General features: G+C 38.6%; 28 protein-coding genes, 1 long non-coding RNA gene, 3 other non-coding genes and 4 pseudogenes across 57 annotated transcripts; 16 read left to right on the plus strand and 20 right to left on the minus strand.

Moving 5' to 3' along the window:
• The first annotated feature begins 1,435 nt into the window (after positions 1 to 1,435).
• On the plus strand, positions 1,436 to 3,988 carry LOC121792529 (ubiquitin-conjugating enzyme E2-23 kDa-like). Its single transcript, XM_042190509.1, has 6 exons — positions 1,436 to 1,621; positions 1,743 to 1,822; positions 2,308 to 2,422; positions 2,505 to 2,557; positions 2,644 to 2,772; positions 3,625 to 3,988. Exons 1-6 carry the CDS (start codon positions 1,578 to 1,580, stop codon positions 3,753 to 3,755), a joined length of 552 nt encoding a protein of 183 aa, XP_042046443.1. The 5' UTR covers positions 1,436 to 1,577; the 3' UTR covers positions 3,756 to 3,988.
• Positions 3,989 to 4,388: 400 nt separating this feature from the next.
• Positions 4,389 to 4,474, minus strand: TRNAY-GUA. Its single transcript is given in 2 exon segments — positions 4,389 to 4,424; positions 4,438 to 4,474. It is a non-coding gene; the product is annotated as a tRNA-Tyr (tRNA).
• An 8,890-nt stretch (positions 4,475 to 13,364) lies between these two features.
• Positions 13,365 to 18,626, minus strand: LOC121792466 (ascorbate transporter, chloroplastic-like). The gene is made up of 11 exons (XM_042190423.1): positions 18,338 to 18,626; positions 17,196 to 17,809; positions 16,895 to 17,002; positions 16,283 to 16,438; positions 15,307 to 15,522; positions 14,713 to 14,922; positions 14,390 to 14,527; positions 14,188 to 14,289; positions 14,043 to 14,108; positions 13,865 to 13,949; positions 13,365 to 13,786 (listed from the first exon to the last, which is right to left on the minus strand). Exons 1-11 carry the CDS (start codon positions 18,390 to 18,392, stop codon positions 13,689 to 13,691), a joined length of 1,848 nt encoding a protein of 615 aa, XP_042046357.1. The 5' UTR covers positions 18,393 to 18,626; the 3' UTR covers positions 13,365 to 13,688.
• A 2,073-nt stretch (positions 18,627 to 20,699) lies between these two features.
• Positions 20,700 to 21,727, minus strand: LOC121770730 (SKP1-like protein 12). Its single transcript, XM_042167495.1, has 2 exons — positions 21,333 to 21,727; positions 20,700 to 20,980 (listed from the first exon to the last, which is right to left on the minus strand). Exons 1-2 carry the CDS (start codon positions 21,618 to 21,620, stop codon positions 20,846 to 20,848), a joined length of 423 nt encoding a protein of 140 aa, XP_042023429.1. The 5' UTR covers positions 21,621 to 21,727; the 3' UTR covers positions 20,700 to 20,845.
• Positions 21,728 to 23,734: 2,007 nt separating this feature from the next.
• LOC121792548 (probable glycerol-3-phosphate acyltransferase 8) lies at positions 23,735 to 27,176 on the minus strand. Its single transcript, XM_042190529.1, has 2 exons — positions 26,434 to 27,176; positions 23,735 to 24,760 (listed from the first exon to the last, which is right to left on the minus strand). The coding sequence occupies exons 1-2, from the start codon at positions 27,064 to 27,066 to the stop codon at positions 23,894 to 23,896; spliced, it is 1,500 nt and encodes a 499-aa protein (XP_042046463.1). The 5' UTR covers positions 27,067 to 27,176; the 3' UTR covers positions 23,735 to 23,893.
• A 5,996-nt stretch (positions 27,177 to 33,172) lies between these two features.
• LOC121792549 (SKP1-like protein 21) lies at positions 33,173 to 44,944 on the plus strand. 8 transcript variants are annotated; one of them, XM_042190533.1, is made up of 17 exons: positions 33,173 to 33,341; positions 33,469 to 33,581; positions 34,504 to 34,596; positions 35,097 to 35,318; positions 35,466 to 35,657; positions 35,733 to 35,843; positions 36,048 to 36,126; positions 36,438 to 36,559; positions 36,719 to 36,903; positions 37,126 to 37,253; positions 40,729 to 41,013; positions 41,101 to 41,201; positions 41,325 to 41,599; positions 41,856 to 42,001; positions 43,020 to 43,234; positions 43,517 to 44,191; positions 44,359 to 44,944. In XM_042190533.1, the coding sequence occupies exons 3-11, from the start codon at positions 34,561 to 34,563 to the stop codon at positions 40,731 to 40,733; spliced, it is 1,080 nt and encodes a 359-aa protein (XP_042046467.1). In that variant the 5' UTR covers positions 33,173 to 33,341; positions 33,469 to 33,581; positions 34,504 to 34,560; the 3' UTR covers positions 40,734 to 41,013; positions 41,101 to 41,201; positions 41,325 to 41,599; positions 41,856 to 42,001; positions 43,020 to 43,234; positions 43,517 to 44,191; positions 44,359 to 44,944. The 8 variants fall into 8 exon arrangements, with proteins under 8 accessions (XP_042046467.1, XP_042046466.1, XP_042046468.1 ...); XM_042190532.1 differs by lacking the exon at positions 33,469 to 33,581 and having other exon boundaries at positions 40,729 to 40,818; positions 40,894 to 41,013; XM_042190534.1 differs by lacking the exon at positions 33,469 to 33,581 and having other exon boundaries at positions 34,487 to 34,596.
• Positions 40,792 to 44,772, plus strand: LOC121779382 (conserved oligomeric Golgi complex subunit 7-like). Its single transcript, XM_042176723.1, has 8 exons — positions 40,792 to 40,818; positions 40,894 to 41,013; positions 41,101 to 41,201; positions 41,856 to 42,001; positions 43,020 to 43,162; positions 43,517 to 43,874; positions 43,950 to 44,191; positions 44,359 to 44,772. The coding sequence occupies exons 1-8, from the start codon at positions 40,792 to 40,794 to the stop codon at positions 44,770 to 44,772; spliced, it is 1,551 nt and encodes a 516-aa protein (XP_042032657.1).
• A 3,169-nt stretch (positions 44,945 to 48,113) lies between the features above and the next one.
• On the minus strand, positions 48,114 to 49,808 carry LOC121772068 (annotated as a pseudogene).
• Positions 49,809 to 56,177: 6,369 nt separating this feature from the next.
• On the plus strand, positions 56,178 to 63,142 carry LOC121792550 (beta-amylase 7-like). Of its 2 annotated transcripts, none has more exons than XM_042190538.1 (11): positions 56,178 to 56,464; positions 57,603 to 58,232; positions 58,801 to 59,094; positions 59,274 to 59,351; positions 59,618 to 59,821; positions 60,260 to 60,454; positions 60,862 to 61,026; positions 61,227 to 61,487; positions 61,905 to 62,123; positions 62,293 to 62,512; positions 62,878 to 63,142. In XM_042190538.1, exons 2-11 carry the CDS (start codon positions 57,798 to 57,800, stop codon positions 62,904 to 62,906), a joined length of 2,100 nt encoding a protein of 699 aa, XP_042046472.1. In that variant the 5' UTR covers positions 56,178 to 56,464; positions 57,603 to 57,797; the 3' UTR covers positions 62,907 to 63,142. The 2 variants fall into 2 exon arrangements, with proteins under 2 accessions (XP_042046472.1, XP_042046473.1); XM_042190539.1 differs by lacking the exon at positions 56,178 to 56,464 and adding an exon at positions 58,426 to 58,501 and having other exon boundaries at positions 57,973 to 58,232.
• Positions 63,143 to 66,627: 3,485 nt separating this feature from the next.
• LOC121779391 lies at positions 66,628 to 68,665 on the minus strand. The gene is made up of 4 exons (XM_042176732.1): positions 68,658 to 68,665; positions 67,738 to 68,188; positions 67,012 to 67,075; positions 66,628 to 66,898 (listed from the first exon to the last, which is right to left on the minus strand). The coding sequence occupies exons 1-4, from the start codon at positions 68,663 to 68,665 to the stop codon at positions 66,828 to 66,830; spliced, it is 594 nt and encodes a 197-aa protein (XP_042032666.1). The 3' UTR covers positions 66,628 to 66,827.
• A 3,337-nt stretch (positions 68,666 to 72,002) lies between these two features.
• On the plus strand, positions 72,003 to 88,894 carry LOC121792553 (annotated as a pseudogene).
• Positions 88,895 to 89,015: 121 nt separating this feature from the next.
• Positions 89,016 to 91,358, minus strand: LOC121792552 (UPF0187 protein At2g45870, chloroplastic-like). Its single transcript, XM_042190540.1, has 4 exons — positions 90,576 to 91,358; positions 89,725 to 89,892; positions 89,450 to 89,656; positions 89,016 to 89,374 (listed from the first exon to the last, which is right to left on the minus strand). Exons 1-4 carry the CDS (start codon positions 91,203 to 91,205, stop codon positions 89,171 to 89,173), a joined length of 1,209 nt encoding a protein of 402 aa, XP_042046474.1. The 5' UTR covers positions 91,206 to 91,358; the 3' UTR covers positions 89,016 to 89,170.
• A 4,620-nt stretch (positions 91,359 to 95,978) lies between these two features.
• On the plus strand, positions 95,979 to 96,050 carry TRNAC-GCA. Its single transcript has one exon. It is a non-coding gene; the product is annotated as a tRNA-Cys (tRNA).
• A 358-nt stretch (positions 96,051 to 96,408) lies between these two features.
• LOC121792555 (AT-hook motif nuclear-localized protein 9-like) lies at positions 96,409 to 100,836 on the plus strand. 5 transcript variants are annotated; one of them, XM_042190544.1, is made up of 6 exons: positions 96,409 to 96,776; positions 97,123 to 97,724; positions 99,049 to 99,113; positions 99,631 to 99,756; positions 100,223 to 100,384; positions 100,498 to 100,836. In XM_042190544.1, exons 2-6 carry the CDS (start codon positions 97,289 to 97,291, stop codon positions 100,612 to 100,614), a joined length of 906 nt encoding a protein of 301 aa, XP_042046478.1. In that variant the 5' UTR covers positions 96,409 to 96,776; positions 97,123 to 97,288; the 3' UTR covers positions 100,615 to 100,836. The 5 variants fall into 5 exon arrangements, with proteins under 5 accessions (XP_042046478.1, XP_042046479.1, XP_042046480.1 ...); XM_042190545.1 differs by having other exon boundaries at positions 97,166 to 97,724; XM_042190546.1 differs by having other exon boundaries at positions 96,409 to 96,629; positions 97,166 to 97,724.
• Positions 100,837 to 100,901: 65 nt separating this feature from the next.
• On the minus strand, positions 100,902 to 104,160 carry LOC121792554 (FT-interacting protein 3-like). The gene has a single exon (XM_042190542.1). It carries the CDS (start codon positions 103,988 to 103,990, stop codon positions 100,964 to 100,966), a length of 3,027 nt encoding a protein of 1,008 aa, XP_042046476.1. The 5' UTR covers positions 103,991 to 104,160; the 3' UTR covers positions 100,902 to 100,963.
• A 1,107-nt stretch (positions 104,161 to 105,267) lies between these two features.
• Positions 105,268 to 106,637, plus strand: LOC121792556 (actin-depolymerizing factor 7-like). Its single transcript, XM_042190548.1, has 3 exons — positions 105,268 to 105,389; positions 106,083 to 106,348; positions 106,429 to 106,637. The coding sequence occupies exons 1-3, from the start codon at positions 105,387 to 105,389 to the stop codon at positions 106,577 to 106,579; spliced, it is 420 nt and encodes a 139-aa protein (XP_042046482.1). The 5' UTR covers positions 105,268 to 105,386; the 3' UTR covers positions 106,580 to 106,637.
• A 138-nt stretch (positions 106,638 to 106,775) lies between these two features.
• LOC121779403 (protein O-glucosyltransferase 2-like) lies at positions 106,776 to 108,784 on the minus strand. The gene is made up of 3 exons (XM_042176741.1): positions 108,723 to 108,784; positions 107,203 to 107,413; positions 106,776 to 107,138 (listed from the first exon to the last, which is right to left on the minus strand). Exons 1-3 carry the CDS (start codon positions 108,782 to 108,784, stop codon positions 106,776 to 106,778), a joined length of 636 nt encoding a protein of 211 aa, XP_042032675.1.
• A 1,392-nt stretch (positions 108,785 to 110,176) lies between these two features.
• Positions 110,177 to 116,498, minus strand: LOC121792557 (3-isopropylmalate dehydratase large subunit, chloroplastic-like). Its single transcript, XM_042190549.1, has 15 exons — positions 116,301 to 116,498; positions 116,036 to 116,179; positions 115,765 to 115,935; positions 114,986 to 115,138; positions 114,817 to 114,885; positions 114,561 to 114,677; positions 114,237 to 114,311; positions 114,075 to 114,152; positions 113,871 to 113,966; positions 113,594 to 113,643; positions 113,202 to 113,256; positions 111,753 to 111,884; positions 111,375 to 111,422; positions 111,121 to 111,279; positions 110,177 to 110,583 (listed from the first exon to the last, which is right to left on the minus strand). Exons 1-15 carry the CDS (start codon positions 116,346 to 116,348, stop codon positions 110,446 to 110,448), a joined length of 1,533 nt encoding a protein of 510 aa, XP_042046483.1. The 5' UTR covers positions 116,349 to 116,498; the 3' UTR covers positions 110,177 to 110,445.
• Positions 116,499 to 120,020: 3,522 nt separating this feature from the next.
• On the minus strand, positions 120,021 to 122,505 carry LOC121769235 (DEAD-box ATP-dependent RNA helicase 8-like). 5 transcript variants are annotated; one of them, XR_006043523.1, is made up of 6 exons: positions 122,010 to 122,500; positions 121,719 to 121,899; positions 120,859 to 120,947; positions 120,701 to 120,774; positions 120,486 to 120,607; positions 120,021 to 120,353 (listed from the first exon to the last, which is right to left on the minus strand). XR_006043523.1 is itself a non-coding variant. In XM_042165985.1 (6 exons), exons 1-6 carry the CDS (start codon positions 122,202 to 122,204, stop codon positions 120,318 to 120,320), a joined length of 627 nt encoding a protein of 208 aa, XP_042021919.1. In that variant the 5' UTR covers positions 122,205 to 122,505; the 3' UTR covers positions 120,021 to 120,317. The 5 variants fall into 5 exon arrangements, 3 of the variants coding, with proteins under 3 accessions (XP_042021919.1, XP_042021928.1, XP_042021911.1); XR_006043525.1 differs by having other exon boundaries at positions 120,021 to 120,359; XM_042165985.1 differs by having other exon boundaries at positions 120,021 to 120,359; positions 120,486 to 120,531; positions 122,010 to 122,505.
• A 17,818-nt stretch (positions 122,506 to 140,323) lies between these two features.
• LOC121765622 lies at positions 140,324 to 144,916 on the plus strand. The gene is made up of 13 exons (XM_042161827.1): positions 140,324 to 140,448; positions 140,541 to 140,742; positions 141,183 to 141,257; positions 141,377 to 141,478; positions 141,568 to 141,599; positions 141,896 to 142,009; positions 142,207 to 142,321; positions 142,429 to 142,619; positions 142,714 to 142,830; positions 142,995 to 143,075; positions 143,258 to 143,490; positions 143,873 to 143,912; positions 144,125 to 144,916. The coding sequence occupies exons 1-13, from the start codon at positions 140,395 to 140,397 to the stop codon at positions 144,680 to 144,682; spliced, it is 1,914 nt and encodes a 637-aa protein (XP_042017761.1). The 5' UTR covers positions 140,324 to 140,394; the 3' UTR covers positions 144,683 to 144,916.
• A 4,310-nt stretch (positions 144,917 to 149,226) lies between these two features.
• Positions 149,227 to 151,084, minus strand: LOC121792559 (LIM domain-containing protein PLIM2c-like). Of its 2 annotated transcripts, none has more exons than XM_042190551.1 (5): positions 150,844 to 151,084; positions 150,648 to 150,747; positions 150,534 to 150,559; positions 149,882 to 149,971; positions 149,227 to 149,805 (listed from the first exon to the last, which is right to left on the minus strand). In XM_042190551.1, exons 1-5 carry the CDS (start codon positions 150,982 to 150,984, stop codon positions 149,416 to 149,418), a joined length of 747 nt encoding a protein of 248 aa, XP_042046485.1. In that variant the 5' UTR covers positions 150,985 to 151,084; the 3' UTR covers positions 149,227 to 149,415. The 2 variants fall into 2 exon arrangements, with proteins under 2 accessions (XP_042046485.1, XP_042046484.1); XM_042190550.1 differs by having other exon boundaries at positions 150,534 to 150,562; positions 150,844 to 151,078.
• Positions 151,085 to 152,077: 993 nt separating this feature from the next.
• Positions 152,078 to 160,851, plus strand: LOC121792560 (K(+) efflux antiporter 2, chloroplastic-like). Its single transcript, XM_042190552.1, has 21 exons — positions 152,078 to 152,218; positions 152,752 to 154,413; positions 154,623 to 154,794; positions 154,921 to 155,011; positions 155,344 to 155,480; positions 155,583 to 155,642; positions 155,731 to 155,850; positions 155,941 to 156,009; positions 156,129 to 156,194; positions 156,459 to 156,548; positions 156,775 to 156,879; positions 157,004 to 157,132; positions 157,440 to 157,649; positions 158,439 to 158,588; positions 158,900 to 158,953; positions 159,054 to 159,112; positions 159,730 to 159,796; positions 159,880 to 160,056; positions 160,241 to 160,297; positions 160,373 to 160,447; positions 160,561 to 160,851. Exons 2-21 carry the CDS (start codon positions 152,828 to 152,830, stop codon positions 160,681 to 160,683), a joined length of 3,597 nt encoding a protein of 1,198 aa, XP_042046486.1. The 5' UTR covers positions 152,078 to 152,218; positions 152,752 to 152,827; the 3' UTR covers positions 160,684 to 160,851.
• A 145-nt stretch (positions 160,852 to 160,996) lies between these two features.
• Positions 160,997 to 163,979, minus strand: LOC121792561 (annotated as a pseudogene).
• A 216-nt stretch (positions 163,980 to 164,195) lies between these two features.
• On the minus strand, positions 164,196 to 166,615 carry LOC121765631 (methionine adenosyltransferase 2 subunit beta). Its single transcript, XM_042161837.1, has 6 exons — positions 166,338 to 166,615; positions 165,952 to 166,108; positions 165,351 to 165,538; positions 164,958 to 165,081; positions 164,683 to 164,813; positions 164,196 to 164,553 (listed from the first exon to the last, which is right to left on the minus strand). The coding sequence occupies exons 1-6, from the start codon at positions 166,545 to 166,547 to the stop codon at positions 164,404 to 164,406; spliced, it is 960 nt and encodes a 319-aa protein (XP_042017771.1). The 5' UTR covers positions 166,548 to 166,615; the 3' UTR covers positions 164,196 to 164,403.
• Positions 166,616 to 170,351: 3,736 nt separating this feature from the next.
• On the plus strand, positions 170,352 to 175,024 carry LOC121792562. 6 transcript variants are annotated; one of them, XR_006048895.1, is made up of 14 exons: positions 170,352 to 170,718; positions 171,537 to 171,595; positions 172,384 to 172,503; positions 172,625 to 172,707; positions 172,803 to 172,932; positions 173,001 to 173,078; positions 173,173 to 173,259; positions 173,368 to 173,492; positions 173,567 to 173,627; positions 173,855 to 173,897; positions 173,974 to 174,051; positions 174,116 to 174,200; positions 174,299 to 174,429; positions 174,647 to 175,024. It is a non-coding gene; the product is annotated as an uncharacterized LOC121792562 (long non-coding RNA). The 6 variants fall into 6 exon arrangements; XR_006048898.1 differs by having other exon boundaries at positions 173,567 to 173,615; XR_006048894.1 differs by having other exon boundaries at positions 173,567 to 173,897.
• Positions 175,025 to 176,305: 1,281 nt separating this feature from the next.
• LOC121765641 lies at positions 176,306 to 179,571 on the minus strand. 2 transcript variants are annotated; one of them, XM_042161848.1, is made up of 7 exons: positions 179,401 to 179,571; positions 178,868 to 179,247; positions 178,664 to 178,757; positions 177,978 to 178,099; positions 177,692 to 177,844; positions 176,699 to 176,797; positions 176,306 to 176,549 (listed from the first exon to the last, which is right to left on the minus strand). In XM_042161848.1, exons 2-7 carry the CDS (start codon positions 179,186 to 179,188, stop codon positions 176,487 to 176,489), a joined length of 852 nt encoding a protein of 283 aa, XP_042017782.1. In that variant the 5' UTR covers positions 179,189 to 179,247; positions 179,401 to 179,571; the 3' UTR covers positions 176,306 to 176,486. The 2 variants fall into 2 exon arrangements, with proteins under 2 accessions (XP_042017782.1, XP_042017779.1); XM_042161845.1 differs by having other exon boundaries at positions 178,868 to 179,203; positions 179,401 to 179,569.
• A 4,119-nt stretch (positions 179,572 to 183,690) lies between these two features.
• LOC121768420 (elicitor-responsive protein 3-like) lies at positions 183,691 to 185,739 on the minus strand. The gene is made up of 5 exons (XM_042164927.1): positions 185,588 to 185,739; positions 184,802 to 184,867; positions 184,430 to 184,556; positions 184,206 to 184,320; positions 183,691 to 184,115 (listed from the first exon to the last, which is right to left on the minus strand). The coding sequence occupies exons 1-5, from the start codon at positions 185,652 to 185,654 to the stop codon at positions 184,053 to 184,055; spliced, it is 438 nt and encodes a 145-aa protein (XP_042020861.1). The 5' UTR covers positions 185,655 to 185,739; the 3' UTR covers positions 183,691 to 184,052.
• A 3,093-nt stretch (positions 185,740 to 188,832) lies between these two features.
• On the plus strand, positions 188,833 to 189,627 carry LOC121779422. The gene is made up of 3 exons (XM_042176755.1): positions 188,833 to 189,036; positions 189,264 to 189,410; positions 189,481 to 189,627. The coding sequence occupies exons 1-3, from the start codon at positions 188,833 to 188,835 to the stop codon at positions 189,625 to 189,627; spliced, it is 498 nt and encodes a 165-aa protein (XP_042032689.1).
• Positions 189,628 to 191,617: 1,990 nt separating this feature from the next.
• LOC121765653 lies at positions 191,618 to 193,411 on the plus strand. The gene is made up of 3 exons (XM_042161854.1): positions 191,618 to 191,961; positions 192,569 to 192,715; positions 193,080 to 193,411. Exons 1-3 carry the CDS (start codon positions 191,725 to 191,727, stop codon positions 193,221 to 193,223), a joined length of 528 nt encoding a protein of 175 aa, XP_042017788.1. The 5' UTR covers positions 191,618 to 191,724; the 3' UTR covers positions 193,224 to 193,411.
• A 468-nt stretch (positions 193,412 to 193,879) lies between these two features.
• LOC121792566 (cell division protein FtsY homolog, chloroplastic-like) lies at positions 193,880 to 196,933 on the minus strand. The gene is made up of 11 exons (XM_042190557.1): positions 196,546 to 196,933; positions 196,243 to 196,347; positions 196,067 to 196,140; positions 195,934 to 195,992; positions 195,509 to 195,546; positions 195,114 to 195,234; positions 194,962 to 195,030; positions 194,789 to 194,871; positions 194,627 to 194,695; positions 194,389 to 194,451; positions 193,880 to 194,272 (listed from the first exon to the last, which is right to left on the minus strand). The coding sequence occupies exons 1-11, from the start codon at positions 196,867 to 196,869 to the stop codon at positions 194,159 to 194,161; spliced, it is 1,119 nt and encodes a 372-aa protein (XP_042046491.1). The 5' UTR covers positions 196,870 to 196,933; the 3' UTR covers positions 193,880 to 194,158.
• Positions 196,934 to 197,975: 1,042 nt separating this feature from the next.
• TRNAG-GCC lies at positions 197,976 to 198,046 on the plus strand. Its single transcript has one exon. It is a non-coding gene; the product is annotated as a tRNA-Gly (tRNA).
• Positions 198,047 to 198,458: 412 nt separating this feature from the next.
• LOC121792564 (E3 ubiquitin-protein ligase At1g63170-like) lies at positions 198,459 to 203,619 on the minus strand. Its single transcript, XM_042190556.1, has 5 exons — positions 202,900 to 203,619; positions 202,121 to 202,240; positions 201,910 to 202,042; positions 199,194 to 199,358; positions 198,459 to 198,987 (listed from the first exon to the last, which is right to left on the minus strand). Exons 1-5 carry the CDS (start codon positions 203,457 to 203,459, stop codon positions 198,811 to 198,813), a joined length of 1,155 nt encoding a protein of 384 aa, XP_042046490.1. The 5' UTR covers positions 203,460 to 203,619; the 3' UTR covers positions 198,459 to 198,810.
• Positions 203,620 to 206,935: 3,316 nt separating this feature from the next.
• Positions 206,936 to 210,567, minus strand: LOC121792563 (shaggy-related protein kinase alpha-like). Of its 2 annotated transcripts, none has more exons than XM_042190554.1 (13): positions 210,172 to 210,567; positions 209,416 to 209,655; positions 209,238 to 209,330; positions 209,072 to 209,131; positions 208,724 to 208,996; positions 208,555 to 208,629; positions 208,287 to 208,343; positions 208,061 to 208,201; positions 207,924 to 207,974; positions 207,751 to 207,846; positions 207,555 to 207,638; positions 207,364 to 207,466; positions 206,936 to 207,282 (listed from the first exon to the last, which is right to left on the minus strand). In XM_042190554.1, the coding sequence occupies exons 1-13, from the start codon at positions 210,229 to 210,231 to the stop codon at positions 207,212 to 207,214; spliced, it is 1,404 nt and encodes a 467-aa protein (XP_042046488.1). In that variant the 5' UTR covers positions 210,232 to 210,567; the 3' UTR covers positions 206,936 to 207,211. The 2 variants fall into 2 exon arrangements, with proteins under 2 accessions (XP_042046488.1, XP_042046489.1); XM_042190555.1 differs by lacking the exon at positions 210,172 to 210,567 and adding an exon at positions 209,850 to 209,918.
• A 17,238-nt stretch (positions 210,568 to 227,805) lies between these two features.
• LOC121792567 (homeobox-leucine zipper protein ANTHOCYANINLESS 2-like) lies at positions 227,806 to 232,655 on the minus strand. 2 transcript variants are annotated; one of them, XM_042190559.1, is made up of 9 exons: positions 232,512 to 232,655; positions 231,731 to 231,951; positions 231,531 to 231,648; positions 230,829 to 231,461; positions 230,659 to 230,760; positions 230,365 to 230,571; positions 229,260 to 229,434; positions 228,801 to 229,168; positions 227,806 to 228,485 (listed from the first exon to the last, which is right to left on the minus strand). In XM_042190559.1, the coding sequence occupies exons 2-9, from the start codon at positions 231,925 to 231,927 to the stop codon at positions 228,150 to 228,152; spliced, it is 2,136 nt and encodes a 711-aa protein (XP_042046493.1). In that variant the 5' UTR covers positions 231,928 to 231,951; positions 232,512 to 232,655; the 3' UTR covers positions 227,806 to 228,149. The 2 variants fall into 2 exon arrangements, with proteins under 2 accessions (XP_042046493.1, XP_042046492.1); XM_042190558.1 differs by having other exon boundaries at positions 232,037 to 232,655.
• A 1,431-nt stretch (positions 232,656 to 234,086) lies between these two features.
• Positions 234,087 to 234,524, plus strand: LOC121779430. Its single transcript, XM_042176763.1, has one exon. The coding sequence runs from the start codon at positions 234,087 to 234,089 to the stop codon at positions 234,522 to 234,524; it is 438 nt and encodes a 145-aa protein (XP_042032697.1).
• A 4,692-nt stretch (positions 234,525 to 239,216) lies between these two features.
• On the plus strand, positions 239,217 to 242,264 carry LOC121779442 (annotated as a pseudogene).
• Positions 242,265 to 249,961: the final 7,697 nt, after the last annotated feature.

The following is a 249,961-nucleotide window of genomic DNA, read 5'->3' on the forward strand; positions in this document are numbered from 1 at the left end:
CGTCCCAGCCACACGACGTTGCAGAAATGTACTGCAGCAATCCGTCAGCTTGCGACTGAACAAACGGCGGATGTGTTCGACGAATACCTCCACATTGGAGAAAGCGCTGGGAGAATGTGCTTGCTCCAATTCTGCAAAGGCGTCCGGGCAGCCTTCACCGACGAATTTCTCTGGAAGCCAAGCACGACAGATTGCCAGTTCCTGCTCCGCCTTCACGAAGAAGTGCACGGATTCCCCGGGATGCTTGGCAGCGTCGATTGCATGCACTGGCAATGGAAAAATTGCTCGGTGGCGTGGAGGGGGTCGTACACGAGCGGCCACAAAGGCACCCACCCCACCGTTATACAGAGGCTGTTGCCGACTACCGGTTATGGATTTGCCATGCGTACTTCGGGGTCCCCGGCTCGAACAACGACATAAACGTGCTCCACCAATCCGACCTCTTGGCCGAAGTTTTGGATGGTAAAGCGCCGGCCATCAACTTCACCGCTAACAACCGGCGCTATAAAATGAGGTACTATCTTGCCGACGACATCTACCCGAAGTGGCCAACCTTCGTGAAGACGTGCACCATGCTTGTGAACGCAAAGCAGACGCTTTTTGCACAGAAGCAGGAGGCTGCTCAGAAGGATGTGGAGCGGGCGTTCGGGGTTCTCTAAGCGCGCTTCAACATTATCAAAGCCTCGGCTCGTACGTGGTTCATGGAGAGCATGGTCGACATCATGTATACGTGCATAATCTTGCACAACATGATTGTCCAAGACGAAGAACCCGAGGCGGGAAATTGGTTCGACCCTGAAGCCCCCGGAAGCTCTACCGCAAGTAGTCCGCCACGCAGTGGAGTGCATCCGTCTATACAAGAACGGTTGTCTATTCGGGCAAGGACACGTGACTCTTCCGCCCACGCCCAACTCCAAGATGATCTAATGGAGCACATTTGAGCAAAATTTGGCGGTGGAGATTATTAAATTATGTATTTTTAGTTTTTTAGGAAATTATTAAATTATATTTTTTTACGAATTTTATGTTGTAAGTTTATTTTATTTAATGAAGTGTGTTTTTATTAATTTAATTTGGTTGGAAATAAAAATAAAAAATGAAATTGAATGAATAGTAATTTAAGGGACGGAGGGTTATAGGTTCCGTCCCTCAGTTAAGAGATGGAGTAAAAAAGTACAGTGGCATCCATAAATAGTAATTTAATGGACGATTAATGGACGGATAAGTGACAGCGTTGCGGATGGCTAAGTTATTTTTTGTTACTAATTTATGAATCAAATTAAGGTAATAGATAGTACTAATTGATTGCAAAAAATTAAAGTATTTAATAAAACGACACGTGTACATCTTGGTAATAGAGGGTCACAATGGAATTGCCCATGTGTGCATATACATACATATAATGTATATATCCATTTTCTCTCTCACAATTAATTCATTCATTCATTCATTCATCTTCTCAACCTTACTTCTTTAACTCCAACAAGTAACTTCATTCTTCCCCTTTTGCTCTCTCATCTCTCATTTCCTTCCCCAAATCAAACTCAAGCAAGCTCAGAATCACAGCTAAATTCAACATGTCTTCCCCAAGCAAGAGGCGCGAGATGGACTTAATGAAATTGTAAGCTCTTTTTTTTGTGGTGGACTTAATGAAATTTGTTTTTTTTTTCAATTCATTTTCCCTGCCTAAATTAGCTGCTGATATGTCAATTGTAACTGAAAATTTTGGTGTTTTGAAATAGGATGATGAGTGATTACAAGGTGGAGATGATCAATGATGGGATGCAGGAGTTTTATGTGCATTTTCATGGCCCTAGTGAGAGTAATTTTCCTAATATTTTCTCAAACCTGAACCTTTTCTAGATGAAATTCTTTTTTGCTTTTGTCTCAGTTTTTTTTTTTCTGGCATCTTTTGATCCATTTTGTTTGCACCTTTATTCAGGAGTTTGATTTTTTCCACATTATGCGAGAGATGTTGAAGAGGAATAGAAAATTTGTCAAACTTGATAATAATAATAATAATAATAATAGTAATAGTTGAAGATTGCTACATCCAGATTGAGTTTGGATCTTCTTTATTTGCGGCCTGGGTTGACTATATCCATCTGATTTATTAATTTGGGAATAACATTAGTCACATTAAGATAGAATGGATTCACCTAATAGTAAAGCTATAACCTCATTGTATTTTATGGGTTTGATTATATGAGGTTGAATTGCGGAGACTATTCTTCTCCTTCATTTTCCTCATGTTTAATGGATGATGTGTCTTTGAGTTTTGTTGAATGTTACCAATGGCATGTTTAGGTCCTTACCACGGCGGAGTATGGAAGGTAAGGGTTGGCCTTCCTGATGCATACCCATACAAGTCTCCTTCGATAGGATTTATAAACAAGATGTACCATCCCAATGTGGATGAAATGTGAGTATTCTATGAGCAAAGTTACATGGAGTGTTATCTCGATCAATGTTGAAATGTTTCTTTTGGGATTATGATAATCCAGGTCAGGTTCTGTTTGTTTGGACGTTATCAACCAAACGTGGAGCCCTATGTTCGGTAATGGGATTGTGTACTCTCTTATGTTTTTGTTTTTATTCTTCTCGCATTCTTGAATATGTAGTGAGTTCATTTTACGCATCCAGACCTGGTGAATGTATTTGAGGTGTTTCTACCTCAACTTTTGCTGTATCCTAATCCATCTGACCCGTTGAATGGAGAAGCTGCAGCTTTGATGTTGCGTGATCGAGCTGCTTATGAACAAAGAGTCAAAGGTAATGAAAGCTCTGAAACTCAGGAATTGCTTAGAGGATTGTGGATTAGTTTTATGACAGTTCCGAAACTCTGATCTTTATACTTAACAACATAAGGGCTCTAAAACTAGAGAAGTAGTGTGGCGTTGATCTTGACCCTAGAGTGCTATGAAAGAGGAATTTATGTCTATGAGTTGTGTTAGTTCTATGTTGAACTCCCTCTGTACATTGGAGGCCTCCCGGTTTTTCCATATCGGCTGCCTTGTGTTGGAAAGTAGTGCACCTAATAATATGTAACATTGTAACTTGTGCTTCCACATAGTGGAACCATAAACCTAAGGCTCTCTCATTCATGTTTTAGGGGGGAAATGGTGAACTTGAGAAATAGAATGTTCTATATACCTAGTATGAAAGCTATATACAAACTTGACCCATATGCTGGAACCCAGAGAGTATTGTCTCGTGAGGACATTTCCTACTCAAAAGCACTTTTGGCCTTCTTCTTTGATTGATTTACTTCAAGTAGATCATGTTGAACTTCTGCAGCTCTATTAAGTATATTGGTGCATTACCCTATAGATCATATACTAGAGACTTTCCACATGTAGATTGGTTTATGTATATTGAGTGGAGTTAACATGATCGGTCATAAATTAGATTCCCACCTCCATCAAATCCACCCAGAAATCAAAAGAAAAAACTTACATTTACAAGAAATCAGTTTCTTAAAGTCCATAGTTGTTTCCTGCAACTTAGATCAGCTGGCAACATAATATTGGTCATATTTTTGAAAGTCTGTAATAACATTGCATCAGCCTTTTTCCAGCTATCTGCTTGTACATATCTAATGCGCGTTATACTTGCATTATCCAGAATACTGTCAGAAATATGCAAAACCAGAAGACGTTGGGGATGTCCCAGAAGAGAAATCGAGTGATGAAGAGCTTAGTGAAGACGAGAGTGTGTCTAGCGACGAGGAAGTTGTGGGACCAGTGGATCCATAGCCTTCCCTGGCTACCAGTTTCAGTAGTATGTCCAACTATTCTCTCTGTATGCTTCTATCAAATGCATATAGAAGAAGAAGCTATTCCTTTCCTAATGCAAAAAAACATGAGTATTTATATCCTGTTGTAATGTCTGTTGTTGTAAATATGCGCTTACATTGTTTGTAACTTTATTCCTCATTACAAATACCAAGCAAAAATCTTGCTCTAAGGGCAAGTTTTAATTTGTTGAATAATTGTGTCGTAGTTTTAATAATTAACTTTACATTGATATAAAGTAGTACTACTTAGTAGTATTTTCTAATGTACAATATTAATAAACGTACTTATTTAATATCTTTTCAAAGTGTGAGCAATATTTAGGTAGCCGTAGCATTGTTGGGGTTGAATTCTGAATAGAGTAGCAATTGTTGTTCAGTCTTGGTTAAATGATTAACTACAGTATTGCTATCATGTTATGTTAATGTTAGTGCAAAATTGAATTTCGAAAAGTCACTCTCACTATTGTACACTAATATGATTGAGATTGATTATAGACTGTCATTAAATTTAAATTGTAATATTGATTTTAGGGGACCCACCCTTAACAATATCAATCAAGTAAAACTTGCAACTAATAAATAAACCAAAAAATCCGACCTGCCGGAGTCGAACCAGCGACCTAAGGATTTCAGTAAACATACTACAGTCCTCCGCTCTACCAACTGAGCTAAGGTCGGGCGTTGTTAAAGTTTCTCTCTGTGTGTTTAATATTATTATTAAATTCTTGATCAATCGTCGTTCTCAATTGTGCTTTTTGTAGGAGCTCGTGTCTGATTAATTGATTACTTACTTACCTTATTAGTGATGATAGATGACCTTGAAAAATGTGTGGCAGCTTCTGTGGTCTTCCAATTCCATTATTTCTAATGTTCATCATACTAAATAACAATACAGCAGCTAGCAAAATGGTCGTTGAATATCGAACAATTAATTCATAAACCCTTAACGTCAAACATACAGAAAAATATATAAAAAAAAAACAAAAACATACAGAAAAATATGAAGCCTACCGACCGTAGTCTAATTTTAATATATATATATATATATAGGGTGGCAGCTTCTGTGGTCTTCCAATTCCATTATTTCTAATGTTCATCATACTAAATAACAATACAGCAGCTAGCAAAATGGTCGTTGAATATCGAACAATTAATTCATAAACCCTTAACGTCAAACATACAGAAAAATATATAAAAAAAAACAAAAACATACAGAAAAATATGAAGCCTACCGACCGTAGTCTAATTTTAATATATATATATATAGGGTAGTGATCAATATATAACTAATCTTAAGTGTATAACTAGAGAACAAATCTCAGCCACACATCTCAATGCTCCAAATTAATCTCATGGCTTAGCTATTTTTACATGTTTTAAATAAAAAGTAATTAACAAGGGTATTTTGGGAAATCATATTCAACTCCAACCATCTCCTTCAATTTTCCAACTCCAATTCACACTCCATTATTTCCGACGGAGTACGGGGAGCTGGCAGACACGGCGGTGCATGGGGTGGTGGTGATTGGGAGGAGTGTGTTCTCCTACTGGGGCTTTTTTGGGTGCTGAAGCTGCTCTCGGGGCTGGGGATTAGCCGGGAGAGTAGAGCGGCGCTGGAGCGGCTGATTGGGAGATGCTCGATCAGGCGAAGCTGGACCTTCTGGTGTCCGGCGGAGGAGTAGGGGTGTATGATGTGAATTTGGTGGTGAGGCTGATCAGATTGTGTGTGTATCACTCAATTTTCCAGCTCCAATTCAATTTGGAAACTATATTTGGAGTTTCCGAAAGATTAGGATAATTTCTATATACATCTATTTAATTTTTTTAATTACCTAATTTATTTTTTGTTTTTTTTACAATTAATTGTGTTGATTATTCATATGAAATTAATTGTGGTAATAATTATTCAACAAATCTAAGTACAAATGCATTCGAAGTCCACCCAACACAAACAGTGTGAATAATTATGTTAACTCCAATAAACCCATCTTAACCCATCTATAAAAAAAAGTACTCTTAATGAAATCAATTACATATTCATGTGACTGCTGGGGTAGTTTAATGAAATGGGCGGACAAGAGGAATGATTCATTAATTAATTACTTGATGTAATTAGTTGGTTTATAGGTGAAATGTAATTGTTTACAAAACACATCACTCATGATTTTACCTCACTCTTGTTCACAAAACACGTCACTCTTATTATGATTTTACCTCACTCTTGTTCACAAAACACGTCACTCTTATTGTGATTTTACTTCACTCTTGTTTACAAAACATCACTCTTGTTCTGATTTTACTTCACTCTTGTTCACAAAACACATCACTCTTGTTCTGATTTCACTTCACTCTTGTTCACAAAACACATCACTCTTGTTCTGATTTCAATTCACTCTTGTTCACAAAACACATCACTCTTGTTCTGATTTCACTTCACTCTTGTTCTGATTTTACTTCACTCTTGTTCACAAAACACTTCACTCTTGTTCTGATTTTACTTCACTCTTGTTCACAAAACACATCACTCTTGTTATGATTTCACTTCACTCTTGTTCACAAAACACATCACTCTTGTTCTGATTTCACTTCACTCTTGTTCACAAAACACATCACTCTTGTTCTGATTTCACTTCACTCTTGTTCTGATTTTGGGGATGAGTTGTGGGGATGATTTAACTTATTGTATTGTGGGGATGAATTGCACATGGTGCACTAATTTATAAATGGAGCTATATCCTTTTACGTTATGACCTCAATAAGTAGTCTTTCATAATCTATTTAATAATTTTTTAAAAATCAAAATCAAAATTTAATTTAATTTACAAATATCGAATAAATCTTCAAAAATAATAAGTGTATTATAATTTCTTGATGGTAATTTTATAGTAGTAAGAATGAAGAATAACAAAGATTTAAATATGAGTTATTCATATTAAAACAACGACAAGAAACAAATTCACAAGTCACGAATTTAACTAATTAAAAAATAGTACTCCCAAATTTAATTTTATGCTCTGTTTAAAATGTGTTTTGCATCAATTTGATCCCATTTGAGGTTTTGCTGGTGTTATGACATTCAATTATTATGTATAAAAGTGTTTATAAGTTTCTTTCTTGTTTGTATGTTCCCGTTAAACTTTTTGATTGGGCAATGTTTGTTCACTGATTATTTTTTTGTAGCATAGCTTAACCATTTGATTTATTAATTTAATGTGAAATTATGCCTTTTTGTTGTCACTGAAAAATGTATGTGATCCTTTCCATTTTATTTTCTGCATATTTATCCAGTAGCTTTGATGCACCATTTTGTGATATTGGTCTAAATAATCATAGTAATGAAAATGTGCAATATTCCTAAACCGGGACAAAACACATCACTCTTGTTCACAAAACACATCACTCTTGTTCTGATTTCACTTCACTCTTGTTCACAAAACACATCACTCTTGTTCTGATTTCACTTCACTCTTGTTCTGATTTTACTTCACTCTTGTTCACAAAACACATCACTCTTGTTCTGATTTTACTTCACTCTTGTTCACAAAACACATCACTCTTAGCATGATTTTACTTCACTCTTGTTTACAAAACACATCACTCTTAGCATGATTTTACTTCACTCTTCACTCTTAGCATGATTATTTTTGGGACAATTCAACATTGATATTATAATTAGATCAGAGCAAGAAGAAACAGAAAGGGGCTACATCTGAAATGCATAGCTAAAATCTCACAAAATTCAAATACTACACTACATCCCATCATAAAAATTGCAACGATAGCTTATCACCTAATGTTAATTCCCTAAGTAAAGGAAATCAAAACTAAGAAAAACAGAAGATAAATTGGGAAATGCAGGCTAAATCATATCATAGATCTGTGTGTTCCCGCTCGGGGTCAGATGCCACGATCATGTGCGACAAGATGTCGTGGAGCGGCCCGCCCTTGGCCATCGCCTCCTTCTTCTCCTTGATCACCGCGATGAGATCCTTCCGGAGCGCCGCCGCCGCCTTGTTGATGGTGGCGGTGTTGTTGGCCGCTGGAAGAGTGGCGGAGGGGCAGTCGTTGGATTGCGCCTCTAAGCTGGTGCCCTGCGGGACCTACTTGAACTCGACGAAACCCTTAGCGGAGTGCTGCGACGCCATGAGAACTGTGATAACTTGATTTTGGTATCAAGCTTTTACAAAATTACCATAATACCCCCGTCTGGTTATTATGGAGTAAATTTATGATTGAGGGAACTAATTTCTCCTTAAATTAGAAAATTACATGTATTAATACTAGCCCTTGATTTTCTTGATCTTGTGGCTATGATTTGTTCTCTAGTTATAGGTTTAAGAGGTGTTTGCCATAGATCATGACCCTATATATATATATATATATATATATATATAGAGGTTAGTGATTAAGATATAATCAATCTTAAGTGTATAACTAGAGAACATCTCAGTCACACATCTTAATGGAATAAATATGATTTATTTTAATAATACAAAATAGGTCAAGGGTATTTTTGAAAATTACATTATTAGATTTAAATCAGTTATGCGTGCGAAGGAGATGAGGAACAAACTTTTACTTCAACTTTTGACTCACATGTTCTTACTACTTGAATTCTCTTCTCCCCCAAATTCAACACTTCTTCTTAACTTTCTCTCTCATCATTCAACAATTTGTTTTAACAATCCATAGATTATATAGATTCTTGTTTCCAATAGATTGATTCTTCCTACCGGTCTTCTCATTCTTCACATTTACCCTTACTAGATATTTCATCTTTCTCGTTCATTGAAGGCTTTGGATTTCCCTGGAGCATCAATGTTTTTTCTTCGGACTCTTCTCTTGCTAGGTTTCGATTTTGTTGTAAATGATTTTGCACAACAGCTTCGACACAATTCCTCGTTGCTTCAGATTGTACAAATAATTTCCCTAAATTTCACTCTTAGCATAATTTTACTTTACTCTTGTGTACAAAACACATCACTCTTAGCATGATTTTACTTCACTCTTGTTTACAAAACACATCACTCTTTCAATAAAATTGAAAATCATAATCAACTCCATACCGAAGGCAAAGTAACTCATTTAAACCTAAACGTTTCACACGAAAAACAATTGAAAACCAAAGGCAAAGTATCTCACTTTAATACGGAAACTTCTAGAACATGAAAAGTAAAATTGATCAAAATATTGAATTTTAATACTACTAGTACTATATTTTAATAATAATAACATAGCAACGAAAATACAGATCCATTTGAACACAGTAACAATAATAGTAGGAACGACGAACAACATGAGCAGGCAATTTCTGCTAAAATTAAATCAAAATTCTACTCGCTAATGCATTCTTCGTGTTCATATCGGGCCAGGCCGGGCCGAACGAGACCGCGCCGTCTCCATGGGTTCATTTAGCATTGTTCTTGCTCAGGATGAGCATCTTTCTCAACTCCGCCGGGTCAAGCTCCTTCGCATTAGATTCGCATTAGACCTCGGCGGCGATGTGCCAGAGACCACGGTGTAGACGGGGCGGCCGTTGGAGACGCCGATGCCGTTGCGGAAGATGCAGATGAAGGGGATTCGAAGCTTCTGTTGGGCAAGAGCCCCTTAAACCTATAACTAGAGAACAAATCACAGCCACAAGATCAAGAAAATCAAGGGCTATTATTAATACATGCAATTTTTGAATTTAAGGAGAAATTAGTTCCCTCAATCACAAATTTACTCCACAATAACAAGGCGGGGTATAATGGTCATTCCGTCTTCGTTGAACCTCGAGGAATCGCACTTGAGAGAAAGTGCAGACTCTCTACATTGTTGATCAGGAGGGCTACGTTTCATTTGATTGAATGTTGTACAGTTCACCAACGTTTTCGATTGAATGTTGTTCATTCAATCGCACTTTGCTACGACGAGGGGCGGGGCGAGCAAGAGCTTGACGAAGCTGGAGGTGGAGGAGCTGAAGAGGTTTATGGATCTACGGTTTGTGTTTTCGGATGAGGATCGGGATTCCAATTCGAGATTGGCATCGATCATTCCCGGGCTGATGGGGAAGGGGGGAGTGAAACGACGTCGTCGCGGCCGTATCTGTCGGAGGCGTGGGAGAGGATGGAGGAGAGGAGGAGGAATTCGGTGATGGGGTGGAGGATTCCGGCTTTCGGTAACGAGATGGAGCTCAGGATCATCTCAGATTCTGGCTCATTCTGTTGCTTCTACTGTTAGATGACGATTTGTGTGTGTTTTTGGTTGATCACTTTTGATTTCTTGGAGATTTTGTTATAGTGATTTTTGTTGAGAAGTTATGAGAAAAATGTTTGGTGGGGATTGATACAAAGTTTGTATATGTATATTGGATTATTGGAATCATAGTAAGAGTGATGTGTTTTGTAAACAACAGTGAAGTAAAATCATGCTAAGAGTGATGTGTTTTGTAAACAAGAGTAAAGTAAAATCATGCTAAGAGTGATGTGTTTTGTGAACAAGAGTAAAGTAAAATCAGAATAAGAGTGATGTGTTTTGTGAACAAGAGTGAAGTAAAATCATGCTAAGAGTGATGTGCTTTGTAAACAAGAGTGAAGTAAAATCATGCTAAGAGTGATGTGTTTTGTAAACAAGAGTGAAGTAAAATCAGAATAAGAGTGATGTGTTTTGTAAACAAGAGTGAAGTAAAATCAGAGTAAGAGTGATGTGTTTTGTGAACAAGAGTGAAGTAAAATCATGCTAAGAGTGATGTGTTTTATGAACAAGAGTGAAGTAAAATCATGCTAAGAGTGATGTGTTTTGTAAACAACAGTGAAGTAAAATCATAATAAGAGTGATGTGTTTTATAAACAACATTGAAGTAAAAACACTACCTTTAATTATTGTTAAGGGTCAATATATTGCTTCATTATATAAATACAATCATTACACACAAGATTAAAATCAACTGATTAAGAATAACACAGGGTGAATATTGCATACAATTAATTTACTAGGAAACCCTTCTAGACTTTAACGAATCTATCAAAATGTTTCTTCTTGAAATGTTCATTTGTTGACCAATTTTAGTAAAACCAAATTATAGTGACATAATCGAGTTTAATACAGTATTTATCATTCTGCCCACCAACTTGGAAAAAAATAAACACAAGTCAGCAAAACCCCCCAATTTATATAAATTCGTTAACATTTTTTGTATTGAATTCCAGATTTGATCTAAAATTAGATGGCAGCAGCCATGAATTCTGCAGTGTCGAGAAATCCTACAGTTGGATTCAGCAGAATAAATGAGGAATTCGGCTACAGCGCCGGCGCGAGGAACGATGGCTGGAGAATTTTTTCAACGCGGCGGAGCGGGCATAATCTGATGAGTTCGTGGAGCTATCGGCCATTTCGTGGAGCTATCGGCGAGATTGGGTAAACTGAAGTGACTGCGGAGCTAAAGAAGGTGGTGGAGAAGTAGATATCGGAGAATGACGCGGAGGTGAACAAGGCTCAGGGTGATTGTGTGGTGGCGATCGACGGGGAGGAGAAACAGAAAGACAACAATCACTATAATTTCCAACGAGATTTGGTAATTGAAACCGCATAATTTCATATTTAAATTTCATAATGTAATTGCCAAATATACTCTTAGCCTATTTTGTATTATTAAAATAAATAATATTTGTTCCATTAAGATGTGTGGCTGAGATTTGTTCTCTAGTTATACACTTAAGATTAGTTATATATTGATCGCTAACCTATATATATAGAGAGAGGGATATACTAATATGCTAACTAATTTTAAAGTGCTAAGTACATCCAATCACTTGCTGTCACGTAGGGGTGGCAAATCGTGCGTGTCGGGTCATTATCGTGTCAACACGATAACGACACGAACACGATAACAACAAACACGAACACGACCCGTTAAGAAAACCTCAAACACGAACACGAACACGACACGAAATCCTCAGACACGAACACGACACGAACACGACACGAACCCATTAACGACACGAACCAATTCGGGTCAACACGACACGATAACAACACGTACACGAGATGACACGATAACGACACGATAACAACACGACCTGATAACGGTTAAACCTATTAAAAATGAAAATAATAAGAATTAATAATATTAAAATATTATTTGTTAACGGATAACACGAACACGACACGAACACGTATTGTTAACGGATAACACGAACCCGACACGAACACGACACGAACACGACACGAAATTTTCATGTCCTTAACGGGTCGACCCGATAAGGACACGAACCCAATAAGCTCTGACCCAAACCCATTATTTTCGTGCCGGTTCGTGTCGTGTTATCGTGTTGTGTCAAAAATTGTCAGCCCTACTGTCACGTGGCACGAAAAATGCAATATTGTAAACACAAAAATGCAATATACATTTGTAGAAGTAATAGATGAATTTTCGCTGATTGCATTTTTAGTAATAGGCAGATTGCATTTTTTATTATCGAGTGTTATTTTAGATATTGACTGTTTAATTTGCATTTTATATATAGACGGATTGCATTTATATATAGTTTATTTTGCATTGTAGACAATTTATATTAAAATGTAAAACTTAACAATATAAAATGCAATTTACCTATGACTAGTGTTAGTTTAATTGTATTTCATGGCTCAACTTTTAGATGATTTGTGAAACTAACTTGAACCTTAACAAAATATTATATGAAAATAACCTTTTAACTTCCAAAAGAGTTATAAAAATGAGTGATGCTAAATGGCCATAATGTGGCCGGCCATAAAAAGTTAATTTAGTCCATTTACATGTAAAAAAAAATTAGAATTACCGATATAAACTTATATGTGTGTGAATGGACTTGTGAGTTGATACTTATCTTTGAATTCCATTACATAAAACACATTAATATCACGAATTACTGTATACGTTGAGCAACAATCAAGAAATGACAGTAGTAATAAGTTGAGCAAAAACTACGAAAGAACAACACTAACATGTTGAGCAACATATAATGAAGATGATATAAAAGTAAAATCAAATAGTATTAAACCAAAAATTTGAAAAAAAATCAATTTTTTTTTGTTATTTACTTAATTTATGGCTGGCCATAATGTGGCCGCATAGCATTATTCTATAAAAATAGCTCAAATTTTAACAATACAAAAGAAATAAAAATAAAATCCAGTTGCTAGCAACAAAGATCGGAAAGTTTGGAGGAAGCTTAAGAGGTCATTATCCATTCCACCAAATGTCACAATATTGTAGACCTCTTTCATACTAGCATCATCTCCATTTGTTCTACAAAAGGCAATTTTATCTTGTACTCATGTGTTTTATAAAAACAATTTAAAACATGTTCAAGATATTTTTAAACTTTCAGACCACTTTTACAAATTTTCATAAAGGTTTAAACCATTTTATGGCCTCCTTTATATTTTATAAAGTTTAGGCCATTTTTACAAAAACTCACGATATCCATCATTGAAAAAGAGTGAAACCATCATAAATCGAAACTCATATATAGCTTGTATTAATGCAATGGAATATTTCATGACAGAAACAGAAGATTTGAACCAAAAAAATATCAATACATAATTAAGAAATAAAGGAATAGTTTTGATCTACTAAGAAAATAAATTCGATAATATGAGGTTTTCCAAGACATCTTACAAGTCAAAGGAAAAACAACCACTCTCTAGGGTCTGGTATAGGCCTTGCTAATTTTAGCATATATTAGTAAACATGAAAGATATTTCACTTACTTGATACAATATGCATGATCATCCCCAACAGCTAAACTGTCGATAGGGCTCGATGTCTAAAGAAGTCTGAAGATTCGATCCATCTCATTTCTTTGCGACTTATGCGACCTCATATGTTCCTTCCATTTCTCGTTTTACTGGTGTAGTAACTTAAATATTACTCCAGGATTTTCTCTCCAGTGGAGAACAAGTTCCACACTATTGTGCCCACAATGTACAGCACGACGGCCACTTTGAACACGTCATTCCAAGAACCTGTGAGAAGTATCAAAATCGTAAAAATACTACTATGAAGGTAAGAAAATAAGCTGGTGAGTATCGAATTTGTAGTACCGTGTTGAAGAATGTATCCGGTTGCAGCAGTCCCAAAGACACCAGCAAGTACGCCTGCAGTGTTGGATAATCCAAGCAGTACTCCCTGCAACGGAACAACATGATACTGTTTGAGCACTGGAGAGATGACCGGTTTAATGATTGTAAAACTCTACATAGTAAGATGAGGAGTACTCACAGCATAACGCGGCCCAATATCTTGGTGATTGGAGTACAGACCAGATTGCGAGAATGCATCTGATCCCTGAGAAAGAAGAACGTGCATATTCATGCTTCATTCATTTTTTTAAGATCCATGAATGTGTAGAGAAAGTAACCCTAACCTGACTGCAAGCCATGCACAGCACTGCTAAGGCAGGTGTTTTTACGTTACCAAGTTGGGTCAGAAAAAAAGCAGGGCCCAGGAACCCGATTGATTGCATTATCTGCAATGTGAAGAAGTGAAGAAGAGTCATTCTCTTACACACCTGTTTGATTTCGAAAGCATGCTTCTGCCCTTTAGTACACTGATGGCATGCTTCTTACCTTTCGAACTGATGTAATTGAGAAGCCTCTACTGATAAGGTTATCTGCAACCCAACCACCTATATTAGCGAACACAGCCATAGTGAGCCATGGAAGCACACAAAGTAATCCAGATTCCATGAGGTTGAAATTCAAAACCTGCATATGGTAAACATGGAATTATCAAGTATAACTGCCTATTGAAGTGTATATGTAATGAATATCACATTTATACAATTAAAAAGTGTACTTATCTAGCAATGAAGTCATATGCTACACTGGAGACAAACTGCATGAGCTGAATTTCTTTATTTACTAACATAGCATTCAATAGCTAGGAATACCTGGTTATAGTAAGTCGGCATCCAGGTCAACAGGATAAATGTTCCCCAGTTATGACAGAAATGGGATATAATGAGAGCCCACACAGGAGCCTTAGACAAAATCTTCTTCCATGGAATACTAGACACTGGTTCTTTGGAAATGTTGCCTCCCACGATCAACTTCTTCTCCTCCAAACTTAGACTTGGATCTTCTTGAGGTGAACTGTAGGCCTAGAAATTAAGGAGAGTAATTATTAGGAAGAGCAGTAGAAAACGAAATATGCCAGTTAATTATAGCACCAAATATAGTAAAAAATTAAAAAGAATAAACATAAGGAGGAAGAGTATCAGTGCTTCTTTCGATGCATCAGTAAAACTGGCCTAATGCAACTATAAGAAGCACGACTTTATTTTTACAAGAATTGCAACAGAAATAAGCTTGTTTAAAAGAATATTGTAGAATATTATTAAGAGTGGGAGCTGCAAAGAGAGATTTAGTTTTTTTCCAATTGCAAATTGACATTTTTTTGTTATTTCTTTCCACTCTTTTTTCCCAGGTTAAGGAAACAACAACCGGGCTCACAGAAATCATTGAAGCAAAAACTAAAGCCTTACTTTGCTCAACCAAAGTGCAAACCAGATACTTCCAAGGGAACCAAAAGAGTAGAAAACAGATGGCCAACCGAACTTGTGTATCAATGCAGGAGACGCTGCCAAACCAGCAACTGAACCAAGATACATGCCACTGTACACTAGTGCAAGGGATCTGCTTCTTTCGGAAACAGGAATCCATCTTGATAGCAAATTATTCATGGCAGGCATAGCCACACCCTGATTAACAAAAAAAACATATTTTGGACATCATATCATGCTCCACCCATAAAATTCGTCACTTTGCACAGTAGTGATGTGATTATAGCAAGCAGGCAACGATTTGGAAAAAATTTAGATAATATCTGCCACCCGAACATGTCATACAATGGTTGATTTCATCCTTATGACCTTATCCATCCTATGTACAACTAGAACTAAATTGGTATCTATTAGAAATGGGCCACTCACCCCTTAAAAGGCCTTATAAGGGGGAGGGTTATACACACTTATATAGATTAGATGGGATCTTCACCAAGTCGACGTGGGACAGAATTTAGAGAATTAGCCAATGTGAATTCAGCAATTTTTGGAACTATGAGAATTGTAATACCATTACGATAAAGTTCTTTCTAAACTGCAAATCATTTTGACCATTTTGCAACATCTTTAATGTGTTTACGGTGACATCAATGTCTCATTGCATCAAATTAAGTAATTAAAGTGCAGTCTGTCAGTAAAGAAAGAGCAGGAACTAGAACCAAAATTATGACAAATTTAACATAAATACACTAGTTGCAGTCAACAGGTGATAAATTGTACGTAATTGCTAAGACTTCACATTAGTATACACATTCCCAATTTTAAAGTGATGCTAAAACCAAAATATATGCAGAACAATATCTGAAAGTAAAATAATAGATATGATCTTTCGTATGCAGGAATACTTTAAATATAGGTATGTCTGTGTGTCCCAACGCATAACGCACAAGCAGCTAACCTCACCAACTCCCATAAAAGCCCGCGTTACAAGTAAGCAAGGGAGTCCAATTCTGGCAGCAATTGGGGTGAACATTGTTGCAATAGACCACCAAACAACTCCAAAACCGAGTACTAGCTTCCCACCAATTTTATCAGCCCAAATGCCACCAATGATCTAGTCAAAGAACATGTGAAGAAGCTTATGTAAAGAAGAGAACATAGCTGCTGCAGGATTGTCTCAAATGATGTCAGAGATCAGCTCAAATCTTATTTATGCTGAGGATAAAACATGCTGAGAAACCAAAGTTTCAGTTTATTCTTATCATTATTTTTTGAAGAAACCAAAAATGGTCAGAATAAGAAACAGCATGATATGCTCAAGAGTTAAAATGGCATATTCTCTATTTGATATTACTCCTTAAGATATCTAGACAGTAAATCTTAAGTTTGCAGAAATGCAAATATGCATCTGACCATTAGTAAATTTTGCTTCACTATTGCCTACAGCCAAAACATACCAAAGCCAAGAACTTCAGATTAAGCATATCCTACTTGAGGGAATAGCTTTGCTTTGTATATATATTGAAGCATACGCCTTTTAAACAGGCGAAACAAGTAATTAACAAAATACCTGAGTGAGCAGATAACCCCAGAAAAAAGAAGACTGAATTAGGCCAACTGTAGCACTGTTCCAATTAAATTCCTTCGACATAGGGAGTATTGCTATGCTCATATTCACCTGAAACAAACAAACTAAAATGTCAGAGTAATCACTAAAATCTGTCTTATCTGGCTAGTATGAAAACTTACAAACTTAATCAATAACCACCTACTACTAATGTAAATTTGAACGAGAGAAAAATGCACACATAGTGGAGATAATCGGTGTAATATTGAGAAAAACAAATAGAAGAGATAACGATGAGCTTTACACGGTCCATATTGCACAACAGAAATGCAGCAAAGCAGAGGAGCACCATCACCCAACGCTTAGGGAACTGGCTCCCCCATGTTTTTGCTGGCTCAGCTCCTTCCGGTAAAGCAGCTTCACTTTCCCCCTCAGGTGATACTGGGGTCTCAAACTCAGTGCTTGTAAAGTCATGCTCTTCGGATTTGAATTCGGCCCGGGTCCTCATCACTGTTGTATGTTTTGATGGAGGCTTCTGGCCATAGTTAAAGCCGAGCTTATCCAACTTCCTTGTTTGAATCCAACCAGCATCAGAGTAAGCTGTTGAAAGACATGATTCATATGCTCCCCTGCTTTTTACCCTTTTGTTCATGGACGTAAGCTTATTGCTTGTCTGATGGGACATTATGAGAACAGGATCCAAGTTAAGATGAGACATCGCCTTTGATCTTGGGATTTCTCTGTTTGGGTTATCTCTAGCAGGAATGGATGAGTGATACACGTAGCCAAATGAAAAGCTTGCCGTCGGATGATGGTGCTTGCTGCAGGACATTTTCTTATGCACATACTGCACCGCAGTGAGACTTGAGTCCTGACATCTTTGACGATCTGGTAGTGTTTCTCGATGATAAACTCGTCCTGTTGAAAACCAAAGGCAGGCATGCAAACATTACAATTTATGACGACTATCAAATGTTCAATATTACAACTGTACAGTTGAAACTGGTCCATATAGTTTGTATGGAATGGAAATTTAGCCCTAATGGGTGGCGATACGCCTCAAGACAAAGTAGTGAACTCGAGCTTGGGCTTTAGAGAATGCCATTAGCCCTAGTTCATTTCAAATCCTTTAGTCCAACCCATCATCATACAGCTGAAACACTATATCAACTAATGCTTTGCAACTTAATACACTAATGCTCACACAAGAAACTAACTAAATGCCAGTTAAATCCTGTCGCCATTTCCACACTTGAGTTCACAAAAGAACAATACAGACAGATTATAACCTCAAGCCTCTAGTTGGAAATCACGACGATGAATTACAGTCACACATTTTGCAATACTATTTCCGAAAAGATAAGCTCTCAACTACAGTATCCATTATACAGAACAACAAATTATTGAAAACAGTAATGTCAATTTAGTAAATACGTATATAATTACCAGAACCGACGAAATAGCCGAAATTCCGGTGCGAAACCACGGTGCTGATTGCCATTGCCACCGGAAAATTATGTTCGGGCACTAAGAGTTGTCTATTTATGCTGTCATGCCGCAGCTATAGATAATTCCTATAAAAATATCAAACTCGAGATTTTCTCTAACTAGAATGTGAATCTCTCTCTCTGTGTCTAAAAGTGGATTACACATGGAGCATTTGTTCTTCATTCAGAACATTCAGCTCAAATTTTAATTTTTAGTTAGCTGAAAAGTAGATACAAGAGGGCCGGAGGGCTACACGTATTCATTTTGCAATAAACCCTTTTACTTTATTGATTTGCTCAAATTGGGAAACTAAGAGCATCTCCAGTGGCGGACGTCCGGTCGGACATCCGGTCGGACGTCGCGACGGGCGACCGGGACGCCCGCCATTGTGGCGTTTGGGGTCGGATACGGACGTCCCGTGAGGACGTCGGGTGTCCTCGGACGTCCCTGCGACGGGCGGGCGGACGTCCGCCACTGTGGCAAGGGTCGGACGTCCCGCTCGGACGTCCGAAATTTTTTTATTTTTTTTAAACCCTATATATACGGCTCGTTGAACTTCATTTCATTTGCACCACTTGTTGTTAACAAATTTCTCTCTTCTTTTACTACAAATTTCATTTCTACTTTTAATGGAGAACGATAGGAACTCCCCGGCCACGAGCGAGTCGCAGACTCCGGCGTTTCCCATCGACCTGGAGGGAAACGCCAGCGGAAATGCGACAACAGTACCGGGAATGGGACAGATGGGTGGGATAGGTGGGATGATGTCCCCTTATATGTACAATTGGATGGGACAGATGGGCGGTATGGGTGGAATGATGCCCAGGGCAGCCGGGATGGGGGGCATGACCCCAAATATGATGATGCTGGGGATGGGGATGGGGGGGCATGACCCCAAATATGATGGGACAGATGGGTGGGATGATGCCGGGGATGATGCCGGGGATGATGGCGGGGATGATGCCGGGGATGATGCATGTGGGAGGGGGTGGCAGGGGCCCTGAACCACTAGCGGACGATGTCTATCGGCCGGTTGTGGATATGCAGTCTACTGATACCCCTTCCACTTATGTTCCGGATACTCAGTTCACCGGCATAGACACTTTCTCTTTTGAGGAGTTGGGGATATCTCCAGTCAGGCAGACGCCCGATGATATGAGCGGGGGCAGGGGGAAGGGACGTGGCAAGGGCAAGGGGAAAGCCCCAGGGTCTTGTGGGGGAGTCGAATCGGGCTGGGCGAAGCGGACGAAGATCAACGCTTCCGGTGAATACAGCAGCAGTGCTGGTTCGCACGAGCTCCCGGAAGCCGATGAAGTGTCCCCGCTACCGCAATCAGACTCTCGTCGTCGTCGTCGCCCGGTTGGGCAAAAAGCTGCGCAACGGAGGGCTAGGGGAACCAGCAGCGGTAGCGGGTCGTTCGAGGTTGAATCGGAGGCCCCTGCTCCCCAAGAAGATATCGACCGCCTCGCCCGCGCGCAGTTAACGACAAGCTTGGTCCGGACCATGCATAGGTGGCATAGCACGACCGATCCGCTGTACAAGAGGATGCTGAAGGATGTCATCGATGGATGTCGGCGCGATTTGGGGATGCCCCCCATTGGAGATGATGGCGCCGAGCTTAGCGGAGGGGACGACGGGGGCGGCACGGGCGACGGTGACGGCACGGGTGACGGGGGCGGCACGGGCGACGAGGACAGCGCGGAGTGAGCCGGGCCCATTGGATTATGTATTTTTCTTTTTTTGAATGACTATGTATTTTGCTTTTTTTTCTAACTATGTTTTTTTTATGTTTTATGAATATGTATTTTTGCCCGTATTTTGCTTTCCCGTATTCCGTGTCAAAATTATATTTCCGTTTTTACGTAATTAAATTATTGTGATTTTTTTTATTGCGGGATGTCCTAGTGGGAAGGGCGGACATAGGAGTGGATGTCCTAGTGACGTGGCAGTGGGATGGGAAGTCCTAGTGACGTGGCAGGAGGTGTTTTTGGGATGTCCTAGTGGATGTCCTAATGGGATGTCCGCCCACTGGAGATGCTCTAATGCGACCCTCCGACGTGGCTAACCCAAAGAAATCCACGTCATACTCACTCTTCTGTAGTAAGTTTTTCTCAGAAATATTTTATCTTTAAACTTTACTCCCCTATTATAAAATATCACAATCTCTATTCTATAGCTCCTATTGTTGCTTGTATAGTTGTATCTTTCGAACTTTGATCTAAAACTCACATTTTTATTGATCCAATTTCATTCGTAATGTGATTGATAAGTCGTGTAGAGTAAAATGGCAGCCAAAAAAACCAGGTGATGAACCGTTTGATAAATCGGAAGGAAATTAAAGCGCACATTTTTATTGAAAATTAACTCCAATTTCATTCATAATGTGATGGCCATTAATCCATACAAAGCAAAATCTAATTCTATAAGCAAAGATAAAGATAAAAGAAATTGGAGAAGATGAACATGTTAGTCGAGCTTAAAGTTGGAGATGAAGAGATTGTGAAGTTGATCCATGCTGCCAACTCCCTTCTTCTTCGTCATGTCAGCTACACTCACCATTATTAGGCTGAAGAGATCCCTCACTCCCAGAAAGTGTGAAGCCTAAACCAAATTTATAAATCGATTAGCAAACGCAAGCAACGGTAATGAACTAAAATCAAAATAAGTTGAAAAGGGGTAACATTAATCGTAATGAGACGGTGAAATTTCCAGAAACAAGTTATGATTGGATTGAATTCAACACCATAATCATACAAATTTTGCTCCGGCACCAATGTTTTATCGATTGTTGGACTTATTTCAAAAATTTCAACTATACACGCAAGTATTTTGAGAAATAATGTCATTTAATTCTCAAACCCATCGCATATAAGTTAGGTCACAAACTCTGCATATCGAATCTGATCGAATGAATAAATCAACGGAATTTACGAAGACGGGAGAGAAAACGAACCACGAGGAGATCGAGTAGGGTTTTCTCGTCGACATTGACGAATTGCCTATCCCAGGCACTGATTTCCTCATCACGCAAACGATTAAGCTTGTGATCGATGTGTTTTCTGCAGTAATCGATTATTTTGGCGAGAACGTCGCCGGTAATCTGAGAAATCGGATTAACGGCGTCACCGGCAGCCGGAAGAAAGGAGTTGATGGCTCGGAACTCCGCGATTACCGTATCCTCCACCGGGAAAATATGACCGTCCGAACTCATCAGTGAAGTCACTTTCTCTCTGTTCTCCATTTTCCCTCCCCTCTCTCTCTCTCAAACAAAGAGGATGCAGAAATTCAATGTAGCAAATTTATAGAGATGGAAATATATCAATTTGAAGTTTAATTCCTTCCTTTTATTGTCTTGTAGTCATAGATATGTATGAATATTATATACTTTAAGATTCTCTATGTTGGAAGATATTTAGGTATTACTCCTAATATTTCCATATTTACTTCAAGATTCTCTGTTTTGGCAGTTGGAATAATATTTTTATTTTCTCCTTAGTCCTTAGATATATAAAACAGTTATCTTCTGTATTTTGGCAGTATAGTGTTTGCAATGACCTTAATGATTTCATTATCTGTTAAATAAAATTCGCTTGGAAAGTATTGCATAACACATCCGAGGCAATATGAACGTCCAAGCAATTTCGGCGGCCACGAAAGAACGCTTAAATAAATCTTAGTAATATTTACATCACAACTCCGGTCCATCGAAATAATGCTTAAATCTTTTACTAATACTACTATCTATCAAAACGATTGCTAGTGTAAATCCAAGCTATTTATGTCATGGATAGCTAATTAGATTAGGCGAGGTATAACCAAACCCACTCTATAGATAGCAAAAAGAGAATCAGATTACATGACTTAGCACTACATATAATTTTCGAAATTTCTATAGTGGTATCTTTAAAATGTTGGTCTTTCTCTCTTTGTAAAATTTTCCGTTTTCGACTAAGGATAGTTAGGCCGTTCTATTTTGGCAAAAATTATGTTCTCTCTTTTATTTTACTCTTTTTTCTCTCTCTTTCTTTATTATCTTTTCTATTTTATTCTCTCTTCACTTAAACTCTAAACACTCATTTCTTAATCGTCCTGGTAAAAAGAAATGTCTCACTCAAGGTGGGATGGAGGGAGTACTATTTATTTGAGTTTGTGTGAAGTACAGGGACAAAGCCAGGAATTCTATATAAATGGGGCAAAAATACATATTAAAATATTTTAAGAATTAGAGAAGAGGCATATATAGAGGATATTTTAAAAAATTTAAAAAATAATAATCAAAATAGTATAATTGCCCCTCGTGATGCTCATATGGATCGGTCCAGTGAAATATAGTACTACTATCAGTCTTCTGTTTTTGAATTTGAGTAGAAACTCTGATTCCAGTGCAAGTCAGAATGTCAGATATACTTACAAGGGGATTGATCGAGTGGTGGTAGTCTAGGCAATTATTTATGGAGAAACAACATTTCATAACCAAAAGGATCAAAATAATACTCCTAGTTATGAACTTTGGATGGTACACAAAAACAATATAGGTTAAAATACAAATTGTTGGAGAAGATCACGCCAAATCACGGAAGATATGCAAGATAATATCTTAGAGCATCCACAATGGCGGATGTCCCGGCGGACGTCGGACCGGCGTGCCGGACGTCCCGCGAAGATCACCCCAAATCACGGAAGATATGCAAGATAATATCTTAGAGCATCCACAATGGAGGATGTCCCGGCGGACGTCGGACCGGCGTGCCGGACGTCCGCGCGGGACGTCCGCCATTAGGCAGCATGCATACGAATACGGACGTCCGCTGCGGACACCGGAGTTCTGCGGCTTTCCGGGACGTCCCGATTTTTTATTGTTTTTTTGGATAACCTTGGGGATGTCTGCCATTGTGTAGTGGGATGTCCTTATGACGTGGCAGTGCAGTGCGATGTCTTTATGGCGTGGCAGGAGGTGTTTTTTGGAAAGTCTGTCGGGATGTCCGCCGGGACATCCGTCCCATTGTGGATGCCCTTACCAAACATAGGAGATATCAATCAATGTAATTAATTAGTTTTTTCCTTGTTTAGTCTTTCTTAGTCCTATATAATAGTGCCTGATGTATAATAAACACATGAATGAATAAGTAAAACCCTCCTTTTACTGATCCCAATCTCTCTTAACACAAATTTATCCCAAACACTAACACATCAAACCTAGGTGAAGAAAGAAAAGGAAGCTATTGATCCTATATACCCCTCCGATCCGGTCTAAGCGAGACGTTTCTATTTTGGCATAAGAATTTAGGTAGTGGTGTGTAGTGAATTAAATTATTAATAGTAAAGTAAGAGAGAGAAAAAAGTAAGAAAGAGAAAAAAAATAAGAGGTAATATTATTGGATAATGTGAAGAATATAAAGTTGCAGCAGTTTAGGAGCATGAGGAGATATCGGTACAGAGAAGAGTAAAGTAAAAGATGAATATCTAAAATAGCTAGGCATGCAACAACATCATCGAGCTGAAGCATACATATGATCATTTCTTGGCGTACATAGACTCCACCTTGCCATCATTCCCACCAAGCAGCATATACTTATCCTTCCTCGTCAGCTGTGTGCACTCAAACCCGAGCGCATCCGCCAAGATCCTCTGCACATGGTTCGCCACCTCAATCGACGACTTCCCCCCGGCCTTGCACGTCATCTCCTCCGGCAGCCGCTCCAGGAACGTGACCTCGTAAGTCGGCCTCGGGTTCATGAAGTAGAAGTATGCGTCCCAGAACTTGACCCCCCTCACCGTCGTCCCGTGGAACATGTTCTGCTTCAGGTTCACCGCCACCGGCACCACCCGGTCGCTCAGCTCCGCGAACAATGCGCTGAACCGCAACAGGTACGGCTCCCTGCACGTCGTCCCCTCCGGGCACACCACCAGGTCCCCCTTCTCCAGCAGCGCCTTGATCATCGCCGCGTCCGCCTCCCGGTCCCTCGTCAGGGCCACCGCCGGGATTGGGGACAGCAGCCTCGACAGCTTGCTCACGCTATAGGTCACGCACGACACCTTGCGCCCCAGCGCAATCGCGATCACGATGGGGTCCAGGGCAGTTCGATGGTTGCACACGTACAGGTTCCCCGGGGAGCTCGTGGGCGGCGGGTTGCCCTTGATCACTAGGTTGATTCCCAGCATTGGGTAGGTGTAGCGCACGATGCGCTCCGGGAGTGGTAGATTGAAGTAGACACGGACGAGGGAGAGGGCGAACCCGAATGGCAGCCAAATGTAGGTCACCAGTGCGTTCAGGGGCGTGGGCCGCTCCACGAGACGGCCGTCGTGGAAGATCAGCCGGCTTTTCAGCCGTTCCACCGGCAACGGCTTCGCTGTTTTGCTCGGGTGCACCATGTACCCTTCCTGTTCACCATAACCATATTATAAGTATCATAACATGTACACTGTCTTAAATTTGACTTTATACAAATGTAATAGGAGGTGCAGAAGAGTATATTTGTCGCAACTGACTCCTAACATCCAACTGCCCATTTGCTTGTAGTTGAGAAAATATTACTCGCATTAAATTAGACAGCTCCAAGTAATAAAGTTACACACATGCCTCGTTAAAACTTTGGATTATTGACAGTCTGTAAAGTTTAAATGCCGTGGCCCCCTCTTTTAGGTCTCAAAGTCCAACTCATATTGCTACGCTCTCAACTACTACATTTATTAGACTACTGAACTAGTTGTGTGTAATTATTCTAGATTTACATGTCAAAATATTCCCTCTCTCAGCTACTAATCGTATTGGACTGTTGACAGTGTGACAACAAATTTTAACATAAAAATTAATACTAATACTCCCCCGTCCCAGATAATTTGTCTCATTTTGACCGGGCACGAGTTTTAACAAATGTAATGAAAAGTGAGTTGAAAAAGTTAGTGGAATGTGAGTCCTACTTTTATATACTCCCTCCGTCCCTCACTACTCGCACTTATTTCCTTTTTGGGCGTCCCAAGTTACTTGCACTCTTTCCATTTTTAGTAAAAAATTTCACCTACAGCCGTCATTTTTGACTTTCCTATACACTCATTCCTTAATCTCCGAGCCGAAAAGGAAATGAGCGAGTAGCTCGGGACGGAGGGAGTATTAGTTTTATAATAAAATGTGAGTAGGAATGAGTTAGTGGAATATGAGAGATCCATTACCAAAAATGGTAAAAAGTGAAATGAGACAAATTATGTGGGATGGACCGAAATAGAAAATGGGACAAATTATCTGGGACGGAGGAAGTAGTAAATAAAAGAAAGAAATATCATTAATTGAATTTTAATAAATTAGAGATATAAAATAAAAAAATTACTGTACTATTGATTATTGACGAAAAAATTACTACTAATATTTTTTCTAAAGTTACAAACTTCCACCTACTTATTTATCATTATTGGCAATTTGGCATAGTATATAAAATTTAATGCTCGCTGAAACCAAAGTTAAGTAGATGACGGTGTAGAAAAAAGATTGACACGGATCAAAAAATCATGTATGGCCCAATCAAGAAATGTTTATCTTAAGCACTATCTCGCGAACCATTGATATCTAGTTTAATTGACCATTCTTCTAAATAATCTAGTACTACCATAAACACTATTTTTCTCCTAATTTACCAAATTTTATATATCTTCGATCCTCATATAACATTAACGCGAGGCATACTTTTTGGCCCCACCAAAAACAATAGCCACATACGGATGAGGTCGTTCACCAACATTATTTCAGAATATAATGATATTTGACCTATGAAATTTATTCTTAGCGCTGTGTATTATTGTTATTGAATTCTATCAAAATCGATGGTGATTTTGGGTCCTTTGTTGCCTATATCAACTAAGATCTTAGCTATGCAGTTTTTTTTTAGATCAAGCCAAAATAAATTCCAAGTTTAACTCAGTAATTAAGATAATAACACAGAAAATCAACCGCAATAACCAAAAAACATGAAGAACACATTCAAATTTGAATACAGTTTCAACTTTCAAGTGTTTACTCAAAACTAGAGCAAAAAAAGTAGAGGAAAAGGATAGATACTAACCTTGCAAATGGACATGAAATCGTGGTCAGACTCCCGATCTCCGATTCCGATATCCGGCTTCTCCTCTCCGAACTCCCTCAGCACCCCCAATTTCTTCAATTTCCCGACCAAAACCCCCGGTTTCTTCACGAATCCTGTCGCCTTCCTTGTCTTCGGATCCACCTCAATTTCCGTCCCGATCACCTTATCTCCGCCCAAATAGTCCTTCACGAACGGCTCCACCATGATCGTCGGATTCGCCGTGATTATCACTTTCCTCTGGCACTTCTCGAATACGGCGTAGCTCTCCGGCCTCACGTCGGTGGCGTAGAACCTCGGCAGCACGGCCCGCGCGGCCAGCTCTATGTCGCGCACCTTGAGCCCGGAGAAGGAGATGTAGATCAGCATCTGGATGGCGAGGGCTTCGGAGACGAAGACGTAGGCGACGGCGATGATCGGGAAGGCGAGGAGGAGGATCAGGCCGCGGAGGAGGCTGCCGGCCTCGATCGCCACCAGCATGAAGTAAGGGAAGGAGGAGCGGGAGATCAGGAGGGTTCCGTCGAGATCCGCCGCGATCGATTGGCGGTTGGAGCCGGAGAGGTCGCATTTCTCGATCGACGGAAAGCGCGCCGCGGCGGCGGCGGTTTCAGCCATTCTCTCTCTCTCTCTCAAAATCTCTGTGTGTGTGACTGTGTGTTTGTGCGTTGAGAATTGAGAATGTGCAATGCTATGTATGCAAATGCATGTCTATTAATGAGTGAGTGTGTGTTGGTGTGAATTTCTGGGGAGGGAAGTTGCGTTTTAAATGAGGCAGGCACTGTGAAATGACATATATGCCCTCCTATCGGTGGACTGGAATTCTTATCCGACTATCTTCAACCATACTCCAAAAATAAGTTTTGGTGTAGAATTCTTCTCCAATTATATACCAAAATCAAACCCATTTTTGGTGTTTTTGTGAAACAACACCAAATATAGTGTTTCTCAAAAATTTTGTGAGACAAAATCTTAAAAATTGTATAAATGGTTGGAGTAAAACTACTTTTTTTGTGTGACGTATACTTGAAAATGGGTTTAAGTTTAGGGTAAATGATTAGTAATCATAAATACTCATTAACCAGTGATATTAATTTCCCCAGATTGTGTTATTAATTTCACTCCCTGATAGAAGATGTTTTGAGTATTGTTTATTGATATTTTTTGATGCAATAGTATATTGAAATTTAGATCATTTAATAGTTGTTATTATATATGCTTGAAATAGTCTTACATTAGTACAAGGTCAGTTGGTTGGACAAAAGCTCTCTTAATTCATTACTTTTAGAAAGCGCTGCAATGTTTGGTGGCCAAAATTTATATATTTACAACCACATTTAATGTGTCTACCCCTCCACCTCCTCTAAAATCATTTTTAATCAAAACATAATTAGTTATTTAGACTAATCACAAGCGAATACTAAAAATTAGCATAACAACGATTATTACTGATTTACTGCCATATCAGTATGTTACCAATACAACTAAGCAGCTTTAAAATATGCCAGATCATACTTATTTGATTTGGGATTTGTATCCATTGGTGTAGCCTTTCTCTGTGTTGCATGAAAAAAATTTCGTTACAGTTAATAATACATAGCACTTGGGGAAGTTTTGTCGCGTTGCATATTCATCCACTACTAATATATAAGTACAAAGCATACATCTTTCAATTATGTTATGAACTCTTTTAGAGCATAGTATTTTATAATATTTCTTGCATAAGCCATAAAAGTAAAGATACCAAAAAATATGGGAGGGTGTGGTCTACAAGAAACCTATTTTTTAATATACAAACAAATTTCAAATATATTTTAATGGTAAAAGTTACAAAAAAAATTCTCTTGCCACACTCAACCTACATGATCAGCTCAACTATTTGGGGTTATTAACGTGTTTTGCCAATTAATCATGCGCTAATTCGCGCATTTAGGTGCCCCACCAAAGAGTAAAGCCTAACTTCATCAACCCGTCTTTATCCATTCAATACGTATTCATCAAAACTTTTTCACAGCAATCAATGGTGAAAATGGTATGTAATTAAATTAAAATTTAAGTTCAATCAATTTTACAATTATGACAAATTGACTATCCAGAATTTTTATTTGAAAGGGCAACAAATAACTACTCCATATAACACATCACGTTAGAGCATTTGTTGTAACATATCATCGTCGATTGCCCACCGCCAAACAACATAGCCCAACAACGACTTTCTTTATCACCGTTTCCTTCTTTTCCTCTCTCACCGGCTCACCCCTTGTCTAATTCCCTCTCGTCTCTTTCCAACCACTTTTTGTTGTGGGAAATTAATAGACTATGAAGTATGAATATTTGATGATATATATATATATATATGGGAGCGTTATTCTCCTTTTCACATCTTAGATCCTTTTTCCTTCTTAATATTACGCGTTAGATCTAAGGCATCAACAGATCAGATTGATTCTATAAAACTGGTTCCGTGTTGCATTATAGAAGGTGGTTGTATGCATTACAGGGTTATTATTGACATTTGACGGAAAAGTAACTGCCACATTTTGGTATCTGCGAATAATGCACCACATGGTCACGAGTAATGCATATAATTGACTATATAATGCACAATATGTGAACTGCAATGCATACGAATAAGATGTACCATGTTATGATGTTTGGACACACGTTTCTTGTTTCCCCTAAGGGTTTAATAAGCTTAGGGGCTAGAGTATAGTACGTAGACATGTATGTAATCTTCACATGGTAACGAGTAATGGATATAATTGACTATATAATGCACAATTTGTGAACTGCAATGCATACGAACAAGATGTGCTGTGTTATGATGTTTGACACACGTTTCTTGTTTCCCCTAAGGGTTTAATAAGCTTAGGGGCTAGGGTATAGTACGTACGCATTAATAACAAATTATAAAACGATACGAATAATTCACCAAATTGTCACGAGTAATGGATGTTATTAACTATATAATGCACAATATGTGAACTGCAATGCATACGAATAAGATGTACCATGTTATGATGTTTGACACACGTTTCTTGTTTCCCCTAAGGGTTTAATAAGCTTAGGGGCTAGGGTATAGTACGTAGACATTACTAACAAATTGTTGTTATTGGAATATACGTATGTGCATTATTTGGTTTAGGTAGTGCATTATGTAGCTGTTAATTGTCATTATCTCAGTATATTATGCATTATTAGAGGTATTGTGTATATGGGTTAATCAACGGATTGAAGATTACATACGTGCATTTAGTAATGTCTACGTACTATACCCTAGCCCCTAAGCTTATTAAACCCTTAGGGGAAACAAGAAACGTGTGTCAAACATCATAACATGGTACATCTTATTCGTATGCATTGCAGTTCACATATTGTGCATTATATAGTTAATAACATCCATTACTCGTGACAATTTGGTGAATTATTCGTATCGTTTTATAATTTGTTATTAATGCGTACGTACTATACCCTAGCCCCTAAGCTTATTAAAGCCTTAGGGGAAACAGGAAACGTGTGTCAAACATCATAACATAGCACATCTTGTTTGTATGCATTGCAGTTCACAAATTGTGCATTATATAGTCAATTATATCCATTACTCGTTACCATGTGAAGATTACATACATGTCTACGTACTATACCCTAGCCCCTAAGCTTATTAAACCCTTAGGGGAAACAAGAAACGTGTGTCAAACATCATAACACATCACATCTTGTTCGTATGCATTGCAGTTCACATATTGTGCATTATATAGGCAATTATATGCATTACTCGTGACCATGTGGTGCATTATTCGTAGCGGTTTCCAGCCATTATTAGATTACTATTGTACCCTCATAATGCACAAAATAGGACAAATAATGCAACACGGGATTAATTACCCAATGTTGATCTTGCCCGTCCATTTCTCTAATCTAATAGCTGATATTAAGAAGGAAAAAGGAGGAAATATAGGAAAAGGAAATGAATACATCCCTATATATATATATATATATATATATATATATATATATATATATATGGATTGTAGAATAATATATTTTTGAACTAAAAATTAAGGATGTTAGATTTGATTTATAATAGTAAATGATCAATAATTTTACAATGCTGTAAAAATTTTGAGAATATAATTATATCCCTTGCTCTATGTATGACTAGTAGGCTAGAATACAATTGCACCAGATAATTACTTTGTTACATAAATCCTTCATAATAGTCATGTTAAATTATGGCGTCACATTATTGGCCTAAAACAATAGTCCTTTTGTGAAATCTCCAAAAACTAGACAGTGTCAGCTGTCACCTAAATAAAATAGAATAAAATAGTTTGATCCATCTCCATTGAACCTACCCTACTAATTTAATGCATGAATAGATATATAGATGCATATGTACCACACAAAGAATTTCTAATTTTGCACAATTTCTGTGTTTATAATATACAGTATTGATTTGTTAATTACCGCATATAACTCGACATGGACATGCATAGCCATTATAGCATAACTTTTGAAACCTTGCAAGTTGCAATTACAACATCACATTTTAGTTGAGTTTATGCAATAATTAAGATGGCATTTTGTTGTTAATATTCTGTTACTCACCACTGACGACAATTAACAGTATCTACTAGAAAAAAAAATGGTATTGTTTATCTATATGAAATTGACAGTTTAACTGCACAAAATATGTATTTCTTGAAGTTTAGATGTTTTTGTACATGTGAAAGAAGAGACAGAGTTATGACTAATATCCAACCATTCTCCAACTCAGTTAAGCATTAATTGAATAGAGGCTTATTGTAGTTTCATAAACATTAATAGTGCACCTACTTTGATCTAATTTCAGTTGGTGCGGTGACTGTCATAGATAATAGTCAGTGTTCACAGACAGAAATAATCGTTCCACATCACAAGTCACAGGCTACCAATTTAATACTCCCATGTTGAAAACGTAAAATATTTTGTGGCTATGTTAATAGATTTTATAATAAATTAATTGAGATGGATTGGGCCAAAATGAAATTGATTACTTGGTCATATGGCTAACTCATTAAATAAAATGAAAAGTGGTATTGGGCCATGATGGATTACATATGTGAGCATCGTCACTCGAGTTAGCGCAACCATGATATGAGTAATGATTATTAAGTGGAACAAGTTAATCCAACCAAAACAAGTTGCATTCTATAAAACCAAGTTACAAGCGAAAAAACAAAGAATCGTAACGATTCTGCTGCAAGTTCAAATCAATATCACAATATAAAATACGAGTTATTGGTGCCTTTACGATATCTAAAAAATATCCTTAAAAATATACTTAAAGCACGTGTAAACTGCAACATTAGATAGTGCCTGAACTCCGGCGGGGTTCTCGTGTTGCTTGCACTAGCGGATGCAGAAATATTTATCGATAGGGGCTGGAATTTCTAAATTTTGTTTTAAAGTATATATTTGAGTAATATAGATAATTAATTTGTAGGGGATTTTTACACTATAATTTACACTAAATTTCAATAAATTTTAAAAACAATTAATAAAAAAAAGTAAAAAAAAAATGACTTGCCAGTATCGACCTTCCCATTTTCATCTTATCATCCATATTAATTGATTTTTTGCGACAACTGCATGTAAACACCTAGTTCACTTTCCGATGCCCTCTTAGCTCAATCAAAATACTCGTTTTTCCACATTTTTAAAATATATATACCACAGTACCAACATTATTATACAGATAAAAAACAAGGTCGCTCAAATTACGTCAAATAAATCTATTTAAACTCAATATCCAATTATAATATACACCAAAATAAAGAAGATTGAACAATAAACAATAATTTTATTTGATGCGGAATCCACATAGAGGCCAAGGAAACTCATGGTCCCCCAATAATTGAAGACTTACTATGTAGTATATATGCACTACTATCTTTCTTTTTTTAATCCAGACTTAACTTTTATTAATGATGTTCAAAATATCACACTATTCTTTTAATGATTTATAGGCATATTATATCATAGAAGTATTAATTTTAAAACTATAAAGTGAAGTAATTTTTTAAAATTTACTTATTTTGCATTATCAAAGTTCACAAATAAATTCCATCAATTATTCTAATATTTTGAAACAATAAATTTTTACAAAGTAAATTGGATCAATAATAGTAATAGGGTGAATTGTAGGGTGTAAAATGATAAAGTATTTTATGGTATGACACTATCGCCAACGCTTTTTCTGATACTAGTGAGTGGCAACTCTTTTGACATCGATGCTTCTTTTAACAACAATCATTGTTTGTATCTCTAGGTTATAATAGTATTTATATGTGTTGTTCAGTATTCTAGACAACATAGTAACAAAATATAATCTATAATTAAGTTGTGAGATTATTTAGTAGGGGATGTTTGATTATGACTAATTATCCCATAACTATTCATCTAGGATTAAGTCATCAAATTCAATCTCATAAACCAAATATAATACAAATTTATTATGAGATATAATCTTATAAACGGAAATCTCTCATACTCTAATTATTTATTGCAGATTAATCAGTCGTATTTTATACTATTGTAAAACCAACACCAAAGAATACTGTACAACTGTTACAGCAGTGTTAAAAAAAAATCCTAGATTCACCTTATTGATTGTGGGACAGTTCATATTTTAACTATCTATATGTATGTGGGACAGTTCATATTTTAAAAACCTAATCTTTTTCTAATTCATTAATTCGTCCATATCTATTCTCCTTCTCTCTTGCGTCACATCTAATTATCTAATTTCAGCCTTTTTCCGGCAACCGCCATTTCCATATTCAAAGCCCCATGAAGCCGGAATAGTTCTTTCCTAGTGCGAAAACCTTCCCCCCTTCGTACAGCAAGATAAAGTTCGTGTCTTGCTCATTCTAATTGTTTGTTAAGCTCGATTATACTTGACGGCCTAAGCGGTTTGTTTGTCGTGTTGAATTGATTTGCTGTTTAGTGATATGATTTCAAGTTCTTTTGTTCATTCAGTTCCCGCTGCGTTGATTTTGCTACGAAATTGTTCTGATTCATGAGTTGAGTGGACGGGTTTTGAGTGTGATTGGGGATTAGGGCTTTCCGGAATCTGTATTTCATTATTTTAGGTCGGTTTTGGTTGTTTTTCATTTCCGTTGAATGATCAGTATTTGGAATTGATACTCGTATAGTATGTGACTTCTGTGTGTTCCGAATCCGAAGCTTTCTGGTTATTGAGAATTCATGCTTTAGTATGCACTCTAGTCATCTTAAGAAATGTTTCAGGGAAATTTTGCGGAAACTGTTTGTTTTTTAGAGTGTATTTAGGGAATATGAACATAATTTCCGCTAAGCTTTGCCTGTTTTGGACCATGGGGCGTCAATTTTAGGATTGTAAGCTGGAATACAAATTCCCAAGGGTTAGAATGATTCCGAAAGTGAGGACTTATGATAAATACTAGTACTACTATTATTTGACATTTTCTTCAACTCAGCCTTCCTTAAATAAGTGCATACGAGTGTATTAAATATTCCAGACAATGTAGAAAATGTTAATAGTTGACTTCTTCTGGACCATGTGCTGACAGGAGAAGTCCTTTGTGGCTTGTGCTTTTGATTATAAGTCCTGATTGTTGGGAAGAGACTAGAGAGATTGAGCATATGTTCAATCGATACATGAGTTCCGGCAGAGTTTTTTTTTTTTTTTTTGAGAAAGAGGATTATAATGCTTGTAGTATAAGACAAATTATTACCACCGAACTTCTTATACTGTTTCGATTATTATTCTGAAAAAGCATGTTGTTTTGATTTATATATATTGGGTGTTTATCCATTATCTTAGACAGGCTTTTTTACCTTCATGGGAAAAATTGTTATATTAATAAATAGCCAAAGACCTGAGCTCAAGTTAGGCATTTTATTTTTGTGTTCCTACAATCTATAAATATTTTCCATGATATTGTGGCCATATGAGTATTGGGTTACTGTGTTGTTCCTTCTGTTTTATGCTGGGACATTTTCACAATTTCCGTAGTATATTCTTGGTTGCAGATAAATACTTGCGAAACTGCTTTCTCAGGCTCCCTGCTTGTCTCAAACTCCAATACAATGATAGAAGCTGATAGTGAAATTATTAAGCCTGAGGTATGCTCTGCGTTACTGCTTCTGGACCTCAACGTCATGACGTCATCTTGTATTGTGATGCATGTTTTCCATTGTCTTGCCTGTTTAGATGTGCAAGTATCTCCTTACCATTTTAGAAGCCAACTGTTTCCATCCATTCCATTTTATACTTTAATAGAAAGATGAATATCACCTGATCCACCATTGGAGCTTGTGAAGGATCCCTCTGGGCTAAAATTAAGAAAATTAATTTGCCCAAACATGCTTTTTAATAGGAAAGAAAAAACATAGTCAGAATACCTGACTCTTATCATCCACTGTCTGTTTTCAGATGAGACCATGAAAGTTCAAAATTATTACACTTGTGATTTATTATTTAACAGTGTGCACTGGTCTTGTATTTTATTTTTCTTAACAATTGAGATCCTTGCATCTATATGCTCTGGTTTACGGATTTAATGTTCTAAATTTTTTGTCAAATAGTGCTTGTTTTTACATTGACGTGCTGCTTTTATTGTTAGATTCTGAAGGCTTATGTATGGCTTCAAACTTCTGATGATTCAATACAGCAAGTTGAGCAAGAAATTGCCATGTTTTGTCCATTCATATGTCGTGAAATACATTCAGGCATGGGATCTTCCAAGAATTATCCAATCTCCCTTCCTCCACGTGTGAATCCTCCTATGTTAAGCCTAATTCTTGACTATTGCCGGTTCCATCAAGTACCGGGGCGCTCTAACAAGGTTATTATAAATTGCTGTTGTTCAAATTCTGATGAGCTTGAATTCTGTTAATGCTATTGACTTATATAATGGGGAAAAAGGTCTGTTAGGCATTCAAGTCTCTGTGGAATTTGATGGATGATATATAATCTTTCTACATTTATGCAGGAGAGGAAGTCCTTTGATGAAAAGTTCGTACGTTTGGGTACCAAAAGACTTTGTGAATTGACATCTGCTGCTGATAGCCTGCAACTTATGCCCCTTGTTGATCTTACTAGTCGTGCACTTGCACGGGTGATTGAAGGAAAGTCTCCGGAAGAAATACGAGAGATATTTCATCTGCCTGATGATCTCACAGAGGTTTTCTTTTGTTAACTCTTACATACCCTACTTTTTTTTATTCCTAATATAACTGTGTTTATGTTGCTGAAACAGGAAGAGAAGTTGGAGCCCATTAAAAATACCATGGATGATCCGAGGATTCGGCTTTTGAATCGATTGTATGCTAGAAAGAGGAAAGAAATAAAAGAAAGGGAAAGACTAAAGGTGATCTGGGAAATTATTTCCTGTTAACTACAATAGCTGCTTGAAAATGGTTATGGCCCACTGTAAAAGTTTGTGGTGTGTGCTAGTTAGGTTTCATTGGCTATCTGTAATATTTTGAGTGAACTTCTTGAAAATATTTACCACTATATTACTTGGTACAACCCAGTTAAAACTCTAGACTTTACCTTTCAATGGATTGTATAGAATATTGAAGTTGAAGAGGATCAAGTGGATGACCGTTCGATCGATGATCTCATGTCATTTATCAATGGAGCCAATGAAGGTATACTGTTTGTTATATTTCATTATTCCTAATCCGCTCATCTCAGTGAATGTTGAAATAGATGCTTAAAAGTTTATAGGTGTAGAAAAGCTTTGAAAAGTTTTTCCTTGATGCTAACTATCTTGATGATGAGTTATCTGTGTTATATTCTATCAATGTTATTGATACGGAAATAATAATGACCCAACTTATTGGCTCAACATGCATAGCAATTGAGTTTGCTTTTATTTGATATATTTTTTTGAAACATGTCTACCTTCCCTCCTTATTTTATCATTTGAGTAACATTTTGATACATGGATAGTTTGCAGATTCCAAGGTGAGCACATCTTCGAAACACAAAAAGAAGAATCGGAAAAGAAAAGATAATCACAAAACTGCTCCTTCAAACTGTACTGGTACTTCTGTAAGAAACGGTGTCCACAATAATAAGGTAAAGAACTGTTTTCTGTAATATACTACTTGACTTTATGAAATACTGATCTCATATGGGCATTTACTGATTATAAATATTCTGTGTTCTCATTCACCTGTGCTAGAGAGCTTGCTTGAATGCCTTTGGTGTTTGGATTAACATCATATATTACTGTAGGAAACAGATGGTGTTGATTCATACTGTAGCAATCCAGCATTACATGGCAGTCTTCTGCACAATCTTTGTAATGCCACAGAGTTGCTTGATATTGGTGATGACAGAATTGCACCTGTAGAAGACGAGTTTGATTGTTGCGATTTAGACGATGATATTGATCCTGCTTTGAAAGAAGAAATTGATAGGTGTGCTTGATGCTATTTGACTAGCCTCATGATAATATACATTTTTTCCCCTTCAAATTAGAACCATGTTGGCTGCAATGTTCATCAACTTGCCATGTTATGTTCGTTCATTATTGGGTATATGTAAAACTACTTTCATATTAATTGGCTGAGTAATTTTCTCTTTGGTAGACCTGCTCAAAGGATTATAATGTAATTTCAATGTACTTGTCTGATTGATAGGGAAGTGGAAGACTTTGCCAGACGATTAAACCCAGATTGGCCTGACAGAATCCAAGATATTCTGTTTCTGAGTCAGGGAAGACCGCTGCAGTTGCCTAATGGAAATTGTTCAATGAGGGTGTTCACGAGTGAGTCTTCTTCTTTTTCTATTCTTTATTATTTTTATATTTTGTAAATAGATTCTTAGGATTTTCCATGCAACATTTCAACCCTTTGATGACATGTATCATTCCTGCTGATTCACTTATCTGAATTTGACAATTTAGTATGACCCTTAATTTTCCATTTGCTTTCATTCATTACTGAAACATGTTGTTCAAGAGTCAAAATTGATTGTTAACTAAAAAATCTGAAACCATTCAGTTATTGCAGCCTGGTTGTATTCGATTTTGGTGTGATGTCTTGTGACTGCCAATTTGTGCTATACTCCATGTATAATTTTTCTGAAGTTTTTGCATGAAATAATTACTTAGATCAGCGCCTCAATCATGGAAACCCATCAACTTGAATAAGTTTATCGCTGCGAAGGAAATGGCCCGTTTGTTGGTGGGCATGAGCTGGTTTGGATTAACACTCAAAATTCCATCTTCATTGGTATTATTTTTGACATTAGATATTCAATTTTGATGATCCGAGTTGAGCAACACAATAAGGGAAGTAATATTGGTATAGATGAGAAACACAAGCCAAACCATCTTGTAATCTGCCTTTCACTTTAATTCAGTTTGGAGGGGTGCCTAGGAAAATAGGAATAGTAGTAGATCATGAGACTAGAACAATCCCTTCTCTCACCTTTTTTTTTTGGGTCTTATGGATACAGCTGGGGAAGTTATAGCATAGCCAGCAGTTGGGGGTTGGGAGTTACTTGTAAATATTCTTGAAGATTTGAAAGGTTAATGGTGGAGGGCTTATATAGTTTGTGTTATAAGCTTTAAGATTTGATTGAAGAGCGAGCATGTACACATTCCGGATACGTAGAGTTTGCCGAGAATCGTGTTAATAATGTCAAAATTGGCATTGCTCGTCCCGTTGGAGCTGAATACCTGTAACTGGCAACAGAAGATGTTAACTCTCTTGTTTGCCAACAATTTTGAGCAGCATGGACTGAGATCAGGTCATATAAATTCAAGCAACACATGTCCAAATAAACTATTTCATACAACAGAATCATTTTGCAGCCCGAGCAGCGTATTTTGTTTGGTACACGTCATTTGAGTATTTTTGGCATAAAAACAATGTCCAGACAGAAGATGTTTCACTTTTTTTTTTCTTTTAGTTGAAAAAATTAAATCAAATGAACTGTATTTTGGAATTGGACTCATACAAAAAAATTAGTACTTTCTCTGTCTCATTAAATATGAAATATTTAGTTTTTAGTACATTATTTTATTTAGTGTTGTTTTGTGAGTTAATGAAGAGAAAAAAAAGAGATTTTAGGAAATGTTTCATTTTTAATGGGACAATCCAAAAAGTGGCTGCTAGTGAATCCATAGAATACTTGGGCATAGTTTGGTAGCTATGATAATTCTAGATTAGTTTATTTAACCTGCATTATTGATCATTTGGTAGCATAATTAATTTGTTTCTAAAGCCGGTGATTAAGGCTAGGCCCGATGAAGCCTAACATAATAAACTCTAATATTACTGATAAATTATCTGGGCTCCTAGGTCTGATTATTTATACGTATTCTTTTTAAAACGTGTAGATTAGATTATTAATCACATTTTATTAGATAATTTGTATGGATGATAATTTTACTTGGGATAATTTCACTAATCTATCAAACTATGCCTTAGAATAACAATTAGCCAATTATTTCTATTTTGATCTAGAATATCTCTTATTATTTATATATTTTTTGTGATGGGGTCGTATTCAGTGTTGTTAGGGTCGAGGGTCGCACCGGGTCGATAAGCTGAAAATTCGGGTCGCGGGTCGACGAGTCGACTGGGTCGAGAGACCCACTAATCTAGGCTAATTTTTTTGCCTTTTAATATTAAATCAAATAAATATATTACTCTAATGTTTATAATATATCAAATAATATAAATGTAGATGTAATTCATGTGAATAGAGATAAAGTGGAAAATAGAAATTATCTAAATATCAAAACAATTCATAAGTCATAAGTATAACACAAAATAAATAATTGAAACCATTGTCTGAAAATGTCAAAAGAAAAAAGTTATGAAATGTGTGTCATTTTGTATATATGTAGTATTAACTTATAATAAAATAGGAGTGGAATGTGAAATCTATTTTAAAAATTAGTAAAAAATAAATGAATATGTATTAGTAGTAATTTATTCGTAAAATAATATACTCATTTTCCACCATTAAATTATACTCCGTGTTTGGATTGACAATATATTCATTTAAATATATTGGATTTAATTTAACTAATCAAAAAATTGGTAAAATAATATTTATTGCTCCCTAAAAAAGTGAGATAAACTATGTCAATTTTTAATATTTTTCTAATCTCACTAAACAAATGAATAGTGACAAACGATAGAACTCTATTCCCAAGGTTATGACTCATAATTACTCTCCTCTCTTCTCTCTCCTCTCTCTTCTCCATCATCTTCCTTCATCAATCTCTGTAAATTAAAGCGCAACAACGCTGTAGACGAAACGCTCGACCCACCGGAAACGCTCAACCCCGCCGACCCAACCGACCCAGCGCGACCCATGCATCTCGATCAACCCACCCATGTTGGGGCGGTGATGGTCTCGACCCGGGCGACCCGGGCGACCCGAGCGACCCGAACGCCAAATTGACAACACTGGTCGTATTAGGTTAAGATTTTTTAGTTTAATTGAAAATTGAGATGCATTTTCAGCCACTCATCCACAACATTTTCGAAATGTCAACTGCAAGTAGATTATGTCAACTCGGGGGTATTATCGTCAATAGCCTGCACATCAAATGTCAACAACCTATAGTTAACATTATATGTGTGTAGTTGACATGAATTGTATATGTAGTTGACATTATATGTGTAGTTGACATGAATTGTATATGTAGTTGACATTATATGTGTAGTTGACATTATGTGTGTAGTTGACATGAATTGTATATGTAGTTAACAAAAAAATTTAAAAAAATTTAAAAAAATTAAAAAAAAATTAAATTAAAAAATTTATTTATTGAATAAAATGTATCATGAAATTACCATTCTGCCCTTTCTGTATCACATCAAACAATGTCGCTGGAAATAATGTTTCTCATCTTGAAATTCAGAATTAGACATGAAATGTATTCGGATGAATGCGGATTTAGTTTCATTTTAACGAAAAAGGTTACTGACTTAATGCAGGCTTATAATAATTAGTTTGGAACTAGTAGTCTAGTAACATACTGAAAATCAGAGATGCGGAGTTTTTTGAAGGTGCCATTTCAGTGTGAATTTGTAAAATCAGAGTATTTTGTTTACTGATTTAGAATGATTAAACATGAGTCCAGTGCATGCAGAGCAATAGGAGTAGTTAATGTTATGCCTGGAATTGTTCGCTAATATGTTCTGAAGTAGTTACTTAGTGTGACGTTTTGTGTCAATCGGAGTAGTTAATGTTCTGCCTTGAATTGTTTGCTAATGTAGGCTGAGGGGTCCTCTGCAGAGTCAATCACCGCCCTTGCTAAAATTGATACAGTCAAGCGTAGGATGGAAGCTGCATACGAGACATTGCAGGTCTAATTATGATTTAAATTCCTTGTTTGAGACTCGCTCAGCTGTCGGTTGGAAATTGTTTCTGTTGTTGAACAGGATGCTGCTGGACTAACACAATTAAGCTCAACTGTGGAGGATGTATTTTCCAGTGGCGATCTCCCACGTGCTGCAGAAACGTTGGCTAACATGAGACACTGTCTTGCTGCTGTTGGGGAGGTATCTTTTTCCTAACCCTTGCAACTTTTTTAGTTTGCAGCTGAGAATCTGTGAAAGAGTGTCACTCATGAATTTTTTTATGATTAGGTTGCCGAATTTGCTAATATAAGGAAGCAGCTTGAAGTTTTAGAAGATAGACTGGACACAATGGTTCAGCCTCGTCTCACAGATGCATTGAACTACAAAAAGTAGCCTGGATAATTGTAGTTTACTTCAAATATAAATAGTGCTTTTGTCTTGGTGATATTGTTCTAGTTGTTGCCCTTTTTTACTTAACAGGGAACTAATTATCCTTTCTCTTTCTTTCGTAGGCTAATGTCGCTCAAGAAATGCGGGGAATCCTCATTAGAATTGGGAGATTTAAGTCTTTAGAAAATTAATACACAGAAGTCCACCTCAGACCCATAAAGAAGCTATGGGAAGATTTTGACTCAAAGCAACAATCCAGTAAACTTGCAAGTGAGAAGAATGAAGTGGAACAGTTCTCACGAAGTGTGGATTCAAATGGGCCAACACTATCTTTTGCACGATGGTTACCAAGTTTCTATGACGAGTTGCTACTTTATCTTGAGCAAGAGTGGAAGTGGTATTACTTATTTAAATTTGCGCATTGGCTTGTATTGCATTATTTAGATTTGTCTACTGTCATCTTCAAGTGTGTTTGACTGAAGTAGTACAGTTTTCTTTTCCTCTTAAGTCGTAAGTTAGTAGTAGAGTATCATGTGGCATGTTCTCTTGATAAATACAGCTTATTTTAGACGTTTTAAGATAAATTTGAAACTTACTTACACTCCGATTTATTGTCACTAGATATGTTTTCGCAAATGCTCATTCTTCTACAGGTGCATTCTTGCTTTCCCTGAAGATTACAAAACTCGTGTTCCTAAATTGTTGACCGAGATAATGGCATCCATCTCTACAAGTTTTGTATCTCGTGTTAATCTAGATACTGGAGATGTTGTCCCTGAGACTAAAGCACTGGCAAAAGGTCATTCTCAATCTTCTTTTGTTGTTTTTAGTTTCTGTCTCTGGATTTAACACTACAGTTTTCTTAGACTCTGTCTGTTGTTTTGCATCTTAAGTTTGTTTGTGAAGAAATGGGCCAACTCATTGATGTGCCAAACTAAACAATGATCTTATCTTATCCTTTGTGACATTGCCCATTCTACAGTCCAATGAAATACTAGATCCCACTATAATTATACAGTTCTCTAATTGTGAATATAGCCATATTTTAACTTTTATATAATTGAATATCAAGCTGTAGCTGACCAAGTGACGAATCAATACAACCTGCAAACTAAGGAAAGGGTTCTGGATGGCTACTTTGCAATGTTAGCATCATTTAATTGCTCATTCAATTTGATTTCTAAGTGTAAAATGACTGACTGACTCGTTGTAATTAATGGAGTTCTTTTACAAAAAAATTGGTAGAAACCGTGCACAAATTTAGACATAAGGTAATTCATAAAATTTGACAAAATTACTTGTTACTTTCGACTTTGATTTAATATGAAGAATTATATGTGATATTTTTCCTTTTTTGTTAGTAGTACACTCCCAGGAATCGAAAAGAGTTCAGCCCACCCCCGTCTTGCTTTTTATACTTTCACCTCATTGGGTAACTAGGTAGATCATAAGCTGGTGTTGATGAAGTTTCAAGTTATTGCTCATTTGAACTAGTGTAGAGACTAAATTAATAAGTTTCCTCATCCATGTATGGTGTGGCATCATAAAGATGGCTTTAAGACTATTAACATGTCCCACTTTGTGAAACTGATCTCTTGTAAAAGTTGTTTGCTTCACTGGAAGAATATAGCTTGGCTTCCTCAATAATTTGGTATTCTGAGTCCTGCAAAAGTCTACTGTTAACTGCACTTGAAAGTATTCTTCATGGTTAATTGATCTGATAAGCTCCAAGTTGACCTTCTTCGCTATTTTATGAGCTATATATTTCAGTAAAAAGTTTGAATCCATATTGATTTATTCTTGTTCCTCTCTTTCAGGTGTGTTAGACATCTTATCTGGTGATTTACCCAAATGTGCCAAAATTCATACAAAACACTTAGAAGCTCTGATAGAACTACACAATTTAACTGGGAGTTTTGCCAGGAATATTCAACATGGATTTTCAGATTCAAATCAGCATGTGTTGTTGGAGACATGTGTTGTTGGAGACACTGAAGGCGGTCTACTTGCCATATGAGACCTTCAAACAAAGGTAGTCCTATTTTTTCTTATTGCTATTATTCTGCATTCTTCACACATTTCTGATAGTATTAGAACTGTTTTTCCACACCTCTGTTCCTTGGTGTGATTGGGTAGTTGTTTGTTAAGACGAAAATTTCATATGGTGGAAACTCTTTTTCGGTAGAGGTTCTTGATTATATTGATTTTTTATTCTGGGGATTGTTGTGTGTGGAGGATGCTTCTTGTTATGTGTGATGGCCACTAAACAATTGATTTCTTTATCCATAATTAACTCCTGTGATTCCTCATGTAGGTATGGGAAAATGGAGCGAGGTGTGCTGCTGGGGGCATTGCTGACCTTGATCTTAGGGGAGTTAGTACTCGCATTATTGGTGTCCAGGGAGTTGAACTCAGTGAAACAGTGAGAAGGATGGAAGAGTCCATCCCACAAGTCATTCTACTTCTTGAAGCTGCCACCGAAAGATGTATTAATTTTACTGGTGGTTCTGAGTTAGATGAACTAATCCTAGCCCTAGACGATGTAACATTACAATATATCACCATCCTTCAGGGTAACTTGAAAGCACTAAGAGCAGTGTGTGGGGTGGATGTAGCTGTATATAATGTTGTAGGAAAGAAGGAAACTGGATCTGATAGGAAAGATGCAGCATGTAAAGTTGATTTTAGTTCCAATGAGGAGGAATAGTCTTTTGTTCAGGGTGCTTTGCAGATTCTTACTGTTGCAGATTGCCTGACAAGCCGAATTTCAGTTTTTGAATCTTCCTTGAAGTCCACGCTTACTCGACTGAGCACTAATCTGTCTTTCTCCGTGTATGGTTCAAATCTTGACCAGAACCAATCACATTTGGATGACAATGATGGAACTGGGGGCTCTTCACCAGCAGGAAAAGCTTCCTTGGATGTTGCAGCTCTCTGGCTTGTTGATGTCCCCGAAAAGGCTCGGAAACTATTTAGCCTCTTAGAGCAGGTACATGTCATCATTCTCTTAATCGTAAGATTCGAGGGAAACAACTTTTTGGTGCCACCCTATATATTTTCCAACAGAAACTGATCATAAATCATTTGATCTATTTACTTAATGACTGATACATCCTAGGCTCACGAGTCTTAACGAGTTTCTCTTGGTTCTTGCAGTCGAAAGATCCCCAATTCCATGCTCTTCCACTGGCTTCTCAAAGAGTAGCAGCCTTTTCAGAGGCAGTTAACGAGCTAGTATACGATGTACTCATACTAAAAGTGAGACAACACTTCAATGGTTTGTCTCACCAACCTACATGGTCTTCTGTTGAAGAGACAAGCGCTTACCCTGTCCCAAGCTTTAGCGCCTATCCTCAGTCGTACGTGAACAACGTGGGTGAATACCTTCTTACTCTACCCCAACAGCTAGAGCCCCTTGCCGAGGGAATTTCCAACAGTGACTCCAATGCTGAGGAGGCGCAGTTTTTCGCAACTGAATGGATGTTCAAGGTAACTAAGCTCACTTATTTACTTTATACTCCAATATTGTACCGGATCATCTCACACTCATCGAGTGATGTGAAGGCGTAGGTTGGTGAGGGAGCTAGTGCTCTTTATATATAGAGATTGTAAAAAAGCCAATATTGGAATAGCTCCGTCGAAAATAAGCTTCTTTTTAAAAAATTTTGTTCAGAGAAAGAAATTGATATATTTACTATATTTAGAATTCAATATATTAATATGGTGAACTGTTAGTCCGTTATATACTCTGTAAATTCCTTATTGGCCTAATATAGTAATAGTAGTTAGTTTCGTTGGATGTATAGTATAAGTTCAATTCCAAATAACCGCATTGTTGCAATGGTGTAAGCGATTGTAATTCTTGACTCTTAAAATCAGTATATATCGAATCGTCTTCCGTGTGATTATTGAGCCAGATAATGTCTCGACTTATGAATATTTATATAAACCTGGTCAACATGAAAATGATTCATTTTTTTTAATGATTATTGCAGTATTTATCTAATTAATATGTATACTACTACTACTACTACTATTTCGCAGCAATATTAAATTAATTAAAGAGATTATGCAGTCCAGTCCAGTCCAGTCCAGAAGAAAAAAAGATCTTCATCAAGCGTTTGTGTGCATACAAAACTATTTCATCAATGATTTAAATTAGTAATACATAAGTTTTAAATTTAAACAAATAATATAGTAGTAAAAGTTAGTAAAAAATTAAGATGAAGATTTTATATTTATCTATAAATTTAAAAAATACTCCTTTTGTATGTATAGGTAATTAATCCGTGCGCGGTATCGTAGGCTTCAATTCAATTTCCGGAATTGGTGGCAAGGATTTTATTGATGGATAAAACTTTCTATTGGAAATTCATTTTCTAGTCATATTCTGTTTCGGTTTTTATATGTGGCGCTGTCAGGAAATTGTATGCTGGGTTAAGGTCACATTCACCCAATTCTTGCTTTACGTTCAAAACTAATCTTTAGTGTTTTCTTCTCCTTCATGAGCAGTTCTGGAGCTCTTTGGAATCATAGAAAACCACGATTGCCTAATTTTTGTTCTCAGTTCTAACGGGAGCCGTTTATTTCGTAGTGATGGTTTATATTTTATCATGATCCAGTTATTTGATTCACTTGATATGCATACGATTCATCGTTGCAAACAAATATAGTGAGTGCTACATGGATTGTATTGCATATTTTAAATCTGTTGAGAATTATTTTAAGAATAATAGGACTAGAGAATAAATAGAAGCTGTTAAAAAATCGTTAGAGCATCCACAACCGTGCTCTTGCCAGCGGCACGGTTGTGGGCCCGGCCCTACTTTTTCTGTCTGCTCTCTGGCAAGAGCACAACCCCCACAGTTGTGCTCTTCCGCAAGGACGAGCACAATTAATTTAAAATTCAATTAAACAAAAACACTTCCATAATAATAAAATTCATTAAAAAAACCTAAATAATATTACAAATGACAAATAAAATAAAAACGACATAATTAAAATCCTAAAAATTACATAATTAAAATACTAAAAATTTAAAAAAATCACTACTCGTTGCCGAATTTCACCCACATGTGTTTGATTAGGTCTTCTTGTAGCTGAATGTGTCGGGTATCGCGCATTGTGTGACTTGTCTCGATCCTCTGGCCAACCGTCGTATGCTCACCTCGGCGTGGGGGAGACCTCGCTGTTGAGCTTCCGGCTTCATCCTCGTCGTAGAAGCTAGCCGCCCTCGGCCCTTCGTCGGCTATAATCATGTTGTGTAAGATAATACACGTGAACATGATGTCGGCGATATTATTCACGTACCACAGCCGAGCCGGGGCCTTCACAATGTTGAATCGGGCTTGAAGGACCCCGAAGGCTCTTTCGACGTCTTTCCGCGCGGACTCTTGACGCTGCGCAAAAAGAACCCGTCTCGGGTCGTGCGGGTTGCTGAGCGTCTTCACGAAAGTCGACCACCTTGGGTAGATACCATCGACGAGATAGTAACCCATGTGGTATGTAGTTCCGTTGACGGTGAAGTCGATCGCAGGTGCTATACCATTCATCACATCATTGAAGAGGGGTGACGAATAGAGCACGTTCAAGTCGTTGTTGGCTCCGGCAACGCCGAAATATGCATGCCAAATCCATAGGCGGTGGTCGGCGACCGCTTCAAGGATAAGTGTTGGGCCGCCGCCTTTGTGACCGCTTAAGTGTTGCCCCCTGCAAGCAGTCGGGCAATTCTTCCACCTCCAATGCATGCAGTCAATGCTGCCAAGCATTCCGAGAAAGCCATGGACTGATTCGTGAAGACGAAGCAACCGTTGGCAATCATCGGTGGTGGGTACCCGAAGGAATTCATCCCCAAAGGCTGAACGAACGCCCTCGCAAAAATTCTTTAGACAAAGGATTCCAATGGACTCACCGATATGCAAATACTCGTCGAAGATGTCGGCCGTTTGCCCAGTAGCGAGTTGTCGGATGGCACACGTATACTTCTGCAACGGCGTGATACTTTGCTGGCCGACTTCATCTGGACCTGTTTGGAAGAATTCAACACGTGCGGACAATGTGTTGACAATTCGCATAAACAAGACCTTTGACATGCGAAAACGGCGCCTGAAGTAATCTGCCGGAAACCGCGGCTGGTCGGCAAAGTAGTCGGCAAAGAGCCTTTCGTCGGCTCCCTCCCGGTCCCGATGGATGTAGCGGCGAGTTGATCTAGTTCGTTGAGGAGGAGGAGCAGGTGGCGGCACGGCGACATATGCTTCGTAAGCGGCACGATGTTGTTCGTAGTATTCTTGTTCTTCGCGCTCCACTTCCGCCATGAGATGAGTGAAATCCATTTGAGGTTTTGAGTGGGGGATGAATGTGTTGATAGTTTGTATGAGAATTATGAATGAGAGATGAATGAGAGATGATTTGATGTGATAAATGGATGATGAATGTGTGTATTTATAGATGATTTTGGGGGAAAAAATAAAAAAAAATCCAAAAAATTCAGAAAAACAGGCAAAAAAACGGTAATATTTTTGGGATTTGGAAAATATTTTTTTTTATCATTATTTATAATTAAATAACAAATTTTTTTATCATTATTTATAATCGTGTGCCGCCACGTCACCTGCTCGATGCATCGAGCAGCGCCGTGCCAGTGGTGCGAGCGCAGCGGCGGCGAGACACGTCCGTGCCAGCGGCGCGGACGGACACGGGTTATGGCGCCACCGTTGCGGATGCTCTTATGCATATGCATGCATCGTCACTGTAAGCTACTCTAACCTTAAAAGGCAAGATGCATACAAGGTTGATATTTTACGTAGCAACACTAAATTTACACAACAAAGAAGCACGGTGTTAATAATTTAACTATTCTTGGGTGAAAATTTCTCATAGAGAAGTTATGTCCCATCATCAGCTACCTTAAACCTGCCCCAATGTCTGCTAGAGGTCCTCGATCCAGTCACCGTATATCTTGCTAATTTTGTCCAGCCCCTTCCATTTCTGTGTCGGTCTGTGTCCGGTCTTCTGAACCACATTCGACAGCCTTTGTGCCGGGACTCCAAGGTGGTAGCCATTGGAATAAGGAACGGAATGGAATCCACTGAAGTTTTAGTAGCTACTTCCCCTTGAGTGGAAGCATCTTTAACTTCTGAGTCCAGTCCGCCGTGATTATGCAGTTCTGTAAAAGAGATTACAAGAAAATCAAAAACCAAGAATTAGAATATAACCATAAAAATGCACTTCTGTAGCCCCTAGGAAATGTGACGACGTCATAAATTGAACGTGTGTAGATACATAAGCTATATAGTATCCCTACTAGAAAGAAAAGAGAACTGCTAAGGGGAGGAAACAGAACAATGGTATTTATCTCATGTATCCTACCAAACATCTAAACAGAAATTTATCATCTTATTCAGCATGCTTCAAACCATACTTTTTAATGCCTTGATGGTATATACTTAATTCCTTAGCAGTCAGTAAAATACTTGATAAATTGTCTAGCACACCGTGATATAAGTAATCCAAACAACCTCAAAATGAATATCCACTATGTCATTGACTGGTCTAATATAAATGGACACGAAAATCTCATCTAATATGATTATACCTGCTGCTCCATGGGCGAAATGGCACTTGCTGCCAAACGGGCAATACCCGGTAAGCTCCCACTTATTACAAATGCTTGTTTTCCAATTTGATGGCTTCAAGGCTCTACTGAATTTGCGTTATTCCCATATCCACTAGCGCCACTGCCAGGGCCTAAGCTTATGGCAACACTCTCTCGAGTTTTTGACTGCTCATCGTGAAGGAAAGTGCAGCCTTCCTCAGTATAGAACTTCTTGCAGTGCCGCCCTTTGTTTGACCTCTGCGTCTCTTCAGTGACTCCCACAATCGGTATCTGGAATTCCTCCCTTGGCTCAGACGATTTCCTGCGAGTTAGGGGGCGGTTTCCTGAGTTCCTCTATGTTGTGTGCAAAGTTACAGTTGGTAACATACGGGCTCGGAATTTGCAGCAGAGTTTGGTCTTGTAAAACATTTTCCCGAGGAAGACATCAAATCCCCTGACTTGGATCTTTTACTTGGATGTCGCCATTCCACATTCCATAGTCATCCTCGGTCCCAGTTCTCACTACCATCATTCCCAGATATAATTTGCACCACATTCCCATTAGAAAATCCATTACCTCGGTGCATATCCATTTCCAAAAACAACAACTGGAATTTCTTCTCTCGATAAGGAAAAAATTTCTACTTTCTAGTAAAACTCTAGCTGTCTTATTGTCTTTATACAGAAAAATTACATACTTGCAAAATTAGTATCTACAAATTATATTAGAATTACAACGAATGCAAGCACTGGAAGTTTTATAAATTAACTACTTCAAAATCTAAGAATCACCTGCTTTTCCTCAACGGCAACATTTCAATTCAGTACAACCCTACAAATTAGCAAGTTGAATAAAAAAATCAGCCTACAATAGAACAATCAAACTAGTCAAAATCAACTTGACTATTAATGTCTGAAGGATAACAAAATTAATGAAAAAAGTAGTTTAACCTGTGTTTACTGCAAAATTTAGGAAAATTTACCGAATTGGAAGTGAGTTCCGGAAGAGAAGGAAATTTGGTTGGAGAGGAAAACAAATTTGGTTTGATGATTAAGAGCATCTCCAATGGGGGCTAGCGGACCGGCTAGCCGATTCCCGGCGCTGGCCGGTCCGCTCGCCGAACCATTGGAGTCGGCTAGCGCCAAATCGGTGAAAAAATCGGCGAGCGGACGCCGATTCTCGAGCGCTGGCCGATCCGCTCGCCGGTCGACTGGCCGCCATTGTAGGCGGGCGATCGACGAGCGATCGGCCAGCACTTTTTTTTTGGTGTGCTCCAGTCTCGATGGGCGGTAATTAGGGGTCCAACGCGTTTGTGGCATGTTGACTGCATTGCTGATATAATGTACGCATGTATTATCCTGCACAACATGATTGTCGAAGATGAAGGTGTACAACTGACTAGTTGGGCCAATGACGATGCTAATGAAGCCGGCCCAAGCCACGGCGTGGCCGCCCCCAACGTACGAAGGGGGTACCTCACGATGAAGTCGGCCGCCTCAAGGCACATGCCGACATGCGCTAAGTAGATGCTCATATTCGACTCCAAAAGGATTTAATTGAAGAGTTGTGGGCACGGAGGACTGCACGTCGTTAGATTTTTTTTTAATTAATGTAATTTTTTTACTTAATGTACTTTTTAAAATTTAAATATTATTATTAAATTTTTCCGTATCTGTGTTGTAAATTTAATTCCGTATTTTGTGTGATTGTTAATTATTTGTTTTTTTATAATTTTGTTTATTGTGGCTAGCCTATTGCTTGTCAAGCTGCTTGTCCTGATGATATGGCAGGAGGAGTTTTTAGTGCTGATGATGTGGCATGAGGAGTTGTGGCTAGCCTATGGCTAGCGTAAAACCATTAGAGATGAGCCAAACGCCGCCTATCTACTTTCAACTGTTGCCTATCTGCTTTTGTCACATCAGTTTTTTGTACTCTTTTTTACTAGCAAAATCTAAGCTAAGAGTGTCCACTATAAGGTGGAAACTTCAATAGCCCTGCCCCTTTTTTGTTCACAGCTCCAATTTTTTTGTCCATAGCCTCAATTTTTTGTTTCCGCCACTATAGTGGCCACTTCCAGTAGTCTCCAAATTTTATAATCAATTTTCATTTTAAAATATTTGTAGTTTCAATCAAGTATAATTAAAATTATCGCAATGTAAATAATTAGAAAATGAGCTAATTGGGACCGAATACTCGTTGTATTGGCAACGGTAAAATTATACAATGAATATTTAAAATAAAATACAAATAAAAACTCTGCCACCGTCTACTCGGTGTCGGAGTCGGCTTCTTCCTCTTCTTCTCCGCCTCCCTCGTTGCTGCCGGTCATCGTTGCCCCAGGAGCCTCATCAGCCAACCCTAGACGATGTTGAATCCGAGTTATGAGCTTCTGGTATATATTCTTAATGTACGGGTCATCGGTGGCTAGGTATTTGCTGCAGACGTCCTGCAGTTGTTGCAGGACGTCCTGCCCCTCTGGAGCTGCGGATAGAGGCATGTTGTCCCAGGGGCCATCCTCGTCTAGTGTGTGTGGGGGCGGGCTCTTCGACTTGCTCGTCGTTATGCTCGAACGATTGCGAGCCGCTTCCGCTGCTGTAGTCCCCGACAATGTTATGTCTTGTACGCTTTGGCCCAGGAGCTCCAGTGACCTCTTGCGCGCAGATGGCCTTGAATTTCTGACAATGCTCGAGAATTAGATACTCCTCCCACATTGTGAACTTCGGCCAGCCCTCCGTGTTGTATTGGCCCATCGACAGTGCCTTCACGTCTGCTTCGCTTCGGCCACTCTCAGCGTGGAGCAGGTTGTTCTGGTATATGCTCGCGAACCGCTGGGTAGCCGGCAGAATCCTAGACCACTTTTTGCGGATCTGTTCTGGGTCGCGCTCTCGGGCGCCGCAAGGTTTGAACTCGTTGTATGCCATCAGGACGTGCCTCCAAAAGCTCCCCTCGGTCTGATCGGTGCCCACTATGGGGTCCGATGTGATGGCATCCCACGCCCTCGCCACGACAATGGACTCCGCTTTGGTGTAGAGCGTGCCCCGTTTGGAGGGCGAGCCACCGCCACTGCCGACGCTGCTGCCCGAGCCGCCACCGGCGCTGCCCTCGTCACCGCCACTGCCACCGCCCCTACCGCCACCGGCACTGCTTTCGGTCGGACCGGGCGTTTCCACCCGTGCTGCAGGCGTATCCGGGACGCCGGAACTGAGCAAACCCATCATGGTATCCAGTGCGTCTCGATCTGCTTTGGTGTAAGGAGATTGGCTGGATAGGAAAGGGGAATCCGGACGCGGCTGGTTAAGCGCGTCGAGGTTGGGTCTGTAATCTCCAAACGCCGAGCGACTTAGATTCCGCTGAAAAGGTTGGGGAGTGGGAGAAGACCTCCACGACTGAGATGGAGGAAGGTTTGGACTCGATGCCCAAGGCGGGGGAGATTGACTCCAAATCCACGGCTGGGACGGAGACCCGCCATATCCCGACGGCTGTGAAGGATTGCCGCCATAGCCCGATTCCTGTGAGCCGGGTGATTCGTCGTCTTCACCGTGTATTTTTAGAGAGCGAAAGTGTAGATAGTGAATGAAGAGAGAATGTGTGAAAATGGTGAAAAAATGGGTGGTGGAAGAGTGGTATTTATAGAGTTAATTTAAATAAATAAATAAATAAATTCGAGGGGGCGCCGACGCTCCTATCACCGGCGCACTATAGGATGGTGCGCCTATAAGCGCGGCGAAATGCCGACCGGCGCGTCCTCGCCCCGAAGTCGCTGCATGACCGTCCGCCCCCTTTTTTTCGTCCGCCCCGGGGCGGATGTCGCCTCCACTATAAGGCGCCTGAGATCGCCCCCGCGGGGGCTATAGCCGCAGCGGTCCCATAGTGGATACCCTAAGAGTATCCACTATAGCGGCAGATGTCCCCAATAGTCCCGCCCCATTTTTTGTCCACAACCCCAATTTTTTTGTCCGCCCCAAAAAAAAAGTTTTCGCCACTATAGGCGGACACTGCCAATAGCCACGAAATTTTATAACCACTTTTCATTTTAATTTTTTCCTTTAGTTTCCTTTAATTTTATAGCCGCCATATCCCGATTCGTGCAAGTCGGGTGATTCGTCGTCTCCACTGTGCATTTTTAGAGAGTGAAAGTGTAGATAGTGAATGAATGGAGAGTGTGTGAAAATGATGTAAATGGATGGTGGAGAAGTGGTATTTATAGGGTTACTTTTCGAAAAAAAAATTGAAGGGGGCGACCGGAGCGCCTATAGGCGCGGCGATGGGCGACCGCCGCGTCCTCGCACATATCTCGCCGCTCGCCCTTCCGCCCCGTTTTTTTTTCCACTATAAGCCGCCCCGCGACCGCCCCCTCCGGGGCTATAGCCCCGGCTATACTATAGTGGATACCCTAAGGGCATCCACAATGGGACGAATGTCCCAGCGGAAATCCCGACGGACTTCTCAAAAACACCATCTGCCACGTCATAGGGACATCCCACTGCACTGCCACGTCATAAGGACATCCCACTACACAATGGAGGACATCCCCAAGGACATCCCGACGGGCATCCACAAAAAACAATAAAAAATTGGGACGTCCATCGTGTCAACGCAATGGCAGACGTCCCGGAAAGCCGCGGAACTCCGGTGTCCGCAGCAGACGTCCGTATCCGTATGCATGCTGCCTAATGGCGGACGTCCCGCGCGGACGTCTGGCACGCCGGTCCGACGTCCGCCGGGACATCCGCCATTGTGGATGCTAAGAGCATTAGCAGTGGTGCGGATGTCCCGGCGGAAATCCCCGCGGACATCCCAAAAACACCTCCTGCCACGTCATACGTACATCCTACTGCGGATGCCACGTCATACGGACATCCCACTGCATAGTGGCGGACATCCCCAAGGACAACCCGACGGGCTTCCCACAATAAAAATTCACAAATTAAACAATTTACAGAATTAAAGTTTCGACACAAATACGGAGAAAATGAAACCACTTTATTTTAAAAAAACATACTTAATTAAAAAAATACATAATTATTAAAAAAAATTACATTGTTAAAAAAAACTGCATTCTCACTCCTCGGATTCCCCGCCGCCAGTCCCCTCGTCATCCCCGCCGCCGCCACCCCCCTCGTCGTCACTCTCCAACATGTCTCCGAACCCTAAATTGCGCCGCATACTGTTGATGATATCCTTAAACGACCGCTTGTAACGACGGTCGGTCGATTGACTTCATTCAACCATTTCACGTAACAAGGTTTCACGTGCTGCGATGCAGGCGAATGAGGGTTCTCGGGATCGTTTTGGGTGGGTGCTGCCGATTGGGCTTCGCCGGATCCGCTGGCGCTTCCCCTCGCCATCCGCGCCGCGGACTTTTGCCCAACTGGGCGACGACGGCGGCCCGACGATGTGGGCGTCGGGAACTCTGCCTCGAGGGGAGTTCGTGGGAACCAGCACTGCTACTGTACTCCCCGGAGGCGCTGATCTTCGTCTGCTTCGGCAAGCCAGATTCAACACCCGCAGTGAACTTGGCCGAAGTCTGCACCACAATATAGACCTCCCAATATTTGAATTCCCCGAACCCCTGTGCAGTGTCGATGAACTGATGGTGAGACAGGAGTTTCATATCCTCGGCAGACATGCCGCTGGTTGCCGAGCGGAGGTTGTTTGTGTAAATGCCGGCAAATCGGCTGAGCTGCTTCCTCAGCCGCTCCCACTGTTTCCGGCATTGCTCTCCGTTGTGAGGCTTTCCCCCTGGCGGTTTGAACTGGAGGTAGCTTTGGCTAATGCGCCACCATATCCTGTCGATGTGCTGGTTAGCCCCGACGTACGGATCCTCCACCACACTGATCCACGCCTTCGCCAGCGCGATGCACTCCTCCATGCTCCAGACGGTCCTCTTCTTCCCACTGGACCCCTCCCCCACCTCAGCGGCCCCCGCCTCACCACCGTACATCGGGACGGGCGAGGTAATGCCCCGTCCCCTGCCCCTCCCTCTCCCTGGCCTCCTCCATGTCGCCGTTGGTGCGTCAGTGGGAGAATCCCGGATCGGAGATAGCTACAGCTCCTCAAGTGAGAACGTCTACATGCTAGTGAACTGAGTCTCGAGAGGAGTACTCAGCGGTTTCTCTGGCGCCAATAAATCCATATAGGGCCGATAGACGTTGTCCATCGGCGATTGGGGGACCCCCTGCATACCCCCCCCCGGCAGCGCCATGCGATCCCTGCATCATCCCCGACATCATCATCCCGGGCATTTGGGCATCATTCCCGGCATTTGGGGCATTCCTGGACTCGCCCCGGGCATCCCCAACATTTGGGGCATCATCTCATACCACTGCGGGTACATGTTGTAGTACCCAGGCATCATCCCCGCCGCCGTTTGAGATTGGGGCATCATCCCCGACATTTGGGGCATCGCGGCGGACATCGGCGTACTACCGTCGACGGGAAAATACGGCGCCTGTGACTCGCTCGTGGCGGGGGAATCACTATCGTGGTGCTCCATTGTTCTTCGAAAGAAAAGTATTTTAGAGAGAGGGAGATACTCGTTAATACAAATGGTGTGAATGAAATGAAGTTCAACGATACGTATTTATAGAATTATTAAAAAAAGAAATTAATGCAATAATCGGGACGTCCGCGCGGACGTCTGTGGGAGTGTATAAAAATTAAATGTGATTCTTAGAAATCTCATCTATACACTTTGAATACTTTGATTGCCGCAATTTTTAATTCCAATTATTTGTATTTAATCTTAAAACTTGATATTTGGATTTAATTTGAAGAAGTTTTTCATATTTATGATATGTAATTACTTAGACCATCTACCTCAAAAATGAGTTTAGTGTAGAAATCTTCTTCAACCATACCCTAAACTCAAACCCATTTTTCGTGTTTTTTTGAAACAACACCAAATATGGTGTTACTGCAAAAATTTTGTAAGACAAAAACTAAAAAATGGTATAAATTTTTGAATTTGGTGTAAATGGTTGGAGTAAAATTACGTGTAACATATATTAAAAAATGAGTTTGAATTTGGTGCAAATAGTTGGAGATGACCTTAAGAAACCTGTCTATAATGTATATAAATTCGATTCAAAATAGTTCAGTTAATTATATATAAATATACCAACTTATTGAATACTGGTATATAAATTAAATCATGTTTTGTTGCAGTTTTCCTGCTTAAATACCTGAAAATTAAACCCACGCATAGTGAATGAAAAATATAGTTGGGACAACGCAAAACGTGGTGTGTCGCAATTCATAAACCTCTATCCTACAAATAAAGTACTCCGTATAACCATACACATCAAATATAAATACCAATAGAACTAATTTCGAATTTATTTACGAAAAGTTAAATAAATCCATTATTTATTCCAACGATCAGACATGCCCATACTGGAGAGGGCCCCACAACTTGTTACCGTGCGATGCGTGTGAACGGCATGTCCGAAGATAAGTGCCTTAACGCGTGCCAACTCCTCCCACACGCTTCCCTCGTGCGAAACCCTCCCCCTCTCTCCTCCGTCGCACCGCCGCCGTCTGCCCGCCGGAATTTTTCACACGTCCCTTGAATTCCGGACGCTGCCTTCTTCTCCGGTTAGTTGGCTCGCCGGAGTAGATAACTTTCCGACGGCGCTTGTCTGGATCCGCGTGGAACGACGTCGGAAGTGAGTTCAATTTTTTGCTAAACTGTTTTATGAGCTGAATCGTGTTTAATTCCGGTGGATTTATAAGGTTTTGGAAACATTGAGATTTTGTTCTGGATTGGATTGGTTAGTATAGTATTCTAATTTGTTTTCAGCTGATTTTTTGGGTTTAGAAAACTTAGCTTAGCTGAGGATAAATGAGTTAGTGTGGTGATATAAATGTTTCTCCTCTGTATTCTTGCTACTTAAACGCGAAGAGCAATGCTGCATCACAATCATTGAAGCAAACTCTTCATTAGCTGAACTTACTTGGGAACAACAGAAACGGTGATGTTAAATATGTGAAAATGCTCGTAGAGGTATATGTATGGAAGTTTGAAAGTTTAGCTGTATAATTTATCTTCGAGATAAGAAGTTCTAAGGATCTCAGACATTTAGGCATATATAGAGTTGCAATATATGCAAAACTCAATATTAATGACAAACTACAGATCCAACTAGACGGTCATTATTAGATCATTTTTAGTTTATTTTAGAAAAATCAGATTTTTAAAACACGGAGATCACATAGGTCATTTTTAGATAACACGGATGTCAATCAATGTTATCAAATAGCGGCTATGGCGGCGCTATGGCATGGCGTTCGGTGGTGGAAACGCCATAGCACCATGTCGCTGCCATAGCACCGCCATATCCGACATTTGACAACATTGCGTGTGTACTGCATTTAGGAATAAGGCATTATGCAAGAAACATGGTGGTTAGAGTGGTATATTATGCTTTATTAATTGTTTAAAGTGTTTTAGATGTTATATTTTTAATATTTTTTAATTTTTGAATTATATATAAATATATAAGTATTATCTTATTTATTTAATTTTTGACCGCCATATCCGCCATACTAATACGCCATATCCCTGTGGCGGTTTTTAGGCAAACCGCCATAAGCCGCCATACGAGATTGATAACATTGATGTCAATTTTTTTTTCCGTTTTTGATATGATGACCCGTGTTTTACCAATTCAAATTTTCTAAATGAACTAAAACGATCTAAAAATGAAATAATTTTGTGTTTTGGTTCTGCAGTTCTGCATTAGAAATTACTAGTACTAGTTCTTTATGATTCTCTTGACTTTGTTTGTTGTGTTTCTATTGTAGTATAAAATTAAGCCGGACAGTCAGAGATCCTGAGTACGAATGCAAACGCTCACATTTCATGGGAAGTATGCCACAAGTAAACTATAATTAAGGTGTGAAGGTGGAGGTACATTCGTCAGCATGACTAGTTACTGCAAAATATGTGCCTCCTCGAGGTGAAGATAACAAAGAGATACGAGGAAACTGAAAAGGCTGATGGCAGCAGAGATGCAGAGATTTGACACAAGTGAAGAAGATGATGATGAAATGGGGATGGATGTGAAGGAGGAAGATGATGATGACGAAGATGAAGAGAAGAACATGGTAACCCCTACTATGGTTGGTGCGGATGTTGGTGTGTTGTCAACAGGGGGTAGTAGCAGGTATGTACATAATCAGCAATATCAAGATCCGCCTACTCCGCAGGTAGGAGGGGCTCGACGGTGTAGGCCTCAGGAAGAGAAAGAGAGAACAAAGCTGCGGGAGCGACAACGTAGAGCGATCACAGCAAAGATATTGGCTGGGCTTCGTAGGCATGGCAACTACAACCTTAGAGTCAGAGCTGATATTAATGATGTCATTGCTGCTTTGGCTAGGGAAGCAGGTTGGGTTGTTCTTCCAGATGGGACCACCTTCCCTTCCAGAGCACAGGTACCACTATTCTTGCTGTGCTTTTCTTTTGTGAATTTACACTTGTAGAAAAATAAATTCTTTCTTGCTTGATTTACAGTGTTAGTACTGTTTTGCATTTTCTCATTCTAAATTCTTGTATTATAGTATGGATTTCTTCTATATATAATTATTCACTAAGTCGGATGCCCCTTGTTGAACATTACTGGCACAGGGATGATGTTAGTGTTGGTCACCCGGTTGATTGGGTAGAGTTTTTGAGATGCGGCCCAAGAACTCTGAGATGTGAGGTTTAAATGGAAGAAACTAGTAAATGGTTATTTCAGCTGTTAAGGGTTCATTTCAATTAACATTATTTTCTCTTTTACCTAATATATACTAATGTGAAATCAAATTTCTCTATATTTACCTTGACATGTTTGATTAAGCATGCTACAATATGTGCAACTAAGGCCGCCTTAAAGCAGAAGCAGAAATATTTTAGCTCAGATCTGCATCTGACATTTAAAGTTGAAGTGGAGTCTGTGTATTCTAGTTGTATAAATCTTGAGAAACTGGTCTTGCACTAATTTCATTTAAATACCAACAGAGTACCGGCCCTACTGGTGCGGCACAAAACACAGCTGTGACATCATCTTCTTCACAAATTCCAGCACAACATACATCTCGTACTTCCTTGAGAGGCATCTCCCCAGGCTATAAAAGCACTGTTGATTATAGCTCAGGTCACTTGAAAGGTGTTTTTGTGCCCACCTCATCTCCTTATGATGTATCCTCCAGCACTAGGAGTCAAACACCAGCAATGATTGGGGATGGAGGAGAGCTACCAAATCCTAATGATCCTCTTCTTGGAGGTTCAATTGATTCAGTTGACGCCATGCAGGCAAGAATCCTGGTTTCTCTAGATTGAAATTCTTACACTAGCTTTTGAATTTACTTCTTAGGTGCATTTTGTAGTTGCCTCACTTGGGATATCACATGATAATTTGTCCTGAACATTGATGGCATTTTAGTTTGTCACTGCTTTTCAATTTTTATTTTGATTGGTTTTTATGCCCCTAGGTTGTCGACATGCCGTCAAAACTACAGGAGCGGGAATTTTCTGGTACCTCTTATGTTCCAGTATATGTTATGTTGCCAGTGAGTAAGCTAATTTTACCAACCCATCACCTTACTTTTTACTTATACTGGTCCAGATTTAAATGGTCCTATGAAGTAAATATTTTTTGTTTACATATTGACTATTTGACAAAATGACATGTATTCTTGGTGATGTTTTAGGCTTGTTTTTTTGGGCAAGTGATTCTTAGAGCACCAATTCATTTTGGCTGCAGTATGTTGTCATTTAGATGAGTATCAGGTTAGAAGAAAGATAATTGTTAACGCCCTAAACATTTTGGTGCCAGTTGGGTGTCATTAACATGAAATGCGAGCTTGTTGATCCAGATGGTCTAGTGAAGCAATTGAAAATCTTGAAATCAGTTCATGTCGACGGTATTATGGTTGACTGCTGGTGGGGTATAGTTGAAGCGCATGCACCTCAGGAGTACAACTGGAATGGTTACCAGAGGTTATTTCAAATGGTGAGGGAGCTGAAAATGAAGCTTCAGGTGACTTTTCATGTCCTGGCTAGTGGCTACTTAGTATTCAATTATAACCTCTATTTCAGGTTCCCATGTCTACATGCTTCTATCAAGCAGTACTTTCATCCAGCAAAAAATACAAAATAAGTCTTAATGTTCTGAATTTTCAACCGTTTAAAGATGCCAAGAGTTTCATAGATTTTGTTTCATGTAGGGAAATGAATTTATTGAATCTGAAATCTCATGGATGAATATTGCATCATTGGACCAAGTAACTTTGAGAAAATATATCCGAGAACCTTTTTTTTTTAATAAATATATAATAATGAGAGATGGAATATCCAGCTTATGGCATTGGTTAAAAGTCTAAGGTACTCTAGATAAGTACACTACTGTTTGCCAGGTAGTACCTAAGACATGCTACTGTGACCTATTTATACTGATCTTTTTCTAATATGATAACAGGTTGTTATGTCCTTTCACGAATGTGGAGGTAATGTTGGGGATGATGTGTGCATTCCTCTGCCTCACTGGGTCACTGAAATTGGTCGAAACAATCCGGACATATTTTTCACGGATAGAGTTGGAAGGCGGGACTCAGAATGTTTGTCTTGGGGGGTTGATAAAGAGCGGGTTTTAAGAGGTCGAACTGCTATAGAGGTGATGACTTGATATGAACTAAAGGTGTTTATGTTGTTTTTGCGAACTGTTTACAGTCAGAATATTTCTCGAGCACGTCAGTTTCCTGTCGACATTTTATTTGCACTTGTTAATTAGCAGAAAAAAGGAGAACTGAAGCACTGCACAACTGCAATGCTTTTTACTTGTGTTTTTCTAGTGATTTTCTCTATGGTTTGATGTTGATTTGGTGGCTAGTTTCTAGAAGCTGTGCTTTCTTAAAGTTATATATCATGTTCACCCACCAGCTAGCAATTTGTCAATATGAAAAAACTTGTCCTGCAATAAGTTTCACACATTAAGATGGTTGGGATTTTACTTGTTAAGCAATGCTCTAATTAACTAGCTTGTGCATTCCATTGATCTTATGATTTGCTTAACTGTTGTAGGTCTACTTTGATTGCATGAGAAGCTTTCGGGTTGAATTTGACGAGTTTTTTGAGGATGGTGTCATATCTATGATTGTAGTTGGACTTGGTCCATGTGGAGAGCTGAGGTACCCTTGTAACCCTGTGAAGCATGGTTGGAGATACCCTGGCATTGGTGAATTTCAGGTAATCAGCTTTTTATAAATTAGTTTCTAGTACTGCACTTAGGATAAGCCATGCAACCTTGTAGGAAAAAAGTGGTATGATAATTTTGGTACCCATCACAGCTTCTGAAAGCGTTGAGATATACTACTAATTTAAGATATTTTGTATGAACATGTTCTATAATGTATTTGACAATATAATATATGTTTCTCTATTCCCAGTGCTATGATCAATATATGTTGAAAAGCCTGCGGAAGGCTGCTGAAATTAGAGGTCACTCTTTCTGGGCCCGAGGACCAGAAAATACTGGTTCTTACAATTCACGGCCCCATGAAACAGGCTTTTTCTGCGACGGGGGTGACTATGATGGTTATTATGGCAGGTTTTTCTTGAGTTGGTATTCTCAGGTTTTAGTTGAGCATGGTGATAGAGTGCTTTCTCTAGCCAAGTTAGCTTTTGAAGGGACACAAATTGCTGCAAAGGTGAGCTCCTTCGCTATAAACTAGTGATTATTTCCTTATGTAGATATGGTTTTATTTGACCATCTTCATCCAGTATCAATTAATTGATGTGGAAATTTGGGTCTTTTGTTAAATCATACTCCCTCTGTCCCAACTTAATTGTCACTCTTGGAGTGGGCACGAGTATTAAGAAATGTAAAGAAAAGTTGGTTGGAAAAGTTAGTAGAATGTGGGACCCATTTTTGTATATTAGTTTTATAATAAAATGTGAATAGAGTGAGTTAGTGGAATGTGAGACCTACTTACCATTTATGGTAAAAATGAAGTGTGACAATTAAGTTGGGACGGACCGAAATGAAAAAGAGTGACAATTAAGTTGGGACGGAGGGAGTATGATTCTCTATCTGAAAACGTTGTCATATTTTGATTTTTGAGCAGATGTCCAGCATGCACTGGTGGTACAAGACAGCTAGTCATGCTGCTGAATTAACTGCTGGATTCTATAATTCTAGCAATCGCGATGGCTATGCTGCTATCACGTCAATGCTGAAGAGGCATGGTGCTACTCTATGCTTTGCATGTTCCGAAATGAGCATGATGAATCAGAACACCAACATCTCCGAGTCCTTGTCTGATCCCGAAGGATTGCTTTGGCAAGTAAGCAAGCATTAGCAACTCGGTTTTGATATTTTTCCATTTCTATAATAATGCCAATTTCTTCACAGGAAAGACATTTTTTGCTTTATTAACAATTGTACCATTTTATGTTGGAAATACACATCATTCTCCCTACAAATCATGTATTAACTGCTGGATTGCAATTTAGGTTCTGAATGCTGCCTGGGATGCCAATATATCAGTTGCCAGTGAAAATTCTTTTGCGTGCAATGGCAGAGAAACGTTTAGTTGTTTATTGGAAAAGGCAAAGCCCATCAGTGATCCAGACAGGAGGCATTTTTCTTCTTTTACCTATTTGAGGCTCAGCCCACTTCTCATGGAAAGACCGAACCTCGTTGAATTTGAACGGTTCATCAAGAGAATGCATGGTGAGTTACTGTTACGTCCTTAACGTACATTGAGAATGCATCATATTCCAGTATACATCTTTACAAGTGGTCAAATCAGATTCAAACATTTATAAGAATTCCCGTCGGCTCACATACATCTATCAGCCATTTTAGTCTACTTAACTCGCTCGTCTGATTTCATGAGTCATTAGGTTTATGTCAGAAGCAGCCATTATAATTTTTATGCATTTTCATGTTCTAAGTGAAGACACATTTTATTGCATTAAGATAAGATTGACATCTGAGCATTCTAGTAGAACTTTTGTCTTAAACCTGCTGTCTAAACCAATTATAGATCTTACCAAATATAACGTTGATATTATCTCTCTTGACATAATTTGCAGGGGAAGCTGTTCTCGAGTATCAGACGTAGTTCAAAGTTTGAGAGTAAGAATACTGACTTAGCTTTCTAATATAGCTCCCTACGTACACATCTGTAACTAAACGATTTTTAGAGGACTGATCGATGCTCCCCGTAATGTGCTAAGTTATACCATAGGAATCAGTCCCATTAAAATGATTTGAATGTAATCTGTATGTATTGAAGAAACTGTGCAAATTAACTTGTACAGAATGGGTAATATATTTATGCTTCTTACTGTTGTTGTATGCTCCTTTCAACGAGTTTATTTTACAGTATGCCCTGGTTTTTTACTTAATGGATCATTTTTTGTAGTGCCCGCTCCTTTTATTGCTTAAATTTTAAGAGTTTTCTGAATTTTGGAAAAAAAATGTCACCTTTTGTGTTCAAATAAATAGAACTAGTTATCTATACATATATAAAAGGCGAGTTTTGGCCTTATTTTGAATATTTATGAATTTTGGGCAAACTTTTGAATTTTTGGCTTCTAATTGTAATTTTGTATTTAATTTGTGTATCATTAAACGTTGGATATAGTCATGATACTGTAACTGCCATTACTCATAACTGTATTAATCATAATTCAATTTAAAAGTTTGACTGTACAAATTATACAAATTAAATTTCTACAGAAATTATACAAATTAAAACGTATAAATTGATTAACCCAATTGTATAAATACAAGATAACTCCACAATTATTTCATACTAATAAACTTTTGATATGCACACACTTATTATTTCATGCTAATAAACTTTTGATATACACACACTTTTCTAAAATGCGACATGTGTATATGCATACATGCACTATTAGTAATTTAGTATAAAGCAGTATTTATACAATATTATTTGTGTCTGACACTATAATAATATATTGATAAATTATTATACATATGTCTTCAGTTACTAGCTAGGAGAGACATAATATCATTAAATTGGGGAATTGGTGCATTACTCATTCATTTGAAGTAGCGGAAATTGTTGGCCATTCCATTTTCTAAAAGTTATTATACATACAATTGTTTATATTATTGCATTCTTAACTATATTTAACATTTAACGCCTAAATTGTTGTTTTAAAATTTATTTTGAACAATTTGTAGGGATTAATATTTTGAAAGTTGAAAGGTTTTAAAATTTCTTTATAGTAAATGGAGGAAATTGAAAGGTTCTGGAATAGCCACCCAATTCATTTGTTTGGACTATAAATACATGACCATTGATAGTTTCTAATTCATTCAACCTGCTATTTTCTATAAAAATTTTGTTTGATTTTAGATATTCATTTTGAATCTTCTATATATTGTTTTTACTTTTAATTTTAATATATATTTATGCATTATTATTATGGCATAAGTTCATGTTCCCATCAAATAATTTTCTAAACTAGCATCAAATTTAAATATATGTGTTTATATTGTTATTATTTTTTTGCTTAAAGTTCTTATATAGATGGAGGCAATCTGACACGATGGAGAAGATGACACCAGCACGGGGCGCCGAAAGTGCTGGAGATTGTGACCGAAAAAGGTGAGGCTATTGGAGATAGAGACAAGGGTTTAGGTTTAGGAGAGAGTAGATGACAATTGATAGTTTATAATTCACTCACTCGCTATATTCTGCAAAAATTTTACTTGATTTTATGTATTCTTCTGAATCTTCTGCATATTGTTTTTGCTTTTAATATATATATTTATACATTGTTATTATGGCATAAGTTCACGTTCTCATCAAATAATTTTCTTAATTAGCATCAAACTTAAATATATGTGTTTATAACATATTGTTAATATGTATATTATTATTTTTTACTTAAAGTTCTTAAATAGATGGAGGCAATCTGACACGATGAAAAAGATGACACCGGCGCGGGTGATACGCTCGGATTTTGCACAATTTTAATGTCATTATTTGGTCCGTTTTGAGTGTCAAAGTTGCATTACATGTCCATTACTTGCATATATTATATATTTTGTGAGAAATGTGCATATTTGAGCTTAAAAAGGGAGTCAAAACGCGAAGTAGGAAATCTGGAGTTTCTGATAGCGTCCAACGACCGTTGCAACCCTGCCGGCGACCGCCGGCGCTCAGCGGCCGCCATATCTGTAGCGGTCCGTTTTGGGAAATTTGTGCATGGAATGAAGACACGCCTAGCGACCTCTAGGCAAGGCGTGACGACCGCCACCCAAGAGTCAGAAGCCTCAGATTAATGCATGGCGACTGCTGGCCAAGGTGCAACGGTCCGCCACAAAATAGCGGCGAGCAGATTTGCCCTAATTTTCTCTCCAAGATTTACCATATTTTGCAACCCTTTTCCTTATTTGAGAAGAGGCGATTTCTCCCCTATAAATAACCCATCAAGCTTCATCAAAATAATCCTCTTTTTGCAATATATTTTCCAGAGATTAAAAGTTAGAGTGCTTCATTGTGCAAGGAATTGGAGAAGGATTCAAGAACACCAAAGCTACAAGGATTCAACATTTGGGTTTTATTTGCTTTAGTTTTATGTTCCAATTGTTTTCCCTTCAATCTATGTCTTTAGATTATTCTATCATGTGTAACTAAATTCATAGAATTCTAGGGATGTGTTAGTAACGACTTTGGTTATACAATTCATTTTCTATTTAATATTCGTTTTGTTCTTACTTTGTTTCTTCCTTAAGTTGTTGGATAATGATTCACGTTTGAGTGACACATTCTGTGATGAATTAATATAACTTGTTACATAATCGTGAGGGGAGGTTGGCGAGTTAGATCCACTTAATTGACACTACAATTAACCATAAACACTACAAAGGTCTTAGGAGCTTTTAGGAGTTACGCATTTAGGATTGACAACCCTAATATTTGTAACCAACGTTTGCATCGCATGAATATAAACTAGGTGACTCGTTCTATCAAAGTAAGAACTGTGCTAATGTATTGTAGTTAGAATTTGTATAACCATAACCGTGACCGCACATCCCTGGAATTCTCTTATCTCTATACTTTTATCTCCGTGATTTATTTGCAATTAGTTGTTTATTTGTTTTCAATTGTTCTTTGTTTTCAAAAAAATCTTTCGGTTTTCCAAATAGTAATTGAGTTTTAGTAGAGGGTAGCCAGTCTGTGATTGTTTTTCCCCGTGATCGATATCCGGTACTGACATTTAGCTATACTATTCCTACTATGTATACTTGCAGGTATTTTTAGTGCTAATAAATAGTGCATCAGTAGGGCGATGAAAGTGCTGAAGATTATGACCGGAAAAGGTGAGACTATTAGAGATAGAGACAAGCGGGTAAAAAAGGTTGGGAGTAGAAGTAAGATGAACGCGTATTGGAACAGAAGAGAAGATGGAGGCGGGTTAATTCTTAATTAGAACTCCACTGAACTTTTTTTTTATTAATTCTAATCAGTTGGTCATTTATTTTATTGAGAAACTTTTGCTGAATTTACTAAGCAATATATTTCTACAAATTTATTGATTTCTAATGTTATTTGATTTTATAGATTTGTTTAATAAATTTTTATTATATATTTTAAGCTTTTAGATTTCATATGATGATAGTTTTTATCATTTTATAAAATTATTTCACGGTGTAAAAAAGTTGGGGAAAATATAATGGATCATGCGACGCACGGATGTGATACTAGTTGTTACTAATACTTAAGTGATGACGTTTCACGAAGTAAAAGAAGGTGCCGATCATACTTAAACAATTACCTATGTTATGAAATATAACAAACGTCGAGGAAAATATAAAGAATTTATTCCCGAACTAAAATGTTCGACTATACCCCAAAACCACGCGTTAACTTACATAATTACGTGTGGGTCTATGAGTTTATATAAAAAGAATCTTGAATGCTATTACAAAGAACACACAAGTATGGGCCAAGAACTTAAGGGATCATGTGCTATGTAGCTTGCACTTGTGGGCTTTCTCCTTAGGCCCAAACCCTTAGCTCAGCCTTTTGTTCGAAACGAGCTAACCTACGGCCAGCTTTTTCCCCAGCTCCTGTGACATGGAGGAAGAAACGAGATCAAATAACAAATTTTGGAGGTACTAAAATTAACTATTCCTAGGTAAAGAGAAGAAAACATCCAACTTTCCAAGATGGACCAAAGTACCTTGCCAAAAAGAAGCAAGGGCTTCTGCAAATTCCCTCCCAACGTTCTGCAGAATCAGGCACACCTGCAAGACCAACAAAAAATATAGATGCAATAGTCCTTATCACTAGGACACCACCCGATTTTGCAGTTAAAGTTGCTGCAAAATCCTAAAAGAGATGATTTGCTGCAGGGAGAGGACAAAGAATACAGCAGTTCCATTTAAGGCTTCACGAGTACACACAATGTGCCTATAAGAACCCCTCCTTGTTCCCCTCAATCTTCCCTTCCACACACATCAAAGATCCAACGTTGTTTTTTTAGAAACGAGAACTAACAACAGCAAGAGAGAAACCATCCCCACTTCTTCACAGCCTATCAGCAGGTAACACTCCCCCTCCATCCCTCCACCCAATCTTTTCTCATGTCATCATGTAGAAGCACTAGAACTAGAAGCAATAAGCTACTGCCTCACAACATAAGAATCCTCATGTTTATACAAGGTTCCCTTCAAGTAAATTTTGAAACCCCACAGCAGGCAACATGATAAATTGTAGGCAGCAACAGTACTATGTATCTTAAATTAGGATAAGCCACCAAGCAAGAGCAACCCCCAACAGAACGAAAAAAAAAGAAAAAAAAACATGATTTGTAGAATAGCTAAGACCCCAATTACCAAGCTTCACCCGTTGTACACCTAATTAACGGGATAAATGCGAGCTAGATAATGAGAGTTCGGAGACTTAACTTTAGGGCCGATTGGTGGATGGTGGCTGCCTTGGCGGCGCACCCAGGCGACGCCGGCTGGGATCGCAGCAAGCGGAACCGCAGCTCGACGGAGGGCCAGCGGTGCGGCGGAGCGGAGCTGTGGGTGTAGGGAGAGAGGGAGGCGATGCTTCCTCTCCCTCTTCGACGGCGCGACGCCAGTGACGACGGGACCAGAGGCAGCAGCAGCGATCCGCAGTGCCCAGCCGGACAGCCAGCGAGGCGGCGGCTAGTCGCGGGCAGCGGCGGTGACGGTAGAAAGACGCCAGCGCTGGACGGGAGGAACTCGCGTGCCTCGCGATATAACGGCTGGTCTCGCAGATGCCGAAAGGAGATGGAAGAAGGATGAAGAAGCGAGCTCCAGCAGCGCAGAGGAGGCGCCGACCGGAGCGGTGACGACGGGCGACGCTGGGTCCGTCTTGATCTAGGGTTCCTTCCCTAATTTTGGAAATTGAAAGTGAAGAGATAGAATGGGGGAGATGGGGCCGATGGGGGGTGGGACGGGTAGTGTAGTAGTTGGACTGTTTAAATGGTAATTGGGCCACTTGATTTTATTTTCATTGGGCCATGGTATATGTTGGTCATATAATACTTGGACCAACAACTAATTAGATTGGGCCTTGCTAATTTAATTCAGTTATGTATTTAACCCAGGAGAATAAAATTGATGCGGGATTAATGATAAAATAAATTATGGGGTGGGCTGCCAATTAAAATACAAGTATGAGTAAAAATATAATTTAATTTTTAGGCTTTCCAAACGTTTTGCCGATTAAATAATGGATAGACGCTATTTAATTTCGTGACATTAAATTTATATTTCCGAAATTTAGCTAATGCTTGAATAATTTTACAAACTCTCAAATAAATTAAATCGCTCGATTTAATTTATGCTTAAGGACTTTCCCATGAAATAAGGAGAAAGAATAAAATGATCATACGCTTAGGAATACATACACGTTAAATATCTAGCTTCTTAGGCCTAATTTAAGTATACTTTATTTTCTAAAGGGGCGTCGTCTCACGTCAAGTAAGACCAAGTCGATGAACTTTCAACTAAGGAATTAAGCTCAAAGGTGGGCATTCTTTTCAAAACTTGATTTTAATATGAACATGTGAATCTTTTCTAAATATGTTTGCCATGCCATTTTTTGGCTTTTACGAATACCTATCTGTTTGGCTATGTCAATCATGTTAAATCGAATTCGGGTCCCAGTAGGGCCGCAAACCCTACTCGGACTAGTGTACACATATGGGGATCGTGATCTAACTTTCGAGTTGGCCGGTCCAGTGACCGTCGTGGAATGTGGTCACATTCCCGGTTCACATACGTTCAGATATGGTATCTATGTTTATGTGATTGCGGAATCAATTTTATGAAATGAAAGGAATTTAGTGACTCGGGCCATTTAAAAATATAAAAAAACCCCATGTTCACTCAACTATGGCTGACAATTAAATGGAACTATTTTTTGGCACTGTGCTCACTGAGTATATGAAGTACTCAGCCTTGCATGTTTCTTTTCTAACGTGCAGGTTGAACGTGTACGAGGAGGCGAAGGTGTTGGGAAATGATTATTAATAAGTAGCAATAGGTAGAATAGAGTAGTATGTCTTCATACATGCTACTTTGTCTTGGACTATTCTGCTGCAATAGAACTATGTTCTAGGAACTTATGAATTTGGTCTTCATACTCTGATTTTGTTTTGATTATGTACTCATTCGCCTTCGAAACTATTCCCTCGAGTTGATTATTTCCTTTATGTTGAGTTCATGATGGATGAGATTATTTTAGTTACGAAATAGCTACGCTCGCTAGTATTAGGAAGTCGTGGTCGTGACATTTTTTGATCTTACATTTATAGCAATGAAATAAAATATGAAACCAGAGCTTGCTTAAGAGCAAATGTGGCTTCAATTTATGTTGGCTTAATATGTGTTCTATTTTTATAGGTTTTTCCTTCAATGAGATGTGAAATTATGCTTAAGCTTACTTTACTATGGTTTTTAATTTTGTTTTCTAACAAAAGGTGGTTTTGTGTAAACCTTTGAAAGTTCATTTTTTATTAGTCATAGCATCATTTTATTGATGATAGTTTACGTCACAGTTATAGAATTTTGTTATGAAATTTTATATATGAACATAAATAAATTTTGTTATGAAATTTTATACATGAACATAAATATCTTATAAAATAGTAATAGCAAGATAGCAAGATATAATTTAAGATTAAGTTATGAGATTATTTAGTAGAAAAGTATTCACTATCCATTTAGGATATAATCATCTTGTCAATTCGAACATCTTCTATATAGACAATTAATTCCATACTACATGCAACTGATGTTCATAATATTGCACAAAATGTTATTGGATTATATTTTTTTTAGCGTTTCATGACAGTGGAGCCATTTCCCATAAAAAAAATATAACTTGTCTTATCTTACTTTCTCATATTTTATTATCTTTTTTCACTTTATTATCGCTCCACTTAACATATTAAATATGTAAATTTCCACGATTTAAAATCTCATTTACTTTTTTTCTATTTTAGGTAAATGAGTTTCATCATTCAACTAATTTATTACACTCATATTCTATTATAAAAATAATATAAAAGTTGAGTTACATTCCACTGACTCATTTCTCCATTTTTTCCTCACAAAGTTAAATATTAATTTTTTAAAACTCGTGCCGAGTTAAAATGAGACTATAAACGGCAGACAACTTTAATCTCTACTAAAAGAATGTTCCAATACAATGAAACGAAGAGAGTATTTTTAAAGGAAAAAGTTTGGTGGAATCGGACGGGATGTCGTTTCACTAATCTGAGAAAAAATTCCCTAGTGTAGATATATCAAATAGAATAGTAAGTTGATATATCCAACAAATAATTATTTGACAAATGAAATTCTAAAAAAGTCATATTCCAACTGTACGTAGCGATTCATGGAAATGAATGTATGTAAATCCTAAACTCATTCATTATTTTAAAATATGGGAATTTCTCCAAAATGTTTTGAGCCTTACGTATGTACAGTCTTAAGTGCGTATTGAATCTAATGGGATTAATATATGCATACAATTATACATGTCTATGCTATAAAAAATACTACTATAAAAATTTGAAAATAATTAAAATACGTTTACAAAATTTAAGTTAATAGCCAAACTTCATTTGTGTGTGTGTATAATTTACATTTATAAGTATATAATAACTTAGTAAAATTAATAAATGTATCTCATGAATTCCAATTTAGTGACTAACACAAGGATGAATTTTGTGTATTGATATGAAACAATGCATAGAAGGAAGTTCTTACATGTACATGTGATATTATATTGTATAAACGTATGTTCTACATAAATAATAAAGTTTGGTTATTAATTTAATTTTTTTAAATATTCAATTAATTATTTTCAGTTTTTTATACTACTTTTTTTAATAGCATGTACGTACATATTATTTCCATTAGATACAGTTGGGACTTGAGAGTACGTAAGGAATGTAAATAATTTGGAGAAAATTCCATAATTAAAAGTAATAATTAAATTTATATCTACATTCATTAGTTTTCATGTATGGTTATGTAGAGTTGAAATATGACTTTTTTTAGGATTTCATTTGTCAAATAAATATGCTGTGACAGAATAGAGCAATTGTATAATCGAGACAAACAGAAACGTAAAGAGGACACAGATTTACATGGTTCGCCAATTGGCTACATCCACGGGCAGGAACGGAGAACAGATTTTATTCAGATTGTTTTCAGATTATGGCTACAGATTTCAGATTGGATCTCAGATCACAGAATTATGTGTCCTATCCTCGTATAAATAGGCACACATGAGATCTTATCCTAATTAAGAAACATAATCCTAACCCAATTAGGAAACAGATTCAATGCATACTAACAAATTATTTATTGGACATACCAACTCACTATGCCATTTGATATGCCTAGACTAATGAATTTTTTTATTTGTTGACATACCCACTCACTACGTAATTTGGTATGTCTAGGGAATTTTTTCTCAACTAATCTCTATTAGTGCAATATTTCAAAATGAATAGAGCCAATCCAACTAACGAGGCCAGTAGTACTATATTATTTAATGCTTTTTCCCAAAATAAATGTAAAACAAAAGAGAGTTGAAAAGTTATATTCCTTCATAACGGTATTTAAAACTGCTATATTTAGGCTTCGCGCCTCATAAATTCACATTTCCTCGCTTCTCAATTGCCTCAATTTTGTAGCGATGATTCCCGAATCAGGTTCTTTCTCTATTCAATCTTACTCCTACGATTCAATTCTATTACGTTGAACTCTTATGTACTTTGATTTGGAGCAATTGTGGTTTTCTCACATTATTGGTTTCAAGTAACAGTGATCGAGTTTTTGGGGTGTGTGCCGCTGCTCCAGATGCTGCCGAGTTCGTCTCTGTGAAAGTGTGTCCGTGCAAACTACTGATTTGATCGAGTGTTGGAGCCGAGCTGCAGCTCAAAGAAGAGATCAAGAAATGAAGCTCGGCTTTGAGCTAGCTCGGCTAGAAAGGAGTTCGGCTAGAAAGGAGTTCGGCTAGAAAGGAGTTCGGTGAAAGGAGTTCGGTAAGCTCGGCTTACCGAGCTGGAACTAGCCTGGAACTAGCCGAGAAGAAGAAGGCAGAAGAAGGAAGCTCGGCTTTGAGCTGGAACTAGCCGAGAAGGAAGAGTTCGGTTTTGAGCCGAGTAGCGGTTATAACTAACTTTGGGAAATTGAGTTAGTTGGATTTTATTTCTTGATTGCATCTTGTATAAATAGCTCGATAGAGCTCAGTAGTGAAGTAGCAGAATTACACCATATACACACACACCCAGAGAGATTAATTCTCAAGATAGCGAGCGGTTGTGAGCGGTAGAGTGTGAGTGTGAGTTCATTGTAATTGTAAAGAGTTCATCAATAAGATTCCGGTCATCTTCTCCGTGGACGTAGGTGGTTTATCACCGAACCACGTTATATCGTTTGCGTGCTTTATTTTCTCGATTACGTGTGTGAGATCAGCGGCAACGCAACCCAACAGGTGGCGCCGTCTGTGGGAATTTCCCAAAGGAGTTCTTGATTGCTTTCTGGGATAGTTAGGGTCCAAGAATTCCGGTACTTGAGCTGATCTTGGCGATTGCCCACCGTCTGTTTGAGAAATGTCTACAGCTAAGTTTGAGGTGGAGAAGTTCACCGGGAAAAATGACTTTGGGCTGTGGAGGTTGAAGATAAAGGCCATCTTGATGCAGCAGGGCCTATGGAATATCTTGAAGAATGAAGTCGATGCCGAGAAAGAAGCGGAGGTCGATGAAAAAGAGAAAGGAAAGCTTCAGGATATGCAGTATAGAGCCTACAGCACCCTAATCTTGAATTTGTCAGATAGGGTTCTGAGGGAAGTCTCCAAAGAGGAGACAGCTGCGGGAGTATGGACAAAACTTGAGTCATTGTACATGACCAAGTCCATTACAAATCGTTTACACCTGAAGCAGAAGCTCCTTGCATTCAGATTCTCAGATGCGAGAGGAATTACAGAGCAACTTGAAGAATTTGGTAAGTGTGTAGATGATTTGGAAAATATCGATGAAATGATCAAGGATGAAGATAAAGCCTTGATGCTGCTGAATTCGCTTCCTAAGAGTTTTGAACACTTCAAGGATGCGGTGTTACTTGGAAGAGAGTCCAAGGTTACATATGAAGAAATTCATTCTGCTCTGAAAATGAAGGAATCGCATAAGAATGATTATTCCACTTCTACTAGACAAAATGATCCAGTGGCTGAGAGTCTTTTCTTGAAGAAGGGTCAGAACAAGAAAGTTTTCAACAAGAAGAAACAAAACAAAGATAAGGCTGAGGGAGAGAGGGAGACTAGAAGCTGCTACTATTGCAGAAAGCCGGGTCACTTGAAGAAGGCATGTTTTGCTTGGAAAAGGAAGCAAGAACAAGCGATCAATGCAGGTTCAAATACTGCAGATCTTGCTCAGGAAGTGGAGGCCAATGAGGCCTTGAATATACTCTCAGGGGCAAGAATTGAAGAATGTTGGATCATGGACTCGGGTTGCTCCTTTCATATATGCTCCCACAGATCCTGGTTTCAAAAGTTGACAGCACACACAGGATCAGTAATGTTGGGGAATGATCAGACATGTGATGTTAGAGGGATTGGAGAAATCAAGCTGAAGGTGAGTGATGGTAGTGTAAAAACTCTCACAGAAGTGAGGTTCATACCTCAGATCAAGAGAAACTTGATTTCTTTAGGGCTGCTGGAGTCCAAGGGCTACAGGTTTGAGTCCAGTAACGGAGTGCTCAGGGTGACAAAGGGTCCCAGAATAGTCATGGAGGCCAAAAGAAAGAATAGCCTGTATTACTTGGTGGGTGAAACCGTGATCAATGCAGCAAATGTTACTCAGTCAGAGAGCCTGGATCTGTGGCATGCTAGACTTGGGCATGTGGGGGAAAAAGGCATCAAGGAGCTTGCTAAGCTGGGTGTAATGAGGCTGGGGACATCAGAGAGGCTCAACAAATGTGAGTCTTGTATTCTTGGAAAGGCAAAAAGGCTACCATTCTCTGGTGGAAAGCACACTACAACAGCTCCCTTTGTATATGCTCACAGTGACTTATGGGGGCCTTCTCCAGCAGAATCCATAGGTGGAGGTAAGTATTTCATATCTATTATAGATGACTATTCAAGAAAGGTATGGGTTTACATCCTCAAAGAGAAGTCTCAAGCATTTGAGAGGTTTAGAGAATGGCATACTAGATATGAAAATGAGAAAGGGTCAGTGCTTAAGTACTTAAGAACTGATAATGGGATGGAGTTCTTATCTACTGAGTTTGATAGCTTCTGTAAAATGAAAGGGATAAGAAGGCATAGGACCGTGCCAAGGAACCCTCAACAGAACGGGCTGGCAGAGAGGATGAACAGGACGTTGCTAGAAAGAGTGAGATGCATGTTGTTCTACTCTGGAATGCCAAAGAAATTTTGGGCAGAGGCTGTTTCTACTGCAGCTGATCTGATTAACAAATGCCCCTCTTCATCAATTTCTAATGAGACTCCTGATCAGAGATGGTATGGAACTTTGGGAGACTACTCAGGCTTGAAGATTTTTGGGTGTGCGGCTTATGCACATATCAAGCAGAATAAGTTGGAACCAAGAGCAAGAAAATGTGTGATGTTGGGATACCAAGATGGAGTGAAGGGGTATAGGTTATGGAATATGGATGAAGGGGGTCAGAATATCATTGTGAGTAGAGATGTAGTGTTCGATGAAGGAGAAATGCCATTCAAGAAAAGTAGAGCACCCCCTGGTGGTGACAGTAGCTCTAGCATTCAAGAGTTTGAGTTTGATGAGAAATCTGCTTGGTCTGATGCTGATGAGGATGTTGAAATCTCTGAACACCAAGAAGAAGGTGGAGCTTCCAGTTCTCAGTCAGATGAAAACACAAGAGGTGGAGATCCATCAAATCAAGGAAACAGAAGAAATCCAAGAAGGAATGCAGGCTTGCCCAGCAGGTTTTCAGATTATGATATGAGCTTCTTTGCTCTTTGTGTAGCAGAGGTGCTCATGTTCTCAGAGCCTTCAACCTATGAAGAAGCCATAAAATGCAAAGAAAGTCAGAAATGGATCAGAGCCATGGAAGAAGAAATAGAGTCCTTGTTGAGAAATGGGACTTGGATTTTGGTGAATGACCCAGGGACTCAGAAACTCATAAGTTGCAAGTGGCTATTTAAGAAGAAGGTTGAAGTTGGGGAAGTTGAAAGCATACGTTTTAAGGCAAGGTTGGTAGCTAGAGGATTCACACAAGTAGAAGGTATTGACTACACTGAGGTGTTCTCTCCAGTGGTAAAACACACCTCCATTCGGATCTTATTGGCCTTGACAGCTCATTTTGATTGGGAGCTGCATCAACTCGATGTAAAAACAGCTTTTTTACATGGGGATCTAGAGGAGACGATCTATATGATGCAGCCTAAGGGTTTTGAAAGGCCTGGAGAAGAAAAGAAGGTTTGCTTACTTAAGAAAAGCCTATACGGGCTCAAGCAGAGCAGTAGGCAGTGGAACAAGAAGTTCCATGAGCAAATGGAGCTGATGGAGTTTGAGAGATCCAGCTTTGATAGCTGTGTATATGTCAAGAGAAGTGGAGATTTGATAATAGCCTACCTGTTACTGTATGTAGATGATATTCTACTAGCTGGATCAAGCTTGAGTGAATTGTGTAAAAAATCATGGATTAAATATGCCCGGTCAATGGATTTTGACCAAATAATAAATGTGACGAGACATTTAATTTTGTGAAATTAAATGACATAGCGTCGATCTACATTTTACGTAGGTAAATGTAGTATATTCACTTTCTCAAATCCGATTTCCGGTGAGTGAGAAATAGTGGATTAAAGTTGGGCATAATTAGCTTTTAATTAAAGCTTGGAGATGGAGCTTAGGGAATAATTAACTAGTGTTAATTATCCCACATTGGAGGATTAACACATCTTTAATGTGTATAAATTAAGTGACTTTATGTTACTTAATAATTATAGTGGACCAAGATGGGTGAAAGAGCCCACACGCGCGCACACGCGCGCGCCGCCGCCGCCCGCCCGCCCGAGCCCGAGCCCGAGCCCGTGCCCGTGCCCGTGCACGTGCTCGTGCTCGTGCTCGTGCTCGTGGTCGCGGGCCGCGGGCCTCGGGCCTCGGGCCCGGGCCCGGGCCCGAGCCCGATCCCGAGCCCGATCCCGATCTCGATCCCGATCTCGATCTCGATCTTGATCTTGGACTTGGACTTGGACTTGGACTTGGACTTGGATCTTGGCAATTGGTCTTTGGGTGGTCTTTGGGCTTGGTGCTTGGCCCAAACTATTCTTTTTGGACCACCGCCGAGTCAGCAATCCAAGTGGCTTGACACGTCGTCAAGCGAGGCACAGTCACGGTTGCCACGTGAGAAATCCACACGCTCCACACACGGATGGCACACTCCTGCCACACGTCTGTAACCGACGTCGGTTACGAATTGCCATGATGACAGCCATCATGGCTGTTGACCCCCTGCAGTGGACTGAGCCTATAAATAGGCCAGCCATTCCATGCATCACTACACAATTCAAAAAGCATTCTGCATCATAAGCTCTCTCCCTCTCCCTGCATAGTTTTTTCTGTCGAAGCTCTGCCCTCTCCTCCATCCAGTTCGCCGGAGCTCTGTTGATTGCGGTGCTGCATCAATAGAGACGTAGCCGTTTTACCTTTGGGGACGACACGCCAAACCGAAGAGCACTACCGGGGCGTATCTCGTCTTGCGGGAAGAGGCCTCCTCGACTCGGCTAATCACACTGGTTTAGTAGTTTCGATTATACGTTGTATTTTTAAGTTCAGTTCTTCCTTTCCTTTCTTTTGGGTTGTATTACGCCCGGTAGTTATCTTTGTAATCCCAGAATCCAACAATCGCAAGACGAGATAACTTGCCTTTGAAGGAATTTGGACTTCTAAACTGAACTAAAACTTTCGAAATATTAAACACCTTTGCTGGAGATGTCTACCGACTCCAACACCGCCGCTGCCACCACCGCCGCCCGCGCCAAGCGACCAAGAGACTAGGCTCGAAGTCATGGCGGACTATGAAGCTTGGAGAAAAGGGGATTATCTATGTAAAAACTTTATTTTAAGTGCATTAGATGATAGCCTCTATAATGTATACTCCAATGTAACCACATCTAAACAAATGTGGGAAAGCCTAGAGAAGAAATATAGCATAGACAATGCTGCAGGGACTGAACAGGTTGTAGCATCCAAGTTTATGGACTACAAGATGGTCGACTCTCGACCCATCATGGAGCAAGTCCAAGAGCTCCAAATGATCATCCACTCCTTAGTGGCTGAAGGGATGACCTTGCCCGATAAGTTCCTAAGGTGCACGATCATTGACAAGCTCCCTCCAAGTTGGAAGGACTTCAAGAGTTATCTCAAGCACAAGCGAAAGCAGATGACCCTTGAAGACTTGATCGTGAAGTTGCGCATTGAGGCCGACGTGCGCAAAAGTGATCAAAAGGCTAAGGGCTTCACCCCAAATGAAGCCAAAGCCAACCTGTTGGAGCGGGGCGGTCCCTCCAACAAACGCCCTCGCCCAAACCGTCCAAACGACAAAGGGAAGGGAAAGCAGCCTTCAAAGAAGTTTGAAGGCGACTGCTACAAATGTGGCAAACCGGGCCACTTTGCCAAAGACTGCCGCAGCAAGAAGAAGAAGCCGGCAGCCCACGTCGTTGAGAAGGAGTTCAAGGACTGGGATGAGAACGACCTCATTGCAGTGGTCACTGAAGAGGTTAACCTTGTTGATAACAAGGGAGGCTGGTACATCGACACCGGCGCTACTGCTCATGTTTGCTCCGACAGGAGCAAGTTTGCCTCCTACACTGCTGTTGAAGGGAGGAAGATCAACATGGGGAATCAAGCATCGTCAGAAGTCCTCGGCGTTGGCAACGTGATTCTCATGATGACGTCTGGCCTAACTATCACTTTGAAGGATGTGCTGCATGTCCCGGACATCCGCAAGAACCTAGTGTCAGGATCAATACTAGTTAATAAAGGGTTTAAACTTGTATTTGAGTCCGATAGGTTTGTCTTGTATAAGTTTGGAAAATCCATCGGAAAAGGTTATGTAACCGATGGGCTTTTCAAGCTTAGTGTAGCAACTCGAAGTGTTGCGAAGCCATTGGCCAATAAGAATAAAGCATCTACTTCCTCTTATTTGATTGAGTCTTCAAATTTGTGGCATTGTAGATTGGGACATGTAAATTCAAAAGCCATTAAAAGATTAGTAAATTTAGATTTACTAAAGGCTAATGAATTGGATATCCAAGATAAATGTGAAATTTGTCTTGAAGCAAAAATGACTAAGTTGCCGTTTCACTCGGTTGAACGAAGCACAAAACCCCTTGAATTAATTCACACGGATGTATGTGATTTAAAGATGTTGCAAACTAGAGGTGGTAAAAAGTACTTTATCACTTTCATAGATGATTGCACAAGATATTGCTACATTTATCTTTTAAGAAGCAAAGATGAAGCAATAGAGGCGTTCAAAAATTATAAGAACGAAGTTGAGAATCAACTTGGTTGTAAAATCAAAATGATTCGAAGCGATAGAGGAGGCGAATATGTAGCCCCGTTTGAGGAGTTATGCAACGCAAGTGGTATAATTCATCAAACAACTGCTCCATATTCACCACAATCTAATGGTGTTGCAGAACGCAAGAATCGAACTCTAAAAGAGATGATGAATGCACTGCTACTCAGTTCAGGATTACCACATAACATGTGGGGGGAAGCTGTTTTGACAGCAAACTATATCTTGAATAAAATCCCTCTCAAAGGAAAAGATGTTACTCCTTATGAGTTGTGGAAGGGAAGGAAGCCATCCTACAAATACCTCAAAGTGTGGGGGTGTTTGGCAAAGGTGATGGTTCCTCCGCCCAAAGAAGTTACAATCGGACCTAAGACGGTTGATTGCATCTTCATTGGATATGCACTTAACAGTAGTGCATATCGATTTGTTGTTCACAAGTCTGAAATATCGACTATCACAGTAGGAACAACAATTGAGTCGAGGAATGCTGTATTTCTCGAAAATACCTTTCCTTGCAAAGATAAGGAAAAAGTATCAACCAATTCTGAGACAAGAATTGAAGAAGCCACTAGTTCTAAACAAGTGGAAGAAGAAGCCACTAGTTCTAAATCAACAGATGCGGAACCTGAATCGCGCAAGCGTGCAAGGCCCGATCCAAAAGATACAGTACTAAGACGTGGTAATAGAGTCAGAACACCAAAAACTTTTGGTCCTGACTACATTGCTTTCATGTTGGATGAAGAACCAACATCGATAAAAGTAGCCTTTGCTGGCCCAGACGGGCTGCATTGGAGAGAAGCTGTTCAAAGCGAAATTGATTCAATTTTGCTAAACCACACATGGGTGTTGGTTGATTTGCCCGAAGGTGCTAAACCTTTAGGATGCAAATGGGTTCTTAAAAGAAAGTTTAAGGCCGATGGAACAGTTGATAAGTATAAAGCCCGATTAGTAGTAAAGGGTTTTAAACAAAAAGAAGGACATGACTTCTTCGATACCTATTCACCTGTAACAAGGATTACATCTATCCGGGTGCTTCTCGCTATTGCTGCATTGCACAATCTCGAGATTCATCAAATGGATGTAAAGACCGCGTTTCTGAATGGTGAACTAGAAGACGAAATCTACATGGAACAACCCGAAGGGTTTGTAGTACCTGGACAAGAGAAAAAGGTATGCAAGCTCGTGAAATCCCTATATGGATTGAAACAAGCGCCATTGCAATGGCACTTGAAGTTTGATAATGTGATGTTATCAAATGGGTTTAAAATCAACGAGTGCGACAAATGTGTCTACATCAAGAGCACTAATAACGGTCATGTTATAGTGTGTCTCTACGTTGATGATATGTTAATCTTGGGTAGCAACACTCAAGTAATTAACGATACAAAGGCCATGTTAAAGAGAAACTTTGACATGAAAGACATGGGTCTAGCCGATGTAATTCTTGGAATGAAGATTCTAAGAACGAATGATGGAATCATCTTAACACAATCACATTATGTTGAGAAGATATTGAATAAATTCAAAGCCTATGATGGCGCGCCGGTTAAGACTCCAATTGAACTCGACGTTCACTTGAGCAAAAACAAAGGCGAGCCCGTTGCACAAGAAGAGTATGCACGGGTCATCGGGTGCATTATGTACTTGACTAATTGCACTCGACCTGACATTGCTTGTGCCGTGAACAAGTTAAGTCGTTACACGAGCAATCCAAGCAAAGAGCATTGGAGAGCTCTTGTGAGGGTTTTGAGATATTTAAAACACACTCAAAATCTTGGGCTACACTTCTCGAGATACCCCCCGGTGCTTGAAGGGTACTGTGATGCCAATTGGATATCCGATAATAGAGACTCACTTTCAACAAGTGGATATGTCTTTACTATTGGGGGTGGTGCTGTATCGTGGAAATCCACAAAACAGACCTGTATAGCCCGATCAACAATGGAATCGGAGTTCATTGCCTTGGATAAGGCTGGTGAGGAAGCCGAGTGGCTTAAGAACTTCCTTGAAGACATTCCATGTTGGTCTAAGCCAGTGCCACCAGTGCTGATTCACTGCGATAGCCAAGCGGCTATTGGAAGGGCAAACAATGGTTTCTATAACGGTAAGTCTCGACATATACGTCGACGACATAACACCGTGAGACATTTGATCACAACAGGGGTGATTACAATTGACTATGTGAAGTCAATAGATAATCTAGCGGATCCGCTAACCAAAGGGTTAAACCGTGATCAAATGAATAAGTTGCTAGAGGGAATGGGTTTGAAATCCACAAACTAAAGAATTGTCATAGTGGTAACCCAACCATGATGACTGGAGATCCCAAGAACTTGGTTCAAAGGGACAACTAAGCTATGAGAGTTCATGGAAAAACACTCAAACTATATCTATTCCCTAGAGAGCAATAGAGTGTTGGAGAACTTGCCTCGTGGTAAAGGCTAAGTCTATGACTTTTAATGGTTCTTAAGGATCTCAAAGAGATGGAATTCTCAAAGAGACCAAGTATGGCAAGGTACTTGACTAAGAATCACCTACGTAAGTGCGAAGTGTGGTCGCTTCATAAAAAACGCACTTATGAATCCAAAGTGGTGTCCAAGACCGCAATGGACACAAAACGTGAGAACGGATGAGGTTGAGGTGTTTAAGTGTTAACACCATTGTCTCGGTGCACGCCGTGGGGGATTAGTTCAAAGCATCGCGCTACTAAGCCGCCTGTGTATCCGATGGTGTCGACTATGGAGGGTTCAAAGTCAACAACTACCTATCCTTATGCTTATATACCTCGCGAGGGTTGAGCTTGTGTCTGCATGCATATGCATTCGGCTATTTCCACTCATGTGGGGGATTGTAAAAAATCATGGATTAAATATGCCCGGTCAATGGATTTTGACCAAATAATAAATGTGACGAGACATTTAATTTTGTGAAATTAAATGACATAGCGTCGATCTACATTTTACGTAGGTAAATGTAGTATATTCACTTTCTCAAATCCGATTTCCGGTGAGTGAGAAATAGTGGATTAAAGTTGGGCATAATTAGCTTTTAATTAAAGCTTGGAGATGGAGCTTAGGGAATAATTAACTAGTGTTAATTATCCCACATTGGAGGATTAACACATCTTTAATGTGTATAAATTAAGTGACTTTATGTTACTTAATAATTATAGTGGACCAAGATGGGTGAAAGAGCCCACACGCGCGCACACGCGCGCGCCGCCGCCGCCCGCCCGCCCGAGCCCGAGCCCGTGCCCGTGCCCGTGCACGTGCTCGTGCTCGTGCTCGTGCTCGTGGTCGCGGGCGCGGGCCGCGGGCCTCGGGCCTCGGGCCCGGGCCCGAGCCCGATCCCGAGCCCGATCCCGATCTCGATCCCGATCTCGATCTCGATCTCGATCTTGGACTTGGACTTGGACTTGGACTTGGATCTTGGCAATTGGTCTTTGGGTGGTCTTTGGGCTTGGTGCTTGGCCCAAACTATTCTTTTTGGACCACCGCCGAGTCAGCAATCCAAGTGGCTTGACACGTCGTCAAGCGAGGCACAGTCACGGTTGCCACGTGAGAAATCCACACGCTCCACACACGGATGGCACACTCCTGCCACACGTCTGTAACCGACGTCGGTTACGAATTGCCATGATGACAGCCATCATGGCTGTTGACCCCCTGCAGTGGACTGAGCCTATAAATAGGCCAGCCATTCCATGCATCACTACACAATTCAAAAAGCATTCTGCATCATAAGCTCTCTCCCTCTCCCTGCATAGTTTTTTCTGTCGAAGCTCTGCCCTCTCCTCCATCCAGTTCGCCGGAGCTCTGTTGATTGCGGTGCTGCATCAATAGAGACGTAGCCGTTTTACCTTTGGGGACGACACGCCAAACCGAAGAGCACTACCGGGGCGTATCTCGTCTTGCGGGAAGAGGCCTCCTCGACTCGGCTAATCACACTGGTTTAGTAGTTTCGATTATACGTTGTATTTTTAAGTTCAGTTCTTCCTTTCCTTTCTTTTGGGTTGTATTACGCCCGGTAGTTATCTTTGTAATCCCAGAATCCAACAAATTGCAGATTGTAAAAGATGAGCTTAAACAAAAGTTTGAGATGAAGGATCTTGGGGAGGCAAAACGAATCCTAGGCATGGACATTGTCAGAAATAGGAAGAAGAAGGAACTGAGGCTTGTGCAAGCTGAGTACATCAAGAAAGTGATAAGGAAATATCAGGTGACAAATGCAAAGGCAGTCTCTACTCCATTAGCAGGCCATTTTAAGTTGAGCAAAGAACAGGCGCCTAAAACCGATGAAATCAGAAGGGAAATGAGTGCGATACCATATGCGAATATAGTGGGAAGCATAATGTACTTGATGATATGTACAAGGCCGGATGTGGCTCATGCTATAAGCGTGGCTAGCAGGTACATGGCTGATCCGGGTAGAGAACACTGGATGGCTCTGAAATGGATCTTGAAATATTTGGGAGGATCTGTTATGATTGGTTTGAGATTTGGTGGAAAAGCATGGTCTGAGAAAGATGAGATTCTTGTAGGCTACTGTGATTCTGATTATGCGGCCAACTTGGATAATAGGAAGTCCCAAAGCGGCTACATATTCACTTTGTTTGGTACAGCCATTAGTTGGAAGTCGAATCTACAACCGGTGGTCGCATTGTCCACAACTGAGGCAGAATATATTGCACTAACAGAGGCCGCAAAGGAGGGAAAATGGCTACAAGGAATCTTACAAGATCTGGGGATAGAGCTGGGAGCAGTAATGATTAATTGTGACAGCAATTCAGCCATATGCTTAGCCAAGCACCAAATGTTCCATGAGAGATCTAAACATATCGATGTAAGGAGGCACTTCATCAGAGACGAAATTCAGAGTGGGAAGATCAATGTGGTGAAGGTTCCCACTGAAGAAAATGCCTCAGACATGTTAACCAAGTCACTACCAACTTTGAAGTTCAAGCATTGCTTGAAGTTGGTGGAAATTGTGGAATGTTGAAGTATGGAACAGGATTGAGAAGGGAATCTAGATATTGATGGAGTTTTGCAAGGACAAGGTGGAGATTTGTGAAAGTGTGTCCGTGCAAACTACTGATTTGATCGAGTGTTGGAGCCGAGCTGCAGCTCAAAGAAGAGATCAAGAAATGAAGCTCGGCTTTGAGCTAGCTCGGCTAGAAAGGAGTTCGGCTAGAAAGGAGTTCGGCTAGAAAGGAGTTCGGTGAAAGGAGTTCGGTAAGCTCGGCTTACCGAGCTGGAACTAGCCTGGAACTAGCCGAGAAGAAGAAGGCAGAAGAAGGAAGCTCGGCTTTGAGCTGGAACTAGCCGAGAAGGAAGAGTTCGGTTTTGAGCCGAGTAGCGGTTATAACTAACTTTGGGAAATTGAGTTAGTTGGATTTTATTTCTTGATTGCATCTTGTATAAATAGCTCGATAGAGCTCAGTAGTGAAGTAGCAGAATTACACCATATACACACACACCCAGAGAGATTAATTCTCAAGATAGCGAGCGGTTGTGAGCGGTAGAGTGTGAGTGTGAGTTCATTGTAATTGTAAAGAGTTCATCAATAAGATTCCGGTCATCTTCTCCGTGGACGTAGGTGGTTTATCACCGAACCACGTTATATCGTTTGCGTGCTTTATTTTCTCGATTACGTGTGTGAGATCAGCGGCAACGCAACCCAACAGTCTCAAAAGAAGATCGCCGAAGTCGTATTCGTCAAGCACTATGGTAGTTTTTGTTACGAATTTGTGTTTGCTTTCTCGAATTTCATCTTTTGGCAAATGATTTGTTCTCGAGTTCTAAGACGGTTTTTTTTATCGGGATGATTGTTTGTTGGGAACTAGTAGAATTTATCTGAGATGGTAGCTCAATCGTTATATGTCTATTGACGAGTTAATTGAGTTGAGCTAACACCAGTTACTGTAAAGCATTTAGCAAGCTTGGTGAGTTAGCTAACAAGGCAAGCGCAAAAAATTGGCTTCTACATGGCATTGGAAAAGACTCATTTTCTTATGTCGATTTTGACGAGCTTTATTTAGAAATAGCGCATAACTAGCTTTGCAAGACAGTTTACTTTGTGGTGCTGCTGTACTTTTCAGAATTGAGCTGTCAATCTTCCATTGCAACAATTGTTGGTACATTCACAATTTTTACTTCAATCATCTAATTTCTATTTTTTGCCTGCAATAATGAAGACCAAGGAGATTCTATAGTTTGTGAAGGAGAAGGTGCTGATGGGATCTATTTCATATGGGAAGGAGAGGTAATGGTGTTTTCATTATAGACTATTCAGGTGTACTGTATGCTTGTGTGATATTTTCTTAACTGTACTCTTACATCCTTGCAGGCTGAGGTCTGTGAGTCTTTACAGTCCGATGGTAAAAGTCACGCTGAATATCATTTGAAGCAATATGACTTTTTTAGCCATGGTTAGATGCCAATGCTTAAATTTTCATTGTACACAAATTTCATGTTGTACAAATGATTGATAAACTAGATGGGCTGAATGTAACTTCACTTTTACTTCCTCTGTGGATACAATTTGTTAAAACAGATGGTATTTGTTGTAACATATCAGAATAGTCTTCCCTTACCCCAACATTAGATACTTACTCATTGCCACTTACATATTCTTGGAAATTTGTGCGCATCATTATACAATGTATATGAGAATATATTGAAGGCTGAGGTTACATTGCAGGTATGTCACCATTTACTCAGCCAGTGGATGTGCTTGCTTTGTCTAAGGTTGCATTGTTATCTTATATATTTACTGATTGTGCAGGCATGTTTATAAATATGCCCTGGAATCTACTCTCACTTTTCTCCGTGTGCAGCTGACTTGCTTAGTCCTTCCTAGTGATCAAGCCCATTTGTTAAAACCAAAATCAATTTGGAGTGCGGATGATGCACAGGAGAAGCGCCCACTCATTGAGCGAATTTTACAGCTGGATCCTATAGAGGTATGTACCAAGAAGTTACTCTTTTTTGGGAAGTGGTGCTTTACTTGCTTCAAAGTTTTGACAAGGGGCAAGTGGAAAACTAATCATATTCGTATGCAAACAGTATCTTTTGGTTTCCCTGAGTTCGCCTCTTGTTTATAGTATTTGTTTGGCTATATTGTACTATCAAAAAATAGTTATCCTTCACCATCACAGGTTGATGTTTTCCAATGTACTACTTTGCCTGATGCAATAAAACATGTAAGCGTGTTTGGCGGGCAATTTCTCGGACAGGTATGCCTGAGTTTAAACGAAGAGTCCTGCTATTTCGAATTCATTTGGGAAGCCAAATGCAATTTATGATGTGATTGGTTAAGTAACTACTTAAGGCCATTTCTAAAATTTTTGAATGGGCTTACCATTTGAATACTGTTGCCTCCACCTGGCCTAGCATGGGCCTTTTACATAGTGCTCTTCTCTATTTTCCTTCAAACATTGCTATGGTTTGAGCTCTTCTACTGATTGTATGCATTGGGTGATGAGTGCAGGCACTGGCTGCAGCATGTAAAATTGTTGATTCTCAAAAGATTGTTCACAGTTTGCATGCATACTTCATTCTTCCAGGCGATCTTAGTAGTATGTATCCATATGAATTCACTTTCCTCAGTATCTCTACTTTTATTGCTAATTCTGAATCCTGACATGCTTACTTACACATGTTTGTTCATTGCTTTCCAATTAAATAAGTATCTAGTTAGTTAAATGTATCATAATGGTTTCAGGAACAATTATATATAAAGTGCATCGTGTACGTGATGGGAAAAGCTTTGCAACCCGAAGGGTAGAAGCTATACAAAGAGAGAAAGTCATGTTTACACTAATGGTTTCTTTTCAGGTAAATCCATCTTAAATGTGCTGAAACTAAAGATGGCATTGGTAGCCCATTTTTGGACTTAAATATCTTTGTTCTGTGATTGCAACTTTTCTAAACACACTGCTATAACATACAGAAAGAGGAACAACTGTTCATTCACCAGGTGGTAGCAATGCCTTCTGTGCCTGATCCAGAAAAGGTTTTAAATTATGATTTTATCAGTTCTTATTAGTAGTATCTTTTATATTCTGGAGAATTTCAATTTTTTGCTCCCTTTTCAGCTTATATCAAGGGAAGAGTTGCAAGAACAACGTCTTGTTGATCCTAGGATTCCGAGGTCAGACTTCTTATCATGAGCATTACGTTCTTTTAACTGTACCACGAGCTCAACCAACCCAATTCACTTTCTGGTCTAGTTTCTTACTCGTTCTTATCAAACGTGTCCTCTCAAATGCAGAAATTTGTCAAAACCTTATAGATTATTAACATGTGTTGCAGGACATACCGCATTGAAGCTGCTACTGATTTTTTTCCGTGGCCCGTTGAGGTTAGGTTCTGTGAGCCTGATACTGCTGGCACCAATTACAAAAAATCTCGTCCACAGTCTCTGTCATATTCATTTGTGATGTAGTAATAATTTTGAAGGCATTCTCAGTTTCTCACTTGCATTTCTGTTCTATCCTCTGCAGTTTAAGGTACTGGTTTAGAGCTAGAGGAATACTTTCTGATGATCAGGCTTTGCACAGGTCACTCTCCTTTACCAGCCCCTAGACGCTCCCTTATTTGCTTATGAAACATGAACCTTTGGGACACCAAATAAGAACTGTTATCAACTTGAATTGATAGTGCCATGTTCAGAATCATATCAAAGTATTATCTGCGCGTGTGTGTGTGTACGAGGGGGATCACATGAGTCCCCTTTCTTATCGCGAGTCTCCTTTTTATCACTGCTTCGGATGAACGTATAATTATTGAAAATCCTGTGTATAAACGATTGTACAGCGGATTCAGTAATTTTATACGTACAATGAAGTGATAACGAGGGGACTCACAGATTCGCAATAAGAAGGGTACTAATAACCAAACCGCAGTATATTACTAGACATTTAACCCTTTCACACACTGTATTGGCATTGATGTTCACTCCACTTCCTTGCAGATGCATAGTGGCTTTTTCACGAAGTGAGTTTACACCAACATTATGAAAAGGATCTTAAGTCAACAAATGTTAGCCTAGACGATTCGTAAGTCAAAATTTCTCATATTTTCTTGTAATTAGATTGATTAACTGTAGAGTTCCAAGGAACAATATCTGAACACTGTATATTTGATTGCATAATATTATTGTCTCAGGATGTGGTTTCACAAGCCTCTTAGAGCTGACGATTGGCTGCTATATGTGGTGAATAGCCAAACCAACGCACTCCTATATTCATATTACACAGTTGGATCAAGTTTTAATGCTCTTTGTTTTTGTTTTGTTTTTTTCTCAGATTGACAGTCCAATTTCTCACAGCGGTCGTGGATTTGTTAGTGGACGAATGTTTACTCGAACAGGAGAGGTAAATAAGTCATTAATTACCAGAGAACGATGTTGAGTTTAAAATGGAATGTATTTTTTGATGAAATCAATTATTGTTAGCAACTAGTGGTTTCTATAGCGCAAGAGGGATTAGTGAGGAGGGCGAGGGAACCAGCTCCAGCTTCCGCGTCCAAACTATAATATTCAGTGGCATCGATCAAGTCTATTTTTAATTTTTTTTCAACTCATAACAGAGCTGCCCCATTCAGAGAAATTATTTGTGGTAGAGAATAAACTGGCTCGGAAATGAGGGAATTAGATTACCACCAAGAATTGTGCTAAAACATCAGTTAATTCAGTTGTTTGGCATGTAGGTTATGCATGCCTTATTTTCTTGTCTGGTTAAGTAAATGAGGAATAAAGTAGGAAATGAAAGTGGTAGAGAAATGAAGAGAGAATAAAGATAAAAAGTAAAGTAACTGATAATAAATGTGTTGACTTTTACTAAAAAAAAAAGGAATGACTCCACTAGTACTAAAATTATAAAATGACTCTATTACTATAAAACGAAGGAAGTATCTTGTTCAGTTGCATTTTTGCTCAGCCCCTGTTAATGTATCTTGAGTTGACACAGATTCATAATGCTAAAATTAGATTGTTTCTCATGATTAATCTCATGACTAATTTAATCCTAGACAAATCGTATTATGAGTCTGTGACTTACCTCCATAATGCTGATTTTTTTCAACAGTTAATTTTTACACCATAAACTCCTTCACCAGCATGTGTATATGTATAATTGAATGAGTATATATACTAGTCCAAATTCTTTTCTTTTTTCATTTTTTTTATATACGAGATGTTCACTTTGACGTACTTCTATCATCTATACACATATATACTTATCTAACACCAAAACTTTGCCACTCTCTTCTAAGAATAATTTCAACCAGGTTGTATGTCTTTCTCCAAGGGGTTTGGCCATCCATTCTGGGAGTGTTTCTTCCCACGACTCCGGTTTCTGTTTGCACTTACACGAGCCCGAATGAGCTTCTCATTCCTCACAACCTCATCTATGTTGCTGCGAAGTCTGAGGCACATCTCATCAAGAGCCAGCACTGGGAAAGGCTCTTCAATAAGAACACCAACCTGTAAAAAAGCCCTCAAATTTAACAGCGATACTGTGTTTGTATCTGTGTGTGAGCAGTGGAGTGGTGTTTCTACCTCCTCAATGCAGAATAGAGAAGCAGCACTAATGAAAGTGGCGGGCACAACGATCCAATGACAATCATCCCAAAGTATGATAGGGAGAGTGAGATGCCAGAGGACTAGGAATCTGGAGGTAAGTCTAGTGTACGAGAGAGGGATAGGCGTGCCCATGATCTGTTCACACACTCCGATACCCTCTTGAAAACAGCCAAGATTCGATTCCTGCAAGGATTCAAACCAGTTTTACATTGAAACGAGCCTCTGAAATCAAAGGAAAAATGGATTTTTACCAGTATATGGCGCTTTGTGGCCTCGATATCAAGCAGCTGCAGGCTTTGAGAGATGAACTCGATGATGCAGCGCGGCCGGTGCTTGGAGCTCAGAACTACAGACAGGTCATCCACCTCAAGTAAGTTGTCGAGATCTTGTGCAACATCTGATCCATAAACGATGTGACACTGCATTTCATCATCATCTCATCATGATCATCATTTGGAAAACCTACATACATACAATCCTCTACAAAATACCAATAGATTCAAAGACTAGTTCTACTTTTGAAACAGAGATCAAACAACCAAAAACCTAAATCCAACTGAAGCTTACAGTTCAGAATCCATTTCCCCCAAATCAATCACTTTTGAAACAGAGATCAAACAACCTAAAACCTAAATCCAACTGAAGCTTACAGTTCAGAATCCATTTCCCCCAAATCAATCACTTTTGAAACATAGATCAAACAACCTAAAACCTAAATCCAACTGAAGCTTACAGTTCAGAATCCATTTCCCCCAAATCAATCACTTTTGAAACATAGATCAAACAACCTAAAACCTAAATCCAACTGAAGCTTACCGTTCAGAATCCATTTCCCCCAAATCAATCACTTTTGAAACATAGATCAAACAACCGAAACCTAAATCCAACTGAAGCTTAAACTTCAGAATACATTTCCCCCAAATCAATCACTTTTGAAACATAGATCAAACAACGAAAAACCTGAATCCAACCGAAACCTAAAGTTCAGAATTAATCTCCCCCAAATCAATCACTTTGTAAAGAGTAAGAGGAAAAATCAATTCAAGCCTATCCTATGCAAACAATATATGCAGCAATGAAGATGAATTTTCCAAATGGCAACCTTGAGAGCAACCGGAAAGGCGATGATATACTGCAAAATGGCCTTCTTAAGCATATCATCATCGGCACTGCGCACATTAGCATTAATCTGGCTGGCAAAATCCTCAGCACCAGAAATAACCTTAGTCCAAGCCATCTTCCCTTCCTCAAACCTGGAATACGACGCCTCCGTCCTAAAAACGAGCAGCAGCGCCAGTGCGGGAGCGGTGAGCTGGTAGGGCAGGGAGGAGGCTCTGAGGATGGGGAAGAACTCTGGCAGTAGATCGAGCGAGACGGCGGTGTTGTAGACGGCGACGAAGACGGCGACGGAGGTGAAGGCGATGACGGGCGGGACGAGGGAGAGGATGACGCGGGAGGACAAGCTGGTGAGCAGGTGGCGGACGTGGCGGAGGGAGCTACGGTGCTGGACCCAGCTCTCGTGGTCGTAGAGGTAGCGCTTCTGCTTCATGCCTCGCTCCTTGATCTCGTCGGCCCAGTCGGGGATGGCGAAGAGGACTGAGAGTAGGGCGGAATCGCGGAATGGGGGGGAATTGGAGGGTTTGGAGGAGTGGCAGGCGCAGGGGAATTTGGGGGCTGGTTTGGTGGAGGGGTGGAGGAGTGGTGAGGGTGAGTAGTGGAATTTGGAAAGCATTTTTGGAGAAGAAGATGGGAATTGAGAAATGGGGTTTGTGTTTGCCGTTGGAAAGGTTTTAGGATTTGGAGGTAAACAACGTGAACATGTGACTCAGGTTTGCAGTAGCCACCAATACCATTTTCCTGTTTTCAACCAAATAATAATCAGATAATGCAACACCAAATGTCTCCCCACCAATCACCATATCCACCTAATATAGCACAATTTGTATTCAATTTTCAATTTTCAATTTTCAATTTTCAATTTTTTATTTCCTGATTTTTAATTAACTAGATTTAATTAATCAGAATTTGGAAAGTTTTAATTACGTGAAATGTAATGAAACGTAGGTCGAAAAAGTTAGTGGAATGTGAGCCATACTTTTATAATTAAATTTATAATAAAATATGAGTAGAAATGAGTTAGTGGAATATCAGATCCATTATAAAAATGGTAAAAAGTGAAATGAGACAATTTTTGTGGGATTGATGGAAATGGAAAAATAGGACCATCTTTATGGGATAGAGGGAGTTTAGAGCATCAGCAATGACGCCCGTCCCGGTGGAATTCCGACCTGCTTGCCGGAATTCCGCGGCGGACGTCCGCCATTGTGCATGGTATGCACGGATACGGAATTCCGCCGAGGACACCGCAGTTCCGCGGCGTTACGCGAAATTCCGTCGCGACGGGCGTGCGGACATCCGCCATTGCGTTGACTCCCAAGGACGTCCGCGCGGAATTCCCGTTTATTACATTAAATTTTTTTAAAAAAATTATATATATACGGCTCGTTGAACTGCATTTCATTCGCACCACTTGTTTTAATAAGTTTCTCTCTCTACGTTTCTTTTATATATCCGGAATGGCTGGTAGTGGTAGTGGTAGGCATTATGAACACATGATGCGCCTGATTCATGCACGTGTGCGGGAATCAGCGGAGAGGGAGGAACAAGCGGCCTTGGCGCCGGCAGTACCTCGACCCATCCATCGTCGAACTATAATACCCCGGGACCACCTCGCTGCCCACGCTCGGTTGTATGAGGATTAATTTGCGCCAGAGCCACGGTTTGGGGAGAACATGTTCTGGCGACGGTTTAGGATGCATCGGCCACACGTTGATGTCCTCCATTCAGGGCAGTGCATGGGCGTTGGTCCGGCCGTCAACTTCGTCGCCAACGGCAACCAACACAATATGAGCTATTATTTGGCGGATGTGATATACCCTATGTGCCCCGTCTTTGTGAAGACGATCGGATGCCCAGCAGATGAAAAGAAGATATATTTTGCGGGTCGCCAGGAGACAGCGCGCAAAGAAGTGGAACAGGCATTTGGTGTGCTCCAGGCTCGATGGGCGGCAGTGAAGGGTCCAACACGGCTGTGGTATGTTGACAGCATCGCCGACATCATGTACGCATGTATTATCATGCACAACATGATTGTCGAAGATGAAGGTCCAACACTGACTGATTGGACCAATGATGATGCTGGTGCTGCGGGTCCAAGCCACGGCGTGGCCACTAGCAATGTACGCATGGGGATACCCCATGACGATGTCGATCGAGTCCGTGCATTTGCCGACATGCGCCAAAGACAAGCCCATGTTCGGCTCCAGAACGATATTATTGAAGAAGTATGGCAGCGGATGGGTCGTCGTTGATGTAGTTTTTAATTATTGAAATGTTTTTTTTAATTTGGTGAAATGTACTTTTTTTTATTTGATGGAATTTTTTTTCCTATTTGTGTTGAAATTTTAATTTCGTAAATTGTTTAATTCCAGAAATTGTTTAATTTGTGAATTTGTGGTTTTTTTAATTGCGGGAAGTCCTTCGGGATGTCCGCCACTGTGCAGTTGGAATTCCTTATGACGTGGCAGTACAGTGGGAAGTCCGTATAACGTGGCATGAGGTATTTTTGAGAATTTCGTCGGGAATTCCACGCCACTGCTGAGTGCTGATGATCTTATGCGCTAAGCTGATGCTCTTATGCGCTAATATGTAGTCTCACTCAGTTCTGCCACAAGTGAGGCATTTTTTAAGCCCAAGATTTTGAAAAATTATCTCTACATTATTGTAGTACTAGTATTTCTTATTTTCCTATCCACTTAAGGTATTGAATAGTATAATTTTTTTTAAATCTTAGACTTAAAAGAAGCGTCTCGCTTATAGTGGGACAGATGAAGTATTTATGTACTACTACTACTTACTAGTAATATACTCCATTCGTCCCACAAGAATATGCACTTTTCAATTTTGGAAACTCTTTTCACTCTAATGAGGCGGAACTCATTCTCCACTAACAATATTTTAATTACTTTTTCTCTCTACATCTCTCTTACTTTCCCAATTTTACATTAAAACTAATGTCAAATCTAAAATACATATTCTTTAGGGACGGAGGGAGTACATGGGAGGACCATACAATTAGGGAAAGTTTCTATATTTTTTAATATTGAATATGTATAGATCCCATCTTTTAATTTCCATATGCACGTAATCCTATCCACTTATCAAAATATTATTAATTAGACACACTAACTTATATTGTCATTTAATATGTTTATACTAATGAATATTTTCTTCTAACTTAGTTCACAAAAGGCTAAAGAGTATCACTTTTGTGAAAAATACATGTTTGATAGATATTTTTCTGCATAGAGAAAAGAAAGAGTATCACTTTTTGAATAACACAAGTTTTATCTAATAGATTTTGCATAGAGAAAAGATACTATTGTGTCGATTTAGTGTGATGATTTTTGTAATAATAAGTGTATGGGGATGAATTATAAAAATTAGGTGTCCAAAAACAAAATCAAATACTCTCCGACTCTATGTAGACGCTAAAAGATACGACTGTGCTTCAGAAACTCGTTAAAGATTTGAGACATGTAAAAGATAAGTATCAACAATAGCAAAAGTATATATAAGAAAATGTTAGGAATAGCATTCACAAAACTGGGCAAAATCGAAACTTGCAGTTTCCGATTACAGACTGTGAGTCATATACTAAGCAAGCTATTATAAGGAAAGTAGCATTTAACAGACTACGAGTGTTTCTCTGAAGCAGCTGAAGGAGGCTTTTCGGTCTCATTTTGTGGAGTTCCCTTCTTCACTCCAAAAACAAACTCTTTCACCGACTGTTTCGCTGATTCCACAGCGTTTTTTATCTGTCATTAGGCAGCACACATCAAGAGCTCGACAATGATGCATGTTTAACAGTTCACTCTAGTAGAGAAAATACAGAGAGAGCACAAGTAGAGATGAGTGTATGAAATTTAACATAGGCAAAGCACAAAAAAGCTCTTATCCTCTATAACAAGTTCACAATTAACAACAGTGTGCTTCCTATCCTGTTCAATGAAGAAATAATGCATATAACTTTTGTGAGTTCTACTATCCATCTGAACAACACCTTACAAAGTATGTTTTTTCCCAAAGAAAAGCGATGGAGAGTTAAAAAATCACGACTTGCAGATTGCTGAAACCAGAAAATCAGATTTGTTATTTCCTAATAATGCTGCTAGTCAGCAGATATGTGAAAACAACAAAACCAGACTACTACCATTAACAAATTCAATGCAGTATTGGAATAACAGAACCTGAGAGGCAGTGGTTGTTGTGTACATTCTACATCCTAGCTCATCAATTTCAAAATATGAATCATATGACATGCTTTCTCACTTCTGAAAACACAGGAATCGAGAATCACATCATGCAGCAGCTTGGTGAAAGCATACCATCTATACTTGTGTTCAAGATGAGGGTAGGAGTGAATGCATCTGTTGGAACTCTCTTAATAGTTTGGTTCTACTCCTCAATTACTCAAGAAGGCTCAGGTCACAGGTTGGTTTGGGACGACCTCACAACATATCAAGGGCTATGAAAATGATACATATTTTAAGTTCTGCATAGCTCTCCTCTCGCTCAACGATAAGTAAACCGCCTCACTAGAATATCAGCCAAACTCCCCTACAACTCCTACTATGCTGCGTTTATGAGAACCTCTCTCGTGTTGACGTATTTGTTGACAACATTTTAATAACAATACACCAGTAAGACTCTATAATCTAGTATCTGAGACTACGTTTAAAATTAACAAAGGTGGACTTTAGCTTAATTCACATAGCTGCATATTCCAAACCCTTCCTAGCCCTCTGATTGCATTCTACTTCATGAATATATTTGGTAGTATTAATTTGTTATTAACAAGTGATTCCCCAAAATTAGAGGGAAAAAGGGGGATGAAATCATTCCTGATTACTCACTGGCCACTACCACCAAGCAGATTCATATTTATCTATGGTAACATCAATCCAAAGTTCACAAATTTTCAATTTTATTTGTGAGATCCTTCTCTTCAACTCAATTGGCACCGAGACCTACCCAATCCAATTGCGTAGCTTTGGATTTCCTTCTCCAATCAAACCTCTAATACTTCAAATCGTACTAATGGCAAGTGAAAATCTAACAGAGAAGCAATTCTATACTACAAATTGCAACGAATAAAATCAAGAGCGCCAAAATAAAATTTAAAAAAAAAAGAAAGAAAGCGAGAGGATGAAGGTAGTTACGGGGTCAAGAAAGTTGGGTTCAGGACCGTAATCAGCCGTGAGTAGAAGATAAGAAGCTGTGGCAGTGGCTATCATGGTTGTCCTCCTCACTAACTTGTCCGTTTTTGGGTCCATTTTCTGTGAATCAGTATCTGAAATGGATGAGTTTATATAGATCGCTATTTACATTTTTCGAGATGATTCCAGTGCTCATTTTCATTATCAAAGCTTAATAAGACATCCAAGGGTCCATAGCTCAGTGGTAGAGCAATTGACTGCAGATCAATAGGTCACCGGTTCGAACCCGGTTGGGCCCTTTAACCACTGTTTTTTGTTTATTTTCACCTGTATGGACTACGTATCTTGTACGATTATCACTGTCTTGGGTAGTAGGTATTCAATTTTCGACATATTTTTAAGCAATTTTGGATTATTTTCAAATTGATCAGTTCTTATAGTTTAGATTCCAAATTTTCATACAATTTCAGATGGAATCGAATTGAGCAAAAATCAATTTCGAAATCCGAATCCTCACCCTACCAAAAATAAAACAAATAAATGAAAATAAAAAGCGAGACAAAAAGGCACGCGCCAGGGGTGCGAGTGGGCGCGAAGATTTGTCAAAACACATTGATATCTTACTATTGAATAAAGATGAGATATATCCACCAAGCGGCTGCTGCTGCTCTTCTGTTGAAGATTTTCTCTTTCTATCCCCTACAAAACAAAGCAAACAACCGCGCACCACACTAACTCAAAACCCGCATCACTATTCCCCTCCACACTCTATCACCTCACCTCACCTCATCCCACACTACACAGTACACACAGTGAACACGAAATTCCCAGCATAAAAAATGCATTATGTTTCGGATAAGAATTCTTTCACTGTTATGGTGAGTTCGTCAATGGCTTATTCTCACAACCTGCGCTGCTAGCTGCTTTTCATAAAACGACTCTCCTTTTCATTTACCCCTTTTCGTTAGATAAATGTTATTGCATGGCTGCTTTTGGCATAGGCGATGATGTTTCTTTCTCTTGAGGTGGGCCTTTGTTGCTTTCTCTCCAAGGATTGTGTTTATAGTCCATAGATAGATATGTTTTGTGAGCATTGTGTTGGGCGAGAGCGAAAATGGAGAATTTTATCTTAAAAATGAAGTCTTTTTCTTGTTTTGATTTTGTAGTGTGTATGTTGTTGTCTTGAAACTTTGAATCTTTTTCTCTTATTGAATTGAAACCGTTTCAATCTCGATTTCGTGTTATTTGGGGAATACAAATTTGTAAATAGCACATTTTAATTATTTTTGCCACGATTCAAGAACTGTGGGATTGAGCTTTCTCTTGCATTGCATAATAGAGCTATTGGGCTCATTTAAGTTGCATTGATAGAGGTCTTCCAGTGCTGAGTTTAAGCATTGTCGAAATCGAACAGAGCATCCAAGCCGGAGTTCCATGTTTTACTTGATGAAGGCATAATTTGATACCGATTTTGGAAGTGTTGTATTTGGCATTTTTGGAGTGCCTTAGATTGAAACAAATTATTAAGTTAGCGTACATGGATCAAAGGGAAGCTATGGCGCTGCAAGGTTCGGCTTCCTATTATCTTCATCAAGGAAATGCCGAGTCTGTCATGGGACTACAGGGATCCCCCGGCATGAATTCGTTGACTAATCCTGGTTTGCAGTACCAAACCAACACAGGGAGGAATATGATGGGATCATCGTTGCCTTTAGATACTTCATCGACAATGTCACCTCACGGGATGAGTGTTGGCCCGCCTCCTGCGCTTGGTGCAGGTCCGCCTCCTGCTATGATGCAAGGGGAGCCTGTTCGTAGGAAAAGGGGAAGGCCACGGAAATATGGGCGTGATAGTGCTGTTTCACTGGCATTGTCGCCCTCCACTTCTAATCCTGTGCCATTTGTGAGACCAACTCAGAAGCGGAGAGGACGACCACCAGGGACGGGGAGAAAGCATCAACAAATCCCCCTTGGTATTTCTGAATCTTGTTGTTTATCTGTTTCATGGCTGTGCTTGGATACACTTGCTATTTCTTGGTAGCAATCAAATACTACAAGTTTCGGATGTGATTTGAAGTCTATGGTTGCATGTTATTTATTGTCTTTGATCCTAATAGTCGCCTTTCAAATGCATAATTTGAAAATGGTATGGCGCTTGAGCTTGATTGGAAGCCATTAAATAGAGAAGATGCTGCATTGACGAATTTCAGTGCGGAAATGATTTTGGGATAGGAATTACCAGTTAAAATATGGTTTGAAAAGTAAAATCTTAAAATGTAGTATGATCTTATCAAATGCTATTCTTGAATCATGTGCTTCATTATGTGAATTCAGTGATAGAAATTACTAGAGAAATAATTTATCATGTAAACAGGCACTTGTATAAAGACAGGGCAGTTGCTGAATTATGCAGAAAGTAAGGTACTAATTTTCTTTTTAGTAATGGAAAGGCTTATAAAAAGGCACTTGTATAAAGACAGGGCAGTTACTAGAGAAATAATTTATCATGACAAGTGGCTGAATACATAGTGCCACCAGCAAATACCTCATCAATTGAGCCTTAAGCTGCTGACTCGCCCCTTACTTATGTAGAGTTTGTTTTACCTATTTTCTCCATTCTGCACTCTCTCTTCCTCCTCTCTCCCTCTCTCTCTGTACAGAAATATTTTAGTTCTATGGCTTTGCACAGAAATATTTTAGTGGTGACAGAAATCTTTAAAGTTTCGGATTTAAATGGAGGAGCGCATCCAGGTTATTTAAATCTTATCAATCGAGAAGGCATGTATATTTCTTGTCAAAAAAAGGAGCGTTTAACATGGAAAGCTTCAATTTCAGCCGATATGCATTATTCTCAAGCTGAACCTTGCTCAAAATGCAACCCTTTTTAACTCATTAAATACACATTTGAGGATTTTTTACTCTGTTGTGTGTTATTGAGAGTCTCTTATTGTGGAAACGCTGATAAATGCTCTCTTGTATCATTACATATATGTAACTATCAAATTCTTGATATCACTCCAGGCCTTAAAATTGAGTTATTGCCTATTGGGCAATAATAGTCTAGCAATATGCTCATATCGTCTTGTCATATGCACATATCTCATGATAAATATTGTTTATTTCCTTCTCGATGCCTTCTTATTATGTTCATAAATGTCGTCTCTCAATTTTTTTTTTCTGAATTTGATAGCTTTGTGTCAACTGAGATGTTTATTGTTATGTTTCTTCCATGCGTTATATGGCTATTTGAAGTTCTTGCATTTTCTTGATTTTGTGGGGAATTCATCTTTTTGCCAGGCGGATCTATCTTTACCGTTCCTGGAAAACTGGTCCCACATATCATCAATGTTGCTGTTGGAGAAGTTAGTGCAATCCCAACTATCTGAATGAATTTACCTAACATTATGTATTTATCTGTATCTTCCACTCTTCCACTCTTCCACCTGTTTACGTCATCTAGCTAAGAAATTTCTCCAAAGAAGATTTATGAACTTGTAATACTTTTCATAAATAGTACTCCGTATAATGAGATAAAGCTTCAGCATATCTAGTTCTTAATATTTGGAAAGAAAATCATGGAAAATATTGTTCAAATGAACTTGGATAAAACTGAAAATGTAAATCTTATGATACATCAGTTTCCTGATATGCAACTTCTCTCTTATGTAATCATTCCAGTCTATAGACAAAAAATTCGACTGTGAGAAAGGGAAGGCTCGAGTCATTTATTAAAACTTGATATTGTCTTAATACTTTGTACATGTCTTTCAGGGCATCTCAGAAAGGCATTTTCTAAATTTTTCATGATAACAGATGTCAAATTCTGGACATCCTTAATTTATAATTAGTGGATCATTTATTATTATAGTTTTTCTGCAGGATATTAAAAGAAAGGTACTGTCGTTTGCACAGGGGCGGCAGAGCACTGTCATTTTATCAGGAAATGGTACAATATCAGCTGTAAATATTAGAATATCAAGTTCTGGTGGGAGCGTCACATACGAGGTATATTCTCCATTTTCATATTGCAAATATAATGTGAACACTAGAGGCATCAGTACCATGCTCCAGCAGTTCATAATGAGGGTTAGATTGTAGTCTATCCAAAAATTTAAATACCTTATCTTTCCTTATTTGAGAGCTATAGCTAGCAAGATTGCTGTTAAGATATATACTTTGTGATAGCTCATATGTTAAACTATAAATTTGCATATATTTCTCAATGTAATTAATGCAAGGTTCAACTTGTGAAACTTCCTTTCTTATCTTATCTAATTATGATAGTTGTAAATTCCATTTTTAACATTTCGAACTATTTATCTTGATTCAGAATCTTTTGTAGAAGTCTGTCTACTTGATCCTTTTTTTAGTCTTCCGTTGCTTCCTTGGTTCTTGTCTTGTTTATTCTTGTCTCAGTAGCATTTTTGCGTATCTTGTTTCTTCTTGACTCAGCAGTTTTGCTTTTCTATAGGGACGCTTTGATATTTTGAGTTTAACTGGTTCGTATGCACAAAATGATGTGAATGCGCCTCATGGCCCAGTCGGCTGTCTAAATGTTACTCTGTCTGGTCCTGATGGGCGTGTCATAGGTGGTGGAGTCGAGAGTGTCATGGTTGCCTGCAGCCCTGTTCAGGTAGCTTTAATATATTCAGCACTGAAGTAGGCCTCTTTTCTGAAATTTTATTCAGTTTCAAGATATTCCTTAGATGATACTTTCGGAATCACTCATTCGATAAATGCCTCCAGGTTGTCGTGGCAAGCCTGCTACCACGCCCTTCAAAGATGAAAAACGTTGCTGGGGGAACTTCAGCAGATTCTGAAGATCGTACAGTTGGGAATCTCGTCATTCCAGCCAATGCTTAGCCTAGCTCAGAATCTTAGCTCAGTTTGGTAGGGATAGATAGCAATCCCATTTCTTATATTTTGTTCAAGTTATCGACTTCAACATCCAGCGACATCTGGGTGAAACCGTTTTATTGATTAGTCTTTAGCAGAGCATCTGACTCTAACCATGTTGCTACTTTACCTGACATAGGTTGCACTAGTTCAGATCTTTGTTAATGATTCAGTTCTTCACTTTATACATCTTGATTCTCTGTTTCTTGAGATTAGAAATGGATTAATCTGTGTCTATGCAGGAGTCATTGCTGTGAAATTGGAACTTAGTATGAAGTGTAACATTCACAAATTTACAAACAGTATTTATAGGTAGTCACAACATGCTATCAGTCCTAGCAGGCAGGCGGCGGAAGAAGTTGAGCGGCGCTGGAGGCAGCTTGCGTCGGAATTTTGGAGGTCTCATGGCGTAGGATCCGGCAGTGACTATCAGCAGCTGAAGAGGCACGGCGTAGAACACCACAGCTGACGCAATGCAGAAGGCCATGAATATGATGGTGGCGCGAGGATCCCGCCAGCTCAGAACCGCCTGCACCCGCTCCCCCTGCGACGCCACGTCCCCAACGACTCTCTGTATCCGGCAAGCAACGCTCCGCAGACGATCATACCTCATCCGCAGAGTATCACCACTTCTAGTCGTTGGGAACGTGTCAAATTCCTCGTCGAGCTCGTCGGCTGTCACGGTGTCTGCCCACGACAACCTCATGTTCATGTGCGGTGGATTCTTCGGCCTGAACCGATAGTTCCATAGTCCGATGAGGAACATGTATAGGTACAGCGTCGGCAGGATCAGCTCGGGGAAGAACACTAGCATGACAAAGAGGGCGTACACGAGCACCGTTGTGACCGGATTCTTCCATTGGCAGATCTCGGTGAGCCACTTTGAAACAGCAAAGATGCCGTTGAAGACTGCCATCAATCTGTTGAAGTTTGCCTTGCTTCGCCTCATGCTCCATAGATGTGAGTTGACATCACTCATGTATTCTACCACCTCTTTTCGGAGAGGCGGCTCAGCCCGGCTCAGGCGCGCCGCGAGGATATTGACAGCCTGGTAGCGTAGCATGTCAAGCTGCGCCAACGGTCTCACGTAGTGCATTTTAGGCAGGAGAGGCCTTGAGTATAAGGACATCATGTTGAGCATCGATGTGCATGTAAATCGGATTGCCAAATGCAGCTCTCCCATCTTCTTCACCCCCGAGGGATGCAGAATGACCAATGGATACGAATGCGTGTAAACACGATTCGTTTCCAAGGTCGAGATCCGGATCCGAACCTTCCCAATCTTGAGGTCTCTGTGGCCATTGGCACCACCAAAGTGGCCGTTGTCGAAAACGCCCACAGTTAGAACTGTGGCTGGATCGTAAACGTCCCAAGTGTACTGCTCGTTGAACTTGGGGTTCAAGCTATCGGTGATAGTTCTAGTTCGAATCCATTTCTGCCCATACTTGGCCACACAGAATGTGTCTGAAGTCCCTCGACCGTTTCTACTCTTCATCGGTGTGAGGGCGTCGGCGTTCAAGATTCCGAGCTCAAGCACTCCTACGGGCGGCTTCCAAAGCTGCTTTGCTGTTGGCCTGAGATCACTGCTATACTGCGTGGATTCATCTAGAACATGGTAGCCTCCATCGAGACAGATCCGGAGATGGATCCGGCTTGCAAAATGATCCCTCTTGGGTTCCACAATCTCGGTGGTGCTTGGCTTCTGCAGGTGCAACCATTTTGTGTGCACCACTCTGTCGTCGGCCCGTTTCTCAATTGTCGCCAACGACACAAAAGCCTTGCCAAGAGACTCCTCTTTGTTTGGCCCGACACGATCATCAACTGATATCACCAGCTGATCGTCGTCGAAGGGCTCAGCGGCAACGAACATAAGGTCCTCGTTCCATGACGCGTTCGAGGTCTGCGACTGGACTGGCTTTGTTTTCAGGACCTGGTTCCCGATTTGGGCCTTCACGTGCACGAAAGGGTACCGGTTCCTGTCATGTGTGACGAGATCCTGCGCCTCAATCACGTTCACGCGAACGTACCACAACCGGGGCGCGTGGTACACCTTGGACCGGATGTGTGCGGTCGAGGAGGAGGTGTCGACGAGGCTAGCAGCATCGGAATGCCAAGCATCAGCAAAGGCCTCATCAGCTTGTGTGCCTATCCAAACTGCAACCATGAGCTCCCCGTGCTTCCTCTCGCCCTTGCTGTCCTCGAGTCGGTGCCACTCAGGCGCCAATGGGCTGTCTGGAGGGGCCCGTCTTGGGATCTCGTGAAGGTCGAACTTCACCTTTCCCACAAAATCGTCCTTGATCACATCCTTGTCCATCACCACAACTTCCAAAACAGTGGCTTGCATTCTATCCTTTGAAAACGTGAACACTGTGTTCCACTCTGGATTCTTTGTCTTGTCGAAATGGCGAGTAACGCCCTTGTAATTACCCAGCTTCACCTCCACGTAGGGGTCGAGGCTCCCTGTGGCGTCCTTGGATGGGAGGTCCCGTGCCTTCACAACACGAACGAAGAGAAACTGCATAGGCTGCACGAGATCATACGTGCTGGTAGCCCTAATCCGCCCCCCTCCGAGGACCGGATTTGTTTCTCTGAGTGAGAAATCATTAGGCTGAGACGATGTGTTCAGATGCATTCCAGCAGACTGTGATGGCTGACTCTCGAACATCATCTCACTAGCGTTGTATTGCGTTGTTTGGTACGATGGCATTGTATAAGAAGAAGAAGGTCGTTGTTGTTGTGGTTGTTGCTGCTGTTGTGGTTGTGGTTGTGGTTGTTGTTGCTGCGGCTGATGGTGTTGACTATGATCTGAGCCCGCAAGAGTGTACAAACTGCGCCTAGACCGGGACGCCTTCTCCTCGTGCCTGTGAGAACGGGGCGACGGTTCATCATGGATCGAATGAAGGCTAGAGAAGGACGAGGAGGAGGCATAGTGATGACTAGGGGTGGGATCGCCGGTGAGGTAGACTTTCAAGGCGAGCTCGCCTCTGGTGGAGGAGAAGAGGCTGTTTTTCTCGAGGGGGTAGTTGAAGACGACAGAGTCGGAGAGGGGGACGAAGGAGGTGCCGTTGATCCGGACCTTCCCGAGGGAGTGTTTCTTGGAGGTGGCTCGATTGATGCTATAGAGGTGAGCCTCGAGGGTGAGGTGGTGGAGGTCGAGGGGGTTGGCGACGTTGAAGTAGAAGGTCTCGTTCCAAAAGGGGTTGAGGTCTCTCTCCTTAATGGTGGTGCGGAACTTCTGGCCATCGAAGACGAGCTCCACGGCAGCGCTGGACGAGCCCTGCCCATCTTTGGGGAGGAGGTTGTGGGCTCGCACCACCTCCACTGCTAGCTTCAGGTTGTTCATCTCTTCATGAGATATTCAGAGGCGTGGGATTCAAGTATTTAAATGTATACAAGTAAAGTAATGCTGCTTACATTTCAACATTAATTAAGACGAAGGAAGAAGAAAGAAGAAGTGTATCGAGAAGTCGTTTTAAACTAATTGTGAGAAGATTAATTAATACTAACATTTAGTTCAGGTATTGAGTCGTGTTGGGGTGAGGTGATCAAGAACAAGACATGCCTTCTGGTTTTAAGAGAAATTAATAATTGTATAAACCCAACTAACTAACTTGTTTGACATTTTAATGACAGAGTTATTGGTCAACTCAATCCTTATGAACTTGCAACTTGTATTTAACAGAATATTTGTCGCCATCACGATCCATTTTTATACTACATCTATTCAAATTTTCAAATCTCAGTAATTTCCTGTAAATTGCAAGGCTAATGGGGTGTAATTGACATTTTCTTTGTTTTTGTACATGTCCTTTGATTTATTAAGGGCTCAGAATATTATTATAGATTTTGAAAATACTTGATGTAACTTGATTTGAAGTTGTATAATATTCACTATTTTCATAAGGGTGATTCTTTTATTTCAATAAATAATAATAATAATATATCTAACTATTTATATGAGATACTACTAATATATTTATGTGATAAATTCGATAGTTCAGCAGTATATGAGGCTAATTTCAAAGATTATTTCAAAAATCGTTTACTTTTTTTTTAATAAATTGTTTACTTGTTTCTTCCTTATGGGCCATGCTACAATCTTTTAAATGTCTATAATTAGAGTTTACTATTATATTGATAGCATCATCAGGCACGACATAACGAGTAAATTAAAGATTAAGTAGCTAAAGACTCAGCTAGTTTATTGATTTGTTTGTTTATTCTGACAGCCAATCAGCAGCTTGATTTCACCAAATCAATATCTTAATTAACTATGGAACAATAATCTTCTATTTATTCAGCTTAAACAATTGCATAATTTGCATTTGGAAGTAGCTAGCAATACACTCTCTAAGCATATATAAGTATATAACTTAATGTCAAATGCAAACTATCTAACACTATTATAAAAAAGTGTATACACTTACAAAGTTTAACATGCTCATAACATTTTTCGTTCTTTAATAAGTATACGAATATAATTGTAGTAAAATGTCATGAATTCATCAAAAAAAATTGTATTTATACTGCTTCAAAATTATATATTGGCCTCATGTTACAGTTCATATATAGTTAGTTGATTATAAACAAATTTCCTCAAATCTCTCACATCCTTTGAAACTGTCAATGCCCTACCAAAATTCAAGGATCCATATCTCTCCACCCTATTTTCTTCTTCTCTCCATTTGATCTCTAATCACATTTTCACGAGGCTGCTCGAATTTTTACTCAAGAGCAAAATGGTAAGTCATCTTTGTCATTCCTAGATCATTTAATTCCTTTTATATGTCATCATTCAACTGCATTCCCTCTTTTTTATGTTATGTTGCTAGAATGCTTGGCTCTCATTGATATCCACTTTCTTCATGATATTTTGATTGATTTCCTCAGCATTATAAGGTGAATTTATGTATTCTATTTGCTTTATGGGACAAGCTGGCATTAGTAATATCAATATGTGTTTGCCTGTGTAATATATGAATAATTGCAATTGCATCTCTTGTTTACTGCCTAATTATGTGTGTGATATTTAAATTCAGACCTCAAACAAGATCAAGATTCGTGAATGATGCAAAAATTAATGCAGATCTTTTTTTCTTTTCTTTTTTTGATGGTTAAATGAAGCCACGGATAGGATCTCGAATTAGAGATCTTTCACAAATTTATCGTGAGAAAATGAAGGATACGAAAATATTAGATAATTTATCACATATTAGTGCTGACCACCTTTTTTTTAATCTCTGTGACAATTTTCCATCAAAGAGTTAGGGGGAATTTTATCAACAAAAACTGCTATACCTTCTGTTTTACATATACTACTATATTCATTAAGGCGTCTAACATGATCAAGAATATTGATGTGCTCCCATTTTTTTCTGATTCTAAGAGAAAAACGTGATCATGGTTTCAATGCTAATGATTTGGATTCTCAACAGGCAAATTCTGCATCCGGGGTTGCTGTGGACGACGCGTGCAAACTGAAGTTTTTGGAGCTAAAGGCTAAGCGGAACTACAGGTACATCGTGTTCAAACTCGATGATGGACTCCAGCAAGTGGTGGTGGAGAAGGCCGGGGGCCAAGACGAGACTCACGACGACCTCAACAATAGCTTGCCCGCTGATGATTGTCGGTATGCTGTCTATGACTATGACTTTACAACTGATGAGAACTGCCGCAAGAGCAAGATTTTCTTCATTGCATGGTGAGATCACATGAAACTTCAAATTTTTGCAACTATTGTTTTTTTGTCGATTTCATGATATTATTGTGATATTGTCTCAGGTCGCCCGAGACTTCGAAGGTAAGGACCAAGATGCTTTACGCGAGTTCAAAAGATCGTTTCAAGAGAGAGTTGGATGGAATTCAGGTTGAGTTGCAAGCAACTGATGCAAGTGAGATGAGCATGGACATCTTCAAGGAAAGAGCTTATTAATTCAAGTTTCTTTAATGCTGAGACAGCACTAGTTCTATTTTTATTAGTTATTCAAAACTTTCTTAATCACATGATTTCTTTTCTTTTTTCAAATCTTGACATTTGTTTTTGAGTTCATAATTTTTGTTATATTTTGAGATGGTTTACATGGACGATAGCTTTCTCTTGAATGAAGTATAAACTAGTTTCTCTTGAATCATTTTCTCTCGTATTGCTTCCTCCCATACTCGTCTTCCAATGCCTCCACCTCGTTGATGGCCTCCATATTCGCTCGTGCAAAATCTCCAAGATCTCGAAGCTTGAAAGGTGGAGGCATCTGGCAGGGAGGTGAATCACTAGGCAACTTCTCAATGGTTTCCTCCATGAACTCCCTTAACTTCCCCTGTGCAGGGCAGGCCAGCAGCTCCGAGCAAAGCTCAGTCGCGTTTGGAGGAATCTTAGGCTTGTACTTGAACAGACTCGCGTACTCATTTAGCAGATGGAACATGTAGTCATAAATATTCTCCATTTTCAGAGCCTCGTGGGCGAAGTGGCTCCCGGCCTCACCAATCTTCTTGGCCTAAAAAGCAGAATTCAGTCAAAAAAGAGTGACATAATTGAAAAGATGATATGATGATACATACCTTTGCAGGGTGATTGTTGCCATATTCAACTGCAAATTTGATGGAACTACACTTTTGGGCATCCCTGATCGGCCAATAATGGCGTTGAGGGATGAGCCCCCGTGAGAAGAAGTCGTGCCAACGCGAGTTGATGAGCAATGTGGGCGAGTTGCATGCTAGGATGTATTTCTCACTAACAGACCATCCCCATCCTTCTGCATAAATCTTGTGCCTTAAATCACAAAAAAAAAAACAGAAATCAAGAATCAGATCCCTATATTACTATATATAATTACGGTAGATAATTTGAGTTATTTGTAATACATATATGCATTTTAAGCTATATGAAAATGAATCTATTAGGTATATATATCTAAGTACTAAAATTATGTACCATTATTAAATTGCTGTAATCAATTCAAAATTAAAGTTGGCTCATGGACCCTAATTTTTTTGAATTTTTTTAGAAGTAGTATGTTAAAATTATAATTTTAATAAAGTTTTTAATTTTAATTAGTTAAATTTAAAAATTATGAATTTATTTTATGCGAGAACTATAGTCATTAAACATCTGACGAGACTCATTCGAAAATTATAAGCTATGTGACACATATTTATAGCGTTGAGAGAGGAGTAATACTTTAACTCAAAATTAGCCGAACAATTTATTAAATTTGAAAAATTCTTACTATGGAATTTGAGATCAAGATTTTGTTAATTGTGTGGAATTTGATGACAAAATTTTGTCATTTGCGGAATGTACGTTCTTCACGCCCGCGGCCACTTTTGTATTAGTATAAATATTTAATTAATATTTAAATTTGTCGATTCAAAGAAGTTGTTTAAATAAAATAAAAAACTAATTACTGTTGCGGCATATTTCAACCTTTCTGAAATTTGACTTTATACTTCCTTATATGCAACTTGCAAGATGTACATCATTTTGGGAAATCAGATATCCGAAATTTAAAAACTCTGAAAATAATTCAATAGTTGTGAAGGTTTTTTATATGAAATTTTTTCAGTTAACTAAATATAGTAAGAAGTACGAAGTCAAAACGGTGCAATATTCATAGAATATAAAAATCCAGGCAATTACTTAATTATAAATGGAAAACACAAAATTTAATTACGTACATTTACCTAATTATCATTCACAAATTTGAAAATAATAACTAAATAGACCACTCCAAAAATCGCATTATTGGTAAATCTTCTGTACAATATTTAATATTATTGACCCACAAACTTAAGCATTATACTTTTCGCATCCACTATAAAATATCATAAACTTTCTTCAGTTTTTCTCATAAATTATCATTCATTGAACAAAATGTCTCGTACATTCTCTCTCTCGATACTCATTAAATTTTTAGTTCTAGTGTTGACCCCATCTCTAGCTCGTGATTTGAACGAAGATGCATTGGTTTCTAGTAATATAAATGAAACCGATGAAGTTGATGAGATGTTATGGAATATAGAGTCGCTCAAGCACCACCACCACGGCAACCGCCGGCACCAAAGCCGTCATGCTCCTTCACCTCGATGCCATGGCGCTCCAAGAATCCATCGCTACCTTCCTCCTCCTACCTAACATCGCCATTATGCTCCCCCACCCCAACATCGCAGTCATGCTCCTCCACCGGAAAGCTTTTAAAAGTGTATCGATTGTTCAAGAAAAAACAACAAAACAAATTAGTATACTTGTTGTGATTATTTTGAGATATACTACCTTATGAAGTACTACAAGATTTCTTATTAATTAACATAATGAAATATTGACCCACAAACCTAAACATCATGCATCATTTACATTCATCATAAAAATGTTATAAACCCTTTTCAATATCCCTCGTGTCAAAACAATTATATATTATAGTACTATTTAAGATGAAAAAAATGTCTCATGTTTTCATTCTCTTGGTGCTCATGTGGCTACCCTATTTTTTGCTCTTTGCTCTGATTTGGATAATGATTTATCATTGCTAGATTAAAATTTGGTTGAGAATAATGAAGATTTTGAGGATTATGGGATGTTGAATATTGAGTCGCTCAACAACCACCGCCATACTCCTCCTCCCCCCATAGCCACTTCGCAACAAGAAACCGCCACCGCCATGCTCTCCTCCCAGCCATGCTCTCCTCCCCGCCACCACCATTATGCTCATCTGCCAGAAATATTTTGAAATATACTTGTTGTTGAAGAAAATATACTAGTACATCCATTTGGATCAAACCCTACTATATGTTATACTTTGTACTTAAAGATTATTTTCTTCATTTAAAATAGCCCTGATTATGTATATACCAAAAAAAATTTAGGAAATGCATTCAAAAATATTATTCTATCTATATTGGGGAAAAAAACATTAATGATCTTATCATCATTCAAAATTTTGAAAGTAATTAGTAATCAAATACACACGCAACTTGAGAAAAAAATTGCATTATGCTGAACATCCTACATTTAAATTAATATTATGAAATTAGATATGCAACTTAGTATTATTCACAAACAATCCTATATATTGCATCATTTTACATTCATTATAAAATGTTATAAACTTTCTTCCATTTCTATCATCTGAAAACAATTATAGTGTAAATAAAAGGTAAAACAAGATGTCTCGTGCTTTTTTCTCTTAGTGTTCATCGGTTTTTTGGTTCTTGTGATTAAGTTTATAATTTAATTAACTTTTCTTATGAAAATTAAACTTTTTAAAACAATATAGAGAGACGAATCATTGAAAAAAAAAATTTATAAATTGATAACGAGCAATATCAAATTTCATTTTCCCAATAATTCTTGAATCGATATTACAACTGAATTGGTTCAAAAATAAATCTAAGAAAAACAAATACAGGAATTCTAATAAATAAATAAAAATCAAACTTTGAAGTCCATTAAATAAAGATCCAACCAAATAAAATAAAAGTGTTAAAACTTATTAAATCAAAATAAAAATATTGTCAAAGGATCTAACAAAGCAAGATGTAAGGACCCCGAAATATGGTTTTCCTATTATTTTCTTATTTTATTTCTTATCATACATACATCCCACGTTCCATTAAATATGTGAATTAAAATAAAATAAAAAGCATGTCCAACAATCATCTTTATTGAAGTATCTAATTCCCAAATCCAAATCTAACACCAGTTCTAACTTGTAACACATCACAATATGTGAATCAGTAACGTCAAGAACTCAGAAGCAGCATTCAGAAAAGTAGTGCACAAAGTTACTCATTCGTGAAAATCATACTCTAGATAAACTCTCGTGGGTCAGTGACGAAACCAGTCAACGCAGATGCAGCAGCCGTGTATGGAGAAGCTAGATAAATCTGTCCCTCTTTATGGCCCATCCGACCAGGGAAATTCCTGTTTGTGGTTGAAACACACACCTGCATTTTACCAAGATTGCAATATTTAGTTATATTACTACTGCTTATGTTATAGGAGTAACTTACTAGTCTTCTGCAACAAAATAAGGACGATATATGCTACTCCGTGTATATAAATCTCTATAAGCAGTTCAGAAAACAGTATCTATAATTACATATTAAAGCCTATTAAGCCCAAACAAGACCTTTTGTTAATCATGTTTTGCATCCCCAACTTTTCTTTTCAAAAAACCCAATTCCAGCAACAGAACATTGAGCTAGCTAGCTCAACAGATTCAATTGGGACATACATCAAACTTTTCACAGAGTTGGGGGTTGTAAAGAGAAAGAAAATAAGTTGTGAACAGGCTCTGATAAATGCTTATAATTAGGGAGACAAACATGATTACCCCACTTAATAAAATTATTTGATGAAAACTTGAGTTAGCAATCAGACATGCAAAAGCACTTTCTATCACCGTCTTCCTTAGAGACCAAAGGAATTACTATTTGCGCAAAGCTAGTAGTATCTATATTATAAAACACAACGGTGTGTACCTGAGCTTCATTCATGCGTGCGTATGTGTCTCTTGGTCCTCCCAAACAAGCACCACAACTGGGGCTTGCAGGAGTGTCGCATCCAGCTTCCTCAAATATCTGTGAGCAAGTTCTCCCGCCCGATCCTGGGACCGGAAGGCTATATACATCCATCCAAACCTGCGATATGTGTAATTAGATACAAAATTGAATGTTTGGAATTGAGGTTTTACCTTTGGCCTGTTTAGAAAACATGTGTAATTTAGAAAGAATACCTTCTGCGTAGCTGGAACTAGGAAGGTTGGGACTTTGACCTTTTTACCCTGTTAATCACCAAATATATGTAAGTTCGAGAAAGTTTTTGCATCCCAATTCCCAACTATGATTTTCTAATCGTCCAGAGAGTACATATGCTTCATTGAGCTTATAATAGACTGAACTGATACTTTTCACAAACTGTTACATTCACTGGTAAAAGAGGTTCACACATACTTAAGTGCAAAAATAAATAGAGTATCTCCAGTACTAGCATACACTAAATTAGGAAGGTTTTAGACAGCAGTGAGGTCGTCAGGTTTTGAGATACATAAAAAGATTCACATAATTCAGGATCACAAAAAGGCCAATTACTAAAACAAGATTTAGCTACTTACCGAAGCAAGAAATACTTTAGCAGCAGCCATGAAATCTTCTGTTTTCCCACCAGTACAAGATCCAATATATACCCTGTCAATTTTCACATCTTTGCATTCTCGAGCTAAAGCACGATTGTCGGGAGAATGAGGCTGATATCCATAAAAATTTATGTCAGTGTATAAAAGATGATAAATTTTAGGGTGAAAAGGCAAGGATTCCCTCTATATTTCACCAAAAATGCAAAAAAAACAAAAACATTCAAAATATTTGGGTTAATTGGTCCTCCCAAAACAGAACTACACATCAAAATTATCAGCAAGTATTAGAGATGTGTCTCATTCCACCTAAAATTCTACGAATTCGCAGAGTTAAAACAGATTCGTCGATCGGGTCGGCTGATCCATTTTAGATTTAACGAATTGGTGTTCCGAAAGTGTACATCTTCCATGACTCAATTGACCTAATGAATAGTAAAAAAAATACCCTTGCAAAGAATGCTAATCATTGAAGTATATATTACTTCAATAAAATCATAAAACTTAAGTTTGATGATTGTAATTAATTTCAATGAATACTTCAGAGGAATAAAAAAGGATTGAATCATTTCAACAAATTTTACCTTTTGCTATCATCATGATTCATAAGTGTAATGGATATAATGGGAAAATAAAACCAAATACGGTTTACTAGAGAAGGGGGTAGGGTGAGATTGTGCAAGAACTTGACATGTCAAGTCATTAGCTATAACATAGAGAGTATATTTTCATTTTATCCATTAATTTATGGGTTAACAATATTTTATGGCTTGATCTTTGGGCCAAGTTGCAAAAATGGCATGACCTTTAAAATATTGCAAAAAATAGTCTGATCTTTGGACACGAGTGGCAACTATGATTCATGCCTGTATTTCTTGGCTTGCTGGGATGGAAATTCTGACATGGAAGGCCCAAACATAGCGTGGATGTTCTGATTTATTTTGTAAAATTAAATGGAAAATATATATATTGGGCATCAAACGACGATATGTTGATGCTCGAGTGAAAAATGCATTTTCCACATAATTTACAAAATAAATTAGAATATCCAAGTCGGATTTGAGTTTTCCACGACAATTTATAGCCCAAAAAAGTAGGCACAGGCCATATCCAAGTCACATCTGAGTCTTGCCATTTTTGCAATTCGGCACAAAGTTCTGCCCATTTGAACGAGTAGGCCAAGGAGTAAACAGTAATTAACCGAGAATCAAAAGGGAAAGCACATTAACCAAAACAAAAACAACCACACCCTAAATTTTACACCCTTTTCTATTAAAAAACACACCTAAAGAGTAAGAGTTAGTTATCATACAATAATCTTCCACTTACAAAAGAGATTAATGAAACAGCATGTCTATGACAAACATTTAAGTCACTAATGATAATTACTAAGAGGATTCAAAGACAAACAATGGGGTTTATATTACTCACCTTAGCCACCAAAGGCTCGAGCTTTGAAATATCAAACCGGTACTCTTTGAGAAACCTAATTAAAAGAAAAGGGAAAAATAAATTTGACCATAAGCACCCAATTGCACAAGTTTACCATATTAAAGAAATGACATGATGCTAAAAAGATCATAATAGTTAGGTTTCAGTATATTAAAATTGACAGGAAATATATTGATCAATGTGTTAAAGGGAATTCCAAATTTACTTCACAAGAGAGGTTTCCATATATCATAAGGATGGGAAATAGACTGATTAATATGTCAAAGAGAATCCTAGCACAATCTCTCTCTGCTATTATTTGATTTAAGAATAAGACTAGAAGTGTCACAATCATAAACTGTTCAAAACTTGCAAAAGTAACAAGAAGCTACCTGGCTCCTCCATCGCTAAATACTGGTTCAAATGGCAAAGATGTCTTGTCCTGGGCAGCCAAAAAGTAATGTCACTATTAATAAAAGGACAAATAGTAATATAGATGTTCTCGTTTCTTGCAGATTTCAAAAGGCATCAACTCAAGAAAACTTGAACCAGCATGTATATTTATTACATATATTCACAATGATTGGTTAGTTGTGTGAAATTTGTGAGCCATGTGTGTTTTTATTCAGACACACACTACAGTCACAGAATTTATCTCCTAAAACTAACCTCAAGGAACTTGTAAGTGGTACGATCAGCAGGGATGACACCATTCTTTCCACCAGCTTCAACTACCATGTTGCACAGAGTCATTCTTTCTTCCATCTTCAGCAAAAAGTAAATTTCAAGGTACACAAAGAACAAATTAAAGTGAATTCAGTTCATCATCCTCAAGAACCTATATGCATTTACTGAATGGTTAGATGTGCTTACGGTCAAACTTTCAACAGCAGAACCAACAAACTCCATTGCTTTGTATGTCGCGCCAGCAACTGAAATTTCACCAATAATCTCCAAAATACACAACACACATGAATCGATATGTTGCCTATGATATTTGTCTTACCAAATGATTATAAGCTTTCATGTACTTACTTGCAGAATTAAATCTTTTGCAAGTAGATAGTTGGGCATTTCACCATCCATTACAAATCTCAAAGTTGGGGGCACCTGAAATGCATTTACAAGAAATACTCACCGATTCATACGTTCATCGTATCTATAAGACATGGAGGGATAGTCTCACAAACAGTCATACCGATTAAGAAATAAACAGAATTGTGAATTATCATTTTAGTCTTATATAGTCAAATTTTAGTCTTCCAATTCAAATAAAACTGTCAGTGGTTAATTATTAAATCTGCATGACCAGAGTGAAAAGAAAGAAATGGGACTGGACAGGATATTGAGCAATTATACCTTAAGCAAAAGCTTTCCAGTTCCCAACACGAAACCGGCATCGGTGTTTCCGATTCCAGTAGCAAACTGACCAAATGCTCCAGCAGTACATGTGTGAGAGTCGGTACCCAAGAGGACCTAGGAGCATAATATAGTTCATAAGTTATCAGAGGTTTGATATCATTTTTAAATACAGCCTCATCTAGAACTTGGTTACTAGAGGAGGCCAGAGACATTAAATCACGAATACAGAACATTTTTCTAATAACATATATACCTCTCCAGGTCGGCAATGGCCTTCTTGGGCAAGAGCTACATGGCAGACACCTTTGTAATCAGGATTAGCCTAAAACATCAGTTGGTCAAACTCAATTGCTTTTTTCAAAAAACATTTGATAGGATGGTTAGTAAATTACTAGTTCCAGCAATTAGCAAAGTAGTCATACCTTGAAATTTCCGAGATCTTTAATATCATAGAAGTACTTAATATTTTGCTCATTACAGAAATCCCTCAAGATGTCTACATTGCGATTTGCTCGTTCATCAGTTGTGAAGATATAATGATCAGGAATGATAACAACTTTTTCACGGTCCCACACCTACGATAGCAAATAGCAAACAACAAATAAAGTGAGATAGGCACACCAAAATGTACAACAATGGGTTTAGGAAAGTGTGAAAAGCAGACAACAAAAATTAACTTTTGGCCAGATAATATACACCAAACTTTTCCTTTTGTTTTGAGAACTGCATACATAATAACATCAAAAAAATCATCCAAAAATATTTGTAGGAGAATATAATTTATGTTTTTCAAATTTGTGGAATATCACCAAGACCCTAAATTCAAGTTGCAAAATAGAATACAAGAAATTAATGCATGAAGTACCACCAAGAATTCACCTTTCTAGAGCTCTAAAATAAAGTGTATTAAGTTTTTGGTGAACTAAGATCCACATACAAATTCAAGAGATAAATTATCCGAAACTTAACTAAGAATCTACGATATATGCCTTTGGTCTGTACTTGCTAAGTTATACAGTATTATCTTATTAATTTGGTGCCCTGTTGCTTCTATCAATGGCCACACGGCACTAGTCACTACCAAGAAGATGAGGACACATACACAACCTCAACGAAACTAACTTCAATATCTCAGAAACCACACATGTTTCTTCTTAAGATTATGCAACCAAGAAAATACTGTTTTTTCATTAAAATATACCTTAGCATTTTCGCCGAATTCCTTTTTGAATATCCCAATGGAACCAGGGCCACAAACATCATGTGTCATCAAAATATCCACATTGACCCACGCATTCTCACCGGGAACCAATTGGGATTTTTCTGAAGCTCTTGCCAGTATCTTCTCAGTCATGGTCATCCCAGTCTTAACCTACAATTTTATATTTGCCAAAAACCATCTAAATCCAAAACCCTCTCCATTTAATTTTGAAATCTATATAAAAATGATAACAAAAAACTAAATTAATTACCGCCCCCGTAGCCGATGGTTTACGCTCAGATTGCTGAGGCGTCATTACAGAAACTATTTTCGTGGAAGCCCTTTTTTTGGAAAGCTGCGGGGAACATGGAAATGAAGAAGGCTGGGCACAGGAAGCTGAAAATCCCAAAATTTTCTGCAAATACAAACACAAACACAAAAATGAGGGAAGTTATAGAAAATTTCATGATTAACTAAACGTCCCATGAACTGGAAGAAGGTAAATGAAAAGATGCTACTTTTTCAAGCACACAAACCTTGTCGACAAGGAATGAGGACGTCGGAGCTACAGCAGATGACGCCATCTTATGCTGTCGGAACAGCGAAAGTCGGTTTCAAGGAATCACAAAGTATGAGGATTTCTCTTCAGTGGCGGCTGCTTGTGCTGGAGAGACTATAATTGAACGGCGGAGATGGAGAATAAGAGAGAAGCTATAAAATCTGAATATTTGCTGCAATACTCATAGCTATAAATTGTTTATATACTTTTTAATTATTACAAGTACATCGTCGGTCACATAAACTGCTGACTACTGCTCCATATTTTGTCAAGTTTTATTGAATCCATAAAATACACGTCTCTATTTTTAATACTAAATTTTTTAGAATAAAAACCTATATTTCACGTTAATAATGTTTCAATCATTTTTTCAAAACAAATTTCTAAATTTATGCATTAATTTTTTATTATTTTTATAAAATATAATAACTTTACTTTCTTTATTAATCACAGTACAATTTTAAAAAATTAATTAACTTTGCAAATAAACGTGAACTGAAAAAATAGTGAAATGTGGTCGCAATTTTTATATACTCTCGTCCCAATTGAGACGTTCACGTTTTCTTTATAATTTATCTCACTCAAGATGTTCACTTTCTATATTTGGAAATAAATTCATCCCTACTCTCTCCTTAAAATTTCTCTCTATTTTTTTCACCTAACAACTCCTCCTAAAACCTCATGGCACTAAAAAAATATTGACATTTTGAGTGGGACAGAGTGAGTATTAGTTTTACAGTAAAACACGATAAGTATTAGGCCACCCGCAAAGTGTTACGCGGGTGGCTCGAGTCCCGTCCCGTCACCATCCCGCCGAGACCCTCGTCACGCCGAGACAGCGCGCGAGCTGTCTCGGCACGCGCTTGCGCGACTTGACGCGCTCCGGGGCGATGCGTGACGCCCACTCACCGGCCCGCGAATGAGTTTCGTCAAGCTGACACAATAAATCATTTTTAAAAAAAATTGAATTTAATAAAAAATTTATAATTAAAATTCGAAAACGGTAATATTTTTTATTATTTTTTACTCTATAAATACTCATATTTCATCCTCATTTCACACACAAACACACATCTAATCATCTCTCTTTCCACTCCAATTTTCATCTCAAATCATCTCTTTTATTATTCTCTCAAAGTTAATCGATCTAATGGATCCATTTGAGCAAATGCGTCGAATAATGGAAGAATCACTTGAAGAAGATCGACTCCGGGAGGCGGAGGAAGCCGCACCGCCCCAAAGACACTCCCGGACTTACATCCATAGTAACCGGGAGGAAGCTGCCGCAAGGTTAGTACGAGACTACTTTAGCGATAACCCGGTATGGAGAGATACCTACTTCCGTCGCCGTTTCCGCATGCGGCGACCGCTATTTCTCCGCATCGCAAATACATTGGCGGCCCGGGAAGAGTTCTTCCAAGAAAGGTTTGACGTCGTCGGCCGTCCCAGCCACACGACGCGGCAGAAATGTACTGCAGCAATCCGTCAGCTTGCGACTGGACAAACGACGGATGTGTTCGACGAATACCTCCACATTAGAGAAAGCACTAGGAGAATGTGCTTGATCCAATTCTGTAAAGGCATCCGGGCAACCTTCACAGACGAATTTCTCCGGAAGCCAAGCACGACAGATTGCCAATTTATGCTCTGCCTTCACGAAGAAGTGCACGGATTCCCCGGGATGCTTGGCACGTCGATTGCATGCACTGGCAATGGAAGAATTGCCTGGTGGCGTGGAGGGGGTCGTACACGAGCTGCTACAAAGGCACCCACCCACCGTTATACTCGAGGCTGTTGCCGACAACCGGCTATGGATCTGGCATGCGTACTTCGGGGTCCCCGACTCGAACAACGACATAAACGTGCTCCATCAATCCGACCTCTTCGCCGAAGTTTTGGATGATAAAGCGTCGACCATGAACTTCACTGCTAACAACCGGCGCTATAAAATGGGGTACTATCTTGCCGACGGCATCTACCCGAAGTGGCCAACCTTCGTGAAGACGTGCACCAGGCCTGTGAACGCAAAGCATGCTCTTTTTGCGCAGAAGCAGGAGGCTGCTCGGAAGGATGTGAAGCGAGCGTTCAGGTTTCTCCAAGCGCGCTTTAACATTATCAAAGGCCCGACTCGTACGTGGTTCATGGAGAGCATGGTCGACATCATGTATACGTGCATAATCTTGCACAACATGATTTTCCAAGACGAAGGACCCGAGACGGGAAATTGGTTCGATCCTAAAGCCCCCGGAAGCTCAACCGCAAGTAGTTCGCCTCGAAGTGGAATGCATTCGTCTATACAAGAACGATTGTCTATTCGGGCAAGGACACGTGACTCTACTGCCCACGCCCAACTCCAAGATGATCTAATTGAGCACATTTGGGCATACTTTGGCAACCGGTACACGCACATCATAGTCGGTAGAAATTAAATTATGTATTTTTATTTTTTAGGATTTTTAATTATGTTTTGTTTTACTGTTTTAAGAATGTAATGTTGTAATTTTATTTTATTTAATGAAATGTGTTTTATTATTTGAATTTGTTGGAAATAAAAAAAATGAAAATGAATTTAGAGCATCAAAATATACAGAGTTGAATGACCTGACGTGGACTTCATCAAACAGCGATCGATGACGTTTGCTTTTTCTCATACGCATCTATTATAAATTTGGTTTGACTAAGATTTTCTTCCGTCCGTGGAATTTTTATGGTTAATAATTTGCATTTTAATTTCTAATATTTTAGATTATGTCTTTTTTTATTTATTTTGCCATGAATTTAATTATGTATTTTTTTAGGATTTTAAGTTGTATTTTTATTTTATTTAATGAAGTATATTTTTTATTAATTGAATTTGTTGGAAATAAAAATAAAAAATGAAATTGAATGAATAGTAATTTAATAGACGGATAAGAGATAGAGGGTATAGGTTCCGTCCCTTAGTTAAGAGATGGAGTAAAAAAGTACAGTGGGGCCCATGAATAATAATTTAAGAGACGGTTAAGGGACAGATAAGAGACAGCGTTGCAGATGACCTTTGGTAATGGAATGTGATGTCTATTTATTAAAAATAGTACAAGTGGAATGAAATATTTAATGCTGGATGAGCGAAAAAAGAATAGACATTTAATAACGGGCATAAAGAATAGATACATAGGAACAAACACAAATAATATTTACTCCATATAATGGAGCAAACCAGAGAGTTTATGAGAGCAGAGCAAGAAGGCCCCTCCCTTGAGGTGCGCCTAAAGAAAGTCGGGGTAACAAACAACTTTAGCTTATTTGTTGCATGTGATGTTGTAGTGAAAATCCATTGGTGTGGGGTTGCTACGATGGGTTGGCGAGGAAGAAGGCAGAATACGAAGAGAAGGCCAAGAACAAGGAAGCACATCTCCACAAGAAGACTGAAAAGAAGAGAGCTAGCGTTGCAACGCAAAAGATGCTCAAGGCCAACCATTAGCCTCGCCCAATTCTTTTGTTTCCCACTTTGATTTTTTGATAAATTATCTCATCATATATTTAATGTGAAAACTAATTCAACTGAACATAAAAAAAGACAATATTGTTCATTATTGGACTCATGTGATGTGTGATCTCGATCCTTGTTTAACTTATAATCCCTTAAACTTTCGTTAATGCTCCTTCAGCTGCCGGGATATCACATAGTTTACCAAAAATGTTACGAGGCATCAAAAAACAGAATCAATCTCTTTTTCTCCTTCAAGCAAGATCAATCGTACAAACTAGGATAAGAAAACCCTCTTTCGCACAGAACATACAGAAACACATGATGGCCATAGTCTAACGTTAATATAGATAATAAGACGAGTCATAACCTAGAGCAATAAGATATAATCTTGAAGGTTGTACGGTATACCATCCCTTTAGAAGTTGAAGTGGCATCAGATGCCCAATATGTTGGAAAGTCGAGCATCATATATAAAGCTTCTCATTACCAACCAAGACCATGATTGCATCTGAACCCCAACCTTCAATCATCTCCCCTCTTCCACGGGTAGCAACTTTCCTGCAACTGAAAAGGTGTTAGAGAGTAGAGCATGAAAAGATACAAGATATACGAACAATCTGACTGTTTATAAAATGAGATATGGGAAGAAAACATCTAATACAGGAAATAAGAGTTCCAAAACTTGACAACCTTACAAACTTCAAATCGTGGATCGAATAGCAATCCCTGCATATCACTGACAGTATACAGCCTGGTCAATTTGTGGTGGGATTTGCTTGATTTCTGTTCCTAATTCTTATTCAATCCTATACCTAAAAGATGGTAAATTTTGAAAAACATATTAATCTCTATTAACAATGAATTATATAAACAGTTACATAGAAAATATGGATTGAAGTGCATACAAATTAAAACGGTCCTCATAGGTGATGAGATTCACAGCTAAGCCAAGGTGTCCAAATCTTCCGGATCGGCCAACCTTCACACAAAATGAATAAAATATAGTGAAGCAGGCAAAACACTAACATGAAACCTTATATGGAAGTAAAAACCTCACACATACCCTGTGTAAATACGTTTCAGAATTCTTAGGGATATCAAAGTTGATTACAACATTGACTGCCTGGATATCTATCCCTCTTGTAAACAGATCTGCAACATAAAAAGAGGAAAAAATAAAATACCAAATAAGATAGTTTAGAGCATAAATGATCATAAAGATATGATGTATGAGATTGTCATAAAAAATTGTGGCTAAAAGCCAGACCCCAAAGTAGGCCATTTCTATCAATCTACAATATAAAGGCATACAAAATTCAAGGTTCCAAAAGAGATTTGTTAGCAGACCCTAAAGTAAGGCCATATAGAATACCATCATTCTTACCTGTAACAGTACCCAACCAATGTTACACTTTGAAAATGGACTCAAAATAACAACCAAAAGAACACAATCACGGTTCAGAGTGAGGAGAGAATATGGTTTCTGAACAAGAGAATCGGTAAAAGAACATTAGGGGAGCAAAAAATCATGCATGTCTAATTATCTATATGCGTGCAAACACAGCATAGAGAAAGAGAGTGAGAGAGATTGGAAGACACACCATGCCCGAGCCAGATAAGAGTAAGGGCATCCACCATGCAAGTAATAAGAACAACATAGTTTATGGTGGCTTTCTAAATTATTGATCATCATTTTCCAATTTTCATACAATCAGAACAATATATATAGCACTACCAAGTACCCGATAACTCACAAACTTCTCCACACTGTTGGTGACCTCACAGAAAAATTTAAAATGGGGCAAGGGAGAAGAAAAACATCGGAGTTTCAGATAGCCCTTAAAAGAAAATATCGCAATTTTTGTTACATGTCGGCATGTTGCAATTAGAACATGGTGTATCCACCCATTGCCTAGTACATACCAGTGCAGACAAGATTCCTGCAGGCACCATTACGGAAGTCATGAAATACTCTGTTGCGGTGATCCTGAAGCATCTTAGCGTGAATGTAGAAGCAAGAGTAGCCAAGTTCTGTGATTTTCTTTGCAAGAAGTTCCACCCGATTCACAGAATTGCAGAAAATAATAGACTGGTTTATTTGAAGCTGCGCCAAATAAAACAGATATATCAAAAAAATCATCAAATCTGGTGAAGTCATCCCCCGAGTCCCAGACAATAATAGAACAGCCAGATAGTTGGTTCTAATTAATTAACCTTTGAAAAAAGGGTGTTGAGGCAGTGAACTTTCTGTCTTTCTTCAACAAAAACATAAAACTGGGTTATACCCTTGAGGGTAAGCTCATCCATAAGGTTGATGATATAGGGTTTTCTCAGGTATCGTTCTTTGAAATCTTTTACTGTAACAGGAAATGTAGCTGAGAACATAAGAATCTGACGGCTTGTGGGCATAAAGCGAATCAACTGCTTGATAGAAGGTTGGAATTCTGGGGACAGAAGCTTATCGGCCAGAAAGAAATCAACAGAATAAGGGTAACTTTTTAGCAAACAGTCACATTTTTCTGACAGCTTAAATGGGGTATGAGAAACAGAAAAATCAGAAATGTACAAGAAAATGATGTTCTGATGAGTGATGATTATGCTAAAAGCAAATACTAGCAACCAGCAAAGTCAGATAAAAAGTACTTCCTCCACTAATGGACAGTTTATTCTGATGTTAACTGTTTTTCATGTCTCGGCAACCTTATCCAAGATTTTCATATCTGGAATCATCTAGACACTCTGAGTTTAGCACATCACAAATGCTCAATAAAGCCTTTGGCGAGAGCTACCAACCACATACCCAATTTCTAATCCCATCAAGGTTAAAAGAATGGAGTGATACAAGAAAAGAAAAGGAGTCAAAATAAGTAGTCATGAAAGGTTAGTATGCCTTGAATGTGTTTCCTAATTGGGTTAGGATTATGGTTCCGAATTAGGATAGAATCTCATATGTGTCTATTTATATGGGAGTAGGGCACATATGATCTGAGATCCAATCTCTGTAACCATAATCTGAAAATACTTTGAATAAAATTTGTTCTCCGTTCCTGCCCGTGAATGTAGCCAATTGGCGAACCACGTAAATCTGTGTCAGCTTTAAGTTCTTTCGTTTGTCGATTACACAATTGCCCTATTTTGTCACAACAAACTGGTATCAGAGCCTGGTTTTCGGACTAGGGTTTAGATTTCCGCATCTGTTAAGAGTTTGTGTGTTAATCAATCAAGATGCGATCTCTGTTGAAGCAGCAGGGATTGTGGGAGCCGCTAACGGAAAAGGGAAAAGCGAAAAAGGCAGACGAGAAGGATGACGAGTGGGTAACCCTAGGTGAAAAGGCTCACTCGACAATCATGTTGTGCCTGTCTGACGATGTTATCATCGAAGTCGCTAATCAGGAAACTGCGGCTGCCCTCTGGACGAAGTTGGAGAGTTTATAAATGACGAAGTCTCTAACCAATAAGTTGCTTCTGAAGCAACGTCTGTTCCGATTACGCATGCAGGAAGGTATGCCCCTTCAGGATAATCTGAAAATTTTGAACAAAATTTTGCTGGATTTGCGTAATGTTGATGTTAAAGTAGAAGATGAGGATGTTGCTTTAATTCTGCTAGTTTCTTTGCCTGAGTCGTACGAGAATTTCGTTGAGTCTTTTATGACTGGGAAAGAAACTCTGTCTCTGGAAGATGTTCGATCTGTTCTCCACATCAGAGAAGATCGGCAACGGACAACTAGTTCAGCCACAAAAATTCAGGCGTCGGGATTATCTGCTACAGGGCAGAAGAAATTTGGAAAGAAGAAGTCAAACTCAAAAGGTTTCAAAGGTGGCGACATCTGCAGATATTGTAAAGAACCAGGGCATTGGAAGAATGAATGCCCGAAGAAAAAGGATGCCAACGGTTCAGCAACTATGGCTGAAGCTGATGACACAAACTCTGAAGATAGTGTGGCGTTGGTTGCAGATGAACACCACACTGTAATGATGTGTGGATTCTTGACTCAGGAGCATCGTACCATCTATGTCCACACAGGGAGTATTTCGCCACTTACGAGCGGATAGATAGAGGCAATATTACCATGGCCAACAGTGTTGTCTGCAAGGTGATTGGCATTGGCTCTATCATGATAAGAACGCATGATGGGGTGTTCTGCACCTTGAACGATGTCAGGCATGTTCCACATATGACGAATAATTTGATATCTCTGAGTACCTTCGACAGTAAGGGACTCAGCTTCAAAGGTGAAGGTGAAGTAATGCATATTATGACAGGTTCGAAGGTGGTTCTGACAGCCTTGAAACGTGGTACCTTGTATGTTCTGAAAGGTTCCATCGTGACAGGCTCTGCTGATACTGCATCATCTGAGATTCCAACCGAGAATATGACAAAGCTATGGCATATGAGGCTAGGTCATATGGGAGAATGAGGGATGCAAATTCTGTCAAAGCGTGATTTTCTCTCTGGGCATAAAGTGAAGAATCTGGATTTCTGCGAACACTGTGTTTTTGGGAAGCTTCATCGCAACAAATTCCCAAAGAAGGTTGTTCATCGGACCAAGGGGACTCTAGAATACATTCATATGGATTGTTGGGGTCCATCACGTACTGAATCTATTGGAGGTCACAGGTAATTTGTGTCGATGATTGATGACTACTCGAGGATGACTTGGGTGATTATGATGAAGCATAAAGGTGATGCCTTCGAGAAGTTCAAACAGTGGAAGACCTTAGTGGAAAAACAGACAGAGAAGAAGATCAAGCGATTGAGAACTGATAATGGTCTGGAGTTCTGTTCGTCTGAGTTCAATGAGTTTGGCAAGAACGAGGGGATTGTTCGCCACCATACTATTAGACATACACCGCAGCAGGATGGTGTGGCAGAACGCATGAATCAGACACTGCTGGAAAGAGCGAGATGCATTCTTTTCCAAGCTGGTTTGACTAGGAAGTTTTGGGCAGAAGCAGTAAACACGGCGTGTTACCTGATCAACCGTGGACCTCACACTGGCATTGATTGCAAGACACCTTATGAGGTATGGTCTGATACACCTGCAGATTACTCGTTGCTAAGAGTTTTTTGGAGTACTGTTTACTATCATGTGAGCGAAGGTAAATTGGAACCAAGAGCTAAGAAGGAAGTATTTGTTGGTTATGCAGAAGGAGTTAAGGGGTATAGAATTTGGTCACCATCAGAGAATAAAGTTATTCACAGTCGGAATGTGGTGTTTGATGAGAAATCTATGCCCAGCTCTGTTGAGAAGACTGTCGGTGTAGAGGATTCTGGTAGTGTTGATAAACAAGTGGAGCTGCAAGAAGATCAACACACTACTGCTGAAACTACTAGTTCTAATATTCATCCAGAAGCTCGTCAAAGAAGCATTGCTATTGACAGAGCTAGGAGGACAAGTGTGAAGCCTCCGTTGAAATATGGCTTTGAGGACATGATGGCATATGCACTACAGGTTGCTAGTGAGGTGGAGGATGGACCATCCACTGCAGAACCATCCACCTACAAGGAAGTTGTTTCGGGCAGTGAGCGTGCTAAATGGCTCGCTGCAATGGGAGAGGAGATGGAATCTTTGTGGAAAAATCTGACTTGGGAGCTGGTCAAACGGCCTAAGGGGAGAAAGATTATTACTTGCAAATGGATCTTTAAGAAGAAGGAAGGGACCACAGCAGATGAGAGTGTTAGATACAAAGCTCAGCTAGTTGCAAGAGGGTTCACGCAGAAGGAGGGGGTTGACTACAATGAGATTTTCTCGCCAGTGGTCAGACACACTTACATCAGAGTGTTACTAGCGATGGTTGCATATTATGATCTGGAGCTTGAGCAACTAGACGTTAAGACAGCTTTCCTACACGGATTGCTTGAGGAAGATATCTACATGACTCAGCCAGAGGGATTCGTGGTTCCTGGAAATGAGGATTATGTTTGCAAGCTGAAGAAGTCCTTGTATGGACTAAAGCAATCTCCAAGGCAATGGTATAAGAGATTTGACAGCTACATGGTCCAGCTGGGATACAGCAGGAGTCCGTATGATTGTTGTGTGTATCACAACAAAGCTGATGATGGTTCTGTGATCTATCTCGTTCTGTATGTAGATGATATGCTTATAGCTGCAAAGTCGAAGCCTGAAATTCAGAAGTTGAAAGCTCATCTGAGTGCTGAATTTGATATGAAGGATTTGGGTGCTGCAAAGAAATCCTGGGCATGGAGATTTCGAGGGATAGAGAAAAGAAGAAGCTTTCTTTGTCACAAAAGAACTACATTGAGAAGATTTTGTCAAGATTTGGCATGTCTACGTCAAAGGCTATTGATACTTCAAGTGCCATAAACATTCATCTGTCATCTGATCATGCACCAAAATCTGAAGCTGAGGAGGAGTACATGTCTCGAGTTCCATACTCTAATGCAGTAGGGAGTCGGATGTATGGTATGGTCTGCACTAAACCAGACATAGCACATGTTGTTAGTGTTGTCAGCAGGTTCATGGGGCAGCCTGGAAAGGAGCACTGGCAAGCTGTAAAGAGGATCTTTCGTTACTTGAGAGGTACGTTAGATGTTGGTCTCGTTTATGGAGGTGATACTCACTGTTCTGTGATTGTCTATTCTGATTCTGATTATGCTGGAGATGTTGACGGTAGAAGATCTATGACTGACTATGTTTTCACTCTTGGTGGTTCCGTTGTTAGTTGGAAGGCAACTTTGCAGGCTGCAGTTACTTTGTCTACTACTGAAGCAGAGTATATGGCATTGACAGAAGCTGTTAAAGAGGGAATATGGCTGAAAGGGCTAATTGGTGATCTTGGTCTACATCAAGAGCAAGTTGTTGTGTTCTGCGATAGTCAGAGTGCTATCTTTTTAGCCAAGGATCAGGTCCATCATGAAAGGAACAAGCATATTGATGTGAGGTATCATTTTCTGAAGAATGAGAAGAGAATTGAGGTGAAGAAAGTAGGTACTACTATTAATCCTGCTGATATGTTCATCAAGCCGGTCCAGCAGAGCAAGTTTCAACATTGTTTGGACTTGCTTAACGTCATGGCTGTTAATTGCCCGAGGAGGGCAAATCTGAGGCAAGAAAGGAGAAGTCTGGTATCTGGCTGATAGAGTAAAGGCCGGGAATTGTTCGAGCACAAGGCGTGCTCAAGAGAGCTGCTCCAGATACACACTCACGCACTGTCACGCCCACATTTTCTAAGGATAGAAAATACGGTTGATCGCGACTAGGGGAAGATTAAAGAAGTGGGGAAGAAAGGGGAAAACAACACAACTCGACCATAGCTCAAAACAAATGAGAATAGCTCGAATAAAATCAGAGTATCATTTCAACAATCAACAACTCCAAATGAAAATATCTCAATAATACACGAACTCAAAAGAAACAATATTTAGCGGAAGCATTTCGAGAGTAGAATAATGCTATGTATGAAGACACAACATATTCTAGACATTTGATAGACATTATTCACTTTTATGCTCAACACCCACCGCGCTCGTCACAGCTCAATCTGCACATAGAGAAAACACATACAGGGCTGAGTACTTGATGCACTCAGTGGACTCATGCCGAAAACATTTTATAAAAATTATTTATCATGCCATTAACGAGTGACCTCGGGGTTTTAACTTTGAAAGGGCCCGAGTCACTAAAACATCTCACCAACAACATCATCATCAACATCACCATACCATATCTGAACATACATGACAAGGAATGTGGCCACATTCCAAGCCACTAGACCGGCCAACTCAAAGAGATAGCGCACGATCTACGGGGTGTACACTAGCCTGAGTAGGGACTCACTCCCTAGTCAGACCCGAATTCGATTAACCATACATGGCGAAAGCCACTTCAGATAGGTCCCATAGCAACACAAAAAAAATATGGCATGACAAACATATTTCACAAAAATAAGTATACTTAGGACATAGTCCTTATTTAAAAAGAAAGCCCACCTCATTCGTTTAATTTTCTGAATTTGAATTCCTTATTTCGACTTGGATTTTGTCCGCAGAGAAATCACTCCTCGAGTCCATGTTTCTCTTCTCTTTCATTTATTTTCGTGGCCGACCATCGCGTTCCCAACTCCATCGACCCAACACTCCCAAAACTATTTTCTCCTTTTTGATTATCAAAAGCCTAAATATTAACTACTCCATTCCAAATCCTTTATCAAAACCCTCTGCCAAGATAAGCAATTTCCCATTGGATTTACTAACCCAAAAATCAGTGTATTCCCCAAATTCCGAAATCACATTGAACTCCAATTCCACTCCTAACATCATTCTTCTTCTTCTACAAAAAAAATGTGTACAGCAACGTCTCTATCTCCCATCTCTCTTAAAGTGAAATCAACTGGAAAAAAAAAGCCTGTAATATTGGTCCCCTGAACCTCATCTGATCACGGAACGCATATCTCTGCTTCACTCGCAACGCCTTCAACTCTCTTACTCCTTCCTAAATTCACATCACATATTTCACTTTCTCCCTCAATCTTACATTCATCTTCTTCTCCAGAAACAACACCCATCTCTCTGTTTCTCTAAATCTTCTGCCACCAAGCAGACCCATTTCACCCTCTTCTTTCTCCATTGATCTCGCTGCTACTCTCAAGTTTGCCTGCAGCGCTGTCGCTCACACGCCGTCGTCTCCTTCCTTGCTCTCGACACCGTCTTGCTCGAAAGTCTGTCGCTGCCTCATGCTCCAAATTGCAGCGCCGTCGCTAGGGGTGGGAAATTATACCGAAATACCGTAATACCGGACTTACCGTACCGGAAAAATACCAAAAATATCGATTTTTCGGTATACCGCAGTTTCCGGTACGGTATGATACCGTACCGCAGTGTTTCGGTACGGTAACAGTATCAATTTTTCTATACCGCGGTATACCGAATCCACGGTATACCGGTATACCACGGTATACCGAAACTTCGGTATATACCGAATCCACTGTATACCAGTATACCGTGGTATACCGATAGATTATTATATATATATATATATATTAATATTAAATATGTTGTAATATATATATTACATTTATATATATATTATATTAAAAAAAATTAATACATCAATTAATACAATAAAATTAAACATTCAAATGATAATTTATTCAAACAAATTCAAAATTAACCTGAATTATTTTTTTATCAACTCATCCTATTAATTATAATAAACACAATAACACATAACACCGAAAGAAGATTGGAAATACGATATCGGGAATATGTTTCAACAGAGCACATTTGAAAGAATTTGTATTAACTCACACCATTTAGTATATGATTCTTTGTGTAATGTCATATTCCAAATATACAAAGTAATTAAAAATTTTGTTTTATTCTTCGTCCCACTTCATAAAATGTCAATTAAAAATACGTGCAGCTGAAAATGAATCTAATCGTTTAATTAGTGTTTAATTCATTGTATGTTATCTTATTTTATATACTACTTAAATTGAAGGATGAATAAATAGGATACTGATCAGTAATTCTTAATTCTTAAAGAGAAATAAATGTCCAATTTAAATTACTAACTAGTGTCACGCCCGTGCGATGCACGGGTCATTTTAATTTCTTCATATTTATTTCATTTTGCGAAATAAAAGTTGTGAAATGATAAACAAAAGAATATTCGACATCCTCTTACTTTGGATTATACTTTTTCAATCACATTAACCCCACATAGACACAAGAGTGTGTTTAAATGCTACATTTTCTTAAAAATGTCAATACGATCACATTAAAATTTCAACACATATTTGTGTTGACATTTTAATAAACTGTCTTGACATTTAAATATCAGACTTAAAATTAAAAAGCATTTTAAATATGTGAAAATATGAATTAACCATTGAGTTATAACTGTAGGAGCAAGTTTACATTGCAATAATTTAATATTGCACTGGTGAGACACTTTCTAGTCGAGATTCATTTCATTGCAATATAGCGACCCTATACACTAAAAACCCAAACTTTGAAACCTAAATCCTAAACCCTTAACTTTAAAATATACTCATCATAACCAACAAATGAGCCAAATTTTGATATATGTTGAATTTTAGTATTTTCACATTAAAAAAATATTATTTGCTAGTATTTTAAAAATTTATTCAAATCAAAGGAAGACCGTGCCTTGTTAATATTTTTGAGAATTTGTATGCATGTTTATAATGATAGATTGAAATTAAAGTCTAGGGGGAAAAATTGAATCTTTATTTCATTACACTTGTAAATCTATTTGGAGATTTTATTTATAAGACCAATTATTACTACTATTGGTCTAAACAGCCAAAAATAATCAATAAGTACCTTCATATTATCATTAACCACGATTATGGGATAAAATTCTGAATATATGTAATCAAAATAATCCATAAATATATATTAAAAGATACTTAAAGATCAACATCATTGGCAACAACAAATATAATATGATACTTGATAACATGCTAACCAAAATATAAAATTGAATAGAGTGATGGACGAATTACCGATAGCAAAAAATAATGAACAATCGAGAAACCAATTAGTAAATGAACAAATCAAGAAACCAATTATTTTTCGGTATACCGTAATAACGGTATGGTAACTGTATCAAAAAATATCATACCGAATTTCCGGTATACCGGAATTTCGGTATACCGAAAATTCGGTACGGTATCGGTATTGAATTTTGTCATACCGTACTTTTCGATACGGTATGCGGTATGGCACGGTCGGTACGGAATACCGTACCGACCCACCCCTAGCCGTCGCCGCTTCCATCTCCTTCGCTGCCTTCCTCACACCGCTGTTGTAACTGTATGCCGACAGCTTCGTCGCTGCTCTGTCTTCATCGCCAGCAGCCCGCGCTCCTTACTTTTTCCCTCAGTCAGATTGCAGCCTTGCTGCTGCCACGGTGCAGTTGACGTCGTCACTGCTGTTGTTCGAGATTCACCGAGTAATGTCGTGGCCATCCCGATCAGCTTCGCTCCGCCGTTGCCGCATGCCTGCTCTTCTCCTGCGCCGCTGCATCACATCGCCCTTTCCAGAGCTCACTCCCTCACGCCGATTTCTCCCCTGTCGCCATCGCCAACTACTGCTGCTCTGCGAAATTTTGTGAACAACAGTTCCATCGAAAACTTCTTCTTCTCCCAAATCCCTCTCTTTTTCCACATCCTACTATTCTCGGTGATCTTCATAATTTTGGATTGACAGGTGAGAGGATTTGTGGAAAACATTAATATGAAAAACAAATACTTTGGGGAGGATATATCACTACGGATATGCGTATATGTGAAGATTGGATTTATTTGTTGGAGATCTTTAAGGAAGTGGAGATGTTGATGAAACCGAACAGAGTGAGAGAAATAAGATTTGCATGATTTCAAATAAAAAAAATTGGGCTGCAGAGAAATAAAGAATTGGTTTTGGCCCAAAATTTTAAAATTCATCTCTCGATAAAAGAAATAAAGGCCAAAAATTTTCAGATGCACAAACGACGTGCCTTTCAAGGACAACTAAAAAGGTAGAAAAAGTCGGGGTATTACAATCTACCCATCTTAACAAAAATTTCATCCCGAAATTTGCTTACATCCTTCGAATAAAAAAATTTCTCCATGAACTTGTAATCCAATTTCCAAGCAGCTTCCTCATATCGCTTAATAATTAATAACTATAGCTGAAAAAGTATCATCCCCTAAATTCCTTTTGTCATCCAATTCTCAAACGACTTCCAAGTATTCACGATGTTTCCACATACATCACTTTCACGGTTTCTACGAATTTATTTCTCAGCTCTTGCACAATCCAATCTATGATAGCCTCGATTTTTTTTTCATAATTCAAAGTATGAGTACGAGCTCTATTGCTCTCGATCGTAAGGCTCCATTTCCTTTCTCTTACGGTAGTTATTAAAATCTTCTCTATAATGTTATTGTATACCACTGTTCGTAAACACTCCGTCTCTCATTCGTAAATCTTGTATCAATCAACCACTTATATCGATATTCCGTATAGTACTAAAAGGTTATTGGTCGTAAAAGCATTTTCACCACATTTTGTTTCCCAAGATCTAATATCTAGATGTATAGCATAATGTTCGATCCCTTAGCAGCTCGCTATAAGCGATACGTAAAAGCTGAAAATTTAACACCTCGTGTTCTTGGTTATATCGATGCCTCTAGTTAGTGTATCACTTTTACGCATGTCTGATTATAGAAACTTATTCCCCGTGTGCATTCGAAAAGCTCAACCTCACCCTTTCCTCCATGTCCAGTAACAAGAACTCAAAAATTGATCAAGCAGTCTTACTTGGATATTAACTGATTTCAAAATTGTAGCAACACTGCTGAAAGTGTCTTAATCAGAAAGGCTGCAGAATTAATCAAGAAAACAAGAACAACATTTCTAGCTCGACTCTTTTAGATCCCATCACCAACTTACAAAAATTGGTTTGAAGAGAAATAAAGCAGGGTCTAAGTTCCATTGAACTTATAATTTTCATTCTGGGAATTAAGGTTTCAGATAAACTCATAAAGCTTGAGACTTTACTTCTGATGCGAGCTCGAAAGAATATGAGATAGGTCTTGAAAATAGGATGAAACTGAATTAAGTCTCAAGTTTCATAGTAGGCTGTCAAATAAGATATTTAAATTGTCAAATCAAATTTGCAAAATTTCGGCATCAATGAATGATGGTTCAAACATGTCATGACATGAGATGGTCAATTGTGGGAGGATTTAGAAGCATAGACCAATGTCATAAAGTAGCACTGATCATGGTTCGACAACATCCGGTTATTGAATAATGAAATCACATCAATGGATTCACAGGTTTGCAACCAACATGAAGTGAACTTTTTAGGAAAATCAGCTAGATCAAACATGTTAAGGAAAAAGAGAACACGATAGCCTTAACTTGGTGTTGCAGAAAGAAAAAATCAATGAGCATGAAACAATATATGAAGTGAAATTGAGCTAAAAAGAATTTCACTTCTGAAAGGAAGAACTTGCCGCATGCATAGTTACGAAATAAAAAGGTGTACAAAAGTTCCAAGAAGTATATTCCATCCTTTGAAGAAACATGTATGGAGATGTGATAATACTGAAGGTTATAACTGCAAACAACTTTAGGAATGAAGTTCAATGACGGAAGCTCATAAGGTCAAAATATTATCCTTTCGAAAGATGAATCAAAGAAGACTACTAATCAAGATGTCCAAAGTTACAAAGGCAAGCACCAATTTTCAAGAACTGAAAGTGAGTCATGACTCGATATAGGAAAAGAAAATAATGGACATTACTTGCGAATTGTGAGTCAGACAAGGTCTTAAATAGACAAGGGCTCACCGTTAATTGAAAGGTTCAAAAAAAAAAATCTTAGAATCCAAGTAAGTACCGTTGATTCAAATCATTCATTCTAGCTATGAAAGCCACACTCCCTCCCTAGTCTTTCTGAGGCCGAACATGGTAACATCGTTCTAAGAAACTGTGGATTCCAAGTTGATATTCATCACGTCATTGCAACAAAATAATTGTAGTAAGTCAAAAGCCATATCTTCATAATATTATTGCGTATTATAACAATCATTCTCTTAAAACATTTTAATCATCCGTATGCTTCTCTGCCTGCTATAAAGGTCGTCTCCATCATGTCGCTACTTTTAGTAAAGTTACGCGAGATTAGACTATATTAAATTAAATCGCGCACTTCCCATCATCCCTCCTTGTCTTGCACGCTCTTTTGCGTTTGAACTTCGTTTCGTCTTTGCTATCTTCCACTTCTTGAAATCTCCATCGTATTCTTTTTGTTATTGTCGTTCAGGGAATACGTAGGAAATAGTAAAATAGTTCACACATCAAGCTTGCTCCAACGTTTCGCGCCGTTCCAAGAAAAAGTTTCATGGTCCACCGGCCTCCATCGGACTCTCGATCTCCTTGCCTTATCGTGACTTGACAAATTAGGGGTTCACCCCAAACTTTCAGATTCTCGTTCGTGGAGGTCTAAGGTTCAATTCGTGTTGGGAGCAATTTCGTTTTCGTCACTCGGGAAAGTGATAGATTAATTGTCAACTTACAACTATGGTTCGTGCACGTTCCATCTACTTAGTCTTAGGCACTCTAAGTTCACCACACATTTCACCACCTCATAGATCAACAAATATCACATTTAAAGTTATTCATACTTCAAATAACAAGTATAATACACAACATTTCGCTTCCCAAAACACCACGCTTTCACATTTCTCATCTACTCTCAAAACGAACATTTTCTTCAAAACTCACACTTTTCTCAAAAAATTCGACATCTCACTTTCAACTTTGAAGTATAAGTTTTGACTCAAAACTCAAAACATATTTGAACATCAACTTTCATCTTTCATGTAAACACAAACAATCCATCGTCCCTCATCAAAACTCGTTCTTTTCTCAAACATCAGCAAATACTCTCCCCAACTCGAAATCAATCCCTCATAGAAAGATTCTACTTCCTCCTTCTTATAAAAATTTTCTCCTCTTTCTCAAAAAGTTTCTCGTCTTCCTTTCTCCAAAACTTTCTCATAAAAATTTTCACATAAAAATATCTTACCTCTTTCTTGGTTGAGCGTGGCGAAGCGGGATGTTGAGCCTTCCAAATTTAACCTTATTTTAGTCTAGCGAATCGAATCTAGACTAAGACTGAAAAAAGACTCTCGGGTCCAGAGCGGAAAGAAAAAATTGCTCTGATACGGTTGATCGCGACTAGGGGAGGATTAAAGAAGCGGGGAAGAAAGGGGAAAACAACACAACTCGACCATAGCTCAAAACAAATGAGAATAGCTCAAATAAAATCAGAGTATCATTTCAACAATCAACAACTCCAAATGAAAATATCTCAATAATACACGAACTCAAAAGAAACAATATTTAGCGGAAGCATTTCGAGAGTAGAATAATGCTATGTATGAAGACACAACATATTCTAGACATTTGATAGACATTATTCACTTTTATGCTCAACACCCACCGCGCTCGTCACAGCTCAATCTGCACATAGAGAAAACACATACAGGGCTGAGTACTTGATGCACTCAGTGGACTCATGCCGAAAACATTTTATAAAAATTATTTATCATGCCATTAACGAGTGACCTCGGGGTTTTAACTTTGAAATGGCCCGAGTCACTAAAACATCTCACCAACAACATCATCATCAACATCACCATACCATATCTGAACATACATGACAAGGAATGTGGCCACATTCCAAGCCACTAGACCGGCCAACTCAAAGAGATAGCGCACGATCTACGGGGTGTACACTAGCCTGAGTAGGGACTCACTCCCTAGTCAGACCCGAATTCGATTAACCATACATGGCGAAAGCCACTTCAGATAGGTCCCATAGCAACACAAAAAAAATATGGCATGACAAACATATTTCACAAAAATAAGTATACTTAGGACATAGTCCTTATTTAAAAGAAAGCCCACCTCATTCGTTTAATTTTCTGAATTTGAATTCCTTATTTCGACTTGGATTTTGTCCGCAGAGAAATCCCTCCTCGAGTCCATGTTTCTCTTCTCTTTCATTTATTTTCGTGGCCGACCATCGCGTTCCCAACTCCATCGACCCAACACTCCCAAAACTATTTTCTCCTTTTTGATTATCAAAAGCCTAAATATTAACTACTCCATTCCAAATCCTTTATCAAAACCTTCTGCCAAGATAAGCAATTTCCCATTGGATTTACTAATCAGTGTATTCCCCAAATTCCGAAATCACATTGAACTCCAATTCCACTCCTAACATCATTCTTCTTCTTCTACAAAAAAAATTTGTACAACAACGTCTCTATCTCCCATCTCTCTTAAAGTGAAATCAACTGGAAAAAAAAGCCTGTAATATTGGTCCCCTGAACCTCATCTGATCACGGAACGCATATCTCTGCTTCACTCGCAACGTCTTCAACTCTCTTACTCCTTCCTAAATTCACATCACATATTTCACTTTCTCCCTCAATCTTACATTCATCTTCTTCTCCAGAAACAACACCCATCTCTCTATTTCTCTAAATCTTCTGCCACCAAGCAGCCCCATTTCACCCTCTTCTTTCTCCATTGATCTCGCTGCTACTCTCAAGTTTGCCTGCAGCGCTGTCGCTCACACGCCGTCGTCTCCTTCCTTGCTCTCGACACCGTCTTGCTCGAAAGTCTGTCGCTGCCTCATGCTCCAAATTGCAGCGCCGTCGCCGCTTCCATCTCCTTCGCTGCCTTCCTCACACCGCTGTTGTAACTGTATGCCGACAGCTTCGTCGCTGCTCTGTCTTCATCGCCAGCAGCCCGCGCTCCTTACTTTTTCCCTCAGTCAGATTGCAGCCTTGCTGCTGCCACGGTGCAGTTGACGTCGTCACTGCTGTTGTTCGAGATTCGCCGAGTAATGTCGTGGCCATCCCGATCAGCTTCGCTTCGCCGTTGCCGCATGCCTGCTCTTCTCCTGCGCCGCTGCATCACATCGCCCTTTCCAGAGCTCACTCCCTCACGCCAATTTCTCCCCTGTCGCCATTGCCAACTACTGCTGCTCTGCGAAATTTTGTGAACAACAGTTCCATCGAAAACTTCTTCTTCTCCCAAATCCCTCTCTTTTTCCACTTCCTACTATTCTCGGTGATCTTCATAATTTTGGATTGACAGGTGAGAGGATTTGTGGAAAACATTAATATGAAAAACAAATACTTTGGGGAGGATATATCACTACGGATATGCGTATATGTGAAGATTGGATTTATTTGTTGGAGATCTTTAAGGAAGTGGAGATGTTGATGAAACCGAACAGAGTGAGAGAAATAAGATTTGCATGATTTCAAATAAAAAAATTGGGCTGCAGAGAAATAAAGAATTGGTTTTGGCCCAAAATTTTAAAATCCATCTCTCGACAAAAGAAATAAAGGCCAAAAATTTTCAGATGCACAAACGACGTGCCTTTCAAGGACAACTAAAAAGGTAGAAAAAGTCGGGGTATTACACGCACAAACTCTATTTGATAAAATGCACGCACAGAATCTGTTTGATAAAATGTGACCAGAAAACAATAAGGAAATGGGGAGACAAAACCTCGGCTTTATTATCAGCAATTGAAAGGAACAAGAATGGAAGGTGAAACGAAATCCTCACCCAGGAGGCCTGCGAAACTAAATCGCCCAATTACACTGATTTCCCAAGATGATTTCTCTATTCTAGGGTCCTCACTACATATAGGCAAATAATGCAACAAAATAGGAACAATGAAACTGAAATAACAAAGTAACAATCTGCCGAGTCTTTCTTCCCAAATCTTCTCAATCGACCGCTTGGATCTTTGACTTAATCAGCCGAGACTTGTGGGTTGTTCTGCTGTCGATCAGTTGGCCAAACTACTTCCTTGTTTCCGCGTCGGTATACTTTCCACCCCCTGCACGTATCAACTGCCCCGCCCGTCGAAACAGCCTTGTCCTCTAATTTTTAGGCTGTGGATCTGCCACTTATAGTACTGTGTGACGAAGCTACTAGTATATCTTATGGTGTATAGGCAAACTAATATAAAATGGAGAATTATTTTAATTAGATCTCAATAGTTGATTTTCTCGTCTATGGCATATACACAGTGGACTTAATATTCTTGTAAAGTAAAAAAATAAAAGTAGATAAGAGAAAATATGACTCAGAGAATATTACAGATAATGACTAGTATGTAAAAGTAGAATCTACCAATGGTCATTACTACATATATTTCTATAAAACGACAATATGTAACCAACTGCACATATGATATATATGTATGTACATATTTCTACAAAATGACAATATGTAACCAACTCTGCAGGACAAAAGGTTTAACTAAAAGAAAAAGGGAAAGACAATATGCTTTATTTTCTTTATTCAATTCATTATCGATATTTAAGTGTACTCCTATAAAATATGTAATGGATGCATCCGCAGTGGTGCGGATGTCCCGGCGGACATCCCGCGAACATCCCAAAAACACCTTCTGCCACATCATACAGACTTCCCACTGCGGATGTCACGTCATACGGACATCCCACTGCACAGTGGCGGACATCCCCAAGGACATCCCGACGGACTTCCCACATTAATAAAAATTCACAAATTCACAAATTAAACAATTTACGGAATTAAAAATTCGACGCAAATACGGAGATCTTACAACCACTTTATTAAAAAAAAGATACATAATTATAAAAAAACATACATAGTAATTAAAAAAATTACATAGATAAAAAAAACCGCCGGCTCACTCCTCGGATTCCCCGCCGCCAGTACGTCGTCGTCGCCGCCGCCACCCCCCTCGTCGTCACTCCCCGACATGTCTCCGAACCCTAAATCGCGCCGCATACTGTTGATGAGGGGTTTAAGCGACCGCTTGTAATCGGGGTCGGTCGATTGGTGCCATTCAACCATCGCACGTAACAAGGTTTCATGTGCTGCGATGCGGGCGAATGAGGGGTTCTCAGGATTGTTTTTGGGTGGGCGCTGCCGATTGGGCCTTTGCGCCGCCGCCTTTTGCCCAACCGGGCGACGGCGGCGGTTCGACGATATGGGTGTCGGGAATTCTGCCTCAGCGGGGGGGAGTTCGTGGGAACCAGCACTGCTACTGTACTCCCCGGAGGAGCTGATCTTCGTCCGCTTCGGCCAGCCAGATTCAACGCCCTCAGTGAACTTGGGCGAAGACTGCACCACAAGATAGACCTCCCAATATTTGAATTCCCCTAACCCCTTTCACTGTCGCGCCAGAAGCTTCACAACCTCGGAAGACATGCCGCTGGTTGCCGAGCGGAGGTTGTTTGTGTAAATGCCGACAAATCGGCTGAGCTGTCTCCTCAGCCGCTCCCATTGTTTCCGTCATTGCTCTCTGTTGTAAGGCTTCCCCCCTGGCGGTTTGAACTGTAGGTAGCTTTGACTAATGCGCCACCACATCCTGTCGATGTGATGGTTCGCCCCGACGTAGGGATCCTCCACTACATTGATCCACGCCTTCGACAGCGCAATGCACTCCTCCGTGCTCTAGACGGTCCTCTTGTTCCCCCTGGACCCCTCCCCCGCCTCACCACCGTACATCGGGACGGGCGAGGTATTGCCCCGTCCCCTGCCCCTCACTCTCCCTGTCCTCCCCCTCCTACTATCGTCGTTGGTACGTCTGTGGGAGAATCCCGGATCGGAGATAGCCCCAACTCCTCCATCAAGAACGTGTCGATGCCAGTGAACTGAGTCTCGAGAGGAGTACTCGGGGGGTTGTCCGTCGACAGTAAATCCATTAGGGCCGGTAGACGTTGTCCACCGGTGATTGGGGGACCCCGTGCCTACTCCTCCCCCCCCCCCCCCCGCAGCCGCCGGTGACCCCTGCATCATCCCCGGCATCATCATACCGGGCATCTGGGGCATCATCCTCGGCATTCCAGGCATCATCCCTGGCATTTGAGGCATTCCGGCACTCGCCCCGGGCATCTGGGACATTTGGGGCATAATACTATACCACTGCAGGTACATGTTCTAGTACCCGAGCATCATCCCCACCGCCATTTGAGGTTGGGGCATCATCCCCTGCATTTGGGGCATCGCGGCGGACACCGACGTACTCCCGCAGCCGGGAAAATAAGGCGACTGTGACTCGCTCGTAGTGGGGGAATCCATATCGTGATGCTCCATTGTTCTTCGAAAGAAAAGTATTTTAGAGAGAGATACTCGTTAATACAAGTGGTGCGAATGAAATGAAGTGCAACGAGACGTATTTATAGAATTTTTTAAAAAAAAATTAATGCAATAATCGGGACGTCCGCGCTGACGTCCATGAGAGTCAACGCAATGGCGGACGTCCGCACAGACGTCAGCGGAAGGCCGCGGAACTGCGGTGTCCGCAACGGATGTCCGTATCCGCGTCACATGCACACAATGGCGGACGTCCGGCATGACGTCCACCGGGACGTCCGCCACTGCGGATGCTCTAGATTATTTTATTTTTTCATTTCGAGTTAATCTCTATTTATAAAATAGCCTTGATTCTAATGTGTTTGTCTCATTTTTCATTAATGATAATTCAACAATTTTTTTCATTTATATACTCTCCGTCTCCAAAAAATATGCACTTTGAGCTAGGCACGAGTTTAATGCAAAATTGGTAAAATAAGAGAGAAGTTGAGGGAAAAAGTAATTAAAGTGTAGATAGTGGAGACTGGAGAATGGGTCCCACCCCTAAGAGAGAAAAAAAATTCTAAAATTAGAAAGTGCATATTTTTATGGAACGGATTAAAAAGGAAATTATGCATATTCTTATGGGACGGAGTGAGTATTACTTTATCAATTTTATTTTAAAACTCATATTATCCACTACAATAGTATTTATTATTTTTTTAAATACGGATATACTATTATTATTTATTTAAGCGTCAAGTAACTTTATTCGACATGCATATTGAGAACCAAATTAAGAAAGATGAAATATTGTAAAAAATATTAGTAATGTGATTAGTTGGTAATAATTGCTAGAGTTGGCATCATTAAATATGGATGAGCTGAGTTGGCATCCTTCCTGGCTTCTATAAGTTCACCATTCACCATCATAACACCAGTGCACCTTCAACTTCAAATGGCGGAATTCGGAAGCGAAACGCGGGAGTCTCACGACTGCGTAGTCAAATTGGTTAGTTCAACTCTATGATCATCAAATCGTAAACATAATAGGTAAAATGTTACCTATTTATTATTTTAATCCGATAATTGCTTCAACTGTAGAGGCGGAATCCGGTGAGGCGCAAGGAGAAGGTAGTGATAGGCTGCGGAGCTGGTTTCTCCGGCGACCGGCCCGCTGCAGCGCTGAAATTGCTTCAGAGAGTGGATGAATTGGACTATCTGGTACTCGAATGCTTGGCGGAACGCACGCTTGCCGACCGGTGCAGAGATGTAAAGTCCGGTGGCCCGGGATACGATCCTCGCAGTATGTCTAGTTTTACAACTGAATTGTGATTATTTCTTCATTTTTGCTCGTTTATGTTTCTGTAGTTTACTTGTTTACTCTGTTGTTTGAGGAGTCGACGGAGAATTTTATCGACATCGGATGGTGTTGCTTCCTGTTTTTGTAGATCGTTCTGACTGTTGTTTATGTGGTTGTCTTTCTATGATGAGTGTATCGAAAATGGTTTAGAACAAATATATAAATAGGAATGCATGATAGTAGAAGAATTCTACTGCCCGTGTAATCAAAACGGAAGGGAAATTACTAGTACTAGTTTTATAATTAGTTGATGACGTCTTTGTGTTTTCGGCTAATAAATGTTCTGGTGCAGTTCATGGATCCACCGAGTTTGTGATGTAATTATTCAGTGTATATAAAAAATTATACAGCGTATATGCTGAAAGTTGTCAACAATTGTTCAGTTTCGGAGTGGATGCAGATGCTTTTACCTCTGGCTGTGGAGAGAGGTGTTCGCATTATTACCAATATGGGTGCTAGTGAGTATTGAGCAGTTTATCTTTCGTTTCTTATTGAAGTTATTTCCTCTGCCATTTCATCAACACATTGAACCTGTCTTGGCTAACACAATATTATTTGTGTTTGTACTCGTGAGCAGAGTCTCCATATGGTGCTCAAGAAGAGGTTTTACGAGTTGCAAGTGAGCTGGGGATTAGCGTGAAAGTTGGCATCGCTTATCAATCATCTGTTTCAGAAATAGGTAATAATTCTCATGAGAATTTAACTCGATCCTTGATTATCAGTAAATGAACTAGTATATGATTAATATTTCCTTCGGAATATTCTCAGGAGTGGACAATCATTTGAAGCTTGTTGATGATGTAAGATTCGACAATCCTTACTTCTCCCTGAGTAATCTGACAAAGAGCAAAGAGCTTATATCAGTACTTGACTTCAGTCCTATTATAGAAAATTTTTACTTCCTGAGTTCCCTGAAAAAATAGTAGCAACTTCATAGATGTAATGTTTTGAGTTTATAACTTTCTCCAAACAAAATTCGGAACCTGTAAGCTTGTTCTGGTTGATGTGAAGATGAGCATTTTTTCTTGGAGTAATCAATACCTGTTGTGGGGCTCCTTTATCAACTCTAATCTTGAAATGGCGTTGATATGTGCAGGATGTCAGTGTTTATATGGGAGCAGCCCCAATTGTGGAATGTTTAGAGAGGTGCACACCAGATGTTTTAATTACTTCACGGGTTGCTGATGCTTCTTTATTCTTAGGTCCAATGGTATAAATTCAAAATTCCCTCTTATAAAATTACTTGTTGTTAAGTATCTTTTCGGATTTTAATCAGGTATTACCCCCTTTTCACCTCATGTTTTCTCCTCTGTCGGGTGAAATGTGTTCCTCTATATCAACCCTTTCACCCCTAAACTCCAAGTACTTTGTCTTGCCACCTCATGATGAATAGCTTCTGGTATACAGATATTTGAATTAGGATGGAACTGGGATGAATTTGGGCTTCTTGCACAAGGTACTCTGGCAGGTCACCTTCTGGAATGTGGTTGTCAACTAACGGGGGGGTATTACATGCATCCAGGTAATAATCTACTTCTGTTCCGTACAGTGTAAAACCTATGCAATTATAACTGATTGTGTTATCTTTCTATATCAATTGTAGACATAACTTCGGTATAACATTTGTAGGTGATAAACATCGGGACATGTCTTTTCAAGACCTCCTTCAAATATCTCTTCCATTTGCAGAAATTACTTCTGATGGTACAGTAAGCGTAGCAAAGGCAGAAGGCACTAAAGGTGTTCTCAACTGGAGCACTTGTGCCCAACAACTTCTGTACGAAATTGGCGATCCTAGTTCATACATAACCCCGGATGTGGTAAGTTGGTTTATTACATTTTTGCTACATTTTCTTTGATACCTGGAAAAGGGTAAAACCAACATCAAATGATTAAGACATCCTCGCCGAACAGATAGTAGATCTTCAAGATGTTACATTTCAATCATTGTCAGACAGCAAGGTTCTCTGCTCTGGAGCCAAGCCTTCTACTGGATATCAACCTGAAAAATTATTGATGCTAAGATCAAAGGTATTCTCCTGCTTCTTACCACTAAAATTAATGGAAGGGATAGCTGGGGAATAAAAAACTGTCATGCATAAGATACATTTTGCATTTTTATGTGTTTTTTCCTGGTGACCATCCCTATGTTTAGTGACAGTTAGGTTTCCAATGCTTGTTCTTCTTGTTCACAGGACATTGGATGGAAAGGCTGGGGAGAAATATCTTATGGTGGTTATGGATGCGTGCAACGAGCTAAAGCTGCTGAGTTTCTGGTACTGTGACACAATTTTGAAAACTTATCATACATTTGAGTTTTATGCAAATCACATAATCATGATCTCTTTTTTTCCTGGTCATGTTGAGAATGCAATGAAATTTCCTTTCTAATTTATCATCAGTAGCATCTGATGACACAAGTGTCACCGTAGCTTAAACTGTAGTTCTCTTGCATCAGGTAAGGGCATGGATGGAAGAATTATATCCTGGTACTAGCATCAATATCGTTTCCTACATTATTGGTCAGGATAGCCTTAAAGCAACCTACACCGGAGATATATTGTCAAAGCCTAGTGAAGATATTAGATTACGAATGGATGGCTTGTTTGAGAAAGAGGAGCATGCACTCCAGTTCACAAAGGAATTCATAGCTTTATACACCAATGGCCCTGCTGGAGGTGGTGGCATCAGGTATTTCCTCTCTGTTTACACTTAATGAAGTTTCCACCATGTTCTTTTACTCTTTTCATTTTATATTGGTTAAAGACTGATAGCTTTCACCTTAAAATTGGGTTTCTCCAGCATAATGGTAGCTTTTCATCCTAATACCCCATCGCACAACTGAATAGAAAAAGCTCGAGCCTTGGAGCTCTCGACTTGCTATAAATGGTTATGGGATAATATATCATCTAAATGTAACAATTTAGCTGTTGTGTATATGATGATCTATTTTACCAAAAATTAAGATATTTTGTCTGCACATACTCACACTCACACTCACACTCACACGCACAGATACATGCGTATAGTTTAGTGTTTGTGTTTTTCTTAACCTTGTATTCACTTGATGCAGTACTGGAAGCAAGAAAGAGAATTTACTGGAAAAAGAATTGGTACCTCTCTCTCCCTCTCCATATGCATACCTGTATATGCGTTCTTGTGCTTTTGCATGCGCTTCTTTGGCAGACTGTAATACACTCATGTGCTACATTTGTTTTATTTGTACTCAATGTTTATGAAGTTATTGGGGAATTTATGGTGTTTCTTTGAATGAATAACTTGATAAAAAAATGGGCACATAACCATAGTGTTTGGTCATATACAGGTGGGGCGTGAAAACGTTCATTGGCAAATTTCTGTAGCCCAAAGCAACCTAGCTATCTCAACTGATCACAATCCTAGGCGTGCCGTTGCAGAGAAGAAACTGGCGGTGCATGAAAGTATACAAGATTCGAGCAAAGATTCAACAATAACAAGTAGCCAGGTCTGTGCTACTCCAGCTGGCCAAAAGATCCCCCTCTACACCATAGCTCACAGCAGAGTCGGGGACAAAGGCAACGACCTCAACTTCTCCCTGATCCCACATTATCCCCCGGATATCGAGAGGCTTAAGATGATTGTGACTCCAGAGTGGGTGAAGGAAGTTGTGTCACCCCTCTTAAATCCATCATCCTTCCCTGGTCCAGATGACATAGAAAGAAGAGACAAGTGGGTCGAACAGCATGTTAAGGTCGAGATCTACGAGGCCAGAGGGATTCACTCGTTGAACATTGTTGTCCGCAACATCCTGGATGGAGGAGTGAACTGTTCGAGAAGGATAGACAGGCATGGAAAGACGATATCCGACGTCGTGTTATGCCAGCAAGTTGTTCTGCCACCATGATGTTGATATATATACATATATGCAGGCGGGTGTGGCAATGATGAGAAGAGGCATCTACATCTTTTTAAGACTACAATTAAGTACTTATCTTTAAATAAATTTTGCTCTCGTTCCATCAAATTATGGAATCTGTGGCCTGTGGGATGGCATATTTGCATTATACCTTTTCTCCAAAGATATAAATGTATCCTAGAGCTAAATCTCTATAGATGCACAATAATATTATTTCTCTTACAAAAATATCTTTTAAAACTATATAGATCATTAATAAATCCATATCTTACTGAAATTCATATTTAGCTCCCACTGTTGATTTGATTAACAAAATAATCTAACTCAATCAAATGTAAGACTCGTGATAATAATTCGGCTAGCACTTAATTAAATAACTACATGATTATGTTATCACATCAAATTGAGCTGGTTATCTAATCATCCTCTAATCTGTAATAAGAAAATTATAAAAATCATCTAACAACAATTACTATTGCCTATTGGTTCTATGATTCTATCTTTTCTCCATTTTATGTATATATTTCCATTGTCATAAAAAAATCTACTCCTAATAGTTTTTTATATATTTACACCTGAATCATAATCTTTTATTTTATTATAGATAACAATCGAGCAAACTAAATATTATAGTACTATTACTCTTATCTATCTCATCCATCAAATCAAATAGATTTGATGAATGAGATAAGTACTTAATTATATAGGCACACAACGTCAAGCAAATACCTCTACAGACTACAATATACTCATATTTAAACAGTGAAATAGAACTGCTATCTGAAAAGAATTCAGTATTGCATTGAGATAGATTTTATACAAAGAAAACTCGTGATCTATCACGTTGGGTCTATAAACTCGCTCTTCTCAGTTAGAATCAATTTTCATTTTTTTTTAAAAAAAAATTGGACATAATTTTATAAATTTATTCTATCGAAAAATAAAATTATTTGTCGCACTCTAAAATAAAAAAATGGAAATGTCTATACATACAACATAATTATGTTCATGATTCATTAAGTATATCCACAATATTTAGTGTACATATATATTCGTGGTACATGAGTATCAGATTTTGATTGAATCAAATTTGGAACAAGTAATAATGTCAGATACTACTAGAGTAATATATTGAAAAACTGAAATGTTTTATAAAAATGCTTTAAAGATCATGTTACATTGATACGTGGAGTCAATTGTATTTTTGTGTGAAGACACTCATCTTATAAGAAAAGAAAAAATAAGCTATACTCACAAATTACTACTACTAAGTTTGCATGTTAATAAAAAAAAATCTGATAATCACTGAACATTCAGTTAAGTTTGCTAAATTGGATTATGACCACTTGAAAAACAGAGGTGGATTCGTCGTTTTCAATGGCACACGGTTAACTAGAATCAATTTGAACATGACCTCGTTAATTAAAAAATTCGACATTGTTAGTAATTTTTGAGTAGATTCTTAAATTGGTGCGAAACCTTTTCCGTGGTAAAATCTGTGTGGGGGTATCTGCATTCAGCTCCGAAGAAAAGTAGATCTTCAGTGATAACACTCATAACTGGAACAAATTCTGGTAATCCCTCTCAGTTTGATTTAGGTCTCTATTACTTCTCTAGAAATCAATTAGATTGCATTAGATTCAAGAATGCTTTCGGGTGAAAATTCCCGTGTATTTGCAAACGATAATCGCTGGATAATTATGCATTTTAATAGTAGTTAGGGTCTTGATCTGCACTGTCTTAAAACCTTAGATCACTTTGCTTTATGAGTTCATTTACTGCCTTTCACTGCTGCACCGATGTGTTTATCGTCCACAATTTGGAATTTTGCTATCTCGTTTCCGTGTTTTGACAGAAATGCAATCTTATACTCATGCTTGTATTTGCACTATTAATCCTTTTCATATTGTGCGAATTTAAATTTTGAAACAGAATCTTTTGTTTTTCCAAAACTATGAGTGTAAGGTATGCATGAGCTATTTTTGACGGAGAAAGTACTTGAAAATGATATTGTATCCCATTTTGTGCAAAGGGGTCAGTTGAACTCAGATATTGATGCAAAGCATTTGAAGTTCTTAGCTGTTATATCCCAACAGAAGTCAGATAATGGAGTGCTCCAACATTTGCATCGGTTTTAATCGAGTCCGATTGTGTGTAGTTATTTGTGAATGTACATAACATAACTAAAAACAAAATTTAAGAAACTAAACCAAAGGGAAAATAAATCTCATAGACTTATTTATGTAAGAGAACGTTCGTCAACAGTGTACATTTGCCTTGCGATAAAGTAGTGACTGCATCTTGTCTTTGTAGATTAACTGGAAGATTTTGCAGCTGTAAAACGAGGTGATTAAGACATGGTAACATGTTTCTGGCTTTGGATACCATAACTTGATTTGTTCAATGAATTTAATCTCTAGTAAATTTTTACTGATATTCTTGTTAATGAATTTTCAGTCAGCGCTGTTCAATTTCCATTCATTCCTTACAGTTGTTTTGTTAGGCATATGTGCCTGCACATATGTGAAGATACAGTTCCCTGCTCTTCTTGAACAGAGAACAGGGTAAGACCTTGTGGTTCTGGTTCTATATTATACTTTTCAAAGCTGTTAATAGATTTTGTTAGTGTGAGGATGTAAATTGTTTGTTTTAAGAAATGAACTTTGAATTTTTTAATTGGAATTTGAGATGTTTTACATGGAAACTTCAAAAACACAGTAGGGTAGTGTGTTGTATGGACTATGGACCAGCTTTGGTTGTAGATATTTTGTGCTATTGTACTTAGGTAATTGGTCAAGTGATAAAGCTTCCTGCCAAATCGCCAAGTGATAGATCTCTTTCTAGTTATCATTTCTGCCTTGTCATGAAAACAGTTTATATTTTGGCTGAACTTCATGATAACATGAAACTTGGTGATTACCTTGGGGCAACAGTCTTTTTTCTAAAGAGATTAGTTTACAACTTCCTCAATGCAAGAAGCAACCAAGGAACTTGTGCCGAAGAGTCCTGATAATTGATGATTCAGACAAGATTCGGTGCTTTCTGAACCACAGAATGTCCCAAAGCTACCAATTGTTTACTATAATTACCAGAATGTCATAACCAAGATATGATCATAAGCAGACAGAAGATGTTGATACAGCGAGCTGGTCTTAATTCGTGACTTGCATGTCTAAGAATACTTGTATTAGAATTTGGTTCAACTCCTTTTCATGCACAAAATTATACATCCAAGAAATTTTGTAAGGGAAATCACCTTTGTGTAAGTTTGTATCTGCTTGTCTGCTGTGTCTCTTTTCTATGATATGAATTTTTCACAATAAAATTCATGGTTACTTATTCAGCCTTTTTATTGAGAAGCCTAATACTTGGATCCTCATTTAAATCCACTCTGGCAGGTTTCGAGGTGTCTTCTGGAAGGCTGCTAGAATAGGTATCACTTTCTTAACTGTTATTTGTATTATAATGTCTTTTACATGGCTTTTTGGTTCATATTGTATTTAATGATGTCTAGGAGCGTGCACATGATTCTATAGGCAACCTTTAGCAAGCATGACCCGTAGACTGTAGGACGAAACTGGCCAGTTTCTGAGAATTACAAACTGATCATCCTTCTTCATTACAAAAGCTTTTCTTCCTGCCTTTCTAGTAACTGTCACACTGGCAAGTAACAAAGTTTTCCTTTTAGTCAAACATGTTTAGATTTCATGGTCGAAATAAGATCCATTTGCCAGGATAGATTTTATGGACAGAACGCTTTCAGCAAGCCATGTAGGATGAAAATGAACAGGTTTTCATGACCAACTAAACATTCTGGCCACTAAACAGTAAACAGTTCGTGGAACACAATGCCAGAGTGGAATAATTACATTTGCCAGGGTAGCAATCTTTACTTGATATATAAGGAGGCTTGTTTGCTGAGGGGGTACTTATTTTAGGTGAGATATGTTAGATAGATACTAGTAATATAGGCTAATCCACTACATACTTTGATGGATCAAACAAATCTGAGCTTGTTTGATCATGTATTCCTTCGAAACTCCAATCCTATATATTATCAATCTAAAAGAAACACCCCACCCCCTTTGAGTGATTAGTTGGATATATCAAGATAATATGATGTAAGGATTCTCCATTTCTTGTTTGCTTTGAGTTCTTACGAGCTCTAACTCAGAGGTGGCCAATCCCTGTAACAGGGGAGCGACTGAGTCCTTGGGTGGCTGTTGGATGTTTCACAATGGGCGTGTCTATCATATTCTTCTGAAGAAAGATGCATTAGGCTCCAGTGACAATGTTAGATTTTTGAAGTCTACTTATCATAGTTGAAACTTTTACTGCATTCTTTCTCTGAGTTGCACACTTCAGTTGGCTTACAATCTTGAATCATCTTTCTTGGATCATCAAACATTGAAAACTAATTACGTCTATTTTGAAATTATATGCATGTGTTGCAGCTATCAAATTGTGGGACTGGCTGGACAGTGTCTCAAATATATTGGTTTTTTTAATTAGCAGGCATTGAACAATATATATTGAGGTGTAGAACTTGTCTTATTTCTCTATAATATACTACTAGTATACTCCTGCAACTGCATGCATGCATAAGACTTAACAACATTTATACGTCATACACATATAGACTAGTGCTAACACATAACCAAAACTCGGAAGAACAAAGAAAAAAGAATAGCTCATATGTATATCTAGTAGAAATGAAACATCTAGGAGTCCTCTTTTGGCTTGTCAGCATCATCGTCATCTGCTGGTTTGTCATTGTCATCCGCCGGTTTGTCCTCGATGGCCGGTTTATCATCATCGTCATCTGTGGGTTTGTCCTCGGTGGCAGGTTTATCGTCCTCATCTGCAGGTTTGACTTCGTCAGCATCTTCGATGAGGCCGTCGACATCGATGGCCTCCATGCTGGCGGTCTTCTTGTGGGAGGTGGCATCGAGGACATGCTGGTAATTTCCCTTCTCCATGAATAGCTGCTGGAAGTGGTGCTTGCAGTAGAGCACCCCGTCTAGGGCTGCGTAGTTGGAGTGGGTAAGAGGGCACCCCCCATGGGCACACTTGAAGCATGACTTGTGGTATATTTGTTCCTCCATTGCCATCTGCATACATATACCATCATTGAACTTGTTTCAACACAACTCCTACATATCTATGACTATGTCTGTTATTGAGTACCTTGTCAAGTGGGTAGACAGTCTTGGTGCAGGCAGCACATTTGTCTTGGGTGCCAGAGAACATGGAAGACATCTTGCTGGGTGCCCTTGTCTGTCATCAACAATAATATCAACATTTTTGCACACATCTTCATTTCACAATTGCATATATCTATACTTAGGGAGTGGCTCTGGCCCTGGCTCTGGCTCTGTTGAGAACTATCTTAAAATTAGAACTTGAAAACTTATCAGTTGGAAGCACTAAACATGTCAGTTATTAGTTGGCTGGAGCAGATATGTTCTGAAATTCTAATTTTAAGATAGTTTTGAAATGGAAATGATCCATCTCATATATATATATATATATATATATATATATATAGGGATGTATTCATTTCCTTTTTGCATATTTCCTCCTTTTTCCTTCTTGAACTCAGCCCCACGATTTTGTCATCTGACGGTTAGATTGATGCCGCGTGTTATTTAATAATGCAGATTTTCAGTTGAATAATGCACACCAACTAATAATGCACCATTATAGTATAATAATGCAGATCATCTAGATCGTTGATGAATGAGATCTAACAGCACATATTAAGAAGAATAAAGGATCTAAGGGATGAATAGGAGAATAACGCTCCCATATATATATATATATACATATAAAATCTTACAAGTGAATTTTCTCGGTCTCCTTTTCCTGCTGCATGAAGGAATAAATGAATCATAAGCAAATTGTGGAGAAGATGCAATAGTATATGTATAAAAGGTACATTGCGATTTCAGACCAGTTTGGAAATTCTTGCTGAAATTTCCGGACTCCTTGAAAAGCTGTTCGAAATGAGTCTTGCAGTAGAGTACGCCATCCATGGAGGAGTAGTTGCTCATCTGAGAGAGAGACAACAATTGAATTAGAAATTATATATATATATATATATATAGGTATATATATATATATATATGGAGTAGAATATAAATACATACAACAAGGGTGCCCTTGCAGTGGCTGCATTTGAAGCAGGCTTTGTGGTAGGTGGCGCCATCAGCAGACAAGAGATCGACGAAATAAACAGTCTTGTCGCAGGCCTTGCATTTATCCTGAGTTCCTGTGAATGATGTTGCCATGGATTAATTAACTAAGGCAAGGCCAGGCCTATGATGGGAATTTAGGCATTAAATTGGAATCTGATTCAAATTATGTAAAGAAATTCCTTGTTCCCGAACCACATACATGCTTTTATACCCACCTCAATATTCTATTTCTTGTGGTGGAATGGTGATTGGACATCCCATAATCCAGGGAAATGGATGGAGCTGCTCTTTCTTTCATTTTTCCACTATCCATAATCCATAATTTAATTATTGTATTTATTCTGTTTTTGGACATAATAAGAATAATTATCCTCAAACCATATAATCAATTTAAATAAGCATAGGTTCAGATGAGATCGTTGTGAGAACTTGATAATCCTTGAATCACGATTCACGAATATTTATAGACTTATAGTGGATGAACAGTCATTGGTTCGAATTGAAGAGGCAATACAATTTTCATATTCACAGGCGAATTCATTGAATTATCTATGAAAAAGAAGAATCATTTTCAATATTTCAGTGACGAAGAATTAGTATGGATACAACTCATTGCTAAATGATTTATGTAACAATTCGAACATCTTGGTTGGAAAAGATTTCAATTTCTTTAATTTTATTATTTTCATTTTTTAATCAATGCATTGACTTTGTACATTCAACATTTCCCATTATTTCTATGATGAGTTGAATTCTCACTATACTAGTTGAAAGAGAATTGTCTTGCTAACTGAAGTTGAACGTCATTATCAAATTCATATTTTAAGTTGTAGGACTTGGAGTTCCATTTTTGGATAAATACATATAAATTACGTTTTCTATATACTAGTACTAATTATAATGAGTATATCTCGAACCTTATATTGGGAGTTATTGAGTACTCCGTAGTATACAAGTCAAATAAATACTAAAAAACACTATATGCTACCTCATTATTTAAAAATTTATATTATGAATTGAACACAATGTCGAGAGTAATCGTTTGTCGAAAATAATGAAGAAATAGGAAAATGTGACTTACTAAAAAGAGATTTAACGGGCTCCACAAACTTATTATCGACTATTTATCCAAAATATATAAATAAACAAATATCCGAAATAAAAATTCTTGTTCACTAACCTGCCGTCAAACTAGCCGTTCGCATAAGGCAAATCTGGTAACTGCGAACTAAAAATCGTTATCATTTCCGTCAACGTCTCCTCGTCTTTTCTTTCCAACTCCATTTTCACTCAGCTGTATGCTGAGCCGCTGAGGATATTCTTAACGGTCAGTTCTTCTCTACATTTCTCCTACTCACTGCGTGTTTCGAGTTTCCTTTTCGGATTGTTTTGTTATGCATGTTGAGTAATAGTAGAAATTATTGATTTGTAAAGAAAACTAGTTATTTGGGGTACGAATGCATTTTTTCTGCGTTTAATTATGATGATTTGTTTTTGGAGTTGATTTGTCATCAAGTGTTCGATGCTAGGTCACTGAGAGATGTGCCAGAAGTAAAAGATGGAAATTAAAAAAAAAATCTGTGATTGATTGGTGTGATCATGATATTAAGCAGCTTGAAAGTAGAGGTGGCATACAACATCATTATGTGTTTATGCTAGTGTATACTTGGAATGTGGTATACAAAGTGTTTGCGTGCATAGATGGAGGATATATTGGGAGATGGCTGACATTGCAATTCATGTGTTTTTTACACTGTATTTGGGTGCTCACATGCAAAGCCATATTTCCCAATCATACGCATTTCTCTAAAGTTTTAATGCTGAAATTCTTTTGTTTGGTGTAATGTTTGACAATTTCAGGTTGATCCGAAGCCTGTGAGTTTCTGGTTCGTGAAGGTTGTATTGATGCGTACTTATTTCTTCTGAATTAGGAGTCATGGAGGTTGCATGTCGCCTATCATCTACAAGTGTAATTTATGGAGGTGAAATTGCAAGTGGCAGGGCAGTGGAGTGCTTGAATTTTTCTACAGGCTTGGGGCATAATAGAGGTTTTCACTACAAATTGTTTGGAGATTCAGGACTTGTCTTGGGAGCAAATTCACCGAAGAGGTTGAAGAAGAAGAGTTTTTACTGTGCCAGTTCTGATGTTCCTAGTGAAGGGAATTTTCTCTTGCGGCGATTTAGCTTTAATAAGTCATCCATTAATAGTAACAACATCGATTTCAGAATTTTGAAGCATGTGGGACTGTCAAATTGTCAAAAAAATGATTCGGTGGCTTATATAAATGGAAATAGTGGAGATGTTGAAAGCACTGAAAGTAGAAACGATGACAGTAGCCTTGATGCTAGTGAGCGATCAGGGGAGGCAAAAGGAGAAATTCGTTCTCCTAGTTTGGATGAATTAAGAGATTTATTGCAAAAAGCACTGAAAGATTTGGAAATTGCGCGACATAACAGTATAGTATATGAGGAAAAAGCCCAGAGGATATCAGAAGCTGCGATAGCGTCGAAGGATGAAGCTACTAATGCTTGGATTGACGTAAATAATGCTCTCCAGGACATCCAAGAGGTAATAAATGAAGAGGCTATTGCTCAAGAAGGTGTCCAAAAGGCTGCATTAGCTCTTTCGTTTGCTGAAGCAAGACTCCAGGTGCTCTTGGATTCAATCAAAATAGATACTGGAAACAACAGCTTACCTAATGTAAAAGAAGTTGATTCTGGATATGAAGGTGGAGCTGAAGAATTCAATCAAGAGGAAGCACTCTTGGCAGCGCAGGAGGACATACAAGAGTGTAAAGATCATTTAGCAAATTGCGAGGCTGAGCTAGAAAGGGTTCAAAACAGAAAATCAGAGGTGCAAAAGGAAGTAGATAGGTTGAATGACGTAGCAGAACTAGCTCAACTCAATTCTTCTAAAGCAGAGGAAAAAGTGGCCAATATAATGCTTTTAGCAGAGCAAGCTGTTGCGCATGAACTTCTGGCTGCACAGTGTGTTGACGATGCAGAGATTGCACTGCAGAGGGCAGAGAAGAAGCTTGCCCTTTCCAATATCAATATTGCAGATTCTATGGTTGACGGAACTATCTCGAACGAGGCATCTCAAGTAATATATGCAGATGGCGCTGTTGAGGGAGACTTAAATCTGCCTCTTAATGCTGCAGAAGTACTTGAAACATCTCCAGATGGCCAGTTAGAGGAACAGACTTTCCTGGATGATGCTGATAGTGACAAAGAGAATGGAAAAATAAGTTTCTCTAAGGATACTGAAATTGAGCCTGAGAAACTAAAAACTATACCCAGCAAGGTACAGGAAACGCAGAAAGAATCAACAAGGGATGGTTCCCCTTTAAATGCTCCAAAAGCATTTGTGAAGAAATCATCGCGGTTCTTTTCTGCTTCTTTTTTCTCTTTTTCTGCAGATGAGGAAGAGTTCTCACCCGCTTCAGTTTTCCGTGGTCTTGTGGAGTCTGCTCGGAAGCAATTACCAAAGCTTTTACTTGGGTCAATACTTGTTGGAGCAGGGTATGCTTTCTCCTTCCCTGGAGATTTTTGGTTGCTTCCGCAGACTGCGTACTCACCTAGTTAATTGAACAAATGAAAAATAGTACTACTAAATATCTGAAAATGTATAAGCTTATAGTAGTTCATTCTAATGGAAACTGGGTCTCTTCTGATTTTTGTTTATTGAAAAGCATGACGCTTCACAAAAAAATTGCTGATGGTCATTGCAGAATTGCCTATTATAACCATCGTGGTGAAAAGGTAGCTCAGTTTTTTCAGCAGCCAGGCATCATTGCCACTAGTATTGATGAAGTATCAACTACCACAAGACCCTTGGTCAGAAATTTAAGAAAGCTTCCAAATGAAATAAAGAAGCTCATGGATTTTCTTCCTCATCAAGAGGCAAGACTCCTCTTCATCTATTTCTCTCATATTGTTTTTAGATAAAACCTATCATTACCGTGTTACTGTTATATTATATCGCTATATTTCAACTTCTTAATCCTAATATCTCTTATTCTTCTTCAGATAAATGAGGAGGAAGCTTCCCTGTTTGATATGTTGTGGTTGCTACTTGCAAGCGTTATATTTGTGCCTATTTTCCAAAAAATTCCTGGAGGTAAGTGGCATTTGTGCATTTGGACCCTAACCCCTGAAGTTGTGATGAAAAAGGGAACAATTCATCAGTCTGTCAAATAGTTAATCTTCACGCAGACAATTAATTTAATAGGAAACACTGTTTCAGTTAAAGTTCTTTCCTGGCACTTGGGCTTTATTAGCTAATGCCTAATAGTCTATAGTATGAATTAGATACATTTATGCTCAGGACATATTTTCTATGTTTGTGATTATATTTACCTTTTCTTTCTTTTCACAATTGAGAGCTTTTTTGCCGGTGTAGATTGTATGCAATTAATTATGGTACTTGAATTTTCTCCATTGAAATTTTAGGCAGCCCTGTTCTTGGATATTTGGCTGCTGGAATCTTAATTGGACCTTATGGTCTCTCTATTATACGTAATGTTCATGAAACTAAGGCAATAGCAGAATTTGGAGTTGTCTTCTTACTGTTTAATATCGGCCTTGAGGTAGAGCACCATGCCAATTTTGGATTTTTCAGATTAATTTTTATCCATAATCAACCTGTATGGCTATATCCATGTGACCTTTAACTCACTGTTTTCTGGCAGCTCTCTGTTGAGAGACTAAGTTCCATGAAGAAATATGTTTTTGGACTGGGTTCTGCTCAGGTGACTTGGACACTGTATAACTTTCAATCTGAAGTAGGATAAAGTCCAAGCATGTCATTTCATTTTTAATGTGCCTGAATAAATACAGGTCTTGGTGACAGCTGTGGTTGTTGGCTTACTTGCTCGTTATGCTTCTGGGCTGCCCGGTCCAGCTGCAATTGTCATTGGAAATGGCCTTGCGCTGTCTTCAACTGCTGTAGTCCTCCAGGTAGGCATCCTTTGATCTTTTATCTATTTTTGTGAATGTTTTGAGGTATCAGTGCCACATGCTGAAAGAATATATGTGGCACATATACAGGTATTACAGGAACGTGGGGAGAGCACATCACGCCATGGGCGTGCAACATTTTCTGTATTACTCTTCCAGGTACAGCATACTACTCTGTAGGTTTAGTATCTATTTCCTGTTATGTTTGTTTGCTCCACAATTCATGTGATTTTTTCATATAGCTTGGCACCTACTTACGTAATTTCTTTTTATTCTAGGATTTGGCTGTGGTGGTTTTGCTTATTCTGATACCCCTGATTTCACCGACATCTTCCAAAGGAGGGGTAAACATTTTGGATTCTGTTAATTTCATCTTATCCGAACAAAGAATTTTATGACATAACCCATTTGGGTAAATATTTTATTCTTTCATCATTGCCATTCAAATTAAAGTTAGGTCGTCATATGATATATTGTTTGACAAGTACCGCACTTTGTTTATTCTCGTGTTTGTTTATTTTACTGTGATAGCTTAAACATCATTCTAAGTTTCTAACCAACGCTGCTGGTGATGTGGTTATGACAATGTATACCTTCATGGTTTTCAGGTTGGTTTCCAGGCCATTGCAGAAGCTCTTGGGATTGCTGCTGTTAAGGCAGTTGTTGCCATCTCTGTCATAATAGCTGGAGGACGCCTGGTAATTTATGACTCTTTAAGGCATGGTTGAACCATTCCCTGTTCATGATGGTGGAGTTTGTCTTGTCAACTGAAGTCATATTGATGAAAAGTTCTGGTTAAGCTTGCTACTAAAGCGGGCAGGATGTTCTACATGTTACAAGCCATATTGAGCTTTGTTCCTACTGTATGATGTTAGGTCATTTATCACTTGAAAAAATGACTTCCAGTTTTTCTTCCTTGTGCAGCTGCTTCGCCCAATTTATAAACAAATTGCGGAGAATCAAAATGCAGAAATATTTTCAGCAAATACTCTTTTTGTTATCTTGGGGACAAGTCTACTAACTGCCAGGGTAGGATAACTAATGTTACTCATATTTTTTTCTGACATGTTATTATTTATTGTTGTGGCTCATCATTATCATAGTATCTCTTGCATACTATTTTTAATGTATTTGATACATTATCTGAACACAGGCTGGTCTTTCCATGGCTTTAGGAGCATTTTTAGCAGGCTTGCTACTGGCAGAAACAGAATTCTCATTGCAGGTTGAATCTGATATTGCTCCATACCGTGGACTTCTCTTAGGTCTCTTCTTCATGACGGTAAACTCCCATATTTAAGTGACTGTAGTCATCGTTCGGATACAGTTCACAACTCTTTGTGAGCGTGTGTGTGTCTTCCCTCTCTCTTCTATTTTTTCAGTTTATGAAGTCTTTTTAAATGCATTCCATTGTCTATTAAACTCTTGATTTCCTTAGTCTGTTGCTTCCAGAGTCCATATTCCGCGTAATTTCACCTTTGAATATTAAATGTTTCATTTGATTGTGTTTTGTTTGTTAAAATTTTTTAGTGACTCTTGCTAATGTTTCTCTCTCATATATCTCTTACAAAAATGCTGATTCCTTACAGGTTGGGATGTCCATTGATCCAAAACTTCTATTTTCGAATTTCCCAGTTATTACAGGAATATTAGCGCTTCTAATTGTTGGGAAAACCATCTTGGTTGCAATTATTGGTAGACTTTTTGGCATCTCAATTGTATCAGCAGTAAGAGTTGGTCTCCTACTAGCACCTGGTGGAGAATTTGCATTCGTGGCTTTTGGTGAAGCTGTCAATCAGGTTCTCTAACAAATTTTATCTGTTTGCATAATCTACTGCTTAGTATGATATATTTTCTTCTTAGAGAGTTCATAAACACCTTTTTATCTCACATGGTAACTTTCTGCCTGTTGGTTGAGATCCAAGTATACTATGATTTCTAGAGGTTGTGTTAGAGTGAAGGTAAAACAATCACAAAGAAATAGAACAAAGTCGATAGGAATTCTATGAAAGTGGCAAACCATCTCTTTTGCCCATGCGATAAGCACTTCTTCAAGCAATCATAGTCCTAGACAAGTCTCTCAGAAGGAGAGTGTCTTCTTTCATTAATTATCAGGAGTAGCTTCCTGAGAAAGTTCATTCGCTTCAGTAGCTTCCTGGATAAGCCTTCTAGAAATAAAATGCCTTCTAAGACCACAAAAGGAACCAGCGGCCAGTAACATTAATAGATAATTAAATAGAACTATGCCTTGCCCAATGACCAAGCCTACTCTTTGCCCTTCGTGCATAAACCACGGCTGCTGTTTTGTAACATAGGGGCGTTGAAATTCCAAGTTAACTACTATTTTTTCAAGTTACACCAACAATGCTTTGTATAGTTGCAGCATAGGTACTTCCTTTATGTTTTCTGGTTGAGTTGCACCACACCATCCTTATGATTCTCAAGTTACAGATTAGGCTTACTCGTTGGAATATCTACTTGCCATGGGTCATTAGTACTCAAAATTTAACAAGCATTTGGAATGTGTGAATAAGTATTTCAACACAGTACTATGAAGCAACTCTGTAATGGTTTGGCCTATTTTCCAGGGTATAATGTCTCCACAGTTGTCTTCATTGCTGTTTCTCGTTGTTGGGATATCAATGGCCCTAACTCCTTGGTTGGCTGCTGGAGGACAATTTATAGCCTCTCGCTTTGAGCAGCATGATGTTCGAAGTCTATTGCCCGTTGAAAGTGAGGTGAACTACAAAAATCTCCTGCATGGATTAAGTGTCTTGTGTTCACGGCTATGCTGCCATTGTTATCTTCTCTAAGTGTTCCATACTGTACAATGCTTCCCCATTATCAACAGTTTGCTATTCAAATATGGCGTTACCAGATACCTATACTATTCTTGTAATTTAGGAAGATATAACTGCAAAATGAGTGATTTGAACATACTTTTATTTCTTTTAACAGTTAAGGAAAAGGATTTAGCATTCAGATGTATGTAATTTTTTTTGGCTACTTGGTACCTTTATTCTAATTTCTATTTTTTGAACCTTTCCAGACTGATGACTTGCAAGATCATATTATTTTATGTGGTTTCGGACGAGTTGGCGAGGTATTTTCTGATCTTCAGTTCATAGTATGAACTGCCTTAATTATCATTATTAACTATGAAAATATCATCTGGTATGTCTGATTTCAGTTTCAAATTACAGATTATCGCCCAGCTTCTTTCAGAACGGTTGATTCCATTTGTTGCACTTGATGTCAATGGGTAGAACTCTTATCTTTAAGTGTTACGGTTTGAATAGTTTAGAAGTTAGTATGTTCTATGTTCTAATGTTATGACCAACTTTAGAGCATGATAGCCGCAGATAGTTGCAATGCAGAATTCTCTTAACCAAAGTTCTACTACCATTTTGGCAGAGTATGATATCCTTACATAGTAGCAACTCACCATGATTCTTGGATTAGCCTGGCATGGGTGGTGCTCATTTTTGGAATTCATTACATTTGCTTCTTGAAGGTCATGAACATATTTTATGTTGCAGTCACATCATGTCACAACCATTTGGTCGTTTTCAAAGTTCCAAGAAAACATAAATGAGGGCAAATAGGTTGCTTGGATTAGCTTAGGTTGTTTGGTTTAGCAACTAGGTCGTCTTCCAAGTGCCAAGAAACATAAAAGTGGATCTCGAACATCTAAAATTCTCATCCAAAGTTACTTCTACATTATTATAAATAGAAGGGATACTTGGGTAACTGTTGAGCTTCATTTCATGTAACATAAGTTGGAAAGGACTATATTTGATTTCTGATACAGTTGGATGAGTATGCTTCTCTGTTTATCAGCACTTAAATACAATAAATATTCAACTTTCATCATTTCAGCGACCGAGTTGCATATGGACGCGCACTAGACCTTCCTGTTTACTTTGGTGATGCCGGTAGTCGAGAGGTGATTAAAATGATCAGAATTTTAATCACGGTACTTCAAGAAATGAAGGAAATCTTCTTACTAGCTTTGATTTCTTGTTTTAGGTCCTCCATAAAATTGGTGCTGAAAGAGCATGTGCTGCAGCAATAACTTTAGATAGTCCAGGAGCAAATTATAGAACTGTTTGGGCTTTGAGCAAGTATTTTCCCAACGTTAAAACATTCGTTCGTGCTCATGACGTCAATCATGGAGTCAACCTGGAAAAAGCTGGTGCAACAGCGGTATTCTTCTTTCATTTCTTGAGTTGTCTCCTTTCTATTGAATAGTTCACTTGAGCTGTCTATACGTACATGTATTTATGGAGCATTGATAAGGATCTACCATTATTGCTACTTTGTTCCTGTGCATAATTTATTTAAAAGGTTCAAGCTTTCTTTCGATTAAGTTACTCTCAACAATGTTCAGGTTGTTCCTGAGACGTTGGAACCTAGTTTGCAGTTAGCAGCTGCTGTTCTGGCACAAGTAAGTAGTTTAACCATAAGCCTGTCTCTCTCTCTCTAGGTCATCAGTTAGTTGATAATGACTATGTTGTTGCAGGCAAAATTGCCGGCCTCGGAGATAGCCGCTACTATTGATGAGTTTAGATCCCATCACCTCTCCGAGCTGACAGAGGTAAGCAGATTTCAATCATCTATGCATCTTTCATCACGTTACTAGGCCTGATCGTGCGTATCAGGGTGCTTGTGAAAGAAAACTGATGATCAGACATGTTTCTCCATGTGCAGCTTTGTGAAGCCAGTGGCAGCTCTCTTGGTTATGGATTTTCCAAAACAATAAGTAAACCTAAATCTCAGCCCTCTGACTCTTCAGACGACAACCAAATCCCTGAAGGGTCAATACCAATATAAGGGGGTTTCTTATGTTCCCTCCACAAGGTAAAAAATGCAATTTTTACCCATAATGTGTAAATTTATACAGCAACCCACCAAATCGAACCAGAAATACTCATCAAAATACAATTTTTCACCAACCAATGACTTACATCATTGCATTTGAGTATAAGGAGTTCATGATTATCAGACACTGTTGCTATGTGACACTGTTGCTACATAGCCATACATTTAATCAAACCTACAAAAAAATCACGATGATGAATACTTGAATGGATTGCAACAACTATGAAAGCTTCTTAGAAGACTTGGGAATGGCCTACATACATGTTCAGACGATAAATACCATTGAGATCTGATGTTAAACATACTAGTGAGTTTGTGGGAATTGAGCAAGTTGAACATTCAATAATGCAGCGGGCATAATCTGTCACTCATACAATAAATACACTGTCTGATAATATAGAAGAATCTGTACATCCCGGCGCTTCGCACTCGCAGCTGGTAGACCTTCAAGTTCTGGATTTTCTCCGAGGTCCACGAATCTTAAAAGCTCACAGAACTTTTAACTGTTGGAAAATCAGGAGCCATCCACTTTGCTAGCTCAGGAAGAGTTTCGTACACTGATTTATTGTGTCCTCGGGGCTAGTAACCGGTATCAAGTTTCAAAAATATGATTTCACATCAAAAGGGGAGGGATTTGCATAAAAAAAAAGCATGCTAAAAAAAATCATGGTTGCAACCACACATTCATCTATACTTTCTATTGTAGTTCGAAACGAATCGAGACTCGCATAAGCATCAATTTCGAGGCAGTAGATTTATTGCTTGAATGGCGACACTAGGAAATGGAAAAAATTGCACTCACCAGTGTGGCCATTGGTCCTCTCCGACTCAAATATCTCATAGTCATTTCCTCCCTATCATTGATCACAAAAATACTTATAGAACCAATAACAGGATAGATTTTAAAATTAGGAGCAAAGAAAAACCAGATTAGTTTCTACTTGTATAGACAACCTTGTAGGTCTTGTCTCCGAAGAAGTGAACTTCTTGAAACTCTTCCAGGTATTTCAAACAATATGTTTTATCCCAGCCTTGGGGAAAAACCTACAGGAAACATTTTTGCTCAGGTACGAACTACAGTTAATGGAAATATAGCAAACACAGACGAAATTGCTTACATCAAAACTGATTTGTCCACCGATGGAAAAGGTTAGGTTATACTGCGCAAACTTCTCACGGAGCACTGACACCATTTTGGGGCGAACGTTGTGAATCTGATTACATTTATGAACTCAATTCTGTTAAAGGTAAATGAAATGACTAGTTCTAGTGACAAAATTCAAGTGTCTCTCAAGTCCCAGTTAAGATAAAGACATGGTCCTTCCCCTGTTTGTACAACTCATACCTTATCATACTTTTCAAACTCATCACGTTCTTCCTGACTGCAGTTTCTTCCGATGGGACATACGTTAAGCATACCATTTCGGAATTCAATAAATGTTCCCCTAGAGTAAAAGAAAATGGATCTAAGATTTCTATTAGACATGATCAGGTGCATATGAGAGCTTTATTTTTACTTACCTTTTAATGGGGATGTCCAAGTCAGCTATGTAGTGGAGAGAATCAATTCCTGTAATATTATTAATAGGACATCAAATGATTTCCAACATAGAATTGTATTGATGTGTCTGGGTTTGGAGAGGTCAGACATTGACTGTAACACCCTTCAATAAGTGGAAATATGCCTAATAACTTTAGTATCCGATATGAATAACTTGGCAAAGAAGGTGGCAGGTTCTAACCTTGAGCTTTTCTTCTCCAAGAAATGACTTCAAGCTCTGAATGGCATATATGAAGTCATCAAAATGAGAAGCTAGCAATATGAATAAGTACGAACTTCTTCAATACTTATTATTTAGGGGGAGCATTTCACTAATTTCAGCAGCGAGCAGATATAAAAAAAGACACATGTATTGCAACTACTTTCGTTTTTGCAGGAAGGAAGATGAAGAAAGGTTCTGCCACCCTTATTTCGACAGAGATGATATGTTTGAGGTTTAGAAAATACCTGTGTTCCAATTAATTTTCCATCCTTGTAAGCAACAAGGCCGTTCTCAGCAAACATGTAATCGTAGTCATCAGTAACTGCATAGAATGAAGAAACCGTATCTCTACAATTAGTTTGTTAAAATCATGAGAAGATGATCTGCAATTCAGGATTTAAATATTTAAGTATAAGGGACCTGTTTTTCCAAGCTGCTCTGCTATCTTAACAAAATCAGAACCTCCAACAACGCCAATAGTTACAACCTGAGAAGAGATAAGTGCAAAGTTTGAACCACATTGTGTTGTTATCCTCTACTGGATGAACGGCAACATATAAGCCTCCAATGCAACATCACTCAACAACAAACTTTCACACACCCTGTCAATGAAAAATGAAGTACCTTTCTAAGGTCCCGCATGAACTCTAACATTTTAGGAGTAGCCCCCTGCAGCAAAAAAATAGTTGGAAACACTAAATCAACTCATAACTGACATAGTAGCATGTAAATGGACCAGAATAAATGAATGCAAGTAATAGTGTATTCTTTCAAAGTTAAATGGGAACATAAAAGTATAGAATAATAATATAAAGGTTACTAATTTGGGCATTGTAGCAAAAATAGAGATAGTGCAGCTTCAATTATATCCACATTATATGTTTCGAATCCTCATCCCTAAAGTTTGAGCTCGAGCAGAGAAGTTCCACATGTTTAACACAAATCAACAATTATATCAGTTTAGATGCTTCAATATTGGCAAATTACAGTAGTGTTTAGAAACTGGAAAGTAGAACAAATAAAAAAACAATTTACACACCTTTCTGGGAGCAGTAAGCGTGCCATCGACATCAAAAAGGGCAATCACGCCAGGTCTCCTTACAGCCATTATTAAATTAAACTTTTCCTACTGCAATCCAAAATCGCGATGCTTTCAACTTCCGAAACTCAATCACATTGAATGTGACAGAAAAAAACTGCAATAAATTTAAAAAGAGCAAATTTGATGACCTTGGCGAATGAAGCAACACGCAGTGAGATCTGAGGTGAGTGAACAGAGAATTAAGAGAATTTCAGAGATCTGAAAAGGGGTGGCAGTTGCTGATGGAAGTGGCAAGTTTTTATTTATTTATCATTATCGTCGATGTAAAAGACTCTAATGTCGTGGTCGATCTTTTATATTACGGAGTAGTATTTATGTATATAAACTAACACGCTATTTCAAGTTTTCAACTACTAATTGATTTGGAACGGTCGACACGCCGCAGCATGTTTTGCTTACTAACATTATCTCTGGTTTTTCTGTGTTTCGTCTGATTTTGTTTGCTCCTTCAATGCTGCAGCATAACATATGGTTGAGTTGCAGTATAGGTCTTCTCAGACTCAATGGTTTTAATATTAACTATATTTTACAATTGGTGAACTTTTGTAAACAAAATTAATTCGCAAAAGAAAATGATTGTTCTCGTGCCACTCCATACGTTGCTTATTCAATGAACAATCTAAAATCAAGCCTTGCATACAAGATTGTTTAGAGGTGATCGTTTTGGAGTTAACATATTTGCACGAAACAACGTAGAAATAACATCAAAAAGAAATTCAACTCCTCAATGCTTGTTCGAATATGGTAGAATACTTTTGTTGTGTTTGCAAGTGTGAGACGTGACGTGAATTCTCAAGGTAACTTCAATTATGGCTTCACGGAACTTTTAGCTTTAGCTTCAGCTTCAAGAGTCAATCTGACGCCTTCTGCAAAACATGTCGGAGAAATACCTGTCGTCTGAACCAGCTTGGTGATATCCATGGATATATCACAAGGCGACTTCACACCGCGATCAACCTGCATATTCCAAAGTTAAGATGGACAAAAGAGAGAGATAGAGAGTCCTAAGATCCCCATGAATTAAGTGCTGAATTTCTCTTATATCATCAAACTTATTGAAGAAGAAAATTGATTGAAGAAACATACTGATGAAGCAGAAACTTGTTTGATCAATGAGGTACTATATCCCCTGGCATGCGCAACAGCCTCAGCCATTTGAACCCGTGACACCCTATCCGGTCCACCAACATTCAGAAGCAGCTGCACTTGTTTAGTCTCTGCACAGCATTATCAATCAAAATTTGAAGCTGAAGCGTGATAAGAGAGAAATTGATACATTTTCCCAGCAGGAAAGCAGCTCTATTCTGAAAACATTTACTAACCAAAGAAACTAAGCTAAGTTCCAAAACCAACTCACTAACCTGTGATCCATTGGTTTGTCAGTATTTGTACGGCAGCAACAAGATCCTTCACAAAGACAGGGCAGCGGAACTCGTCATGAAAGAAATCCATTGGCTCTCCCTTAGCAAGAACACTATCCATCCACTGCACATAAATACATAATAATTCAACAATGCGCTCCTTCACATACATGGCATAAGAAATTTCAAAGTAATGAAATGACTAATGAAATCCATTAAGAAAACAGAACCAGTAAATAAGGGCATCACCTTGCTTTCAAAAGCAAGTCAGCCACTAGCAAGAATTTTATTTCTGAACGGATGTGTAGAAATGATTGTGAGATTACAATGAAGTTTTAAGTGCTAATGAAGTTAAAAGAAGTAAAAGATAGTATTAGCAGTGTCTGTATGAACCTGGATTGGAAGTGATTTGGGAACAGGAGAGATGGTTTGCGGTCCATAAATTATACTGCTTCTCAAAATTGCATAGTTTTGGCAGTGTGCAGATATGTACTGCTCTGCTTCTACTTTAGATTTTCCATAAACATTAACAGGAACAGTCTCATCTTCTTCCTTATAGAATGATTTAGTTCCTTCATAAACTGCAGAAAATCCACATCATTTTATCTGAGAGCTAGGATGAAACACCAGTTTTCCTTTTTATCTTTTTTACTAGTACTACCAGATCTATGAAAGTGCTGATAAAACAAAGGAGAGGCTCAAAAAGTTAAAACTAAATTCAATCTTGAGGTGTTTCAAAGCATGTAAACTTGAAGCATTGGGCACAGCCTTTTAAGTCAAATAATAATCAGGTTCTTAACATCGAAGACATCATCAAGTCTTTTATTATACGAAAACCAAAATGGATCATAAGGCGCACGAAGCAAGAGATCAACACAACCTAACGAAACATCAAATGGAATGGAATAATTACAAACTAAGACAAATGAGATAATAATAATAGCTAAGATAGTTTCAAATATCAAAAAGAGCAGGAAAGCACAATACGAGTAACCTTGGTCAGTTGACAAATGAATGAGCAGGCTGCTCTTTCCAAAGCTCGATAACCATTTCACAAGACCAGTAGGCACATTTATCGACATTGCAGCTTCCGGATCCATCTCACAGACGCGAGGGACAGATAGAGCAGCACAATTGATCACCACATCAGGCTGAAAACCAATTGAGGTTTTACTCTTTATATAAAAGAGGTCAAAGTTTTGAGAGAGACGATCATCCAAGAACAACTTGTTCTTTCAAAATAATCACTTAAAATACAAATAATCCACAAAAATACAAAGTATAGATCACTAATTTAGGAAAATGCAGCGAAGCAAACAACAAATAAATTGAAATAGTAGTTTGCTGAATGTAACTAGTCATAGATGAGGAAATAAAAACCTGGGCGAAGGCGTGGGAGATGGCATCGAGGCCGTGGCAGGTGCGTAAATCGAGGGGGAAAGAAAGAACGTGAGGAATGGCATAGAGTAGCGGAGCAGAGTGGTGCGTGAAAGCCAGATCAAGTTGAGAATCTGCATCGGCAAATGATTGCAGGAGATGCTGCCCCAGGTAGCCGGTGCCTCCCACTATAAGCACTCGCTTCTTGCTCATCTCTAATCACAGACCTCAGATTTTTGTTGTCTAATCAAAAGGCGAGGTTTAGTACTACAAGAGAAGTCGCTATACCTAACGTGAGTAGTTATTCTATTTAGAGCTTCTCCATAGCTCAGCCACAAACTCTTCCTGCCACATCATCAGCACTAAGAGCATTAGCAATGGGGCGCCCTAAGGCGCGCCACGTCAGCAGTTTTATCCTCCTACCTCCCCACCTACAGTGGGGCGCCCTAAGGTGCGTCTTATGGCGCGCCACATCATCATTTTATTGTTTTGTTTAATTAATTTAACTGTTTTCAAATAACAAGTAACGAGTAAATAAAAAACGGTCTAAATAACAAACGGCAAAATTTTAATAAAAAAAAGTTACATCATTGAACTAATAAAAAAAAACTAAGTCGGACCAATTCTCAACTTCCGACGCAGCTCATCGAGTAACGCCTGGAGATATTCGGCTTCGTCGGGGGTCGGTACACTTCTTGAGGGCCCTGTGCGTCTGCAACATCGTCCTTGCCATCGATGCTGTTGCTAACGACTCAAACGCGGTGGCCGTCTGGGTCGGGAGCTCTACCGGGACCGGAGCTTGGGTTGCAGCGGTCGACGATGAGGTCGCGGTCGCCTTCCCCTTGGCCTTCGCAGCCTTGACGCCGGGAGGACACCGGTGTGCCGGAACTCCCTTCATCCACGTACGTCCGGTTGAGGTCAACCGGGTGGTTGCCGCTGCCGCTGCTCGTGTAATCACCAGCTTCAGTGGTCTTCGTCCTCTTCGGCGCACCAGTGTGCAGAATTCCACCTTGTAGCTTCTGCTAGTCCCTCAAGAGCGCCCAGATGGCCTCGTGCTTGAAGTCGCCGTACATCGACCGGTACGACAACAGCGCTTTAGCGCGCACGTCGCTCGCGCTCTCGCCGCTCCCCTGTGACCGCGTGAACTTCTCGAACTCCGCCACGTACAAGTTCACTTGCTTCTTGACTTGATCCCAGTGCTTGCGGAGTTGCTCGCGCTTGCGCTTGTACGCGGTCGGCGGCTTCACCGAATTATAGAGGTCCGCGATGCGTTCCCAGTACGCGATCTGTCGCTGGTTGTTCGCGAATATCGGATCTTCCGATATATCTACCCAACACCGGGCCAAGGTGAGAGTTTCGTCGTCATTGTAGTTCGTACGGCCGGGGGCGTACTCATCGCAATCACCGGGAGGCGGCAACTTCTGCGCCCGCTGCCGGTTCCGCTTCTTTCTGGCTGGGGCGGAAAGCGGTCGCGGCGGGGTCGGGATCGGCCGCTGCGGTTGGGCGGTGCGGAGACGGCTCCATGTCAGACAACCCATACGATTCCGTACTGAAATCGGGATCATAATGGGCGTTGGTGTCGAACGAACGATAATCGCCGGGTTCTGTACCCGGCCAATGCGCCCCTGCGCTAAACGTAGGACTATTGGGGCTTGAATCCATTTCGTAGTAATTATGTAATTGTAAGTTTCCAAAATGAAATCGAGTGAAATGAAATGTTACAAATGAACGGTATTTATAAAAAAACAAAACCGCGTGCCATCGTCCGCGGTTGATCGTCCGCGACCTCCACAATGGGGCGGACGATGGCGCGGACGATGGCCATCGTCCGCGCTATCCTCCGCGTAGGGCGCGACTATCGTCCGCGCCCTATGGCGCGCACCCGCAATGGGTGCGGACGATGGATGGCGCGGACGATGCGCGCCATCGGGCGTGCCATCGTCCGCCCATTGCGGATGCCCTAAAACTCCTCCTGCCACATCATTAGGACAAGCAATTGGACAAGCAATAGTCCAGCCATAGCCCAGCCACAATAAACAAAATTATTAAAAATAAATAATTAACAATCACACAAAATACGGAATTAAATTTACGACATATATACGGGAAAATTCAATAATAATATTAAAATTTTAAAAAGTACATTAATTAAAAAAAATACAATAAAAAAAATTTGCATTAATTTTTTTAAAAAAACTCCTACTCCACGCACGTGCCCCCCGTCTCCACCTCACGCCTCTCCGTCGTCGCCGTCGTCGCCGCTATCCGGGACCCCCAAATCTGCGGCATCTGAGGTCGCGTCAGAGCCCCCCACATGTGCCGCGGCGGCAGTCAAATCGGCTCGCATACTCACGAGCAGTGCGTGAAAAAAACTCTTCCCCTCGGGGTCAGTGGCATTCTTCCAGTCAGATATAACCTTGTACATCTGAGCCCGCGTTTGTTGACTCGCCAAGAAGACGAGGTCGGCTGTCGGGCTGCCAACAGTGGGGGATGGCGATTGGACCTCCTCGGACCTCTGGCGAGCCCGTTGCGCCCGCCTTTGACCAACCGGGCGAGTGCGGCGAGTAAACGCGGTAGGGGACGGGGTCTCCTAAGCATCTTCGGGGAGGTAGTGGGAACCGCCGCTGCTGCCGCCGGCGTAATCACTGGTACAGTTCAGGCGCTGCTTCTTCGGCCAGCCAGCATCGACTCCTGCCCGAAACTTCTCGGAGTCCATTAGCACCTGGTAGCAGTTCCAGTAGGTGAACTCCTTGTAAAGCCCGGGCACGGGGAACTCTTTCTCCGCCATCCTCCTGCAGTCCTCGTCAGTTTAGCCACTGGACTGCATTCGGAGGGCGTTGGTGTACAAGCCCGAAAATCGGGAGACCCCTTGCCGGATTCGGTCCCACCCCTTCCGGCACTCCTCCCCGCTGCGTGGCCTCCCATCCGGACAAAATGCCTTGTAGGCTGTTGCTATTTTAGCCCACAAGTTGACGATCCTCTGATTGTTCGAGGCGATGAGATCATCGCAAACACTCACCCAAGCCTTGGACAGCGCGACGTTCTCCGCGTCCGTCCACTTCCTCCGTGCCGGGCTGTCGTCATCAGCCGGCTGTGACGACTCGCCGACCACCCTCTTGCCCTTCCCCTTCTTCTTCTTTGGCTCGCCCCGACCCCGCCCTATTCCCCCTGTTTGAACGGGGGTGTCCGCATCCCCGAGATCTATCCCCCAACTCCTCTAAGGAGAAAGAATCACACCCAGTGAACTGCGTCTCCGCTGGAGTCGATGTGTGCGAAGCAGCAGTAGCAAAATCAAGACTGGGGCGATAGACGTTGCCCCCCGGCGTCCCCTGCATCTCCGAGTGCCATGGCGTCATCTGCATCCCCGGGTACCCTGGCGTCATCTGCATAGGGGGTTGCCCTGTATCGCCGGACCCCCGGCATCCCCTGCCATCCCGGCATACCACCCCCGGATGCCACCCCGGGCATCGTCTGCTGCTAAGGGTAGTAGTACCCGGGCATCGGACCCCATCCACCTCCCGCGGGTACCGTCGGAGTTTGAGACCCGCTCGTCACTGGAGTAGACTCGTTGTTGTGCTCCATTTCGCGTTGTTGCTATTGTACAGAAATTAAGATAGAGAGAGTACTCGTTAAAACAAGTGGTGCAAATGAAAATGAATTCCAAATCACGTATATATAGTATTTCGAAAATTAAAATAAAAAAAAATCCCGCTCGCCGATCTGGAGCCTGCAATGGCGGCCAGGAGATCGGTGAGCGCATCGCCGAGCGCTCGGAAATCGGCGTGCGCTCGCCGTTTTTCTCGTCGATTTGACGCTCACCGGCTGCAATGGTTCGGCAAGCGGACCGGCGAGCGCCAAGAATCGGCTAGCCGGTGCACTCGCCGCTATTGGAGATGCTCTTAAATGTTTTGGCGACTGGGAATGTATATTTGTTTTGATATACAGTAATATTTAATCCAAGTTTAGTTATAATTAAGTTATTAATTACGAGAATAAAACAATGGAGTAATAATGAAATCTCCAGTAGTTGGCTGTTTTCAGTATTCATAATCATACGATTTGATAATCGATGATGAGAATTACCAGCCATTTTGTTTTGGAAATTTGTTTTGGAAATTTGAATAATGAAATCTCCAGTAGTTGGCTGCTTTCAGTTTCAGACCGTTTTTTCATGATTATCTTTACCATCTTCTCTCTTTCCAATAACTCTAGAAGCCTGACTTTCCGATCATGGTCTCCATTCAGAGCAATTCGTCATTTAATGGCGATACAAGCCTAACTATCCAATTTCTTTGCCATTCGCCATCATCAAAATTTCAGAAAGGAACTCTCCCACTATTTGTTCAAGCCCTCTATGGCCTCTCGTCACCGAATAAGAGTCGAGGTAATTTCTCTTGGATTTCCTTACCAAATCGAATTTGTTACTTGCTGTCGCTATTCACCCATCACCGATTATCTTCTTCATATGTTTATTTTTTTAATCATTTTTTTATACCTTTCACATTATTTCTGCTGCTGAAAATCGATTTACAGTTTGTATCTCTTTTTTTTGCATAATATTACTCGCTCGTAGTAGCTGTTTTGGAATATTAATATGCTACTCAAGTGGTTCTCTGTGAAAATTTTGTTTAGCTACTCCATAATAATGATTTGTGCAGTTGAGGTAATTATGAGCTTATTTTTCTTCCTAATTTTTCGGGGTTTTGAATTTAATTTTTTGGATTGTTTTGTTTAATTCAGCTATGCCTCTTTTACTCTATTGTCTCGATTTGCTTTTGGATAACAGTTTAACTACACCGCATATGTAAAAAGCAACAGAAATCCGATTCCTTCATGTAGCCGTTGGTTGTTTATAATTCTACTGCTTGATTGAACTGTGGTGTGTGTGTGAAAGAGAGGAGTATTTTTTGGCTTCACCATTTGTTCGATTTTGTTTTTCTATGATGATTTGCTGCACGGCTTTTAAACAACTTGAACATACTCTTCCCCAATATTAGTGGTGCTGTGTTTCAGCTTGCTTTTTCTTTACAAACTTCTTCACAAAAGCGTGTGTGAAGAAGCCTTAACCGGTGTTGTGTTTCAGTTTGCTTCTTCTTCACAAACTTCTTCACAAAAGTGTGTGTGAAGAAGCCCTAACAGGTGTTGTGTTTCAGTTTGCTTCTTTTTTCCCTGAAACTTATTCTCTGCTTGTTGTTGCAACAGATTACTTTTTGGATCACACCTCACCTTTGATTTTTCAACATCCTCGTTCCCTCATCTAGGTAATGATGCAAGGGCTAAAGATGTATATGTTGTTAGTATGCTCTTTTTTTTTGTTTTCTTCAGTATCCAGTTCGGTTTTGTAATGCGCAATTGGAATATTGAAGATAATGATTATAGTATTTGGTTTTATTAGGTTATCCAAAGAGCAAGCATGATTTATCCTTAATCTGCTTTCTGATTAATTGCTAGTTAGATATATGAAGATATTGCATGTTGCCTAAGCCGTGGGTGTTTCTAGGATGAATTTCAGTCACTTTTTCTATGCCTTCGCCTATCCAAGTAATCTTTGCATATGGAATCAGTGACATGAGACATCATTTGTAGCAAATTACAAAAAAAAATCATCTGGAAACTGTTAAAATTATAATCTACTTAACTCTTAAAATTGCCTGAATTATTAAGTTCAACTGTGCCAAGTCGTTGTTAGAAACTGTGCTTCACCAATTTGCAGTTAAATAAGATCTTCAGGAGGCTGCTCATTTGGGAACTTGTGATTACAACTTTGGAATCCAAGTTCCGGTATTCGTTCGTGTACAACTTTTGGAAGCCAGTGATCTAAATTTTTAATTCACTTTACTTATATGATTTGGCATCTAGAGCAGACTTCTTCTCTACTCAAAATCTTTAACTAAGATTAAGTTCTACTATCAAATAAAATCTCCTAATTCCAGAACTCCCAGTTTTGGTTTAGTAAAGACTTTGCTTAATATTGTGTTTGTAGGCCTCGTTTGAGATTTTTCTTTGTTTGAACACTAATTGTATTTCCATAATTTTTTTTCATTTAAAGAATGGAGAAAGCCATCATTGTGGTTGGTTGGTTGAGCATATTGATTTGTTCAATTGCTCAGATTCATGGTGATACCCTCGTGCCTTACTCTTCTGAAGAGTGCTATCCCTAAAGGAGCAGGTTCAAACTTAGTAGTATTTGTTACTGTACTAATACAGATACTGTTACTATATATTTTTTTTATTTATTTTGAATATGTATGTGTTTATTGACTCAATAACTAGCTTCTTTGTCGTTACAGTTTGTCTTGATGGGAGCGCTCCTGCTTACTCTTATGTTGAGGGATCTGGAAACGGATCTCACAGTTGGATGGTGTATCTGCAAGTACACCCTTTAACATTATTTCGAAAATGATTTTCATTATTGCATGCTATCTTGTGCTTATATTTTCCATCTTTTTTGTTTGATGTATATTTCAGCCTGGTGGATGGTGTTACTCACTAGCCGAATTTTACAATAGATCACTGACACCTTTTGGAAGTAGTAAATGGATGCAGCCTCAAACCATCTTTTCGGACATAATGGATTCAAATTGCATATCTTATCCAGGTACATATATATGTGTGTATATAAATGTCTCAATTCCGGATGATAATTTGAATTTTTATTTTTTGTAGATTTCTGCACTTGGCACAAGGTTTACCTTCATTCATTATTGTGATGGTTCATCATTTATGTCAGATATATTGCACTCAGTAAGTCTTTGGTCATTTGTTATTTTGTTTTTCTTCATCTTTATGGTTAGAGATAACAATCTTACCAACTTATTCAATAATACTAATAATTCAGAAGTCGAACCTCTCATTTCGAGGTGCAAGGATTTTTAATGTTATGATGGAGGAAATGCTTGGTAAAGGAATGAGAAAAGCCAAGGAAGTAGGTTTTTCCCTTGACTTAATTTACTTCAATTAAATAGATGTACATTGTCAAGATATACGTATCTGACATAGAGCTAACTTCATCATTTGAACTTTATTGTTTCAGGCTATACTCGTTGGGAGCTCTGCAGGTGGACTAGCTACTATGCTCCATTGCGATAAGTTCCGAAATCTCTTTCCCAATACTAGCCGGGTTAAGTGCATTTCTGACTCCGGTTTTTTCCTTCATGGGTAAGTATTACAAAAAAAATTTATACTCTAAACAAAAATGTGATTTATCTTAAATCTTAATGTTTCATTGACAGGAAGGATTTGCATGCACACATAATAAGGGAACAATATTACAGTGGTGTGGTAAAAACACATGTATTCTGCTACACTTTTCTACTTTATATACTTCTTACCAAGAAAACTCCATATGTTTTAGAATGATAGGGAACCTCCTCATAATTACATATTCTGTTAAATTTAGATGTAATGTCTTCTGATTTTGTTGGTGCATAAAACTTTATTACCTTGAATGTTAACATGAATTTTTGCAAGGTTTAATGTTGGCATATCATAATTGCAATAATTTTTTTCTGTGGCTGAAGGAGTTGGCCAATGCTTTGCACTTCTAAGATGAATCCAAATTTGGTGAGGGATTGTACATATTTATTATGATAAATTCTCATTCCTAATCTTTACAACTAACTATTTATTTGTATATCAGTGTTTGTTTCCTGAATATTTTACTGGGGATATTCAGACACCGGTCTTTGTACTAGAATCAGCTTTCGATAGTTTTCAGGTACACTAAATATAGTTTTACAAACATTTCTGGTTAAGCGTCAAATTAATTTGATTGTCTGCAGGTTCTATACGTGGTAGGATTCACTAGTTGCGCTCGTAACTTGAACTTATCGACCTGCAACTCTACTGAAATAGAACTCATGAGAGGTACTATAATTGTTCCAATTAATCTTCATCAATTCTAATTTCTAACTCAACTAACTAACATAAAAAATTATGTTTCCATTTTCATTGTGTTATTTCAGAATTTCGAAAGACATTCATAGAAACATTAGTTGGACTGAAGAACTCTCTTAGCAGAGGTGTGTTGGTTCACTCTTGCTATCGTCATGGCCACTTCCCAGATTCTCAAACGAGTATTTCTCTTGCAAATAAAGTGAGTTTTGTTTCTATTTACTTCTTCATTTTATACTTGAGGAATATATATTATATTTTCTTTTAATGTGTTATACTGGATATTTATTATTGAGAGATTATGTTGGACTATTTTCTGTTGTACATTATGAATAGTTTGAATATACACATTTTTTTATATAATTAGCACATTTAGTTTCTAGCTATTTGTTTACTTTGTTAGTATATGCAATTTGCAGACAATCAGGGAAGCCATTATAGATTGGTACTATGATCGAAGTTCCATTCGAGAAGTAGACATTCAACACGAGTCACCGCAAGATTGTTCCATTCATTCCTCTGTTCCGATGTCGTTGAACAAGCACTCTACATCATTGCCTCATAGTAATACATTGAGTTTTATTCTCTTCTCTTCTTTTTGTATTCCTACTCGGGGTGGGAATTCCGATATCCATGGGTACCCGACCCGAAAAAACCGGGTACCCAAACCCAAAATTTGTCTAAAAGGCACACCCAATACCCGACCTGATTTGTTTTTCGGGTATCTAAATATTCGACTCTTTACAATTAATAAAAAGAAAAAAATGAAAAATGTATTAAATTTTTTAAAGCTAAAATTCTCTTTATTCATTGGAATATTTTATTCTATTTTTGTTTTGTATGCTAATTATGTCTTTTCATGAACATTAAAATGTCAATTGTATTACCGAGGAAGGCCAGTGACTAACCAAGAGGCGACGACAGAGAGTGTGTAGGCGTTAATGTAAAAGATACAGGCTTGAAGAAAGAAAGAGAGGGAATGAGAGTAGAGTTACTTTAATGGAGAGTCGGATGATTGACGGATTTATACTACATGTTTACGAAAAATAACCTAATTAATTATAATTAAGTAAATAATTACGAAACAATGGTCTGCGAATTGGATCTATACAGAGTTCGGGGGAGGGGTCAACGAATTTAAGGATTGTGCTGATGGTGTCTATGATTAGTTACTACAGTATCAATTTCTTTTTGATTGAATAATGGGAATGTTATTTACATTTTAGCACCACCGTTTCACTATGTTATACAATGTTGTCCTAATAACTAATTATAGAAGCAATATTGAATATTCTATTTTCAAATGGTTGTAGAACAGAAAATCAATACGCAAATATTCAGATTATCCTTAAAATGTTGTTAACGGCAAGAATACAATGTCAAAAATAGCAGTTAAGCCAAAGAAGACAATTTGAATAAATACTTCCTAAACCATGTAGTAAAAGCTAAGTATAAAAGTAAGTAGACTAAAATAATAAATCTATATTAAAGTTGAAATATGTAAAAATGGAAAAATTCTACTCTGATAAGAACCACTAATAATTTTTTAAAGGTGTGAATTTATATAAATATACTAAATCCTAGGCATAATTTTTATGAGATCAGTGAGCGTATTTGTATCAATAAATTAAGTCTCCACTCATTAATATGATGTATGTGCAGTAGCACAGTACTTGTTAAGTTAACCTCTAATACAGTAATACAGATAAACATTAGTAGTATTAACCAACACCCAGGCTTACATGTTGTGCGTGTTGTATGGGAACATCGTGTGCGATGTGGGCCGCATGGTTGTCCAAAAAATCACGCGGGTGTGTGGTAAGTTCTGGCCAGATCGCAACATTTGACGGGACTATGTCCACGTGCTACTGCTACTACTACTACTACTACTAAATCTCATAACTTAATCCAATATGTACTATGTTGGTTCATTAGACTAAATCTCATAACTTAATCATATATTGATAATCATGTGATAATTAGTGATAGTCAACTCTCTCCAACTAAAATAATCTCACAACTAGATTATATCTTAGTAGTACTATTTTATCCAGGAAACTGAACACCACCAAAGACTATTTGACGAAACACAATTTGCATTTGTACAAACCAGCATACGTAATTTCGGGCGTTCAAACTCAACAAGAGCCAACCAACTAGGTATTTTTACAGTACTGCACTTCTTAAATTCTAAAAAAAATGTACTATGTATTTGCATTAGCTTCTTCCTCCAGAGAAGGTCAGCCACGCCTTAATTTCTCATGCATCGTCCTGACTCGGACCGGCCGAGCCCTGTTTTTTCTCAATGAGAAACTCAAGTTTCTGGTTATGAGGCCAAGAAATGTCAGATTTAGATGCACCATTAGAAAATGAAGCTTATAATTTACCCTCAATTATTGATCCGTGCAAAAGTATCTTTATTTGCAGAACTATTAAGAGTTATGCAGCAACATAAAGAAAACAGAGATCACCTTCACTGATTTGTTCACTTCTTCTAGCTTGTTAAGCATTGCATCTGTAGGTACCACACCTTTGGATTCCATCAAAGCCCGGCGAGGAGATCCCATTATCTATAAGACAGTAGATGCTAATGTATTGAGTATACACTTCTCATAAGCAAGTTTGACAACTTACAACACATGGAGCTTAGCGTCCGTGAATTGGCACAACAAATTCTGTGGTTTGCATCAAATGCGCATAAAAGAGAATGAGTTCATGAGAGTCATGCTAAAATTCATCTCATTTTGGTAGGTAATAGTTTTGCTATTGAGATGCAATGAACTCTGTAAAATTGTTCCAGGAAGGGAAAGAACATCAGTCAATTGATTAAGTTATTCATACTTCATATTCATAGTTATGATTCAAAAGCTTATTTCAGGATAAACTGTAAAATTCTCTAATTATGAATAGAGTAGATTATAGAGGTAGGGATCATTAAGAAAATATGTGAAGAATCTGGTTTAGGGTGAGCAAGTCATTTGGTCAAACATCAGAGTTCATCGGAATTTCAAGCCAGGGGCAACACCCTGACATAAATTGTCACAGTTTTTCCCCTTCTTTTTGAATATAAAAATCATCCTTCCCATATTTATTGTTTTTAAATTTTATTTATTTCCTTGGCGTGATGACCTTGACCCTTATCATACCACTATATGGAATTAACATCGCGGTCAGACACTTTAAAACATACATGGCTATTTATTGCTACTGGGCACAACTAATTTCAAGAACCATGGTGATCAGAAGAAACATGGTCAGAACCGGCACAATCATTTTCTACTCCAGCTACGTTAACTAAGAGCATGCACAAACAAATTATGTGTTCTTCTATCAACTAAAGCTACCTTAAGATTGACATGTGTGACATGAGGTGAATATAGAACTGCCATAAAAAAAAAGCAGAGCAGGTATCTGGCAGAAAGTCTGATGGCATCTACTAACAAGGGGTCGGAGTTATTGTTTACCTTTGTGCTTTTAGACAATGGTGATCTTAAAACTGCTGGACCCAAGGTCAAAGATTCCATGCGAAACATACTTTCAGTGCTGTTAACTTTGATGTTAGGGTCCCAGCTTATGCCAGTATCTTGTAAAGCCTTTGAAGCACGTGTTATTATAACCTGTAAATGTAAATTATTTAAGAATTACATTACAATCTAACAATTCAACTTAGGAAACTATGAGCAAATCAGCAATGTAAAGAATCTTATTCTTAATCAGAGATAAGTTTAGATAATTTGGGTCAGACAATACCTTCCTCAAAAATCCAGGGTTACTGAGTCCTTGAACTTGTAATTCATCGACAGGTGCAGCCTTACCATGTACAATACTTTCAACTCTAAATGTATGCAGTCCATACAATGATTGCAGCCAACCTGCATATTCACATGTGTGTGCATATATATAAACATCGTTCATTTCATATAAAAAGGGAAAAGAGTTATTGTGGTGATTGATGAGAAGGAATCAAGATAAGGTCTAGAAAAATTGTAATGTTGTTCAAGCAAAAGAGTGGGGAGGTGAAACGAGTTGTTATAGAAAGCTCAGACATGTGTTATTCTCAACCTCACCTACTATTAGTGCAACTGTTTATCTACCTAGTGATGTAAATCATCAACGTATATGAAGTATGAACACAACCAATGAGCTTCAGCCTAATTGGCTAATTATCAGATAGAACAATGTTACCAATGCCCCAGTGATGAATATTTGTAGGCATTATGAGGTAAAAAAGCATCACAGAAGTCCACAAAAGAAGCACATACAAATATAAACAACATTCGATAACTAAAAACTGATAATCAGTCAATGCATCCTACAATCAAGTTAAGCAATACCCGAAAACTGCTTCACAAGTTAGATGGTCCATCCAAATGCAAATTTCCATTGCATTTGACATTAAAAAAGAAGAAAAACAATTGGAGAGCTTCATGTTGTACCCTGTTCTGTGATAACATCAATAATCAATGGAAGAGGTACATGCTTCTCAACATTTCTGTTCGCTAAGAAAGGTATATACGAAGGCCTAGACACCTAAACAAAGAAAAGAAAAGAAAAACATTATCCATCAGCCCAACTAGTCACCACTCACCAAGACAGTTTTTAACAGAAATACAGAATCAAACAAGATACTAATTAACTACCTTATACACTATTCCTTCCGATGTAACATAGAGTTTACGCGATGCAATCTCTCTCTGAAGCACATATCTTCTATAGGGCAAATAAAGCAGCATAATTATCCCAACACCCCAAGCCAAAACTAGCAATAGAGATATCGAGAGCCATATTATCGTATCGTAATTAACATGTTTCGATGCGAGTTCGTCGAACGAAGCTGCGTACAGCACTCTCGGATGATTATCGGCTCCTTCATCAACATCAAGATCAGAGCCGGAATCGGAATGCAGCAGATTTTTATCAGAACCAAGCTTCAGCAGCCCCTCAGCATGACCCATGAGCATTCTGTTGGGTGAATCCTAAAATTATGCAGCTAGTAATCAAGGAACGGAAACAAATCGAACTGAAAATGAAAACACGATGAGAAATTGAAAGTTGAGTTTCGATTCTGGAAGAAACATATCGAAAATCGTTTCACCCTAACATTTTACATTCTGCTGAGAGTGACTTAAAAGTGTGAAAATGGGGAGTGAATTAGGGCTTGCATAAAACTCACCGTTTGCTCATGCACCGATTCAGGTTAGTGCTTCAAGTTTCTGGATCTTTCTTCCAATTAATTCCCAACACAACCAGAAAATTCTGGAGGTAAAGAATGAAAGAAAGAGAGAAGAAGAATGATACAGCACCATAAAAGGAAAAAGAAAAAAAGTCGATAATAAAACTAGTTGTGTAGTAAATGAAAATGATTAAATATTTTATTTGTCCAACAATAAAACAGTGAAACAATCAATTATACTGGTTCTTGAAAAGAATTGCTTTTATTATAAAGTTAGAGGAGATAAATTTACTTGTATTACAAATTAGGAGGTGAAGAAGTCCAATCAGTCACCGAATAAAGAAAGAGACCTAAATAGATGAGCTAAGTAATCAAATAAGCAATCAAATAAGTAATTGAATTTAGTATGATTACTTGTTACTAAGATTTTCCCCAATCATATCTATCCTTCCAATGGGATATAAATAATTCAAAACAAATTATCAAAAGCTTATCATTAGTAAATACTTAAATGTATTAAGAAAATTATATTAAATGAATAAATGAAGACTAAATAAAATATAAGTATAAATAAAACAAGAGATAAGACTAACAAAAGTAAGAATAATCAGATGATTTGCTTATTACTACTGTTGGAGTATAATCTCACAATCACCGTTGGATGCAGCAAGCTAAAATCAATGTCATTCTCAACAGCTGCAGATTTGTTAGAGGTTGAGCTCGTTCAAGATTTTATTGAGCTCGGCATTTTATTGAGCTCGGCATTTTATTGAGCTCGGCATTTTATTGAGCTCGGCATTTTATTGAGCTCGGCATCATGCAGCACTTCGGCATGTTGATGCAAACCAAGAAACGGGAAGTAGCCGTTGGAACAGTTATAACTGGTTTGTTAACTAACATCTCAAGAGAGCCGTTGGAGGATGAAGGGACTGATATAAAGCAGACGAAGGCTGCATCTGGAAAAGTTAATCAGCTACTTCGATATTCAAGAAAAGAGTCTCCAAACTATCACTTGATTAGTTCTTGGTTTAGAATTAGATTAGAGGTGTTGAGTTCTTGGAGAGAGTTCTTGAGTAATTGTAAATCTCTGCATATTTCTCAATATACTGAATCATATTGCCTTTGGCCGTGGACGTAGATCTTACGATCGAACCACGTAAAACTCTAGTGTTCTTTCTTTTTCCGCATGGTTGTTGTTATCATCGATCTTTTGCATACTTTCATAACAAGTGGCGCCGTCTGTGGGAATGGTGCACAGAGATGAAGCTGAAGAAATCCACCACTCTCAAGTGCTTGAGGACTGATAACGGGCTGGAGTTCTTATCTGAAGATTTTGAGTCTTTCTGCAAATCAAATGGGATACAAAGGCATAGGACAGTCCCGGCTAATCCGCAACAAAACGGAGTTGCTGAAAGAATGAACCGAACACTCCTCGATAGAGTCAGATGCATGCTTTTATCATCAGGCTTGCCAAAGATGTTCTGGGGGGAGGCAGTGTGTACTGCTGCGGTGCTAATTAACAGTTCTCCATCATCAGCTATAGGAAATGAAATCCCAGATGTCAGATGGTATGGTGGAGATAGAGAGTACAATCAGTTCAAGGTGTTCGGTTGTAGAGCATATGCCCACTGCAAGCAGGGAAAGCTTGATGCAAGGGCTCAGAAATGTGTGATGGTTGGGTACCAACATGGAGTAAAAGGGTACAGGTTGTGGTGCACTGAAGAGGGGAACAAGAAGATAATTGTGAGCCGAGATGTGGTCTTCCATGAGCATCATATGCCATTCTTGAAGACTGAGGATCAGATGGGTGAAAGAGTATCTATTGATCAAGAAGTTCAGCATGGCCAGCCACCACCTAGTGATCCAGATGATCAGAATGGAGGTGGAGCTTCAAGTTCCCATAAAGCTTCAAGTCCACAGCAACCCCAGCAACGAGATCAGATTGATGATGATCAGAGATCACATATTATAGCCAGGGACAGAAACAGAAGAGAGATCAGAAAGCCAGCCAGGTTCAGTGATTATGAGATGAGTTTTTTTGCTCTCTGTGTTGCTGAGGTATTGGAGTGCTTAGAGCCATCCACCTATGCTGAAGCTATGTCGAGTAAGGAAAAGGAGAAATGGCTTGCAGCTATGAGAGAAGAGATCCAGTCACTACTCAAAAACCATACTTGGATTTTGGTGAAGAATCCAGGGACCCAAAAGCTTATTAGCTGCAAATGGATCTTCAAGATGAAGATTGAAGTTGGTGAAGTTGAGAGTGTCAGATTTAAGGCACGGCTTGTTGCTAGAGGATTCACTCAAGAAGAGGGGATTGATTATAATGATGTGTTCTCTCCGGTTGTAAAACACAGTTCCATCAGGATATTGCTTGCTCTTGTTGCAAAGTATGATTGGGAGTTACACCAACTCGATGTCAAGACAGCCTTCTTGCATGGTGAACTTGAAGAAACAATATATATGCATCAACCCGAGGGGTTCATGGAGGCTGGGAATGAAGACAAAGTGTGTTTGCTCAAGAGAAGTTTGTATGGATTGAAGCAAAGTAGTAGGCAGTGGTATCTCAAGTTTGATGAGCATATGATGAGTATTGGTTTCAGAAAATCGCAGTATGATAGCTGTGTTTACATCAGAGAAAGGAATGGTGTACCAATTGCTTTTCTACTTTTGTATGTTGATGATATGCTTGTGGCAGGAGCAGATCTGGGAGTGATTGAGAGAATCAAGGCTGAACTGGAATCCAAGTTTGAAATGAAGGATCTTGGAAATGCAAGGAGAATCCTTGGCATGGATATACTGAGGGATAGGCCAAAGAGAGAGCTCAGGTTGTTGCAGAGGAATTACATCCAGAGAGTTTTGAAGAAATTTCAGGCTGATGACTTCAAACCTGTCTCTACACCATTGGCTGCTCACTTTAAGTTGAGCATGGATCAGAAACCAAAGAATGACTCAGAGAGGAAAGAGCTGAGCAAGATACCTTATGCAAACATCATAGGAAGCATAATGTACACAATGCTATGCACAAGACCAGATTTGGCTCAGGCTATAAGTGTTACTAGCCGATTTATGTCAGACCATGGGAGAGAGCATTGGATAGCATTGAAGTGGTTGCTCAGATACTTGAAGGGTGCTTCAGATTATGGTCTGTTGTACAAGGCAGATTGTAAGGATCAAGGTGGAGCACTGGTGGGGTTTTGCGATTCTGATTATGCATCAAATAGAGATAATAGGAGATCTCAAACTGGATATGTGTTCACCCTAAATGGCACTGCTATAAGCTGGAAATCTGGATTACAACATGTGGTTGCTTTATCTACTACGGAAGCTGAGTACATGGCAATGACAGAGGCTGTGAAAGAAGCAATATGGCTGAAGGGAATCCTAGAAGATTTTGGGGAGAAGCAAGACACAGTGGAGATAAACTGTGACAGCAGCAGCGCCTTATGCCTTGCCAAACACCAAGTGTTTCACGAAAGAAGTAAGCACATAGATGTGCGGATGCACTTCATAAGGGATGAAATACAGAGAGGTGAAGTCAAGATGGTGAAAATATCTACTGAGCATAATGCGGCTGATATGTTGACAAAGCCGTTGCCAGCCATGAAGTTTAAATACTGCTTGGGGCTGGTGGGACTTGTGGAGTGATGAGTTTGAGGTTTTGTCAGAGGATTATGATTCATTGTTGATTCTGAGATTAAGGTGGAGTTTGTTGGAGTATAATCTCACAATCACCGTTGGATGCAGCAAGCTAAAATCAATGTCATTCTCAACAGCTGCAGATTTGTTAGAGGTTGAGCTCGTTCAAGATTTTATTGAGCTCGGCATTTTATTGAGCTCGGCATTTTATTGAGCTCGGCATTTTATTGAGCTCGGCATCATGCAGCACTTCGGCATGTTGATGCAAACCAAGAAACGGGAAGTAGCCGTTGGAACAGTTATAACTGGTTTGTTAACTAACATCTCAAGAGAGCCGTTGGAGGATGAAGGGACTGATATAAAGCAGACGAAGGCTGCATCTGGAAAAGTTAATCAGCTACTTCGATATTCAAGAAAAGAGTCTCCAAACTATCACTTGATTAGTTCTTGGTTTAGAATTAGATTAGAGGTGTTGAGTTCTTGGAGAGAGTTCTTGAGTAATTGTAAATCTCTGCATATTTCTCAATATACTGAATCATATTGCCTTTGACCGTGGACGTAGATCTTACGATCGAACCACGTAAAACTCTAGTGTTCTTTCTTTTTCCGCATGGTTGTTGTTATCATCGATCTTTTGCATACTTTCATAACAACTACCATAAAGAAAAATGATTATGTTAAGTTGTGACATTTCAAAAGGGAATACAACTATTGTCAGAACTGAATGAGCAGTATTTTTATCTATAACTACACGTACAAATCCTAAAAAAATGAATGCTTCTATTCATGTATGGTTAATGAAGCAAATGGATGGATAAATAACACCACATCAAATATAAAAGGCTGTAATTGAATTGTTGGATAAAACTGAAAGAGCATAAGATCTGATACACAAGAGCACATCATGACCAATACTGCTGAAATCCATCACAATGCAGGTTCCTTTAAATGATCAAAACATTAAGCAGTTGCAATCAAATGATAGTTCACAATGACTCTTGATTCCAACATCTTCCTCACTCCACGCACGATGATTGCTTCCATCCTCCATAGCTCTCCTCTTCAAGGCCTCTACTCCTCTGCAACGAAAAAAAAACATCATTTCAGGAACAGACACATGACAGATACATACACAAACCAAATACCATGATTCATAGGATGTCTCAGACCTGGGGAGTGAAAGTGAGGCCTACTCTGATCTCTCCGCAGTACTTGTCATCTTTGACGACATGGTATGCCATGGGCGGAACGTTGTTTTCAACAAACAGAGGCTGGAGAGGAATTCTAGGGTTGCCAAGAAATTCAAGAATCATGAGACAACAATGTTGATCATACATCAACTGTGGACAAGAATTTTACTAGATATGGTATATAGTAGTAGTATATTACTTACGTTGCTTCACCCATAAAGTCGTCTGCTGTGAACGTGTCTTTGTCCATTAGTTTGATCTTGAGGTCAGTCCCATCGCTGGATATAGAGAAGAGGAAGCTCTCATTCCACTCAGAGCTAGATCCTTGAACTGGATACAACAACGTGGATCGATGAGAGAAAGAGAGGAGGGGGCCAGAAGGCCTAAAACTAGCCTCTGATGAGTTTGTGATTATGTTCATAGGAATTTTTCTAATGGTTAAAACAGTTAGAACTCTCAAAACAACAAGTATTGCAAATTATTTATGGGTAAAGTGCAAGTGTTCTCTTAGTTCTTACTAATTGAACCATGCATGAGCAACTATGCAAGAATAGCAATATGGAACAAAAATGTACCTGATGCAATGCCGCTAGTCTTCTCCTGAGTTCGGTAGGTGATGACCGCATAAGGATCCGACTTAGCTGCCAAATCAGAGATCAAGACAGAACAGTACTAGTCCATAAGTGAACATATACAACAGTTATAGTATCCGATGAAAATAAAGAAACGTACAATTTCGATCAAAATTAACTGTATCAGATGAGTGTTGATTAGGTATGTATACACAGTCAATTATTCCTGAATCATCATTGAATCGATCAGCATAATTAGCACATACGAATAATACCAATCTTATATCTCTTTCACAATTCTGTTAGAATCCACCACGATCTAATCATGATTAACAATATCAAATCAGCAGTTTTGATCCCTCAATCACCTTCATCAAGTGGCATTCTTATACAAATCAGACATTTTACCTTACTTCTAAGAAGATTTTTCATCAACTTTCCGATATTTACAATTTGGATGCAAAAAAAAATCAAATTGAATCGAACAAATCAATCATTCATCCATCGTCGATGGATCGCTTACCAGGTCATTTAAGAGTCATGAATCTCAAAACAGCTAAAACATCGAAGCTATCGCATATCAATCGTTGTGGATCTTTGCAAATGTAAGAAAGCAGATAATTTTTACTAAAAATATTAACCAGATCAGAAACAGATATAATTCCGTCGTGCCTCACGAGTTTTGAATCGATGACATCAAGTAAAACTATGACATAAATAATAATACTCCATTTCAAGAGCAAAAAAAACTCACGAAATGAGAGGATTATGGGGAAGAAAGAAACATACATAAAAAATCGGAGTTGTCGAGACCTTTGGCGCTAACAAGAAGAACTTCAAGGGTTCCGCGGGTCATCTTCAGATCAAAATGAAAATTAAAAAACAGAGCAAATTGAGAATCCTTTTGACAGAGTGGTTTCCCTGCTTGTGTCAAAATTTATTTATTTTGTAACTGAAGACGTCGGGACCCACCTAATATTCTCGTAATGAATAATTATTTTCTTATTTAAATAATAATGTGATAGTACTAGTTTTCAATTATTTAAATATATTGAATAGTTTTAATAGTTGAAGATTGAATTTTAATGTAAAAATAGTAAATCATAAAAAGAAATTGTAATATTGATGATTGAAGGTTGATATATAAAGAAAAAATTGGAGAAAAAATGAAAAAAAGTGAAAATATGGACTAATTTTCACGAATAAATCCAAATAAAAAAATTACTAATAATTTTAGTTGGAAATAGAGATTTTTTATTTTTGAACAATGAAAAGCATATTTCCAGCCTATAGACTATAGTAGTGGGGTTCAACCGTTCAAGTCACCCAAGGATTAACGTGTAACATGTGTGTCTATGATTTATTTTTTTAATAATTATAATCATCTGTTTAAAATAGGAATTTTTTTTTATGTGCAATTTTTATTTACGTATGCTAAATTATTCCGCATATGATTTCGAAACTAAATTGCCTTGCCCAAACGTGACTGAAGTCGAAACCAGATATTTTAGCCTTTAGACATGAACAACGCAATGTTGAAATTTTAGCCTTAAATTGGACATGACGTAGCAATGTTGAATTTTTGGCCATTAAACTCTAACTACCTAGATGGCCAATATTTGCCCACATCCGCCTATAGTAATAGTTAATTATAACTAATTTAATAAAAGTCAAAAGATAATAGAAATAAGTAACGAATTGTGAAGAAGAGATGTTCAACCACGAAGTATAAAACAATGAAATTTAAGGCCCCTCACATGATGTCGGGTCGGAGTGTGGGGACTGCCAAGGGGACGGAATCGCTTTTTTTTTTTTGCTGCAATGAAATTTCAAATTGTAATATTATTCAACATTCAGAGTTGCATGGCACACACTAAACAAAAAGCTAGTACATCTGAAATATTTTCATTTCAATAAAATTATGCTAAACAATGTAATGCAGTACTAGAAGACAGACTTAGAGCCTAAGAAAATTATATTTTGGATTTTATTTATTTCTTAGTTAGTAAATTAGTAGATGGAAAAATATTAATTGTTTTTCCTTCTACCAAATTAGGTTTTCCTTTTTTGGCTTATTTTCATTATAGTTATTTTTGCTTATTATCTTTTCAGTTATTTTCTTTCCATAAGTTTAGAATTTCTCTTTGCCTATATAAAGGCCTTATTGTTGATCTTAAAAGACAGACTTTGATTAATAATATTATTTCCGTTTTTCACAGAAATTAGGGTTTCTTTGATTAATTCCCCGTCCAGTCTATTTCTCTATGCGTTCTGCTTCATTTGCATCATTTGGTATCATACACTGGTATCGACAATATATTGTTGTTACTATCCTTCGGTGTTTCGGGAAGCTCATAGAATATATCCTCGTCGTATACAGGCGTATCGTACATCGGCATCGAAAACATATTGTTATTACTATTCCTCAACGGTTCATCCGCATCGTATGATGTGAAGACGTCGCTGAATAATGGATCGTCCATCGAACGACGCTCCGGCTTGGATTTCACCCGATGCTTCTCCAGTCGCGCCAATCGTCGCTGTAGGTCTCGAACCTGTTGTCGCAGATCACCGTTCTCGATGTTGCGCTGGAGGCCTCGAACCTGTTGTGTCAGATCATCGTTCTCGATGTCGCGCAGATCATGATGTCGTGCAACCTCTTCGTTTGGGAGATCTCCATGTCCCCCACCACGATCGCCGCCACGAGCATCGCCACGTCTGCCACCATGTCTACGTTCAGCCATTGATAATCAACCTGAATCGTGATACCTAATGATGCAAATGAAGCAGAACGTATAGAGAAATAGACTGAACGGAGAATTAATCAAAGAAACCCTAGTTTCTGTGAAAAATGAAAACAATATTATTAATCAAAGTCTGTCTTTTAAGATCAACAATGAGGCCTTTATATAGGCAAAGAGAAATTCTAAACTTATGAAAAGAAAATAACTGAAAAGATAATAAGCAAAAATAACTATAATGAAAATAAGCCAAAAAAGGAAAACCTAATTTGGTAGAAGGAAAAATAATTAATATTTTTCCATCTACTAATTTACTAACTAAGAAATAAATAAAACCCAAAATATAATTTTCTTAGCCTCTAAGTCTGTCTTCTGTTACTGCATTACAATGGATGACATTAATTAAAATAATGAATTGTCAATAAAAGTAGATGGTTCTTAAACTACTGAGTTTACACACGCGAGTCTTAGAAGAAGAAGAAAAAAAAAGAGTAAACTGTAAATTTGGTATTTGGTGTATCCGTGAATGTATGATGTATATTTCCAATACTTATGAAAATGAACTGCACAAGATGTTTATGTATTAAGGTTTTAATTCATTTGAGGTACTGTTTTTTGTTTTAAAATTATTTCCTCTTCATTTTACATTTTTCAGCCTTGGAGAGCAAATTTAACCACTTCTATTTATTTTCAATTTCTCTCTTATCTTTTTTTCTCTCTTTTATCATCTCATTTCTCGTTAATGGAATCAATTAAAAAGGAAAAAAATTTGGCCCTAAGTTTTTCAAAAAAAATTAGCTTAATGGAATAGCAAAATTACGAATTGTGAAATATTCTCATCTCATTAATAATATCCTACTAGTAATTAATTATAGACATCGTCAAATAAAAGTAAGCATGAGAATGATTATATCCTCACTAATCTCATCCCACCTAAATATAGTGTTTTTTTATACTCATTCCCACATCCACACTTAAAAAACCAATTGTAGGGTATATGTCTTTCAAAATTGTAGACTTCACATTATGATTATAGTTGATGATTATACAAGATAATACGATCAACTATTATATGAAATGAATTTTTTTGTTCAGTAATATATTTGTGGCAACACAACAAATTAAGTCACAAAATATTCAACAAGGAGAAGACAAAAAAACTCTGAAAATAAAAATTGTCAACTCTTCTCTGAAAAAATTGAATAACTCCAAAGTAGCATGACAATGACGCGCTTTCACTTACTACTCGTTTTGAGTATATAAACGAGTGTGACGAAGAAGAAGAGAAGAAGTATGGCGACCAGCAGCAACGAAATTACGGCGACGGACTACAAAATAGTGATGGCATTTCTGGAAGAATGGGGGCTTTTCAGCTCAGTCAAACCAGAATACAACGTCAAGGGCGCTTACTCCAAAGTTGTAGGAGGAGCTCTCAAACTTAGCTCCCTTCACAAGGCCAAAATCTCCTGCATTCTCACTGCTAAACCGCCCCTTCTGGTACCCAATCTAATCACCTTTTTTACATCAAATTGAAATTGACTGCATATAACTTTTTTTTTTGTGTCAGATCTGATTCGGAATGTATATGTAACTTAAAATTGCAATAGAATTCACCCACCACCTTTTATTAGTAATTGTGTAATTGATTATAAAATTGGCATCCTAGCTGGTTAATTGATTTATCTTTTCTGTTTACTTGTTGCTGAAATTGATGGGATATGTAGAATGGAGTTGGTAGGCTGCATGGGCTTACAGTAGCATCAGTGGCAGAGAGGGTCGCTATTGCTTGTGCTAAGACAGTAGTTGGGACAGATGGGGATCTCTTCCTTGGAGAGCTTTGCATCTCTTATCTCTCATCAGCTCCGCGTAATGTGAGTTTAATTCCACATTATAATTATAATTAATTGAACAGATTTGACAAGTAATTAATTTGTGTGACAGGCACAAGTGATTGTGGAGGCGTCTGTGGTAAGCAGCCAGAATAAGCGGACAATAGTTGAAGTTAGTTTCGGAGCAGTGGAAACGGGGCGAGTGCTCTACTTGAGTCGCGCTACATTTTACAGCCTCCCCCTTTCTACTCGTTTGTGAACTATCCTTACTATTGTTATTTTTGCGTCCTATCCCTCAAATCCCTTAAGGTGAACTTCGAAGGGGTTGGGCTTTTTTTTTAATCGAATTAAACCAACCACCCTCTATCCAAAGGGTGATGCTAAATGACCATATTATGGTCAGCCATAATCTTAAAATATTATTAAACTTTTGTGCAATTAATGCTTAATAGTTGAAATTGATGCATCTAGAGAGTAACAATTTTTTAAAGACTAATCTATCCTCAAATATTAAATACTTTATGTAGTAGAATATGGAGTATTTATTTACTTATGTAGTAGTAGAATATGGAGTATTTAACAATACACTTTAGTTACGTAATTTAATTATTTTTATCAATTTTAATTATTCTAATCTTTAATTATTATAAAATTATTTAGTAATCAACATGCACTTATTTGTAATCAAACACGTACATATTTTGATTATACAAAATGAGGTAACAAAAATTATTCAGATTATTTAATAGTATGTACTGAATAATAAAATTTGAATCATAATAAATATATTCCTGATATTTTTAATTCTATTATTAGTGAGTATTTATGTTTAAATTCACTTGTTTAATAAAATAATTTAATTATACTATATATTATTTACTCTATATGGCAGCCGAAATATTTACTCTATATACTTTATTAGGGATTATTTACTTTATATACTTTATTTTAATATATTTAGCTATTAATATATCTTTATTATTTAAAAAATTTCTGTCCCGTGCATAGCACGGGTGTAAAACTAGTACTGCATATAAATACAATAGTGTATTGATATAAAAGCAATTCAAATAGTTATACTATAGATTAATTTACTGTTAATTTATAGTGAAATTGATACTATAATAATAATAATTATAATAATAATAATAATAATAATAATAATAATAATTTGTCAAAATAATTCAAATATAACTATTTACTATATTTTAAAATTTATAATTAACTTTAAATATAATATATATACATTTAACTTTGGTGTTACTATATCACATACTACTCACTAATAAGAAAATGTAATTCCACATAGTCATCACAGTCTACTCACTAATTTCTCCCTCTTTATTCCTAAATATGCTATACTATAATAAAAATAAAAACAAAGTAGTAAAAAAAGTTGAGTAACAAATTACTCTAAAAAAGAATGGAATAAATAAATTAAAAAGAAACTACAATTAAAGACGAAGGATAGTATTGTCAACGGAATTAAGCATTAAATGAGACAATTAAATTATTAATATCCAAATATACCTATATTTACTGAAATGTCATTTATGGTCAGCCACATTATGGCCACATAGCTTTACCCCTATCCAAATTACTCAAATTTAAACCCTGGATATATTGTTGGGACAATTAATTTTCAATTTCCGTCTACAGATATATTGTTAGGTCAATTAAATTTAGCCTACAGTCGATAATCCGTGCTCTGATACTATGAAGAAATTATTCGTAGGATTCTACCCAAAAACTAATTGATTATATGAAGTAGTCATTAGACTTATTCTATAATGATTTTAGTTTTCTCATTACACCATTACACCATGTAATTTTGTTTAATTTGTCAACACCTACTAAGATTTTGGTTTGAAATGTTTCATAAAATTATTTTGAAAAATCGAATTTAAAAAAAAATTATTTGAATCAAACCGAATTATTTGAAATATACCAATCCCAAAATTTTAGAACCAATTTCAAACAATTTACTATGTGTACATGTGAAAAAACTCAGAGAAGCCCAAACACATTACACTTTTATTTTATCACATATTTAGTAAAAAAGAATCTAATTTTAATTGTGGGTTTGTTGAGTTTTAAAATATAGAAAGGAAAAGAAAATCAATCTAAAGCCACAAAAAATCCCGAACCAAATTTAAGATTCAAATTCAACTCAATTTGAATAGATTGGTCTACCCTTGATGATTGTTGTCACACTACTTGTACTATTTCTACAAAAGAAACCACTCGAAACTCGATCAATATCGGACACTCAATTATCTGCCTCAGGTATCCAAAATAGGCCAATAGACACGGGTTGAAAGTGGTTGGTTGGAATTGAGGGAGGGAGGGAGGGAGAATGAGCACAATAAAAGAATCTCCGGCGGTGGCAGCTGCCTCAGTCTCCAGTGATGTACCAACAGAATACTGCGAAGTAGTCGCTGAATTTTTGAAGCGTATGGGAGCCGCTCAAACTATCAAACCACAACACAACGTTGACGACTCTTTCTCCAACCTTATCGGAGGACTTCTTAAGGTTACCTCTATCCAAAGGGGTAAAATCTCCTGCTTTCTCCATCTCAAAGCTCCAATTTTGGTAATCCTTTCTGCCGATTTCTCTGAATCTATACCACTTTACTATTTGGTGGTACAGTTAATTAATCGATTCTCGAATTTTCTGTATGATTATCTCTGCGGCTCTCCAAATTGTCCATAGTTACACAAACTTAATTGGGAAATTGGGGAAAAACTAACTGGGAAGAAAGGTTAAGCACCTAGTTTGATGGTCCATACTAGGTTTTATTTGTCCTCTGATGCTTTTGGAGAGGGAATGAATTTACTTGATCTTGTAATTTTTACCATCAAATTTGCTTATAAATTAGTTTTTCTTACCTCATCTGCTAAACGAGATGGTTGCTATTTAACACGATTGTGATTGAGTAGTTAAGAGCTACTATGAGCTAGATATGGTTACTTAGAAATGATCATCGCCCAGCTCATGCAATATGGAATTCTCAGCTGATACCCTGGCTTCTGCAAGTAATTTGATGGTTATCTGTAAGCTAATTTCTTGAAATTCATCATTCTAGCTTGTTTTGTTTCATGTTGTAAATAAGGCGTGAATGTGGATCATTTTGAGAAGTCGAGCTCATTTTTGTGACTTTGTCTCACTTGACTGTGAACTATTCTGGTTGGATACGTAGAATGCTTATGGTGGAATGCATGGAGGTGCAGTTGGGGCTGTTGCTGAGAGGGTTGCCATTGCTTGTGCTAGAACAGTCGTTGGAGACGACAAAGATCTCTTCCTTGGAGAACTTGGCCTCTCATATCTCTCTGCTGCTCCACATAATGTGAGTTCTTATGAAGATAAATATGAATGCTTGTTTTACTATGGCACTAGTTTTTGAAATATATTGGCACTGAAAGGTGGAAATGATAGAAAGATATATAGTGGCCTGGATGCTACTTTTTTAGTCTTGCTCTCCTCCATGTTCTTGTAGTTGCTGTTACCTGCAATCGCAACAGTATCTCATTTCCGTTTTAGTGAATGTGAACGTTACACATAAGATTCTTCTTAGTCTCACAGCCAGCATCTTTATGGCTTCATGCTTTTCTTGGTTCTCTCGAAGTACATTGTGGGCTAGGGTAGTATACACTCAACATAAATTATAACTGAATCTGTTGTCCTCAGCTGACTCGTGCCTCATATCACAGGCTGAAGTTATCATTGATGGGAATGTAGTGAGGAGCGGGAGAAACATAACAGTGGTTGCAGTTAATTTCCGACTAAAGGAATCAAGGCGGCTGGCATTCTTGACTCGTGCCACATTCTACAATATGCCCATGCCAAGTTTGTGAGATTATCAATCCCATACTTGACATCTATCGGGTGAAAATGGGTCATTATTAATGCAGTATACATTCGATTAGCTCTACTAGCAAAGCGGAAGGGGTATATGTTTATACTCATGGCTTATGATCTAGATGCTTTTCAATGGCTATACTTCCATGTTCAAAAAATTTCTTGCCTCTACCTGCTTTTGAAATTGCTTCTATGATGGAGTAGTACTTTTTTGGTCCATTTCAGTGGAAGAATACGATTAGTTTAGATATTTAATAAGATTAGCTTTTGCAAGTTAAGCAGGTAGTAATAAACAAACAAAAATTGAAATCTTCAAACACTGACGGATTACAGATGTAAATAAAAGGTTGGAACAATACAAATTTAGCAAACAATACCAATGAACACCTACACATCAGTAAACAATGGTAATGCACGTCACAGAGTGTTGTTAAATGTGCACACGGGACGTGCCTGTGGCGTGGGGCGAGCATGGGGCAACGGCGTGAATTAAGGACTATTTAAGAAATGCTAAGAGTTGGACACAAAGGATTAGTATTTCATCCTCCAAAAAGCTATAGAACTTAGTATTTTCTAAAAATATGGTGTATAAAGCTTAGTGTTACAATTGCAAAACAAGTAGTGCGTTAAAATCTTTCCTACATACTACATATTTCAAGCAAGAATAGAAATGCTGCATAATTTGAAGACTTGAATGTCAGCTCCACAAAAAGCATTACAAGTATTACTCAATTTCTAGAAATGAAATTGGAAGTGGTACAAAGATAATATACTTTCTAAAGATTATTAATCAGGCTATTGATCTGGTTGCAGAATTCACAAATCTACAATGAAAAAAGGCCCCGAAACTCGATCTAAATATACACGTGCTGCTTGTCAAGACTAGCTTCTTCAAAGACCACGTAAACAGATGGCTCTCGCTGAAAAAATTTCATGGAAATATTGCATTGACGAATGCCTCAGCATCAAACGGTTGGAGATCTTCCACGCCTTCTCCGACACCAACAAACTTCACAGGTATTCCGAGCTCATCAACAACACTCACCTATGAGTCCAATACATTAAACAAAAGAATAGCAGCTTACGTTACTAGTGACTTGGACAAAACGTACAAGAATTTCATTCTATAGAAAGCAAACCTAACGTCGTTGAAAAACTTACCACACAACCACCTCTTGCTGAGCCATCAAGTTTGGTCAAAATCAAACCAGTAATTCCTACAACCTGGCATTCAAGTGTTTGGCGAAATAAGCTCTTGTGATATTACATCTTAAAAAACGACCTTATACGTTGTTGGAGTTTATAAGTTGTCTAAAGTAACCGTAGCCAAACACCCTCTAAGTCGAACTATTAAAAAAACTATCAGAATATTGCTCAATAATAAAGTGAGATGTATTACGTCGTTGAATTCTCTTGCTTGTGGAAGCATGTTCAAACCAGTTGTTCCGTCCAGCACTTGCAGGATTTCCTGCCAAAATCGAGAAATCATGATTATAACATATTTTTCTGCAAAAAGTTCCCAGGACATAACACGAGACTGAATAAACGAGGAGGTGCTAACATTGGGTGCACCGGGAACAACTTTTCCAATAGCTTTCTTACACGCAATCAATTCTTCCATAAGGCTGTAATTAGTGTGCAAACCTGTAAATTACAGATAAGCAATATCATCTTAATAAGAGCCTCGCACCAAGTGCAGGGGGGCATCAAGTGAAATGAGGCAATCAAACTTACGTCCAGAGGTGTCGCACAGAACAAGATCGTAACCTTCTAGCTTACCCCGTTTAACAGCCTGCGAAAGAACTACTCATGAAAACTTCAAGATCATGTGTTGGAATAGACCACTGCATTGGTAAAATTTCAACTGTAGACAGGCACCCGATTACCTGTAGCTGCCTTTGCATTTTCATTTCCAGCTACGACGATCTCACAACCCGTTCTTTGAGCCCATATCTCCAATTGATCGCTTGCAGCTGCTCTAAATGTGTCTCCAGCAGCCAACAATACCTGCCATTTTTTGAAAAGTACCCGACGGAATGAGAGATAATATCCAAGTTTGAAATCTAATTAAGTAGCGCATACGAGTAGCTCAACACATTTTTCTACAAAAAAATTCCTCGAAGAGAAAACAACTAAGGCGTCTTAGAAGCATACTCGGTACTCAATCACATGAATTATACGCACATATGGAGTCACTTCAAAAATCAACAGTTATTGACCAAAGCATTTGATGACATTACAAGTTTTTGATCTGATAGCAACAAGGAAATTATCAACTCACTTTGGTCCCTTCATTTTTAAATCTATTGGCCAGCTTTCCTGCATCAAGAAAAGAATCGAAGCTCAATATTATTTATCAATGGTAAAGAATCGTCAGAAAAACAACAGACTTATAATGGATAGCACCATAAAAGTTACACAGAAGTCATTCTAGAATGACGAAAATAGCACGCCATAGACACAAGGGTGCCCCATCGATATTAAGCAACTCAATGGCTAGTCATTTAACATAGAAAACGGGGCAAGAAATTCTCCCCGGCCACCAACCAACGAGCACAAACATGATAATTGACTACGACTGTGGTCACAAACTAACCATCAAGATTTAATCCTAACTACATGTGCAAATCGGGTAAAAGGAGGAATGCATTTTGAAAGCAGAAAAATTGTTTTCACAGCATGAATATGATATTTTAATAAACTTACCAAGAGATGTAGTTTTACCACCTCCATTGACACCAACTATCATGACAACAGCTGGTTTCCTAATGAAAAGCATATGTTAGCCACCTATAACAGAGTTTCAGTACGAGCATTGTTATTAAAACTAACTTCTGACCTGAAGCCCAACTTCAACTCGGTTTTAAGTCCCTTTGCCGTCAACAAATTCAATATACTCTTCTTTAAAGCATCCTAGAAATCACAGAGGCAAGTCTACTTAATGTGAATGCATTGAGAAACATAACATTACTGATCATTCTCACTAATGTGATTATAAATCTGCAAAATGATTACTTTGATTTCTGGCCCCGACTTGAGCTTGCCAGCGTATATATCGTCCCTTAAGCTATCAACGATCTTTACAGTAATCCGGGGTCCAAAATCAGCAACTAACAACACCTACACAAAACAGAAAAGTTATCAATTTTCCATACATCCACATGAAGATAATAGAACAAAATATCAATAATAGAAATCTAAAAATGTGCAGAAATCACATTTTCTACATGACAACAAATGCTCATTCAAATATAGATAGCAAGGAATATTGGTAATGTCAAAACCAGAATGTTAAAAAAAATGGGGGTGCTCTTGGACCTCTTCGAGTTCATCTAAAACCCTGTCGGTGTCGGAGAGATTCCAGTAGAGCAGAAGCTCATCAACAACAGCTAAATTGTCTCTAGTTTTAGAAAATCCAGAAAAGATTTTCTCGACATCGCTCTTGGCTTTTTCTTTGATTAAGCGGCCGAGTTTGGTGAAGAAGCCGGCGTCTCCCGCGGAGCACTTGAAGCGGGAGGCTCTGGAAGAGAAAGCATATTGATGGTCGGATGGAAAGTGGAGGAGAGTGGCGGAGGAAGTGGCTCGAGGCGGCGGCAGCAGAGGTTTCGAGGGGAGGGGCGAGAGCCCAGAAGGAGATGACATTCTTGATTTTCTGGCTTGCTGATGAGACCAGACTGGATAGAGTTACAACTTCGCAATCATAATTCATACGTCGTCGTATGCTCTTTCAAATTTAATACACTCTAGTATTTTTAATCTCTTATCACTTGAATAAAATTTAGTTGAAGAATTTAATTTGTCAACTAGATCATATGACTATGAGTGTTAAGTGAGAAAATGTTTATATTTAGGCTACGTTTGGTTCACAATATCCATTGACAAGGTTTAGCATATAATGTGGTATTTAAATTTCCGGTCCACTACATAGATTATAAACCATGAAAATGTTGTTATAGTTTGTTTGGTTCAATTATGTACTCATGATATTACAATTTACAATTATATCCCCGTATTACAATTCTATTGACTAAAAACGCCTTGATCTTGATTTTAGTAAAAATGAGGGTAGCAATGGCAAAAATTGGGGAAGCATTCATCACATACCAATCGCAAATCGATCACGTCGCTGCCAACCACCCCTTGAAAATCATAGCCGGAGCCGACGACTTCGGCAGCAGCCTCAAGGACGCACTGGTCGCTCAGCTCAACTCCCTCAACATCGGAGTCGAAGACCTCGGCACCTCAAAATACTACTCCGTCGGCGAGGAAATCGGCCACCAAGGCCAATTCCGCTACCCAATCCCACGGTCTGGTTACCAGCTGCGTCGCCATATTTGCCAATGCATCGACAAAAAGGAGGTAAAGAAAGGGTATTTACAATGTTTTACAGAAAAGAGGCGTTATTATACCACCTACTTTTGGAGTAGATAAAGCTTTAACAACTGTAAATGCTAGTAACCCGCTGGGATATTACCGGATCTTCATTTCGTGTTCTACCATTCAAGCTCTTAGTGTTTGTGACTATTACTCAAGAAGGTAACAAAATTTTCACTATTATTTAAGTTTCATTTAAGGGTTTTAAATCATTTTGTTGATTGATAAAACAACTTCTCCATGCATACGCAATTTGATTAATAAATCTATCTATGCAAGCTTAATTTCTACAATAAAGTATAATCGAATTGAAATTTAACTTCGAACTTGTTTCTATTAAATAAATATAGTTTAAAGAAACAAGAGAACAACTAGCACCAGTGGTCTAGTGGTAGAATAGTACCCTGCCACGGTACAGACCCGGGTTCGATTCCCGGCTGGTGCAAACAAGCTTATTTTTGCTCAAAATATTTTTTTTAGTTTTCACTTTAGTTTTGTTTAGGAATACTGCTCAAGGAAATGATTTAGTGTAGTATTATATTTTGTAAAATCTCATCCATGAAAATATACGTGGTTAAGGTTAATAGGTTATAGGTTTGTGATATAATTACGATTTTTTAAAATCACAATGTGTTATACTTTGATTATTAAATTTATGTTCAATCACAATGTGTTACACTTTGATTATTAAATTCAACTATATAAAGTATATATGTTCAGTTTATGTATATTTATGAATATCACTTGTCATTTCTCAAACTTACATTTTACTACTACTACTGTTTCAGTACATATATTTTTTTTCTATTTTTCAGGAGTTTTAAAAGGAAAATGTAGGCACTGAGAAATCAACAGGCTTAGAATATAAAAAGTGATGGCACTTAAATAAAATCACCGAATGACGTCAGCGTAAATACATGGTTGTGCTCTTACAAAACAGAGTGCAACACTCGTGAGAAACCAAAAAACTGGCACTTCTTGTAGCTCACATTTATAAAATTTAGAATGGAAACAAAAGGTTTCAACATTACAACATCAGTTGTGTATATTTAACAAGAAAGGGCTATGTGTATGTATATGTATATATATAGTAGGTATATTCCATATACGGGCATCAAGGGTCGGGGCATGGGCGAGACCACACACCAGCATCCAGGCTGCACTGTAGAATAATAATGCCCAGAGCGATGGGGTTAGCCTTTTCAATGATCACGCTTCTTCACTACCACTCGAGTTGCCATTTTTGAGTATGTTGAACTTGCAAAGAGGGCATGTAGAGTTCATGTACAGCCACTTGTCTATGCAAGCCGCGTGAAAATGGTGGGCGCAAGGGAGCTCCCGCAGTTCAGTTCCATCATCGTAAGCACAAAGGCAAATGCAGCATTCCTGCAATCCCAATGCAAGATTAGTCAGAATCAGATGTGTTCCAATTTAATGTAGTATAAAAGGCAAATCCCAATCACCCCCAACAGCAACTACTGTAACGACACATAAAACTATGCTTTAAGTGGAGTTATGCCATGATATGATAGGAGATATCTGGATTGAAAAAGTAACAATACAGAAAGTATAAACAGTATAGGTGGACATACAGCATCGTCCAGAGGAAGGGCATGCTCTATGGGTGAGTCAGTGTCACATTCTGTCATTATTCCACCAAAGGATGCTTGAATTTCACCATCTTGCTTCTCAAAATCATCGATTCTACGAAATAAGTATTTAGGTAGTCTCTCAATGTCATCCTTAGTAGCTCCTTCCTGTAACACAAACAAGAAGAACACATAATTTATGGCATATACTGGCATCACCATTTCTCTGTTGGTTTAAATACAAGTTGGGTCATCAAAACTGCCAAAGCAGAACATTTCAAAGTTATATCACAATTAGCAATGGTATTAAAAGTAACAAAAAGTACAAAACACGTCAATGAAAGAAAGAACACCCTTCAGAAGCAGCTGCTGCACTGCCTAGCCTAGCCGGCCATTGCAAACGCGCCGAGGCGACATGGCGAGCTCCCAGGCGATGCGAGTGGGATTCGTCACGCTGACGCAATAATTCATTTTTTTTAAAAAAAAATCGAAATAAAAAAAAAATTTAATTGTGAAAATGGTAATGTTACCGTTTTTTATAGCCGTTTCCAATTTTTTTTATCTCTATAAATACTCTTAATTCATCCTCATTTCACACACAACTACACATCTATTCTTCCCAAATCATCTCCATTCCATCTCCAATTTTCATCTCAAATCATCTCTCTTTTATTCTTTTCCCAAATTTAATCGATCTCATAGATCCATACGAGCATATGCGTCAAATAATGGAAGAATCACTTGAAAAAGATCGACGCCGGGAAGCGGAGGAAGCCCGCCGCCCCAAAGACGCTCCCGGACTTACAACCATCGTAACCGGGAGAAAGCCGTCGCAAGGTTAGTCCGCGACTACTTCTGCGATAATCCGGTGTGGGGAGATACCTACTTCCGTCGCCGTTTCCGCATGCGGCGACCGATATTTCTCCACATCGCAAATACATTGGCGGGCCGGGAAGAGTTCTTCTAAGAAAGGTTCGACGCCGCCGGCCGTCCCAGCCACACGACGCTGCAGAAATGTACTGCAGCAATCCGTCAGCTTACGACTGGACAAACGGCGGATGTGTTCGACGAATACCTCCACATTGGAGACAGCACTGGGAGAATGTGTTTGCTCCAATTCTGCAAATGCGTCCGGGCAGCCTTCACCGACGAATTTCTCCGGAAGCCAAGCACGACAGATTGCCAGTTCCTGCTCCGCCTTCACGAACAAGTGCATGGATTCCTCGGGATGCTTGGCAGCGTCGACTGCAAGCACTGGCAATGGAAGAATTGCCAGGTAGCGTGGAGGAGGTCGTACACGAGCGGCCACAAAGGCACTCACCCCACCGTTATACTCGAGGCCGTCGCCGACTACCGGCTATGGATCTGGCATGCGTACTTCGGGGTCCCCGGCTCGAACAACGACATAAACGTGCTCCAGCAATCCGACCTCTTCGCCGAAGTTTTGGATGATAAAGCGCCGGCCATCAACTTCACCGCTAACAACCGGCGCTATAGAATGGGGTACTATCTTGCTGACGGCATCTACCCGAAATGGCCAACCTTCGTGAAGATGTGCGCTAGGCCTGTGAACGCAAAGCAGGCGCTTTTTGCGCTGAAGCAGGAGGCTGCTCGGAAGGATGTGGAGCGGGCGTTCGGGGTTCTCCAAGCGCGCTTCAACATTATCAAAGCCTCGGCTTGTTCGTGGTTCATGGAGAACATGGTCGACATCATGTATACGTGCATAATCTTGCACAACATGATTGTCCAAGACGAAGGACCCGAGGCGAGAAATTAGTTCGACCCCGAAGCCCCCGGAAGCTCAACCGCCAGTAGTCCGCCTCGAAGTGGAGTGCATCCGTCTATACAAGAACGGTTTTCTATTCGGGCAAGGACAAGTGACTCTTCCGCCCACGCCCAACTCCAAGATGATCTCATGCAGCACATTTGGGCAAACTATGGTGGAGGAAATTAAATTATGTATTTTTATTTTTTTAGGATTTTTAATTATGTTTTTTTTTATTTTTTACGAATTTTATGTTGTAATGTTATTTTATTTTTAATGAAGTGTGTTTTTATTAATTGAATTTGGTGGAAAAAAATAAAAAAAAAATGAAATTGAATGAATAGTAATTTAAGGGACGGTTAAGGGACGGAAGGTTGCAGGTTCCGTCCCTTAGTTAAGGGATGGAGTAAAAAGGTACAATGGGGCCCGCAAATAGTGTTTTAAGGGACGGTATAGTGACAGCATTGTGGAGGGCCTAACATTCACTTCATTTTTCAGGGCAGAACTAAGTCATTAACAAGTACAAAAAGTCTAAAAGTCATTTGATATTACGAGGGACCACAAAATATCAACAGGCTCGATAGCAGGACATCCAGACGGGCTTAAAGTTCATATTTTTTCCACCTCTCCTTTTCTTTATGTGTGATTTTTGGATTTTACTAATATCGCCCTAGATTAGAACTGCCTGCACTTGCTAGCCATTCAGGTACACGGATAACATTTACTATTACTGCAACACATAACAGTAGGTAAACTATCCTTCCCAACTTATTCAAAAAACTTTGGTGTTAGTAACATCATAAAAAATATGTGGAAAGTTAATATGTGGAAAGTTCCTTCAGTTTGTCAAACTGGTCAGGTCAAATCCTTAATTACAAGAAAGGGCAAAATCTGTTTAAAAATGACATAATTTAACTGATTGCGGCAACTAAAAGATACTAGCATGTATCCTACCTGGTCCGCAACAGCATATAAGATAGCAATGATACAAGGTAGACAGCAGCAAACAGCAAGTCCAATAACACACGCTACAGCAACACAAATGACAACAAAAAACACATCTACAGCCAAAAATGTTATGCACAGCCTGCATGGGGAAAAAATGAGAATTCGTAAACATATTGGACATAAGCAAAACTGAAATAGCTTCAGTGCATAGACAAACCAGTAAAGCTGAGGTGCTTCACTAGTCAGACGTTGGCCACCAGCAGAAACCCAGTAGAAACCAATTATCCACCAAATGAATGAAAACATAGTATTTGCAGACTCTAGATGTTTAGCAACGCTGGCAAGAAAAATATCAGCAAGTTAACAATTTTAATCATACATGTCATTTAATTCGGATAATAAGGAGCATAAATCGTCAATGGAAAGCTTCTTGGATGATATCTACACAATCAGACAAAAGGTGAAGGACATCAAGCTGTTAGTACCAGTAAATAATGTAATGAATAACCACTTGGCATTCTGGGGCCATTGACTCAAATTAATTTTCTCCCTACTGCATTCCTTCCAACTAATTCAGGTGAATATAATAAATAAGTACTTGTATACTAAGGCCGTTGACTCAAATTAATTCTATAATTTGCAAGATTACTTCCAACTAATTCAATCAATAGAGAAGTTGCAATCACTCAGCACCTTGCCATGCAAACTTCTCTTGGTTCATCAAGCACCAACAGTTCCTCAACTGAACATTGAAACAAGTTCTACAAGACTAAATCTAAAGCCCAATTCACAAACCTTAGATACACAATTCGACTAACTATAGTTTTTTCAGGCACAATCATCACCAAATCATAAACTGAGCTCTTGCTAATTTGTGTTGCAAATTCTTTCAAATTAGTCACAACATGTTCAACTCTGGTTAAAATAAGAACATTTTCCCCTAAATCGAACATTTTTAGAAACCCTAAAAATGGATAGCACAAAATTAAACTATACCTAGATTCGTCATCACTTTGGCGGTGATCGGAAAAATAACCGCCAGAATCCACATCATCACTTCCGGAGCTCGAATTGGAGTAATTCCTCGCATGCCCTAATTGAGGTCCGCCGCCCCCTTCCAAATTCCGCTCCGAATACCTCTTCATATACCCCCAGCAAACACACACAGCGTGAAGAACGCACTGCAGCGCATAGCCCACAGTCCAGAGCCTCAGCGGCATCGAAGGCATCTCGTTCCGGCTCATAATCAGCACCGAAATTGAGACGACAACGAAGGCGATGTTCCAAACGAGGTCTAAAATCACAATCGGCTTAGAGTAAGCCCAATCACTCTGCCGCTCCTCGATTTGATCAGCGGCCGCTTCTCGGACGCGAACGGAGGGCTCGCGCATGGAGAGGCTCCGGCTACTGGCGCGGCGGAGGAAGTTAGCGGCGCCGCGGAGGCTGGGCGGGCGGCGGAGGAAGCGAGGGCGGCGGCGAGGGCGGAAGATCTGGTCGGACAGTAACGGCGTTGGATCGACGGCGGCGGGGGGCGGGGATTCAGCGCTAGACGACATCGTTTTATTGGCCGGAGAGCGGGAGAGGAGTGCGACGGTGTTTCTTGATTGGAATTTTGTTTGAACGTTGTAATGACGCTGGGTTGGTCAGAGATGAAGATCAGATGCGAGTGTGTGAGAGATTTCGAGAATTTTATTTTATCGGTTTGAATGTGGTTTTCTTGATTAGTGCTGATAAACATGTAGTAGTAACAAAATTAAGTTGCGTTTATTATCATAATCCAAATAAATAAAGTAATTATCTGACTGATTATTAGAACAACAAATTATCGGTTCCGCGAAATTAAATTAAATTAAATTTTTAACTTTATAATTAATTCACTATAAGCTTTCCCTCCTCTATTTTTTATAAATACAGTATTCAATAAAATTCACTATAAGAGCATCTGTAACCCTTGGGGTCGGGCCGCAAATTGCGAGTCCCGGCCCGTCCCATGCATTACACGGAAGGGCGGCACGGCTCAGGCCAGTCCCGGTGACGCGTGACCGGCCTGGGGAGCGTCCCGAGTCCCGGCCCGGGACGGGGTTGCACGGAGACGGGCCGCAAGTCCCGCGTCCCGGCCCAGCGTTGCACGGTGACGGGCCGGGCCGCAACCAAATTTTTTTTTTTTATATTTTAAATTCGAAATTTTTTTCTATAAATACTACACCATTTTCATACACATTCAACTTCACATTCAACTTCAAATCTCTTCCTAGAATTCGAAAAAATGCCTCCTCGTCAAAGAATATTCGAAGATCAATTGACCCGAGTGTTAGGAGAGGCGGTACCGGCAATCCAAGAAGAAATGAACAACGAAGTTGAACGCTTCCAAGCTGCTATTCAAGCTCGGAACGAACAACGAACCCGGATACCACGTACCCGGATGTATATTCACCGAGACCGTGAACAAGCTGCCTTGCGGCTTTTCACGGATTATTTCTCTAGAGATCCGCGATGGAGTGATCAGATGTTCCGTCGCCGGTTCCGGATGCGGAGGCCTTTGTTCATACGCATTGTCAACGCCGTTGTAGCTCGTGACCCGTATTTCTGCCAAACTACCGATGCTGTGGGCCGGGAAAGTATATCGACGTTGCAGAAATGCACGTCTGCCATTCGTCAACTCGCTTACGGAACTACATCAGATATGTTCGATGAGTATCTCCATGTAAGCGAGCCTACTGGACGGGAGTCCCTCGCTAGATTCTGTCGGGCAGTCGTCGAAGCATTCAAGGATACGTACTTGAGAAAGCCAACGACCGACGACGTTAGCAAGTTGGTCGACATGCACGAGCGGGCCCACGGCTTCCCGGGGATGCTTGGAAGCATCGACTGTATGCACTGGCAGTGGAAGAATTGTCCAACGGCTTGGAGAGGACAATACACTAGCGGGCACAAGGGCACACATCCCACGATTGTGTTGGAGGCCGTTGCCGATTGCAGATTGTGGATCTGGCATGCCTACTTTGGTGTCGCGGGGTCCAACAACGACCTCAATGTGTTGAACGAGTCTCCATTGTTCAACGACTTGTGTGCTGGGCGAGCACCGAACGTAGAGTTCACGGCCAACCACCGTCGGTATAGTATGGGGTACTATCTGGCAGACGAGATCTACCCTCGATGGCCCGTGTTCGTGAAGACTATCACGGCTCCGACAACCGATCGGAGGGCAATGTTTTCCCAAAGGCAAGAGGCGGCTCGGAAAGATGTCGAGCGTGCATTCGGAGTCCTCCAAGCGCGGTGGGCTATCGTGAAGGGAGCGGCCCGTGGTTGGCAGCGGTCAAACATTGCCGACACAATGTATGCATGTATCATAATGCATAACATGATCGTTGAGGACGAACAAGATAACGTCACTTTGTGGAGCGACGATCCGCTCGCCAGCACCGGGAGTAACTACGTTGTCACCGAGCCGCCCGTGCATGGCCTTCCTCACGACATCCGCAATGTCATGGCTCGTTCAGCTGCGATGCGCCAAGAGGAACAACACACTCGCCTCCAAGCCGATCTAATCGAAGAAATTTGGACTCGCAACAACGTTTTCCAGCATTGACGTTATGTTTTCATGTATTTTATTTTCAGTTTGAAAATTTATATGTTGTAATTTTGCAGTATTCGATTAAATTAAATTTTCCGTGTTATAAATTTACAACATTTTTTATTTTACTTTCAAAATAGGTTGGAGTTGTGAATAGTGTCATTTAATAGTTGCGGTCCGGGCCGCAACCTGCAGGGTTACAGCAGTTGGGGCCTGGGCCGCAACTGTAGAGGAATGACGACGTGGAGGGGACTTGGGGCCGGAAATGGGGACGGGGTTACTGATGCCCTAAGGCCTAATTAATAGGGACGAGTACCAAAAAATGTCAAGCCAAGTGATGTAGACATGACGACATCGGTTGAATGCCATGTTGTGATACGTGATTGGGTAAAGTGAAAAGGATAAAATGGCTTATCCATGGTGGAATTACATGATTGGTTGAGCGCCAACTCATACCCATGGAGTAATTAATTTATTCTATTGAATCAAATAATGGACTAAAAATAGTACTTCCACATTTTATAATAATTTGTCATTATTTGATCCGACACAAGTTTTAAAAAATGAAACAAAAAATAGGTCGAAAAAGTTAGTGGAATTGGAGTCATACTTTTATACTATATTAGTTTTATAATCGAGTGAGAATGAGTTAATGAAATGTGAGGTTCACTACTAAAAATATTTAAAGTGAAAGGTGACAAGTTTTTAGGGACGGACGAAAATGAAAATAAGTGACAAATTTTGAGGGACGGAGGGAGTAAAAAACAAAAAAGTTCATCAATATTTTACTCCTTTCGTCCCATAATATATGCCACACTTTCCCTTTTAGTTTGTCCCACAAAAGATGTCATATTTCCATTTTTTGAAAAAGTTATCTCTTACATTAATATAAAAATTATATTTTCTCTCTCCATCTAACACACAAAACAAAACTTCCTAAAATCTCATATCGTCCCACAAGTGTGACATCTTTTGTGGGACGGAGGGACTACTATCTTCGTCTACGAAAAACAAAAACTATTTCATTTTGCTTTATTCCTTAAAATTAGAAATTTTCTACTGTATGATTTTTTTTTAATATGATTGATTCTTCATAAACAATATTAATCATATTATTTTTTTATCTCTCTAATTTTACCAATTGTATGTTAAAACACTATGTGATTTATAAAATGTACCAGTGGTGTGCCTCTACAAATTAAAATTACTTACTATCATAACTATAGTCATACTAGTAATTATATTTAATTTTAGTTCATGACGATGATGTGTTACATTATTATTCCTCCATTATTCTAAATAACATACCATTTCTTGAATGTCGACTCTACAAGAACTTTTTTAAAATAGAAATGTCACTCTTTCTATTTTATTCTCTATCGGCTGAACTCATAAAACAACATAGTACAAAATCACATGCCAAATAAAAATGTTCTACTTAGAGTAAGACGGAGGGAGTAGAAACTTCCAAATCGAATGAATCACGAAAGCGCAAAAGGGAATCTCATTCTTTTAATAGGAACAAAATTTTGATCAAAAAGAACTAAATACAAAAGAGATAAATTAATAAAACCATCTCCAGTTTGCAAGCAACCATATGTACAAAGCAGTCAGCACCGTTTAAGGAGGATTTCCGAGCAGCCATTCATCGTGCTTCATCAGAACTGTCTAGTCATCCACTTGATGAACTCCAATTTCTCCATCACCAATCTCTTCTCCTTAGTTTTCCTGGTTTCACGAAGTTTGCTTCCTCGAATGTTCTGGAATGAGCCGTTGCAGCAGCTCGCAAGGTGCACCGTCCAGCTCTGCAAGATTAAGATCCAACAGTTAACAACCGAGAGGCGGAGATAGCGCTCAGGGTTAAAGGGTGTAGGCGAAACACTCACCTTCTGGTGAGAAGTTGAATAGAGGAGGTAGTGGTCGCCCGTTTGGTAAGGTTGCGCTTGGTGCTCTCAACTCATCGAAGAAAGGGTGTGCACAAGCCTCCAACTAAATGAAAAATGAGACATATTCAAGTTCATGGAAATTGGAATGCGTGTATGTATGTATTGACGAGTATTAAAGATGAAATACTTACAGCTGTGAAACGTAAAGTCGGGGAATATTGGAGGAGCCTCGACACCAAATCCACTGCCTCAGTAGGCATTCTCCTGTTAAATACCTGTGAACGATAACTTCATCAATGGTGATTTTACATGGAGTATTTGGATAGTACGTAGCTATCTGAACAGGGAAGGGAAAGGGAAAGAGCTTCCAAGTCGAGTTTCACGAACCTTGTGCCATGGGTGGGCTTTAATCTGAGGAAATTTGAACTCAGTGTAGTTTCGGTTCATGCATTTGATTTCCTCCCTCGTTGGAGTACCCAAAACCTACACAAAATTTAACAGCTGAGGGTCCGGATGCAACGAGAGAAAAGATGTCAGGTGTAAAGAATATGCAAACTTACCTTGATTATTTCAACTAGCTGATCAACGCTGCTTTCCCCGGGAAAGAGAGGCTGCATGTACAAAATAACGTGATCACTAATTCTAACTAGACCTAAGCAGAACATGTTTTGCAGAGAAAGAGTAGATGCATGCCTACCTGCCCCAAGAGTAGCTCAGCCATAACACAGCCAGCCGACCACATATCGATCGCAGTCGTGTATTCTGTAGCTCCAAAGATGAGCTCGGGAGCCCTATAATACCGTGAGCAGATATAGGAGATATTTGGTTCACCGGGTACCTGAACCAATAAACACAAATCTCAATGAGAGACCTTCAAGCATTATTGGTAAGACTTCATTCAGACTCAGCAGAGATTTACATACCAGCATCTTTGCACTCCCAAAATCACAGATCTTAAGCTCATGTGTGGTCGGATTAACCTGCAGCATAAATTAGAAGAGAAAATGAACAACTGTTGGTTTAGCAGGAGCGTGAAAATCACTGCAGTTGGGCAACGTGAATCCATAAATGAATAGAGCAGCGGAAAATGTCAAGACTTCAATATTTTGGAGCAGAAAGCCTCAATTCATTCAGAAACAACCATGCACCACTTAGAAAAATGCTATATTTGAAAAATAAGGAATAATATACCAGTAGATTATGTGGTTTAATGTCCCTGTGACAGACTCCAATAACTCTATGAATGTAATTTAGGGCCCTGCATATCTGCAATTTTGGATCAGAAATAACAGGAACCATGATTTCAACATACAAGAAACCACTCAGAAGACAAATAGCTATCACAGGAAATGGAGTGTACCTGGTACACATAAAGCTGCACGTAAAAGACAGGCATGTGCTGATTCACTCTGCTGTAGTGCCGGGAAGCCCGATAAACAGTTTCTGGTACATACTCGAGAACAACATTAAGGTACACCTCATTCTTCTCTGTAGTAGAATGGAAGGAATGCTTCAGCTGCACAACGTTTGGGTGGCTAAGCAACTGCATAATCTGCAATTCCCTGTTCTTATATCTCCTATCCTGAAGCACCTTCTTTATAGCCACGAATTCACCCGTTTCAAGGCATTTAGCCTACACCAAAAATCATATTAGGACACCAGAATATATAATGCACTGTCTCTCATAACTACATTTCTTCCAAATTACCTGATAGACAACGCCAAATGACCCAGAACCAACAACTCGCTCAGCCATGTAAGACATTGTCTGAGGAGAAGATATCACAAAATTATACATGCATACATACTCAATTACTCATGTTAAACAAATGCTAACATGATCAACCACAGCCAGTAAGCACAATCACAATCACCTGTTTTGGATTTCCATTCCGGCCACCAACTGAAGTCACGATTATCTGACCTGTTTCTGTCCCGTTGCCACTGATGACTGTCGGCTCCACATCCTGGAAATAGCAACCAGTTCCCATGTCAACAAACTTATCTATCAAACTAACATCATTTCACAGAAAACTAGAATCGAAATCTAACCTTGACACTCTCCTCATTATCCTCTCTGATTTTCATCTCATTCATCTCCTTGGGAAGCTCATCGTGACCAAGCTTGTCATGTCTATCATGATTGCTACTAGATGTGCTAGCAACAGCTTCACCTGCTTTGTGCTGCTCTGGATCCCTCATACTGTTCTCTACTGCCTCTACTCCACACGGGAGTCTCTGATTGAAATCTTGATCCACCTTCACCCTCTTGATAGTGCTAGAATCCCCAACCTGAGAAAAACAGATCATCAAGCTTTAGAATTTGGCTTATGTTTTTGTGATTCACTCCACTTCCTTTCCAAAAATCCTACAGATGCTACCAAATTCGATGCCAATGCATCATTGATTATTCACTATAAACATCTTCAAAGATTAAACAAGGGAGACAAAACAAATCGCAGCTTCAAGTAAGAGCCACTTAATACCAGACCGCAACAAAATCCACCGAAATCACAAGCTTTCCTGTCGTTATCAAATTCTCAACTTTGGAAGAAGTCCACACGTATCAACATATCAACTCTAAGAAAGTAAGAATGTGGTAATATAATTCTATACACAAGAATAACATATATGCTAAAAATGACATCGAATATAAGGACAAATCATCAAAAGCTCAAATGGAAACCACCAAAAATACAATCTATCAAATTTTCAAACATTTTCGCCAAATAAATCCAAAAATGCAAAACATTTTGATTATAATCAAAATAAAATAAAATTCATTACTGAAGAAGGAAAACAAATTACAGGATCTGAAACGGAGGAGCGGCCGGAAGTAATGCTCTTCAGCCGCCGCATCATATTCATCTTATTTACCAAAAAATAAGAAAGTAGATGGAAATCTCTTCTTCTTCGACCTCCAATCAAATCAACCGAACAAAGAGCACAGTCCACAATACGAAATGAGAAAATGTGTTTCTCTTTTTTTCCCTCTCTCTTTCTTCCCTGCGTTCAAAAACAGAAACAAAAGAAGAGAAGAGAAGAGAGAGAAATGAGAGAGAGAGCAAAACCAAAAAAAAAAGGCCAAAGGTAGAAAAGAAATTCCGAGAAAAATAAATGCTGATAAAATCACTCTCTCTCTCTCTTCACTCAATTAATTTCCTCCAGTCAAAGCTTCAAAACTAATCATCTTTGTTCCGAATTCCAACCATTATTTTTTTTATCTTTGATCACTTAAGACTTTGAATCTCCACTGTCGATATCGCACGGTGTGGATTGGAGGAGGTTTTCTAAAGTGGGTTTTTTGGCCAGCATTTAATTCAGACTTATTTTTTCAAATTTTGAAATACATTGAATTAAATTATTTATCTAGGTGCGAATTTGTAGTTACTCCCTCCAATTTTTTTTAAATAGCAACTATTTCTATTTTTGGTCATTCCTTAAAAATAGAAACTTTATAATCTTTCTATTTTATAATATGAACTCCACAATTCACTATCTCTACTTTAACTACTTTTTCTCTTCATCTCTCTTAATTTACTCATTTTTCTTTTCATCTCTCATACTATACCAATTTTTCTCACTTACTTTACCAGTTGTGCATTAAAACTCTTGTCGTTTCAAATGTTTTTATTTTTTAAATACGGAGGGAGTATATTTTATCTGTCCCCTAAAAATAGAAGTTATTTCATTTTTTATCTGTTGCCTGAAAATAGAAACTTTCAATTTAAGAATATTTCTTTTTTTTAATAAGGTGAGACTCATTTTCCACTAACACAATTTTATCTCTATCTCTCTATCTCTCTCTTATTTTTCTAATTTTGTATTAAAACTCGTATCGTTTCAAAAGTTTTTATTTTTAGGAGATTGATTGAGTATATTGATATAGTAGTAGGGATGTAATCAAATACAAATTTTAAATATTGTACAAATTCCAAACTATGATATGAACCTTTAGAAAATGTTAACAGATGAAAAAATAACAGCAACAGAAAATATCAACACAGTGTCAATGGTTGATACCGTGTCAACAGTTGTGTTGACATTATATAGACATTGTGTTGACATCAAAATATTAAAATTTTACACTGTGTTGTGTTGACACTATATTGAAAAATTTCACCTACAGCCGTCATTTTTTACTTTCCTATACACTCATTCCTTAATCTCCGAGCCGAAAAGGAAATGAGCGAGTAGCCCGAGACGGAGGGAGTACAATATATAAAGTTTGTATTTTATCACTACCCATCCTATAGTAGTAGGTAATTTACGCAATTAACTGAATGGATTTAGTTGTGAATATCTTAGGATATCTTATTTCATGTAATATGTAATTGTATATATTGCTCCTCAATTGCAACAACAGTAATATCTAAACTATCTTAAATATAAATATAGGGAGGAATGATATACTACATACCTTACGTGAGTTTCTTATGTGAGCACCACCCTCGTTTAATATATATTTAGTGTTAGTCGTTTCGATTTATATATTTAGTTTGATTCTAATATATTTAAAAATGTTATTGGAATTTTTAATTTCACAAAATTCATAAAAGTCAAAGTTTTATTTGTTATTTTATTAATTTATTTGAATTTATAGAGAAAACAAGTAAATAGAGCTTTGATTTTTATGAATGTTGTGAAATTAAAAATTTCAATAACATTTTTTTATGTATTAGAATCAAACTAAATATATAAATCGAAACGAATAACGTTAAATGTGTGTTAAACGAGAGATGCTCACGTAAGGAGCTCTTATAAACATTTTGCTTTTGGCATGTGCACTAAACAACCGTAGCTAGGTTGTATTCAAACAGAATTATTCATTTGGTATTACTATATCCAAGATTTTGGAAGGACCGATTTTCTTACAGTAACATTAATGTGATATTCTCATAAATATTTTTATCAGTTGTAAGGTCATTAATGCTTATGACGTTTAGTTAAATAGCTTTAAATACATAGCAAAATATTTGAATTTTGAACCTTGCAATTTGAATTCATCTGATTGAAACCACTTTTATGTTTTCATGCTCCATGATAAACGCAAAAAAACTACCTTTTCTATGTCCTCAAAATAATCTCATTTAAAAGTAAGAGTTAACAAAAAAATATTATAAATCCCATCATAAAAATATTATTAGTAATAATTAAAAAGATAGTATAATGCATGTGGTGAAAAATAGTGGATAACATGTCTCGTTATAAGCCGTGACTAAAATAGAAAGTGAATTTATTTGATGTGGGTGGTTTATTTTCTCATAGCATTAGCAATGGTGACCTATCCCCGGAGCCCATCTCAGAGCATATCTCCATTTTTTCCTGCGACGTCAGCAGGCCCATCTCAGAGCCTATCTTCCTGCCATGAGAGCTCATCTCAGAACCTATCTCAGAGCCCATTTCATTTCCACATTATCACTATTTTAATATATTTCACTTTTAATTGCTGGTGTAAATTAAAGATAATGTAATATACGCAAAAGACAAATTTTACTGAAAACAAAATAAAACATAAATAAAACATAAATAAAACATCCTACATTAAAAAAACAAAAAAAACAAGATAAAGATAGATAAAATGTGAATTGATATAAAATTGTTGAAGATAATATCACCGTGGAGAAAAGTAAAATTGAAATTGGGATTGGAAAGGGATGAATGCGAATTGATGGGGAATGAAGTATATAGTGGATTAAAAATTGAATTAAATTTAAAAAAAGAAAAAGAAAAAAGGGATATCGGCTGGGCCGATTGATAGGCTTCGGGGTGAAGCAGAAGGGGATGGTAGATAGGCCCCATCCCCACAACGGTGACCTATGAGAGCGGGGGGGGGATCGCTCGGCCCTTGCGACCGGCCCCCATTGCTGGTGCTCTTATGAAAAATGTCGATTAGTTTTCACATATTAAATGCCATTCTTCTAGCGATCGACCCCATTACTGGTGCTCTTATGAAAAATGTCAATTAGTTTTTCACATATTAAATGCCCTTCGTTAGAAGAAATACTGCCCTTCAGCTTACAACAGTCTAAAGTATGTGTTACGTAATATATGAATGCATTTTTATCTATATTTTTGGGGCACTTTAGTTTTAGCTAATTTTTGGGGGTAAAAATACAGTATCCTAATATATACACATTTTTTTCGTCTTTTTTTAGGCATGATCCTGCTCACTCGGCATGACCCTGCTCACTCGGCATGACCCATTTGACAAGTCTTGAATATTGGCATCTTATCTCTTAAGAAAAAACATGTTAAAAAAGTAACAGCATAATTATCTAATTTCTCACTTATACTATTCATGAGTCTCATCTTTATTTTTTTTTTAATTCTTTCATATAATATCCAATCATATTTATCTATCCTTATTAAATTAGTATGTGAATATAAAAAATAAGAATTTATTAAAATTCTTATTTATCTATTTATCTATCCTTGCATATTTACCAAAGTATGGGAAAATTTTTATTTACTAGTGAATTTTAAAGGGAAAATGGATTACGTAAACTTTGTTGTGCAAGCCCATTTATTACAACCAATTAACTGAAAGCCCGTAATTCAATAGTTCACCACATACTGATAAATGGCCCATAACATATTAGTATAGTTTTTTTATTACGGTAGTGGATATTCAGAATTTAATTAGTATTGACATGTACACCGACAGAAAAAACTGAAACTCATTTCAGAAGTTCATCTTCAATTATAGATCATACATCAACATTTTATGAGATTTTTATTATCCTGTATTTTTAATCACAAATTCAAAATGAGTCCCATTATAAATTATATTGATAATTTATATCAATCGCCATATGCTCAATCTCACACATAAAAAAATCAAGGCCAATCATGAAATTCATTGAAAAGATAACCAAACAAGACTGAGGTAAGAGATATATTCCATATTGTGGGTGTTTAATTTGCAAGATTATATATGATGATTAAATATATACTTATGTTTGGTTCATGATATTTAATCACAATTTAATCATAGATTAATATTCATATGATAATTTATCATAGCCACTCATTTAACTAAAATAATCTCATAACTTAATTTTTTAATTGGATTATCATATGATAATAAGTTATACCAACCGAACTGTACCTATATGTTTAATGCACGGATCGGTAATATGACTTCTTTGCACCAACGAAAACTGGTTCACAACTCATTATATACTTACTACAAAAAACTTGTATCCAAATAAATGTATGCATTATCTATTGTAACACTTTGAAAATGTCCTAATATGACATTTATTCATTGTGACTCTTTTTATCTACTGTGACATTTGAAGTGACAAGATAAATCTCCTATCTATTAGAACATTTAACACTATATTGGCCACATTATATTATGCTATATATATTTACTACAAAGATTGATTTCTAACAAACATTGTTAAGATAATAAGCCTAAAGAATATGTTATCTATTTGCATGGTGAAAGTACCTAACGCTTTTAATGTTTCCGCTCTAGCTAGCTAAGTCGCATTTATTTCTTTTTGGGATATTCGGTCTCTAAAATCTATAAACTTTGGTCAAATTTTGATATATCAACGAACTTTAAAATTATTCTAAATATCACAAATTTTGTATTCCGTTTTTTATTCCCAAACTGGACTCAAAAAAATAAGATATTTCCAACAAAAACTTACTTTATGATATAAAAAAAACCATGTAGAAAATCACGTTGATTAATTAGTTGGGCTAAAGTAGGATAAAAAAGGCATATATGTTAATTTGACATGTTGATTGACCCATCGTGGAAAATGGCAAACGGAATGTAAAGTTTGCTTTTATGACATTATAAACCAATTTTTAAGTTCATGAGAAATGTCATATATAATTAAGTAAAATTTATGATTTTAGGGCAATATCCCCTTTTTTTTGGCTACCCAATTATATTTGGGTCACTTTAATTTATACTTAAAAATCAACTTTAAATCCGCTAAAGATCAATACATTTGTCATACTTGTTTTCCCCACTACTTTATTATCTCCTTTATTAATTCATGTGCTAAGCATTTATTCATTAATCTTCTTGTTGACAGTAAACACATTAACTACGGTGAGACAGATTGAGTAATTTTTTTGTCATACATTGAAGATATACAACGAGGTTAAAAAATAGCATAAATAATTGAATACACGAACCAAAGTTATTAATTAATAGCAATACAACTCATGGAACTACTCAACAGAAGCCAGATTCAAACAACTTAAAATGCACAACACATGTAGGTGCACCGACAATTTAGTAGTCGTGACTCTATTATTATGTAATCCCAAATATATTTTAAATCTTTTGTCAGTATATAATTGAATTAATGTAATGATTGTAATCACAAAAATATACAATCACGAGGGTTACATACTTGCATATAGATAGTATAATTGAAGTGTGTACGTAACACTACACTCTGTCCCATTTATATCACTACTATAGAACATGCTCTAAAAAAATTAGTACTATATAATAGTACATGTAAAGAGATTCATTACCAATTATATGACTATTATTTTGAGATAGCATTATTTGTTTTTAACACCAGTCCATATTTAGTACTCCATCCGTCCCACAATAATTGTTACTTTTTTTCTATTTCGGTCCGTCCCACAATAATTGTTACTTTTTTTCTATTTCGGTCCGTCCCACAATAATTGTCACACTTCATTTTTACCATAAATGGTAAGTAGGTCTCACATTCCACTAACTCACTACACGCACATTTTATTTTAAAACTAATATAAAAAATGGGTCTCACATTCCACTAACTTTTTCAATTAAAGTTTTTATATTTCTTAAAATCCGTACCCACAATAAAAGTGACAATTATTATGCGACGAAGGGAGTAACAGAAAGAAATGAACACTCACTTGCTAAAGCCTTCAAATTTTTGAAATACTATATTTACTTTCTGAGATATATGGGAGAGAGAATAGAAGAGATATTATTTTAACCGTTTTTATATTGTAACAAAAGACAACTTGGTTATTTCGAGAAATTAATAGCATTAGTATTATAAATTTTATAAACAGCAGTTTCAAAATTGACAAGCCAATAGATTTTTCGAGAATGATAAGAACACATGTAATAATATCGATAATGAAGTGACATAAAAAGTCAATATTTCATTATATTGATTATTGAGATGATATCTATGATGTCACAGAGTATTGTGAATTTGTGACATTACAAAAGAAGTTGAGTTACATTAATTTGTGTGTGACTCTTCACGAGTTAAAATTTATAAAAGTGGTTAATTAAGATTTAAAAGCATATAGTATTCCCTAACATAATTATAAATGTATCGGTATTTTATTTTATTTTTCTGTCTAATTTTTAATCCAAAATCAACGTATCATGTTGCAATTTTTTTTTTAAATTATACTGACTTTGAAATTTCAATAAAAAATTGTTTCAATAATTTCAGTTGTGATACGTAATCTCGGACAAATTAAGTTTTAGTATGTTTTTTAAGGATGCCATCTCCATTAATTTCCTTTACGTGTGTTCTTTAGATTTGATTTTCATTAATTATGCATGCCTACATTTGGACAACTTCATCTTCAATAGTCCCATTATTTATTTCCATGTCTAGTTAATTAGTCACTTTTCAAGAACATGGACAAAAATTCACTTTGGGCTTGATTTTTTCGGCATATATATATAACTAAAATAAACAACACTTTGTAGTTTGTAGCAACATTCATATAACAATGCATATGATTATGCTACAAACATTCATATAACAATGCATAAGATTATAATGTTGAAGTGACATTTATAGGCTTTTTAAAAAAAAAATTATAACTCGACTGAATATTAACCAAATGGTCGCAACCTATTTGTACACCACATCACACAAATCATCGCCGTGTGTGCTTATTATTTTGTTGATTTGATAGTATATTATTAGCTCGAATTCATTAATTCAGATTAACTATATTCTTCTCAGCAAATTTACAGAACTACAAACAATTAATTAAGGAGGTTTATTGTGAACTAAATATCTATTCTAGGGTGTTATAATTCAATTTGGGTGGAATTAAATGCATTGTTGGTTTCACTAATTGGTTTGCTTGGCAACTGATATTTTGATCAGTTTTTTATTGTGGTCATGGTAAATGAGATTTACATATAACCATTAATTAATAATCCATTCGTTCCATAAAAATATATAATTTTTAATTTAGGAAAGTTTTTGCTTTCTAATGAAGTGACTCATTTTTCACTAATAATATTTCATTTATTTTTTCTTTCTGGCTCTCTTATACTAAATTAATTGTGCATTAAAACGTGTGTTCAACCAAAAGTGCATACTCTTGTGGGACGGAGGGAATATTATACACGCCGACTTACTTGAACATGAACCTAGCTAAATGTGAAAGCAAAGGTTCGCTGTATCTTTGTTAAGTAGATTTATGCAAGTTAATTGATTTTGCATTTTTAATTTCATTTTCACTATTTGTGAATTTATTAATTACTACCAGCCTATGTTCATATAATCAACCTTTAGATTAGACTCTCTAGGAGTTTATTTTGTGCACGTGTACAATTGTTTAACCCGGCTTGAAAAAATACGACTTGAATCGACTTATCGCACTTAGACATATTCACATAGGGGTGCGTTAAAATGACAACACCTCTTAAAGTAACAACATAACACCATTCCTAACCAATCATTTGTACACTTGACGAATAATCAGCTGCCATGCGACAATCATAAAAAATGCTCAAGGGTAAATTTCTCGCCATCAATATCCAAAACGCTAGACAACAATTTTTTCTCGGCCATCAATATCCAATAGCTATACAGCAATCTATAGATTGCAGTGTAGCGTTTATAATATTGCATGATACGTGGTGTTATAATAGTGTTACTAGATAATTTTGTCGTATACATAGGTGTAAATTTTGTCGAATAGTAACATTAATTTCATTATGCAATAATGCATTAATTCATATTTCATTGATTTATTAAAACTCAAAACTACCGCATTAGAATTAAAGAGTTAAACTAGGGCATTAACAAAAACTTATGTGCACCCCATTAAATTAAAATTAATTAATCTCTCTAATTAAAATTTACCAAATCATAATTAGAGTTTATCAGGTACATTCATTTAGAGTATAGTTAGAGCTTAGAAGGAATATGTTAAAGACTATATATCCTAAGCTGGATAATTTGTAGTAGTAGTATCCATTATTTCGTAGGGGCCTAGGTACCTGTTTATTTTTAGAAAAAAAAAGTCACTAAATTTATTGTATCATCATTGTCACGGTATAGTAGTAAAATGAATAGAATAGAATAAAAATGGAGCCCATATAGAGGAGGTGGATTTGGACTCGAAAGAATTGAAGAAGTCAAGCATGTGGAGTCCACTTGCATGTGATCAGGTTTTCACAAAAGCCCAAAATCTTACTTCCTCATCCCATGCCCCACTCTTTTTTATCTGTTCCCTAATTTTTTTATAGTACTATTTATTTTACCCTCTCCTTCCAATTTGACAATTAGGGTAGATTAATACGTGATTAAAAAATAACTATTATTAAAAGTCAATTATATTTTTATTAGGATATTTTCTTTTATTCATAAATAAGATTTTACGCAACCATAAATAAACTTTTTTATAAAATCAAATAAAGGGTCCGTTTGGTACACAGAGTTGGAATTGAATTTGAACGAATTCCAAATTCATGTGTGAAGGTGCTCAATTTTATAACTATTTGGAATTCCAAATTTTCAATTATCTACTTTTCATATGGAATTCAAATTATAGAACTAGCAGGAATTATATAATTGTAATTCAATTTCAAATCCAAATATTTTGCAGTACCAAACATTAGATTTGTAATTTAAGGTTCCGAATCCAATTCCGCGAGCCCAATTCCATAATACCAAACAAAGTCTAAAACTTTTTACAAAATAAATCAGTAAGAGTTTCTTCAGAACAAATAATAATTTCGTATAGTTATCTGCACATGAGACTTTAGTTAAATGCAAAATAAAATCTGTTCCTTTAGTTCAAATAGAACTTTTACTAAGATAAATATAATAGTGTCAAACTCTTTATATGCAAAAGAGACTACTTGAATCAGATGTATATAGATATTAAAGCCGGAGTAATATTTTTTTCTTAAAGAAAACAGTTTTTATTGTAAATATATTGTATATATAAGAGCATCCCCATCCATGCTCTTAGAGCATCCACAGTGGTGCGGATGTCCCGGTGGATATCTCCTGCCACGTCATAAGGAATTTCCATTGCACAGTGGCGGACATCCCCAAAGACATCCCGACGGACTTCCCACAATAATAAAAATTCACAAATTCACCAAATTAAACAATTTACGGAATAAAAATTTCACCACGATTACGGAATAAAAATTTCATTAAATAAAAAAGAAAGGTACATTTCAACAAAAAAACTAAAAAAATGACACTTCAATAAATACAAATTCCATCAACGACGGCCCCTTCGCTGCCATACTTCTTCAATTATATCGTTCTGGAGTCGAATATGAGCTTGTTTTTTGCGCATGTCGGCTAATGCACGGACTCGCTCGACCTCGTCATGGGGTATCCCCATACGTACATTGCCGGTGGCCACGCCGTGGCTTGGACCCGTAGCATCAGCATCATCATTGGCCCAATCAGTCAGTGCTGGACCTTCATCTTCGACAATCATGTTATGCATGATAATACATGTGTACATCAAATCGGCGATGCTGTCAACATACCACAGCTGTGATGGACCCTTCACTGCCGCCCATCGAGCCTGGAGCACACCAAATGCCCGCTCCACATCCTTGCGCGCTGCCTCCTGACGACCCGCAAAATATACCTTATTTTCTTTTGTTGGGAATCTGATCGTCTTCACAAAGACGAGCCACATATGGTATATCCCATCAGCCAAATAATAGGCCATGTTGTGCAGGTTACCGTTGGCGACGAAATTGACGGCCGGACCGACGCCCATGCACTGGTCGTTGAAAAGAGGCGACGACTGGAGGACGTTGATGTCATTGTTTGACCCGGCTACTCCAAAATAGGCATGCCAAATCCACAGCCGGTAGTCAGCTACCGCTTCAAGGATCATCGTGGGATTCTTGCCCTTGAAACCCATAGTGTACACCCCTTTTCCAGGCAGCGGGGCAGTTCTTCCACTCCCAATGCATACAATCTATGCTGCCTAGCATCCCCGGAAACCCGTGCTGAGTCCCGTGCATATCCAGCAGAGCCTGACAATCTTCGGGGGTAGGCTTCTGAAGATACCTATCCCCGAATATCTCCCTAACGCCCTGACAAAAATACTTTAGGTAATCGCGGGCAGTCGTCTCACCGATGTGGAGGTACTCAACGAACATGTCAGTCGCGCCTCCGTATGTCAGCTGCCTAATTGCGGCAGTGCACTTCTGAATCGGATTGTGGCCGGGTTTACCAGCCGCATCCTCCCGCACGCTGAAATACCCGTATTGACGCTCTAAAGTGTCCACGATACGCAGAAAGAGCGGACGATGCATCCTAAAACTTCACCGAAACATGTTCTCCCCAAATCGTGGCTCCGGAGCAAAGTAATCCTCTTACAACCGACGGTGTGCAGCGAGGTGGTCCCGGGGTACTATAGATCGACGATGGATGGGTCGAGGTACCGCCAGCGCCAAGGCCGCTTGTATCTCCCACTCCGCTGCCTCCCGCACACGTGCATGAATTTGCCTCGTTATGTCATCATACCCCCCCACCACTACCACCCACACCGCTACCGCCCGCACCAAAGCCACTACCACTACCACTACCACTACCACTACCAGCCATTCTGGATATATAAAAGAAACGTAGAGAGAGAGAGAGATACTCGTTAATACAAGTGGTGCGAATGAAATGAAGTTCAACGAGCCGTATTTATAGAAATTTCAGAAAAAAAATATAAAATAATCAGGACGTCCGCACGGACGTCTGTGGGGTCAACGCAATGGCGGACGTCCGCAAGGACGTCGCGACGGACGTACCGGGAACGCCGTGGAACTCCGGTGTCCGTAGCGGACGTCCGTATCCGCGTCACCGCTGCGCAATGGCGGACGTCCAGCGCGGAACTCCGGCACGCCGGCCGGACGTCCGCTGGGACGGGCACCATTGTGGATGCTCTTAGGCAAGAGCATGGAAGTGGGCCCGGGCCCACTTTTATTCGTTTTTTACTCTCTGCTCTTCCCCAAGAGCACAACACTCACCTCCATGCTCTTCCGCAAGGACATGCTCAAGGGTCCCACCATTCTATTATTCAATTTAAATAAAAATATTTCCACAAGGACATGCTCAAGGGCACAAGTACACTTCTACAACGCCGAGAGACTTTGTTGACCGGTTGCGTCTCTACGTGATTGAAAGTATTCAACACGGGCGGACAATGTGTTGACAATACGCATAAACAACCGTTTTTACATGCGAAAACGGCGCCGGAAGTAATCTTCCGGAAATCGCGGCGTGTCGGAAAAATAGTCAGCAACGAGCCTTTCATGGGCTCCCTCCCGGTCACGAGGAAAGTAGAAGCGTTTTGATCTAGTTGGTTGAGGAGGAGGGGCGGGGGGAGGCGGCGGCGACATAGGCTTCATAGGCGGCACGATATTGTTCATAGTATTCTTGTTCTTCGCGCTCCGCTTCAGCCATGATATCGGTGAAATCCATTTTTGAATTTTTGGAGAGGGTTTGAGTATGAGAGGAAGATGGATGATGAATGTGTTGTATGAGAAATGGATGATGAATGTGTGTATTTATAGATGATTTTGGGATTAAATTTTTAAAAAAAAATTCAAAAAAATAAAAAAAAAACGAAAATAAACGGATATTTTTTTGGGAATCCGATTTTTTTTTAATTATTGTTATTATTTTCGATTTAAAAAAGGAAATTACAATGGTATTGTCGTTGGCCAATCGCACGCTGCCACGTCGACTTGCTCAGCGGCACGAACGTGCTCTTATTATCGAGCAGCGCTGTGCCATTGGCGTGAGTATAGCGGCGGACGGGGCTGTGTCGCGCCGCTGGCACGGACACCGTCCGCCCCGGAGAGTAGCGATGGGGATGCTCTAAAAGTGTGATATTGTCAATTTGGTTTGTTTATCAATAAAAATCTCATTTCACTTTTAGATAATTAAACACACATTTTATTATAAAATTAATATATTAAAATAGAAATAATATACTACTATTTTTATTTTCTTAAGACTAAGTTCCAGAAATAAATTAAAACAAAGACTCTTATTATTCAATGGAGGGAGTAATTTAAAGCCTTATTTTTCTAAATCATCCGCATCATTTACTTTTTAGAAAAAAGCCTTATTTGATTTTATTAAAAAGCATTATAGATAATTAATGCCAAAAAAAGCATTTTATTTGCAAATTAGACTCATTTAAAATGTGAATCAATCCTTTGTAACATGGAATAAGATTCGTTAAAATGCAAACAATGAAATTCAAACCCTGTACTTCTTCGTTACAAGCAAGTTGTAGATTCATTTAGTGCTTCTAAATAGTAGTTAAAGTAACACTTAAAAGCAATAACTAAGGGAAACTAGAACGATTGCATATCAAAATATATTTTCAAATAACATTAATGACCGATGTGGCGAGAAGAATATACATGCTTTAAAATGGATCACATGTGACGTTATTATTTCATTTAAGATCACTTTTTGTACACGATTTATTCTACATATTGCTATTGATCCAACAAACTATAATTAAGATTTGAGAATGACATCAATTAGAGTATGTAAAAGGCAAAACTAGGAGGCCATGTCTCATAATTTACCAAACCAAATCAAGTAAATTCATCTCCACAAGTCATCACATTTTCTTACATTGCACTTCTAATTCTTGTGCATCCACAAAAATAGTAAGAGATGGATGTAAAAAATACTTCCTTATTTACCTATGTTTGGGCCTCTAGTTTAATGGTGAGAAGAAGATATTTCTCATCCATTTGATCATTGCTACTTGTCCTATTTCTTTTTCTTCACTAAAATTTATGATCCATAGACAACATCAATCTTTTTAGTGTTTCACAAAAAAACAATTATCCTTTTATCTTTGTGAGATGTTAAAGACCTCTTGAAACATACACCAACAATTTTCTCAATCACAATAACATGTAATAGACAGATCTAGAAGTAGTTTTCACCTAGCCCCCACTTCCATTGATTAGGATTGATCAGCTTGGGATTAATGTTTGTTATATAAATTTTATCAAATTATTTTATGAGTTTCTATCAATGAAACTCATTAATCTTATATATTTAGTAAAATTAAGAGCATATATATATATATATATGACTTTTAAATAGTTTTGACAAATTTGATGGTTTTGGCTAATACTATGGTAAACATATCTAGTGTCATATTGGAAAAGTTGGGGTATCACAACATCATGATGTATATATCTCATATAATCTTATATGGTGGTAATAAATATAACACTTTAATTAATTAGTTTTCTAAATTACTAATCGGATTACATATTTTTAGGAGATAAATCTGCAGTTGTAATTGTAGTAATCAGCAAAATCCTAAAACCGACCCATCTCTTGATATGAATGATAAAGTCAAGATCTTAACAAAATTATATTTATAAAAAACAATCAAAGTAGCATTTAATTATCATCTGAATTGTTTATTTAATTTTCCCAAATTAATCGACACAGATTGTGATATGATAAAGCAGATTCAAATGATTATGGTCCTTGCTGTGATGGGAATAGAAGGCATCGAAAATGAAAGTTCACCATGTTCAGACAATTTTTAGGAATTTTTTTTTATTTTGCCAACATAGAATGTGCCAATTTCTCATATTGTCCTCTTTCATTTCACTTCTCTCTCTACCATGCTATAAGACATTTACAGCATATAATAATTCCAAAATGATATCATTGCTTTCTTTGAATCTTGTGTCTCAAATTTTATCTATTTTTTAAAGGAAAAAAAACAAGAATGATTTCCTTTTCTCAAAATTTACTTTATACCCTAATCTATGAAACGATGGAGGGGCACCCCATTTCCAAGAATGTAAGGTTCCGTTTCATATCTATCATTTGATCATCACCATATTGTATGTGTTCAAAATGGTTTTACTGTATAACACTATTTAATCTATTTGGGCTTAAATAGATCGAAGTTCATGTTTCCGCCATCACGCTATAAGCGAGACGTTTCTTTTATTACAACAATTAAAAAAATGATAGTAATTATTAAATTGTTAAATGGAGAGAGTAAACTATGAATGAAAATAAAATAGAAAAATGAATAGAGAATATAATAGGTAATAGGATAAAGTAGAATGGAGGGAATATTGCATTTGAAATGAAAATAAAAATTAATTCTATAGAATGACATACAAAATTAAAATTTAGTTTCAGTTAAGATAGATAATTCATTTATCTAAAATGTGGTTTTATCATAGTATTTGATTATGTTATTTACTTTTAGTACAATCACATGCATGATGCACCATTTAACTAGTGGTGTTAAAAGAACATTGCTGAAAAGTAGTACAGTCTTTCAACTCATCGTCTAGGTTATTTTATTTTTCAAAGGAATTATTCGAATGCACTAATCATAAAGTATTGAATATATGTATGTATAGTAGTAGTAGTAGTATAAAAATAGAGTCACGGAGTTTGCATAAAATGAAACCAACAATCTCTGAACAATGCATTTAATGCATGTCAGCCCCGGCCTTCTCTAATTGCTTTTCATCATCAAAACTAGATACTGTAAACAAATAATTTGTCGACGAAACACGTCCATAAAATAATCTCAAGAGTGTCCACCGTGGTGGCCCTTGAAGACCACTATTTGTGGCCCGACCATCATTCGTGGCTCTCATGTGGCTTCCGTAATGGTAAAGTCAACAAAACTATCAAAAATAACAAGGGCCACCAAATGTGGCCCTCTTTAAAAAAAATTAATTTGTTTATTTTTTTAATATTATTTTTTAATTTAAGTCTAATAAATTTTATTAGTTTTAAATTTATGATATTGTTCATCGTCGGAATCCATAATTGCAAGGTTAAATTGAAGTTGGAAGGGAAGATTGGAGGAAAATGGGAGTAAAATGGAGTTGGAAAATGGAGTGGAAATGTAGTATATTTATGCACAAAATTTCGAAAATTAAAAAAAAAATAAAAATAATAATTTCCGCGGCCCAGCCGCGATTCTCGGCGCTTGCAATGGGAGGGCCGCGGCTCACACGGCTCAGCCGCGTGAAGGCCGCGGCCGCGGCTCAGCCACGCTTCTCGCCTCTCCGCCCCGGCTCTCAGCCTTTGCAATGGGGGGCCGCGCGCCGAGCCGCGGACCGCGGCTCCCCCATTGTGGACACCCTAAATTGGGTACATAGTAATAAGAAAAATTAGTTAAGTAAAAGAAATATAGAAAGTTAAAACAGTTAAAATATATTTTTTTCATTATCAAGTGTCTTAGTACATCAATCAATAAATATCTTATTTTATTTTTTAAGTATTTTTGATAAATGAACCTTACATTCTCATTCAATTCATATTTTATTACAAAACTAACTTATAAAAATTTAGAATCCACCAACTTATATACTATCCATTTTTCTTCATAAAGTCAAACAATTTCTTAAAACTCGAGCCAATCAAATATGAGATATTTAATCATAGATAGAGGGAGTAATTAATAAAAGTAGCAGTTATTTAATAAGAGAAATAAATTTACCATAAATACACAAAGACTAATTTTTGGTAAATGAAGAAATTTGAAAAACATAAGAATTAGTACATATTTTTTTTAGAGAGACTCATCCTAATTTCCAATCACTCAAATACAAATCTGAAATTAAATATTTCCACCGTCCCTTTGTAGTAAAATCATTTCATTTTGAAGACTTGTTTTAAAAATGATAATAAGTAGTTAAAGTTGAAAGGATATAAAGTACTAACAAGAAATAATATTACTCCATAAAAAAGAGTCTTGTCTATATATTATTCTATTTTTTTATTTTACCTTTTTAAGTAAGTAGAAGAATATTAGAACATCTGGTAGTTAGTGAAAATCAAATAAATTGTACAAGGCATGACTTATGAGAGGACAACCTAAAACTATTAATGACGAAAGCAATTGCGAAGTCGCTCGTTAGACGTATTTTAAATTACAATTTTTATCAACCGAATTAAGTTTTACCACTCACTTAGTCTATGTTACCATTATTTATTTTATTTTATACATTTAGTTTGATTATAATGCACAGTGACTTTGGGTAACTATAAAGTGTTAGTGATGAAGTGTCATTACGTAGATGTCTAATGTAATGTGTAATGTTTGATGATTTTTTTTTGTATAGATGAAGAGGTCTACAAATTTACTCAAGAATTATCTAAGCATAGAAGCTTTGACGTTCATTCAGACAACTCTGGATTTTGAGGGAAACGAACTAGGAACCACATTTTACAAGTCAAAAAAGAAATCATAGTTTCATTAAATCATTTATTTAAGATCTAGTAAATGGTTAATCCCATTGTGTAGGAAATTACTCCTTATTATCAATTGTTTTATTTTTTAGAATAAAATAGATTGCAAACAAAAATTAGCGATTGCCATGTAAGAATGCATAAATGAACATTAGTATGCGCTATAAATTTGAGATGATATTTAAAAAAAATATAGGATTATTTAAATTATTATTAGGGGATTTTATATAATTATATACTCCATAAAATATGAATAAATTTTAAACATTACAAAAGAAAACAAATTAAAATGAATTCAATAGGGGCTGCTGAAGCGGTTTGCCTCTCCCTGTAGGTTCGCCCTTGGCGATCGGGATATCGTTGTGTCCCTTGTGGCAGTTTAGTTTAATATACACGTCATTTTTCTACACGACAATTGTGTATGATATGTAATTTTAAATAAAATTAAAAAAAAAACAAGTAAAGTATTTTCCCATGCCACGCTGATGTCCTGATTAACGGATTTTTTTTCGAGATACTCTAAAAAACAATAGATGCTAAATGATAATTATGATGACATAAAATCAACCATTTACCATTTATTTAATAATAGAAGTTTCTATTTTGATACATGCTAGATTATTCAGAATCCTAACATCCAAATAATTATAGTGATCTTATCAAAATCCCAAACTATGTCAATTCATTATCTAATCACAGCCCAACTAATTAATAAGTCAGAAATTACGTACGAACTTGAATTTCGAGTGAATTACTGCATTATATGGCTATATACTTTCAGCCATGCACCATTACCTATATTTGCAAAATACTCCTTATCTTCTATGGTCCGTATACTATACCTCTTGCTCATATATTATGGTGTTTTTTGCATTTTCTTAGATAAAAATGGCTTAAATGCATCAAGGTAAATTTAGTACACTCACACTCACCCTAAACCCTTACCAACAAAAGTTATTCTTCTGTCATCAATATTCTTAAAAAATCAGAAGGATGCAAATAGTCATACAGTATTTCACAGCCAACTCAAGGATACACCTGAGTCAATACCCGAACCACCGCCATCCCACGGCGGTGCCGCCACCATACAAGCGTTGTTCCGCCACGTACGCGGTTCGTTCTTGACTCACCACTCCCTATATATGGCCGCACACAATTATACCTCAAACATCTCATCACAAATTAACACTAACTAAAATCCCCAAATCTCACGAAACGCCAAATCCAAACCCTAATTGAAAATCTTCTATTCCAACACAGGAATAAAAAATACGAATGCATGATGAAGATCGATCAGCTCTCACACTGAAGAGCGGCCTTGATTTTCTGAACGGTGCAGGAGATGAGATTATTGACGGTTTCCACCGACTCCACCGTCAGCTTCGCCGTAGGCAAGCTATTCACCAATATCTGGAACGCCACGGTCAACAGCGACCCGCCATCGGTTCCCGGGCTGTCCGGCACTACTGCGAAGCCCGACGGCAGGAGAGCCACGTAGGCGGAGTCGCCCCCGTTCATGACCACGTGCATCGCGGGAATGTCGACTGGCGCGTAGACCACAAGCGACCCCGACGCGTCTGTGCATGTCTCCTGTAGAATGAGCATGTTGCTCTGGTTGGAGTTAATGGCCTGTCGGGACAATTACAGAATTAGCCCTCCACTTTTTCTGATATTCGGATCTCACTTCTGAGTCAACCCCACTTTTCATCTAAATTGCAAATAAGGGCCCCAGAAGCTGACACCATACGCCCCTCGTATTTTTCAACTTTTTCTCACACAAATCATGCATTTGACTTTTATATATGTTTACAAAAACATATTTTTACAGACGTCTTTATTGGTACCGCCAAATCACATATTTTTATCTGCCCACCCCAAATTATTCAAGGGCACACCCGTCATTTCACTATTCCAAACTAAAAAAAAAAGCAAGGAAAAACGTACACTTGCACGGAGAAGGGAAACGCAATTGCCGTGATCCTGGCCTTTGGCGATGTGTGCCATCTCCTGCATGGGCCCACCGTTGGAGAGGATGTCCCACTCGCTCCGCAAGTGCTCGTTGCGGAGGAAGTGGAACAGCTTCTGCGGGGACACGGGGAGCCACACGGAGGTGGCTGCGCTGAGCACCACACCGGGCGGCTCCCCGGGGTCGTCCACGCTCTTGCGCGTCATCACGCGCACGTCCTCGTCCACGTTCTCGGCCCGCAGCTTGTTCCACTTGTGGAGAGTGGAAGCGCACACGCCGGCGCAGAAGTTGTTGGTCATGCGCTGCGCAAGCTTCAGCATGCTCCGCCGCCCCCCTGCCGTGATCGCTGCAGCTCCGATCAATTCAATTTGTTAGAAAATATGAATAATTAATTAAATTAAAAGCTCGATTAAATTGTACTCTATTAAATTTGTTACCGGTGTGATCTCTTGAAGGAGAGGAAGACGACATTAAGATAGCAAGGCACTCGCATTGCCGTTGGAGCGTTGCTATCCATCGTTGCGATCCGAACCCCATGCCGGCGTTGATCATCGGCCGGTAAACTTCGTGGACTTCATTTTCGTCGTACTCACCATGTTCCACCCATGTAACCTAAATGTTTCCAAATTTAATCACGTTACATGCCCTAATTTTGAAAATTATGATAATCAAATTCTGTTGTTGATTTGATTTTTCCTTGTTGAAAATGTAGGTGCAGCATTTGTTGGCAACGAGGTGAGTTGAAAACATTGAGAATTGTACTAGGTCTAGTCACGTGACAAGACAAATGCAGCTAGTTTATAGGGGTGTTGACTATTATTGCACCGAAATTGGTACAGTGTGATAATAAAATTATAACTTGGCCACGAAATAGGAGTACTAAATTAATTAATCTTAAGTATGAAATTAATAGCGAGACAGTGTCAGAAAGATCGGAACAGAAGCATGATAAATTAGTTTAGTTGTACTCATAGCTTTTGTTTGATGATAACTAGAATATTGCATCGGGGTCATATGATAATTAATGTGTCCCAAGGAGCAAAAACAGGAGTAATAGAGCCTTCTATTCATTTTAATAATATGGAGTAAACCTTATTATATATAATCAACCGATCTTTAGCCCAAAAATCCAAGTATTATGATAATATTTCCGTCGCACGAGAAGCATCTTGTCGATGATTGACTAATGAGCTAAAAATTAGGATTGGTCAAATATGCTCGCAACTCTAGATTCCTATGGCGAGAATCATGACTGAAGGTCAATTAGTTTATAGTTTTATACGTATTATTAAAGTATATAGAGAGAATAATAAGGTAAGGTATAATAATACTATAGTATAGTATGACTGAATTAAATGTGCCTCAAGAAATGCAGTTGCCTATTTAAAACAATAAGAGATGGCCATTTATTCACCAACCCTTTGAGAAATAGAGAGAGGGACTCAATAAATGTGAAGAAAGCGAGAGTGGAGGTGTATGTAATAACTAACAAGGCAACAAAATAATGCATGAATAATTTAGTTTGAATTTAATGGTAATTACCTTACAACAACCATTAGGCATATCTTGTACGACGCAGCCGGAGGGGAGCCTCCGGCAGCTCGGGTAGGCGGCGGAGGGCTCCCGGATGGCGACTATAGAGACGTCGACCACGGCCCACACTCCCTCCGCGTGCTGCTTGCAGAAGCGGAGGAAATTCACCTCCCTCACCGGAACTAGCGGCGATAGGACTTGCAGCTCCGCATGCATCTGAATAATCACACCAGTTTAATCGGCGCTGCATCTCGTAGTATTATAGTGAATAGATTGAGATTTTGAAATGATCAAATTAATTACCAGTTGAAGAGCGCCGTTTCTTGTTCCGCCCATGCCATTTGATATCACATCTGTAGTTGTGGCTCTTGCAACTATGGAAGGAAACATCTCCGCCCATTTGCTCTATGAAAACATGATGCCATTAATCAAAACTCGATCGTGTCGTATTAGAGTAAATCTAGTTAACTCACCGAGTCCATCAACGTCTCCACCAGAGCTAAACTGTTGATGATCACTACACCGGTCTCGCGCGAAGCCTCGGCTGCGAATCCCTTCGGCTTCATTCCGATGCACGGAGTGAAGCTTCTAGAATATTCCTCACGATTCAGGACTTGTCTTCCTCCTTCCATGCCTCTAACCCAGAGCGGCTCGTTTGTTTGTGCGATTTTCACGAGCTCGTCCATGGCGGCCAAGGCGAGCTCCAGATACATGGATCTCTCCATCGGATTGGAGTTATTGATGGTGGATTTGGACGGGGACATGATCGGGAGAGGGGCGGCGTAATCGTTGGGGACGACGGCGGCTAGGGCACCGAATCCATTGATTCCGACTCCGAGCTCGAGGCCTGAATTAGGGCCCATGGCGGGGATAGGGCGGCCGAGGAACTTACCGGCGAGGGCGCAGACGCGATCTAGCTCGTCTTTTAGTCTGGCGTTCTCGATTCGGAGGTGCTGCTCTTCGAGGGAGACGTCGCCGATCAAGGCGGGGCCGCCGCAGTTTGTGCACATCGGATTTCGCATTGCGTCCCTAATCGACATGTTCTCGGCTCGGAGTTTGTCGTTTTCCTGCCGAAGAATTGAATTCTCGTGCCGCTCCAGCTGCGTCTGTGAGTGAATCGAATTAATTTTGGTGAAATTGAATTTTGAAGATTAAAGGTTGCTTTCTCTCTCTACCTTCATCTGAGTTCGTCGATTCTGGAACCAGAATTTGACCTGCCTCGTTTCCAAGCAAAGGCGTTTGCTGAGCTCTAACCGTTGCTTTTCGTCGGGGTGAGGGCACTCCTTGAACAAACTGCGAAAAAAAAAACAAAAAAATGAGAATATTTTGGGGAAAATTTGCGATAGTGAAGATGAATATTTGGATAAGAACGGACGATTCGAGCTCTTGGATTTGCTGAGGGGTGTGTCGGTGGTATCGCTTCTTCCTCGGGGGGCGGTCGGAGACCTCGATATCATCTCCAGATGCGGCATCCATGTTATCGCTGCCAGATCTGCTCTCGTGCTCTTCGTCTCTGCTTCGTCTTCCTCCAACCACATTGCTCGATTCGTACTTCTCCGTCATTCTTCCCATTTCCTGCCCTTCGATTCCGGTTTGCTGCACAAAAGCAAGGATAATTGGTTATTGGTGTGTTGATTTTAGAGAGAGAGAGAAGGAAGGGAAGAGAGAGAAAGGTGGGTACGAGGGCGAGGGAGAGGCCGGGGGAGTTGAAGACAGGTTCATGATGAGAGACGAGGCGCGGCGGAGCAATCTCGGCCGCGGCCATGGTGGCGGTGGTGATGGTGCCGGTGTAAGGCAAATCTGCCGCAATTCTTCCACTCCCACCCCCACAAGAATTGTTATCAAGAAAATCCCCAAAATTCATTAATTCTTCTTTACGTTCTTACTAGGTTATATGTGAACAGAAATTAAGTTTTTTGAAGAAACAAATTAGGAAAATGGAGAGGGAGAGGAGACAGAAGGCCTAAAATCCAAATGTCTCAAAACTGCCTCTCACTATAGCAAGAGAAAGAAAGAGAAAGAAGGCAAGCCTTGCTCTTCCTTCTCTATCCCTCTCTCTTTCTGATATCCTCTCCTACACAACAGCAACAATAATAGAGCTTTTGCTTTCTCTCTCTACAAGGGAATAGAAAAGAAAAATGGAAATGAAAGAAAACCTAGATGAGAGGGCTTTTCTTGCTTATCTGCATGCTTGACTTGCAAAAGGATAGTTTTTTTCATGCCCACAAAAGCTGAAAAGGAAAAGAGGGAGAAGAGAAACACATGATAGAGAGAGAGGGGAAAAAAGGAGCAAGTGAAGATAATACACTCAACTGTCTGGGGTATTTGAAGCCCACAATACATATATATATACCAGTACCACCAAATTACCATACATCTAAAAGGGGTGGGTTGACTCAATACACACACAGGAGTATTTTATAGATGTGTATAAGTATACGTATAATAGATTATTTTGTATGTGTGGGTGTGACGGCGGTGAAAAAAGGAGAGTCGCTTTTAACACCGAAAACGCTGTTCTTTATCTTGTTTCCTACACAGACTGTCAACCCCCTGGAATTTTCTACCATCTATGTCCTTATTCACACACACTATTTTTATTTTGGGGTTGGTCCACTTGCAAAACAAATTTCGAATCATCTCAAAATAATTAAATAACAATTCATAATACACGCAATTCTAACTAGGAATATTTCTTCCATTAACGAAAATCTCATTTTATCATTTTCATTACATTCGACAATTTTTAAAAACATGCACAAATTAATAAGTTGGAGTCTGTTTGTATCCTTATCCGATTATCCTATTAAAATACAATTTTGAGTTGGATTAGGTTAGATTCAGATAACCCATTTAAATATACTTTACTTTTCGGTAAGTTCTCTTTACTTTTATTCTGTAAGTTCTTGTACATTATGTTTAAATCCTATAAGTATCAAATTTTAGTTGTATAATATTATATTCGGATTGTTATCATGTCATGCCCATGGGCGGACGCAGAAATAAACATTAGTAAAGGCTATATTTTCAAAATATAGTTTGAAAATATTTTTCTAGGTAATTTATGTGATTAATAAGGGCTTTAATATAAATATAGGTATAAAATAGGAATAGATTATAAAAATTTATTTAAAAAATGTCAAAAAAATAATTCATTAAGGGCTAAAGCCCCACCCTTTGTCTATGTGGGTCCGCCCATGGTCATGCCAACTCATTTTATATTGTGTTCTTAACATGTTCATGTAAGGCGCAAGTCGTGTTTGTGTTTAAAGGTTGTAGGTCGAGTTCGTGTTTGAGTTGGAAATTTTCTTAACATACGTATGCCAACTGTTGGAAAGAAATCATAGAAATAATATGATTGATTTCTAATTGATCGTATACCTTAAATAGGAGAAGATCCCATTAATAGTATTTACCATGTTTATATTTTACCTTGCCTATAAAGGCTATACTCCTTGAACATATTCATCAAGCAATAATAATACACCTCTTCTGATCCTAATTGTTTCTTCATGGCGTCAGAGCAGGAAGAATTCTGGCTCAGAGAATTCTCATCATAGCCTTGTTATACCCAAGTCTCGGCCAAAAGGCTAAAACTAAAATAGAAACCAATTCCTATACACAAAAATGTCAGATACAGACGAAGAAAAACCAACAGCCGAATCCTCAAAATTAAGGACAAACAAGAACGTTACCGTGGCGTTCAAATTGAACGGGAAAAACTACTCGTTATGGTCGCGCCTAATGAAGGTCGCGTAGGAAGCATGAAGGGGTACTCCCACATCCACGACGAACCACCAGAACCAGGCAGCAATGGATATCTGGATTGGGAAGAAACCGATCTTATAGTTTTCTATTGGATCGTCGATAGCATCGAAAATGATATTATCGCCGACTTTGCTTACCACCAAACATCCAAAGCTCTGTGGGACAATCTCGCAATCACGTTCGAGAGCAAGGCGGATCCGTATCTGGTATACGACCTGGAGGACAAAATAATTTCAATTAGACAAGGGAACCTTGACCTTGAGACGTATTACCATCGACTCCACGGATTGTGGGTCAATGTTGATCGAAGTCAAAAGCAACCCGTAACGTGTTGCGATAAGGGGATCGAGCAATATCGGCAACACGCGAGCGAGAAACGGCTCATCATATTTCTCACATGATTGAACCAAGAATATGACCACATCCGGAGGGAGATCCTCAAACAACAGTCGTACCCCTCAGTCGAAGAAGCCTACGGATGGGTGAAGAAGGAGGCGGCTCAACAGAAAATCTTGCCACCGGCATCCTCTCCACCCACCGGAGACACCACTGGCGTAGGAAGCGTCGATGCATCATCGGGGAGATAGGCTACGGATACGGAGCACAGAGGGATCGTCCAAACAACCAGGGTGGAGCACAGCGACCGCCACCTGTCGTAGTCACACACCGGAACGGAGGAAAGACCGACAAGAGCAAATTGTGGTGCTCCCACTGTGGGAAGAACAAACACACGAGGGACACATGCTTTCTACGGGTAGGATACTCGGAATGGTGGGATGAGAGACAAAAGGCTCGAGCTCAGGCGAAATTCACCGGCATCGGGATTACCGAAGCAGGGCAACGGAAAAATCCCCCAAATCAACACAGAGAAGGGGCGATTGGAGGCAGAAATCAGTCGACCAATACCTCCCATTCGGAACACTCTGCTAGTGGTAGCGCAGGCGACGGAATCCGAGTCGGAAATTTTGTGGAGAGGATTGGAGCGGTGGAACGATCAAAATGAAGAGGCGGCGGATTTACTGGAGGTAACGGGTTTGTTGATTTACCAAACCCCAACAACTCTTGTTTCTTGCAATTTAACCCCCCTATTATACATAAATTCTGCCAGATAACCCACTTCACAAATAAGCCCCCAGAACTATCAATATGTGATAAATCAATCACCCATAGATTTCCCTAATTTCAAATTGGTCCCAAAAATTGATCAAATTGATACTAGGAATCATTTTGCACCTCTGATAAATCTTTTCGCTGCATTTAACGTGCAAAATAGTGGTACAATAGATAGAAAGAGTTGGATTTTTTATTGTGTGGCCACAAATACTATGACTCCCGATAGAACTGATTTTCTTGTCTTTGGTGAAATCACTAAGACTTTTATTCGGACTACAAATGGGGAACTAATTACAGTGGCCGGGATTGAAACTATAGAAATCTCTCCAAATCATCGTTTGTCAAACTGTTTATTTGTTCAGAGTTTATCGCAGAGATTGATGTCAGTGAGTCATGTAACAAGGGAGCTAAATTGTACACTCCTAATGCACCCGAACTTTTGTATTTTACAGGATATTCGGACGAGGAAGATCGTTGGGCGTGACACTGAGAACCAAGGACTCTACTACGTGGATGAGGTAGCTCAACATGGTAGTACAGTGTTGGCTCACGGATCCACGAAAGAAGAGGCTTGGTTGTGGCACAGAAGACTAGGACATCCATCCCCTAGTTATTTTAAGCTTTTGTTTCCCGATTTTTCAATTCCTAAAAATTTTTCTTGTGAGACTTGTGTTTTGGCCAAGAGCCAAGACAATCTTTTAAACCTTTAGATACTCGTATGAAATTTATGTTCGATCTAGTGCATGCTGATGTTTGGGGTCCTGCACCTGTTATTGGTGGGAATGGTTTCAAATATTTTGTCACCTTTATTGATGATTGCACCAGAATGACTTGGATTTATTTTTTGAAACACAAATCTGAGGTAACCGACAAATTTATTCTCTTCTTCCATATGATTCAAACTCAATTCCAGACCACCATAAAAATCCTTTGATCTGATAATGGGAGGGAATTTGTTAACAACACCATGTCTGAATTTGTTAGAGAAAAAGGCCTTGTTCACCAAACTTCTTGTGCCTTTACACCTGAACAAAATGGGGTGGCTGAAAAAAAAATAGAACCATATTAGAAGTTACTTGTGCCCTCATGATTGAATCCAAAGTCCTTACCTTCCTTTGGCCCGAAGCTATAGCAACCTCCGTCTACCTTATAAACAGATTACCCACAAAAATCCTAAACAAGAAAACTCCCCTCGACATCCTTTCCAAACAAGCCAAAATACCCGAATCTCTTAGCATGTCACCAAAAGTCTCTTGTTGTATGGTCTATGTCCACATTCCTAAACACGAGAGAACCAAACTTTCACCTTGTGCAACCAAATGTGTCTTTGTGGGGTATGGGATAAACCAAAAGGGTTACAGATGCTATGATCCAAACACTAAGAAAATTGTTACCACCATAAATTGCAACTTTTTGGAAACCGATTTCTTTTACCTTCACCACCTTAGCAGTCAGGGGGAGCAAAATCCTAAAAAAGATTATGGGGACTGTCTAAGTTGGTTTGTGCTACCTTCAAGCCCTTTGATTGAGGATCAAACAGAGAGAGTTGTCAGTACCGCCGAACATGCCCCTCCGCAAGAGTCTCCTCAACCATTGCCTCCCGATCTTCTCAACCAATATCTGAGGTAAACCCTGAATCTGGATCTGAGGAGAATACTACAATTGTTACTAACAGTGCAGAAGTCGAGGATAACACTGTAGACAGTGACACTGGGAGGTATATTCTTCCATATAGAAGCACTCGAGGTATTCCTGCGAAAAGGTATTCTCCCGAGAAGATTGGTGCGAAAAGCAGATAAGGAGTGGTAAATTTTGTGCAAGGAAATATGACCAAAATGGCACAAGCCTTTGCAGCAACACTGTATGAAGAAGAGATTCCAAAGACTGCTGAGGAGGCAGTCTAGGACTCTAGGGGAGGCAGCAGCACTGTATCAAATTGTGAAAGCATTTATCCGTAAATAAAATTTTATTAAGTTGATCATTGTATAATATTGTGAAATATTTTGCTCAACGTTTTCATTTATATAGGATGAAGCATGAACTATCATTTTTCCCTTTTGTGGAATCACAAATTATTCCTTGATATCAATTATTTTATCTATCACAAATTTCGTTTGTATAATTCAATCATTTACTAGATTGAAATATAAATATTATTATGAAAGTATAGTCTTGATTAGGATACTTGCCTTTTATAAGTACCAAACTTATGAATTTATGCATTTTGTGATTTGAAACTAATATGCCAATGGAACAACCTTCTTTGCACGTTGTTAGGCCCTTTAAAAATAGGCTGAATTGGACCACATTCTTCATGCATAATCAAGCTATGATGGGCTGAAAGTAGTTAGTTATAATAAATTGTATGGCTATGGCCTACTCTCAATTTATCTACATTTAATGTAGTAATTAATTATCTTCGTTGATGCAAGGACGCCTAAACTTTATAAGTATCGATTAGGCCATCCTCAATGCAGCCGTGTGCACGGCCTCTATAAAATTCAACATTTTTATAAAAATCATTTTTTTTAAAGATTAATACTACAAAATTTTCACAACGGCTTATATGCTTAAAGTTTGCCCTTGGTAAAATATTAGAATTCTTCTTTTATAACTATAACTTATAATACTTTTCCTTCCTTTTGATGTGGGATGCCCTATCAAGGACACTTCCCTATTAACGATTTAATTTTAAATGATTTCTCACCTTTATGCATTCTATATATCTCCATGTTTGAGATTGAGATTCCACAATTTCAATCGGCAAATTTATCTTTTTAAATGCCACTGACATAACATCTTGGACATTAAATTATTATGAACATAAAAAGAAAAAATAAATTAAAAATAAATTAAACTACAAAGAAAAACAAAAAAATGTTCCTCAAAAGTCAAAATAGAATACAAATTTTGGATGCTTATAATTAACTTGGAACCAAATTTCAAGCTGGACTACAAAAGTTACAACATTTACTCCTTTCCTTTTCAATTTCAAAAGTTTGAGTATTGACTTATTGTATTACATGTTCTTGACGCATGTGTATTATTAACCAAATCTCATTAAAGAAATATCCAATAGTTAATAATCTTACAAACAAAACCATTACTGATAAATCTAATCTACACATTGACGGGTTGACCTATATAAAGTCATAGGAATTTAATTATGAATATTTTTCTAATTAATTGAATTGATACATTGTATTCATGAGAGTTGGTAATATTATACGTCAGAAAAATGCTAGATGCACAAGCTACGTTTCAATAAAAGGACTAGAGCTTTCTATTTCACATAAGCTTAAACAAATGGAGTATTTATTTAGCCAAATGCAGAAGATATGAACAGACCATATGCACGTTAGCAAATCGAACACATCGGATTTAGTAGGAGATTACCTCTACCTCAGAGTACTAACTACAATTATTTAATGGCCTTTTAAATTTATAATAATAACTTTATTCAGTTAATTAACTAGATTTAGGTAATTAAGGGCAAGCCATGAAAAGATCTTGTAGGATCCGAGTAGAGATAAACAATACTAGTAATCTATTTGTTCTTTCGATATTTACATAAATTATTATATATGGTGGCATTACATCATTTAACAGACTAACATGTTGTAATCAAAATTGATAAATCAACAATCAATTGTAAGCTTGATTGAGTGGCAATATAGAAAGAGTTAATTTATTTTTTAGAGTTGTTAGCATTTCAAATTGAGAGTTATTGTATTGTATTTTTAAAAGGAGAGAATCATAAAATAAAATTAATCTACAATTCTAATTGGTCCATTGATGTTCACTTGTAACTAAAAACCATATCTATTTTAGTCTTATGTTTTGTTATTTCTTTTAAACCTGGGTTCATGATAAATTGATCTAACATGAATATATTTGGATTATTCTTCCATCTTCCAAAACTGAAATAGTATAATCTCATTTGCATTAGGAAGACCCCCCCCCCTTCTCTATCCTCCACTATGGCGTTTCCCTACATTGAGGAGGTTATTGGTAGGTTTCACTCCCACTTTTATCTATTTCTGTGTTATATGTAAACGTTTATCAACTTACACATGTATATGACTGATCGTTCTCATTTGATTTGACTTGATCTCCTCACAATCAAAACAGAGAGCACACCAAAATTCACACAATCAAAGAAGAACACACCAATTATGGAAGATCAAATGCGATAATGGAATTGATAATCAATGCAACAGTAAACAATTGAAATACTACGTCAATGGCTTTAAAACTACGTCAATTTGAGAGAGATAATCAATGAACTAGAGTGGATATGGTTGGAATGCCAATGAAATGAGTTGGTGTGATTTTGTGGTTATTTATATTTTGAATTAGTTTTGATTTTGGGGACGCTTAGACGCCTCTAGCTACGGGTTATGCCACTGTATATTTTTCCTTGAATTTGTCAGTCCTTATTTGGCTTCTATTCGATCTAGGTTATATGATACTGGTATGCATTTTAGAGACGTATCTTGATTTGAGGCAGCATGCTGCTCCTAAGTTGCCAAATTTGCCAAAGCCATTAGTAAACTAATCTGCCAAACAAGGTTTGAAATGTCGCGTGCTTATCGTCTTGACAAAAGGTATTGAACATTGAACAGTCACTAATAACGTATACTGTCAATGTGTATCTGTTCTTAAACTAACAAGTTGTGTCTTGGTTATAAATGTTTATCTCTTCAGCAATTTCCGTTTTGTGCGCAAATTTGTAACTAGAGCCATGGACATCGCATCTTTGTACTTTGGCGTATTGCCCTGGTTTTGGAAGGTGAGTCATTTTATAGCGCGCCTTCTTTATCTGGTCTCTTACTTTGTTTCTTTGTCTTACCGGTTTTTTGGTTTCTTGTTAACTGCAGAAGTGTGGAGAGGTTCTGGTGTATGCTGGCTTTAATGCTGAAAATGAGATATTGCACACTCTTGCATTTTTAGCTGGTTTTATGTTTTCGTCACAGGTGTGTTTATGAGTTTCCATGTATTTTCTTTACAAAGACTAACAAAATGGTTACTTGATGGATTTGTTCTGTTTTGAGATCACCATAATCTACCAAAATAGCACATGTCGTGGCTTGTTATTGCTATAGCTAGATACAAATTGATGGCCTTTTTTTAACTATTTGGTTTCTATTTCTGCAGATAAATGATTTACCATTTTCTCTGTACTCAACTTTTGTCATTGAGGCTCGCCATGGTTCCAACAATGTGTGTAGTTTACTTTGATAATTTGGTTTTATCAACTTGATTTTTTCAGTTTCCTTTAATTTAGTTGTGACTATTTTTTTTATTTGACAGCAAACACTGTTATTATTCTTTAGGGACATGATCAAAGGAATTATATTAGCTATAGTGATTGGTCCTCCTATTGTAGCTGCTATCATCACTATAGGGCAGGTATTTCTATCTTATGTATTATATTTAAGACTAAGAGATTGTATAGGTTCTAAGCCCTAAACAATAGTCAGTTATGGTTGTTTACATGTTGTTGTCGTTTTTGCATTTCAATATTTCTCTGTGTCTCTTCATTTTTTATGGTAAGAATTTCTATGTGGTGAACTGTATAACATTCTCAAGTGATTGATTGCAGAAAGGAGGTCCTTACTTGGCCATATATCTCTGGGGCTTCATGCTAATTGTGTCCCTTATAATGATGACTGTTTATCCAGTTCTGATTGCCCCTCTTTTCAACAAGTTCACTCCTGACTGTTTAATGTAATAGCAATATCTCATTTTCTTTTGATAACGCAAAGTAACATAAGTTGCTAATCAATGTTGTCTAAAACATGAGCAGCTTCCGGAGGGAGAACTCAGAACCAAGATTGAGAATCTTGCTTCATCTCTCAAATTCCCCTTAAAAAAGTTGTTCGTTGTCACAGCAATGTGAGTAATGCTTTTCTTCTCACACTTTTGGCTTTACCACTCCTTTCTGCTCATGAAGACTCAGCTGTAAACATTTTTCTGCAGGCTTACATGTATGGATTTTTTAAGAACAAAAGAGTTGTCCTGTATGACACGTTAATACAACTGGTAAGGAGTATACAACTACTGTTTTCATTTGTGATAGTTAAATGCTTGCCAAAATCCTGGTTCATGGTTATAATATGCAATGTTACTGAGATCTTGTATAGTTAGGCTAGCACATGGGCTTCATGTTGTTGATAGAGTTACGCACTTTAATGACATTTTAAACCTCATTTGACATGTCGATGCACATGTAGTAAATAATAAACCTAAACAGCATTTGTTTTCCCATAACATTGTATTTTGTGTTGTATGTTGATACTGAATTGTATACTTGACAGCTCACTCTTTCATGTTGTGAACCGTGCTTTTGAGTTCCAGGTAAGCTTCTTGTGTTTTGTCCTAAATTGATTGTCATAACAAATTTATAGCAACTTGAGACTGTTGTGTTGTATCACTCCGAAGGCTGATGCTTTTGCCAAGAAGCTTGGTTATGCTGTTCCTCTACAAGCTGGTCTTATCCAACAGCAGGTAATTTATTTTTTGGTTTCCTTTGCATTGCACTTGCAACAAAATATTCTAGAGAGGTGTGTATACTGTTTCATGAAGTCGGGAAGTATTCATAATGTTACTACTACCATTGGCCTAGTTAGTTTGAAAGTAGAATAAATTGTACAAGTAGTCTCTTTGATCTGTTTGCTGTCTCCTGGGATTTGTTTTGTTATGAAGCTTACAGTTTTATTGATGTTTGACAGGAGGACATCAACATTGACCCTTGGTATTCTGTTTTCCACTATTCGCATATTAACCCTATTTTTGTCGTATCATACCCCACCAACATGAAAACTCGGTTCATTAGAGCATCATCCACTATAGGCGGATGCTTTCAATCGCCCCGCCCCATTTTTTTGTCCACAGCCCCACTTTTTTGTCCATAGCCCCAATTTTTTCCTCCACTGCCTCACTATAGGCGGACACTTCCAATAGCCCCAAAATTTTATAACCAATTTTTATTTTACTTTTTTCGTTGAAGTTTTTAAATCAGTTGAATTGAAATATTTACAAAACGAGGTAATTGAGACCGAATATTCGTTGTATTGGCAAAGGTAAAATTATACAACGAACGTAAAAAAAAATTACAAATAAAAACGCCGCCACCGTCTAATCGGTGGAGTCGTCCGATTCCTCTTCCTCATCTCTGTCGCCTTCTCCATCGCCTTCAACGTCTCCCTCATTGCCGCCGGCATCCGCTGACCCAGGACCCTCATCAGCCAAACGCAGACGGCGCTGGATCCGACGTATGAGGTCGGAGTATATATTCTTGATGTACGGGTCGGTTGCCGTCTCGTATTTGCTGCTGGCATCATTCAATTCGTGCGCCAGCTGCACATATACGGTATCCTTCAAGACCGCACTGGCAAAAGGGGCCCTTGAAGGAGGTATAGACGCGGGCTGCGGGGCGCGCGATCCAGAAGCCGCCGACGATCGACGGGAGGAACCGCCTGCTTCTCTAGCGCGTCTGATAGAGGCACGTTGTCCCGGAGGGCAGACGCGCCTAGAGTGTGTAGCGGAGGGCTCTGCGGCTTGCTCTTCGTTCAGGTCGAACGATTGCGAGCCGCTGCCGCTGCTGTAGTCCCCGGCAATGTTGTGTCTTGTCCGCTTCGTCGCCGGACTCTGCTCTTGGGCACAGATGGCCTTGAATTTTGGGCAGTCCTGGAGAACTAGAAACTCCTCCCACATTGTGAACATCGAATTGTCGAGCGTGCGGTATTGATTTTATCAACAATTCTTGAATTTCATGTAGGAAAACGTGTGGAAATTGGAAAAGGCAAGGCCTTTGGCCCTTCACTTTGAGTAACCCCCACATTCTTTTATGTAGTGTCTTAATGCATGGATCTTTCATGTCTCCATCTCTAGCCTATATAAGGCATAGAGTTGTAGAGAGGAAGGACACAAAAACAAAACATTCTATCTTCTCTCTAGCTCTCAAGCATTCTAGTTTGCTTTTTAGGAGCATTGTCTAGCTCGGTTCTCGGAACTCCATCAAGTTCGCCGGTGCCTAGCGGGTTTGAGGTGCTTCTACACGCTAGGAGGAAGTCGTTTTATCTTTGGGGGCAATACGCCATTCCGTGAGCACTAGCCGGAGCGTAATTTGTCTTGCGGAAAGAGGGCTTTCCTCGACTCGACTTATAAATTTGGTTTGATTTATTTTCGTTGTAATTTTTATTCCTCTATTTGTTGCAAGTTTCCTTTCGATTGTAATAGTTAGAGTACCGCCTGTACACGGCTTGAGAATTTCTTCCCACTATTTCTAACAATCGCAAGACAAATTAGTGTACTCTTCTAAGATAGGATTATACCAATTGAAGTTGGAGGAAACATGAGCACCAAAGCTGGAATGAATAAACGAACGGTTGCAATGTTCATGGGCTACGAAATGGTTAATTCCCTGAGATCAATTCTCTTGAGAATTGTGTTTATCGTTTGTCAGTTGACAAGCAAGACCAATTTAGACTTGGTAGTAATAATTGGGATGCTTGTGGTGTTGAATATACCAATGCACATATGGTTCGATATAATTGTGTACTTATTGTTGGAGACGATATTGTGCAAATTATTTGAACGTGTTGTTATAAACAAAAAAGATCACGAGGTGGTCGCAATGGTCTCCGACGTGGACCATGGTAATAATCCAAATGAATGGTTTGTTGATACGGGTGCCACATGTCATGTGTGCTCCGAGAGAAGCGTTTTTTCTACTTACAAATCTGTTGGAGGTAGAAAAGTACGCATGGGAAACCAAGCCTCTTCTGAGGTGGTTGGTGTGGGTAATGTGTTCCTAAAATTAGGATCCGGAAAAATTCTTACCCTTAAGGATGTACTGCATGTCCCAGACATCCGAAATAATTTGGTCGCTCACTTCTAGTAAATCATGGATTTTCACTAGAATTTGAGTGTGAAAAGGTTTTATTGACCAAGTATGGAAAGTTCATAGGTGAAGGCCACCTAGTGAATGGACTTTTTGAGCTGAACGTTACGGTCATTCACCGTGGAAAAGGAATAAGCAATAAGGAAGATAACACATCCTCTTATTTGCTTGAAAGCTCTGATTTATGGCATAATAGACTGGGACATGTAAATCTAAATGCTATAAAAAGATTAGTAAATCTTAATTTACTAAAAGTAGATAAGTTTAACTCACAAGAAAGATGTGAAGTGTGTGTTGAAGCCAAAATGGCTAAACTGCCGTTCCATTCGATAGAGTGAAGCACAAAACCTCTTGAATTGATCCATACAGACGTATGTGATTTGAAATTTGTGCAAACAAGAGGTGGTAAAAAGTACTTCATCACATTCATAGATGATTGCACAAGATATTGTTACTTTACTTATTAAGAAGTAAAGATGAGGCAATTGAAGCGCTTAAAGACTTCAAAAATGAAGCCGAAAATCAACTTAATTGTCGAATTAAGTGTGTTCGAAGTGATAGAGGTGGTGAGTATGTAGCGCCGTTTGCAGAATTATGCCATGCAAGTGGTATAATTCACCAAACCACAGCTCCATATTCTCCTCAATCAAATGGTGTTGCTGAACGCAAAAATCGAACACTAAAAGAGATGATGAATGCTTTGTTGATTAATTCAGGATTACCCCAGAACATGTGGGGGGAGGCTGTGTTAACAGCGAATCATATCCTGAACAAAATTCCACTGAAAAATAGGGATGTAACTCCTTATGAGTTGTGGAAAGGGAAGAAACCTTCGTATTCATACCTCAAAGTGTGGGGGTGTTTAGCGAAGGTAGAAGTGCCACCTCCGAAACAAGTTGCAATAGGCCCTAAAACAGTCGATTGCATCTTTATTGGCCATGCACTTAATAGTAGTGCCTATCGTTTCCTAGTCCATAGGTCAGCTGTGCCTGGCGTGGCTGAAGAAACAACGATTGAGTCAAGGAATGCTATATTCTTTGAGAATGTTTACCCTTGTAAGAGGTAAGAGGATCGTTCTAGTGCAAGAATGATGGATGAATCCACTAGTTCTAATCCTCCAAAAAGGACGAGGTCAAGTCCTGAGGATGTTGAACCAAGACGTGGTAAAAGAGTTAAAGTTGCTAAGGCATTTGGTCCCGACTTCATAACCAAAGTCAGTGGCGGAAGCTTTGTCTGGCCCAGACGCAGCGTGGTGGCAAGAAGCTATCAACAGTGAGATTGAATCCATCATGAGAAATAACACTTGGGTGTTAGTAGACTTGCCTGAAGGCTGTAAGACTTTAGGGTGCAAGTGGATTCTGAAAAAGGAAATATAAGCCCGATGGTACTATAGATAAGTACAAAGCTCGCCTAGTTGTCCAAGGCTTTAAGAAGAAAGAAGGGCATGACTTTTTTGATACCTATTCACCTGTTACGAGAATCACTTCCATTCGGGTGCTTCTTGCGATTGCTGCTTTGCACAATCTTGAGATTCACCAAATGGATGTGAAAACTGCGTTTCTGAATGGTGATCTGGAAGAAGAAATATATATGGAACAACCCGAAGGGTTTGTTGTGCCTGGGCAAGAGCGTAAAGTATGCAAACTGGTAAAGTCATTATATGGGTTGAAGCAAGCACCATTACAATGGCATTTAAAATTTGACAACGTGATGTTGGCAAATGGATTCACTATCAATGAGTGCAATAAGTGTGTTTACATTAAGAACACAGATAACGGTTTTGTTATTGTGTGTCTTTATGTAGATGATATGTTGATTACGGGCAGCAATAGTGCCATTATCAACGAAACCAAAAACATGTTGAAGAGAAATTTCGACATGAAAGATATGGGTTTAGCTGATGTGATTCTCGGAATCAAAATTAAAAGGAATCATGAGGGAATTGCTCTGACACAATCTCATTATATTGAGAAAGTGCTAAAGAAATTTCACTCGTTCGATTGTGAGCCAGCTAAGACTCCATTGGAACCCAACGTGCATTTGAGTAAGCACACGGGTGAGCCTGTAGCTCAAGAAGAATATGCAAGGATCATAGGGAGTTTGATGTTTATCACAAACTGCACCCGACCAGATCTTGCGTGTACGGTGAATAAGCTGAGCCGATTTACGAGCAACCTGATGGGGTACGAACTAAACCCTAATGGCAAGCCCAATAACAGTGACGGCCCATCAGCCCAGAGCCCAAGAAAGAGTACCTGTTCGGCACCAAAGAGTTCGGCACGACCAAAGAGTTCGGACTCAGCCTACAGCTCGGTAAAAGCCGACCAGTCAAGCTCTCCTCTCAGATCGGCAAGAGCTGATCGGTAAAGTCCAGCAGTTCGGTCTCAGCATTCGACCGAACTAGGAGTTAGTGGACTCATGAAAGGCCTCCACGACCTCCGCTATACCCACGATCTATTTAGTGGTACGAAGCAGTTATTGAGCAGTTATTGCTCACCCACGATCTTGTTAGTGGGGCTGCAAACCACGATCCTAGTTCAATGTATAAATAGAACTTAGATCAGATAGAAAAGGGTTAAGCTCTCTAGAGATAAAATAGCATATAGCAAGTCTGTGTTGTAAGCTGTAATCCCAGATCAAGCAATACAATCTTGCCCTCCCTTCTTCCCGTGGACGTAGATTTACTTCAGTAAATCGAACCACGTAAATTCTTTGTGTCATAATCTTCATTCTCTACCAGCATTTATTAACATCAATAATTCGCGGATTCATCACTGGCGCCGTCTGTGGGAAACGAAGAACAAAATTTGTGATAAAGCGAATTTTTGATCCATTTTTTCCACCCAAAAAATGCATACCAGATCGCAGAATACCCGTATTCCTGCCCGTGAGAACCAGGAGGAAGCCAATCCATCCCATAGGTCGGGAAAACAGCCTAGGGATAAATCCACCACCAGTTCTCATGGCGAAGGAACAAGCCGCTCCAAAAATCGTCCCACTGAGTCTTCCCAGCAGCCCGATTTGAATGAGGCTGTCAAGCAGTTTTTGGCTGAAAAGCAGGAGGAATTCTTAACCTTCCTGCGAAAAAGCCAAAAGCAGCCGGAGACGAAAACGACGGATTCTCCTTCTCCCTCCGCACAAGAAAGTCACTACCGCAGTAGTGTCGCATCTCCCAGGAGAAAGAATCCTCAACCCCGACATATTCCCGTTCCTCCTCGGTACCGGAATCACAGGAGAACTCAATCTCCTCCATACCGACGAGATATCGGATTCGCCGTGTACGGAGCACTGAAGACTCCGTTCTCGGACGACATCACCCGAACTCCCCTACCACAGAACTACCGAACTCCGTCGATGACTTACGACGGGCTCGTGGACCCTCACGATTTCTTGGGGCGCTATCAATATAACATGGCGAACCAGGGTCTCAACGAGGTCCACATGTGCAAGCTGTTTCCCGAGCTGCTCATCGGGAACGCGAGAAGGTGGTTCGATAGCCTCCCCCAGGGCAGCATCAGATCTTACCGAGATCTAATGGATGCCTTCCATAGGAGGTTCTTTCAGAAAGCGGAAGCCCGAATCACTTCGGCTCAGCTGCTTTCCATTCGTCAAGGTCGCGACGAAAAAATTAGCGACTTTATGACAAGATTCCACAAGGAATGCCTGCAAGTAGACGATCTCAACGATCTGCTTGTCATCTCGGCATTCCAAAATGGAATCCTGCCCGGAGCTCTCTACAGGAAGCTCGTTGAGTGCGGTCCGCAGACAGCTCAGGAAATGTGGGACATTGCGGACCAGTACTCCCGGGCCGATGAGGCAGACCGTCGCAAACGGTCGTTAGACAGCTCATCGTCCCGAGGAGACAGAAGGAAGCCCGATCATAGCGATCAGGGGCATCCTCGCCGGACTCCATTTGAAAGAATTCAAAGGGCTCCGGTGCAAGACAGATTGGGACCTCGTCTCAATCCCGAGAAGCCGCCCGCTCAGTTCGTACCGCTGAACAAGCCGAGAGCGGAAATTTTCGAACTGCACTCTGACCTATTCGAAAAGCCAAAGCGGATGACGAAATCAGCCGCGCGCCGACCACAGGATAACTACTGCTCCTACCATCAAGACCACGGTCACGATACTGAGGAGTGCAGAAACTTGGCTGCAGGTATCGATGTTCTTGTGAAGGCAGGGACATTGAAAAAATACCGAAGTAAGCAGCCAAAGAAGAATAAAAAGCAGAGTGGTGCGAACTGCGCTCCTCAGGATCCGAAAAGGCAGCCGGATCCCGAAGACGATGACGAGCCGCAATATGATGGAGTAATCCAGACTATTGACGCGCTCCCTGCCGGGAAGACCAAGTCGTCCCTGAAGTCAGAACGCAGAGGCTCCAATCGAGAGGAGCCAACGCATAAAAGGCTGAAGCAGGACGAAGTGATTACGTTCTCGGCTGCTGATCCCGTCCCGGCCATCTCTCCTCACCAAGACGCCATTGTCATCCAAGCCGGAGTGGCAAACAAACTGATCCACAGGGTGTTTGTGGATACAGGAGCGTCGGTTAGCATTCTTTTTAAAGAGTGCTTCGACAAACTAGAAGTGGACCCAGCTCGGCTCAGTCCGGCTCCGCTTCCCCTGAAGAGCTTCACTCAGGAGGACACCCGCCCTGAAGGTATTATCAGCCTTCCGATCACGGTGGGGAAAGCGCCTACTAGCTCCAGTACGATGATTGAGTTTTTCGTGGTGAAAGCTCGGTCCCCGTACAACGTCATCCTGGGAAGAGACTGGCTCAACACAGTTCGGGCCGTTTGCTCTACCTATCACCTCACCATCAAGATCCCTACTAAAGGAGGGATAGCGGTCATCCGAGGTGACCAAAAGAGAGCAAAGGAATGTCTGCAAATTGCGCTTAGAAGTGCCGAGCAGTCAGATCGGCACCACCAAGCATAGCAATCACAGCAGCCGGAGTCAGAGGCGATGACCGAAGTCATACCGGAGCCGAACTCGATGACAGTTCAGCTGTACGAAGACGATCCATCCAGAACGGTTAAGATCGGCTTCGCGGGAACGCCCCTACTTCGGGAAAAAACCATCCAGCTCCTCAAGGAGTATAAAGACGTCTTTGCATGGTCTCCGTTGGACATGACCGGAGTGCCCCCCGAGGTAATCACTCATCGGTTAAATATTGATCCTTCAGTCCGGCCGATAAAACAGAAGCAAAGACTCTTTGCGGCAGAACGAAGTCAAGTCATCCATGACGAAGTCCGTCAATTATTGAAGGCGGATGTGTTATTCGAAGTGAAGTATCCTTCGTGGGTGGCCAATCCTGTCATGATCAAGAAAAAGGAAGGAGGATGGCGGATGTGCATAGATTTCACCGATCTAAATAAGCACTGTCCCAAAGATTGCTATCCCCTTCCGAACATAGATAAAAAAGTAGAAGCTTTGGTAGGCTTTGAAATTTTTTGTTTTCTTGATCTGTACAAAGGATACCATCAAGTTTTAATGGATGAGATTGACGCTTCAAAAACGGCCTTCATTACTGATTTCGGCATTTTCGCTTATAAAAAGATGCCATTCGGTTTAAAGAATGCCGGAGCCACTTATCAAAGGATGGTAGACAAGCTTTTTCGGCACCTGATTGGAAAGGAGGTCGAAGTGTATGTTGACGATATAGTCGTCAAAAGCAAAAGCACTTCGGAGTACGAGCACAACCTCAAGTCCACTCTCGACGTGCTCAAGAAAGCCAACCTCAAACTTAATCCCCAAAAGTGTACCTTTTTGGTAGATTCGGGAAAGTTTCTGGGTTGTTGGGTTTCAAAGGACGGACTC

Source organism: Salvia splendens, chromosome 2, assembly GCF_004379255.2.
Source record: "Salvia splendens isolate huo1 chromosome 2, SspV2, whole genome shotgun sequence".
Taxonomy (NCBI): Eukaryota; Viridiplantae; Streptophyta; class Magnoliopsida; order Lamiales; family Lamiaceae; genus Salvia; species Salvia splendens.

Excerpts from the sequence above, each read along its gene's own strand:
- LOC121779422 (XM_042176755.1), top strand. The coding sequence starts at position 188,833 with ATGGCGACCAGCAGCAACGAAATTACGGCGACGGACTACAAAATAGTG. Across the intron at positions 189,037-189,263 it reads CTGCTAAACCGCCCCTTCTG|AATGGAGTTGGTAGGCTGCA; the intron begins GTACCCAATCTA and ends TGGGATATGTAG. Across the intron at positions 189,411-189,480 it reads TCTCATCAGCTCCGCGTAAT|GCACAAGTGATTGTGGAGGC; the intron begins GTGAGTTTAATT and ends TTTGTGTGACAG.
- LOC121792555 (XM_042190543.1), top strand. The coding sequence starts at position 97,289 with ATGGATCAAAGGGAAGCTATGGCGCTGCAAGGTTCGGCTTCCTATTAT. Across the intron at positions 99,114-99,630 it reads TCAATGTTGCTGTTGGAGAA|GATATTAAAAGAAAGGTACT; the intron begins GTTAGTGCAATC and ends GTTTTTCTGCAG. Across the intron at positions 99,757-100,222 it reads GTGGGAGCGTCACATACGAG|GGACGCTTTGATATTTTGAG; the intron begins GTATATTCTCCA and ends GCTTTTCTATAG.
- LOC121779382 (XM_042176723.1), top strand. The coding sequence starts at position 40,792 with ATGGAAGCTGCATACGAGACATTGCAG. Across the intron at positions 41,014-41,100 it reads GTCTTGCTGCTGTTGGGGAG|GTTGCCGAATTTGCTAATAT; the intron begins GTATCTTTTTCC and ends TTTTATGATTAG. Across the intron at positions 44,192-44,358 it reads TATTTAGCCTCTTAGAGCAG|TCGAAAGATCCCCAATTCCA; the intron begins GTACATGTCATC and ends TGGTTCTTGCAG.
- LOC121765631 (XM_042161837.1), bottom strand. The coding sequence starts at position 166,547 with ATGAGCAAGAAGCGAGTGCTTATAGTGGGAGGCACCGGCTACCTGGGG. Across the intron at positions 165,539-165,951 it reads TCATTTGTCAACTGACCAAG|TTTATGAAGGAACTAAATCA; the intron begins GTTACTCGTATT and ends GATTTTCTGCAG. Across the intron at positions 164,554-164,682 it reads AACAAGTTTCTGCTTCATCA|GTTGATCGCGGTGTGAAGTC; the intron begins GTATGTTTCTTC and ends TGGAATATGCAG.
- LOC121769235 (XM_042165977.1), bottom strand. The coding sequence starts at position 122,204 with ATGCCCACAAGCCGTCAGATTCTTATGTTCTCAGCTACATTTCCTGTT. Across the intron at positions 121,900-122,009 it reads TCAACACCCTTTTTTCAAAG|CTTCAAATAAACCAGTCTAT; the intron begins GTTAATTAATTA and ends TATTTGGCGCAG. Across the intron at positions 120,948-121,718 it reads CAGGAATCTTGTCTGCACTG|ATCTGTTTACAAGAGGGATA; the intron begins GTATGTACTAGG and ends TTTATGTTGCAG.
- LOC121792567 (XM_042190558.1), bottom strand. The coding sequence starts at position 232,219 with ATGAATTTTGGGGATTTTCTTGATAACAATTCTTGTGGGGGTGGGAGT. Across the intron at positions 231,649-231,730 it reads CAAATCCAAGAGCTCGAATC|TTTGTTCAAGGAGTGCCCTC; the intron begins GTCCGTTCTTAT and ends TTTTTTTCGCAG. Across the intron at positions 230,572-230,658 it reads GAAACGGCGCTCTTCAACTG|ATGCATGCGGAGCTGCAAGT; the intron begins GTAATTAATTTG and ends GTGATTATTCAG.
- LOC121792550 (XM_042190538.1), top strand. The coding sequence starts at position 57,798 with ATGGCAGCAGAGATGCAGAGATTTGACACAAGTGAAGAAGATGATGAT. Across the intron at positions 60,455-60,861 it reads GAGGTCGAACTGCTATAGAG|GTCTACTTTGATTGCATGAG; the intron begins GTGATGACTTGA and ends TAACTGTTGTAG. Across the intron at positions 61,488-61,904 it reads GGACACAAATTGCTGCAAAG|ATGTCCAGCATGCACTGGTG; the intron begins GTGAGCTCCTTC and ends ATTTTTGAGCAG.
- LOC121792557 (XM_042190549.1), bottom strand. The coding sequence starts at position 116,348 with ATGGCGTCATCTGCTGTAGCTCCGACGTCCTCATTCCTTGTCGACAAG. Across the intron at positions 114,678-114,816 it reads GCCATTGCCGACCTGGAGAG|GTCCTCTTGGGTACCGACTC; the intron begins GTATATATGTTA and ends TTATGCTCCTAG. Across the intron at positions 113,644-113,870 it reads CCACTTACAAGTTCCTTGAG|GACAAGACATCTTTGCCATT; the intron begins GTTAGTTTTAGG and ends TTGGCTGCCCAG.
- LOC121770730 (XM_042167495.1), bottom strand. The coding sequence starts at position 21,620 with ATGGAGAACAGAGAGAAAGTGACTTCACTGATGAGTTCGGACGGTCAT. Across the intron at positions 20,981-21,332 it reads CCCTACTCGATCTCCTCGTG|GCTTCACACTTTCTGGGAGT; the intron begins GTTCGTTTTCTC and ends AATTTGGTTTAG.
- LOC121765653 (XM_042161854.1), top strand. The coding sequence starts at position 191,725 with ATGAGCACAATAAAAGAATCTCCGGCGGTGGCAGCTGCCTCAGTCTCC. Across the intron at positions 191,962-192,568 it reads ATCTCAAAGCTCCAATTTTG|AATGCTTATGGTGGAATGCA; the intron begins GTAATCCTTTCT and ends TTGGATACGTAG. Across the intron at positions 192,716-193,079 it reads TCTCTGCTGCTCCACATAAT|GCTGAAGTTATCATTGATGG; the intron begins GTGAGTTCTTAT and ends CTCATATCACAG.
- LOC121792556 (XM_042190548.1), top strand. Across the intron at positions 106,349-106,428 it reads AAGATTTTCTTCATTGCATG|GTCGCCCGAGACTTCGAAGG; the intron begins GTGAGATCACAT and ends ATATTGTCTCAG.
- LOC121792529 (XM_042190509.1), top strand. The coding sequence starts at position 1,578 with ATGTCTTCCCCAAGCAAGAGGCGCGAGATGGACTTAATGAAATT. Across the intron at positions 1,823-2,307 it reads TTTTCATGGCCCTAGTGAGA|GTCCTTACCACGGCGGAGTA; the intron begins GTAATTTTCCTA and ends TGGCATGTTTAG. Across the intron at positions 2,773-3,624 it reads TTATGAACAAAGAGTCAAAG|AATACTGTCAGAAATATGCA; the intron begins GTAATGAAAGCT and ends TGCATTATCCAG.
- LOC121792566 (XM_042190557.1), bottom strand. The coding sequence starts at position 196,869 with ATGTCATCTCCTTCTGGGCTCTCGCCCCTCCCCTCGAAACCTCTGCTG. Across the intron at positions 195,547-195,933 it reads TGGTAAAACTACATCTCTTG|GAAAGCTGGCCAATAGATTT; the intron begins GTAAGTTTATTA and ends TTCTTGATGCAG. Across the intron at positions 194,452-194,626 it reads AAGCAAGAGAATTCAACGAC|GTTGTAGGAATTACTGGTTT; the intron begins GTAATACATCTC and ends CTTGAATGCCAG.
- LOC121768420 (XM_042164927.1), bottom strand. The coding sequence starts at position 185,654 with ATGACCCGCGGAACCCTTGAAGTTCTTCTTGTTAGCGCCAAAGGTCTC. Across the intron at positions 184,868-185,587 it reads CGACAACTCCGATTTTTTAT|CTAAGTCGGATCCTTATGCG; the intron begins GTATGTTTCTTT and ends CTGATTTGGCAG. Across the intron at positions 184,321-184,429 it reads GACTTTATGGGTGAAGCAAC|AATTCCTCTCCAGCCTCTGT; the intron begins GTAAGTAATATA and ends TGGCAACCCTAG.
- LOC121792466 (XM_042190423.1), bottom strand. The coding sequence starts at position 18,392 with ATGGCAATCAGCACCGTGGTTTCGCACCGGAATTTCGGCTATTTCGTC. Across the intron at positions 16,439-16,894 it reads GGGGTTATCTGCTCACTCAG|ATCATTGGTGGCATTTGGGC; the intron begins GTATTTTGTTAA and ends TTCTTTGACTAG. Across the intron at positions 13,787-13,864 it reads CGGATACATTCTTCAACACG|GTTCTTGGAATGACGTGTTC; the intron begins GTACTACAAATT and ends TACTTCTCACAG.
- LOC121792560 (XM_042190552.1), top strand. The coding sequence starts at position 152,828 with ATGGAGGTTGCATGTCGCCTATCATCTACAAGTGTAATTTATGGAGGT. Across the intron at positions 154,414-154,622 it reads TCAATACTTGTTGGAGCAGG|AATTGCCTATTATAACCATC; the intron begins GTATGCTTTCTC and ends TGGTCATTGCAG. Across the intron at positions 157,133-157,439 it reads TAGGTCTCTTCTTCATGACG|GTTGGGATGTCCATTGATCC; the intron begins GTAAACTCCCAT and ends GATTCCTTACAG.
- LOC121792549 (XM_042190533.1), top strand. The coding sequence starts at position 34,561 with ATGATAGAAGCTGATAGTGAAATTATTAAGCCTGAG. Across the intron at positions 35,844-36,047 it reads AAGAAAGGGAAAGACTAAAG|AATATTGAAGTTGAAGAGGA; the intron begins GTGATCTGGGAA and ends TGGATTGTATAG. Across the intron at positions 36,127-36,437 it reads TATCAATGGAGCCAATGAAG|ATTCCAAGGTGAGCACATCT; the intron begins GTATACTGTTTG and ends GATAGTTTGCAG.
- LOC121792559 (XM_042190550.1), bottom strand. The coding sequence starts at position 150,984 with ATGGCAACATCATTCACAGGAACTCAGGATAAATGCAAGGCCTGCGAC. Across the intron at positions 149,972-150,533 it reads GAGACCGAGAAAATTCACTT|ACAAGGGCACCCAGCAAGAT; the intron begins GTAAGATTTTAT and ends TGTTGATGACAG. Across the intron at positions 149,806-149,881 it reads CTGTCTACCCACTTGACAAG|ATGGCAATGGAGGAACAAAT; the intron begins GTACTCAATAAC and ends ATATGTATGCAG.
- LOC121792554 (XM_042190542.1), bottom strand. The coding sequence starts at position 103,990 with ATGAACAACCTGAAGCTAGCAGTGGAGGTGGTGCGAGCCCACAACCTC.
- LOC121792564 (XM_042190556.1), bottom strand. The coding sequence starts at position 203,459 with ATGTCGTCTAGCGCTGAATCCCCGCCCCCCGCCGCCGTCGATCCAACG. Across the intron at positions 202,043-202,120 it reads GAAGCACCTCAGCTTTACTG|GCTGTGCATAACATTTTTGG; the intron begins GTTTGTCTATGC and ends TTCCCCATGCAG. Across the intron at positions 199,359-201,909 it reads TATATGCTGTTGCGGACCAG|GAAGGAGCTACTAAGGATGA; the intron begins GTAGGATACATG and ends TTTGTGTTACAG.
- LOC121792563 (XM_042190554.1), bottom strand. The coding sequence starts at position 210,231 with ATGAATATGATGCGGCGGCTGAAGAGCATTACTTCCGGCCGCTCCTCC. Across the intron at positions 209,331-209,415 it reads ATAATGAGGAGAGTGTCAAG|GATGTGGAGCCGACAGTCAT; the intron begins GTTAGATTTCGA and ends TGCTATTTCCAG. Across the intron at positions 209,132-209,237 it reads GGAATGGAAATCCAAAACAG|ACAATGTCTTACATGGCTGA; the intron begins GTGATTGTGATT and ends TCTTCTCCTCAG.
- LOC121779430 (XM_042176763.1), top strand. The coding sequence starts at position 234,087 with ATGGTCGCGCCTAATGAAGGTCGCGTAGGAAGCATGAAGGGGTACTCC.
- LOC121792548 (XM_042190529.1), bottom strand. The coding sequence starts at position 27,066 with ATGGCTGAAACCGCCGCCGCCGCGGCGCGCTTTCCGTCGATCGAGAAA. Across the intron at positions 24,761-26,433 it reads ATTTCATGTCCATTTGCAAG|GAAGGGTACATGGTGCACCC; the intron begins GTTAGTATCTAT and ends TATGGTGAACAG.
- LOC121779403 (XM_042176741.1), bottom strand. The coding sequence starts at position 108,784 with ATGGCGATGTTAGGTAGGAGGAGGAAGGTAGCGATGGATTCTTGGAGC. Across the intron at positions 107,414-108,722 it reads TGGAGCGCCATGGCATCGAG|GCACAAGATTTATGCAGAAG; the intron begins GTGAAGGAGCAT and ends TTGTGATTTAAG. Across the intron at positions 107,139-107,202 it reads GCAACAATCACCCTGCAAAG|GCCAAGAAGATTGGTGAGGC; the intron begins GTATGTATCATC and ends TCTGCTTTTTAG.
- LOC121779391 (XM_042176732.1), bottom strand. Across the intron at positions 67,076-67,737 it reads TCCACCAATCGGCCCTAAAG|GTGTGCCTGATTCTGCAGAA; the intron begins TTAAGTCTCCGA and ends TTGGTCTTGCAG. Across the intron at positions 66,899-67,011 it reads CCTTGCTTCTTTTTGGCAAG|GAGCTGGGGAAAAAGCTGGC; the intron begins GTACTTTGGTCC and ends TCCATGTCACAG.
- LOC121765622 (XM_042161827.1), top strand. The coding sequence starts at position 140,395 with ATGGCGGAATTCGGAAGCGAAACGCGGGAGTCTCACGACTGCGTAGTC. Across the intron at positions 142,620-142,713 it reads CATACATAACCCCGGATGTG|ATAGTAGATCTTCAAGATGT; the intron begins GTAAGTTGGTTT and ends CTCGCCGAACAG. Across the intron at positions 143,491-143,872 it reads GCTGGAGGTGGTGGCATCAG|TACTGGAAGCAAGAAAGAGA; the intron begins GTATTTCCTCTC and ends CACTTGATGCAG.
- LOC121765641 (XM_042161848.1), bottom strand. The coding sequence starts at position 179,188 with ATGCTCATGGGTCATGCTGAGGGGCTGCTGAAGCTTGGTTCTGATAAA. Across the intron at positions 178,758-178,867 it reads CGGAAGGAATAGTGTATAAG|GTGTCTAGGCCTTCGTATAT; the intron begins GTAGTTAATTAG and ends TTCTTTGTTTAG. Across the intron at positions 176,550-176,698 it reads AAGTGAACAAATCAGTGAAG|AAACTTGAGTTTCTCATTGA; the intron begins GTGATCTCTGTT and ends CCTCATAACCAG.
- LOC121792552 (XM_042190540.1), bottom strand. The coding sequence starts at position 91,205 with ATGCTTTCCAAATTCCACTACTCACCCTCACCACTCCTCCACCCCTCC. Across the intron at positions 89,893-90,575 it reads CCTTTCCGGTTGCTCTCAAG|TGTCACATCGTTTATGGATC; the intron begins GTTGCCATTTGG and ends GATGAAATGCAG. Across the intron at positions 89,375-89,449 it reads CTCTATTCTGCATTGAGGAG|GTTGGTGTTCTTATTGAAGA; the intron begins GTAGAAACACCA and ends GCTTTTTTACAG.